We start from the raw sequence: 288,358 nt of genomic DNA on the forward strand, positions 1-288,358 counted from the left end.
GAAACCCCAGAAGGCACATGTCAGTTGCTTGAGCAGGTGGCTCAGACCCTGCGACATGTTCTCTTGCTTCTTGCCTCCTCTCCCTCAATCTATGCCTCATGGGCAGTTCCTTAGGACCAGATGGCTAGGCAGGCCTGCTTCCAGATGGTTCTCTGGGATGTGCTGGTTCCAGCTGAGAGCAGGCTATGAGAGATGAGAGATAACCCCTCCCCCCCAGTCTGGAGTGTCCTTGAAAGACGGTGGAGAAGGGAAATCATCCTAGTGGATGAGACTTGAGCAGAACAAATGTTTTTCACTTTTCTGGGCTGAAATACAGCCAGAAGAATTAACCTGTACTAGTAAGTCTTAAGAGGGGATGATCCTCCCGTCCCCAACTTGAGGACATTGGCCATGTTGGGAGGACATTTTTCATTGTCACATCTGCGTGGAGGGCACGACTGGCATCTGGTGGTTGAGGTCAGCCAGGGATGTTGCTAAACATCTTACAACGTACACAGAACAGTTCTTTCAGAAAAGAGTTATTGGACCCCAAATGTCATTAATGGCACTATTAAGAAACCCTGACCCATACTGGGGCAAATACTTTGATTGGTCAGGAACTGGGAAGGAACAAGATTCAGACATTGGTGACAAGGTGGTACAGGGACAAAGGGAAGACATCTGTTGATGGCTTTCTCAAAATGTGCATAGATCATGAAGATACATGTGTCCCATGTTTATGCTCATTAAAGGTACCCTGTGCCGAGAAGACTGTTAAGAATCAGGTGAACAAGATGGCATGTTCTGGGATGTAAGCCAAGCCTTTCCCCAGCCATCCTGTTGTTTGCTCAATGGGCCCCTCTACAGAGACCCTGGCTGCGGGGATGGAGGCTCTGAATGAGCACAACCACACACCAAGGCGAGCTTGGACACTGGCACTGCTGTACCACAGTGACCTCTGACCTCAGAGAGCAACACGGAGCTCGTTGATCTTGATGGCCAGCCAGATTCCTGGTGGCTGGCTGGTTACGCCAGATCCCTTCCATTCTGGAGGGGAAGTGATTTCCCTTCCCTGGAGTAGATGTTCTGGTTTCAGATTTGCCCTTTCTGCAATGCTTCTGCCAAAAATGACCATTCATGGACTTAGTGAACGCCTTGTTCACCATTATGGTATTCCACAGGTTGCTTCTAAAGATTTTATTTATTGAATAAATAAAATAAAGCTCAGCAAGCTGAGATTCTGATGGAGCACAAATGGTTATGGAAAGGAGGCAGAGAGGTGTATCTTCTTACTTTCTTCCATGCTCGGTGTGTGTATATATGTGTATGCAAACACACGCATGTGTAGTGTATGCAAACACACGCATGTGCATGGGTCCACATACATGTATGCATGTATTCATATGCAACGTGTGTGCCTAGATAGACAAGAGAGAGAGATAGAGAGCGAATGTGAGTGGGGGGGGGAGGAGAAGAAGGGGAGGGAGACAAAGGGGGAAAGAATCTCAAGCAGACTCTGCACTGAGCGCAGGGCTGGATGTGGGGCCCGATCCCACAACCCTGAGATCATGACTTGAGCCGAAACCAAGAGTCGGACACTTAACCAGCGAGCCACCCAGCCACCACGGTGTTGCTTCTGATGAAGAATTTTGGTTTTACAGCAATGGGATCATGCACATGGAATTCACTTACTACATGTCCCACTGACCCAGAAGCACCTCGTCTTCTAGAGCTATGGAATGGCCTACTGGAGATTTCCTTATGAGCCAGCAGGGAGACAGCTCCCGGAAAAGTGGGAGTTCTGTCTTACAGAAGGAATTTATGATTTGATTCAGCAGCTACCATATGGTGGTGTCTGTCCTGTGGCCAGACACACGGTCTGGGAAACAAGGGGTAGGTGTGAGAGTGACCCTTGTCACCGTTATGCATCATAACCAAGAACCTATGCTTCCCTGCCCATACCCCAAGCTCTTCTGGTTTGTAGGTCTTAGTTACCAAGGAAGGAGCGCCTCAACCCAGGCTACACAGCGGCATCACTGGACTGGAAGCTGACACTGGGCCATTTTGGGTTTCTGCACTGGCGGGGGGTGGGGACTTCATTATCCAGGAAAACTTGAGCTCCTGCTAGCCAGTGGGTGCCAGGGCGCTCTTCGGGGGCCTTTATTATACCCAAAATACAAGTTAATGGTAAACTCAGCAGGACTGGTGAGGATTTGGACCCTTCAGAAATGAAAGTTGGGGTTATCCATCAGGTAAAGAATCCCAGCAAGCTGAACTTCTGACAGAGCACAAATGGTTATGGAAAGGAGGCAGAGAGGTGTGTCTTCTCACTTTCTTCCATGCTCGGTGTGTGTATATATGTGTGTGCAAACACACACATGTGCAGTGTATGCAAACACACGCATATGCATGGGTCCACATACAGGTGTGCATGTATTCATACACACGCGTGTGCCTAGATAGACAAACGTATGCCGAGGACTTGCTCTTTCCTTTTGCTTCCAGTTCCCGTCAGCCTTGTCCTGGCAACACTCCTTCACTTGGCAGCTGCAGTTGGTTCCAATTTTGTTTCTCCCCCACGTGGAGGGCCCTGCGGAACCACGCACCCCCAGAGGTAGCAGCCACTCCTCCGAGATGGGAACCCAGCCCTGTGGGGCTCCTCCTCTGGGCTCTGAGAGCACCAGCACCCGGAAGGCAGCCTCCCTTTGCAGAGGTCTGATGCCAGACCTCTGTGGAGCCTCAGAGTCTGAGGTCTCTGTGGAGCCCACCCTCTGCCCTCGCAGCTTTGAACAACCTGGCATCTCTGCCTTGCTCCCCAGCCCAGCCCTGTGCTGAGCTGCCCTCGCTATGGGATCTCTGTGCTCCCTTTTTGTGTGTTTTGGTTTACCGATACCTGTGCGTCCAGTTCCCCAATTTCTTTTTTCCCGAGATGACACACAGACTCCTTGACTTGGTTGGGGACTTGGAGCTCCTGCTCCTGAGTCCCTCATTTTAAGAATACTGGCGTGGCTTTCTGTCTCCCATTGCAGGGCTCCCATACCATCCTATACAGTGCCGATGGGAGAATATGCCTTTCCTCTGGAATTCTCTGGCCGTCCTGAGAGAACTAGGAACATCAGGGTCGGGCATAGACGAGTCTTATTGGCCTTAATGCTGATCCCAGGAGTGTGTAGAGGCCATTGGCCCAGAGAGTCCCATAGGCCAGCTGAGTGTCTTTCCTCTCCTTCTGTCCATGCTAATTCACACTGCCCTGCCCCCACTCCAACCCCAACCTCCCATGGGTGAGATGAAGACTCGTGTGTCAGATTCCAGGAGGCCGACTGTGAGTCTGCTTTCATCCTCTATGCTCCCTGCTGATGTCCTTTTGTTTATGTTGCCCCTTCTGGTATATACAGGCTAAGAAATACCCTGTTGATTTCATTCAGATAGAAAGTGTCATGATCCTTTTTAAAAGGAGGGAAATTTTTTCTCTTATACGATGAAACTGTGATAACTGGTTTACATCCCATCTGATTTAAAAAATACTGGTGTGAATGGATGCCTGATAGAATCCACCCCCTCTGGGCCATAAAGCTTTTTGTAGATATTATTTTACCGGGAACACAGGAGTGAGCAAATAATTGGACCAACCAGTGCTTTACAAACATGTTAATTTTATTGAGTAGGCATGAAAGCTTCTCTCTGTGTCAAGTAATGGAGAAGCCGTGTCACACGGATTACAGAGCTATTTTTACTTGAAATAATCTTTCATAAAAGAAAGAAATGAAATACAGTTCTTCTATAAAAAGTGCAGTAGTCATTACTGGAAGTTTTCCAAAATGAAAGCAAGATTTACTACATATTGCAAAAATTGGTTTAGTGCTTTAATACTTAATAAAGTAACAACCCAACCACCAAAGACAGCTCTTATAACGGGTTCCTTCTCCAAGAATAGACCAGGTGGAAAAGAATATTTGCATTGAATTAGAATTAACACTCCCAGGTAGAAAAGGGCTCTGGATAACTTGGTCAAAGTAACGGGATTTATGACCCATTTTTGCCTCAATGTTCTCTTTCGTCCACAGTAATCAAGTTGGGGAAACAAAGCAACACATTTCATCCCAAAATGGGTCAAATGAACCAAAAAAAAAAAAAAAAAAAGAAGAAAAAAAGGAAAAGAAGGGACAGAAACAGAGAAACAACATTCACTGACTCCCATAGGCCAAATGCATGTTTGAAGGAACAAAGCAATTACACTTCAACAACCCTTGGTTAAAACAAGACCAACTTAATAGAAGATGATGGTGAACAGCGTTCAAGCTCCGCAGATGAGGCTCTGAGCAGATTCAGGCCAGCCTCCCTGCACCTCTAATAGCTGAGGTGATGTGACTGAGGACCCAGGCTTTATACTGAGGCTCCAGGCCATGGCTGATCTCCAACCATGATCATGGTTGTGTTACTAGTTTTGGTCATAAATTAGTGGAGACAAGCTGCCCCACTCCCTCCTGCCAAATTGTAATTCCAAATCAGGTGTTTGGATTCCATTCCATGCAAGTGGGAAGAATGTGTAGGAAGAACTTAGGCAGACCACAGGGCACCTGTCACGGAGAAAAGTTTGAGTGGACCAAGGAGGCAGCCCTGGGAAAGCCTGTGTTCTGAGTATTGGCAGGAGTGCGTCCCCAAACTTGTTAGGGCAGCAATGAAAGGGACGCTGTTTATTTGGCAATTTAAGCAAAGGGACACACACGTGTGGGCCCACTTCCTGTCTGCTGGGCAGGCGCGGAGGGAGTATTATGAAGGGGACCTCACATCTGCACCATGAGGGACCCTAAAATATGGCACCTAGAGAAATGACAGCAAAAACCATGGAAGGAGGTTAAAGAGAATGACAAAGCCTTTTAACCAGGCTACAGTAGGACAAGGGTCCGATAAGAAGCTTTTAACAGTATTTTGCCAACAGTATTTATAACTTAGAGGAAAATACATTTGGCTAAAGGACCTGGAAGTAAACACCAAGGTTAGGTAGTTGTGAAAATCATCCTGCAGGGGTGGGCAGTTCAGAGGAGGAACCATCCCTCCCCTGCTGGTGAGTGAGGTCGCCTGACTGCATTTGAGGGCCTCCTGCTCTGGGGGTGTGTTTGTTGTTTGGCTCTGTGGTGTCAAGGCTCTGTCCCTCTAGCACACGCCCACCAATGATGGGGGGTGCAGAGGCTCAGAGGGGCCTTGATTCTCTGCCCCTGCTGCTTCTAGCTTTGTCAGTCCAGTTACCCATGGCTGCCCCTGTTATTTTGCGTGACAAGTTCCTCTTCCTCTGCACGCCTGCTTTTGGTGACAGGAGAATGGGTCCTTCTCGTGGTCAGATTGACTCCCTTCGCTGGCCTGGGTCATCCGCTGCCACCTAAGTTTGTTATAGGAAGGAATGCCTGTCTCCTGGGAGACACTGTGGAGGAACAGTGGGTGTCCAAAGGGCTGGTTATAAGGGACTCCCTAGAATGGCCCAGGCCCACAACGACAACACGGAGGTCTATCACAGTGGGCCTGTGCCCTGTAGGAAAACTGTCCCTGCTGCAGCTTGTTCCAGAGAGCTTTCTGTAAACAGTGGAGTCTCACAGCTGTGGGGGAGGGCCACCGGACAGGCCTTCACGGAGACAGGAAGAAACCTGCCACAGTCAGGTTGATGTGCTCACTGTTATATCTGGCATCATGGACCGCAGGCTGGAGAAGCAGCCAGTGCTCCTTTATCAGCTAAAATTTTCCCTACTTGGGGACAATAGTGGACTATGGATCTGATAAAAGTTGAAACTGGTACTATTAGGCTTAATAGTTATCAAATAACTGATTTCATTTCTTTTCTTCAACAAATATTGATCCAGTGCCTAATACGTGTCAGGCACTGTTGTAGGCACCAGGAATACAGCAGTGAGCAAAATGTACAAAAATTCCTGCCCACATGGAGCTTACATTCTATGGGGGTTGGAGGAAGGACATAAAGTGAATGAATAATTCATATGTGCAGCACTCAAATAGCAATAAGCACACAAACAATGCACAGGGTGGTGGCAGGGAGGGGGTGTGTGTTGTCCTTTTAAATAAGTCAGGGAAGGCCTCCCTGAGAGTGACATTGGAACAAAGACTGGCAGGTAGTGAAGGGGGAAGCAGGTGGCTTGGGGGGGGGAGAACATTCCAGGTGCAAGGAGGAAAAGCATGTGCAAAGGCCCTGAGGCAGGCCCATGTTGCTGGAACAGAGCGGCTAACAACGGAGGAGGAGAAGGTCAGAGAAGTACTGGAGTGGGAGTGGTCTTTCTAAGGACTTGGCTGTTTCTTCATTGAAAGTCATCCTCCACTGTTTGTAGATACTGTCAAACAGCCGGTTTTACTAACTTGTCCTCATTTAATTAATGGGTTGCTTTGGTCTTGAGCAGATTCAGCCTATACTCTTAAAACCAACTGATACTCCTCACCTTGTAAAGAACTGGTTATATATATGTATGTATATATATATATACACACATACACATACGTATGTACACACAAATGTACTAAGATGCTCTGTTGGGTGAATAACAAAGCATAAGCCATGGGCATCCTTCTGTATATACACAACTGAGGCTGGCGGAACTCCTTCTTTTGCAAGAATCGAACAGTAAAAATGCACATTTCAACAAATGACTTTGCAGAATGAATAGAAACAGTGACATCGCTAGGACTGTTTGGTGAGAGGGGCTTCTGTGCTGTCCCTAGGGTGTTGTGTTAAGTCAGCCCCTTGGAGTAAAGCATATTCATACTGCAGAGCCTGCACATGCCGGGCATTTCGGAGGGTGCATGCAGGGCATCTCCCTCTCGTCTCTACTGGAGGTGGTGTGGTCCAAGAAGGACTGCTTTTGGGGCTGACTACATAACTGCTAACAGGCCATTTTGAACACCACTTGGAGCCCAAAGTGCCAATCTTCCAAAACACTGCACCCTGGAAGTGCTCCATGCAGCCTGGGGGGGCCTCCTCAGGGGGAGTGGGGGGTCCCCATCATGCATGCTCTGCAGGTCTTTCTAGGATCAACTATCCCGGACCCACCCTGTGTCAACAGGCCGCGCTGTCAGAAACACGCTCCATGCGGGCAGAACCAGTACTGCAGAGTAGATATGGGGGATGGGGGTGGGGGTGGCTGTGGATGAAGGGATGAAATTGATCGCCCCCTTTCTGCCCTGGAGAGCCACACCAGAATGGGGGCGGGGGGGGCAGTGCGAATAGAAAACAGTTTATAGTCAGGACTGAATGGGGAGGTGGTGCCCAGGGGTCTCCAGAGAGCCACCACTTTAAGGCTTTTTGGAAGGGGGTACCTTCTTTCTGGTGGCAGGAGTGCCAGCCACCTCTGGGCCTTTCCACGGTGTGTCTGCCCTCAGGTGACAGCAGAGCCAGAGTCTAGCCAGAGCAGAGGCCGCCTCAGCAGCCCAGGGGGTGATGCCACAGAGGCTGAAGTCCGGCAAGGCAGGGCTCACTCAGCCATGGAAACGCATTGTCGTCTTATTTGTCAGAAGCATTGAAAGAAAGAAAAGGAAAAATTAAAAAAAAAAAAAAAACAAAACAAAACCCTGGAGGAACTTATTTTGTTAAGTCCACACCACGGTGAGGAGAAAGGAATTGTGTCATAAAGAAAGAAACCCCAAACGTGCAATAGATGCCTTCAGCTTTTACTCCAGGTCTCGTAAGTAAACATGAAAGACTCACAGAAATGGAACTTAACACACACATGGGTTTGGCAAAGCCTTTTTTTCCCCTCGCACAAATTTCCCCCCACTGATAAGTACAGCCCTTTTTTTCCTTAACTCACATGAAATATATTTTGATAGGTTAACTTTATTTTTGCAAAGTAGAGTGGTTTGCAAAATAAGCTTGTGGATGCTAAGGGAGAGGGTGAGAACCATGTGCATCGGGGGTGTGGAGAAACCTTTTATCTCACGTCACCAAATTCCTGATGGTAAGCTACTAGAACTAATGAATCATTTTGGAAAATATTAAATTTTTAAAGTAACAGATCCAAACTTTTCAGAACTCCGCTTGAGCCACTGGGTGGTAACAGGTAAGAGAAAGTCTGCAGTAACTTGGTGAGTATAAAGTATTCATTTAAGAGGAAAGGTGCAGTACCAAAATCCATGGACAGAACAAAAATATCAAGCTTCTAATAAAAAAAGAAAAGACATTTACATATTCCCACTTTCAGAGGGGATGTGAGCAAATAGCAAAAAGCACTTAAACCCAAGAGCCCACAGTGTGGAGCCCCTTCCCCCCTACAGTTACCCGTCCAAGGGGACAACCCTGTGACAATATAAGGGCACAAAATATTGCTCTGTGGCATATTCTGAAAATAATATAAAAATAATTTCTATGGTACAGTTTAAACCTGGCTTGTAAAATTTCAACATAACATAGCATAAAATCTACAAACAGAATACACTTAAAAACACCTTCCTTTAACAATACATTATTTAAAAAAAAATCATATACCCAGGTAGCGCATGTGCGGGAAATGTGAAGTAAATTACTGAAACAACCTCCACTGGGGTTCAGAAGTATCTAGGATCCCTCTGGAAACTTGCAGTCGCTTAGAGACATCTGACCTTCCCGGAAAGGGAAGTTTGGCCAGATCAGACAAGAAGGCCACTCACAGGGAGGGTCTGCCATGTACTCCTAGTCCAGGACGTATGCTCAGGTGGGGCTCTCAGCCTTTCCAGAATCCGGACTGGTTTTCTTCCTTTTCTCCAGTGCCTACAAGCCACTTAACCTTTCCCTGATCCACCAGAGGCCCCCAAGTCACAGAAAGATATTAGAGGACCTCTTGGCCCACATGTAAACAACACAGCAGTTTCTAATAGTTACTGTTCAGCCTGACAAACTAATTTGGTTTGAGAGAACTCTGGCCAGGGACCAGGTCTAACGAGCTCTTTTGAACAACATGGAACGTTCCTGGTACACTGGACTAGTAAGTTTAATATAACAGTAGGTTCTCTCACTGTTTCAATACCATTTAGAGGAAGGGATTCATATCTTTCACAAAAGGAAACAGCTATTTGTAAACGATGTGGACAAGCACCCACAGGCGCCCTGGCATGCCGAGCCACCTCGTGACCATATGAAGTTGGGGGCCTTCCACATGCCTGGAGAAGCCACCATGGTGGCCAGTAGCTGGATCTCAGGCTTTTATTCATGGCACATCTACCCGGTGGGGTGGGGCGGAGGGGACTTTGAAATTCAACGAGATAGAACATGTCACCCTTAAAAAAAAAATACCTACGGATTATACTGCCTGGTTTTGAAGGTTCTCCGTATTACAATGGACCATGCTTATTCTCAGCTCACCCCCCCCCCCGCCTCCTTTTTTTTTTTTTTAAACCTGGCATGAGAAAGATAAAATATTTGCATAGCCAGTCTTGGGAAATTTCTGGTTGGCTGTTTTAACATTAAAAAATTAAAAAAAAACACCATAAATTTACTTTATGCCTTCTTGACTTCTTGTGTACATGGGTTTGGTTTCAGAATGCACAATTAAGCATTTTCAAGGTTGGCTGTCTCAACCTTCTAAGAGGGAAGGGTGGGGCGGGAGCCATAGCCGGTGTCTACATGTAATGCAATACTTCCTGTGACCTCACAGCTTTGGATGGCAAAGCGATTGCTCAGCATGACACAAGGAATCAGTCCAAAAAGCTGCCACAAACCCTCTCGATGAGAGATTTTTAAAAAACTTTTTTTTTCTGAGTAACAAAAGAAACCCCAGTAATATGAGGGACATGGATGTTAGTAATTACCACACATTGAAAGTATTGTTTGGCATGAAAAGTAAAACTTCCAAAAAATTTCTCCAAGATTCTATTTAATAAATAATTTTGATTTAAGGAACCACTTATGCAAAACTTGAATAAATTACTGAAAACTCCACGTGCTGTGTAATAATTAAAAACAAAAGAATTACTCAACAGGAGATACTCAAATTACTATAATTCTTCAAACAAGTAAAAAAAAAAGTCCCCCCTTTTTTTGTTTTTTAATTTACTTTTCTTTTTTTTGCTGCCTTTTATGTCAGAGGGAAAAACATCCTTTCTGGAGAAGGAGAAGCTGGCTCCAATGAAGAGATGGTCTACCTCCTGCATTTTCTGAGGATACACCCACAGCAAAGCTGGGCGCTATCTCCTCTCTTTCTTAGGATTATTAGAAGCTATTCTAAGGCTCTCGCAGGTTTTAAAAGTATTCTTTTGCTAGTGAGGATTTTACCCATCTTATCCATATTTCTTGGAAACAGGATCTCTCCGTAGCGAGGCAGATTTAACTCCTCAGCGTCCTTGGCCAAGAACGGTGTTCTCCAGAGGTAATCTTGGAAGGAAGAGGCTGCATATTGCTGCTCAAAACAGGGTAGCTAAGGACACATTTTTTTTTTCCTCAAGAAATGTAGGAGGCACCAAAAAAGGGACCGCTCAGGGATGGGGCTGCCCCCTCAGTGTGTTATGGAGCCACAGGTAGGGTTACCCTGCCCTGCAGAGGGGACCCCAATGGGAGCGGCGCCCCTTTACCTGGCTGAACCCAGACAGATGCAGGTGGAGGTGGAGATGGGCTTCCTTCCCAGCTTCCCTCAGCCTCTTCCCTTTGGAAAGAGGCACAGGCCAGGTTCCCAAGTAGCCTAGCGTGGGGGCTTACACAATGACCAAAGGGTCAATTCCTCGCCTCTCTCTTGGGGCACCGATGATCACTTCCTAGGGTCCTCCGGTGATAGTTCACTGTGAAAGTGTCTTCAAAGGAGAAATGTGAGCAGGCTGTCATCTTTGCTCATACATGGGCAATTCCAAATAGTGAGTTCGGAACCTTGCTTTTTGGACCGAAGGTGTCTTTGGAAAGCTCCTGTCACCTGAGCTGCCCGGCACTGGGAGCGATCACTACACCTCACCGCGCGCCCTGCGAGGTAGGTTGTCCGGTGCCCATCCTAGGACCCCTGCGGCTTTGACGACAGTGTGAATGTTGCTTGAGCGGGGGGAGGGGGGAGCGGGGGGGCGTGGGGCGTGGGAGGAGGTTTTGCTTATGAGATGGAGCTGTGTATTCCTAAAGGGCCACCGCGGCCACCAGAGCGAGTCAGCGGGCGGCACAGTGCCTCCTGTCCTCCCGGGACTCGGGAAGGGAAGCAGGTGCGTGCCCGCAGCAAGCCGCCGCCGCCGCCCCACTCCCGGGCTGCGGGTTTGCTTCTAAACCCTGGGTGGTACCGACCGCACGCGTGTGACCGCTAACGAGGAAGAGGTCAGTCGCTGGGTTGGGGGCGGGGGGCCGAGAAAAAAAAGCAAAAAAAAAAAAAAAAGGTAAAACACTCCCTTCTAAAAACAAAGGGCTGCAAATTTCTTTATTTCTCTTATTGAGGAACAAAAATACTCTTGCAATGGCTATTGAGTTTCCACAGGTACGAGGCAGATGCTAGCTAGCACACCCACTTCCAACAGTATGACTTGTTTCCTATCCGTCTACTACCTGAGTGGCGTCAGTGTAGGTTCAGGCACCATTAGGAACGTTTGACCAAACACGTACACAGCACTGACAGAGGAGTCGCCGGCCTTCCGGTTGACCAGGGAATGTAAAAAAGACACCGACAGAATGGAAAAGAAATCCTTTATGGTAAAAGCTGGCGCGCGCGGCGCACTCAGGGCCGGGCCCCGCGCGCCTCGCGCCGCCGCCGCAGCTCCTCGCGGTAGCAGTACGAGCAGTAGTGCTCGGTCTCGGCGCGCCCGTAGAACGCGCAGTTCTCGCGCTGGCAGCGCCGCTGCGCCAGCCCCGGGCCGCCGCGGCCGCACTCACCGTTCGAGCGGGCGGCGGGCGCGTCGGCGTCGGCGAACTCCAGGCCGTCGCGCGCGGCGCCGAAGCCGTTGGTGTAGGTCTGCGACTTGTGCTCGGCGGGGCCCGCGGCCCCCGCCGCGCCGGGTAGGGCGGCGGGGACGGCGCGCGCCAGCGACTCGACCGTGTTGACGGTGCGTAGGGCGGCGGCGCGCGCCGGGCTGTAGCTCTGCGACGACAGCGAGCGGTTCTGCTGCGGGTACGTGGCGCACGGCCGCAGCGCGCCCACGGCCGGCGCGCACGCGTCGTCCCGCGCGCCCGCGGCCTGCACGTGGATGACGCTCTGGCGCGCTGGCGCCGGCGGGCTGCGGCCGGGGAGCGGTCCGCTGGCGCCCGCGCGCCGCGCGCCCCCACCGCCGCCGCCGCCGCCCGGGGAAGCCGCGCCGCCCGCCGCCGCCGCCGCCCGCGCCGCCCGCGTGCCCGCCGCCGGCCCGGGGCTCGGGCGCTCCTTGAGCTTGAGCACCAGCTGCGTGGGCGGCCCGGCCGGCGGGCCCGGCGAGGCGCGCTCGGCGCCCGGCGCGCCCTCGGTCTCTGGCCTGCGCGGCGGCCGCTTGGCCGTGGAGGCGGCGGCGGCCGCGGCGGCGTCGCGGCGCCGCTGCTCCTGCTCGGCGCTGAAGCGCTCCTGCGCGCTGGTCAGGTAGTAGCCTATCATCTCCTCGTGGAACTGGTGCCGGTGGCTGGTGAGCAGCAGGCCGGCGAAGATGAACTTGCGCTCGCCCTGCATGGCGGCGCGCAGGATGTTGAGGCTCAGCTTCACGTCCGTGCTGTACTTCCAGGCGTCGCCCCGCGGCCCGCCGCCCTTTTCGGCCGGCGACGCCCCGGCCGCCTTGTCCGTGGGCGACGGCGTGGTCTTCTCCGACGGCGACGTGCTCGCTGACGCGCCCGACTCTTCCTTGCTGCCCTTGCGCGACTTGGTCTTCTTCTCCTTGCCGCGCTCGGGTGCGTCGCCGTTCTTGCCGTTGGCGGAGTTAGCACGGCCCATCTTGCCGTGCACCAGGCCGCCCAGGCCGCCCATGTTTTTCTTTAGCTTGATGCCCAGCGTCTTGCTGAAGCTGCCCAGCTTGTTGGCCACAGAGTCCGCGCGGGTCTTGTCCTTCTCCTTGCGCTGCTTCTCCTTCTCCTTGTCCTTGCCGTTCTTGCCATTATTGCTGTTGGAATTGCTGCACACCGAGTCCCGGTCCGAGTCCAGGGAGTCGGCCAGGGATTGCACGTCCTCCCCCACTGAGGCTGTTGGGGATTCCGGTTGTGCCAGAGGGGCCTGTAGCGGGAGAGGGAGGTCAGGGAAGGAAGGAGGTTAGAGATGAGCCCTCCCCACGTGGGACCAACAAAGGCAGACCACCCCAGCTCCCAGGCTGCTATACTGGGGCCCTGGGGTCTCACTGCCCCAATCCAGGATGCCTTTTTGGTGAGCTAAGGTTGCTGGCAGCCTGGAACCCCGAGGCGGGGAGCTTGGGCAAGGTGCAGATACCCACCTGGCTCTGAGCTCCAGAGCCTCTGTACATTTTAGACTTAACCGTGCCCAGACTCCAACCTTCTAACCTGGGCTAGGCGGGTCTATGACCAGACACAGGTCCCGGCTGTCCTCTAGAGCGAGAGGCCTTCTGGTAAGGGTCACACTTCACCTGCATCTATAGGTGTCTGTCCTACAAAGGTGTCTCACCTATTTGTTCCAGGCAGGGGACAGACATCTTGCCCTCACGTTGCAACAAAAATACTCTTAGTTCTGGGGATGACCATTTTACTCTAGGGGTTCCTTTCTCAGATTGACAGTGGGAGTGTTAAACTGAGGATTCTGAAATAGGACCTGGACTTAGCAGAAAAGATGTTACCATTCCCAGAAAAAGGGGACCTAGGGTGTGAGGAGGGAACTTCTCTGTGAACACCTTGGACAAGGCCCACTATCAGCCAGTAAGGAGGGCAAGGCCAGTGTGGAACGTGGTCAGGACCGTGGGGTAGGTGGAGAGCCTGAGAAAGGCGACGAGTGGAACCTACTGCTGCCTTGTGGAGGTTCCTGCTTGAGGGAGAATTCAGACAGCATCATTGGGTGAACACCAGGGACCTCATACTAGAAGCCGAGTGGCAGGAACTGGTGCTCACCCCTAAATGGGCTTTTCCTGGCCTCTAGGGGAAGAGCCTGGGAGAAGGCCCCATTGTTCTGTCATTTTATTTTTGTCCCTTCCCTCCCCAGGCAGGTCCAGGAGAGGGGTCCAAGAGAGGGGTCCAAGAGACCTCTTGCAGCCAAGTCCCCAGAAGCAAGCAGAAGCCAGCCCTCACCACCTACCAGTCTGAAATTCCTTCCTTCCTCTTCCCACCCTGTCCTGGGTCTGGAAGGAGGTAGAGGTCTCAAAATGGTTTGTCAATGACACTGAGGGGCAGAAGCTCAGGGGTTTGGCCCAGGAAAGGGGGGTGTGCTTGGTGCTGGCAGTGCCCATTGGTGGGAGCCCAGTGAGTAAGGAGCCCTGGCTGAAATGTCCTCAGGCTGGAAGGGTCGTTGCCAGGCCCTGAATCTGACATGGGGGCCACCATGGCTTGGCAAGGAGTCCTGCTCAGTGCAGTGGAGAGCTGTGTCCCAGCCCAAGAGCCTCCTGATTCTAGATCGAGAGCTGCTACCTTCACACCATGTGTGTGTGCGAGGAAAGAACACCCCAGCAACACTGGCATCATCCAGGCAGTTGACAGGTCACTGTGGAGGTTAAGAGGCAGAACTCTGGAGCCAGGCTGCCACCAACTGCCCCTTGTGTCCTCAGTAAAATGGGATATCAGTACCTGCCCCCAGGAGCCCTATGAAGATTAAATACAGGTAAAGGCTGGTGTATGAAAACATCCTGAGCAGTGCCTGGCATAGCCCCGCGACTGACTTGGCCAGGCACCGCCCTACTGCCTTCCTCCGGTCACTCCTTTGATATTGCTTATGAGCCCCATGGCATGGCCAATGGCCAAGGCTACTGGTGTCTGAGGGGGGCTTTTTGTTTTTACAGTCCCTTTCACTGAGGGTTCACTATTGAGATAAAAACATCAATCACTTAAAGTGAATCCTTAGCATCCGAAGCAGGGACAGAGCAGACTCTCCCTGGGAGGGGGGGGCGCGTGGGGGCGGGCAGCCCCTGTTCTCACCGCCCTCCCAGAGGACGGAGGAGGAGGAGAGAAGGAGGGGGCGATGAGGAATTGCGCTCCCGGTTCCCTGACTTTTCCAAGGACCCACACAGTTTATAATTAATTCGCTCCGCTGCAGCACATCGTGTTCCGATCTCGGCAGAGATAGTTTTGTGTTGTGACTTGCCTACGGTTTGTTTTTTGAGTGGGTGTGTTTATTCCTCTCCTTCTGGAGAAAAATAAAGGGACCAAAAGAAAAAAAAAATCCCCAACAACCATCTCCTAGCCGGAGCGCGCGCCTACATAGAGCACGCAAGCACGCGTGCACACACGCGCCAGCTAAATCCGAGCCACTTCTGGCCAGAGCCCGGGCGGGTGGGCGGCCGGGCGGGCGCCGGGGAGCCCAGCCCCCGCCCGCGCCGGCGGCGAGTGAGCGGCCAGGACCCAACCAGCTGGTCGGGGCCGGGCGCACGCCAGGCTCACCCGGGTCTCGGAGGGGATCCGGATCCACGTCACATTCATGTAGCTGTGCAGAAGGTTCAGCTTGGCTTCGAGCGACAGGATCAGGCTGGTGAGAGAAGAACACCAAGTGAAACGCGCCACAGCGGGCCCGCTCTCGCCCGCACGCACCCCGCCCGCACGCCCGCCAGCTGTCCCAGGGGGAGGAAAACGCCGGGAAACCGGGCGACCGCCGCCCTTTAGGGCGTTGGGGGAGGGGCGCGGGGGAGGGGCTCACTGGGCCAGCCGGGCGTTATCGTTGTCGTCTTTCCCCCACTCCCAGTCCTTCCCGGGGTCCACTGCAAAGTGCAGAGGCAGCAGCTTGTGCTCCGAATCCGTCAGGGGGATCACGGCTGGAACAGAAGAGAGAGAAGCGGTGCCAGGTGGCCACGGGCGGGCCGAGAGGCTCCAGGCCCCAGCAGCCCCCAGGGAGGCCAGGAAAGGGAGTCCCAAGCCCTCCTAAATTAAGGAAACCGAACGGAGACGAACACAGACCATCTGTGCCAGCAGGAGCGTTAAGACCACAGGTGTCAAAACCACTACTGATAGTTTAGAATACTTGGTATTTAATTGTGGACGTGGAAGAGCGGCTGGAGACATCACCGGCACTCTGCTAACGACTTGGGGCTGTCAGAAGGCAGGTACCGCGGTTGGGCAGCAGACAAAAAAGGCTGTGGCTGTTTCTGTAATTTCGGAGGAAGGACCCAAGCCGGGCTCTTGGTCACCTCACGGTGTGCAAATTAGGCAAGGGCGGGCTGCCTGCCCATCTGCTCCTTTGTGAGCTCATTCAATAATTCTGCATCCGTTCGGGGAGGGGGCTGGGTGGGAGCTCCCACAGGGAGCTCACGGGTAACAACAACAAAATCTCATCATCTCAGGTGGTGTTAAGTACCCTGAAAAGTAAACAGCAGACTCGTGGGGAGCTACTGCAAGCCCTTCTAGGGCGGGTCGGGGCGGCTTCCGAGGAAGTAACGTGTAGGCGGGAACTGCAGCGAGGAGAGACCTCACCCAGGGACCCATTCACCACAAACACTCCTGAGGGAAACTCCCACCTGGGAGTTTCTTGGCCCATCTCAGAAAGGCTGGGGCGGAGTGGGGTGTTCACAGGGTTTGCCTGGATCTGCTAGAAGCTTCCGAGCTGCTCTGGGACCCAGTGCCCAGTGAGAACAGAACAGCTTGAACAGCTTGCTCCTCCCCTGGGTTTACCCTACCTCCGCCTCCTCACTCTGCCCCTCCCTCCTCCCCGCCCCTTGGTGGCCATGAGCCTGGTGTCATTTCCCATGATTCATGGCAAGGGTGTCACGGCAAGAACAAAAAGGCAAAAAGGCAAATAGGTAAATAAAATCTATGACTGAATACCATTAAAAGTGGACTTTCTAATAAAAAATTGCACACGCCCACTCACTGCTGCCCTCCAGTGTTGCTAAGGAGAAAATATGAGCACAAATAATCCTCTACTCCCATATAAAGGAAACACTACTTTGCTGGGGCGGGGGGTGGTGTTTCTGTTTAAAGTGGCTGGGGACTGGCAGTACTGTGCTCTGCTTTGGTTGGTCAAGGGCAACTGGGTTCTGTCTTGACATGGCCATCCCCTCCCAGGGCTGAGCTGCAGGGTAGTCACACTCAGGGAGGAGGGCTGCAGGGCTGGTTCAGGACCTGCCTCCATTGGGCCATGCCCAGAAGCCTGTCCAACAATTCCACAACCCAACACAAAGGCAGAGAGAGAGTTGGCCTGGCTTCCCATCCACTGGGAAGGGGTGGGGATGGCAGTGAATCCTTCTGTTGACACTTGCTAGGGCAGCACAGCTCCCTGGGGTGCTTGATAAAGCACTGATTCCAGGCCCCTGTCCAGATGGCCAAACAAGAGTGTCCAGGAAAAGGAGCCAAGGACTATATTTTAATTAAGCATCCTCTGTAGTTTTTAAAATCATGCAAATTTGGAAAATATTGTCCTAGAGCAGTAATCTGTTTGAAATAATGACTGTGGGTACAACTTGGGCAATTTGGGAATGGCTGTCCACTCCCTTCCCAGGGGAGGGGTGCTATTGGGAGGTGTCTGCCCAGCACGGCTACACTCCCTAGCCCCCAGCACTTAACAGGTGCCTGGTTGCACAGAGGGCATGAGAGCAGAAGCACCGTGGGAGTTGCTGGGCAGTGTGGTTAGGTGTGGGCAGCCTTCTCCCCACACCCCTCCCCATCCTCCTGTATGCTGAAAACATGGCAGGGGTGAGCTTCTGACTCCCCCAGTTGGAGAAGATCTGCTTGCCAATCAGGAACACCTGTTTTAGACTTTATTTGCATGAGAACCAAACTTTTCTCACTATGATTTTGGTTTGTTTGTTCCAGGTAAACCAACTAAAGTAGTACAGATCTACATGCCCCTCAGCCTCAATTCCCTACCATGGGGCTCCTGGGAATTTTTATCCTCAATGGTTGGATTGGAACTGACTCCCTGGGCTGCCCCCTGCTGAGCAGAAGGTTGGACTCATCTGAAGTTGCTACAGCCTGACCACCTAGCAGGGTCTTGGCAGCCTCTCAGCACGAATATTAGTGGGGTAGGGGGTCAGGTACTCGGAGAGGTTCTTGGGACATTGCAACACAAAAGGCATCTTCTCTGCAGAGGGTACAGCTATGTGGGCGAGGGCCAGGGCTGGAGGGACCGAGAGCCCAATCCGTAGCTGAACAGTCCAGGAAGGCCTTGAGAACAGGCCCTACCTGCAAGCATTAGCTGCTTTGGATGCCTCTGCTTCCCACTTTACACATTGACTTTTCCCAATTGGAAACCTGGCCTCACCCTGTGAGACATGTAATGATGTGACGGCTTGCCCTCTGGTGGCAATGTCAGGAACAGCAAGTGCTTTTCAAAATAAGCCTGCAAGTTCTTTCTTTCCTTGAAAATGATCTCCTATCTTTTAACCTGAAAACATACAGACACCATCTCAAACCAGCCTGGACATACTTTCAGTACTCATTTTCCAAAAATGAATGGACATTTCTGGTTTCTGTTTCCAGGAGAGTGTGGTGCTATCATTACAACAATAACAACAAGCTAGACAAACTGCAGATACACAACTTTCCTTTAACCCATTAGAGAGCAGAAGTCACATGGCAACTAGCTAACCCCAAATCTAAGGACAGCTGGGTGAATAAAGGAGAAATAGACATGACTTCCCCTGGGGCAGATTCAGCTGGACTGCAGTAAAAAGAATTCAGCTAAAAATGGTTAATAAATTGGTAAAGGAAGAATGTAGCCTAGTGAAAGAATATCTAGAACCCTGGAGGCTACAGATACAAGGGAAATTCAAATGTACTTGTAGACCCCTTTCCATGGGACCCAACCTGGTGCTCATAAGGTTGGCAAGAATTCGGAGAAAGTGTCTTTCATAGATCTTTCTCTCCTATCTATACTAAAGAACAAAAGCTTAAGTTGGGAGGGCAGGGCAACAAACACTGTTGGCCTTAGGGCACTGGGGTCTTTCCCCAGTAAAGCTAGAGGTGGAAGTAGGAAATAAGAAAAAAATAAAAAAACCCTTTTTTTCCCTGGGGGAGGGGCAGGAACACATGCTGAGCCCAGAACTACAGCTGGCGGAGGTCACTCCCTTTTCAAGATCCAAGGACACAATACCTTCCTAAGACAGAAGCTTAATTAGAATAACAAAAACATCACCCTTCCTGCTCCCATTTTCACAGCCAGGCTAACAAGCTGCAAGTAATAGAGGAAGAGGGACAAGAATTTGAAGAAAGGGTGAAGCAGACAGCGAGGAAAACCTTCTGGCAAAATACAACATATCACTAGTGAAATCTGAAGGCTGAGTGCACTAAGGGTAACCAAAGCAGCAATGAAACCAAAACCAACCTCAAGTCCTGACTGGATTGATGTAAACCCCACACTAAAGACCTAGCAAAAGGTAAGGCACACTTAGTTCCAAGAATCAAAACGATGTACCTCAGTCTTTACTGTCCTACTCAAGATGTCTGGCTTTCAACAGAAAACTGCTAGCATAAGAAAAGACAAGAACCTCCCCTCCCCCAACATGTTGACAAGAGACAAAGCATTTGACAGAACCAGACTCAGATATGACACAGGTATTGAAACTCTCAGACATGGAATTTAGAATAATTGATAAATAAGTTGAATACTCTAATAGAAAAGGGGGATACCATGCAAGACTTAATGATTAATTTCTCTCCAGCAGAGAGAATCAATTTACAAGAAAGAATCAAATGGAAATACTAGAAATGAAAAAACACAGTAAGAGAGATGAAGAATGACTTCAAGGGGCTGATCAGTACACTTTACACAACTGAGAAAAGAGTCTGTGAACAAGATGGGTCAATAGAAGTTACCCAAATTGAAACACAGAAAGAAAAAAAAGAGTTGGGCGGGGGGAGACACAACAGAATACCCAAGACGTGTGGGGCAATACCAGACAGCCTAAGATCTGTGTAAGTACAATCCCAGAGAGAACCCAAGACAAGGGATATTTAAAGAAATAATGGCTGACAAACATTTCCACTGTGAATGACAAATACCACCATAGAGCCAAGAAGCTAAGGAAAAACCAAGCAGGAAAACAATACCACCACCAGCACCACCAAAAATATCCCTATACTTAGCATATTTAAACTGTTTAAAACCCAAGGCAAAAATCATAAAGGCAGCAAGAGGAAAAAGACACATTACATACAAACAAAGATAAGAAACACAGCAGACTTTTCATGATAAAACAGGTAAGCCAGAAGACATTAGAGTGACATCTTTAAAGCACTGAAATAAAAAACTGCTAATCCATAATTCTATACCCAGAAAAAATATCTCTGAAACATGAAGGAGACATACTTTCTCAAACAAAAATAAAAAAATTAATTGCCTACAGAACTGCACTAAAAAAGATGTATATATATTGCACTAGGAAATATTAAAAGAAATTGGAAATTGTTTAAGGGGAAGGAATATGCTACCAGTAGAAACTTGGATTTTACATAACAAAATGAAAAGTAAAAGAAGTGGAATAAATGATATGAAAATAAAATTCATTTTCCTTCCTTTCAATTGTTCTAAGAGACTAAGGTAAAGAGAGATGCAGTGTATTATGTATTTATAGCATATGTAAAAGTAAAATGCTTGATGGTAATGGCACAAAGGATGGGAGGGAGGGATTGGGAATAAACTGTCATAAGATCCTTATACAATACATGAAGTAGGATATTACTTGAAAATAGAACCTAATTAATTAAAGATATTTATTGTAAACTCTAGGGAAATCACTAATAATGAAAAATAGAGGCATAGTAAGTCAATAGTGGAGATAAAAAGGAGCCATTAAGAAACTCATTTAACCCAAAACTCACTTATCCAACCATATGATTATTACCATTAAATGTCAATAGTCAAAAAATACCAATAGAAAAGCAAAATTGTCAGAATGGATAAAAAAAGCAATACTCAATTCTACTGACTACAAGAAATTCATTTTAAATATAAAGACAGAAAAACTAATGATGTACTATATGTTGGCTAATTGACTTTAAATAAAAAAACAAAAAAATGAAAAATAAATAAATATGAAGACACAGGTAGGTTAAAAGATATTCACTAAGTATAAAAAGGCTAGGGTGACTCTGTTAATGTCAGATGAAGTAGACTCCAGAACCAGGACTGTTACCAAAGATACAGAGAAACATTATGTAATGATATAGGATCAGTTCTCCAAGAAAACATCACAGTCCTACATGTGTGCATGCTCTTAATGACAGAGCTTCAGAGTACTAAAAGCAAATACTAACAAAAATGAAAGGAGAAACTGACAAATCCATTATGGTTGGAGACTTCATCATTTTTCTCTTAGTAATTGACAGAATAAGTAGATAGAATATCAGCAAGGATGCAGAAGACCTGAACATCATCAGAGAACTTGAAAGAATTGACATTTATAGAATGCAACAAGAGCAGAACACATTATTTTTAAGGGTACATAAAATATTCACCAAGATAGAACACATTCTTTGCCCACCTTACAAATTTAAAAGAATAGAAATCATAAAAAGTTTGTTCTCAGACCATTAGTAAATAAAACTATAAACATATAACAGAAGATATTTGGAGACTCCTCAACTATTTGGAACTTAAACAACATGCTTCTAAATAATCCACGGGTCAAAGAGGAAGTCTCAAAGGAAATTACAAAAATAGTTTGAATACAATGAAATGGAAATACAACATATCAAAATTTGTGTGATGTAACTAATTTGTGCTTAGGGGAAAATTTATGGCACTAAAATGCTTATATTAGATAAGAAGAAAAGTCCCCAGTTTGTAATCCAAATTTCTGCTTTAAGAAGCTAAAAAAAAAAGCAAATTAAACTCAAGGTGGGGCGGAGGGAAATAATAAAGATTAGAGCAGAAATCAATGAAACTAAAAAGAGAAATAGACAAATCAGCGAAATCAAAAGCTGTTTCTTGGAAAAGACACACGAAAAACAACAGATTATCCAAATTCATATTTTAAGAAGTTAGGATAAATGGGAGAGTAGGCTTTTAAATGATTTTAAGCTGTTAATTTTCCTGCTAGTCAGTACACGTTTATCATACCTTAAGACCACATTCTAGAATGTTGAACTCTTCATTGTTAGCTGACTGTAGATTTAAATGCAGTTGTAAGAAATAATGCAGAGGTATCTGTGCACCCATCCCCGAGGTGCCTCCAAGTTAACATCCTGCATAACTGGAGTACAATATCACAGCCAGGATATGGACCTTGGTACACTCCATTTCTCTGCAATTGTCTTTCTCTACAATTCAGATTGTATAAATTTTCCATGCATTCATTTGTGTGTGTGTGTATGTGTATTTGGTTCTATGCAATTTTATCACATGTGTAGATTTGTGTAATGCTCTCAATCAAGATACAGAATGATTGCATCACTGCAAGGGTCCCTCGTGCTACCCTTTTATGAACACACCCACTTCCTTTCAGCACTTCATTCCTGTCCCTAATCCTTGTTCACCACTGTGATGGATGATTTTATATGTCAACTTGACTGGGCTAAGGGGTGCCCAGATAGCTAGTAAAACATATTTAGGGTATTTCTGGAGGAGATTAGGATTTGAATTGGTAGACTGAGAAAAGAAGATCATCCTCACCAATGTGAACAGGCATCATCCAATCCATTCAGGACTCAGAACAAAAAGTGGAGGATGTAGGAATTTGCTCTTTTTCTTGAGCTGGGATATCCAGCTTCTCCTGCCCTTGGACATTGATGCTACTAGGTTCTTGGGCCTTCAGACTGCAATGGGAAATTGTACCATTGGCCCCCATTCTTGGGCCTTTGGACTCAGAACTGAAATACACCCCTGGCTTTCCTGGTTCTCCAGCTTGCAGATGGCAGGCAGATGGTGAGACTTCTTGGCCTCCAGAATTGTGTGAGCCAATTCCTAAAATAAATCTCTTCTTATATATATATCTGTGTATATCCTGCTGGTTCTGCTTCTCTGGAGATCCATGACTAACAGAACCACTCATCTGTACTCCATCTTTATCGTTTGGCCATTTCAAGGATGCTACATAACTGGAATCATATAGTATGTAATCTTTTGGAATTGACTTTTTTAATTCACCATAATTCCTTTGAGATCCACCCAAGTCATTGCCTGTTATCATATTCATTTCTCTGTACTGCTGAGCAGGATTCCATGGTATGGATGTACCATAATTTCTTTAACCATTCACACAGGAAAGACATTTTTTTTTTTTTTTTCCAGGAAACACATTTGGGTTGTTTCCAGTTTTGGGCTATTACCAATAAAGCTACTACAAACATTTGGTATACGCTTTTGTGTGATCATAAATTTTCATTTCTTTGGGATACAATTATTTTTTCTTCTATGTCTGGGTCATATGGTAAGTGATATGTAGTCACATAAGAAACTGCCAAACTGTTTTCTAGAGTTTTACATCCCTACCAGCAACATATGAGAGATTTGGTTGCTTCACATCCTCTCCAGCATTTGTTATTATCACTTTTTAAAACTTTAGTCATTCTGATAGGTGTGTAGTGATATCTCATTGTGGTTCTAATGCTGAACATCCTTCAGTGTGCTTATTTGCCATCTGTATCTCCTTTTCAGTGATGTCTGTTCATGGCTTTTCCCCATTTTTTAATTTGGGTTGTTTGTTATTTTTTATTGTTGAACTTTGATAGTTCACTGTATACTTTAGATACAAATCCTTTGTTGATATGGGGTTTTAAAATAGTTTCTCCCACTCTATAGCTTGTCTTTTCACTTCTTAATAGTTGTTGTTTTGTTCATTTGTGTTGTTTTGTTTTTTTTGTTGTTGTTGTTGAACAGAGGTCCAATTCATCAGTTTTTCCTTTTTTTGGATCATGCTTTTGTGTCATGGCTAAGAGCTCTTTGCCTAGCCCTGGGTCCTGGGGATATTTTCTTTGAAGTTTTATAGTTGTACATTTTATATTTATTCTATGATTCATTTTGAGTTAATTTTTGTATTATTAAGACTTAGATTCAGGTTCATATTTTTGCCTATGGATAAGTACCAGGCACTATGTCAGGAGCTCTATATTCATTACTTAAAATTCTTTCACCAGTTAAAGGATTCTTGTTCCAATTTTCCAGAAGAGGAAATGAAGGCTCTGGTACATGAATCACTTGCCCATGCCAAAGTTAAAGTTGTGATTTAAATGTAGGTCTGCCTTACTCCACAATGTACAGGTTTTTTTTTTTTTTTTTCTATTATGTCACACTGCCTTTCTCTGAATTACCTAAAGTTAGTTCATTGGGAAAATCTAATCTTATTCATTCTTTATTCATTCAACATTTATTAAATACCTCTCAGGTGTCTTGATGCTACAGACACAAAAATGAGTAAGATATCATGTCTGGCTTCAAGATGTTCAGGATCTGAATGATGAAGAACAGGGACCCTCCAAAAAGCAATCTTTGTTGTCCCCTTTCTCTCCCTGCTCCCAACTCCCACCACAGCCACAGCTCTGCTCTCTGTCTGTGAACAGTCTCTGGTTAGCCTGATGTAGAGTCCCTGGGTGGACAAAGACTTTGCATTCTTGTACCTCTGGGAAAAATCAGACCCACTTCATTAGGATTTGCTTCATGAAACTTTGATCTGCAAAGCAATGGCAGTCCTTTACCTCTGACTACTACAAGGGAAGGGGTTAGTTCCTGGTGGATGAGCCACCCATAGCCTCACACTCCAAACTGCCCACTGGTTTCTGATGGGGCAAAGGTTTCTTTCCTACAGAACTTTTCCCCAGTAAAATGTCCCCTGAAGAAACTCTCTTAGTGGCTGGACCTCAGGTTACCACGAAGTTGTCCATCTTCTCTGGTCATATGTGGTACCACCAGGGACTCTAATCCTGGGGAGCAGGCTGCCCCTAGTGTTGCCTGTTCAGGCCCTTGGTGGATGGTGCTGGGTCACTGTGAGCACACCATGCTGTGTCTGTCCCCTCCAGTTTAGCCTGGCCACACTGCTGCTATCATTATACAGTTCAGGTTCTTGGCACATTAAGTACCCCTGAAGGCTTTCTATGAAAATCAAATGGATTCTTGGAAGGCAAGCTGAACTATGTGTACGTAGGAGGCACTGGCAGACCACAGGTGGGGCAGTGGGAACAGCCTGTCCCAATGGGGAGGGTTTCTAGCACCAATATTGTTTAGAATTGTAGGCCATGGTGATGATGCCAAGCATTCCAACTTTGAGTTGGTTTTTTTATGGGTTTTAAAATTCTCTCTAGACAGTGCCCCTCCTTACTGTATACCCTGGGACTGGGTGCTCCCACTGACCCATCCTGGTACACCACTGTGTGAAAGAGAGACCCAAGAAAGACTGGAAATAATCACTGTAAGAGCCCAGGAGAGTTTACACTTTGCATGGGCTTCGCTCCATTTGAGAGAAGTTAAAGGGGAACTGGTAGCAGGCACATTAGAGGTATGACACCTGCAAAAACAAACAACACTAGAAAGATGGTAACAACAAAAGGTGTCTAGTGCTTACTGTGCACATTCTACATGGAGTTGACTCATGTGATCCCAGTGATCCGTGGAGCCACCTTGCAGAAGAGGAAATGGAAGCCCAGAGGCACTAAGTGTCCCATCCTGTCATCCAGGTGGTTACCAAGCCAGGATTTTAACTCAGGCCACTGGATCTCAGAGTCCCTGTCCTTCACCTCTGAGCATGAAGCTGAGGAATAAGGTACATTTGTGCTTTCAGTTAAAATGGTTCAGGTATGTCTGCAACATTTATAAATATACACACACACACACACACACACACACACACACACACTTATAAACTTACATATATATAAATTGACTTTTCTACTTACTGAGTGCTTCTATCTGCTATGCATGTTCACAATTTTGTGAATAGCTTCGGCTGGGTCGGTGTATCTCTGAAGCCCATCTACCAAACCCAGTGTAAAAACCTGTGAGCTGTAGCAGAAAGGAGCCCAGGACTTCAGTTTACCGCGCAGCCCTATTGAGTGGGTCAAGAGAGGGAGCAGGACTGGGGATGACCTTTGTCCCACTTTCACTAACTTCAGGGTTTTGTGAAAGTCAAAGGAGGTAGTATATGGGGGGCGGGGTTTGGGAAAAGGCAAAATGAAAAGCAAAGCGTGATAAATCCCCCATCTAAGAGGTATCTCGCTATGGTGGACTCTTGAAAATGCCTTGGGAGACGCAGAAATTTTGAGGGCCATGGGGGAGTGCAGCCCACCCTTTGTCCTCCCTCGCAGACCCCACCTCCTGGGACTATCAGGAGGGCTCTAAAGTATTCACGCTTGACTCATTTTCCTCTTGTCTGTGACTTCTGAGACAAAGTCTGGAATGAAATCTGCTCAATGAGATGTAAGAGGAAGTCAGCTGGAAGATTCCTAGTTAAAAGCAACACAAAGGAGGGCCAGGCTCTTTTCTGACCTCTCCATGTTTTACGTGGGGATATAACGCCTGGAGCTACAACAGTCATATGACCAATGAGGGACAATTATGGGACAAAAGGCAACAAGCCAAGGAGAGTGGATAGACAGAAAGGGCCCAGGTCTTTGATGAGTGTCAGGTCCCAAATCAATTGACTGCTGGTCATCAGATTTCTCATTACATGAGACTCTAAACCTCTTTATTCTTTGTGTCATTGTGAGTGTTTTCTCTTACTTGCAGCCCATATCCTCCTGAGATGGAATCTGGTTCCTATGATGGGGCACTGTGAAGGGAGGAGGGACATGGGGAGTGAGAATCCCACCACTTGGGGACAAAAAGTCTTTGCCTCTGTGAAGCAGGTCCAAGATGCACAGGTGAGCAGTCACCCATTGTTTCTGTGGACACAGAGCTCTGCCAACCAAGGTTGTAATGCTAGGAACATAAAACAAACACATAAAACAATCATAAAATGATTGTATGTGCTGGCTATTGCTTGTTGCTTTCCGGTCGTGGGTTACATGATGAGCTCAAGCTAAAGGTAGCGTGTTGGAAAGTAGAGGATGAGTGGGAGATACGGCCCGGCTTCTGCCTGGGGGGCTGGGGTCTCTCCTGTACAACTCCCTTTAGGGATAAAAGGGGCTGTGTCAGATGGTGGGTGATATCCTGCCCTTAAGGCAGACGCCAGCCCCCTGAAGATGGAGCTGGGCAGGGTACCAAGTTCACAGGTCGCAGACACAAATTCTCCAGCTTAACGTTTATATGTAGATAGGGTCTTTGGCTTAGTCAGTAGTCTATGGAATAAACTTGCTATAGACTGAATGTGTCCCCCCAAATTCATATATTGGAACTTAACTCCTAATGTGATGGTATTTGTAGATGGGGTCTTTGGGAGGTGATTAGGTCATGAGGGTGGAGCCCCCATAACTGGGATCAGTTCCCTTGTAAGAAGAGACACAAGAGAGCGTGCTTTCTGTCTCTCTCTCTCTCTCTGCCATGTGAGTACAAGAAAAGGCAGCCACCTGCAAACCAGGAAGAGGTTCCTCACCTGACATGGGATCTGCTAGGGCCGTGATCTTGCACTTCCAATCTTAGAATTGTGAGAGATAACATTTCTCGGTCTGGTACCACTCGGTCTATGGTACTTTTTTAATAGCAGCCTGAATGGACTCAGACAAAACTGGAAAAAATGCAGATTGGAATTCAGGGAATTGTACTGCCAAATAAATGCTCAGGCTAAGGAAGCTCAACCTCTGGGCTCCTGAACACCCAGGATGAGTGGTGACAGTCTCAGCCCCCCAGTGAGTGTCCTTGGTTGCATGCACCAGAACATGGACCTCAGGGTCTTCTCATGCTGTCATGCTGGCTGACCAAAAAGCTTGCTTCCCACGTCCAGGGGGACAAGATAGACAGGTGCCCCATGCTTTGCTTCTCTCCCCTCTTCTGAGGGGGGTTTGGTAGGGAGCAGTGTTCCAGCAACACATGCCCAAGGACCACACATAGTACCTGTAGGTCCACAAAGAGCCCAGTGCAGCCTGATGGAGAGGCCTGCAACATGATGTGCAGATGGGGCTGGGGCTGATTCAGGAGTCAAGGGAAATGGTGGCTGGTATGCTCCTGGGGAGTGCTCTTCATGTGCCATGGAAGGCATGGCTGGGCAGCCAGTTGCCTGGCCTGCTGTGGAGCTCAGGAGAGGACAGGGTAGGGCTCATCAGTGGGGAGATGATATCAGGGCACATTCCTGCTTTCTTGTCTCTCTAGGCCCTCGGGATTTCTAGTCAAAAACCCTCGGCCAGTTCTTTCCACACAGTTGACCGTAGCTAGTATCCCTTTGGAAGCCAAGGACAGAGCTCCATAGCCTTGAAATCCTTCTTGCAGATCCTGGTTACCTGGTGGCTCTTTGCAGGGTTTGTGGGTCAAGAACCAATGCTAAAAACAATGGCCCTTGTCTAGTCCCCAGACCCTGAGGTGCAGGGGTCTGAGCTAAAATTCTAGATGCTCCCCACACCAGTTCTTCTTCCTCTTCCTCTTTAACAAGGGGCCTTTGCAGACAGGGGCTTCCTTCTCGGGGGCTGGGCTCTGGGCTTTAGGAAGAACAGCAAAGGAACGTGGCTCGCAGTCCAGTGAGGCTGGCTGCAGACCACAGGGGGAAAGCAAAGCTGTGCTTTTTCCTCCTACCCTGAGCTTTATCTTTCAGTGGTAATCTGCAAATTGAGAAAGTGGTTAAAGAGAAGGGAGGCTAATTGCAAAGACAATGAAGGTAATTTGCATTCCTTAGGCACCTTCTGGTTTCTAAAGCCTTCTTGCTACTATAAATTTATTTGATTCTTATAATGTCCTATAACTGGTGGGTTGTTCCATATTTTCTCCATTATTGTATTGAGATAGGTGCACAGATAGGCCAATTTATTTGGAATATGATAAAGTGACTGAGTCAAAATCACTTTACTTTGGATTACTATGTTTACAAAATTATATTATAAAATTCATTTAAATGGGATACTTAATAGTCATAACATGTGAAGAGAAATTTTTACTTAACGACAGATGGATGCTGTTGATTATAGACCAATCCTGTAAGAAAAAGCATGGTTTGTTGTCAGATTGGAAGGGAAATGTTAGACTCTATTTGGTTTGGGCAATAATGAAATATAGATTGACACTGAATTTAACTATGAGCTGTGCATCGAATACAGATTAAAAACTGCTTTCATGAACTGTTATGTGGGATTATTCTGTTTGGCTCCACAAAATCCCCAAATGACTCATTTTTATAAATATGGTATATTGCTTCTAAGTGGCAAGAGATAAAGTTTCAAGCTGCTCTTTGCAAACACTTTTTTCCTGCAAATATCACATTTTGGAGTGTACCGAGTCTCTGTTTCCAGTAAATGAACAGCAAAATCTGTAAACATTGGTCTTAGTTACCTGGAGCTGACTGATGGCTGCATGAGCATTGCTGCCCATGTCCTTATTCACACTGGCATCCCCCCTCCATCTGTGACCAGTGGGATTTTTAGAGACTGCAGTATACTGCTTTCTAGGTAGTCTGAATGGGAGGCCTGAAGGGACAAGGGCAGAGTTCCTTGAATTCTCTGTGGCCCCTGGATATGTTTCAGAGGCCCTCAGGTTGTTTGCACTTAGGAAGAAAAAAAACCATTTAAATAATTACCTTATATATTGATTTTTTAAAAAAAGAATAGCCCCGAGTTACCAGGTGCCAGATGCTGGTTTATCTCAAGCAAGATTTGATTTGGGGTACCACTTCCTGTACCCCTCTCTGGGAGATGCATGTTCCCCGATGACCACCCTCTTTGGTCAGCTCTCCTTTTTGGAGGCCACACCAGCCCACCTGTCCTAGCAACCCTTCATCAATTCCAACTGCTCCCTGGGGAGCAGGGATGGTCCACCCTTCCTCAGTTTCCTCCTGTCAGGTGTGGATAGAAAATGGGGGGGGGTAGTTAATAGTTGTCCTTGGCAAGGACCTAGAATGGCACCTGCACACAGTAAGTGCATGCAAGTCCTGGTGTGACTATGGGGCGCAGAGCCAGCCCCAATGCGAATTTTACAGAGTCATTTGAACATGTGGTGGCAGGGAAGCCCACAGGTGTCAGGCCTGTGGGCCCCGGAGGATCCTCCCTGCAAGCTGAAAGACCAGGGTCCAGGGTGTCGTGGGGCAAAGGACTAACATCCTCTCTTGGAGAAAGCATGGATATGGAAGCTACCAAGAAAGGACACATCATTTTTATTTTAAAAGTCTTAGAGTGGATTGGAAAAGCCTCGCACACTCAACTTGCCCACACCTGACCCATCTCTCCAGCCCCCAACCTTCCCTATGCAAGCCCTTGCCTCTCCCCAAGAACAACCCTGGTCTGCAGGACACAGGAAGACTCTTGCATTTGAAGGCAGCTGACCTGAGCAGTGGGTGAGGAGTGGCCCAGGTGAGGCAGAAAGAGCTCTAAGACAGAACCTTTCAACAGGGAAGACAGATGGGAGGTTTAACGAATGCCTTTTGCATTTTTAAGCCTTCAGGAGCTTGCACACACAGATGAGACATGCTGGGCCAAGCAGGAGGAAGTGCGTGATGGGAAGAAAGGAACCCCATGTCACAGCCTAGAATACATTTTTTTCCTGATTTTGAGGCTCCTAGAACATTGTTCCTGAGACACAAGGACAAGATGGCTGCCCGCTGGGGCCTGTGATGACTGTATCTGTTGGCTTCTGTCCTGGGGTGCTGGGAGGTCTTGGGGAGCACCCTCCACAAGGTGCCCTTTGTGTGAGGCTGTGTGATAACCACACTCGACAGTGGGGGGACCAGCAGGTGTCCTGGAGCTTGACCTTCCCAATCTCACATCTCCCACCTCCCAGCCGACTCAGACTGCAGTCTGGGCCGCTTGCTCCTGAGCTTCCGGCCCCACTGTGGTCTGTGAGCCTCCTACGTTGATCTCATGCTGGAAACTGGAGTGTCAATGTGGTTTCCATGTCCCTCTCCTGGCTGAGATGCCATGTGACTCAAGGGCACAGGCTGGGACTTTGTTCCCTTGCTCCAGCATCCTGTGTGGCATGAGGGGACACTGGGGGCATGACAAAGAGCCCCATCAATGCCAGCCCTGGGCTCTTCTCCAGGCTGGGGACACTGGTGCCTGAATTTGGGGCACCTGGCATTGGAGTTCATAGTGGCTGCCTCTCAGCCATCTCTGTAGGAGCCCAGGTCACCTGGTGAGAAAGGAATCCAATGCCACGTACTCATTATACCAGGTTAGCCCATTTAACTCTCCCAGTCACAAGTTCCTGGAGTGGTGTGCCATCATATAAACATTCTCAGGTAATATTTGTTGAAGAACATCCATGCAGCTCAGGTCCACAGGGTTGTGCAGGAGACAGCTGGAGGCCAACCACAGCCTGCCCCCTGACCATGGGCCAGATCTGGTTCTCAGAATGCCTGGAACCCACGGCAGGGCTTTCATGCCCTCAAACATGTAGGTGGCAGTCCTGCCCTTTGCTCTGTGGGACCACCAGTGGGTTGCCCTCTTTCCGTGTGGTGGAGTTGTGAGGATTAGCCACATTCCAAATACCTGCTGGGCCCTGGTTCAACTACAGCTTGCAGAAAATTACTTTTTAAAAAGTCCGCCATCGGTTATAATGGGCCCTAGGATCCCTCCACACAGGCATTTGGGTATTGAGGGGCCAGGGAGCTCATCTACACGTAGTCAACTACTGATGGATGCACCATCTGTTGGTCAAGAAGGTGATGCCGATGAACTGAGCCAGAAATGTCCAGACTGGATAAACTGAACCCAGACGTTCTGCTCTTTGAATGGTCTCTTGGGCTCTGTATACACCAGACGCCCTCCCCTTCTCTTCTCCACTTAGTGATGCCCTCTCATCCTTAGCCTTCCAGAGCACACATCAATTCCTTCTCAGCTCTGGACACCTGGGCCTCCTCCGTGGGGTTAAGGGGGCTTCTTGCCAGGGCCAGGGCTAGCCAGTGCACATCCCTGCTTAAAGTGGGCTCTGCTGGGCTTGCCACATGGTTTGTTCTGCAAAATGCCACCTCCTCTGGGCGGCACCTTCATCTCTCCCCTCTGAGCTGAATCCCTGGGGTTCTCTTGGTCTCAAGGTTCTTCTCCATGTGACTGTGCACACGCTGAGGGTAGGTGCTGCCTGATCTTTGCACCTCCCATGTAGCATTTGCACAGTCAATGCTCACCCAGATGTACTGAGTGACAGCTGACTATCTGAATTGCCCTGGGATAATCAAATCCTTCAGTTATTGGTCATAACACTCTAGTCAGGAAGGATATCAGGACAGAGCAAAGGAAGTTCCAAAGAGAGGCGTAATGCACGGCTTGCAAGTGGGGAGCGGGCCATGGCTAGGTCTTCCTGCTGATGCTGCCCTTGCTCCATGCACCTGACTCTGGTTGGCATCTGTCTGGCAGCCACGTGTGATGTGAGAGAGAACCTCTCTGCCCCCAGCATTGGGTTCAGGCTGTGGGAAGAGACAGGCCTGATGGTGAGGGGACAGGAGAGGAAACTGGGGGGATTCCCCAGGCCATATCTCTCCTTCTGGTCTCCTCCTGGGGACCAAGACCACCGGAGATTGGCAGAAGCACAGCACACTTTGGTCTCTCACCAGTGAGCAGGCATTTTCCTTTCTACCTTCTATAGAAGTTCCAGTAGGCATTTTCTTTTTCCTTTTCTTTGCTTTTAAAAAAACATTTCAAACAGAGTTTGAAGAAGTCCCGGGTAGGAGTTAGGACATCTAGTTCAAGCCCCATCTGCTGGTTGGGCCAGGTGACCTGTGTGAGTCCCTCCTGTGTGGGGTGCAGTGGGTGCTTTGGGCCGGCTAACCTTCTTCCCAGCTCCGACATGCCCTCATCCTGGACGCGGCGGTTCTATGGGGAGGGGGCAGGTCAGAGGTGTGCAAGGCACCTTCCGCTCCACTGTTTATTTCCCATTAGCTCTGGTTCTGGGTTGGAAGCCAAAGTAAGATGTCATTGAATCTGACTGGTCCTCAGTGGAAGCAGAAGTGAGTCACAAACTTTGTAATGCTTCCACCCAGGCACCCAGCTGGGCACCCCGCAGGGCAGTGTGTGTGTGTGTGAGTGTGTGTGTGTGTGTGTGTGTGTGTGTGTGTGTCAGGAGAGGGGGCGGGGTGGGGGATCAGAGCTGGGTTTCACCTTCCAGGTAAGTGGCCTGGGAGGAAAAGATCTTCTATAAACATCTGGGACACTGCTAATGGGTCAAGGTCTCACATGGGAAAGAGATCCCAAGAGATCTGAGAATAAGCACAACTGTTAGTTGCTCCCAATAAACTCTGAAAATACACTTAAAATTTTTTAACCATGTTTTACTGTATTTGCTGATTTGTGTTTAGACTCATCCATTCACTTGGGCTTGAAGACTTTGGTATTCTCATTCTATCTTTATTAGTTTGCTTGGGCTGCTATAACAAAGCAACAGAGACTGCAGAGCTTGAAGAACAGAAATATACCTTCTCGTGGTTGTGGAGGCTAGAAGTCCAAGATCAAGGTGTCAGCAGGGATTTCATTCTGAGGCCTCTCTCCTTGTTTGTGGATGGCTGTCTCCTGCCTGTGTCCTCATGTGGCCTTCCCTCTGCGTGTGTCTGTGTCCTAATCTCTTATGAGGACACCAGTCAGGTGGATTAGGGTCCACCCACATGACCTTACTTTACCCCTCAAAAGGCCCAGTCTCCACATACATCACATCCTGAGGAATAGGGTTAGGACTTCAACATATGAAGTCAGCCTTTAACAATGCTGTTGCTTCTCCCTTCATGATACGCGGGGAGACCTCAACTCAGAGCAAAGTCCCCTCACCAGTTCACTGAGGGAATGCGGGATTCAGGCTGATCCTTTCCTGCGATTTGCCAGTTTCCAAAGTTATGTGTGACCAGTTTCCAAAGCATCTTGCAGAGGCGATAAGTGAGCCTTTCTCTGAGTATCATTATGAATTTGTGGACTGAAGAATCTTTGTCATGGCTGCCCATTCCAGCTCTGCTGCTCACTCCCTCTTATCCTACCCACTCAGCCCAGGAACCCTTCTAACACCACCCTGGTGGTTTCTGAGGATGTCTTATTTTCTTCTAGGACAAGATGCTCTGGGATCTTTGTGTATACTTCCTACCCTGGATCTGGCCTTGCTCTCAGACACAGGCGTTTGGGGGCAAACTGGACCTGCTTGATGCTGGGGACGGTGGCGGTGGCTTGTCCTGCATGGAAGCTGAGGAGGCTACAGGGTGGGACGGAGGGGCTTAGACAAGTGCCTCACTTGTCCCATGGGGCCTGCCAGATTCCAGGTGGTTGGAAGACAATGAACACCCTTCCTATCTATGCCACCTGAGCTGGATTTTGGTTACCTGCAGCTGAAGGGGTTCTAACGGGCACCAGGGAGCCCTATGAATGGAAAGAGAGGTATGGCAGGACAGGGCCAGGGAGGAGAAAGATGGTTTTCCTGCTAAATCTCCTAAATCTCCTCTCCCTCAGCTGCCTATCCTTGTGGGCAAGGATGCTAGCTGGGGTGGTGACTTTAGCATCTGCAAAATCTTCTCGTTTCCACAAAGGTGCTCTCTGGGGGCAGAGTAGCAGCCTGAAAGCACAGAGATACCGAGACTTTCTCTAAGGATGGAGTGAGAAGCCCTAGTGCCTGGCCACGTTCTCAGTTCAGAAGGGTTTGGAAGGCCATGGGTCCAGGGCTGCTCTCCCGTCTGAGAGGGTCCTGGCACAGGCCCAGTGCTTGAGGAGAGAAAGCCTCTGAACACAAAACTGCCAGGTGGCATTCAGATGTGGGGGGGCACAAGACTGTCTAGTCAGCTGCCTGGCCCCGGGTATGGCTTGCAGCAGGACCCCCAATGCTTCCCCCTCCTGTGGGCACTGACCACTGTCAGGACAGCATGGAGCATGCACCACCCTTTACCTGTGGTTGCCCCTGCACCATGAGATTCAAAAGAATTGAGTGGTGCTGCAGGACAGCCTGCTTATCTCCCTGCACTTAAAGAGAATGGGTTTTCTTTTATGGAGTGGGGCACTGATAGCCTCATGCACCATGGCTTTTTAGGGGACTGAGAGTCCAACAGCCAACAGTGATTTATTTCCAGACAAGGGGGCCCCGTTGGAAAGAATTCATTTTCTGCACTTTTGCCTTTCCCCAGATATAAGGTACTCATCACTGCTGAAAGAAAGAGCACAATCCAGATGGAACTGCTAAAACATCACATTGCCCCCTGATTCAGAGCTGGCTCACCAAACCCCCACCAAACACCTCGCCCCCTCCTTCCTTTGCTGTACTCCCTACTTGGACTGCTCTGCAGCTGGGAAACTGCAGGCGTGGAGCTCAGCTTTGGTTATCAAGAGGCCAGCACAGGTCCTTGGGGAAGGTTTCCCCCTTAAATGAAAAGTTAAACTTTCATGAAGAGAAGGTATTTGGATGTGATGGCTGGAGTGGCAGCACCCATTTTGTGACTATGAGGTTAAAACCACAGGATAATAATGGTGGAACAGGGAGAGGCTGGGAACCTGAATCCCTGAGAACATTTAGAGCAGCTGTGCCAGCCCTGGACAACCCAATTCAGGAAGGACTCCCTGTTATAGAGGTGGCAGTGGCCCCTTTCCCCTGTGAGGCCCTTGCAGCCCAGTGCTATTCAGGACAAATCTTCCCTTAGGGGCTTATAGCATGGCTTTCTGTGGTTATTTCCATTTTCCTTGGCATTATAAAGGCTGAGAAGAGAGGCTGAGTCTGTTCCTTAGATGGGTTCCTTACCTCTCAGCTTCTCTCCAGTACTCCCAACTACCAGGCAACAGTAATAACTGAAACGCTAGGATCTGGTATTTGCAAAGAGGCCCCTGCAGTCTCTGCTGTAGGCCAGGAAAGCAGGACAGCACCCCTGAGGAGCCCGGGGGTTGGCTTCCTCTGGTGATGGCTCCCTTGACAGGTCCTCTCTATTCCTCCCACCTTCAACAGATCCTTTTGAGCGGGACACTGGGCACTAACGATGGTCAGGAAGGGATAGAGTCAAGGCCTTTAGGTTTATCTTTGAAGCAACACTGAAGGATCAGGAGACAGGTCTGCCTTAGGATAGGCAATGCTGTTTCCTAGTGATTACTCACAAGGCCACTGAGGACCTCGGTGCATGGAGGGACTGTCCTGCAACGGTCACTTCATAGTTAAGTGGGGATGTCCCTCAGTGGGGGTGAGGGGATCAAGGGCAGGGCAGGGAAGGTGAGCGGGTTCAGCATCCGGGGAGGTGGGTGTTACTGCCCTGGCCGACAGACAGGAAGTAGGCTGGGAGGTCCCACAGCAACCCTCATGCCACACAACAAAGCAGCAGCAGTGCCCAGGCCTTTCCATGCCCACACTCTTACAGCATATGCTTGCTGTACCACAGTGACACTCGTTCAGCAGCCCAGCACTTCTGCTAAGACCTAGTCTGTCCCCTAGCAGCCTCTGGACATCACGCACAGCCTCCAGGACTAGTTCTAACCCACCTCTCCCTTAGTCTCTCTGTCTGTTCTTCCAAATTGGAATAATTGCTCCCTTCCTGAATGCAGCTCATACCTGCTTGGTGTATATCCCGCCTTGGTGGGATCTTCCCTACAAGGTAGTGAGAACCCTAAGGCAGGGATGCCGTCATCTTTGGGGCCCCCAAACCTGAATGTAACAGGTGCTTTCCATGCGTTTACTGAACTAACCCTTGGCCCCCAAACAAATGCTGCAGGACCAGTGAACTTTAGGCTGATATGAGGTACAGTGAGCAAGGTCACTAACTTGACAAGGGTGGCACAGGGGACATGTTGCTAGCAATACTTAAAGCCTAAAAGTCTGCAGAGCATTTGTGTTCTCTCCAAATGTATGAGGGTCTGACATGCTGCACAGAAGTTACCCAGCCGGTGGGAGCCACTTATACGTGCTTTGCTTCTGCTTGTGCAGAAGGTGGCACTGGAGTACTTGCTCTGTAGTGGATCGTGGGGCCTGGATGGGTCAATGTGCAGCGCTGGCCACAAGAGAACAGTGGAGGCAGGGACCCCCACCGCTCTGAGGAGTAACCCAGTGGGCGGAGCTGCAGCAGCCCAAGGCACAGGCACACAGAACGAAGGACTGGGACCAAAACTCACCTTTGGGAAAAGTAAGTTGTCAGAGGTGAAATTACTCTCACCTCTGCAACACTCCCCTGAGAGAAGTCAAGTGACAGCCCTTCCACCTTCATTCTTTTATAGAAGGGCACCTGCCTATTCACCTTGAAACACCAAAAAGCAGTATCTAGAAGGCCTGGAAGAAAGCTCAATGCCTTCTGTGAGGAGGGGACTGGCCATCTGAGTCCCCTGCTCAGCAACTGAAGATGTCAGACCTGGGACTTTCATCTTCCCTAACCGCAGAGAGTCTCTGGGGAGACTGGACAGAAGGGCCTAGATCTTGGCTGGGATCCCAGGGCCTGAAAAAGGTCCCCCACATTGCCCAAGGGCTGTGGTAAGCATTGAGAAACCCACAAAGGCCAAAAGTCTGAGAGACTACAAAAAAGGCAGAAATGCCTCTCAGGCCTTCACGGCTAAATATTGCTTTCTGTGACCCAAGTGAGATGTCTGTAAATGATGTGGAAAAATGATCTGATATTCCCATTACAGCTGCAGCAACCCTGCTTTCCTTTTCCTTCTGGGACTCACATCGCTGCCTGATTGGCCACCACGCATTTCCTCAGACCACATCCAAAGGCAGGGACGTCAGTCCTGCCTGTCTTTTAGTCCCTTGGGGGATTCTCTGTCTAAACCAGAAACAGGAGTGACAAGAGGATGAGTTTTCCCCTCTTCCCTCAGCTAGTCAGTAGTTAACGCGAGAAAACAGCAACCATTCCAGTCAGAATCCCACCATTTCCACAGCAAAGACACATATTGCACTGATGGAAGACAGGCTCCACATGAATGTCTGACTGGTGGCTTGGAATTGTGCAGTGCACAGCCTGTGCAGCTGGCCTGGAGAGCCTGTCTGCAGCACTGAAATGACTATTTGTGGGAAACAGTTGTAATAGTTTGAGAGAAAATATCAACGTTTTGATTCAAAAGCTTACTCTAGAGCAGAACTTGGCAAAATTTTTCCACAAAGTGTTAGTCAGTAAATATTTCAGGCTCTTCAGACCACACAGTCTCTGTGGTTACTACTCAACTTTGCCCTTGTAGTGCAAAAGCAGTAGCCACAGATAATACATCAGTGAATGAATGTGGCTGTGTTCCAATAAAACTTTATTTACAAAACCAGGCAGTGGGCCATAGTTTGCTGACCCCTGCTCTAGGGACTTAAAAAAAATTACCTCTAAGATGAATTATATCCACATAAAATATATATACACGTGAAAGGGGAAAATAGTAAAGGCTCTTTAAGTGTGGTAGGAATTATTAATTTGCTTTGTATTTTAAATTAAGAGTTGTCTTTGACACTGTTATTTCCAATGATAACATTTATACATACATACCCATTTACATGCCATATACACACAAAACCCCTCACTGTGCGTGGGTGTGCTCTCCATGGAGGACCCCACGTTCTGCCTCCCCGTGCCCTCCGATGCCCACCCCTACCCTATACATTGTCTCTCAGGTGGCGGCGGGCATACCTTGTTCTCTTTGTTGATCTCTCTGCTCCATGGACACAAGGGCAGAGAAATGCGCTTGATCGTAGGCAAGAACCAGAGGAGAGCAGTGGCATCTGTTGGGAGGCACCTCCAGGGGCAGGTAAATCCCTCCGAATGGGATTGGAGCAAATGCTGTGGACAGAAATGGTGAGGGCCTGTGGAGCCTGAAGGGTACATGGGTGGCATCCCTGACCACCCTGCACGATGTGGTGGGGCAGAGGGAAGGGAGGGTGGTCTCAGACCATAGCCTTAGGTGTCAGCTGCTCCATCCACATGGCAGTAAGCTGGGTGTTGCCCACCTGACAACGGGTGAGGCTCACAGGTACCAGTGGGATGAAACCTGCGGTCCCATGCATGCCCAGGGAACCTCTCACGCCCTCCTGCCTCCATGGCAGAGTCCTCCTGGCTCTTGTCAGGCTGTGCCCTGGAAACAGGAGGGACAGGGCTGAGGGCTTCTTGCTGTAATCTTCCCAGGGACGGCCTGTTGTCCTGAGACCTGCACAGGTGACCAAGAACTCACAGTGGTCAGCAATGACATCCACTGATGACTGCCGGGAAATCTGGGTTTTTCTGGATGAGCTTCTTCCTCCCCATGTATTCACGGAAGCATTTGTATACAGAACAAAATCCTTGCTTGCTTGTTCTATATTTTGAGAAGCTCTTCTGTTGAGTCCAAAGGAACCAACCAGAAAACTCCAGAACCAAATTGTGAGTCAGATGGGAAATGAGAGATGGGGATTGGCTCCTTCAGCAACTGGGACATAATCATGTTCATTCCCTTACTCATCAAAGAGAGAGAAGAGAGACTTAAACCCTCACTGAAATAGAATAACTCCCAGAAATATCTGCCCTGATACAGCATATGCTTTTTAATCATAAAGAACTTTGCCTCTTGGCCTTGGAATCAGTGACTCACTCACTGTATTTCTGTGAGCTGAATGCAACAACAATCAGTTCCGTGAGGCTTTTGAGGAACGCTTAGGTTTCCTTCTACTCACCCTGCTTTATCCACATTGGTTTTTTTTTTTTTTTTTCCCGAACAATCTGAAAAAGTTTTATTTTTGTTCTTTTACTTTAAAATCTTTTATTGGAAGCAATAAGCATATATTGAGGAATGTGGGCTCCAGTATTAGATCACTTGGGTCTTAATACTATGTAATTTTCTTTTTATTTTCCTAACTGTGCAATTTTCTTTTTTTATTTTATTTTTACTCATTATTTGATGTACTATATGTTGGCTAATTGAACATAATAATAAAAAAAAAAAACCACATTGATTTTTGGTCGTGTTTCTGCCCACGGGCTGAGAGGTGGGGTAAGTCCTCTTTCAAGAGGGCTGTACTCTTGAGCACAGGTAGGATGGAAAGAAGCATGGACCCAGCCTTGTGGGATCTGATGGGTACAGGTCCATGTGCCCAGGGACCCCAGTGAGGGGCCTGCCTCTGCTCCCAGAGAGGCTGAAGACCGCAGGAGCCCCTGTCGCTGGGCTGCACAGGGAGGGAAGTGGCGCTGGGCAAGACCAATGTGCTCCCAGCTCCCTCCTACCATGACAGCCGTGGCCCCACTGGTCTGCTTTGGCAGTTGTGATTTAGCATGAAGACCCTCATCCTGATTGGTAGGACTCTCTGGAAGGCCCACGACTTTTGTTAAGGCTTTGGTTTAAATTTAAGTTAGGCTGGAGGGATAAGTCACTGTCTGGCATTCGCCTAGCAAGGAGACCTTTTCAAGAAGTGAAGAAAGGGAAACATGGCGCCGAAAGGGACTGGCTCGTGCTGGTAATGGAAGTGAAGGGAAGGTGAAAACAGTGTGGGAGGGGCTGGAAATGGGGAGTTTTGTTGAGAGGCTGCGGCAGTTGCACTGGGGGTGACCTTTCTGGCCCACCTTCCCTGGCCCCTCTTCTTTTCCTTCTCCTTAGGTAGCATGGCTGCCTCATGGACTTCTCAAGTGGCCTTGCCCCTCACTCTGGCAGAAAGGCTGCCCTGGGTTGGCCTGGTTCCTCCAAGGCCTTAGTCGAGGGCTGGGGCACATTGTGTAGCCTCTCTGGGCTTCAGTGTCCACTCTGGGAGGGTGTGGGGAGGGCTGAGGGAGAGGGCACGTGCAAAGGGGCCGTGAAAGCCAGTGCTTGGCTCTCGGCGGGCGGGGGGCAGGCGATAAGCAGCCCTTGCTGTCCTTTCCTTCTTCTCCAGTCCCAATTCTGCCCTGTGACTTCATGCTTTCTGTCTTTTTTTTCCCCTTTGACACACATAGGCTGCAGAGGGTAGGAGGGGACTAGAGTGGCTGGTGGCCCTGGGATGAGGCCTGCCCTGGAGGGGTGTGGGCTCCCTGCCTACTCTGAGCACACAGGTGGCGGGTGGGAGACCCTCTGGATTTAGTTCCATCTGTTACTCAGACAGATTTCTCATGGCCACCTGCCATTGACACAAAGTCTAGATGGATGGGTGGGTGACCAAGAGTAACCCCTCCTGCCACTGGGGAAGAAAAAGAAACACATCAGGTCGAGGAGAAATGAGAAATACTGCAATCTTCATCCATACTGAATAAGGCTCTGTGGCTTTCTGGGATCCTCAACTCATACGTTAGGCTGTCTCTTCCTTAATTGGGATGTTATGTTTTCTGGGTCATGCGTCATATACGGCTGTTTTACTATTGTATCAACTTACCTTCTCCACCTGAGTCCCTCAGCATTGTATCTGCTACAACAACTATTGGTCTTCTTAATATATGGGCGAGGACAAACACATGGAACTCCTCTAGACTCTCGTACACGGGGTCCTCAGAGTTGTCCACACTAGGAGACAAAGCAAAGCAAGCCTGAGTTAGGGTGGGGGATGTTCAAGACAACACCCTCCATCTGGGTCCTACCTCCATGGACCCTGCCTATTGAGGCCCACGGAGGCCACCTCCCTGCCATGCCACCCACTGATGGCAAAAACACAAGACCCAGCTCCTCACCCCCACCCTGCGGTGGTCTCAGGGGACAATGGGAGAGAAGCTTCTGGTGATGGCTGCTGGCCACCTTTAAGACAAGATCCCCCTGGCGACAGAGGCAGCCCACCCAGAACACGTGGCGACATGGGGACTTATTATCTGGAGGCATTTAACAAGGAAGCAGTGGGGGCAGGAGGGATGGAGGCTTCCTTTTTTGGGTCATTCCTATGTCCAGCAGCTTGAGCTGAAGCCTTACTCATCAGGAGCACAAGTGTATCTGTGCACATCAGGTGGGCTGGTGGGGTCCATTGTTACAAAGATCTGGGGCCTTTCTAGGAAACACTCCCCCCAGAACAGAAGAGGGCAGTGAGCAGGTGACCTGGATTTCAATCCTCAGACCAGGAAGGGAGCGACTCTGACCCAGGCTACTTGGACCCTCCACAGCCCACACCCCTGAATCATGTCTGAGGCTCAGGGAAAGAGTTGGCTCCAAGAAATGCATTCACTTAGACTCAAGATATTTGGACAGAAGACTGTAGCCTTGATGTTCTTCAACAATCCAGCCACCCCAAGGGAAGAGCCCATCGAGATGAGAGAGTTAGAGCTCACAGCTTGATGGGGCCTCTGCAGCATCCATGGTGCCACCCAAGGTGGCAGCACCCACACAAGACCCTCAGGTGGCATCTGGACTTGTTCTGGAGCACTTGGAGGATGCCCAGGATTCACTGAGGGAGGTCTGTGAGCACTGGAGCAGGTAGGGCCAGAGCTAGCAAGTGAGGCCCTGCTGGAGAATCCAGGGTGGGGGGCCTGGGGAAATAGCTGTACGTTCATAGCCCACAGCTAACTCCTTGAATTACTTCTAGAACAAAAACTGTGACTCTTCAGGAATGCATCAATGACCTGGGAAGTTTTTTTTTTTAAGATTTGATTTATTTATTTGACAGAGAGAGACACAGTGAGAGAGGGAACACAAGTAGGGGGAGCGGGAGAGGGAGAAGCAGGCTTCTGGCGGAGCAGGGAGCCCGATGTGGGGCTCGATCCCAGGACCCTGAGCCGAAGCAAAGGCAGTCCTTAATGACTGAGCCACCCAGGCGCCCTGGACCTGGGAAGTTTTGTTGTTATTGTACCTATTTTTTTTTTAAGTTTGTTTGTTTATTTATTTTTGCTGACTCAAAATGTCTTACTTTTATACTTAAAAATACTTGACAGCAACCAAAAGATGACAAAAAGTTGTGCATATAGTATAAACTACTTTTTTGTTTGTTTGTCTGGAATCATTTGAAGGTAACTTGCCAACCTGAAATCCGGTACCTTGGAAGAGTTTAGGTGCATATCCTATGAACAGAATGTTCTCCTACAAAACTATAACACAGTCATCAAAATCAAGGGTACGTCCAATCACTAGTGCACTGATTGGTCTAATCACCATGACAGACCCCGGTCACAGTCGGCCAACTGTCCCCAAAATGCCTTTTAAACAAAGACTCCAGCATGCCGATTTTAGCTGTGGTGTCTCATTAGACTTCTCTGGTCTAGAACATTCCTCAGGGGTTCCTTGACTTTCGTGGCTTTGACGCTTTTGAAGACTACGGGTCTGGTATGTCCTTAGAGTGGGTTCCTCTCTTTCCTGTGATTAGATTGTATTGGATTATGCTGTGTCCTTCTCTCGGGGTCCTATCAGGTGGCCTGGGCCTTTGGACTATCCCATTACTGGTGACGACTTGGACCACTCCCCTTGGACCATCTGCCAGGCTTCCCCCTACAGAGCTACTCATTTTCCCTCCATCATTAATGAGCATTTTGTGGGGAGAAATTTCGAATCTATGCACATATTCTACTCCTCACCAAATTTTTATACATTTATTGATATCACTATGGATTCCTGGCTTCAATTTCATTCAATGAGTTACAATCCATGAGTGGTGATTTTGATGCTCAGATACGCCCTGCTTGGGTTAGTGTGGCTCATTCAAGCTGTGTCCTTGTAACATAGCCCCATCATTTTTCAGAGGGCTTCCTAGCCTTCTAACATAAGAATATGGTCCAGATTCATCTTTTAAAAAAATTTTTAAATTTAAATTCAATTTAATTAACATATATTATATTATTAATTTCACAAGTAGAATTAGTGATTCATCAGTGACATTTAACACCCAGTGCTCATTACATCATGTGCCCTCCTTAATGCCTGTCACCCAATTACCCCATCCCCCACACACCTCCCCTCCAGCAACCCTCAGTTTGTTCCCTAGAGTTAAGAGTCTCTTATGGTTGTCTTCCTCTCTGTTTTCATCTTATTTTATTTTTCTTCCCTTCCCCATGTTCATCTGTTTTGTTTCTTAAATTCCACATAGGAGTGAAATCAGATGATAGTTGTCTTTCTCTGACTGACTTATTTTGCTCAGCCTAATACCCTCTAGTTCCATCCATGTCATTGCCAATGGCAAGATTTCATTCTTTTTGATGGCCGAGTAATATTCCATTGTATATATGTACCACTTCTTTATCCGGGTTCCTATTGTACCTTCTCTGCTTCAGCCCTGGATTCGGCCATTTCTCCAAGGAGTTGTTTTTTGTTTTTTTCTTTTTTTTAAATAGTGGATAATGTTGTTTAGAAGCCAAAATATAATCATCACTTTTGGGATGTCATTGCTTCTAGACTCAGTGAATGGAGGGAAGGCACGTTGTCTTGTGTGTTCGCTCACATATGTACACAGATACTTTCATCCGTCATCTCTCTATTAACTTGGAGTGCACTGATACCTCCCATTCCAATCCAATACCCCAATGCTAATTCTTCTCATAACTCCCTTCTCCAACAGTGAGAAACCTGGTTTCTATTCATCTTAAATTATTTCCTTACTTGGTCCATCCCCCCATATGTAAGCAATTCCCCACCTCTGTTGCCACCCCGCCCCCAAGTTGTCCTCTTCACCCTACTGGCTCTGACACTCTGGCTTTGGTCTCCTGGGTCCTACCAATGCCCCCACTTGCCCATTGCAGATGTTCACTTTGCTTTGCCACACTATATGGCTTTAGGACTTAATTTTTCAGGACGGCAAGAGAAGTGATTGAGGAGTATTTTAAATACACATACACATGCCAAGTCTAAACACAATGCTTGTGGGTGTGCTTTTAAAAGTATCCCAGATGATTATCTTGTCCAGCCACAGCTGAGAGGGAGGCTGCTGGGTATGTGAGGTTCAAGTGCTTCCCGAAGCTGCTTGCTTGTCCCCCCTAAGTGCTCACAAGCAAGTAGACAGCTGAACAAGATAATAAGTAGCATGGACAGGAGGGAACACAGAATTACAACCTGCATACTCAGAGAAAAATATCTCAGTTAGAAATGTGGAGTGTTATTCCTTCCCTAATCCAGTGGATGGAGAGGTCAGCACTGGAAAAAGATGAGGCATCAGAGAGTCAGATATTAATGCTGAGAAGAAGGAATGGCAAGGGGAGGGGGAGCTGAGAGCAGCTCTGGGTTCTCAGTTGCATCTTCACTCCATGACAGAACACTCTGTTGTCTAAATAGCTACACAGAAGGGGTCTTGTTGCAGCAACAGTGCAAGGGTTGACCAATTACGAGACACCACTGTACTGCCACAGCATTCTGCTCATGCAAAATTTGAAGCAGAGCCATTGTATTTCAAACTGAAAAAACAGCCAATATTTACTGAGCACTTACTATATGCTGGAATGGTAAAAGGCACTGCAGAGGCCCTCAAGTAAGATCTGTCCCTCCATCTGTCTAGCCATTCATCCATCCATCCATCCAGCCAGCCATCCACACACACATCCATCCGTCTGTCCATCCACCCACTTGTCCATACACATACACATCCATCCATCTATCCACCATCCATTCTTCCATCCATCCACCCATTCACTTGTCCATCCATCCATCCACCCATCCACCCATCTGTCTGTCCATCCCTGGTTCTGTACCAGGGCTATAGCACAGAGTTGGGAGAGGGTGATGGAGAAGAGCCTGGAGCACAGTGACCTTTCTGCATACTGGTTGTGGGGTTGAACAGGAAAGCCAAATATCAACTGTGAACCTTCAGTGACCCAGAAGTTGGCAGAGAAGGTCCCAGCTGCACCCCAGGGGCAGCTTGAGAATCATAATGTCCTTCCCTCCTTGCTTCTAGCTGCTTGCTTACACATTTTAGGGAGTGTATTTGAACTGGGGGTGGGGTGGGTGCTTGTTCTGCACTTACTCCTCAACACCACAGCCATGTTCCAGTGCTTCTGGAACTTTGGTGTCTGATCCTGTTCTGTTGAATTCAGGCTGAGAACACTGGCTCAACAACTCCTCAGGCTGTTCTGATGGGCAAATGGGATCATTTCTGGGATGAGACTTTGGAACTGTGACCTGCCCATGTGAATTACTGTGATTGAGCCCACTGGCGGAAATCAGCTCTAGTGAAGCCAATCCTGAAAATTCTCTTCCACTTCATACCCAGAGGCTTAACATCTTCCTGTGAGCTCACTGAGAAAATGTTAGACCTGGGATTGTAAACAGAATCTTGGCCTTTGGGAAAAGACAGGTAAAAACCCCTAAAATTGGTGTTTACTGGTAAGAAGACTAACATGCAAGCATAACTACTTCATCCTCAAAGAGACTGGGCATGCCCCAAACAACTTCCTAATGTTTCTGTGACATAACACACACGCACTACTCACCCTCTTCTGCAACATTACCCAGGGAGAGAGAAGTCCTGAGAATAAGGCCACACCATCCACCTAGTAAAAATCCCCTGGGGAAGATGCGGTGAAAGGTGACCAGGGCACAGGCCAGGTTGGGAGCTTCCTCCGGTAGGCATGAAGCAAAGATGGTGGCGTGAGGTCCTGACGGTATCTCAAGGTCACAGAGGATGGTGGCAGGAGGCAAAAATACTCAGCAGATTTGGGGGTGCCCTGGCTTAAATGGCAGCCACAACCCTTGGAGACCACCCAGCAAGAGCCCATGTCATGGACAAGGAAGCCAATCTGGGTGCTAACAGGGTCTCACCCAAGGGCAGTCACCAGGCCACACAGAGGGGCAGTTTGGGCACAGGCCTCCTAGGATCCTCCCTGTGTCCCACACCACACCTCCCATTTTGCTCAGGAAAATCCTGATTTATGCATCTGGAGTGATTGGTACTCCCCCCCCACCACTGGCCAATGCACCAGTTTGGATGTAAGTTGTGTAGTCACCCCATCTATGAAGACATAGTTGCTGGTTTTTGGTGTACCCTTCCATTTAAAGATATAAGATCAAGATATTTAGATTCTATACACATACATATACCCTCCTCTACCTCTAGGTGTAAGGGCATTACACTTACTATTCTGACCCTTACTTTTCCCTCTTAATGGTGCATTGCAGAGATGCTTCCAGCACAGTATGTGGGGTCCTTCCCCCTCTCACAACGGCATAGCACTCCCCATGCACATGTCACCAGCTGCATTTCTGAGTGGTGGGACTCAAGCTCCTCCCCCATGCAGGGCTCAGAGCCATGACAACACCTTTGATGAACTGGCATGTAGAGTTAGGGGGCTGGAGATTAGGAGCCAGGGCCCTGAGCAGAGCTGAGGCCAGACTGTGCCTGCTGTGGGGACCAGGGACTGTGTCTGACTAGAGGGCAGCCTTTCAAGAGATTTCCTAAGGCACAGTGTAGGCAGCAGGGGCTCTGCTAAGAGCTATGGCCTGGGAAGCTAAGAATGAAGAATGGTTGCACACAAGGCACTCTGAAGGGACCAAGTTGGTCTCGGGCTCTGACAGGGGCTCAACAGCAGTCAGGTGGCTTGGGGGTGAGGACTCATCTTATTCACTGGAATCAATAAGCTGGGGTCAATCCTGTGACAAATATTTACTGGGTGTCTGTGATAAGTATAGCACCGTCCTGGGTGTGTGTGTGTACGTGCACATGTATGCACACGTATGCAGGTCTAGGGATGGAAACACTCAATTAACAGATGATCAAATAAGAAACTACCAGGTGTTAATAAACTCAATGATAAAAAGGTGGTTTCTTTAGACAGGAAGTTCAGGGAGGCACCTGATAGATGAAGAGTTGACTTTAGTCTTATTTCTAATTAGAAAAGTCTTTAAAAATTAGACCTGGATTCTACATCTTCAAACATGAGAACTCCTAGGTGAACAAATGTTTTCCTGCTTGGTTTGCCAGGGGAGGTCAAAGAACTGTAAGGAATACTCACAAGAAAGTTTCCTGTCCAATGAGAGGCCAGGCCCTGGCTTTGGAGTGCCAGACTGGGGTGTGGGCACCTTGCAACAGAGAACACTACTTATTTTTCCTTAAAAGACTCAAGTTCCTGAGACTGTACATCATGAAATCATTTAGGATTCCAGGTATTTCTGAAAAAGCCCAATAAAGAAGAAATGCAGTGAACATACTACAAAATTGGGTAAACATAGCAATGAAATTGCAGAAACAACTTCAGAGGGAAAGCAGAATGAGAAACACACAAGAGAAGTGGGGAACCAGGACACAAGATGCCCTGCGGGGGCTGCCCAGGGGTCCTTGAACTGGCCCCCCCCCCTTTCCTGTGTCTCTTTTTCTCCCTGCTTTAATAGCCTCTCAGCCTCCACTTAACCTGTCTCACCAAACAGAGAATAAGTAAGCTTTTCACAAAAGTTATTTTTATCACAAATCTCGAGAAGTTGTTAATTCCTGCTCTCCATACCTGTTTTGTATTTGTTAAGGGCGTGGGTTTATGTTTTTGGTCAGTTCTAAGTTTGGATTCTGGCTCTCTCTCGTGAGTTGTGGGACTTTGGGAACTGACCTAATTTTCTGAATCTCAGCTTCTGGATCTGTCATTGGCTATGCTAATGATGGTTTCACAGCCAGCCCTGCTAGACACATAATGTAACACATAAGTGTGTTCAGTAGATGACATGGTTCTAATTCCTACCTGACGATGCTGTTCCACCTCACTTCCTAGGAAATCCAGATCCTTTGGGAAGTCCACAGCTCCCTACTCTGGCTCCCAGCCTGCCAGTCAAAGGGGTGAGCACTGGACCCATAAGGGGGACAGCCTTTTTTCCCTGCCTTCTATTGGGTCAGGTCTGGGTGCTGGTGTCACAGGACCTGGGCAGGAATATCTCCCCTGGCTGTGTGTGGCAGCACAAATGGTCAGCTCTATGTCTGCTGGTCCTGGGTCCAGCTCTGTATGTACATAGAGCATAGCAACAGATGCCCAGCCCTGAGCTGAGGTTGGAAGAGAATCAAAAAGAACCAGTGGGTTTGGCTGGCCATCAGAATATTGCAGTCTGAAGGAGGAGGCAATATAAAACATATATGAGCCCTGGATGAGGCAGGGGCTCAGGACAGGGCGATGTGCACAGCAGTGCAACATTTCTCTGGGCAGAGCACATACAAGTGGTAATTTAAAGAGACAATGCAGAGGTGCCCTCTCCCCTAGTCCTCTGAGATGTGGGGTCACAGACACAATCCATGTTACTGAAGAGTTTAAAACACAATAAAATAAATATATCCTTTGAGAAAGTAAACTTTGAGAGGATTATAAACACATTCCTCCTTTTCCTAACCCATAGACCATTTCCCGCACAAAAATAGTTGAATCCCTTTCATGATCTTTCCATTACTAACAGCAAGTAAACAGAATGAACATAGCAGCACCTAGAAATCTGTCTTCAGGGTTATGACTTCCCAAATTTTGAATCAGAAAGGCATTCTGGAGTTTCTGAGTTGTTGCTGAGAGTCCAACAAAACACATCAAACTTTAGGGGAGAATCTGGTGCATAAGTTACCTTGGGGAGTCAAAGATGTTCCAGAACAAGAACACTGCCTTTTGAATGGAAATATCAGTTCAAGGGAGCTGCCCTTCCTAATGGTCTCTGAGTGAGGAAGACCAAGCACGTCAAAGGGAATTGCTGCACAGACAGCCCCATTATTCACTCAGATTAGTTTTAATACAATAAGAACATGTAAAATTCTTGGCACAGGCTGCATGCCCCCAATAAGTGTGGGAGCACAACTGAATCTTTGCCAAATCATGCAACTTGTCACTATGGATCTGGCAGGATTAGGATTAAGAAAATGCTCAACTGCTGAACTTGGTGGGAATGTCTTCTGATGTGTGTGTACGGACGGGGGATGCAGGTGAGGATCAGTGAGGACACAGGTTGCCAAGGCCCCTCCCAGCCTACCTTGTCTACCCCACCTGCTCTGTTGATACAGACCTCCTGTTTCATCTGCCACAACAAAACCTCTAGTCTACCACCTTGTGTTTGACTCTTGTTGCTGCGAAGATCAAATAAGAACATTCCACCCCTCCTCTCCTCCTGAACACAACCCTCCCACCTAGATAGAATGAAAGGAGGAGTTACTGGAAGGTTCTGGAAGGTAAATAGTAGAAGGTAGATTGGGAAAGAAAACTGAATTTACATTTTTTTAACACTCTGGTGTTCCCAGAAGCAACATATCCTGAAACCCACAAGCGGGCACTGGTGAGGGGACAGAAGGTGTCCTCTAGTTTGGGAGTGAGGAATGGGAACTCCTAAAACTCAAGTAAAGCATGGAAATCCCCATTTTTTCTTCTCCCCTTTCTCCCATCCTCCAACTCTCAAAAGCCACTGGGAGCCATGAATCTAAAAGAGAAGAACCTTCCTCACTGATCAGTGGAGCTGTGATGCCAAGAGGGTGGAGACAGGTGAACCCCATTTTGTTTAATATTTTCCCCTCTCTGTCTTCTTGGCCATCTGGCCCAGGACACAGGTGCAGTTATGGAACCGTATGGCAGAGTGCTATAACTAAGGCCCTAGAACTCTGGCTGGAGGACAGAAAATGGGGTTCTAGAGAAGTACCAAAAAGTACCTGGAAGATCATGGACAGGGAGAACTTGAGAAAACAACCCCATGAGGTTTTTATGAATTCCTGGACTCCCCACCCCCCACCCCTGAGCTGTACACGTATAGGTTTGGTCCTAATTAGTATACCAAAGGCTCTGAGGACTGACTGAATAGATTGTACCCAGGTCACAGACAGAGTAATGTAGCTGAATAGGACTGAACTGCCATTAGAACCACAGCCCAACAAGTACAAAATATACATCCTTGTAGAAAGCACATGGAATCTTCACAAAGTTAGACCACAGGCTCACCTCTTAACAAAGTTTGACAAATTTAAAATAATTTAAATCACACCAATTATGTTACTAGGCCATAATGCAATTAAACTAGAATAAGTAAAGAAAGACAACAAATCTGTTACACAATACACTTTTAAATAATTCAGTGGTCAAAGAGAAGTTCTTAAGGGAAATTAGAAAATATTTTAAACAGAATGAAAATATAAATCCAACATATCGAAATTTGTTGTATGCACCTAATCGGTGCTTAGAAGGAAATTTATAGCCTTTAAATGAATGAGTTCTCAAATCAATAATATAAGTCCCCACCTGAATAAAGTAGAGAAATTAGAGCAAAATAAACCCAAGGCAAGCAGAAGGAAGGAAACACTAAAGGTAAGACCAGAAATCAATGAAACTGAGAACTAAAAAACAATAACCAACTAAACCAAAGCTGGTTCTTTTAAAAGATCAACAAAATTGATAAAACTTTAGCAAGGCTGACAAAGTAAAAAGAGAAAGACACTAACCTGCTGAATTTGGAAAGAATGAGGGAATATCACTAATGATCCCCAGAGACATTAATAAGTTATAAAAGGAATATTACTAACAATGCTATGCACATAAATTCAACAACTTAGATGAAATGAAAAATTTCTCAAAAAGAAGCTACCCAAATTCACTTATTTCTACTTTCTATAGCTATTAAATAAATTGAATTTATCATTAATAGCCTTCTGAAAAGGACATTTTTGGTTGCAGATTGATTCACTTGTGAATTCTCCAAACATTTAAAGAAGAACTATCTCTAGTTCTGCAAAATCTCTTCTAGAACATAGAAGAGGCTAATGCTTCCCCGGGCGTTCTATGAGACTAGCATTCCTCCAAGGCTAGACAAAGACAGTAGTATATAAAAAGAAAAACTATATTCCAATAATCTCTATGGCCACAGATGCAAAAATCCTCAATATAATATTGCCAAATTGAATGAGCAAAATAAAAAAGTTCAATACACTAAGAGTTCATCTCTGGAATGGAAGGCTGGCTCAATACTCAAATATCATTCAAGGTAACCCACAATATTAATTAATTAACATTAATTAAAGAAGAAAAACCCCTACATGATCATATTAATTGATGTAGAAAATTTATTTGATAAAATTCAACATTAATTAATGATAGAAACTCTTAACAAAAGGAAGAGAAGGAAACTTCCTCAACCTGATAAAAGATATCTACTAAAAACCTGCATTAACGTCATATTAATGAAAGATTTCTGACTAAGATTGGTAACCAAGAGAGGATGTTCTCTCTTACCATGCCAATTCAACACTGTACTAGAAGTCCCAACTAGTGCAGTAGGTCAAGAAAAACAAAGGCATACAGGTTGGAAAGGCAGAAAGAAAACTATCCCTACTCATAGATGATATGAATGCCTATGAAGAAAATCTGAAGGAATCTACCAAAAAAATCTCATAGATTTAATAAAGGAGTGTAGTAATATCAGAGGATACAAAGCCAACACAAAAATCAGTCACATTTCTGTAATAGCCATGTACAATTGCAAACCCAAATTAAAACACACACACACACACACACACACACAATCATTTACAGTAGCTCCAAATGGACTACTCAGATATGATTTTTTTTAAAGATTTAATTTATTTTAGAGAGAGAGAGCGAGAGAGAGTGAGCACACACATGAGCAGGGGGAGGGGCAGAGAGAGAGGGAGGGGAGAAAGAGAATCTCAAGCAGGCTTCCTGCCCAGTGTGGAGCCTGACTTGGGACTCAGTCCCATGACCATGACATCATGACCTGAGCCAAAATCAAGAGTCAGATACTTAATTGACTGAGCCACCCAGGTGACCCGCAGGTATAATTTTAATAAAACACATATAGGACCTATACGCTGAAAACTATAAAATGCTGATGAAACAAATAAAAAAAAATCTAAATAAGTGGAGACACATACTGTATCACTCCAACACATGGAAAAAGATGTGTTAGAAGACTCACCATTGTAAAGATTTTAATCTTCCCCAAATTCATATATAGATTTAATGTAATACTAATCACAATCCCAGCAGGATATTTTTCAGGTACAGATAAGCTGATTCTACAAATTTACATGAGAAAGCAAAAACAAACAAACAAAAACAACCCCAAACTAGAAATACTAAAAAAGAAGAAAGTTGGAGGAATGATGCTACTCAATTTTAAGACTTATTATAAAATGACACTGATCAGCAGGGTGATATTGTCAAAAGATGGACACATATTTCAATGGAAAATAACAGAGAATGCAGAAAAAAATACCTGCAAAAATAATACCAATTAATTTTTGATAAAGGTTAAAGGATTTCAATGATGAAAGAATAGATTTTTCAAGAAATGATATTGGAAAATTAGACATCTATATACAAATAAATGAACCACTCATCTGTTCCCCATCATGACAATTTTGCTTTTTGGATAATGTCATATAAATGGAATCATATGGGGTGCCTGGGTGGCTCAGTCAGTGAAGCATCTGCGTTCAGCTCAGATTGTGATCCCCGGGGTTCTGGGATCGAGCCCCATGTTGGGCTCCCTGCTCAGTGGGAGCCTGCTTCTTCCTCTGCCTATTACCCCTCCCCCCACTCATGCTCTCTCTCTCTCAAATAAATAAAATCTTTAAAAAATTTCTAAGAATCTGTAAAGCTGTATTTGAAAGTGGTTGTACCATTTTCTATTGCCACCAACAGTGTATGAGAGTTCCATTTGCTCTGCATTTTCACCAGCACTTGGTATTGTCAATACATTTTCTTTTCAACCTTCTAATACATGTGTAATGGGCTTTTCATTTCCCTGATGGGGTTTGCATTATATTCTTAAAACTGAGAGGATCCTGGTTTACTCCTTGCCTCCCCAAATTGTAGTGGTTGTGTTGAAAATTGCTTGGTAATAATTTATCGTAAATGCATTTAAGATAATTCCTCTCAATAATTCATTATTGACCTAATGTTTACAAAGGTTTTCAAAATTTGAGAGGTGAGTAAAGGGAGATTCAGGGAGGCTGAATTGGAAAATGCCTTTCTGTACATTCACAGAGCAAGACAACTGATGGTGGAGGTTTAGTCTTTTGTTAGCAAGGGCTGGGATTCAAATGGTATTCCCCTGAAACACAACTGGAATTGGACTAGAAAACAGAGTCATTATTCCATTACCCACAGAACTAAAGGTGAGAAGGCAGCAAGAATCCAATCCTCCATAACAATGGAGACAGACTTCTGAGCTAAGGGACAGGGAAAAAAGCAGGGGACCTGAGAGACAGAAGATCTGAATTTGAACTATGGCTCTGTCATTCAGTACCCTGGACAAGTCCTTTTCCATACTGAATCCAAGTTTCCTCATATGATAGATGAAGATTATAATCTTTATGTCACAGGTTACCGTGATGGCAGAATGAGACTGTGTATGTAAAAATGCACAGCACATGGAAGGCAATTAGTAGATGTTAAACTAATGAGTAAATCTTTTTCAGGGCTTGTAAAGATGAAGAAGTTGAACATACTTTGTCTTTGGGTTTCATATAATTGTTTCTTATTTCAAATTAGCCAACCTGAACTGAATGCCAGGAAGTGGATGTCTTTCTGTCTAACCTTTTCTCTGATGACATCATTCAACTCATGACTTTAGAGTTTTATACCTAGCGAAACTACCCACCAAGGGTGAGGTAGAATAAAGGCAGATTCAGATATGTCAGGACTCAAAAGTTCTAACTGCAGTACACACTTTCTTCAGAAGATACTGAGGCTCTAGGAAACCCCAGGGCTGGGATTAAGACATGTCTGGGTCTGTATTCTAGCCCCACCCGTTACAAACTGGAGGCAAGTCAATCTCTCTGAGCATTCGTTGCCTAATTTATAAAGTGGGGATAATGTGTGCAAGGCACGTAGGTGCTCAGCAGACATTCATTTCTTCCTTTCTCTCCTCCTCAGCTATGCCCAGCACGATCAATGAGCCATTTTTGTGCACCATTTCCACAGAACTAGGCTCTGGAGGTCAGGCCACAGAGTATAAAATGTAGTATCCTTGGTGTAAAAACTAACAGAAGGGATTTGCTCCACAATCGGAGAGACTCCTAAAAGCCCCAAAGCCCTCAAGACCCAAGGAAATTAATTGCTAAGGGTGGAATACCAGGCATGGAGATGAGTCAGTGGGAAGTCTGGGAGAAGGAACACATTTCAGATGTCTGGGATGGGCCTTTACCACACACCCTATAGGCAGCAGGCATGCCAACTTGCAGAAGAGTGACAATGTCTTAATAAATGTTATTTTTACTGTTGTAAAAGTACCCCTTTCCAAACACCTTCAAATTTGTGATTTTACCACTCCATACTCCATACCAGTAACATCTGAGTATGTAGCAGACTGCTTCAATGGCTACAGATCCTTCCACTCCTGTGTACTTGTCCCTTTGCAATGTGACTTTGCCCCTCCTTCCATCAAGGGTAGAGTCTAGCTCTCTGCCTTGAGGTTGGCTTGACCATGTGATTTGTTTTGGCCAATGGGACATTAGTAAAGGGATGCAATCAGAGGCTTGAGAAGCCCCAGCAAATCAGGGGCTGTCCTCTCTTCCAGCGCTGAGACTGTATTGTAAGGAGCCTGAACCTCCTCAAAGATAAAAATCCATGTGGACAGAGGCCCAGGGAGAGCTAGTTCTCAGCCTCAGAACTGTGATATGAGACTATCTTGGACTATCTAGCCCCACCTGAGACCAACTGCCAGATGACTGCAACTCCTCAAGTGGCACCACGCAATTCCAGTGACCTCCAGAACATGAGCAAACCCGGTGGATGCTGCCTGGCAGGGAGGTTACTACCAAATGCATTTTACAGATGAGCAAAACTGAGGCTCAGAGAGCTCGTGAGACATGCCCAACATCACATGCCCAGCTTGGGACTATAACACAGTGCATTTAAGTCTGGGTCTCTGGTCAGGGTCCACCAGGCAAGGCCCTCTTACTTGCTCTCCGTTCATGGTTGCCCTGAAACTAAATCAAGTGCCCAGAGGCCTTCACTAACTAATTGCTGTCAGAGATTTTTTTTTTATCACTTTCAGAACAAGTAACTAGGTTCTTCTGATTGCACACCCTCTTTTCCCAGAGTGTGTAGGGCCTGGGGCTGCACAAACAAGCAGAGGATGAGCAACCAGACTTAGGGTGGAGGTGTTTCCTTATTTCCTCCCTGTCTTCCTGCTGGGGAGCATTCCTCTCCCCCTGCTCCCCACATGGGCTCGAGCACCTGCAGGATGGCAAGGATGGTGATGGTCAGACAGGGCTATCAAAACCCCAGCAGCAGCCCTTCTGGAGGGATGCATTTCACATGTGGTATCTCAGCGGGTCTCTGGAAAAGCAGTAGCAGTGGCAGCACCAGCACAGAACATCCTATTTCTCTTATTTTGTCGATGGGGAAATGGGTACATTTTGATTTGCAAGCATCAGAGGGAAATCGTTCTGCACTTGTGCCCTGCTCAGAAGCACCTGCCTCTGCCTGGGTCTCCGCTCTTCACTGTGCTTGCCACGTCGATGTCTGTGGGTGCCGTTGTCTGTCTTTCTTGTGTATCTGGAGTACAACAGGAAGCCCATACCCACCTTGCCTTCCTGGGGGCTTCCAGGGTGCCCTGCTCTGTGATCATGTACTTTGGGGCATCAGCCCTAAGCAGCTTGTCCTAAACAGCAAGTGGTACCCTGCCCTGCCTGGATGCCAACCTGGTGTACACCCATTTCCTTGGGCGAGCAGTGGACATGCATCTCTGCCTCCGGGGTTTCTTGCCGGGATTCTGCCAGTGAGCCTGGGGGCCAGCCGCTGTGAGTTGTAGAGGAAGAAGAAAGAAAGAGGGCCAAGCTCATCCTTGAGTCTGCCCTTTCAACCTCTCCAGATACTTAACCTCGTAGTGTCTGGGAAAGTAATGGGTTTAAAAAATGACACCAGGCCAGTGTCCATGCCAGAGAGCAGTAGAATGGGGTCTGTCCCCATCTGTGCCAGTACCAGGGGCCAGGAGCTGGGCAGGGAGCAGGACAGAGGGAAGGGCCAGTGCTGCCGGAGCTGCTACACTCATCCCTCATCTCTGGGAACCAGGTTTCCAAATGAGCCAGGTGTGGGAGGGAACACAAAGAAAGCCACATTAGTCTTCGTTACCATCATACTTGCAAACTCATTCTCTCTTGACTAGCTCTCTCCTATCCCCAGGATGAAATCTGGAAAACCTGTGTGTCACTTCTCTTCTGTTCCAAGGGCTACCACGCCCCAGCCATGCCTCTGTTTCTCATGTCCCTGCCTCCTCACTCTCTGGCTGCTGTCTGTGGCTCCCCACGGGGTTGGCACAAAGTCCTTCTTGACTCTTCTTTTGGGTGCCCACTGGGCTTGGCGGAGGTCCAAATGCTGACCCCGTTTCTATGGAGGTGCTTTTGGGGGTCTTCAGACCTTCCCACAGCTGTCTCTGCCCTCAGTTCCCTGGACAGAGGTGGTGGCACCCCAAGCTGGTGGCTTGTGACCACGCTTCTGGCCTGGCTTCTGGGGTTTACCCTTGTTGTCGGCAGAGTCCTCCTCCTGAAGACAGTCCATCTCAGGCCTCGTCCCAGGGTTCACTCCTGGTCCTCGGGAAGCATGCATTGCCCCTAGGACCCCATAACCCTCCATGGCTCTGAGGACCTGGGAGCTGGCCAGCCTCAGCCTTCGGAGCCTTGGGGCAGACATCAGGTACCGGTCTCTAAGGCCCTCAAGCCCCAGTGATGCCTCATATCTCTCAGCAAAACGTGAGGAGGGAAACCTCTTCCCTTTGCCCAGGGAAGACAGAGGCAAAATGCAGAGGTACTGATAACTCACTGAAAAAATGTCTCTCTTTTGGATTTCTGAACCCCAAGGGAAGGTGGGACCCCCATGGCAGGCGAGGCCTTCCTGAAGGGAAGAAACATACTGGTATTCTCTGCTGCTTGACTGTATGAGAGCGATCCAGAACGAAGGGAAATGTACAAAGACTAAATGCTGGTGTCTCATGCATAGCACACACAGGTTTACAAAAGTAACATGTCAGAACCAAAATGGCCTTGTTTCTAGCAGCTCCTTGCCTCCTTTTGGGATTTACCTGCTGCTGTGGGATCCAGGTGACCAGTCAGAGCCCAAACACGGCCCTGTGGGCTACAGACATCAGGACAGACAACTCTGAGCTCTGGCATGGGAGGGGGCATGGGGGCAGGATTTGAGCTCTTGGAACCATGAAAAATTCAGGAGAAACTAGCCATGAGGACTTGGACACCATCTTGAAGAACATATCCTTGTTGTGGTCTGTGTAAATGGATAGCAAATGCGGGTATTCCCAAGGTCCTGGCAGGTGTCAGAGTCCCCACCTGCATTGAGTGTTCCACCCCTTTCCAACACCTTCCCTGATGGAAGAGATGCTGGTAGCTCATGTGATGCTTGTCTGCTCCTCAAACCTTCTGGTCCAAGTTGTAGTGGAGGGGACTAAAAAAAAACCCCAAGGGATCCTGAGAGGAGGCAGGACATTTGGAGGTGTGTGATCACTGCAGTTGGGGTGGCAGGGCTCAGCAACACCAGAGCACTCTTCTTGTGAGCTGGGGAAAGTGAGTAGCTGCGCCAATGCCTTCTGTCTCTCCCCCATTTCCCCAAAGCTTAAGGGAACAACAGAGAACAACAGAGCTGCTGCCCATCACCAAGGAGGCCTCTCTGCAGTGGTCCTGCCCCGACTGAGTTGGCGAACCTGGGTCCCATGGGAGGGAGACACCAGACGCCCCACTCCTTCCACCCCCACTCAGCTCTGGGCCCTCCTGGGTCCCAGGGAGCAGGAGCGGAAGCTGAGGCCTGATCAGCTGTGTGACCACGGGCCAAGTGCCTCCTGGATGGGAGGACTCAGGGAACACAGTACATGGTGATGGCCACGTATTATTATTATTTTACCCCCCACCCCCTCACCCCCAAAGACACACTGGGCTAGAGTCAATCCACGTGCATCTACGGAGTGTCTTCCCTGTGAAGGGTGGCAGAGAGGCAACGATGAAAGGGATGCTAAGGAATTCTTCAGACACATCTCAGGCATGACTCAGCATGGAAAAGCAGAGTGTGGAGTTTTCAGGAATGGACTGAGTCTTCAGAATATGCCATTGTTGTCCCCATGCCCTAAATAAGATAGACTTTGGTGCGGACATGTGACATTGTTAAAATAAAGTGACAAAACCACTCTGTGGGAATCGTGTTGATGGGTTTCCATACCAGAGGGCTCCTCTTTGGGGGTCCTTGATATAGTGCCCAGCCTGGGAAGCCCCCACACCTGGCTGCTGGTGGCTGAGGACCCCCAAGGTGGAGTTATGGGGCCAGGACATACTGCCAACATGGGCTCTCCACTGGGGTCTGATCCCTTCTGGGATCTTCTGTGTCAATGCTTGGGCTTTCTTATGTTTGCCTGAGACTTTTTCTACGGGTGACAACTTGGCTCTCAGCTTCCATAAGTATGAACGAAGGCACACATGTGCCTTTCAACTGCTAGGGCTACAGGTTTGGTGGCTGCCTTGTTGGGCCACACGCTTTATTCTCATGCTGGGACATTTCAGTTGTGTCTGCAGGAACAAGCCACTCCCTGCACGTGGACAGGAAGGCGCAGGGCACCTGTGGCGCTCACCTGGGAGCCGCTGCACTCACTTAATGACCTTTTGCTCTCAGCGTGACTTTTTGAAGCCAGAAATTAAATGGATACTTGGAAAAAGTATCCAAACCTGGCAGCTTGAGGCTTCTGAGCCTGGTGAGTGCAACAGCAGCGTGCAGGGCCTACCATGTCGCATGCCCCCTACAAAGGCTGACCGTCCAGCGAGTCCCCTTCCCACAGCAGCCTGCCATGGGGGAGGGGCGGCACTTGCAACCTCCGTCCCTCTACCTGCAAAATGCACGTGCAAGCTGTGTAAAATTTCCCCCAAATATCTGGTGGGGGTCCAGCCATGCCCCACAACTCTGCCCTGTGTCCCTGAGGAGAATCTAATGTCTGAAGGCGGGAACCTTTGTATCTCCTGTGCTGGGTGGCCAGGAGCTTAAGGTGAGCACCGGGGACGGTGAGGGGCCGCACTTACCCCCCGCCTGTGCCACCGTTCTTGCTGAAGTGCGTGCGTGGCTCGCTGGACGCCAATTTCAGCAGCTCCGTCCACTCCCGCTCCCATTCCTCCTCGGTGTACAGCAGCCCTGACTGGCACAATGGAAGCCGGCTCAGTGGGTGGTGGCCGGGCCTCCTTGCCCACCCCGTGCAGGTGAGCCTGGCAGCCCTGCCGGACCCCCGACCCCCCAGCTCAGTGCAAGCCCGACCAGCACCCAGGCTGGGCACACCTGCTAGTAGCCGCTGACTCTCCCCGTTTGCTCTCAACAACATTTCTTCAGAACCCCCAAATCTCCAATTTCAATGCTGTGGGGAGGGGTCCACCCAGCAGCAAGGGTCCTGACAGGGGGGTGTGAATGACCAGACGCTAATCTGCATACACCAAACTCGGCGCTGAGCACTGAGAAGTTTAAAGAGATGACGGGCCAACTTCAATCAGAAAGCAGGCAGATCCTTGTAGGACAGCAAAGTGATAACGTCCCCCATTGTCAGGATGGCGGGATTCTCTTTGGACTGAGAACATACACAGGAGCGGGGGCTGCAGGCTGTGCCAAAACCACCTTGCGGCTACACCCGGCCTTCAAGTCACCACCAGTTAGTGACCACACATAGGGGACTGTATAATTCGTCCTCAAGCCAGGACGCCTTTTGACAGGGAAGGTGGTTGGTTTTCATAATTATGCAAGGGCAGGCGGTGTGAGTAGACATACAGTCACTGTGTGCCAGGGGCTGAGCTTTTGTAATGGGCACCTCTTCAGTTGGTTTAAATGAGGGAGGCTTTCCTAGTCCCAGCAGCCATTGCTGTCGGATCTCACAAGATGGACTTGGCCTTGGGGCCCAGCTCTGGACTCCAGCCGTGGCCCATGGCTGCGCTTGGTATGGGTCTCGGGCTCTGGATACACCAGCGGGTACCAACCTCCTTGTTCTGCTGCGTCTGCTGCCACCTCCACCTCCGCTTTAGGGCTTCTCTTTCCGCTCCTGTCCTCATCATTGTATAGAGAGCTTTCCGCAACACCAGGTCCCGGTCGTGAAACCCCCACATTCCTGCAGCAGGAGGCCCATGAGGAGCACAGGAGAGAGACAGGACGTGAGGAGGGGACAAGCCAGGAAGCCACTCAAACCGCCAGACTTACCGGGCCCGGCCTCCCGCATCTGCACACACAAAGATGACGCATCAGTCAGCCATTCGGTTCTCACGGTTAGCTAGCCATTCCCTTCTGTTCTCTTTCCCCATTTCCCATTGAAGCAAGCTGCTGAATGAAGGAGTATGCCCCTTGCTCAGAGAAACCACAGTGGGTGAGATCACATGCTGCGTCTCTCTGGGACCCTTGGCCAGCTACTTTCAATCTCTCAGGTTTGCTTTGAGGGACCTAATGCTCACTGTCCAGCTCTTGTATTTGAGTGAGAGAGTCTCTGTGGATAAGCTGGTGACGTGTCCTCACATAGGGCCTCAAGCCAGGCTGGTAATCAGACCCTGGCTTCATCTAGGCTTCACCTAGACATCTGATGTCTCAGCCCTAAGGCATCTCGACCTCCTCAGACACAGAGCATCAGTGGGAACTGCAAACATCTGGACCCAAGAGAAAGTACCTGTTTTGGGGGGAGGTCTTTCTCCTTTACCCCCTCCCCAGCCTGTGCGGAGTGTTGAGGGGTTATAAGGGACACCAGCCATCTCTGAGTACATTCATGGGACAGCTCAGATGCAGTCAAGAGACCCAACAAATGGAAGAAATAGGAATGAGAAGTGCAGGTCTGGCTATGGGGAAAGAATGGGGGAATCCATCCATCCATCCATCCATCCATCCATCCATCCATCCATCCATTTAATTAAATGGCATTAATTCCACTTAATTAATTCTAAACTTATTTCATAATAGGGGTGAGACACCATTCTCGGTTTTGGGAATACCCACAGCAGCAATCAGGACAGACTGAGTTCCTAAAATCTCACAGAGCGCACACTGAGGGAAGGGGAAGCAGCCACCAAAGTAGGACATGACATAGCTGTCAGGGGTAGAGCACCATACGGAGAGATAAAGCAGGACAGGGCGCTGGGTGGCAGTGCTCATGGCATGAATGGAGACAACAGGGTCTAGACTTGAGAGGGTGAAGGAGGGAGCTGAGTTGCCAGCCCAGGCAGAGGGGAAGGCCAGGGGTCAGCCCCAAGGGGCGCCCACGAGTCATACTAGAGAAACAGCAAGTAGGAAATGTGGCTGGAGGGAGGATCCAGGTGACAAGGTGGAGAGCGAAAAGGTGGACTTTTAAATGAGTTGGGAGCCTCTGGAGAGCTTTTAAAAGATGAGTGACCTGCACTGACCTAATCTTTAAAGACTCAGTCTGGCCACGCATCCTTTCGTGCAAAGATATGCAATAACCAGGGGCTGCTATGGGCTTTCCATCAAGTGAGGCTTTTGTCTTTTTTTACAACATAGATGAGGGAAGTGGCCATTCATGCTCCTTTTATTAACAGGCCAAGCTGATCTTACTCATCCCTCAGCCCTGCCTGCAGTGGCCTCTCGGGACTCTCCCAGGCACGGTAAGTCCAGCCTCAGTTCCCCTGGCTCCATGTTTGGGTCTCTCTTGCAGGAAGGGTCTCCTTGTCCCATAAATGTTTGCTTACAAGCCTGGCTCTACGATTACTGTCATTTCTGTGGGTGTCCCACAACCCTAGGTCAAGAAGCATTGCTGGTCAGTGTTGCATGGCTCCTTTGATCAGTCAGGTCAAACAGCTAAACCCCATGAAAGGAAAACAAAGTCCCAGGAGAAAAGAACCCACTGGCAATGAGCTCCAGACTCCACTATGGCCTCGCTGGAGCAAGGCTGGCCCACAGGATGCTTTCTCTTCTCAGGCAGACGGGAGCCCCACTGCACTCACTGGGAAAATGCCTGTCCTCAGGCCAGACCATGGTGACATGCGGCCTGATTTTGGCTTTGCCCACCTGTAGTAGTGCACACCGCAGTTTCTGAAGGACAAAGGCATTTCCCTTTGTACGAGGCTGATGTGTGACACAGATGAGAGATTTCTTCTTTTATGTTCTTTCCAGGTTTTACACACCAACAAGGTAAAAATGTTCCACAATAGGGGACTACTTTATACATTATGATGAAATATGACACAACTACCAAAAACATGTTTTTGAAGAATAATAGCATGAGAAATTCACAATAGAATTTTAAGGGGAAAATGCTGGATTCCACACGGTGAACATTGTGCAATCATAATTTCACTGGAAGAAAAGGCAAAAGATAATATGCCAAAACATTAAAAGTGGCCATTTCTGGGTGGTGGGATTGTTGATGTTTATTTTCTTACCATGATGAATGTGAAACACTTTTGCAATGCCAACAAACAGAAATGTGTTCGTTGTGAAATGGAAGGCAAGCAGGGAAGTGGGAGCCTTCGTGTTCCCCACCACCCATTGCCACGCCTGCAGAATGCGGAACGTTCCCCTTGCTCTGGGGCTCCATTCTCCCCTGAGGCTCTCAGGCCCCCTCCCAGACCCCATGCATTTCCCTCTGTGGGCTTTAGTCTCACCTCTGTCCACCTCTTGCTGAACAGGCCTCACTACAGGGCTGCAGAGAGGTTTGGGGTCTGGCCCTTGCTCTGGGTCCCAGCATCAACCGTGTTTACCTGGGGAGGTGAGTTTGACCAACAAGGAATATTCTTGGTCAAACTCGCCAACTAAGAATACTCTTATCTTAGGGTCCCATCTGTGGAGAGAGACCCTTTATTCTAGGACTCATGAGGATAGCTGGCTCTGAGGCCTGGGTCCCTGGCACAAATCCAGTCCTGTCTGTCAAAACTGATTCGGCTATGTGTATAGAAGGATGGATCTAGAAGGAGTAATTGAGCTTCCAGAAAGTCTACCATGACCCCCATGACCTCTCAGTTATTCAATAGTGCCAGAAATGCTTGTGCACCTGCTGGTATGGCTTTTTGCAGCCTGGAAGCTCACATCTCTGCGGAAGGTTGCTGACTTCCCTGCTGTATATTTGGACTATGCTGATTCGCCTGTGATTTACCCAAGTGATTTAGCCAACTATGTCTTTTTGTCAGTCCCCAGGTGATTCCCCTGTATCAACAATAAAAATCAACAATCCCACCACCCAGCAATGGCCACTTTTTAACGTTTGAGCGTATTATCTTTTGCCTATCCTTCCAGTGAAATTATGATCTCACTATGTTCACAGTGTGGAATTCAGCTTTTTCTTCCTAAAATTCTACTCAACCTATGTCTTTTTCTCAGTACTCAAGTGATTCCCCTATGATTTACCCAAGTGACTGACTCAAAAACTATGTCTTTTTGTCAGTCCAAGTGCATGGACTGCTATCAATGTGGTGGCCCCACACCATCCAACCTAAGGTACTGTTCCCCAAACTTCCTGTTCAAGTCCAACCAAGCTCAGCCCTGCTTCTAAAGATCCTGTTAATTCCTGCCTTCCTTCCATGGAGTCTCCCTACCTGGAATGTCTTCTTTTAAAGTCTGAGTCCTTCAGATCTCACCTCCTCCAGGAAGTCCTCTACACTATAATCTCTAATTCCCATCCCTGCCGCTCATGATTAGGCCCCTTCTATTAGATCAGGTCTTTTCTCATGTGTGCTCTGTGTCCCCACCAAGCCTGTCAGCTGCTTGACCTGAAGGGCTAGATTGTTGGCTATATTCCCTGGGGACTCTTCCAGATGAGTGATGTGCATGGCTCTACTTAGCATATGTCTGCCCTTTAACTCATTATGAGCAGAACTGGCCTGGGGCGCTGCCACCCTGTCTCTGCTGCAGAGCTTACCCAGAGAGGCTGCGTGTAAAAGGCAGTTCCCGTCCCCTGTAGTGGCCAAAGGAAGAAGCCGTTTACAGCTCGTGCACACAGTGGACCACCAGTTCAGGCGACCTGGAACAGAAACTCACTTTAGAAGAGAATCTGAGAATAGATCATTATTAAGTGTTTCCTACGTAAGCATAAACAGCAGCAGATGATTTTTGAGAGGTTCTAGAGAACTTCAGTGGGAAGGTAGAGCATTATGGCTACTTTTAAATAAAATATAGATTTTTTTCTCTTCTAAAATAAGAAATGACCAAATCCTCCCATTAATTAGCAAGAGGATTAAGAACCCTAAGGGTGAAGGCTTTTCTCCTTGAATCTGGGACCATTTTACACAAAAAATAAAGTTTATCTTTGTGCAATCTCCTTGAACACGGTTTCCCCTTCTGGAAGTTATTTTTTTGTTTTGCATCATCCTTTTTTGATGCATACACACCTCCGAAAGTATGGTTTATGTTTAATTTAACAGATCAAAATCATTATAGCTACTTCGATATAGGCCTGTTAAATCTCATTAACACATCTTGAGACTTCTGCTTCCAGGAAGAGGGAGTAGACATACTTTCCCCTATTCTTTCTACTAAGTACAACTAAAAATCCTGGATATCACGTATAAAATAACACAGGAAGACTGAAAAGTGGAGAGAAGAGGCAGACTGACCAAGAAACTTGGGATCTGAGAAACAGCATGGTAGTCGGCTCCCTGGAATTTCTTTTTTGCCCCCAAATCCTAGACCAGGTACTGCAGAAGTTGGCAACCTGGAGACACCAATGGGGGTAGACAAAGGAATCATGCTCTCTCTAGACAGGATATCAGGAAAGGGGCAGCTTAGGAAGATAGACAATAACTGCTCTATTTCAGTGAAATGCCACAGGAGAAATTGTAGCTCATTATAAAACCTGCTGGCAGAGGTCAAGTGGGGAGCCACAACTTCCAGCCTTACCGGGCAGTAATGAGTCACTCACCACCCGCTCCCCCAGTGCCAGATGGTGTCAGAGAAAGCTGAGCACACAGCCGGTACTTCAACCCTGCTGGGTGGTAAGCTGGACTCCACCCCCTACCAACTGAGAACATATGGGGAGCCTGGCCTTTCCCACCCATCTGGTGGTAAGAAGGTCCCATGCTCCCTCCCAGCAGTACCAAGAGGCCCATTCCTCCACAGGTGTCCAACAGAGCAGAGTGGAGAACCTGGGCCTCCACCCTTATCTGGCAGTTATTACCAGTCTAGAATTCCAGACCTCAGATGAACAGAAAGGGAGAATCCACCGGACCTGCAGTAGAGAATACTAAAAGGATTCAGTAAAGAATACTTCAGGGTGCACGAAAGTAATAAAGGGGCTTGAAAGGGCAAGTACGTTGGTAAATGTAAATAAATACTGGCTGTTTATTTTTTTAAAGATTTTATTTATTTATTTTGACAGAGAGAGGGAACACAAGCAGGGGGAGAGGGAGAGGGGGAAGCAGGCTTCCTGCCGAGCAGGGAGCCCGAAGTGGGGCTCGATCCCAGGACCCTGGGATCATGACCTGAGCCGAAGGCAGACGCTTAACGACTGAGCCACCTAGGTGCTCCCAATATTGGCTGTTTAAAGCAATATCAGAAATACCTTTTTGAGGATTAAAGTATATGTAGAACTAAAACACATGACAGTAATAACACAAAACATGGGAATGTGTAATAAATGACATAAGTCCAAAGATCCTTACATTGACCAGGAAGTGGTAAAAGTGCCACCTTACGGTAAATTCCAATAGCTCGAAGGTACATTTTGGAAACTGTAGAGAGTAACCACTAAAGGAATAATAAAAGAATGTATAACTGACAAGCTAGTAGAGGGGAAACCAGAATAATAAACATTCTTAAATAATTCAAAAGAATAAGAGAGGAAAAAAGAGACACAATAACACACAAAAAATAAACAGCAAGATAACAGATTTAAACCAAATATACCAGTATTTATGTTAAATGTGAGTGAACTAAATACTTTAATTAAAAGACAGATTGCCAGCCTTGCCTAAAACAAGTATAAGCTGCTGACAGAAGACACCATAAATATAATGACACAGAAATTTAAACAGTAACTAGGTAGAGAAAGATACATTGTTCAAAAACTAAGCAAAAACAAAGTCGGTGTAGTCCTATCGCCATCAGATGAAGGTGAACAGGGTAAAGAGGGATACTTCATAATGATAACACAGTAAAGTCAAATGGAATATAACCATTCCGTGTCACGTGGAATATTTTCCAAAATTGACCACATAATGGGCCATAAAAAAGTGTCAACAAATTTCAAAGGATTTGAAATCATTTACACTATGTCCTCTGGTCATACTAAAAATAAGCTAGAAATCAATGAGATAACCAAGAAAAGTAGTCAGCTTGGGCTGCTATAACAAAACACCACAGACTGGGTAGCTCAAACGACAGACATTTATTTCTCACAGTTGTGGAGGCTGGAAGTCCCAGATTGAAGTGCTGGCTGATTTGGTTCCTGGTGAGAACTCTCTTCTAGGTTTGCAGGGGGCCACCTTCTTGCTGTGTCCTCATACGGTGGACAGTGAGCTCTGTTCTCTTCCTCCTCTTATAAGGACACTAATCCCATCCCGGGGCCCCATCCTCACGATTTTATCTAAACTTAATTACCTTTCAAAGGCCCTACCACCAAATACCATCACACTAAGGATCAGGGTGCCCCCATATGGACTTGGGGGGACACAAACATTCAATCCATAACAGTAACCTTAAGACAGTTTGTTCACTGAATGTGGCTGTCCCCAAAAGCGACCATCCCCTCTCAACTGCTTCCTAGGTAATGAGCAAGATGAACAGGACTAGGGGTTATATAGACCTGTTTTGAAAATTCAATTCCTCCCTGGCCATTTCTGACCATGTTGCTTCTTTCTTGTCTGTCATGGCATCCCCAGGCTGGCCTGTTTAGCACACTCTGTGGGTGGTGGTTTAACCAAAAGGGAAGCTAGGAGATTCAGACTTAGTTATGGTTCAGTTTTGTAAAAACGCTTTTGTCCCGTTATGGCTGACCTTCGTGGACGAGAGGTCAAGTTGTGATTAGGAAGTGATTGAGAACAAAGGGTAAGTTACAGGCACTGTGATGACAATTTTGTGAGGGAAGACAGGAAGCAACAACCCACATGTGGGGAAGGAACATCTTAGACCCCAGAACGTATCAGGGAGGTGGTACACTGATCATGTTTTATTTCTCAGGACCACCCAGTAGGCTTCCACAAGAAGAAAAATGCTCTCGTGGGATCTCCCAACGGCCGCACATGCTTCAAATGTAACTGTATCCTCTCCTATGCTCCAGAAGTGCCAGGTTTTCTGCCAGCATCCATGAAACCACAAAAGGCAAGTTTATTAGCTTTCAAGCAGAGTAAAATTTTGGACATCTCACAGTTCTTGGCGCAAAACAGAGTTTTTCCAGAAGCCTCCCTCATGAAATACAAAGTTTATCTGGATGATAATCTTGCCAGGTAGAGTATTCTTGGTTGTAGGTTTTTTTTTCCTTTCAGTGCTTTGAATATATCATTGCACTGTATGGTCTTTGTGACATATATTTTTAATTTGGGGAATGGAATATAATAGCCACCTCTTGGGGCCTTTAACTCTTTGTGGAATTTCAGTCAAATGAGAATGTTTATAATAGATATTTTCAAGAAGTTGTGAAAACATTTAATTGAATTTTTTTTTTTTTTTTTTTTTTTTAAGAAAGAGAATTATACTAATAGGACTGGAAAGTTGGAGGGGCATTGCATTACTTACATTCCAACAAGCCATCTGTCATTATTAAGAATTAATCTTAACAAAGGGTGTTACTGCTTTCGGTAATCAATAATGAAATATGAAGGGCAAGAACTACAATATTGCTGGAAGTTAAGGCCCTCAAAAGTACATTTAGTTCAGAGTTGGAGAGTTACTGTCTAACAGATTACCACATTAACAAAGCTTAATATAATAAACCGTGTCAGTAATGTGTTTGAACTGGATAACGATCTGTTCTACAGTGCTTTTTGGTTAAGATTCAGTAACTGCATTTTAATGATAAGTGGTTTTACTAATATAACATAACTGTATCCTTAATTCTAAATGAAAACATGTATTGAAATTAACACTACAAAATTAAATGGACAAGCCTCTATTATTGATGATGCTAATGCTTATGCTAACAAATTGGCGTATTCTGACCGCTTGCAAGTCATCTTATTAAAGCTAAATGAGAAAGGCAATTAAGGGCCTTAATTGACTGTGCCCCTGGATCACCGGTCAGAGACATAACTGGAAATAACATGCCATCACTTGGTAACTTCTTTTTTTCTAGGTTGTGAAATAGCAACCCGTCTCACCTGACTTTTTCCAAGGCCTTTTAATAAACCTCCAGGCTGGGAGATATTAAAACTGGGTTGCCACAAAATGGAAGAAAAATGACAAGATTCTTGCTTACATGGCATAAGAGAGTAGCTGTAACACCTGAAAGCCCCACACATTTAATGTTCAAGTGGGATGGCCCTATGCATCCTCTGAAGCTGTTCCAAGAGCCAGCGGGTGCAGGGGTATGAATAGAGAAACAGGGGAAGGAATATGCTAATGAGGAGGTGATCTGCATTAATGGGCAGACCCTGTGGTTTGCCCATTTAATAGCTTTCCCCTCCCATCCTTGCTCACAGAACCCTGCTGTGACAAATTCCTTCCCTGCATTCCATGCTCCTTGCCGGGGACCAGTGTTGCTGTGGCCACATACTGTCCCTTGACCCGTGGGGCAGCTACTGGAAAAGTGTTGTTCATCCTTCAAAAGGGACATAGACAGGGCCTCTCCCTTGCTTCCCTGGATGATGTGTGAGGATGTCACCAGGTGCATCTCTAGCCACATTGCACCCTGAATGGAGGCAGCACTGACCTGCTGAAGATAGACAGGCAGAAAATTGGGTGTACCTGGGTCCGTGAAGACACAGGGAGCTGCCAGCCCTGTCATGAGCGTCCCTGTCCCCAGACCTCCTGTTCTGTGCAGTAATGACGGATTCACAGCTGATGGTCCTGCTGGCTGGGTGTTAGTGTTTCCTGCTCCCTGCGGGGCTGACCATGAATCCCCCAGTTTCGTGTGGGGGTGCATATTCCCATTTTACAGACAAGGAAACAGGCTCAGGGAGTCATGGTGCACTGAATCTTAAAGGGGCCATCGCTCATCTAGGGCAAAATCAAATCCTGAGCAAAGCTGTTCTAACTTAGTCGGACGTGGCTGAGTTTGTTGGCAAGCCGGTTTCAACTTCTGTGAGCTGGTATGATTTCAAAAAATATATTCTTCCATAAGCAGTGGAGCTGAAGCTCAAGTTTGTTGGTCTGAAGTCATAGACCCAGTCTTTCTACTGTGCTTCCTTAGAGAAACAAGGGTTGCTCACTCTCCCTTTTCTGCTTTTGCTTGTTTCTCTCATTCTGTTTTTACTGTGAAAATTTTGAAGAGTGCTGAGGGCAGTACACCCATCACACAGAACTAGGCCCCTTGCAGACCCTCTGTCATATTTGCTTTAGCTTGTTCCTTTTGATGTAAAAGAAGAAAAAACTAAAGATCAAGTTGAAGTTCCCTTGATGTGTTTCCCCAGTTTTCATTCTCATTCCTCCCTCCCCATCAGTACCACTACATGAATTTGGTGACCTTTACGTTATATAACATAAAAACAGGTAAATTCAAGGTTGAAAAATATGTGTTGTACATGAGGCTTCTTCCTCTGCCTCTGGTGTCCACCTCAAAACCATGTTATTTCCTTCTTTTTCATATTCCTTCCTCCCTCTTTCCCTTAGTTTCTTTTTTTTTTTAAGATTTTATTTATTTGAGAGAGAGAGAGAATGAGAGACAGAAAGCACATGAGAGGGGGGAGGGTCAGAGGGAGAAGCAGACCCCCTGCTGAGCAGGGAGCCTGATGTGGGACTCGATCCAGGGACTCCAGGATCATGACCCGAGCCGAAGGCAGTCGCTTAAGTTTCATCCCCCTATGCTCCTGTCTTCCTCTGCCCAGCACCACTCTTTGGTATTGCCAGTGTTCAGGCAGAGTAGACTCCTCCCCTTTCTTTCCCCATAGGGCACACAGATCAGAGAGTCCACTGTTCTGACCTCTCCTTGACCCAGCCACTCTTCCAGGAACTGGACGAGTAAGCCAGCATCATATGGCCCCTAGGGAGAGGTAGTGGCGAATGAATCCCATTGGGGTCATTCAAGAATGCAATATGAGATAATAGGCTGGGACCCTTGAAAAAAAATTATCATGAAAAGCAAAAGAAAAGATAGGGGGATGTTCTTTAAAAGAGGTAAAAAAAGAAAAGATATAACCAAATGCAATGCAGAAACTTTGATTGGGTTTTGGAACGAAAAAAAAAATTAAATGAGATTTTGGGGATAACTGGGAAAATGTGAATATGAGCTCTATATTAGGTAGCATATTGAGTAAATGTTATTTTTCTTAGGAGTGGTAATGTTCCGGTTTCATAGGAGAATTTTAAGATACACACTTGTAATACACATTCAAATGGTTCAGAAAAAAGTTATGTTTATATAAAAAAGGAGATAAAGCAAATGTGACCTAACTCTGAAAATTGGTGACTCTTGCTGCAAGGAATATAGGCACTAATCTTTCAACTTTCCTGTAGATCTAAAAATGTTAAAAACAAAAAGAATGCCACGTGGATTTGTTTCAGTTTTACACTTGTAAATGGAGATACTTTATTCTGGTGCCAAAGACAATATCTATGTAAATTAACTCATTTGTCTTGATTTAGTTTTAAAAAAATTGGTTGAATTCAGTTAAACACACTTTGGGGGAATCTAACTGGTACAGTTACTAGTTCCACTAAATTTTTCTCCTCTTCAATAGATGAGTTGGAATTCTTATAGTTTGGTTATAATTTTGAAATTTTTCAGAGGCACAGAGCCCTGAAGCTTACAGGTGATTTCTCTGATGTGTCTCAGGTCAATCCCCTTTTGCATCCATGCAGATAGCATTAATAAATCATCATCCTTTTCAGGGCAGACATGCTAATCAATCATTAGAAACAGAAGACCTGCTCATTCTTTTCAGTTCAGAGCTATGTATAATAATGACTAAGTGTTTCACGTTGACAATGGGGACCATAATGAATTATTCACCCATAAAGCAGGCTTTGGAAAACCTACTCTTGCAGATCTGAGGCCAGAGTATGAGATACTCAAGGGCTCAGAGAGGTTGCCAGCAGAGTGGTTAAGCAGAGGGACCTTGGAATTAGATTTTCTGAGCTCAAATCTCAGTTCCACTACTTCTTAGCAGTGGGACCTTGGACAAGTTACTTTGCCTCTCTAATGTCTCAGTCCCCTCTTTTGAAAAATGGGGATAATAGTAGTATCGATCTAGTAGAATTTTTATGAACGATACGTTATTCACTATTTGGGAAGCACTTAAAACAGGGCTTGGCATATAGAAAGTACCATATATGTGTTTTTGTCAAAACAGGTCCAAAACCCTGGGTTAAAGCAAGGAAGGTATTTATGCATAAACTAATGAGTGAATAAATGAACCACACCCTTTGGATTAAAAAGTACCTTCACATACTGAGGCCCTTTTGGGGGTAAGCGTAGTTGCTTTTGCATTCATGGAGGAGAGGTCTAAGGGAGGCTCTTTCCACTAAGACTGCGCAGAGCTGCTCAATGAGGTCAACTGGGGCACACTGAGGTGAGCACAGGAAACAAGAGGAACTGTTTAGGGGCTTGTAGAGCAATGGGCCTTGCTGCAATACTTTTATTGAATTTACAGAAGTGATGAGGCAGCAAAAGGCAAGCTGAGGGCAAAGCACAACCTCCCCACCCCCCAGGTGGGATATATGTGACATTCCTCAGGCACTCCTGACTGCCCAAGAACAAAGGAAAGGGAAAAACAAATGGTTAACTGACAGAGATCACAGCCGAGCAGGACATGAGTCTCATCGGTTTGCAACTGTCTTAATGATCTATACGAGAAAAAGCAATCTCCAGGATTTCCTAGAGACTCAATTTCCTGGAGTCCTAACATCATCCTCCCCTCTATAGGATAGACAAGCTTATATAATCAGTCACTCCTCACAACCCCAGTACAGCCCTTTCTGCCCACAGATCCCCCTCCTATAATAAAAACACCCTTTTTTGCACCAAAAACATCTCAAGTGTTCCTTCTTGGCCATTGGTTCCTGAACCCTATATCAAACCACATCAGGAATATTGGTTCAGAGTGAATTGAAAGTTTAAAAAAGTGGTCCTTCAGTACAGATGGCTTGAGAAGCCTTGTTTAGAGGTCCCTAGAAATGCAAATTACACCCCTGAATCAAGCAGGTATCTACAAACAGCATCTTAATTTTTTTTTTTTGCCAACATTCACTGTTGAACTTGTAGTATTAGGAGAAAGAGGCTTTTTAATGAAAAAAGTTGAGTAAATCTAAGGGAAAAGGAATCACATTAGGAATATAAGAAAAGAGGAGGAGCCAAGCTGGCCTTACAGGTATGGAGTCCAACAGACTGAAGAAGATGACTCTTCAGGAACACTGAACTATTTCTTATATCCCTACAACCTCCCGTTGATTTTTACATTTGTTAGTTATTCTCTATTTAATTATACCAGATTTCTTTGCCATACTTAGAAAATCCAATTTGAAATAAGATCTTATGTGCATGTGTGTAGAACAGCAAAGACAGTGGGAGCTGAGGATTTGTTTTCAGTCACTGGAAGAGAAGCCCCTCTCTCTGAGACAAGTGGGAGAGACAGATTTAAGGAGAAAAAAGGAATCAGAGAAAATAGTGCTCCTTGTCAACACTCCTTTGAAACGTATATCCAAGTCTGAGATAAAGCGTGGTAAATCCCCAGTGACCAAAAATAAATACGGAATGAAATTAGAAATATGTACCAACCCTGTGTCTCCTGTAGGTGGAGACATTTTGCCTGTTTAATCACCTCAAGAGAATCTGAAAAAAGGCTTTGAGATTCTGTGATGTGGGGAATTGGGACCAGGGAACCCTCACCCCACATGGGGTCAGGACCCTCAGAAACTACCTCCTAAGTGCAAGGATTAGAAATAATTCCCCTCCCCCTGCCCTGGCAAAGGAAGCTGAGAGGGAAATGTGTCTCTTCTAGACTGGGCTTAGCAGAGAAATAAAAACAAACAAACAAACAAACAAAAAAACCAAAACCAACCAAAGAAACAAAAAAGCCAACTTCTTCCAGACATGTGGCTATTGACTTGGCTCTTATTTAAGCAAAACTGATTTGTGGCTTGAATGCCTAAGCAAAGAAATTAACATAAAGATTGTTTATAGGATGGTGATTTCCTTTGGGAGTCTGGCATAAACAAAGAAACAAACAAATATATCACTCAACATAGCTGAGAACACCCTCAGCTCAGACCACCAGATTCCCACAGATAATATCCTGCTCACAACCTCAAATTACAAGGCCAACAGGAAGGCAGCCATCTTGAGAAAGAGTTATAGACACAAAATTATAGATACCTACGAACTTGAAGCTAAAAATGGTCAGCTAGAGACTACAAACAAATATGCTTAAAATGCTGAAAAGACCCAAAGGAAGGAAACAAACATTTCTGAAGAATAAGAGACAGATTTGGAAAACAAAAATATGGCTTTAAAATGAAAGGGGATAATGTGTAAGACTGTTGAATCACAGACCTGTACCTCTGAAACAAATAATACATTATATGTTAAAAAAAAAAAAAGAAGGTAGTGGGAATGGAGAAACAAAGGGGGGGGAATCGGTGGGGGAGACGAACCACGAGAGACTATGAACTCTGAGAAACAAACTGAGGGTTTTGAGGGGGTGGGGGGATGGGTTAGCCCGCTGATGGGTATTAAGGAGGGCACGTACTGAGTGGAGCACTGGGTGTTACATGCAAACAATGAATCATGGAACACTACATCAAAAACTAATAATGATTAGTGGTGATTAACATAACATAATAAAATAAAATAATAAAATAAAATAAAAAAACAAAAAAAAGGGGATAATAGAAATAGAAAAAAGTGCAAGAAATGAAGATAAACAAAAATGGTAAATATATGGGTAAATCTAAATGAACACTGTATAAAACAATAATAATAATGTCTGATGAGATTAAAAGTATAGAACTAAAATAAATGATAATAACTTATAAATCAGGAAAAGGGGGGATATGAATAAAATTAAACTAGTCTAAGTTCCCTGTTTTGTCTGTGTATAGGTTAAGATGTTGATGAATCTGGGGCGCCTGGGTGGCTCAGTTGTTAAGCGTCTGCCTTTGGCTCAGGTCATGATACCAGGGTCCTGGGATCAAGCCCCACATTGGGCTCCCTGCTCCACGGGAAGCCTGCTTCTCCCTCTCCCACTCCCCCTGCTTGTGTTTCCTCTCTCGCTGTATCTTTCGCTGTCAAATAAATAAAATCTTTAAAAAAAAGAAAGATGTTGATGAATCTGATATGTGATTCATATGTATGTTTTATGAATTAGGGTAACCTCTCAATAATAAAAGAAGGAAAAGAATGAAATGATTAAAAAATATTCCATGTGACAAAAAGAGGACTTATAAGGGGAAGAAAAAAACTCACATAGAAAAGGGACAGAGAGTAGTTACATTAAAAATAAATGCATGCGTTAAAGACAAAAGTTGTTAAAGTGATTTTAAGAATAAATCGACTACATCCTGTTTACAAAAGATACATCTAAACATGGGAATACAAAAGTACTAAAAGTAAAAATATGGCAAATTGTGCATCAGGTCAATTTTAACCTAAAGAAAGCTAGGGTAACCGATAAAAAACTGAAAGGCAAGAAAACATTACTATAGTTAAATAGGCTCTCTTCATAATGTTTAGCAGCTCAGTTCATGAGGAAGACATAACTTTAGTTCCTGTATCTAATAACACAGACTTTTTTGGATTTATAAATCCATAAGAATAAGAAATATGAATAAATGCACAATGACAATGGGAAATTTCCATGTATCTCTCAGTAATTAAGAGATACAGTAAAACACAAATAATATATAGACTTGAAAAACATAATAAATGACCAAATGTACATATATAAAACAATGCAGCCCACAATAGAAGACTGTTATTTTCAAGCATAGAACATTAAAAAGACAAAAGGATTATATTCTGTTCCATAAAGCAAAAAGTCTTAACAAAGCCTCAACAAATTTCAAGTCATATAGATCATGCACTCTGACTATAAAGCAATTAAGGTAGAAATCAGTAATACAAAAGTAACTAGAGGAGGAGCAAGATGGCGGAGGAGTAGGAGACCTGCATTACGTCTGATCCCAGGAATTCAGCTGAATAGGGATCAAACCATTCTGAACACCTACGAACCCAACAGGAGATCGAAAACAAGAAGAGCAGCAATTCTCTGAACAGAAAAGCGACCACTTACTGGAAGGTAGGACGTGCGGAGAAGTGAATCCGAGGCGATATTCGGGAGGATAGACGGTGGGGGAGGGGGCCTCCGTCGGCCGCTTCTGGCAAGTGCTAGAGCCATGGAGCACAAAATCGGACCTTTTAGAATTCGGCTCTGCTGAGGGACGTCGCTCCAGTGGCTAAGTGGGGGGTGGAACCCTCGCGGGACAGTGTGGTCTCAGGACCCTCGGGGTCACAGAAAGACCGGGGGTGCCTGAGTGCAGCAGAGCTCCCAGGTATCGGAGCGGGGAAGCCGGCTGCAGAGACGGAGCCGAGGCGCGGGCTCTCAGCTCGGGGTTGCCATAAACTGTGATCCGCGGCCCAGTCGGGCCACTGTGCCTCCAGCAGGGACCCAACAAGCGGCAGAGCTGGGGACACTCCCCTTCCTCCCCGGGGAGGAGCGGCGTGGGAGCGCACCGCAGGGATCTGCTGGGTTTGGAGACTCCACACGGGGTTGGGTGCCAGACATAGAAACGCTCGGTCACAGGCCGGGTGAGCACGGAGTGCGGCCGGAGACCGGGGAGACCGGAGTGACTGCTTTTCTTTGGGGGCGCACTGAGGAGCGGGGCCCTGAGTTCTCGGCTCCTCTGGGCGGAGATTGGGAGGCCGCCATTTTCACTCTCGTCCTCCAAAGCTGTACCGAGAGCTTGCAGGGAACAAAAGCTCCTGAGAGCAAACCCAAGCAGCTTGCTTAGCCCGGACTCACAAGGGCAGGGCAATTCCGCCTCCGGCAAAGACATTTGGGAACCACGGCAACAGGCCCCTCCCCCAGAAGATCAGCTAGAACAGCCAGCAAGCCAAGACCAAGTTTACCGATCAGTGAGAATGGCGAAACTCCAGCGCTAGGGGAATACTGCACAAAGAATCCATGGCTTTTTTCCCATGATTCTTTAGTCTTTCAAATTAATTTTTTTAAACTTTCTTTTTTTTTGAATTTTTCTTTTTCCCTTTTTCAACCAACAACTTATCAATCCCTTTTTTAAAAAATCTTTTTTATTTTTCATTTTTAGAGTCATATTCTATCCTTTCATAGTAGTTAAGCTTATTTTTGGCATATATATATAAGTTGTTCTCTCTTTAAAATTTTGGGATACAGTTTCTTCTAACAGACCAAAATATACCCCAAATCTCTAGTGTATGGCTTTGTTCTAGTCTCCTGATTGATTACATTCTCTTCTTTTTTTTAAATCCTCTTTTCTTTTTTCAACCAACTTCTTATCAATTCCTTTTATAAAATCATTTATAATTTTCATCTTTACAGTCATATTTCATCCCTTCATCATATTAACCCTTATTTTTGTACATATATAAGTTTTTCTTTCTTTAAAATTTTGGGAGGCACTTTCTCCTAACAGACCAAAATACGCCCGAAATCTAGTGTGTGGCACTGATCTATGCACCAGCCTGATCATATTTGATCATATTCTGTTTTTTTTGTTTTGTCTTGTTTTTGTTTGTTTTTATCTTTTTCTTTTCTTTTTTTCTTTCTTTCCCTTTCTTTCCCCCTGGTTTCAGGTCTTTTCTGGTTTGTTTAGTGTATGTTTTCTGGGGATGTTGGTACCCTGTTAGCATTTGTTCTCTCGTTCATCTATTCGTCTCTGGACAAAATGACAAGACGGAAAAAATCCCCTCAAAAAAAAAGAACAAGAGGCAGTACCGACTGCCAGGGACCTAATCAATACGGACATCAGTAAGATGTCAGAACTAGAGTTCAGAATGATAATTTTAAAAAAGATACTAGCTGGGCTTGAAAAAAGCATGGAAGTTATTAGAGAAAACCTTCCTGGAGAAATAAAAGAACTAAAATCGAACCAAGTCGAAATCAAAAAGGCTATTAATGAAGTGCAATAAAAAATGGAGGCTCTAATTGCTAGGATAAATGAGGCAGAAGGGAGAAATAGTGACATAGAAGACCAAATGATGGAAAATAAAGAAGCTGAGAAAAAGAGAGATAAACAACCACTGGATCACGAGGGCAGAATTGGAGAGGTAAATGATACCATAAGATGAAACAACATTAGAATAATTGGGATCCCAGAAGAAGAAGACAGAGAGAGAGGGGCAGAAGGTACATTGGAGCAAATTATAGCAGAGAACTTCCCTAATTTGGGGAAGGAAACAGGCATCAAAATCCAGGAGGCACAGAGAACCCTTCTCAAAATCAATAAAAGTAAGTGAACACCCTGACATCTAATAGTAAAACTTATGAGTCTCAGAGACAAAGAGAAAATCCTGAAAGCAGCTCGGGAGAAGAGATCTGTAACCTACAATGGTAGAGATATTAGATTGGCAACAGACCTATCCACAGAGACCTGGCAGGCCAGAAAGGACTGGCATGATATCTTTAGAGCACTAAATGAGAAAAATACGCAGCCAAGAATACTATATCCAGCTAGGCTGTCATTGAGAATAGAAGGAGAGATAAAAAGCTTCCAGGACACACAAAAACTAAAGGAATTTGCAAACACGAAACCAGCCCTCCAAGAAATATTGAAAGGGGTCCTCTAAGCAAAGAGAGAACCTAAAAGCATAGACCAGAAAGGAACACAGACAATATCCAGTAACAGTCACCTTACAGGCAATACAATGGCACTAAATTCATATCTTTCAATAGTTACCCTGAATGTAAATGGGCTAAGTGCTCCAATCAAAAGACACAGGCTATCAGATTGGATTAAAAAACAAGACCCAATGATATGCTGTCTGCAAGAGACTTATTTTAGACCCAAAGACACGCCCAGATTGAAAGTGAGGGGGTGGAAAACCATTTACCATGCTAATGGACACCAAAAGAAAGCTAGGGTGGCAATCCTTTTATAAGACAAATTAGATTTTAAACCAAAGCCTGTAATAAGAGATGAGGAAGGACACTATATCCTACTTAAAGGGTCTATCCAACAAGAAGATCTAACAATTGTAAATATCTATGCCCCTAACATGGGAGCAGCCAATTAATAACAAAAGCAAAGAAACACATTGACAACAATACAATAATAGTGGGGGACTTTAACACCCCCCTGACTGAAATGGACAGATCATCTAAGCAAAAGATCAACAAGGAAATAAAGACTTTAAATGACACACTGGACCAAATGGACGGCACAGACATATTCAGAACATTCCATCCCAAAGCAACGGAATACACATTCTTCTCTAGTGCCCATGGAACATTCTCCAGAATAGATCACATCCTAGGTCACAAATCAGGTCTCAACTGGTACCAAAAGATTGGGATCGTTCCCTGCATATTTTCAGACCACAATGCTTTGAAACTAGAACTCAAATACACGGAGGCTAAAGAGCATCCTACTAAAGAATGGATGGGTCAACCAGGAAATTAAAGAAAAATTAAAAAAATTCATGGAAACCAATGAAAATGAAAACACAACTGTTCAAAATCTTTGGGATACAACAAAGGCAGTCCCGAGAGGAAAGTATATAGCAATACAAGCCTTTCTCAAGAAACAAGAAAGGTCTCAAATACACAACCTAACCCTCCACCTAAAGGAGCTAGAGAAAGAACAGCAAATAAAGCCTAAACCCAACAGGAGAAGAGAATTAATAAAGATCAGTGCAGAAATCAATGAAATAGAAACCAAAAGAACAGTAGAACAGATCAATGAAACTAGGAGCTGGTTCTTTGAAAGAATTAACAAGATTGATAAACCCCTGGCCAGACTTATCAAAAAGAAAAGAGAAATGACCCAGATAAATAAAATCATGAATGAAAGAGGAGAGATCACAACCAACACCAAAGAAATGCAAACAACTATAAGAACATATTATGAGCAACTCTACGCCAGCAAATTAGATAACCTGGAAGAAGTGGATGCATTCCTAGAGATGTATCAACTACCAAAACTGAACCAGGAAGGAATAAAAACCTGAACAGACCTATAACCACTAAGGAAATTGAAGCAGTCATCAAAAATCTCCCAACAAACAAAAGCCCAGGGCCAGATGGATTCCCAGGGGAATTCTACCAAACATTTAAAGAAGAATTAAAACTTATTCTTCTGAAACTGTTCCAAAAAATAGAAATGGAAGGAAAACTTCCAAACTTGTTTTATGAGGCCACCATTACCTTGATCCCCAAACCAGACAAAGACCCCATCAAAAAGGAGAATTACAGACCAATATCCTTGATGAACACGGGTGCAAAAATTCTCACCAAAATACTAGCCAATAGGATCCAACAGTACATTAAAAGGATTATTCACCACGACCAAGTAGGATTTATCCCTGGGCTGCAAGGTTGGTTCAACATCCGCAAATCAATCAATGTGATACAATGCATTAATAAAAGAAAGAACAAGAACCATATGATCCTCTCAATAGAGGCAGAAAAAGCATTTGACAATGTACAGCATCCTTTCATGATCAAAACTCTTCAGAGTTTAAGGATAGAGGGTACATACCTCAATATCATAAAAGCCATCTATGAACAACCCACAGTGAATATCATTCTCAATGGAGAAAAACTGATAGCTTTCCCTCTAAGTTCAGGAACACAGCAGGGATGTCCACTATTACCACTGCTATTCAACATAGTATTAGAAGTCCTAGCCACAGCAATCAGACAACAAAAAGAAATAAAAGGCATCCAAATCGGCAAAGAAGTCAAACTCTCACTCTTTGCAGATGATACGATATTTTATGTGGAAAATCCAAAAGACTCCACCCCAAAACTACTAGAACTCATACAGGAATTCAGTGAAGGGGCAGGATATAAAATCAATGCGCAGAAATCAGTGGCATTCTTATACACCAACAACAAGACAGAAGAAAGAGAAATTAAGGAGTCGATCCCATATACAATTGCACCCAAAACCATAAGATACCTAGGAATAAATCTAACCAAAGAGGCAAAGAATCTGTACTCAGAAAACTATAAAATACTCATGAAAGAAACTGAGGAAGACACAAAGAAATGGAAAAACTTTCCATGCTCATGGCTTGGAAGAACAAACATTGTGAAGATGTCAATGCTACCTAGAGCAATCTACACAATCAATGCAATGCCCATCAAAATACCATCCACTTTTTTCAAAGAAATGGAACAAATAATCCTAGAATTTGTATGGAACCAGAAAAGACCCCGAATAGCCAGAGGAATGTTGAAAAAGAAAAGCAAAGCTGGTGGCATCACAATTCCGGACTTCAAGCTCTATTAGAAAGCTGTAATCATCAAGACAGTATGGTACTGGCACAAAAACAGACACATAGATCAATGGAACAGAATAGAGAGCCCAGAAATGGATCCTCAGCTCTATGGTCAACTCATCTTCGACAAAGCAGGAAAGAATGTCCAATGGAAAAAAGACAGTCTCTTCAACAAATAGTGTTGGGAAAATTGGACAGCCCCATGCAGAAGAATGAAACTGGACCATTTCCTTACACCACACACAAAAATAGACTCAAAATGGTTGAAAGATCTCAATGTAAGACAGGAGTCCATCCAAATCCTAAAGGAGAACACAGGCAGCAACCTCTTCGACCTCAGCCATAGCAACTTCTTCCTAGAAACATCACCAAAGACAAGGGAAGGACGGGCAAAATGAACTATTGGGACTTCATCAAGATAAAAAGCTTTTGCACAGCAAAAGCAACAGTCAACACAACCAAAAGACAACCAATGGAATGGGAGAAGATATCTGCAAATGACATATCAGATAAAGGGCTAGTATCCAAAATCTATAAAGAACCTATTGAACTCAACACCAAAAGAACAAATGATCCAATCAAGAAATGGGCAGAAGACATGAACAGACATTTTTCCAAAGAAGACATCCAAATGGCCAATAGACACATGAAAAAGTGCTCAACATCACTCGGCATCAGGGAAATCCAAATCAAAACCTCAGTGAGATACCACCTCACACCAGTCAGAATGGCTAACATTAGTCAGGAAATGACAGATGTTGGCAGGGATGTGGAGATAGGGGAACCCCCTACACTGTTGGTGGGAATGCAAGCTGGTGTAGCCACTCTGGAAAACAGTATGGAGGTTCCTCAAAAAGTTGAAAATAGAGCTGCCATACAATCCAGCAATTGCACTACTGGGTATTTACCCCAAAGATACAAATGTAGGGTTCCGAAGGGGTACGTGCACCCCGATGTTTATAGTAGCAATGTCCACAATATTTTTTTTTATACTTGAGTATTTTTTTTAATTTTTTTATTGTTATGTTAATCACCATATATTACATCATTTGTTTTGGATGTAGTGTTCCATGATTCATTGTTTGTTCATAACACCCAGTGCTCCATGCAGAATGTGCCCTCTTTAATACCCATCACCAGGCTAACCCATCCCCCTACCCTCCTCCTCTCTAGAACCCTCAGTTTGTTTTTCAGAGTCCATTATCTCTCATGGTTCGTCTCCCCCTCTGACTTACTCCCCTTCATTCCTCCTCTCCTGCTATCGTCTTCTTTTTCTTTTTTCTTAAAATATGTTGTGTTATTTGTTTCAGAAGTACAGATCTGTGATTCGACAGTTTTGCACAATTCACAGCGCTCACCGTAGCACATACCCTCCCCAATGTCTATCACCCAGCCACCCCATCCCTCGCACCCCCAACCACTCCAGTAACACTGTTTGTTCCTGAGATTAAGAATTCCTCGTATCAGTGAGGTCATATGATACATGTCTTTCTCTGATTGACTTGTTTCACTAAGCATAACACTCTCCAGTTCCATCCACGTCGTTGCAAATGGCAAGATCTCATTCCTTTTGATGGCCGCATAATATTCCATTGTGTATATATACCACCTCTTCTTTATCCATTCATCTGTCGATGGACATCTTGGCTCTTTCCATAGTTTAAATATTGTGGACATTGCCCACCATAGCCAAACTGTGGAAAGAGCCAAGATGTCCATCGACAGATGAATGGATAAAGAAGATGTGGTATATATACACAATGGAATATTATGCGGCCATCAAAAGGAATAAGATCTTGCCATTAGCAACAACATAGATGGAACTGGAGGGTGTTATGCTGAGTGAAATAAGTCAATCAGAGAAAGACATATATCATATGATCTCACTGATATGAGGAATTCTTAATCCCAGGAAACAAACTGAGGGTTGCTGGAGTGGTGGGGGGTAGGAGGGATGGGGTGGCTGGGTGATAGGCATTGGGGAGGGTATGTGCTATGGTGAGTGCTGTGAATTGTGTAAGACTGTTTAATCACAGACCTGTACCTCTGAAACAAATAATACATTACATGTTAAAAAAAAAAAAGAAGAAAAAGAAGAAGATAGCAGGAGGGGAAGAATGAAGGGGGGAAATCGGAGGGGGAGAGGAACCATGAGAGACTATGGACTCTGAGAAACAAACTGAGGGTTCTCGAGAGGAGGCGGGTAGGGGGATGGGTTAGCCTGGTGATGGGTATTAAAGAGGGCACGTTCTGCATGGAGCACTGGGTGTTATACGCAAACAATGAATCATGGAACACTACATCAAAATCTAATGATGTTATGTATGGTGATTAAAATAACATAATAATAAAAAAAAGTAACTAGAAATATGTAATGTACTTTCCATAGATTTAGGAATCAAAAAACACCTCCAATAATTTATGGGTCAAAGAATAAATCAAAATCAAAATAAGAATATTTTTGAACTCTACTGTAAGAAAAATGCTACATTTCAAAGCTCATGGAATGTAGCTAAAAGAGTAACCAGAGGAAAATTAATAATCTTAAATGCTTATAAGAGAAAAGAAGAAAGGTTAAGAATTAATGACTTAAGTATTCATCTCAAGAGGTTAGGAAAGAAACAGTAAATAAATCCAAAGTAGAAGACAGTATAGATCAGGAGTCAGTAAACTTTGGCCTGTTGGTCAAATCTGGCCAGTAGTCTATTTTTGTATGGCCTGAAAACAAAGAATGAGTTTTACGTATTTTAAAGGTCTGTGTGTGTGTGTGTGTGTGTGTGTGTGTGTGTGTGTGTGTGTGTGTGTGTGACAGAGAGAGGGAGGGAGGGTGGGAGGAGTATGTGTAGTGGAGATGAGGAGAGAATAAATATGTGATAGAGACCTTATGTGACTGGCAAAGCCTAGGAATATCCCTCAAATATGAATGGTAAATAATGGCATTTTCAGACCAGCAGAAGTAGAGAGAATTCTTTGCTATCTGACCTGCACATTAAAACAAAACTAAAACCGTATCATAGTAGCATGGAATAATGAGTCTAAATCTGTATGTACCTAATACCATAGCTTCAGTGTATATAAAACAAAAGTTGATAGAATTGAAGGAGACACAGAGAAACCCATGATCACAGGGGAGCCTTTAATACGCCTCTTTCGGTAGCTGGTAGAACAGTAAACAAAAGCTCAGTTAAAGATAGAGAAGATCTGAACAACAAAAATCAACAAAGTTGATATAATTAACATATATAAGGGGCGCCTGCGTGACTCAGTTGGTTAAGCATCCAACGGTTGGTTTCAGCTCAGGTCATGATCTCGGGGTCCTGGGATGGAGCCCAGTGTTGAGCTCTGTGCTCAGCATGGAGTCTGCTTGTCCCTCTCCCTCTGCTCCTCCCCCATGCTCGTGCTCTCTCTCTTACTCTCTCTGTCTCTAAAGTAAATAAAGAAATAAAAATCTTTGAAAAAATTAACACATATAAAACACTGTACTGAGAAGGGCAGAATTCAATTTTTTTTCAAGTTCATAGGGAATATTTTCCAAACTTCATCATATGCTGGTTCATAAAGCAAGTCTCAACAAAATTTAAATGTCTGAAATCATTCATTGTATATTCTTTGAATATAGAAGAAGTAAGTTTGGGAAAAAAACACTAAAAAATCCCATTTTTCTTAAACATTAAACAATATACTTCTAAATCAATTGCAAGAGAAATTAGAAAATGTTTTAAATTGAATGATAAAGAATAACCTATCAAAAATTGTAATAGTCAGCTAAAACACTGCATAGAGAAACACTTATGGCTTTAGAGATGTGTAGCATTATATATCACACTGCCAAAGAGAACATAATGGCATAAGCTTCCATCTCATGAAGCCAGAAGAAACAGTAGCATATCTAACCCAAAAGAAGAAGATGAAAGAAAAAAAAATAAAGAGCAGAGATTACAGGTTACAGATTACAGAGAAACAGGAAATAAATGTACAGTAAAAAAGCCAGCAGAGGCCAAAATAGATTCTTTGAATAATTAGTACAATTTAGAAGTTTCTAGCAACATTATTAATGAAAATAAAAGGAAATTACTAGGTATCAACATTGGAAATGAGAAAGGAGGCATCATCAGAGATCCTGTAGACATCCATGCTGTTTTGGATCTAAAACCATCAAGAGTGGGGTTCAACCCAGATATACTACTGATCCAAGTGAAGCAGCTAATGACACATGAGAAGGTTGGGAAAATTCCTTTGACCATAATATATTATTTTTTCTTTTCAAATTTTTTTCAATTCTAGTTAGTTAATATGTAGTGTACTATTAATTTCAGGAGTAGAATTTAGTGATTCATCACTTACATATAATATCCAGTGCTCAACACAACAAGTGCCCTCCTTAATACCCATCACCCAACATCAATGACTAAAATGAAAAGACAAATAATATGGAGCAACCAGAACTCTAGACAGAAGAGCAAATTGGTACTTCCACTGAAAATTGTTATAAAGCTTAAACGTGTAAAATCCCATGACCTAGCGATACCACTCCTAGGTACATACCTGAGGAAATATATACATGTGTTCACCAAAAAAATCTGTAAGAATGTTCACAGTAGTACTGTTTGTAGTAAGATACTGGAGACAACAAATGTTATGGATGAATGTTTGTATCTCCCCCAAAATTCGTATGTTGGAGCCCTAATCCCTAGTAGTATTTGGAGATGGGGCCTCTGAGGAAGTAATGAAGGTTAAAGGAAGTCATAAATTTGTGGCCCTGATCTGAAAGGATTAATGTCCTTATAAGAGACACCAGAGAGCTTATTCTCTCTGTCTCTGCACATATGTACTGAGGAAAGGTTACATGAGGACACAGCCAGAAGGCAGCTGTCTACAAGCCAGAGAGTCCTCACTGAAAACCGAATTGGCTGGCAGCTTGATCTGAGACTTCTAGAATTGTGAGAAAATAAATTTCCGTTTTTTAAGCCACCTAGTTTCTGGTATTTTGTTATGGCAGCCTGGCCTAAGAAACCAAATGTCCATTAACAATATAATGGATAAATAATTTGAGGTATATGCATATACTGCAATACCAGATAGTGACAGAATAAACTATAATTACTCTTAATAAATTGAATGAATCTCACAGGCTTAATAGTAAGTAAGTGAAAGAATCCAGAACTTTACCCTTTCATGATTCCATTTATATAAAGTTCACATAGAGGCGAAATAAATCTGTGCTGTTAGAAGTCCATTTCCTCGATCTGAATTTCTTAACAGGAGTCCTCATTAGAATGTGTTCTGTTCTGCACTTAACTGTTTTCACACTTTTCCGTATGCGTGTTATGTTTCAATAAGGAGTCAAAAAAAAAAAAAAAATGAAGGGGTGTTGAGCCTAGCTCTGGAGACTATCGAAAGAGAGAGAGAGCTGAAAGCCACTGGCACCGGAGAAGACATTTTGAAAGCAAAAGAAAACGTCCAGGGCGTGAGATTCCTGAGAGCTGGTGCTTGCTGGATGAAAGACCCTTGGAAAGCCCCAGTTTGCAAATATTTCCATTCCGCATTATTTTCCCCATGAAATGCAAGAGTGTTTCTGAAATACTGAAGAGGCAGCTTCAATAAACATAACACTATAAAGTCTATAAAAATAAGACTAAGTCATAAAATCAGTAATACATACTGTCGCTAAAATATACTTCAATATCACATTTTTCCTATTTCTACACAGAGTTATTGATAGACTGGTGTCTCATAGATCTAGCCACCACCAATTTTAAAAATAAAAATTTTAAATCATGAAAGTTCTATTTTCTAACCATTCCTTTGACACTTTCCTCACTTTCTTTTTAGTTCTAATATCTGGATTACCAAATGGAATCCCTTTTGGTGCTTTCTTTTTCCTCAGAAACAAATAAAAATGAAAACAGTGACCATACAATAGTGATATTTTTTGATTGTATGAGATCTGCTCACTAGATACATCACATGAGCTTTATTTATTTTTTTTAAAGATTTTATTTATTTATTTGAGAGAGAGAAAGAGAGAGAGAGAAAGCATGAGAAGGGGGAGGGTCAGAGGGAGAAGCAGGCTCCCTGCCGAGCAGGGAGCCCGATGCGGGACTCCATCCCGGGACTCCAGGATCATGACCTGAGCCGAAGGCAGTCGCTTAACCAACTGAGCCACCCAGGCGCCCTCACATGAGCTTTATTGATCACTACATATTATGAGACTATAGGATCAGTTACCACATGTCAGAATGAGGAGGGTTTGATGCAAAGACTGGGGACTGTTGTAATTTGTGGGGCCTCCTTCACCTGGCCTCCTTGTCCGATGTTTCTGCTCAATGCCATCAGCAATATGACTGAGTGACTTTGCTGCTTACTTCATATTTGGCCTCTCAGAGAGCAATCCCTTGGAGATTTTCTCTTTTCTTTGCTCTTTTAAGAAAATCAAGAAATCATGCAATTATTATTTTTTTTCTTTTCAAATTTCTTTCAATTCTAGTTAGTTAATATGTAGTGTATTATTAATTTCAGGAGTAGAATTTAGTGATTCATCGCTTACATATAATACCCAGTGCTCAACACAACAAGTGCCCTCCTTAATACCCATAACCCACTTAGTCCATCCCTGGCTCACCTCCCTCCATCAACCCTCAATTTATTCTCTATCATTAAGTGTCTTTTATGGTTTGCTTCCCTTCTATTTTTTTCCCCTTGCCCTATGTTCATCTGTTTTGATTCTTAAATTCCACATACGAGTGAAATCACATGGTATTTGTCTTTCTCTGACTGACTTATTTCACTCAGCATAATACATTCAAGCTCCATTCACAATCATTGCAAATGGAGGCAAGAAAGAAATCATGCAATTATCTGGAAAATAATTTTTCAGCAGAAAATAGCCTGAGGGAAAAGGTTACAGTTTGCAAGGTTGTAAGCAGAGCTGAGGAGGTGTCCTGGAAAGGCCAGGGTGGGGCGGCACCCAGAGCCAGGTTCTGATGGCTCTGCTATTTTACAGGCTGGGTGCCCACAGGTGAGTGGAGGTGCTTCTCTGAGTCTCCCCTTCCTTACCTGTAAAGTGGAAATCATATGAGCAGCTCATGGGAGATGTGGAGGTCATTAATACCAATACTGTACTTAGCATACTATAGATACTACGCAAATACATGATGGCTATTATTATCAAAAGCACAGTATCGTAGTGCTTACCCCTACCCCATTCTAGATGACCATATCTTTCAGGAGAGCCCAGTAAGAAGGCCTGGTTTCCTCAGAAGATGCAGAAACATGTTGTTTTGGATCTGAAACCATCAAGAGTGGGATTCAACCCAGATATACTACTGATCCAAGTGAAGCAGGTAATGACACATGAGAAGGTTGGGAAAATTCCTTTGACCATAATATATTCTACATGATTTAAGCTTCCATTCTGGAACTTTAAGCATAGGGGAATTGTCAAAATGCAAATAACAACATTGCATCTGTAGTAAGCAGACTTCTAAGGTGACCCTAAGATACCCACCTCCTGGGGAGGGATCCCCTTCCCTTGAGTGTGGGTGGGATGCCACCCCCATGATTAGGTTACATTTCCTGGCAATGTAAGGGGTTTTAATTAGTTGACTTTTCAATTGACCTGAAAGGGAGAGTATTCTGGTGAGCCCGACCTAATCAGATGACGACCTTAAGAAAGGATATGGTGGTCAGAGAGGCAGGAAGTCAGAGACAGGAGAGAGAAGAAAGGAAGAGAGGGGAGGAGCGAGCAAGGCAGAGAAGGGGAGAGGGAGAACAGAGGAGAGAGATCCTCTTGTTGGTCTTGAAGAAGGAACCTGGCATGTTATAAAGAGGGCCATGTAGGAAGCACCTAGGTCTCTACAGCCTTCTCTGTTTGCCAAGAGCTTCCCCTAACAAGAACTATCAAGCAAGCTGGAACCTTAGTTACTCAGCTGCAAAGGTGGGCTCCCGGCAGCCCCAGGCTCCCCTGTGCTGGGAGGAAAAGGAGCAGAATGACCTAGAGAAAGCATGACCTTCTGATCCTGCGGGAGACAGTGACATTGATTTATATGCAAATCCTGAGCCTGTCACAGCAGGCCAGGTGAGGCGCCCTGCCCAGAGGTGGGGGGACAGACTCTGTAGCTTTTAGAAGCCTTTGGTAGAATTTCATTCTCATCCTCCAGAACCTCTAGAAGATAGATTTCTTCCATTTTTTTTTCCTGTTCACTTCATGAATCCAATGTAAAGAGCACAATCTCCCCCCAATTATTAAAAGCTTTCCAACATTCTCAGCAACCTGAGGCTTTATATAAAATAGGGAAAGCACCTGATGTTTCAGGGGGTGGGAATGCTACCTGAAAAGGTGCTCATCTTATACAATTTAGATAATGTTCTTGCCCAGATTCTCATTCTTACCTTCCTACATGCCACCATGTTCACTTGCTAGAAAATATGTCATAGGATTGGTCACTGATGCTGCTCCTAGGCCAGGCAGAGGATGCTTTGGAAGCCAGCATGTGTCTTAGATATCTCATTATCCTCAAGAACTTAAAACAAATAGTGATTCAGCCCATGAACTGCTCATCTACCTCAAATGGGGCACACCATGAAGGCATACTGGATGAGCAGGATCTGGCTCATGTCAGATCCCAAGCAGCTTTGCTCTCCTGGGGGAGGAGGGCTGCTCTCCACCTCGTGGTGGGGGCATTCCAGGACCCTGACCCCAGGAGAGGAGCCTCAGGGGTGTAAATTCACCAGCACAGCCAGAAGTTATCTTCCCACTGGAAGAAATCTTGCACATCTTGAAGTTATCTTTCATCTAGAAGGAATGGCGTATCCCTAGAAGTAATCTTTCTGGGCCCGAGAATTAATGCCATCTTAAATGGGGCATCTTCCCTTCATTCAAATTTCTTCTGGAGAATGTATCACTTTCTAAATCTCACTGTAGCCCACATAGTTAGTCACACTTGGAAGGTAACTGAGTCATGACAAAATTTAGTATCTGGCTAGGGGGATGGAAGCCATGGCTTAGTGGCTTGATTTCAGTTGGCTTCCGGAAGTCAAGACTCTTACGCAGTTGAGAACATTCCTAGGACTGTCAGTCGGATGTGACCACCCTGGGAAGACGACCCAGCTATGATAAATGCCAGTGCTTTCCAGCCTCTGGAGAGCCAAAAATGGCTCGCTGCTATTCTAACATCTCCAGCCAGACCCAGGTTGGGATGCCCACGATTAAGGTGTTCTTCACACAAGTAATCTGATTGGGAACATGGTACAAAGTTCCTATTTCTAGCTTTGACAGAGCGGTCATTCAATCTCCTCACACAATAACTGCACTTAAGAACAGAAGACAGACACATAAACGTGGGAATTGGCACTGTGAATGGAAAAAAGCCCACAAAACTTGAGTGCCTGCAGAGAAGAAAATGGCAGGTGAACTCTGTCGAGGGAGGCTGGTGGTATTATGGGTGAGGAGCGATTAGTCACTCATTCTGCCTTTTCCAAGCAATGTTCCTGATTCATGCACAATAATGGGACCAATTAACTCGAGCTTTGTAACAGATGGTTACCACACAGTTTAAAATAAGATGTCATTTTGCTCATCACCCACGAAGAAAATAAAACGTGACAAGTCTCCAGGAGCAAGGCGAGCACATCTTGCCCTGAATGTGACCCTGTGATACTTTTTAATATCACTGCCCTTATGGAGAGACCCCCCCCCCCCCCCACGGTCACTGATTCCCCTTCTCTGGGTCTTGCCTGTGCTTCTGCAAGTCCCTCCCACAGGACTGCAATGTTTTTCTCTGGGTCTGTCTCCCTAGCGTTTCTGTCCGGCTCCAGACCCCTTCATCCACCCAGTATTCAAGACAGAGTGGAACTGTGTTGGGGCTATGGTGGGAGCTTGCTATGAAAGCTCACCTCCTCCCCAGGGATTTCTTCTCACACTGCTAACTCCCACATCTATATCCTTAACCCAGGCCTCTCCTGACCTCCAGACTCTCATGTTCAACTGGACAGCAATGTCACAAGTCTCACCAGGATCTCCGACCTAGTCTGCCCCTCCTGGCCCGTCCATCGTCCCCAAATCTGCCCCTCCCCCAGGGGTCTGCATCTCCCCATGGCACTGTCATCTACCCGCGTGCTAAGGAAGGGCAACATTCTTGGGGTCATGCTTGACTCAGCTCTTTCTGCCATGGCCCGCATCCAGTACATCAGCAAGTCCCATGGGTCCACCTTCAAAGCAGATCCTGCTTCAGTATCTAGCTTCTTCTCGTGACTTCCACTGCTACCCCCAGGGCGCTGGCTACCCCTCCTCCCCTGAACTAAAGCAGCTACCTCCTCCTTGCTCTTCCTGCTTCTTCTCTTGCCCCCTTAGACTCCATTCTCAACAGAGCACCAGAACGCATCAAATGTGAATCTAAACATGTCACTCCCCTGTTCAAATCCTCGTGGGACTGCACCTCCGACCTACAGTTAGTCCCCAGGGCTTACAATGGTTCCCTGGGCCCCTGGCTACCATTCTCTTGCCTTCCTTTCCAATTCCTCCAACCCCTGTTCCATCTGCTCCCATGCCTGGCCTTCCTTACGTAGTGTGCAAGCCTTTGAGGCCAAGCCCCTCCTGCTGGGAACACCAGAGCCAGATGTCTCCATCCCTCCCTCCTCCCTGCCCTTCAGAGAGCCTGCCTTAGTCTCCCTCCCTTCTCCTCGTACCTCCCTACCTTGCTTCTTACCCCTTCCACAACGGTCCTCACTGCCTCACTTCACGTATATGGTCTCCCTTTTATCGTCTTTCTTCCCTACTAGAATTTAATCTCTGCAAGTGCAGGAATTTCACCTGTGTGGTTTAGAGTCATGGCTCCAGCACCTGCAATGGACTGTTTCATGGGAGCACAGGGTTGTGTTGGGTGAACTGGTCTTGGTTTGACAGCTCTCACATATCTCTGACTCAAAATGTAAAAAAGTGAGGCTCAAGAAGGCCAAGTAATGTGGCCAAGTTCTCCCACCTGACCTGGGACTTGGCCATGTTGGGCTGACTCGGAAGCCTTTGGAACATCTGCACATCCCGCCACTTCCCTGGCAGATCTGCTTCAATCTGACTATCCTTCCATGGAGCCAAGACTCAACACCACAAGTCAAGGGGGTCCCTAAATATTTTTTGACATCTGTATTTCAATTTCTCAGGTATGCAGTAACTACTATATTACACAGACATGCCTCTGCCCTTTGGGTTCACAGACTTGCTGAAGCATCACACACCATCTTGCCCACAGTGGTGGGCTTCTGGACAAGCTACCAGTGCTTACTCCTCAGGCCTAGAGACCCATGATCTTGGAGTCTTCTTACAGATAAGTGAAGCAACATAACCTGATGGAGAAATTTATGGTTTCTTGTATTTTCCATGGCAGGTAATCATTAAAGAATGAAAGGCATTTTTCCTTCCTCTCTCAGGTCAGTGCTTATATGTACTGAAGACGTGTCCTTTTGTTGCTTGTAAGACTGTCATGGGGTGGGAGGGAGTAGGTTGTACCCTGCAGGGATTTAAGGTCTGGGAGAATGGCACTGTGGGTTCTGTGGGAGGTGAGGACTGGCACCCCACTCAATACAGAGGCCCCTCAAATAGATGGGCTGCCCCATGCCTTACCAGGCACTGAGAGAGTAGAGCCAAGCCCCTGTGGTGGACCAGGGGCAAAACTGAATGAAGGTTAATTTATTCCCAATTTTCTGGACCACACAAACTCCGGTTCCTGTAGAGTCCCAAGGGCAGGGAAAGCACCCCCACCCCGAGATGCTGTGACAGAGATGATATTTCCTTCCCAAGACAGCTAGAATTATGCCTTGAGCAAGTGGAATTTTTGGACATCTATATCTGTCTCCCATGTATATAGTATATGTGCAACACATGTACATCAACAGCTTACCCACAACTGTCCTGAGCATTAAATTACAAGGAGGAATTTGCACTTTATACCTGGCAATACTGAGCAGCTTTCTCAAATCGCTGTCTCATGGTAGAGCTCCATCTTCCCCATGGACATTAACAGTGGTGCCTGAACAACAGGAGCACAGCCTGGGTGGGAGAGAATAAGTCTGCCTCCTAGTGGGCCATACTCATCACCCAGATGGGGTGGGGGACCATCTGGGGCTCACCTGACATGAGCCAGGGTCCTCACCAGAATTTGGGCACAGAAAGGGCCTGAAGGATGATCTAGTCTACACCCCTGCTTGGAAGGTGAAGAAAGAAGTCAAAAGAGAATTCATATGGATGGCAGGCTGGGGTCAATTCTATGCTAAGGAAATGAACACATTTATTCTTTATGCCTACATTGTTTTTCAGTTCCTCATTTCCCTGTGCTAGGCAGAGCCCTGATGTTCAGGCTCTCGCTGCTCCAGGGGCATTTTCCCAAAGCGGAGGGTGGGGGGGGTGGGGGTGGGCAGCCAACCAGCCTCCCCAAGGCTTTCTGCAGCATGGATGGGGTGCCTTTCCAGTGCTGGGTGGGGATCCCTGCTGCCCGTTCTCTCCATCCTCTTGGCATGTGACAGAAACAGTGTTGAATTTAGCGTCTTCACTCGGTAAGTTTGGGTTCTTAAAAGGTGCTTTCCAAGGCAGGATGGTTGGAGTATAATAGTACCCTTTTAAAATACGAATCCAGAAGGTAAGATGTAAGTGATAAAAATGAGTATGTAACGTATGGAAGAAATAACAGAAAAGACATTACAAAGAAGTAAAGGATTTTGCTAAACATGGCAGGGTCGAAGGAGGGAGCTCTCATGGTACCAGAGGGGGGCGTGCGCCCTTTACCAGGACCCCACCTTCAAAGGAAGCAGCCACCATTCCTGGCGCTACCAGCCATTGTCAGGACCTAAGGTTATAAAGTCCCAGCCGGGTAGCAGTCGAGAGAAATTAGCTCATGAAATGCTTTTTTCTTTCTTAACCTATACCAATTCCCGCTTCTGTATGAAGAGTGAACACTTTGTTTAAAATCTCGTATTCGTATCTGAATTATTCACATTATTATCATTCATATCTGAATTATTCACATAGAAGCATCTTTAAAAGAGCCAGCCTCCATAGCGAGTGGTTTAGGATTATTGCTAATCCAGGTGAATTGTTTTGTGACTGTTGATTAGTCAGTGACCGTGAGATAAGACAGAACAGGGCTGTGGGTGTCAGTATTTGGGCTGCTTTTGACAGCTTTGTAGCAGCTGAGGAAACAAGTCATCTGCAGTCACAACATCACATTCAATGAGTTACTGGGAGTGCGGACCCTGTTCTCAAACCAAGCATGCCATGGGTGAGGCTCCCCTGAGTCCTGTGGCTGAGACCAATCACCAGGATGCCCAGCACAAATAAGGCCCTACTAACCACCATCCCTTCCTTTGTCTATGTGAATTCTGTGCTTTCCTTCTTGGAGTAGGTGGATGAAGATGTTTCCTGGATTGTTCTACAAGAAATGGGAGGAAGCCAAGTATACACGGAAGCTTGGATCTGGTGAAAACACCCAAGTGTCAACTTTCTGGATGCTTCCCATTTGCCCTGAAGATCTGTGCTCTCTCTACTGTGCACCCATAAGGCAACCTGTACGGACCCCAGTAATGGGCTCTCTGCTCTCTGCCCTTCTGCTGGTGAGAGGCACTGGTCAGAGCCTGGATGGTGGAGGAAGAAGGTGGTTAGAATATTTATTTTTTCAGAATCTTTTCTCCTAGAAGGCACACCTTCTATAAGTAGCTTTCTCCATCAGCTACTCTCATTGTTTGCCTCTTTGCCACCAGGATTGGTAGGAAATGACTGGTCCTTCTGCCAATGTTAAGATCGTACCAACTACAGATCCTTCTCTTCAGTCTTCTGCAACATTCCAAAGGCTTGGGCATTTTCAACTGTGTCTTGGTGAAGAGCTGAGATAAGCCTGATTCCCTGACAGAGCAGAACTAGTTGACTGAAGGCCTGAACACACCCTCTCTTCACCATGCTCAGTCAGAGGCTCCCCTTCCTGTTCCCCTGGGAGGTGCCACATGGGAGCACCTCCAGGTGCCAGGCCTTTGAAGGGCATAGAAGTCTTCTGGATGCATGTCCAAGAAGCCCCTGAACATGTGATTTTGCAAAGATATATAATGAAAACGGTTATGAGTAAGATAGGATATTTGCTCTGTCTCAGGAAGAACCTACATCTGCTTTAGACATTTGTTTTGAACTAATTATTTTGTCCTGAGGAACTCCAAAGAAGACAAGTCTGGCTTGCTCCCCAAATCTCTTCCTCATTGGGATGTCAGAAGACACGCCAAGAAAAACGGGGAGAGTGAAGTCAGGGTTTGCGTCTCTTCAACCTGGAGGCTGGGAAGGCTGGGAGGGCAGGAGATGACAGCCATACAAGGCAGGTGCCATTTCATACTCAAATAGTTTCACCGGGCCACCACCTGTCTTCCCATCTTTGCAGGAAAACAGAAGCTCGGGAAGGTTACTAACTTGCTTATGTCCACAGGAAGTGACAGTCTCCTATTTTTCTCAAAGCCCATGGTCTTGCCTTTCATTCGACACCCACGGGAGAGTTAGATGGAAACAGGAGAAAAGTAAGGCAAAACCACAGAGAGTCCTCTATAGAGGGGGCCGGCCTAGGCAGGTCGGGTCTGGGAACAAAGGGAAAACTCAAGAGTTCTCAGCACCACACAGTTATCCACCCCTACTGGCCCGCTCTGGGCTGGAGCAGAGCTTGTCTGCTGAGCAGGGGGTCTGCTTCAAGTATCTAGAGTCTGAATTGAAAACACTTGAGTCAGACAACATGCCTCTCCCTTGCTCCCTAATCTAAGTCAGGCCAACCTCACTTGCTCCCTGAGCCCAGGCAACATGGGCCTGCCGGGGGCCAGCCACTCACCTGCCTGCTCCAAAGCCACCATGGTCGCCTGCTCAATCAAGTCCCGTTCGATGAAGCTCCTGAAGTCTTCGCTGTACACGCTCAGATCTGGCAGCTGGAATGTGTAGATGGGCATCTCCAGGGGGAACTGCTCATTGTTGCACTCACTTGCCACGTGGGACCGGGCCAGGGAGACGATTGCCGAGCTGGCGTGGGAAATCCCCCGGGAGAGTCGCTTTTCTGCTGGGGGGTGGAGGGGGAGAGGACAACCACAGGAACTGAGTGGGGTGGGCGTGTGGCTCTGCGAGCATGCATGCGCACACACACGTGCATGCACAAATATGCTCCCACACGTGTCCGCACGCACACACACACACCTTCAGGCGCACACACACACTCGCCCGCACGCCTGCCACTCTTCCTCCAACATTGCAGGCCTCCCTGCGGCTGAGCTAACATTACCACCACCTGGGATATGGCACTTTACTCACTCTGAGTCGTGAAACCATTCAGAAAGAGGTGAGCTGCAAGTCTACCACACAAGTACACAGCAGCATCATGAAAGATCACCAGTCTTGCTTTTTTGGGTCTTAAGTTACATCTAACTCAGTTCAGCAGAGCTGCCCTGGGCTCAGCTGAACACCACGAGACAGACTCTTTTGTTTTACATATGCATATACTTAAAGCAAGAAGCAATTGGTTCAGGCTTTCCCCACATGGCTTGGGTTGTAAGAGAGGTTACTTTCCTAAAGGTACTCTGATAAACATATCCCACGTGATGATGATGCCCCAAATACAAACATACGAAGCCATCACATTTGCTTCTCTCTCTCTTTTTATTTAAAGATTTTATTTATTTCAGAGAGAGAGAGTGCACGAGCAGAGGGGAGCAGAAGGAGAAGCAGGCTCCCCGCTGAGCAGGTAGCCCATGCGGGGCTCGATCCCAGGACCCTGGGATCATGACCTGAGCTGAAGGCAGATGCTTAACCAACTGAGCCCTCCAGGAGCCCCTGTTTCTCTTCTCAGTTTGCCATTGACACAGCACTCAGAAAGTGCCTGTCTACTCTGGTTTTATTCTGCCTAGAGTTTCCAGCCAAAGGGTGAGAAGTTTAGTGCAGAATTCCTCTGATGTACCTGATGTTGCTCCGTGAAGAAAATCATGTGATCTCAACGCCACAGCAAAAAAGCGGATGTCTTTGTTCTCTTGGCTCTGAAAGCATACTTGGTTTTTTAAGCCCTGCTCTTAATAGCTAACATTTATTACCATAATAGAAGAAGTCTTAAATACACGGTGTTAGGGGGACACTTTCTTTTTGCAGTCAATATTTGTAATAATGGAGAATTCTTCTAGCAAGGCAGAAGTTCTCTTTCAATTTGCTCAGGGAAACAAAATTCAAACTAGTGTTTGAGTGTTGTCTAAGCCCTGTGGCAAATTCGTAAATGTATCCACTTAGGTCATGAGGACTGCCACTTCATTTCAGATTAGCCTGCTCACTGATCAGGCTCTGCGTGTAAGCTGATGCCACTCTGAAGCATGTCTCTGCCCACCTGAGCTCACAGAAAACCCACGCTCGTGCCTTCATCTGGAAGGAGAGCTCCTTACTTCCTCACGTGCAAGAGCAGTGGACAGAAATGTCATTAAACCCACGCCTGTGCCTTCATCCAGAACGGGAGCTTCTTACTTCCCCACGTGCAAGAGCAGTGAACAAAAATGTCATTAAAGTCATTTTGCTACAGCAGACTAAAAACAAGAGGCTTTTAATCCTGGGGTAAGTTGGTTTTAAATTTAAAGTCCTTTCTCAGAAGCCTCAAGTATCTGGGCATTAAACTGAGTGGTTGAGTCCCGCAGACAAGAGTATTTTTAAAATGAGTAGTTTTGATTCATCTTCAGTTAGATTCTGAGACCATGATGACTAGTTATTTTGTATTTTGAGGAAAGGCAAAGAGAAGTTAAACCACACGGCCATGAGAAAGAAGAGACATGGAGCACGTAGGGCCTGGTTTGTCTACCACTGGGGATGGCCCTGTTGCTTCCTGCACTTGGTCCACATTCTGAGAGCAGGAGCAGAGGAAACTGTAAGTCCTTCTGCCATGTTCTCCAGGTCTCACAAGCCGTGCTGATGTCTTACCTCTTGCTGCAGACTACTGTTTCTATATCTGGGAAAGTAGGAAATGCCTCACCCTTTGGGACCTGATGGAGACAGACATCAGACATTCTTTAACACCTGAGGTGCTATGTGACCCCACAATCCACTGGGCAGACTCACGATGCTGCTCTCAACAGTGGGAATCTTATGGGAGGGGTCATCCATACTCCTTCATGGCTTATCACTCAGTACCTCTTTGTCAATTGATGAGATGCTATTAGGACCTTAGGAACATGGTGATTCATAGTATAATATGATGCTATTAAGCAGTTCCAATTATTAAATATTTGGAGTCTGAATGAAAAAGGCTTTTGGGGGGTGCCTGGGTGACTCAGTCAGTGAGCGTCCGACTCTTGGTTTTGGCTCAGGTCATGATCTCAGGGTCCTGGGATTGAGCCCCTCGTTGGGCTCCTCAGTCAGAGGGGAGCCTGCTTGAGGATTCTTTCTCTCCCTCTCCCTCTGCCCCCCCCTCTGTTCACTCTCTCTCTAAAATAAATAAATAAATCTTAAAAAAAAGAAAAAGTCTTCCCCACCACCACCTCCATGAATGCACATATGTAATCACACACAGATACACACACACATTGATTTTTTAAACATGAACTCATTGATCCTTCTTTTAGAGGTATAAATGAATTGTTTTACAGGAACGACCATGTTCAGAGTTATGCCCCAGAGAAACACAGATATTAAACAAAAACACAGTGAGAGAACGCACAGAATTCTGCAACTATTGACAAAACCAACTCAAACTGATCATTGATTCAGGCCAGGGGAGGTGTTTTAACTATATTTTCTTATTTTCTGTATTCTTGACGCTCTGGCATCTGGGGCATCCCTGACTGGGCAGAGGCTCTTCTTACTAGGAATAGCTAATTCTGAGAGCAAATGACTCCTAGGAAAGGAGCGTGCCTTTCTTATGCAAACCAACCAATCCAGAGCCCATACTCTGAACCACCTCTTCTATCTGGTTCTTACACTCCAGCAAGCAATATGTCTCTGCACCCCAGGGCAAGGTACAAGACAACCAGGGATAGCTCCTAAACCCCAGAGAGCCTGCTGAAATTATTCAATCTTGCCAATCCTAAATCTGTTTACCCTGCCTTGCCTTTTCCAAGGAAATCAAAATAAAAGCTCATGCCCGTATTTTTCCTCTCTGTCCCTTCTGCCTCCTGACCAACCTTGGTGCTTCCTCATGTTGTCCTGCAGAGTGTGCCATGCCACCTGCTTTTAGGGAACTGTGAGTCTAACAGCTTCCTTCACGATATTCTTTTCCATGTTTGCCTATCTTATCCTATCTGATTAAAACAAATCCTAGGTATTTTAAAAACAGGTGCACAAACCTTTTCCGAAAGGGACAGATATAAGTACTTTAGGCTTTGTAAGCCAAAGCCTTAGCCAATGCATAAATGAATGGGCATGAGGGTGTTTCGATAAAAACTTTATTTAAAAAACAGACAGTAGCCAGAGTTGGCTCATGGGCCATTGCTTGCTGATCCCTAATTTATAATATGGAGACATTCATTTTCCTTGTTAGTGCATGCACTATGATTTCAAGTACTCAGTTAAAGGATACATATATCTAATTCAGAAACTAAAAAACTCAATTAATGGAATTATGTGACAGACTTATTTTTTCAGTTACATTTATTAGGCTCTGAATCCATCAACCTCTCTGGAAGCAGAGAGGAGGGTCCTTCTAGCCTCCTCAATGGGAGGATAAAATAATGGGTTGGTTGGTTTGCTGCCAGTCAAAAACAGCAGGGGCAGCCATATACACATACATATTTAGAAAACCCAAGATATTCTCTTAGAAAAAAATGATTAATATTATAAGAGAATTTCTGTGAATTACTGCATAAAATATAAATATGGAAAAAGTAAGTCGCTTTTCTCTATGTCTAAAATCTTAGAATCTGACTAAATGGAGAGGCATATTTAATGTTCTTGAGTGGGAAAACAATATTACACTATGCCAATTATTCTTAAAATAAAAATTCAATCCAATTCCAACCAGAATTCCAAGCTTAAGGTTTATATGGCAGAATAAAACGTCCAAAAATAGTGAAAAATTTTTGGAAAAGACTATCAGCGAAAGGAGTTGCCTTAACAGAAAGTACAGCATATGAACTACCAGAGTTAAGGTAACAGGATGGGTGACCGCACGGATTGACAGAGTCTGTAAACAGATCCAAATATATTTGGGAATTTAATATATGGCAACGTTGGCATTTTAGTTCAGTGGGTGAGGAATGTTTTATTCAATAAATGTGCTAGAGTAACTCACTCTTGATCCAGAAGAAAGCAAGACCAGATTCTTCCTTATTACTTATAAAAATTTCAAATCAATCAAAAGACCTAAGAACAAAATTTTAAAAGAATATAGGAACATATTTCAGTAACTATTCCAGGAGACCTTCTAAAGCAAAAGAGGACACCTATCAGCCATGAATGCATAGTAATATAAACATTTTGTGTGGCAAAATATTCTGTAAACAAAGTCATAAAGCAATGATATACCGGGAAAGACATACACATATATAAAAATATATGTTCTTAGTCTTAATCACAGAGGATGCTACACGTTGATCAGAAAACTGAAAACAAATCAACAGAAAAATGGGCAAAGTATGGGAACAGGCATGTTGCAGAAGGGGAAATCCAACTGGCTAACAAACAAATGACTAGATGAAAGTTAAAACAAGACACCCTTTTCCACCCTTCACAGTAGAAAAGCAATGTAAAGCCATTACAAAAACGTCCAGTGTTGGCAAGAGTGGAGGGAGATACCTCATTTCACACACTGCAAGCAGAAATGCGTCTGGGAAAAAGTCCTGCAGTTATTGAATTAAAGATACACAGGTACTGGCACAGCAAATCCACTTTGGGAACACTAACCTATAGATACAAAAGCACTAGTATCTAAGATCACAGGCATACCGTTGTTTATTTTAGCATTGCTAGTAGTATTGAAAACAAGCAAAACAAAAAATCCCAAGAAAAACCAGAATAACCATTAATACAGGAGTGGTTTAAAAATCATTGTAGGCTGTGGAATAAAATATTGAGCCTCTACTCGTGATTTAATGTTCAGTGAAACAAGTGATCTGAGAAGCATTATGTGCATTTGACCCTGATGCATTTTGAACGAGCCCAGGGAAAGCAAGGAGGAGACAGATGAGGATGTAATTGTTGCTTATTACATCAGTGAGATCTGAGATGGGTGAGAAGAAAACTCTGAAGTTCTCTTTATATATCTTTGTACTGTTTCTTTCATCACGATAAACACATCTGACTGCTGTAATTAAGAAAAAGAATAGAGAAAATGGAGCCTGCGGGGCAATGAACTGATGATGAACAGATCTGGAGACCAGGTGGGAAAAAAGTGAAGGGACTAGAGGTGTTTGGCTTGGAGAGACCAGGGCTCCAGGAGGAGGGCTGGCTTTTAATCACGTGGGGTCCTGGGGAACTGGACTCCTCCTCTTGCTTTTCCGAGGCAGAGGGAGGAGCCGGAAACGGAAGCCGCAGGGCACGTTTTAGCTTGATGTGCGTGGAGAGCCTGATGTGTCCCACAGCTCAGGAGAGGGATGACTTTGCGGTTCTTTGCGCCCTCCAGCCCCCCCCCCCCCCCCCCCGCTACGCTACCCCATGCAAGCCATGGCACTCTGGGGAAGCTGTTCCTGGCCTCAGCCCCTCACCAGGTCAGGTACCTTGGGCAATGTCGTCCTGTCTCTGCAGGCAGGGCCGCTCCACCTTGTGGCCGGTTTGGGGCGGCTCTCTCTCTGGCTGCTTGGGGCACCTGCCCTCGTTGAACACATGCGGCAGGTTGGCTGTGTGCACTTGTCGGAGCTGCTCATAGTCACTCAGAGCGGCAGTCAGGTCCCAGTTTTTGCCTATGGCCAAGAAATGACAATATTAAGGATCTCACTGTAGGAAAAAAACTGTGCAAGAAGGGTTCCTCATCAGCACGTTGACGAATGAACTTTCCACCAGCAATGCTCGTTTTATTCAGAGGGGTCAAGTGGCCTGATGTGTAAGTAGAAGTTCACACCTGCGACTGATGTCCATCTGAAATACGTGACTGTATTTACTCATCGCCTTTAGATTCATGCACACACATGTCAAAACATTACATTCCTAATTATCATGCCTTCCTCCACCCCTTTGAAAAATTAAGTTGTAGAGCTTACACTCAGAGAAGCAAAACATAAACTAAATTTTAAAAATCAATAAAAAGACTCCCCAAATTTTCTTTAGGCTTTTGCTTCCAGTTTTACTTCTCTTTTTAAGCTTAATACGGGAAAAGCAGAAGCTTGGGACATATTCTCCGTGTAAAGCCTCAGTGGGAGGCAGACTTCAGATCTCTGACCTTGAACTGGGGGAGATGCGAGCCGGGACTGGGGTCCTGGTCTGGGACAGCTCTAAGCAGGGTCCCTGTGCACGGAGATGGGTGCCAGGTGTTGAAGAGGACTCTTTGCAACCCTAGGGGGAGCTGTTGTGGGGGCTGGAGCTCTGTGGGGCTCTAATTCTGAGTCTGAGTCAATGGCCTTCTGATGGACCCACAGAGGCATTGCACACTGCATCCGATTCATGAGGCATCATGAGCTTTTTAAAGACAAAGAATTAAAAGCCTAGCTTTCATTTTAAAGAGCAAATAAAATCTTATCCTTTCCTGGTTAACTTCGAAGTGCAAGTATTAACCGTATTGACCTAATTATATGCCGAATTATGTCGTATATACAATATCATGAGGCTTTGAGCATATAAAATAATATCGGGACATCCTTTTTTTTTTTCCCCTTCCACTTCTAGTGCAGACTTGATACTATCAATCATCAGTATGGCCATTGGTAATTTAATCACGTTTTTTTTTTTTTTCTCCATAGTCAGCTAACAAAGATGCAATAGTTGCATCTTTGCACCCTCTCAGTGGGTAAGAAAAGCAAATTAATCTATCTGGGTCACACAGCAGAAAAAAAATAGCAGGAGCTGGTGTTTTTGTAAGTGATGATAAACAGGGGGTATTGGTGTAATGCAGCTGACTATCATTAGTAGCAGAAGTGGAGGGTGGTGGTCGTGGCCATGGGGCTGGGTGCTGGCCATGACAGGGCTGGTTTTGGGAAAGGAAACCGAAGCAGAAATGTCAGAACACACTCTCGCTCTTACACGAGACTAACAATCACAGTGTACACATCCTACCTACATGATCAAAACCTGGCATTTTCCAAGTCTAATTGTAGTGACTATCAAAGGAGCATTAATGTTCCAAGAAGACAAAGATAAGACCCTACCTTCAGGGAAATTTATGCCTTAGCAGGGGTGATGACCTGAGTGGGCACCCTGCTCTAAGGCGTGGCTGGGGGGGGGGGGCAAGTGACCATGGGAGGGTCAAACCTGCACGGAGGAGGAAGGTGAAGGAGAGGAGAGGTGGAGGAGAAGCATTCTTGATGCCAGTTCCTATCACAAAATGCAGACATTCCAGCATGGATGTGTGTATTAGCAGTAACATCAGCATGACGAATTCTGGTTGTGGAGAGGGATGGGAGAGCAGGGAAGCAGCCCATGTGGAGCCCCTGAGGAGCTCCAGGTGCAGCCAGGGGTGTCATACTCCCCAGGCCCCAAAAGGACACGGGCAATATTCTGCCATTTCACAAAGCGACGGGTAGTCTGATTACAGCATTTACCCGCAGTTCCTCATTTGCTACATCACGGTGTTTGCATGTGGGCCCTCCAATCTGTTTTTTTCCCTGCTGAGCTGCATCTACCATGCAGGGCTGCCCTGCACACAAAATCTGGTCCTGGCAGGGCCGTGGACCCTAATCCAGCTGGCAGGGCACTGTTATGGGGAGCCAGCCCACTCCCGCCCTACTGTGCTTCTTCTGCCCAGTGGAAGGAGTCTCTCCTGCTGCTTCTGCCTGTTCCCTACCCTTCCCAGAGCCCCCCATCCCCGGTTCCCACTATAAGGCATTTGGGCCCAAGTGGGACAGCAGGCCTCGAATTATGTGTAGCTCCAGTAGGCTAGGCTGCAGCCTCATCCTGCAGGACGAGGGTGTGTTCCCACTACACGCAACTGTTAGAGGATCAACTTGGACCGCACTGACGAGGCAGATGTCCCACCATCGGTGAAGGACCGTGCATTCTGCTTTTCTCCTCAGTGACTTCTCACTGCTTATCTTCTGACTTGCTCAGGCCTCCTCTGCGTTCTCCTATTGCTGCCTCATATTCATGCTCACTTAACTATGCACCTGCCCTGTATTCTTAGCCGGTGAGCATCCTGGTTCTAATTGTGCTGTACCTCGTCACAGAGATTCAATCAATGTTAAGTGAGAATGAAAATGGAAGGAGGAGGGGCGGCGGCACTGTCCACAAAAGCCTAGCTCCCAAATGCTCCCTTCAAAGACGTTAAAGAATCCCTCAAGGAGTCAGTACTTCAGTGGCCATGCATTTGGAAAGACCGCTGATGTGGGAAGAAAACAAGACAGGCGACAGACACATTCATCAATCGTTTAGAGAGTCAGAGCCCCTCAAGATATGCTTCCCACTCTGCACAGTTCCCCAGATGGCAGCTCAGGAAAACCAGGGTTGTACATGGTGATTTATAGACACGTGGACCAGGGAGGCATCAGCAGGTAGCTGGGCTTCGGTGGGTCGTACAGGTTGTATCTAAAAACAGGAAATCTAGGGATCGGGATGGGGTGGGTCCCTGGTGGCCTGGAGGTAGGGTTTGGTGGTCAGAGATCACATGCATCAAGCTCTCCTTTCTTCTTTTCTGTTCCAAGTCTCCAAGAGTCCTAACTGATGTCACCCAGAGTCAGGATGAGCAGGAAGGGCCCGGAGGCCCACCATGGCCTCACCACCACAATGGATGGGCCGAAGCCCAGATGGAATCGATAGGCTGAGTGATCATGGTGGCCATGGGCTGTGTATGCCCCTGAAGCCAAGACACTCATTTCGAGGAAGGAATTGGTCCAATGGAACAGTCAGGAACACAGGCTTTGGGGCGTGGGTCCAGCCCTGGCTCCACCTTGTAGCTATTTCTGTGACAGTGAACATGGCATTTTACCATGTGAAACCTCAGATTACTTTTCTGTACAACTGGGGAGACTAAAATCCATCTAATGGGAATTCTTAGGAGGGTTAAGTGAGACTAAGAGGTAATGTCTGTAAAGCACATGGTGCTTGGTGTTATGATCATTCATTACAAGTTTCTGCTATATCTAACTTCTATCACTTGTGATTGAAATCCAGCTAGTAAATGGCAACTGAGATTCAAATCCGGGTCTGTTTGATTAAAACCCAAGCTTTTAAGGCTATAGTTCCCTCGAACCTGGTCTTGTTTGGGGCATCACAGCCTATGGTTATGGACTACCTTTCACACCTCTTTCCTGCCTTGCCCGTCCATCATGACCCTTGTCTTCTTCTCTTGCATCCCTCACTCTCCATCGCCACTCTGCCAATGTCTTCAGCTGCTGGGTCCTTAACTCTCTTCCCCATGCACTTACCCGTTCCAGGTGAAATTCTTATTCAGGTGTCACTAAGTCCATCTCCTAAACACAGTGGGCCATCAGGCCCCCGGGAAAACAGCAGAAGGCTTCCCTAGGACAGGGACATTTAACAGTCCTTTTTATCCTATACCTTGAATACTCCATGTCCCCTTTTCTGGCTGATTTGCCTTTTCTTGCCCTTAAAACACATGGGTTCCCCCCATTTTTATTCTTTCTTTTCCTCTCTTAATTTATATCCTCTTTTTGAAGATCAAGACCATCTCTATGTGAATAATATTAAATCTAGTTATAATTTGTACCCTAAGCTTCAAGTCCAAATATCTAACTCTGGCAGAAGCTAGTTGACTATCCAATTTCTAGTCTCCTCTAATTCTTTCTGCACAGAATGCTGATTTATTTGAGACTGCAATTCACACAGCTAGAAATACTCATTTTTCTCCTGTAGCCAACCTGAGATCTTCAAAATATGTTTCTGTTGTTCTATCTCTCTGTGCTTACTCTGTTTCTTCTTCTGGCAATATTTCCTCCAGGCAGCAAAACAGTATGACTATATGAAAGAAGACCTCAACCCAGGGAATAAGGAAGTTGCCTGTTAATTTTTTTCTTTTTGGCTCTGCCTCAATTTGTGCTTATCACAATACAGTAGGTTTTTGGATTACTAACAAGTACAGGTTTCGTGGTAAGTACCAAAACCTCTTATATAGTTTACCAGTGAAATATTCTGTGCTTTAAACTTCTAATTCATTTGATTTACTCTTAAGAAGAACATCAAATGAGGTCAGAGCTCAAGTTAAATTTAACATATGCATTTTGGCTCTCAGTGAGGTGTATGCTGCTTTAATTTAGCACAAAAGTATCACATTAATGCAGGGAAACTATAAAGCAGAGACGCATAAGCTCAAAGGAAGATGTGAAACAGGAACTGACTAAACTCTGGGGGAAAAGCAAAAAAGAGTCACAAATCCTTTCTGAAATGAAGTTAAATTACAAGGGAGCAAAGAAAAAATAGACCACAGACAGGACCATAAAAATGAAAAATATGGGTGGTTCAGTTGGTTAAGTGGCCGACTCTTGATTTTGGGTCAGGTCATGATCTCAGTGTCATGGGATCAAGTCCCATGTGGGGCTTCACACACATAGTCTGCTTGAGGATTCTCCCCCTCTCCTTCTGGCCCTCACCATACTTGTGCTCTCTTTCTCTAAAATCAATCAATCAGGACTCTGAGAAACAAACTGAGGGTTCTAGAGGGGAAGGGGGTGCGGTGATGGGTTAGCCTGGTGATGGGTATTAAAGAGGGCACATACTGAATGGAGCACTGGGTGTTATACACAAAAAATGAATCATGGAACACTATATCAAAAACTGATGATGTAATGTATGGTGATTAACATGACATCAAAAAACTAATGATGTATGGTGATTAACATAACATAATAAACAAAAGGAGAAAAAATTCAATCAGTCTTTACAAAAAAATGAAAAATAAGCAAAGTGGAAAAAGTTGAAACAAAAAATAAAAGCTTACAGAAAAATGGTAAATATAGGGAAAGACATACAACATACACATAACTGGAGCCTAAAATATGAAATCTAAAATAATGGAAAAAAAAAGAATTTAAAAACTATTTTAACTAGAGCTACCATACGATCCAGCAATTGCACTACTGGGTATTTACCCCAAAGATACAAATGTAGGGATCCGAAGGGGTATGTGCACCCCGATGTTTATAGCAGCAATGTCCACAATAGCCAAACTGTGGAAAGAGCCAAGATGTCCATCGACAGATGAATGGATAAAGAAGATGATGGTATACACACACACACACACACACACACACACACACACACACACACACACACACACACAATGGAATATTACGCAGCCATCAAAAGGAATGAGATCTTGCCATTTGCAATGACGTGGATGGAACTGGAGGGTGTTATTCTGAGTAAAATGAGTCAATCAGAGAAAGACATGTATCATATGACCTCACTGATATGAGGAATTCTTAATCTCAGGAAACAAACTGAGGGTTGCTGGAATGGTGGGGGGGTGGGAGGGGTGGGGTGGCTGGGTGATAGACATTGGGCAGGGTATGTGCTATGGTCAGTGCTGTGAATTGTGCAAGACTGTTGAATCACAGATCTGTACCTCTGCAACAAATAATGCAATATATGTTAAGAAAAAAAAAAAGAAGGTAGCGGGAGGGGAAGAATGAAGGGGGGGGAATCGGAGGGGGAGACGAACCATGAGAGGTGATGGACTCTGAAAAACAAACTGAGGGTTCTAGAGGGGAGGGGTGTGGGGGATGAGTTAGCCTGGTGATGGGTATTAAAGAGGGCATGTTCTGCGTGGAGCACTGGGTGTTATGCACAAACAATGAATCATGGAACACTACATCAGAAACTAATGATGTAACGTATGGTGATTAACATAACAACAAAAAAATTTAAAGAAAAAATAAAAACTATTTTAACAAAGCAAACTTCTGATACAAAGATTTGATTCTATATATTGAAAGGGCACACTGCATAAAACAAAGTTGTCTTAGTTTAATCAATACCAAGATAGATCCTTATAAAATTATTGTGTCTTAAAGATAAAGAGAATTCTTTGAATATTTAAGCAAGAAAATGAGGAAAATCAGGCTGGTAACATACTTCTTGGCAGCCACATTAAATGCCTGAAGTCACTGGGGTCACATCTACAAGATACTGAAAGAGAGAAAGAAGTGTGGGCTAAAAAATCTTGGTGCCCATCGAGGCTATCCTTTCATGTATAAAGGCCACAGACAAACCATTTTCAACATGTATGAGTCCAGGAAATATCACTCAAGTGGATCTTCCTTGAGAAAACTACTAGAGGATGGGCTCCAGGTAATCAAGAGATGAATGGGGGGTTGGCAAAGGGATAGTCAGGCAGCAGTAAATTTATTTAACTGTATATCTATGAAAAAGCAAAGATACAGATAGAAGTGGAAGAGGAGAAAGTCAATAGACTGCTAAAGCGACTGGTACAGTCAACAAAATGGTAGAAGGCAGAAAGTACAATCAACTAACAGTTGCCTCGGCGATGCTACATGGGAGCACAAAATAATATTTAAAGTTGAAATACAAATCAAATACAAATACATAAACTTTTTTTTGAAGATTTTATTTATTTATTTGAGAGAATGAGAGACAGAGAGCACGAGAGGGAAGAGGGTCAGAGGGAGAAGCAGACTCCCTGCTGAGCAGGGAGCCCGATGTGGGACTCGATCCCGGGACTCCGGGATCATGACCTGAGCCAAAGGCAGTCGCTTAACCAACTGAGCCACCCAGGTGCCCCGTAAACATTTTTAATAGTACAGAGGTGAATGCCAAAAACCAGAGAAAAGATAAACTACTGATTAAATTGGATGGGAGGAGACAGAAAAAGAGAGGAGGGAGGGGGAAGGAGATACAAGCTAATTTTATTGAGGCAGATCATAAGAACAAATACTGTCTAAAGAAAAAAAGGAAATGGGATGTTACATAAAGGTAGAACTTTAAAAAGTGAATCACTAGATAAAAAAATGCAACTTTTCTAAATATCAGAAATATATTTTTAAATAAAAAGCTAGTAAAATATATTGAAAGACATGTGAAATACTTATACATAAAAATAGAAAATATAATATGATGGAACTAAGAACCACCATATCTGTCAGAGCAATACCTTTAAACAGACTTGATGCAACTATTTAAATAAGAGGATTTTCATATTATTTCATGAAGCAAAGTCTGTTTGCTATATATAAGAGACCTATTGAGAGCAAAGTGATTCAGAAAGGTTGCAACTAACGGAAGGACAGTGGTGTATCAGGTTTACTAGGCAAAGATAAAACAACAAAAACAAAAAGCAATACAGAGGACATTATCTTACATCAAACAAAGTAAAATTCGGGCCAAAAAAGCATTATTTAAGATGAAGAAGGCTACTTTATAACCCTAAAGGGTTCAAATCATAATGGAGATGTATTAATCATGCTCTTTCTTTTCTGTAGTTTTGAGGGCTTGCTGACCCAGGAGGGACTGCCCTTCTCAGGGCTATCTGATTCTTCATGATAGCAAGCTACCTCCTTGCAAGTGTGCCTTTTATGTGCAAACCAGCCAATCCAAACCCCTCACCCCAACCATGTATGATCAGGCTTTCACACTCAGGGCAAATGCTCCCATCTGCTGATCACCCAGGGCCAGGTACAACTTGGGACAGCCTCTCCAGCCTGGAGTCTCCTAAAATTCAAACTAGCCAATCCTAAAACTGCTTACCCTGCTTACCCTGCCTTACTTGTTCTTCCTGCAGAACCCACACTAAAGGTTCTTGCTCATGTTCCCCCCATTCCCTGTGCTTCCTGACTGACCCAATACTCCTCTGCGTGGCCCTCATGGCATGCCTCCTGTTCCTAGGGACCTTCCTCCTTTGGGACAGTGATTTCCAGGCCTGTGTGTCTTACCAGATCTGATTAGAACAAATCTCAGATACATATTAAAACAGAAGACATAAGAAGTATGAATATATGCATACTAAATAGAAAAGTAGAAACTTTACAAAGCAGAAATTGCCATGAAACACTGAGATAAACACACTGACCTTTACTATTAACAAGAGAATGCCATAAATAGCAGGATAGATTATAATGTGGGAACAAACAGCCTCCCAAACTCTGGAGGCCATAACAACGAAGGCTTGCTTTTTGCTCAAGCCACGGGTTGGCTGTGGGTTGGGTGAGCTCTGCCATACCTTCTCATTTCAGGATTCAGGTGGACAGAGCAGCTGGTCTTAAAAACTGACTATCAGTATGACAGAGGGACAAAAAGCCCTGGAGTATCTGCCATTAACAATCAAATACCTTGGCCCAGTAGTGACCTCTCACTACTGTTCACAACCCATGGCTCAAACTAGGCGGGGGTCCCATCCAACCATAGGAGCCAGGACGGGCACTTCTCCCATGCACACACAAGGGGGGAGTCCGATTATGGTACATTGTCCTTGAACAGTGCTAATGACTAACACAGGATATAAAATTAACATACACACACAAAAGATGGCCTTGGGATGCCTGGATGGCTCAGTTGCTTAAGCGTCTGCTTTCACCTCAGGTCATGATCCCAGAGTCCTGGGATTGAGTCCTGCATTGGGCTCCCTGCTCAGCGGGGAGTCTGCCTCTCCCTCTGCCCATCCCCTCCACTTGTGTTTGCGCATGCTCTCTCTCTCGCAAAAATAAATAAAAATCTTAAAAAAAAAAACCCAAACCAAAAAACAAATACACCGAGAAACCATTTTACACATATCAAAGTGGTGAATGCAAAAGTTGGCAAACCCACCTGGTTACCAAGTTTGTTGGTAAACAGGCTCACTCATCCACCTGCTGCTAAAAGCACAGAATGATACAACCCCCACACAAGGCAATTTCCCAGCATTCATCAAAATTACAATGCATTTATACTGTGACCCAGGATAGTCTATCGAAACAGCTCTTTTCAAGAGTACTGACGAGCTTGATGTAGATAAATCCAAGGTCATTTCTCTGTCCCCCATCAGAAAAGTTCTCTCTTGGGTGCCCGGGTGACTCAGTCGGTTAAGCATCTGCCTTTGGCTCAGGTCATGATCCTGGAGTCCCGGGATCGAGTCCCGCATCAGGCTCCCTGCTCGGCGGGGAGTCTGCTTCTCCCTCTGACCCTCTTCCCTCTTGTGCTTTCTCTCTCTCTCTCTCTATCTCATTCTCTCTCTCAAATAAATAAAATCTTTAAAAAAAAAGAAAAGCTCTCTCTTCTTCTTGATTTACTCTTTCTGTGGCGAGGAAAAGGGAGGGATCTAATGTACAGCATGGTGACTGTCATTCTCTTACTTCTAAGACATTGCACTCTCCTAGTCATCCTCTTATCTTAATGGCTGCTCTACTCCTTTCCCTTTAACAGCACTTCTTCCTCCTTCACGAAATCCCTAGATGTTGTCATTCTTCAGTGCTCAGATCTGGGTCAAACTCTGTTGGGAGGTATTTGAAAGACATTTTTACTTCTGACTTAAAGGAATGTAGACTTAAGAGGAGAGCTGACCTGTTCTGTTTTTCCCTGATCTTACTGACTGGAATGCAGACATGATACCTGGAGCTGTGGCAGTCATCTTGCAAACATGTGGCAACAAGCATGAAAAGGCCAATGGCTAAGAATGCTGAGTGAGGGGAAAGAAACCCTAAATAAGAATCTGGACGGATTACTGCCAGCCACTTCCCAACTAATACAGAAAAAAGAGACAGGACAGAGGCCTACACTGAGACCGAAGCGTTAGGCATGAGTCTGACAGGACACCCAGGACGGGATATAACGGGACTTGGAGGATGATCAGAGGTGCTCTCCTTTAGGCTGAGACCTGAAAGAAGTGTGAAAGCTATTCTGGCAAAGACTCAGGAACAGGAGGAGCAGGGGGAGTGGGCTGGGAAGAGGAGAGCACAGGAATAAACCTGGAAGTGAAAGGACTGGTACATTAAGGCACTGAAGGTAGTTAAGATGAATACAGCCCCAAGAGGAGCCTCTCCTGGCTCCTGGGAAGGATGCAGGAGGGCAGATGGAGGTATTGGGACAGAGTGCTCCTTGAGGCGTCTTGTGAAGTATGCGCTGGGGTTTGGACTTTATCTCAAGGGCAAACATGGGTCACTGAAGCCTTGCCAAAGGAGTAGGGCTGGATCAAATTTTTATAGAAAATAAAGTATTTGCATTAAAAAATTACTCTGGCTAAATAGCAGAAACTGCATTAGAATTGGGGAAGCCGGAGGCAGAAAGAAAGTCAGGAGGGACCTGTAGCAATACAGATGAGAAATGAGATGGCCTGGCCCAGTGACAGTGAAGATGGAGAAGAGGGGCGTTCTCCTCATTGCTGGACCAGAGGGAGAAGCAAAGGCAGGTGTCTAGAATCTTGCAGACTGCTCAGGAAATGGCTGGCTGAGTTACGGTAATCCACATCTGGAAGATTACTCAGCCATTAAAAGAATGAATTTGCATATACAACTGATTTGAGGGGATATCAGTGAAGTAGGGTTGAGTGAGAAAAACAGTATGATGACAGTGTGTGCAGCATAATCACCTTTAGCGACACAAAGCAAAGCAAACACAGCTCTGCCTGGTCCACATCCAGCATCATCATGCCTTAGGATCCAAGGTCAGTTTTGCACACCCCTGCTGCCTTTGCACACTCTTGCTCATCCCAGGAGAGAAGTGTGAGTGAATGCTCCTGGAATTCCTTGCTCAGTAGAGTTCTGGCAACAGCCTCCAATGATAAGCATTCTTGCAAGATTGATTGGAAGGCTGAGCACAGGCTGGTTTTCTATGGAGGGTTGCAAGCAGATGCCTGAGCAGAAAGCAGATGGAGATTGGCTGTGGCTTTGGGGCAAACTCCTGAGAAGCATCTGCTTGGTAATCCAGCTGTCGGGCTGGGTTGGGGGGGGTGCCTTGTGACTCCTGAGGCTGCAAGGACTTCCAGTGAGCACCAGTGAACCTCCCATTGTGAGCACAGCTTCTCTGATTTCACGTGCTTTCTTTGGTTAATAAACATCTAGTTCTCTTTCCTACTTGGAATACTTAGAATGACTTCTGTCTTCTTTACCAAATGCTGATGGATACAGAATTTGGTACTAGAAGTGGTTCCAGGAAAGCAGAAACAAAAGATGAGACTAGTTCTCTGATGCTGCAGAAAAGCCAAAAGCTGTTATCAATAGACACTGTGATGCAAAGATGGGGTATAAGGACTGTGGTGGGTGAACCTCCCTGACTGCACTGGGGAGCATGTAGGAAAAACAGTCAGCAGTAGGACAATGAGCAGGAAAGACTGGACTTTGAAAACTGGAGGACACTTGGTGGGTTCTGATTAACCTGGGGTCCTTGACTCTCCAGTTTCCAGAGCCTCCTGATCAGCAGAAGCAGCCCCTCCTCCCTTTACCAAGACTAGTATCCCCCCACCCATTGTCTGAAGACCTGGCAATGACATCTTCTGAGCAGATGTGTTTCAGGGAGATGTCCAATTCACCTTAAGACCCAGGTCTCTCAAAAGTTTTCAGATTCATGACTAGGAAGGCGGCCTGGGAGAAAGTCCCATACACATCAAAAGAATTCTAAGGTTTTTGCCAGGAGAAATCTAGAGTGCATAGGATTAGATTTTACAAATGTTAAACTGAGAATTGACCAGAATGTGCTAATGGCAGAAGCAAAAGACTCTGGACTCCGGGAAACAAACTGAGGGTTGCAGAAGCGAGGGGGTGGAGGGATGCGGTAACTGAGTGATGGGCATCAAGGAGGGCACATGATCTGATGAGCACTGGCTGTTATATGCAAATATTGGATCACTGAACACTACATCAAAAACTAATGATGTACCACATGTTGGCTGATTTAATTTAATAAACAAAAGGTGCAGAGTCTGGATATGAAGGTTTGGGTACTGGGTGATGGCAAGGGGAGCATGGCAGGTGCCATGGAAGAAGGTGTTACAAACTCCCCAACTGGAGTATGCAAGGGGCAGGATTCAAGATATGGTTTGCATATTTTCTCCCTTGCTTTGTTATTTATCTATAGGTATGTATGAATCAACTCATGCCCTTCTTCCTTCCTTGTCACATAACATAAAGTAGGCTAGGTGTGATTAAGCTCCTCGTTTAGTCTTCAAGTTATAGTTTACCAAAGATGGGTCATGGTCTCAACCAGGTGAGGAATGAACACAACTCAAGATGGGTTTGGGACGTATGGGACTTTGTACCTCCTGTAGGTGGGGAGAAGTAAGCACATCTTCAGTTGTATGGGGGAACTGGCAGGATGTGATGTTATTGTGGTTGCTTGTTAAGTATGGGCCAAGGATATGTATGGATGAGGATATGAGCAAAGGGATGGAGAGTGCTAGAGAGTCCACCGCCAACTCAGTCACGGCCTTCCCTACACTACCCTTTTTCATTTTCCTCTGCAAAGTGGGGCAGAAGCCTGCAGTGACATTCCCAGAATTGCTTTCCTGATAGGTTCGAGGTTCTAAGGGAGAAGCACTCATGCAAGGTTTGCAAGGCTGCAAGAAGGAGAAGCCATCATGCTCCAAGCCCAGCTGTGGGCAGCTCCAGCGAACCCCATACTCAGTAGCTTGTGAGTCACGGCTGCTTCTAGGAGAATGCCTACAAAGGAGCTGCTCTGTGCCTGGTGTAGTAGGTAGCAACAGCAGCAGCATGGCCCCTCTGACATTCCTGAGGTTGGCAGTGACTCCCAACTCACCTGCTTCTCTCTGTGGCATCCCTGACCTTTGCTTCATCAACCCTTCCAATGGTGGTGCAAGCCCCTAAGTGCCTGTATTAGAATTAAAATGCATCTCACTTGCAAACCTGAAGTGTCTTAGGTGTTCCTAATAGAGCTTGGCTCTGTTCATACATGTATATACATATGTGTGTCTCTCTCTGTTTAATATATATTACATATGTATCTGCAGATGATTATTTGAGCTTGGAGAAAAATATGGAAGGACACATAATAGGTTGTTAATATGGGTTTCTAGTAGTTGGTGGTGATATGCATAGAATGGAGAAGGAGGGGGTAGGGCAAACAAGCAAAAAAGAGGATTTTCTAGAAACAGATGATATGTATGTTATGATCCCATTATGCAAAATTATGTATCTGTGTGTATGTGGATGAACACATTAAAACTGAGAAAGGTAGGTGGGGCTAGAGTAGACATTCTGCAGGAATTCTGAAGGATGAGGCTATACTGGTCCACCCTATACCCTCTCTGCGGGGGAAGTCTTGCAGCCAGTTACTATTATGTGATTGTCATCTAACCCTTAATATTACTCATACCTATTTGTCCAGTTTCTTTCCTCCAAGACAGAAGGACCACGGAAGTTCAGGGGTATGGAGAGAGACCAGACAGACTATGCAGAGGGTGGACACTGTTCGGCAGAAGGCATCAGCCTCAGCTCTGACAGTTCACTTTTTTAAAATGAACTAACCTTTTTAAAAAATTGAAGTATAATCAACATACAGTGTTGTATTAGTTTCAGGTGTACAATATAATGATTCAATGATTCTATGCATTTCTCAGTGCTCATCTGAAAAGGAGTCACTTTATCTATTTCAGCACCCTCTCCTTCCCTCTGGCAACCACCAGTTTGTTCTCTGTATTTAAGAGTTTTTTTTGTTTGCCTTTTTTTCTTTGTTTGTTCATTTGTTTTGTTTCTTAAATTCCACATAGGAGTGAAATCATATGGTATTTGTCTTTCTCTGTCTGACTTACTTCACTTCGCATTATACCCTCTAGTTCCATTCACGTTGTTACAAATGGCAGGATCTCATCCTTTTTATGGCACACACACACACACACACACACACACACAAATGCCATATCTTCTTTATCCATTCATCTATGGACACGAGTACTTGTGTTACTCCCATATCTTGGCTATTGTAAATAATGTTTCAATAAACACAGAGATGTATGCATCTTTTCAAATTGGTGTTTTCATACTCAACAGTGAAAAATGGGGGCTTTTTCTGTAAGATCAGGAACAAGACAAGGATGTCCATGCTCACTACTTTTATTCAACATAATACTAGAAGTTATAGCCATAGCAATCAGACAAGAAAAAAATAGGCATCCAAATTGGTAGGGAAGAAGTAAAACTGTTGCTATTTGCAGATGACATGATACTATACGTAGAAAACTCTAAAGATTCCACCAAAAACTACAAGAACTGATAAAGGAATTCAGTAAAGTCACAGGACACAAAATTAACGTAAAGAGATCTGTTGTATTTCTATGTACTGATAATAAAGTAGCAACAAGAGAAATTAAGAAAATAATCCCATTTACAATTGCACCAAAAATAATAAAGTACCTAGGAATGAACTTAACCAAGAAGGTGAGAGACCTGTACTCTGAAAAGTATAAAACACTGATCAAAGTAACTGAAGATGATATAAACAAATGGAAAGATATTCCATGCTCATGGAGTGGGAGAAAAAATATTGTTGAAATGTTCATGCTCCCCAATCTACAGATTTAATGTGAACCCTATCAAAATACCAACATTTTTCACAGAACTAGGACAAATAATACTAAAATTTGTATAGCATCACAAAAGACCCTGAATAGCCAAAGCCATCTTGAAAAAAAAAAGAACAAAGCTGGAGGTATCACAATCCCAGATTTCAAGATATACTACAAATCAAAACAGTGTGGTACTGGCACAAAAACAGACACACAGATCAAGGGAATAAAATGAATTTAACTTGGATGGAAGTCTAAATTCTATACATACAGTGTAAATAGTTCAAATATTTATAAATTTAAAACATGGCTATGGTGTATTAAATGTCAAGTCCTCATATGACTGAGAACGGGGTTTTCTACACAAATGCCTCCCAGGGCTGTCCGTAAAGCAGGCATTCAGTCCTGATGTCCTGCGAATTAATCCATGTGATCAGGGATGGGTGGGTGAGGGTGGAAAGAATAGCAAGTGTCAGGCATGAGGTTCTGGAGCTATAAACAGAGCATAACTTTTAAGTATTTCCAAATGCTTGGGCTCTCTATACCCAGGATGCAATTCATCTAAATAGTGATATCGCGAGATGTGATAAACCATTTTCACAGTAGCTGAAGGACTATCTAAACTGGACAGTCAAAAGCTACAGGACAGGGACGGCTCCCATGCGGCACTCTTAGGAAAGCCATGGATCCAACGTGTGGGCTCCCAGTTCAGGCAGATACCCACGGGCACTGATGATATAAATATGAATGAGGACCGATGTGTGTTTCTTAAGAGCTGACAGAGCAAGAAGTAAGACAGGCATGCAAACACCTGTTGTGGACCGAGGTAGAAGAGAAGTCTGTATGGAGAGCTGGGGGTCTGCAGAGCGGACCATATGCCCCATTATTTGTGAATGAGGTGTGGAGGTTCTCAGAAGAGGAACAGGAAGGGCAGTGCAGGGGAAAAGCATATGCAAAGGCTCAGAGGCTTGCAAAACCAGTTTCTGTCCCTCAAATTGTACAGATGTGGTGGAGTTCCAGGGAGGTGGGAGCTGATCAAAAAAAAAAAAAAAAAAAGAAAAAGAAAAAGAAATGGCCATGAAGTGGCACACAGGAGCTTTATGGGGTGATGCTTGCATGCGGAAAGTTTCTCACAGGGGGAGCCTGTGCACCAGAGACTGCATGGGTGTCTCTACTCAGAAGGGGAGGAGGGCAGGGGAACTCCCAGGAGAGAGGGGGGGAGAGGGGAGGCTTCTGTGTCCAGGTGATGTCACTCAGCAGCACCGTGGGGAGTCTGGGGCAGAGAAGTCTAAGGGCAGCAGCAGCCTGGGCTCTCATAGCCACAGGCTCTATCTTATCAATGGCCAGCAGAGGCTGAGGGAAGATTCACGGCAAATGCAAAGCAGGAAGGCTCTCAATGTATAAAAATAATCTGCTTAAGTGGGCTATGTTTAAAACAAATGGATGTGTGAAAGTTTTGAGTTTGGGCTGGCAGGTTTGGGGCGAAGGGGACTCAGCCTGCAGGGAAGAAACAACCAGCTTCGGAGCCAATACACAGATCTTAGGCTCATTCATAAAACAAGAGGTCAGCAGGGCTGCGCCATAGAGTTTGACCCGAGAAGACCAAAGTGATACTCTCTCAGGCAGAGTTCTAAAAATACATGTTTTGCTTTCAAAGTCTGAGATGGATTTTGCAAAAATATCACTTGTTTTAGAGGACAAATAGATGAATTCTGTGGCTGGCTATGCCCAGTCACCCACCCTGCCTTGGTCCCTGGTGTCTAAGCAACACCATCCCTACCATTGCTTCCGTGGGGGTGGAGACCTGTCCCCATAAAACCTCGTGGTGCAGAAAGTAGAGCTAACTTGTGGCTCAGTCTTCTCTGTAGCCAAGCCCCAAGCTACTCACTCAAGCAGCAGCTGCAGCAACTTCATCAACTCAAGCCAGGTCTCCCAGCCTTTAATCTTAAAATCACATTTTATAAAGAATCTGAACACTGATGTTCATAAACTCAAAGATAGTTAAGTCAACTGCTAAAATAAAAGATTCAGTTCTGATAATTAAGAGGTGCTTTGCTGAGATCGACGGCCACCTTCTAATATGGGGACTGTCCACCCTGAGTGTGCATCCTCACTCTGCATTCCGTGCCTTTGATCTGCACAGTATTTAAGAAAGAAATGCACTTCTTTCAGTTAATCTGTTTCAATTAAAAATTCCTGAGGCAGCTTTTTAAAACTGAAATCAGACCGAATCCTGAAGATCTGAGAAATAAATCACTGTCTATCTCGTGGATGTTGGCCAACCTGGTAGAGTCTGGTAGACACCAGGAAGAGTCTTGATTATTTGTGGTTTCTAAAGAAATCCTTCTAGCTCTTTCCATCCAATTCTACCAGGAAGCCTGCTAGCTCCCCTCCCACAGCATGTATATACATGCTAACAATGGAGACTACCTTAGCTACGAGGTCCAGGCTTCACAAAGCATCCAGGATCTTCCCTGGGGAGCTTGGGGGCTCTGGAGGAAGACTGGCCCCGCTGAGCCCCTGGCATAGTCAGACACCCACCATGGGCTGTTCATCAGTCCACACAACTGAGACAGAAAGGCTGTGTGGCCTCCCAGGATATTTTCTGCTTGTTCAGATTCAGTGAAATCCTGCTAGGACCCTATGTCTACAAAATGGTCCAATCATAACGATGTAAAGATTGGGATTCTGGGCAGCAGGGCCTGCCCCCTGGTGGAGAAGGCAGCGTGCCCAGGAGAAGCAGGACAGAGCTGGGGGCAGGTGCAGAGCCCACTGTGCTGTGTAAGGCCTATGGGCCAGGGGGCTGGCCTTGCCCACGAGGCCTGTGTGTGCACCCAGCAGGCATTCAGGGGGTGCTTACTATGTGCTGCTTTAGTACTCTGGCACCAAATAGCTCCCTAATAATGTGAGAGACTCAAACAGATAAGAGTCCTGTGCTGTTTGGAGGATAGCATTCTCAGTCATTAGAACAGCAAGGTCAAACCCTGCGGGGGCTGGGGGGTGCTGCGTGGCTGCAGGTCCATATGTGAGCAAGGTGGCCTGTGCACAGATTGTGCAAGGTGGGGTGTGGCAAAGATGCAGGATTTGATTTTGGGAGAGACTAGACCCTTGGCAGACTCACAAGCTGCAGAAAGAACGTTCTTTCTTTTATATAATTAAAAAAATTTTTGTGGTATCACACGCAGTGGAGTGAATGCCCAGATCCGTGCTCAGTTTGAGGACTCTGGTCGAGTGCACGCATGTGTGTAATCACCGCTGCCGTCCGGAACTGGACCGCGTCTGTGATGCCCAGGAGGGTATTGTGCCCTCTTCCAGCCAATGCCTCTGTGGTGGTTTCCTGCTGCTGGGTAATGAACGGTCACACAGATAGTGGCCTGGAGTCCCGTGGGCTCGGTGGGCTTTGCTGCTCTGAGTCGCACAAGGCTGCGTTTCTTTCTGGAGGCTCTAGAAGAGCACCCACTTCCAGGCTCATTCCCGTTGTGGCAGGATTCAGGTCCATGCGGCGATAGCATGGACTCTTCAGCTCCTTGGGGGCTGTCAGCTGAGCGTCATCAGCACCCCTAGCAAACACCTTGTTCCTTGGCCCGTGGCCCCTTCCTCCATCTTCAAGGCAGCAATGGCGGTCAAGTCCTCTTCCCACTTCGAATCTCTCTGATCTTTCCTTCCACGTCTCTCGGAGTCTTCTGCCTTCCTCTGTTGCTCTCAAGGGCAGAAGATTATCCCCCAGATAGTCCAGAAAAATCTCTCTATTGTAAAGTCAGCCAATTAGCAATGTGCATTTCACCTGCGAAGCCCCTCTGCAGCAGCACCTAGATCAGTATCCGATTGCATATCAGGGAACGGGAATCCCGGGTGGGGGGCATCTTTGGAGTCCTGCCTACCGCACAGCCCCCGTTTTTGAGCTCCTTCTAAATGGAGTCATGCAATACTTACTTTGCTGTGTCCAGCCTGTTTGCTCTGATTAAGATCTCTGAGAGTCACCCATGTTGTAGCATACACGAAGAATTCATTTCTTTTTATTGCTGAGTAATATTCCATCGTATGGATACACTGCACTTAGTTTATCCATCTACTTGTTGAAAGGTTTGTGGGTGGTTTTTAGATTTAGGTGATTATGAGTAAAGCTGCTATGAACCTTCACGTACAAACTGTTTTGTGGATACACGTTTCTTCAGTAAACACCCAAGAGGAGAATTGCCAATCAAGGGAAGAGTGTATTCTTAATTTTATAAGAAACCACCAAACTATTTTTCAAAGTGGTTTTATTACTTTGCTCCCTTACCAGCATTTACTCCACATCCTTCTACCACTTGGTATTTTCAGTCTTCTTAATTTTAACCATTTCGGTGAGTGTGTAGTCATATTGCGTTGTGGTTTTAATTTCTATTTCCCTGACGACTGATTTGAAAATCTCTTCCCGTGCCTACTGGTCATTCACCTATCTTCTTTTTAAAAAGTCTTCCACCCACTTTTTTATTGGATTATTTATATTTTTATAATTAATTTGCAGTTGTTACTTACATATTGTTTATATATTTGTAAATTATATTATATATTTATAAATTATGATTAATTTGTGGTTGTTATTTATACAAGTACTTTATCAGATATATGATTTACATCCCAGTTTGTGGCTATTATCTTGAGATTGTCTTTGGAATGAACATTGTTTATTTCTAATGAAATTCAATTTATCATTTATTTTCCCTTTCATAGTTAGTCCTTTTTTTGACCTCTCTAGAACATGTTTGCCAACTCCAGGGTCAAGATTTTTTTCTTCCATGCTTTCTCCTAGAAGCTTTATAGTTTTTTACATTGAGGTCTATAACTTATCTTCAAGTAACATGTATGTATGGTGTGAGACAGAGGGTCAACATTTTCCTGTTCCACCTGCTCTCCCTCCCTCCCTCTCTATATTATTTTATAGTTATTCCAGCACCTTTGGTTGAAAAGACTTTTTCCTTTTCCTTAATGAGGTTTTTTTTTGTTTTTTTTTTTTAACAACTTCAATTAATGGCCGGCACGGGGCTCTGCCTGGACTCCTTCCTGTTCCACCATGCACTGCTTGTCTCTCCTGACCTGAGCACCACACCATCCCAATTACTGCAGCTGGAAGTCAGGCACTGTAAGTCCTCCAGCTCTGCTCTCCCACTGTAGGGCTGTCCTACCTCAGGTCCTCAGAGAGTCAATCAATCCCAATCAAATTCCAGCACTTTTTTTTTTTTTGAGAAACTGATAAGCCTATATTTTAAAATTTCTATGGAGATGATTTATATTTTACATTTTACTTTTTAAACTTTTTATTTAAATTAAATTTAGTTAACATATAGTTTATTATTAGTTTCAGGGGTAGAATTCAGTGATTAAACCATTGCATATAACACTCAGTGCTAGGAGACACCTGGGTGGCTCTGTCAGTTAAGCATCTGCCTTCGGCTCAGGTCATGATCCTGGGGTCCTGGGATCGAGTCCCACGTCAGGCTCCTTGCTCAGCGGGGAGGCTGCTTCTCTCTCTGCCTGCCGCTCCCCCTGCTTGTGCATTCTCTCTCTCTCCCTCTCTCTGACAAATAAATACAATCTTAAAAAAAAGATAACACCAAGTACTCATCACATCAAGTGCCCTCCTTAATGTCCATCCCCCAATTACCCCATCCCCCCGCCCCCTCCCCTCCAGCAACCCTCAGTTTGTTTCCTAGAGTTAAGAGTCTCTTATGGTTTGCTTCCCTCTCTGTTTTCGTCTTATTTTATTTTTCCTTCCCTTTGCCTGTGTTCATCTTAAATTCCAATTGGCAGTTTGAAGAAGGGAGCAGAGGGAAGACAGGCAGCGGACTGCAGTGCTTGGACTGCGGGTCCTAAAGGTGAGGCTAGGGCTTCCTGCAGGGGAGCCAAGCAGCAATTCCTGAGGCTTGGCTGTGCAGGGTCAGTGAGAGCTGCAAGACTCTCAGGCTTTCAGAAAAGCAGGCTGTTTCCTGCTCTCCATGGTCTGGGCTCAGATGGGCTGGTGGCCCTGGAGGTTCACCTGGGACACAGTAGTTATGGGGGCCTGGGGAGCCTCATGCTTCTGCAGCCGTGACACTGTCCTTAGCGGAGGCTCAGGCTCTGGCCCTGGTGAAGGAGCTCCACGGATCTGAGCTGTGGGTGCTCCTGAACATTTCAGGCAAGACCTATATTCAGAAAAGTGTTTGCAAACAACCGCCAGAGCAGTATGAAAGGGAGAGCTTCACCCAAGGTACATGACGTCAGGCACCGGCTCAGGCAGGTGCCAGCAACGTGCCTCTGAGGATACTCCTGGCTCCCACTCAGGAATCTACGAGAGGAACCCCAGGGCCAGGTCAGGTGCCCTGACGAGCCGGGCAACCATGCTGAGGGCCTTGACAAAGCCGTATCCCTCACCTCTGTGCTTTGGGCTTTGGATAGGCAGGTGGGCTGGAAAGTAGGTCCCGCCTGATATTATCAGGTGCGCATGAGCTATCACAGCAGCCAGAAGCTTCTGTGAGCAGAGGCATGAAGAATAGGGCAGCCTGGGAGGATTGCAGGGCTGAGGAGGGTGGAGGAACGGGCTCTGCCTCTGAGTGCAGCGTGCCGAGGATGTATGGTCAGGTCAGGAGGAAGCCGAATCTTCTATATTTGTCTGCTTCTTTGCTTCCGCTTTGATTTTAGTTTGTTTTTTTGTGGGAAGGATTTGCATATTGGGTGAGAGGTAGAACTCACTTTCACTCATTCATTTTCTCATTCATTCGTTCATTCACTCTTTGAATATCTACTCTGTGTCAGGTGTTGGGTCATTTCACACATGACATCTTCTTGAATTCCTAATGGCAACTTTGCAGTAGTGGTATGATGAGGATGTCTGTTTAGCATCGAAGGAAGCCAAATCGCTTAAAGAAATCAAACAGCTTGCTAAGCTCACACATGCAGAGGGAATGCCCCACCTGGAACTGAGAACATGTAAAATCCAGAGCTCACTCTCTGAATGATGATTTCCTGCTGCCTCCCATACCAGAGCTGGCGAACCTACGGGCCTGGGAAGGGGAGAAGGAAGACAAACATTGGTCCAGTGTCTCAAGCACAGGAGCTGGTGTGGAATAGTTTCATGCCCATATTAAGTTCAGATTTTACTTTTATGTTTTGTGTATTTCCCAAATTACCTGCCAATATGGTAGAAAGAGACAAATTGAATTCTTAATTTCCATAAACAGAAAATTGTACATAAACTCAAAAATTATGTGTGCATTATTTAAAAAATATATACATACATATAAATGTTTGCAATGTTTTCAGTCCCTCCTGATACCTTTAAAAACTATTCCATTCCTCTTCCCATCCAGATGAGACCCTCCTACCTTGCTCTTATTGATAGGATGCCCCAAGGGGAGCATCAGAGAGAACAGGGAGGGGCTGGGACACAGGATCTGAGGCTCATGCAGGGGCAGGGGCTGTGACTGATCTGTAGCAGTGAACTCAGTGTGGTGTGTGCATGTGCTGTGTGCACAGGATATTATATGTGTGGGGATAATATATGGGGTGGGGGTGGAGTGGATGTGGGGTATGTCTGTGCTATGTGCATATGTAGTGAGTATATGTGGTATGTGTATATTGTGTAGCCTGTGTGTGGAACATGCTGATTCTGCATGCATTTGTGGGGAGTGTAGTATGTGTGTTGTGGTGTGCTGTGGTATAGAGTGTGTGTGGACGTATGTATGGTATGCATGGCTTATATGGTATGTGTGTGGTGCTACAGAGCATGTGTGGTATATGTGAGTGGTGTGTGATATATATATTGTATGTTGTGTGTGCATATTGCGTTTGAGATAAATGTGAGGTGCCTGGGTTCATGGCGTGTGTGTGTGTGGGGGGGGCATGTGCCTGTGTGTAAAGTGTGAATGCACGTGAGATATTTGGACACATGTGAAATGTGTGCCCCCGTAATGTATGTGCATGTTCAATGTGTCTTATGTGGTTAGCGTGTGTGCTCCCTGAAGTGTGTTTGTGTTTTGTGGTGAGAGTGCAGCTGTGATGTGTGGTATGTGTCATGTGTGGGGAAGTATGTGTCCTATGGAATGGGTGTGTATCTGCGGGGGGGGCATGGGCGTCCAGGATGAAGAGGGTGGTATGCGTGAGGATGCTGCACGGTATGCACCCGTGGAAGTACAGGTGGTTAATGGGCACTGTGTGGGGTGTGGTGTGTGTCATGGGTATGTGTTGTATTGTATGTGAGTGCACAGGCTCCTGAGGGCAGCCTTGGTTCCCCAGGTGGCATCCCAGCTATCAAGGACTCTGGGTAGTGAAGAATGTGGGAGATACACTGGACACAAAGGGGTGTACTGGGAACAGTGGCTGTGTACTCAGTCTCATGAGGTGACTGGCATTTGAAATCTAAGCTGTTCTCTTCTGAAACACAGACCCAGACCCCCTGAGCTGAGCAGCTGACCGATTCTCTTTAGCAGTCTGGGCCTGCATCCTAGGTGCAGGGCTGGGGTCAGTTCTAAATGCCTACTGGCTTTAGCAGTATGGAAACTGTGCAGGTGGTGAGGGGTTTCCTGGTAGGGAAAGCCATTAGGGAATGCTCTTGTGCTCACCGACCCCATCACTGATCTGCTGGGAACTCAGGCCTACAGTCATGGAACAAACGGATTAAAGCAGGGAACAATGAATTATTTTTTCAGACCCATTTTCTGAAATGGCTTAATCAATGCCTCAGGCCAAGCATTCTGTCGATTATGTGAGGAACTCCAGTGGCTTGCTTCTGAGACACTGCCACAGTGCTGTGAGGGGGAGTCCACAGGCCTTTGCTTCTTGGGAGCAGGGCCCTCCCACCGCACTTCCTTTTTCCAGCCCCTAGGGAGCCTGTGCTGACTGCAAGAACAGAGATTGATGAAGGATAAGGCTCACATTCCCAGCACTGAATTCTGTCCAGTGCGACCCTGGGGAACCCACAAGCGCCGCCATCACAAAGGCAAGAGTATCAACACCAACAGGCCTTTCTGGATACTCCTGGAGTCCAGTCTCCACTGCAGCAGAATATTATTAGGAACAAAGCTCATTTACCTCAACCAAACTTAAACATCTAGATGACCTGCAACCACAATCACTGGTTGGGCTCCAGTGAGCTACACACATCCTAACATTCTAGTCATAGCTGCCATTGGCTTGCGATGTCTAGCCCAGTGCAGATGAAGAATAGCTTATACTTCCTCTAAATATCCCTCCTGCTAGAGCTACAGGGCTGTTGTGGAACTATGCCTTACTATTTTACACTCTTCACTTGCAAAGCCCTGGTGAGTGTACTTTAGGTTCAGGGAGATAGAGACAAAGTAGTGCAGAGCTAGGGCAGGTTTGTAGAGGTGTCTGTGATAAACACACACATGGGCATGCATAAAGGTAGAGAGCTGGAAAAATATTAAATTCCTTTCAACATGGGAAATCACTTCTTAATACTAGTGGTACATGGAGTTGTTTAAAATAAACTGGTCAGGATATAGATGGCTAACAAAATTAACTATATTTTCTAACATGACTAGCAAAATGCAAACAGAGGTAGATAACCTGTGCTCATCATTTCGAGAAAAATTCCCTCTTGCAAAAATGTGGAGGTCACACAGTGGAATTATACAACCTAAGCAAAAGTCATCTGTGTAAACTACAACACTACAAAGATGTTAAAATTGATGCCAACAGCTGTCACATTAACTGTCTAATGTACAAGTTCTGTTTCAGAAGTCAGCAGTCTTCTGTTCAATTTGGCAAAAAGAGCTACCATCTGAGGATTGGGTAGTGATATTTACAACCACTCTTTTCCACATGTGAGTTAAGAAATAATATTTTATTTCACTCTAGAATGCTGACATCAACCAGCTTGGGATTCTTTGATAGAAAAAGTCATACAAAAAACTATAATATGCTTATTCCAATACTGGAACATTTATCAGTGATATCACAGTAAACGAATTCAAACCATACTCTGAAGTTCTGTTTCTGGAAATGGTGGACTAGGTTGTTTCAGACAAACACTCAGACTGGAATAACTAGGAAACATGGCAGAATGTAAGTAGGAAGCTGTTTGATGACACTGGGGAGTACAAAGGCAGTAAAGAATTTTAAGGCTGAGGTCTTGGAGGGGATGCAAGATGAGAGAGGTGAGCCTAGCATCAGAAACCACCTCCCCGTTGCAGATACTGCCAATGATAAAAGCTATGGCCGAGAAGCTGAGAAGCTGAGCAGAGCTTTCAATAAATTTTCTGGATCTGGGAAGACAAAACCCCAAAATTCAGGTCCCACAAAGAAGAACAGATCCTGGTCAACACCCCAGGCTTTCATCTGGGAACCTAGAGGGCTAGACCCAAGTCAGAGTGAACTAAGAATAGAGCATCCATAGCATGGAAATAAATCTAGTTTCAAATCACTTAAATCCCTACTTGGCTTAAAGTGGTCTTGAATTGATAATACCCCCATCCCAGCTGTCTTGAATAAGCAAATTTAAACCTCTCTGGAAAAAAGATAAAATCACCCGGAGCCTAAAATTATATCTCAAAATTTTAATATATAATATCCAGCACTCAATTAAAATGATTAGGATTATGAGAAATCAAGGCAGGACAGAAAAATAAGAGAAAAGCAGGCTGTAGGAGAAGAAAAACAGGAGATCTAGACAATGGAGTTATTAAATATATACTTTAAAATAATTATAAATAATATGTTGAAGTTAAAGACTTTTGGCAGGGAACTGGGAAATATAAAAATAAGCCAAGTGGAAACTCTGGAACTGAAAAATAGGATAACTAAAAATAAGAACTTAGTGGGTATGTTTAAGAGCTGACTTGGTACCCATGAAAAGAGAATTGATAAACTGGAAGATAGGTCATAAGAAAAACTCCGGTCTGAAGCAGGCAGACAGACAGACACACACACACACACACTCAGAGCAGGGCACAAGGGTGGCAGGCAAAGGATATAAGCACAAAAGCATACTAAGCACAAGCCCAGACAAAGACCATAGGACCCAAAATATGTATAACGGAGTCCCAGAAAGACAGAATGTAGAGGATGGGATGGAAGCCACACTTAAAGAAGATAATGATAGAATTTTCTAAAATTAATGAAAGATAGGGGCGCCTGGGTGACTCAGTCATTAAGCGTCTGCCTTCGGCTCAGGTCATGATCCCAGGGTTCTGGGATCAAGCCCCGCATCGGGCCCCCTGCTCCGCGGGAAGCCTGCTTCTCCCTCTCCCACTCCCCCTGCTTGTGTTCCCTCTCTCGCTGTGTCTCTCTCTCTGTCAAATAAATAAATAAAATCTTTAAAAAAAATTTAAAAAAATTAATGAAAGATATCAAGTCACAGGGTCATAAGTGGTATGAACCCCAAGGAAGAAAACATAAAGAAAACACAAGGAGGCGATTTATAATAAAACTTCTAGAAACCTAGGATGAACAACAAAATTTTAGAAATAGTGACGAACAAACAAACAAAAAGACATATTACCTTCAAATGAGCAATAAGAAGGTAGATAGTTGACTTCCCAATGGAAATAATGAAGGCCAGAAGAAAATGGAATGATATCTTCAAAGGGCTGAAAGAAAATAAATGCCAATCTAGATTCCTATATCTTGTAAAAGTTACCTTTCAAAAGCAAAGGCAAAATGAAAAAATTCCAGATAAACAAAATCTGAGCGCATTTATTGCCAGTGGGCCACACTAAGGTAAATGCAAAAGGGTGTTCTTTAGGTAGAAGGAAATGAATCCTGTCTGAAGCTCAGAGAGGTGGCAAAGCATAAAGAGCAATGGACAGTTTTTCTGTGTTTAAATTGAGTTCTGACTCCATAGAAAATAATATTTCTTTAAGGGTTTAAAATAGAATCCAATTATGGAATGCCATTAGCATAAAAGGCAGGAGGGGGTAAGTGGAATTAAATTCTAAGTTCTTGAACCTGAAGTGTGATAAAAGTACTAATTTAAGGGAAACCACTGTCAAGGATGCATGTTGCAATCTTTGTAGTTCCTGCTAAAAGAATAGTAAAGGGATGTATAGCTAAGAAACTACAAAGGGAAAATTAAATAATAAAAATTTTGACTTTTACAAAATAAGGCAGAAAAGATAAAAAAAAGAAAAATAATAGGACAAACAAAATAAAATGGTGAGATGTTAGATCTATAACCAGATATATCCGTTATCACATCCAATGTAAGTAAACTAAATACTCCATGTTAAAGACAGATAATCAGCAGATTTTTAAAGAAATATATAACCAAATATATCCATTATCACATCCAATGTAGGTAAACTAAATACTCCATGTTAAATACAATCAGCAGATTTAAAAAAAAAAAACTCTAATTACATATTGTTTAGAAAAGCTACATCTTAAATACAAGGTGTCAGAAAGGTTGGAAGTAAAAAGATAGAAAAATATATAGTGCAAACACTAACCAAAAGAAAGCTAATATAGAAATACTGATATAAGAAAAGGAGGCTTTTAATGAATCTTTAATAAAGATAGAAAGTGAAACTTTAATAAAGATAGAAAAAATATTTATAATGATAAGGGAGTCAATCCAACACAAGATTGAATGTATTTAACCTCAAAGTATATAAAGCAAAAGCTGACAGAAAATAAAAGAGGAATACACATGTCCACAATCACAGTTGGAGATTTTAATCAAGTGCTTTCAGTAACTGAGAACAGGCAGACAAAAATAAGTCAGTACAGATTTAAATGTAGCCTAGTACTGGCTCCTCAGCAACGGGCTATCTTACACTTCACACCAAGGGCATGGGGCCCTTGGGTTTCAGTTGTCGTTTTGGGTGTGTGGGACAAGGACCTGGAAGCTGGCACCTCCAGCTACTCTCCCCTTCATTCTCTATCTAAGCCATAAACTGGATCCAAAAATGGCTCATTGTATCTTTACCAGCTGAACCAGTGTGTGTGTGTGTGTGTGTGTGTGTGTGTGTGTGTGTGTTAGACAAAAATCAATTACAAGAAGATGATTGGAAAACCCTCAAATTCTTGGGAATTTAGCAGAAATGTCCAGCCTTCAATATAAATGAAAAGAAGAGGCTGAACTGAACATCAATAATCTAAGTTAGGGGTTGGCAAATTATGGCCCATGGCTGATTCCAGCCTACCTGTTTTTGTACAATGCATGAGCTAAGAACAGCTTTTAAATTTTTGAATGGTTAAAAAGAGAGTATGTGGGCGCCTGGGTGGCTCAGTTGGTTAAGCGACTGCCTTCGGCTCAGGTCATGATCCTGGAGTCCCGGGATCGAGTCCCGCATCGGGCTCCCTGCTCAGCGGGGCATCTGCTTCTCCCTCTGACCCTCTTCCCTCTCATGCTCTCTATCTCTCATTCTCTCTCTCTCAAATAAATAAATAAAATCTTAAAAAAAATAAAAAGAGAGTATGTGACAGAGACCATATGTGGCTTGAAAATAAATGTACTTACTATCTGTCCTTTTGCAGAAAAAACATTTGCCAATTCCTGATCTAAGTATCCATATTAGTTTTTAAAATAGAAAATTTAATAAAAATATAATGGAAGGAAAAAAGGGAATAAGGAAGAGGTAAGACAAAGAAAAAATAGTGAATGATAGATCTATAACCAAATATATCAAGAATTTATAAAGATCAGAGCTCAATGAAAGAGACAACTAACGATGGAAAGAATAAAGCCATAAGGTTATTCTTTGAAGAGACTTAAATTATCAATAACCCTGGCAAGCCTGATCTCTCTATATCCATCCCCACCTCTGTCTATATGCAAAAGAAGGCAGACACACAAGAATATACACTGTACAATTCTATGTATACAAAGTCCAAGTACAGGGGCGCCTGGGGGGCTCCGTCGTTAAGCGTCTGCCTTCGGCTCAGGTCATGGTCCCAGGGTCCTGGGATCGAGCCCCAATCGGGCTCCCTGCTCAGTGCGGAGCCTGCTTCTCCCTCTCCCTCCCTCCCCGCTTGTGCTCTCTCTCTCTCTCACTCTGTCTCTCAAATAAATAAATAAAATCTTAAAAAAAAAAACACAACAAAGTCCAAGAACAGGAAAAACTAACCTAAGATGTTAGAAGTCATGACTATGGTTACTTCTGGGGAGAAGGATGGTTTAGTGACAGAAAGATGGAAGGAAAGGGACTTCTGAGCTGCTGACAATGTCATAGTTTTTTATTTGATAGCAATGATGGTTGCATAGGTGGTACGTTTTGTGAGAATTCATTAGGCTGTATACTTACACTTTTTATAATTTCTGTATGTATTTAATACTTCAATAGGAAATTTAAAATATCACTTTTTGTATCAAATTTCAAAGACTTTGTAAGTCTTGTTAGATTTACTTTGAACCAGGTTTTGCACAATGTCACATGGAAGGTGGTTACTTAGAATATATACTTGATTTTAAAAAGCTATTGATACAAAATTCACAATTTCTTTAGAATTTCCCACATTCAGAAGTTACTTGGTGGTTAGCTTAGTTATTTGGCAGTTAGTCTTAGGACTCTGTTCAGAGAGCACTCTGGAGTGGTACTGTGGTTACACCGTGCTGTACCCCCCCCACCCCATGCCCCACCTTCCTGTTCAAGCAACCAGGTCGGTGCATTACTTTCACTGGGGTTTGTCATTGAAGTACTTTTTTTGTGTAGGAATGTAAAATACTGTTTTTCTGTTGACTTATTCTTTGCTAACCCAAAAGGCCTTACCTTTACTATTATCTGGTCTAAGATATTCCTAAACAGAGCAAATACACTAAAATTTTTTGTCAATTAAGAAAGATATTAATTCATAACAAAATAAAATAAGCATATTTATAAATATAAATATATAAACAAATACATAGTATTATACATTTGTATCTTTTAATTAGTCTATTATGATTCACTCGGTCTAAATTTAACACCAAATTAAAAGCAGTGGTATTTATTCTTATAAGCCTGATTATTACTACTAAAATAAATCATGCATGAAGAAAAAGGACGTATGCTGAAAGCTGCAAGATCATGACATAAGCATTAACATATCACAACAAATGTAGAGAATGCCATTAGAGGAATATCCATGACTAATTGGGCAGATGATGCATAGTCATAGAAAACAAAAAACTTTCTAAATATCAGGGAAAAAACTGAATTTGAAACTAGCATTTTTCAAGTGCTTCTCGGTAGTCTGTTGGGTTCTTCCCAGATGGACTTTGGCACATGTAGTCCTCAACAGTAAAAGGGGACAAAATTATGGTGAATGAAAGGCATAAATTGCAATTTGTATAAAATATTGATAACTGTCCTCTACTGAGACCCCGTTATGTGCCATTATAGTGCTCTATGTACATTATTTCATTTAATCACACCACTATTTAATAGCTATAAAAGCTCAAATCCTAGCAATCCAGCAGGCCAAGAGGTTGGGAGACTAGAACTTAGACACAGAATGGTCTAGCTGGCTTCAGCCAACTTCACAGAAACACTTCAGCTACCCAACACTCCTATTGGCCCTGATTACAATTTCCCTTTCCTGCCAACAGTTGCTTCAATCTTCCCGTTTGTGATGGCCAGACTCCAAGACAGCCCCCACTTTCTGTTATTTATACCTTTGCATAGTCTCTGCCACATTCTACCAACAGAATATGGCAGAAATGATGGGATGTCATGTCCAAGATTACATTATAAAATATTGTGGCTTCTGCTGTGGGAATGTCTGTCTATCTATCTTTCTCTTTTTCATCACTCACTCTGGGGAAAGTCAACTGACATCTAATGAGAACACTCAGGCCTGTAGTGAGAAATGGAGGTCTCCTGCCCACCATGAATGAAGGATGGAGGCCTGTTGGCTACCATGCAAGCCTGGAAGCAGAGCCTCCAGCCCCAGTTAAGCTTCACATGATTCAGTTAAGCTTCAGCCAAAATTTGACTGCAATCTCAGGAAAGACTCAGAGCCAGAAAACCACCCAGCTAAGTCACTCCTGGATTCTTGACTCTGGTGTTTAAGCCTCCATAAAGCAGTTAATATGATACACTATATTAATGAAAGGAAATACAAATATCATATAATCATCTTAATAGATGCCAAAAAAAGCATCTGACAAAATTCAACATCCTTTAAAAATGAAGGAAAGCCCGTTATTTGTGACAACATGGATGAACCTGGCGGGCATCATGCAAAATGATATGTCAGACAGAGAAAGACAAATACAGTTGATCCTTGAAAAACGCAGGTTTGAATTGTGCAAGTCCACTTATGTGTGGAATTTTTTGATAAATACCAGTATAGCACTATAAATGTATTTTATTTTCCCTATGATTTACTTAATAGTTTCTTTTCTCTAGCTTACTTTAATTTTAAGGATACAATATATAATACACATAACATACAAAATATGTGTTAGTTGACTATTCATGTTATTGGTGAGGCTTCTGGTCAACAGTAGGCTATCAGTAGTTAAGTTCTGGGGGAGTCAAAAGTATTATACATAGATTTTCAATATGGCATGTTGGCACCCTTAACTCCCATGTTGTTTAAGGGTCAGATCTTACATGGCATCGCTTATGTTTGGAATCTTAAAAAAACAGAACTCACAGAAATGGCGAGCAGAAAAGTGGTTGCCAGGGGCTGGTGAGTGGGAGAAATAGGGAAAGGTTGGTAAAGGATTCAAACTCTCAGTTATAAGATGAAAAAGGTCTGAGAATTGAATGTATAACATGGTTACTATAGTTGATAACACTGTAATGTATAATTAAAATTTGGTAAGAAAGTAGAACTTAAATTTTCTCACTAAAAGAAAGAAAAGAAAAAAGGGTAAATATGTGATGATGGATGTGTTCATTAACTTGATAGGGGAATCCCTTCATAGTTTATACAAGAAAATCTTGTAATTTTATTTATCACTTAGGCCACAATAAAGCTGGAAAAAAATTCAAGGTCATAAAGATTTTCTATGCCTTTTGTTAAAGATTTTTGAGTTTTAGGTGTTACATTTAGGTCTCTCATCCATTCTGAAACAATCTCTGATATAGGTATGAGATACAAGTATGAGATACGAATCAAACTTTCTTTTTTTTTTTTTTGCAAATGAATATCGAATCATTCCACTGTCATTTGTTGAAATGATTATCCTTTCTGCACTCAATTTCCTTTGTATCTTTATTTTCAGTAGTCTATATGTGTGAGCTATTTCTTGATTTATCAATCCGTTTCATTAATCTATTTGTCTATCTTTGTGATAATTCTACACTCTTTCAGTTACAGTACCTTCATAATGCATCTTAATATCAGATATTGTGAGCCTCCAACATTGTTCTAATTTTTCCAAACTTCTTTTGTTTTGTTCTAGGTCCTTGCATTTCTCGGTGAATATTAAAGTAGCTTTCAATCTCTACAAGAAAAAGCCTGCTGGGATTTTGATTGAGATTGCATTAAATTTAAAGATCAATTTGGAGAACAGGTTGGAAGATGATGGCAGGGTAGGAGGACCCCAAGCTTGCCTCATCCCACAAATACTACTAGATAACTCTTAAGTCATCTTAAATACCCCAGAAATCAATCTGAAGACTGGTAGAACAAACTCCACAACTAAAGGTAGAGAAGAGGTCACATCGAAGAAGGTAAGAAGTGTGGAGACATGGTTTTGGAGAGAAATGGGGTCATGGCCACTATGGTAGGAAGAGAACCATAGTTGCAGAGAAGGACAAGAGATAGACTAGCACACAGGGGAGCTCACGGGGAAAACAAATACCCATGCAATCGGCTTAGAAAGTGAGAGGGGCCAAATTTCGTGAGTTCTGGCAACCAGTGGGGCATAAAGCCTGGAGTTTTAAAGGTCAGCAGGCTTGGCTGAGATAGAGCCCAGAGGGCACTGCATTGCTCTTTGACAGAAGGCAGGCAAACAATCTGTGGACATACAGTGTGGAAACTGATCTGAAGAGCACCTGGGGCACATAATGGGGAGGTTATTCACTCATCTCAGAGCATATCCCAGAGAGGCAGTATTTACAGAGAGATTCCTCTGGGGACAAAGAAACTGGCAGGTACCATTTCCCTCCCCAGCCCCTTAGCATAAGCACAGGGTTACCTGCGGGGACCAGTGAAGCATCAAATTTGCTGTCCAACTTGTTTACACCAAGCCCCACCCTCTCATGCTCTGGTGGAACTACCCTTCCCAGTCATACTTGCATCAGTCCCAGCGTAGTGGGTGCTCTCCTCCAGAAGACTGGCTCAACCCCTTGCTTATACCATGTCTCCCAACTTAGGAGTTTTATTTATTTATTTATTTATTTATTTATTTATTTATTTATTTTTAAATTACAACACTTTATCCAACTTAGGAGTTTTAGAGAGCCTCGGTTCTGGCAGTGGTGGCAACAGGTCTCCTTTCACAAACAAACCAGAGCACACCTAGTGAAAACATGCTACATTCAGGCCAGGGACCAAACACTGCCCGTAGCAGGCAGGGAGAGCCTCTGCAGATGACTGGCCTGAAGGATTAAAGTGGCCAGGACAAAACAGGAGGGCACACATGGCACACACTGGAGATACTCCCATAAGTGCCAGGCCCTTGGGAATAGAGAATACTACATGGCAGGGCACTAAAGGACCTCTTCTTCATAAGACCATTACCCTCAAGAACAGGAGATATATTTGACTTTCCTAACACACAGAAACAGGCACAAAGAATTAGACAAAATGAGAAGACAGAAATTTATCCCAAATGAAAGAACAGAATAAGGCCATGGTGAGGGATCTAAGCAAAACAGATATAAGTAATATGCCTGATGGAGAATTTAAAGTAATGATCATAAGGATACTCACTGGACTTGAGAAAAGAGTGGAAGACATGAGTGAGACTCTTAATGCAGAGATAAGGAATAAAATAGAGATAAAGGGCTCAATAAACAAAATGAGAAACACATTTGATGGAATGAACAGCAAGATGGAAGAAGCAGAAGAATGAATTAGTGACCTAGACCACAGAGTAATGGAAAGCAATCAAGCTGAACAAAAGAGAGAAAAGATAATTAGGCAAAATGAGAATAGACTTAGGTGACTCCATCAAAAGTAATAACATTCATAGTATAAGAGTCTCAGAGGAAGAAGGGAGATAAAAGGGGGGAGAAAATCTATTTGTAGAAATAATAGCTGAAAACTTCCCTAATCTGGGGAAGGAAACAGATATCTGGATCCAGGAGGCACAGAGAAAACCCAACAAAATCAACAAAAGCAGATCCACACCAGACATATTGTAATTAAATTTGCAAAATATAGTCATAAAGAAAAAAATTAAAAAGCAGCAAGACAAAGGAAGACAGTACCTTAAAAGGGAAATCCCCTATAGCTAGGAGCAGCTTTTGCAACAGAAACTTTGCAAGCTGAGAAAGTGGCATGATATACCCAAAATGCTGAATGGAAAAAATCTGCAGCCAAGAATACCCTATCCAGAAAAGTCATCATTCAGAATAGAAGTAGAGATAAAGAGTTTCCCAGACAAATAAAAACTTAAAGGAGTTAATGATCACTAACCCAGCCCTGCAATAAATATTAAAGGGGACTCTGAATGGAAAGGAGAGACCAAAAGTGACAGTATGAAGGTAGAAAACATAAAAGCAGTAAAAATGAATATTTTTATTATTTATTTATTTTTTTTAAAGATTATTTATTTTTTAACAGAGAAAGAGACAGCAAGAGAGGGAACACAAGCAGGGAGAGTGGGAGAGGGAGAAGCAGGCTTCTCGCCAAGCAGGGAGCCTGATGTGGGACTCGATCCCAGGACCCTGGGATCACGACCTGAGCCGAAGGCAGACACTTAACGACTGAGCCACCCAGCCGCCCAAAAATGAATATTTTTATAAAACATCAAAGGACTCACAAAATTAAAGGATGTAAAAATATAACAACATGTACCTCAAGTGTGGGGAGGAGAGGAGTAAAGAGTGGGCTCAAACTTAAATGACCATCAACTTAATATAGTCTCATACATGCAGAAGAGGTTATGTATCTAATGGTAACCATATATCAAAAACCACTAATAAATATGCAAAAAATAAAGAGAAAGAAATCCAAATATATCACTAAAGAAAATCAGAAACCATGAAAGGAAGAAAGATAAGGAGAAAAATCTTCAGAAACCACCACAAAGCAAATAATAAAATGATAATAAATACATATCTATCAGTAATTACTTGGAATGTAAATGGATTAAATGCTCCAATCAAAAGACATAGGGTGACAGAATGGATAAAAAAGCAAGACCTATCTATATGCTGCCTACAGGAGACTCATTTTAGACCTAAAGACACCTGCAGACTGAAAGTGAGGGGATGGAGAAACATCTATCATGCAAATGGATATCAAAGGAGAGCCTGAGTAGCAATACTTATATTGGAAAAAACAGACTTTAAAACAAAGACTGTAACAAGAGACAAAGAAGGACCCTATATAACAATAAAAGGGACAATCCATCAAGAAGATAGAAAAAATGTAAATTTTTATGCACCCAACACAGGAGCACTCAAAACATAAAAACAGTTAATAACAAATATAAAGGAACTAATCGATAATAATACAATAATAGAAGGGAACTTTACCACCCCACTTACATCAATGGACATGTCATCTAAATGGAAAATCAACAAGGAAATAATGGTATTGAATGACACACTGGAACAGATGGATTTAACAAATATATTCAAAATGTTCCATCCTAAAACAGCAGAATACACATTCTTTTCAGATTTACATGAAAAATTCTCCAGAATAGATCACATATTAGCCCACAAAACAGGTCCCAACAAATTCAAGATCAAAGTCATATCATGCATCTTTTCTGACCACAACACTATGAAACTAGAAGTCAACCACAAGAAGTCTGGAAAGGTCACAGATACATGGAGGTTAAACAACAGGCTACTAAAAAATAAATGGGTCAACCAGAAAATCAAAGAAAAAATAACCTGGGGAAACAAATGAAAATGAAAACACGAAGCTCCAAAACCTTTGAGATGCAGCAAAAGTGGTTCTAAGAGGGAAGTTTATAGCAATACAGGCCTACCTGTCTTCTGTGAATAAAGACAGCTTACTTTTCCTTTTCAATCTAGATGGTCTTTGATTATATTTTCTTGCTTGACTGCACCAGCTAGAATCTCCAGGGAAATGCTGAATAGTAACTGTGAAAGTGGGCATCCATGTCTTGACATTAGGGAAAAGCATTCTTTCTTTCACCAGTAAGCATCATGGTAGTTGTAGGTTCTTTTTTTGTTTGGTTGGGGTTTTTGTTTGTTTGTTTTGTTTTGTAAATGCTCTATATTGGGCTGAGGAAGTACCCTTCTATTCCTAGTTTTCTGAGAGTTTTTTTTTTTTATTAAGAATGTGTGTTGGATTTTGTCAAAGACTCTTTCTGCGCCTATCAAGACGGTCATATAATTTCTGGTTTTGGGCTTGTTAATATGGTGAATTACACTGATTGATTTTTGAATGTTAAACTAGTTTTGCATTTTTAAGAGATAACCCACTTGGGCATAATGTGTTATTCTTTTTATATATTGCAGAATTCAAATTGCTAAAACTTTGTTGAATTTCCACATTGATCTTCATGAGGAATATCTAAGTACAGTCTTTGTTTTGTTTTGTATTAGCATAATACTGGCCTCAAAGAATGAATTGGGAAGTATCTCCTCTTCAGTTTTCTGGAAGAGTTCATGTAGAATTGGTATAATCCCTTCTTTACATGTGTAGTAGAATTTACCAGTGAAGCAATGTATGCCTGCATTTTCTTTGTAGGAAGGCTTTTTTCAATATAAATTTCTTGAATATATACAGAGATACCCATGTTATTTACTTTTTCTTGCATTAGCTTTGGTAGTTGGCAACTTTCAAGGGATTTGTTGATTTCATGTAAGTTGTGATTATTGGCATAGACTTGTCCATAATATTCCTTTATAATTCTTTCAGTACTTGTACAACCTATACTGAGGTCATCTCTCTCATTCTTTATATTAATTTGCATCTTCTTTTCCTCCTGATTATTTGGCTAAAGGTTTATCAATTTTATTGATCTCAGAGAATCTGTCCTTGGTTTTATTGAGTTTCTCTATTTTTCTGTGCTCTATTTCATTAACTTCTGTTCCGGTATTTATTATTTAACATTTTCTTTAACTTCTTACTTTGGGTTTAATTAGCTCTTCTTTTTCTAGCTTTTAAAAAAAAAGGTGGATATTGAGGTCACTGATTTGAGGCCTTGATTCTTTTCTAATAGAGGTGGTTAGTGATATAAATTTCCACCAAAGTACTGCTTATTTCTTCAAATATTTCTTCCTGTACTGCCACCTCCCTCTTTCAGGGACTCCAATTACACATATTTTAGACTGACTATACTTTTCCCACAGCTCACTGATGCTTTCTAAATCTCTTTAATCCTATTTTCTCTGTTTCATTTTGGATAGCTTCTACTTCTCTGTCTTTATGTTCATTAATCTTTCTTCTATGATATCTAATTTACCGTTAATCCCTTCTTAGACATGGTAGTTTTAATTTCTAGAGGTTTGATTTGGGCCTTTAAAAATATCTTCTATATCTTTATTTAAAGTCTCAAACATATAGAATGCAGTTATAATAACATTTAATGTCTGTCTGATAATTCTAACCTCTCTGTCAGGTCCAGGTTGGTTTTGATTCAGATAATGTCTTCTCATTTTGGGTCATACTTCCTTGCTTCTTTGCATTCCTGGTAACTTTTGATTGGTTGCCAGACACTATGAATTTTATATTGTTTGGTGCTGGACAAGTTTATATTCCTATCATATACCTATTGCTGACCTTTGTTCTGGAATGTAGTTACATTTCTTGGAAACAATTTTGTTCTTTTGGGTCTTTTTTTAAGGTTCGTTAGTGAGACTAGACCTGTTTTTATTCCTGGGCTAATTATTCCCTGTATTGCCTCTTACTGAGGCAAGACCCTTTTAGATGTTATATTCAGAGCTTTTCCAGTTTGGCTGAGGCATACAGGTTCTTTTCTTGGCCCTGTGTCTGCAGCGGGTGCTGTCTTCTCTAATCCTTCTAGTTTGTTCTCTCCCCAGCTGCACATAGTTTACACACACACACACACACACACACATACACACACACACACACTGAGCAGCAGAAGTAAACCCTCATTAACTGCTAGAGTTCTCAACTGTGCAGCTCTTTCCTATCTTGTGCTCTGACATCGAACTCTGGTCTCCTTCACTCCCTAGGGACTCTCAGTTCTGTCTCTTCGCACTGGGGAGTCTGCCACACTCCATGTGGGTTCCTCCTTCCAATACCACATCCTGGAAACATTCTCAGGGCAATCAGGTGGGCAACCATAGGACTAACCTTGTTTGATTCTCATCTTTTGGGGATCACTGTCCTCCACTGTCTAATGTTCAGTGTTTTGTTTCATATGTACTGCCCTTTATTCTTTTTTCAAGCATGAGGGTAAAGCTACTTCCTGATACTCCATCTGGTCTGGAAGCATGTTTCCTGGTGGTTTATGTTTTAAAACACTCTATTCTGGCATTTTGACTTAGGGGAGGAGTTAAGATGGAGGAGGAGTAGGGAGACCCTAAGTTTGTCTCATCCCTCGAATACAGCTAGATAGCTATTAAATCATTCTGAACACTTGAGAAATCAACTGGAGGTCTGAGAGAACAAATACTGCAAGTCTACAAGTAGAAAAGTGACCACTGTTTGGAAGGTAGTTGTGGAGACTTGAATCTGGTGTGATATAGCTGAGGTTACAGGAGAGGGGAGGGAACCTGCTTAGGGAGGCTACTGCAAAGCATTATAAGCAGCAGAGCACAAAATCAGAACTTTCAGAAGTCTGCTACAGTGGGGGATATGCCTGGCTTAAAGGTGTTCAGGTGGTGAAGTGAGGCAGAATCCCAGGTGTGACAGCATGGTCTGAGGGTCCCCAGGGTTGCAAGAAGAACGGGTGATGCCTGAGTGCTGCAGAGTTCCCAGGCATAGGAGTGTGGCTGAGAACAGGGAGTCTAGGTGCTGGCTTTCTGCTCTGTGTTACCATAAACTGAACTGCTGCGTGGTTAGGCAACTGCTTTCTTGGGACAGGTCTGGCAAAAGGCAGAAGCATGGTGAGACCCTCCCTGGGAGGAACAGCATGGGTCCCTGCCATGGGAGTCCCTAAAAGTCAGAGTTTTGATACTCAGTTGTGTGCCTGAGATAAAAACGCTCGGAGACAGGCAGGGTGAACACAGAGTTCTGATGGAAACTGGGGAGACAAGAGTGATTGACTGCTTTTCTGCGAAGGCTCAATGAAGAGTGGGGGGTGTAAATTTTCAGCTGAGGGCTAGAGAGCAGGGTGCAGCCATATTCATCCCACACATCAGTAATAAAAGCCTTCAGGGAGCAAAACAGTACCACCTAGTGGAGGCCAGAGCTGCATATACCAAGCCTTGCCTCTCTGCGCTCTGGAGGTGCATCTCCACTAGGGCAAATCCACCTGAAAATCACAACAGGCCCCTCCCCCAGAAGAGGACCACAAACAACTCAATGGCACCAAGTTTACGGATCATAGAGGGCTGCAAATTTCAGCTCTAGGGGAAAAGAGTATCTAGCCCCTTTTGTACTTTTATTCTTTATTTTTTTATTATAATTTTTTCATTGATTTTATTTTTTCAATTCTTTTTATCCTTTTAAAATTTTTACTTTTCTATATACTTTGTATATTTTTTACTTTTTGTTTCCTTTCACTGTATTTTATTTCTCTCTCTCTCTCTCTACATATATATATATTTTTCATTTTTCCTTTATTTTTTTTGTCTTGAGACCTAGTTTCTTCTAACAGATCAAAACACACTCAGGACCTAGTTTTTTTTGTTTTGTTGTTGTTATTATTTTGTTGTTGTTGTTGTTGTTTTTCTTTCTTTTCTTTTCTGGACAAAATGACAAGATGGAGAAATTCATCCCAAAAGAAAGAACAAGAGGTACTACTCACAGCCAGGGATTTGATCAATACAGATATAAGTAAGATGTCTGAACTATAATTTAAAACAATGATTATAATGATAATAGCTGGGCTTGAAAAAACATAGAAGATATTAGAAAATCCCTTACTGTAGAGATAAAAGAACTAAAATCTAGTCAGGTTGAAATTAAAAATGCTATAACCGAGATCAGTCCCAAGTGGAGGCCATAAAAATGAGGATGGGCGAAGCAGAGGAGTGAATCAGTGATAGAACAATAAACTTATGGAAAATAATGAAGCTGAAGAGGGCAAGTAAACTATTAGATGATGAAGGTAGACTTAGGGAACTCAGTGATTCCATAAAATGAAATAATGTCTATATCACAGGAGTCCCAGAGGAAGAGCAGGAAAAAGGGGCAGAAGGCTTATTTGAACAAATTATAGCTGGGAACTTCTCTAATCTGGGGAAGGAAACAGGCATTCATATCCAAGAGGCAAAGAGAACTCCCCTCAAAATGAAGAAAAACAGGTGAACTCCATGACATAGCATAGGGAAACTTGCAAAATACAAAGATAGAGAATTCTGAAAGCAGCTAGGGAGAAGATGTCCTTAACCTACAAGGGTAGACCCATAAGGCTGGCAGTAGACCTGTCCACAGAGACCTGGCAGGCCAGAAAGGACTGGCTTATATATATAATGTGCTAAATGGGAAAAATATGCAGCCAAGAATACTTTATTCAGCAAGGCTGTCATTCAGAATTGAAGAAAGGATAAAGAGCTTCCAGGACAAACAAACTGAAAGAATTTGTGAACACTAAACCAGCCCTGCAAGAAATATTAAAGGGGACCCTTTGAGCGAAGAGAGCTGGAAATTAACAAAGACCAGAAAGAACAGAGATAAGCTACAGGAACAGCAACTTTACAGGTAATACAATGGCACTAAATTAATATCTTTCAATAATTACTCTGAATGTAAATGGACTTTTAATGCCTCTATCAAAATACAAAGGGTATCACAATGTATTAAAAAAAACAAACAAGACCCATAGATATGCTGCTCACAAGAGACCCATTTTAGACCCCAAGACAAATCCAGATTGAAAGTGAGGGGGTGGAGAACTATTTATCATGCTAATGGACATCAAAAGAAAGCTGGAGTAGCCATACTTATATCAGACAAACTAGATTTTAAACCAAAGAGTGTAATAAGAGATGAAGAAGGACTCTATATCATAATAAAAGGGTCTATCCAACAAGAAGATCTAACAATTGTAAGTATTTATACTTCTAACATGGAAGCATCCAAATATATAAATCAATTAATAACAAACTTAAAGAAACTCATTGATAAAAATACAGTAATAGTAGGGGACTTTAACGGCCCCATTCACAGTGATGGACAGATTAAGCAGATCAACAAAGAAACAAGGGCTTTGAATGACACACTGGATCAGATGGACTTAATAGATATACTCAGAGCATTTCATCCTAAAGCAGCAGAATACGCATTCTTTTCAAGTACACATGGAATGTTTTCCAGAATAGATCACATACTGGGTCAGAAATCAGGAATCAACCGGTACAAAAAGACTGAGATTATATCATGCATATTTTCAGACCACAATGCTAGAAACTTGAAGTCAGCAACAAGAAAAAATTTGGAAGGACCACAAATTCATGGAGGTTAAACAACATGCTACTAAGGAGTGAACGGGTCAACCAGGAAAGTAAAGAAGAATTAAAAAAAATACATGGAAGCAAATGAAAATGAAAACACAAGAGTTCAAAACCTTTGGGATGCAGCAAAGGTGTTCCTAAGAGGGAAGTATATAGCAATACAGGCCTTCCTCAAGAAGCAAGAAAAGTCTCAAGTACACAACCTAACTTTACACTTAAAGGAGATGGAAAAAGAACAGCATATTAAGCCTAAATCCAGCAGGAGAAGGGAAATAATAAAGATTAGAGCAGAAATCAATGATATAGAAATAAAAAAAATAGAACAGATCAATGAAAGTAGGACTTGGTTCTTTGAAAGAATTAACAAGATTGATAAACCCTTAGCTAGACTTACCAAAAAGAAAAGAGAAAGGACCCAAATAAATAAAATCATGAATGGAAGAGGAGAGATCACAACCAACACCTCAAAAATATGAACAATTGTAAGAGAATATTATGAGCAACTATGTGCCAACAAATTAGGCAATCTGGAAGAAATGGAAATTCCCAGAAACATATAAACTATCAAAACTGAACCAGGAAGAAATAGAAAATCTGAACAGACCCATTACCAGCAAAGAAATTGAATCAGTAATCAAAAATCTTCCAACAAATGAGTCCAGGCTGGATGGCTTCCCAGGGGAATTCTACCAAACATTTAAAGAATAATTAATACCAATTCTTCTGAAACTGTTCTAAAAAATAGAAATGGAAGGAAAACTTCCAAACTCATTCTATGAGGCCAGCATTATCTTGATCCCAAAACCAGACAAAGACTCCACTAAAAAAGGAGAATTACAGACCAATATCTCTGATGAACATGGACCAAAATTTTCAACAAGATACTAGCCAGTTGGATCCAACAGTACATTAAAAGGATTATTTACTATGTCCAAGTGGGATTTATTCTGGGTTATAGGGGTGGTTCAGCACTCACAAATCAATCCACATAATACACCACACTAATAAAAGAAAGGATAAGAACCATATGATACTCTCAATAGATGCAAAAAGAAAAAAAAAAAGCATTTGACAAAATACAGCATCTTTTCTTGATAACAGCCCTCAACAAAGTAGGGATAGAGGGAACATACCTCAAAATCATAAAGGCCATATACGAAAGACCCACAGCTAATATCATCCTTAATGGGGAAAAACTGAGAGGTTCTCCCTTAAGGTCAGGAACATGACAGGGCTCTCCACTCTCACCACCATTGTTCAAATATAGCACTAGACGTCCTAGCCTCAGCAATCAGATAACAAAAAGAAATAAAAGGCATCCAAATCGGTAAAGAAGTCAAACTTTCACTCTTCACAGATGAAATGATACTCTATGTAGAAAACCTGAAAGACTCCACCAAAAATTTGCTAGAACTGATACAGGAATTCAGCAGTCACAGGATATAAAATCAATGCACAGAAGTCTGTCGCATTTCTATACAGTAACGAGGCAGAAGAAAGAGAAATCCAGGAATCGATCCCACTTAAAATTGCACTAAAAACCATAGGATACTTAGGAATAAACCTAAGGATCTGTACTCTGAAAACTACAGTACACTTATGAAAGAAACTGAAGAATACACAGAAATGGAAAAAACATTCTACACTCATGGATTGGAAGAACAAATATTGTTAAAATGTCTACACTATCCAAAGCAATCTACCATTTAATGCCATTCTTATCAAAATAACACCAGCATTTTTCACAGAGCTGGAACAAACAAATCTAAAATTTGTATGGAATCAGAAAAGACCCCGAATAGACAAAGTAATGTTGAAAGAGAAAACCAAAGCTGGAGGCATCACAATTCTGGACTTCAAGCTGTATTACAAAGCTGTAATCATCAAGACAGTATGGTACTGGCACAAAAACAGACACATTGATCAATGGAACAGAATAGAGAACCCACAACTGGGCCCTCAACTCTACCGTCAACTAATCTTCAAGAAAGCAGGAAGGAATATCCAGTGGATAAAAGACAGTCTCTTCAACAAATGATGTTGGGAAAACTGGACAGCCATATGCACAAGAAACTGGACCATCTTTTCATTCCATTCCAAAAAACCCTCAAAATGGATGATGGACTAAATGTGAAACAAGAATCCATCAAAATCTTAGAGGAGAACACAGGCAGCAACCTGTTGGATCTTAGCCACAACAGCTTCTTGCTAGACACATCTCCAAAGGCAGGGGAAACAAAAGCAAAAATGAACTATTGGGCCTTCATCAGGAGTCCTTTCCTTTGCATGGCAAAGGAAACAATCAACAAAACTAAAAGGCAACAGAATGGGAGAAGATATTTGCAAATGACATATCAGAGAAAGGGCTAGTATTCAAAATCTATAAAATAACTTATCAAAGTCAACACCCAAAAACCAAAATAATCCAGTCAAGAAATGGGCAAAAGACACGAATAGACATTTTCCAAAGAAGATACACAAATGGCTAACAGACACGTGAAAAAATGCTCAACATCACTTACCATCAGGGAAATGCAAATCAAAACCATAATGAGATACTACCTCACATCTGTCAGAATGGCTAAAATTAACAAGTCAGGAGACAACGGATATTGGCAAGGATGCAGAGAAAGGGGAACCCTCTTATACTGTTGGTGAGAATGCAAAATGGTGCGGTCACTCTGGAAAACAGTATGGAGATTCCTCCAAAAGTTAAAAATAGAACTGTCCTATGACCCAGCAATTGCACTACTAGGTATTTATCCAAAGGATAAAAAAAATTTAGTGATTCAAAGGGGCATATGCACTGTAATGTGTATAGCAAAGATGTCCACAATAGCCAAAATATGGAAAGAGCCCAGATGTCCATCGACAGATGAATGGATAAAGAAGAAGTGGTATATACATATATGGCTTAACCATAAAAAAGAATGAAATCTTGTCATTTGCAACGACATGGAAGGAACTAGAAGGTGTTATGCTAAGCAAAATAAGTCAGGAAAGACAAATACCATGTGATTTCACTCATGTAGAATTTAAGAAGTAAAACAGATGAACACTGGGGAAGGGAGGGAAAAATAAAATAACATAAAACAGAGAGAGGGGGAGACCATAAAAGACTCTTAACTCTAGGGAACAAATTGAGAGTTGCTGGAGGGAAGGAGGTGGGGGGAAGGGGTAATTGGGTGATGGGCATTAAGAAGCGTATTTGAGGTAATGAGCAATGGGTATTCCATGCAACCGGCGAATCACTAAACTCTGCCCTGAACCTAATAATACACTACATGTTAACTAACCCTAATTGAAATAAAAAAGAAATAAAACATTCTACTCTGGAAAGCTTTGTACATGTCAGAAGTATAGAGAAGATTACAATGGACCGATGTGCATGCATCCCCCAGTTTTAATGAATAATCAACTCATGGCTAATCTTGTTTCATTTCTAGTATCACCTATTCCCCCACCCTCCAAATCTCAGCTTGATATTTTATCCATCAGTATTTCAGTGTGTATATTTTTCTTAGTATAACCTCCCCAGAACTAATCACCAGTAATTCCTTAATATCATCAAATACCCAGTAAGTGTTGTGTTCAAGTTTCCCATATTGTCTTATCATCTTTCCTTCTTCTTCTTTTTTTTTTTTTAAGATTTATTTATTTGAGAGAGAGAGTGAGAGTGGGGGGCGGTGCAGAGGGAGAGAATCTTCAAGCAGACTCTCTGCTGAGCGTGGAGCCAAACGCAGGGCTTGATACCAGGACACTGAGATCATGACCTGAGCCAAAACCAAGAGTTAGATGCTTAACTGACTGAGCCACCCAGATGCCCCCATTTTTAATTTTTTTTTTTTTACAGTTTGCTTGAATCGAAATTTAAGTAACATGCATACATTCTGAATGGTTGATGTGTCCTTTAAGCCTTTTTAAATTTAGAGTAGGGGCTGGCAAACTATGGCCCATGGGCTGTATGCCTGCTCTTGGAAATAGTTTATTAAAATACAGTTGCACCCATTGTCTGTGGCTGCTTTCATGCTCCAACAGCAGAGCTGAATAAACTGCTTGGCTCATAAAACCTAAAACATGTATTATCTGGCAATTTAAAGAAAAAGGAAACAAACTCCTGATCTGTGGAATTTACCTCAGAATTTATTTGTTGAAGAAACCTACAGCCTAGATTTAGCTATTGCATACTTGTGTTGTCACAGAACAAGTTCCTTCATCCTTTGTATTTGCTGTCATTTGGTGATTAAATAGGATTTTGATCAGACTCAGGTTCATTTCACTTTTAGCAAGACTTTCATAAGTGCTGTTGGTACTGCTATTAAGAGGCATGTAATGGCTGATAATCTCTTTTTGTGATATTGTCAGCTACTGAAGATCCCTGTCTAGATTCAATAGAGGCTACAAAATAGTGATAATATAATTCTATCAGCCTTTCTTCTTAAACTCAAATATTTTTATAAAGAGAAACTTTCATTAACTAGTTACACAGTGATACTAAGTGTTATTAGAAGGGCAGGACAATGCTTATTTCCCTTTATTATTAACCCAGTTTTTCAAAATAATGAGTTGGTTCCTTAGCATCTTCCAAAAATTATCAATGAATTGTCTTTCAGTGCCATTACAAATTCATGTACGTAAATGTATTTGATGTGTTCAGAACCATACAATTATTATACTCGTCCTTATTGATGTTTCAGTTATCACACCTCTGTCTATGGGAGCTTCTCCAGAGTGGCTCTTGTCTTTTTGATAAGACCAGGTCACATATGAAAGCTTTCCTACTTTCTGGTTACAGGGTTCCTGGCTCAGCTGACATCTCGCTGAGAACTGGAATCAGACATTTCTCCAAGGAGCCCTGACTTCTTTTATGAGAAATGATAAATGGCACCCAAAATTTGGACACTAGAGTTGCTCACTGCTTAGTTGATCATTGTTTCCAAGACTGTAGTGAACAGATCTAGGAAATATCTATTTTTCAAATAAAATACATTGTGAGTCCATATTAGCAATTTTTTTTAAAATTTTATTTTATTATGTTATGTTAGTCACTACACAATACATCATTAGTTTTTGATGTGGTGATCCACAATTCATTGTTTTCATATAACACCCAGTGCTCCATGCAGTACGTGCCCTCCTTAATACCCATCACTGGGCTAATCCGTCCCTCCACCCCCCTCCCCTCTAAAACCCTCAAATTGTTTCTCAGAGTCCATTGTCTCTCATGGTTCGTCTCTCCCTCCGATTTCCACCCCCTTCATTTTTCCCTTCCTTCTCCTAGCGTCCTCCATGCTGTTCCTTATGTTCGACAAATAAGTGAAACCATATGATAATTGGCTTTCTCTGCCTGACTTATTTCACTCAGCATAATCTCCTCCAGTCCCATCCATGTTGATGTAAAAGTTGGGTATTCATCCTTTCTGATGGCTGAGTAATATTCCATTGTATATACGGACCACATCTTCTTTATCCATTCATCTGTTGAAGGGCATCTCATCTCTTTCCACAGTTTGGCTATTAGCAATTTTAATTCAAATTAAGGACTATAAAGAGGTGATGTCAGCATCATGGTGGAATAAGACATCTTGCGTTTTTATCCACTCCCTGCTCCAAGAATAATTTGCCATTTGTTCATGGACAAAAGTGCCTTTGTGGCAGCTGTGGGACCCAGGAGAAGTCTCACCTACCTATGTGTTGGGTAATAGGCATGCAGACCTCAGTACCCGCCGTGGACTCTGCCATGAACCTTTCAGTTCCTCTTGGTTACAGTTTGAGAGCCCATGTAAAACAGTGTTTTAGATATCACCCATGGATGAGAGAACCTAGAAATCCAGGTTTCTAGAGGAGAAGTTCCAGCACAACATCAGAGCAAGAAAAAACATGTGGATTTGGTCACACTGGAGAAGACTAGAGGAACAGCTTGACTTTACCTGCATCATCCCTTCCCCAAGGCAGCACAGTTTAATGCCAAGAGAAACCTTCTTGGTCCATGATTTCTCCCATGGGGAGAGCCAGATTATGTAGGTAAGCACCAGCTTCCCCTGCTATGTGGGACACTGCCAAGGAGGCTAACCTGATCCAGATTATTGAGTCATGAGCTGCCTGACTGGGTGGTGGAAGAAGGGTGGGAGAGTGGCAGATAGGACTCTTAAGGGGCATTAAAGGGATGTGGATCCCACTAACTGCATCATGGACTCCATCAAAAAGCCTGCCCACAAGCCACTGGAAACAGCTCACCTATGGATACCCCAACTGGCCAATGGGCATCCCGAGCACTGGTGAAAGTAAGCTTTGGCTAGTGAGCACACACAGAAAGTTGGCTCAAATCTGCACGCAGGAAGAGATCTGTTTGAAAACCAAAACTTGAGTTTTAGCACTGCCTTTGAGAAAGCAAAAGGGAGTCTTATCAGCATGGCAGATCAGAAGTCATACAAGCTTAAGAATTCTGCCACAAGAGGGAGCAGGAAACATGGAGCAGGTGTATCCATAGAAGGTCTGAGAAAGCCTCAAAATCCTTAGCTTGGCTGAGGGAAGGTATTTCTCTCCTGAAGGCAGTGAGTAAAGAGTGGAGGAGGTGACTGCTACTTCAAATGTGATGACAGTAATGCAAAACTTCAAGGAACATGAAAAATCAAAGAAACATTACACCACTAAAGGATCATAATAATCTTTCAGTAACTGGCCTCAAAGACATGGAGATCTTGCAACTTAGCTGATAAAGAATGCAAGACAGCCGTTTTGAGGAAACCCAACAAGCTACAAGACACACAGAAAGATTATTCAACAAAATCAGGAAACAATATACAAACAAAATGAAAAGTTTAACAAAAAAAAAAAAAAGAAAATCATAAAAAAGAACCAAGCAAAAATCCTGGAGCTTAAGAATACAATGAATGAAATGAAAAATGCAATAGGAAGTGCCAACAGTAGATGAATCAAGCAGAAGAATCTGTAAGATAGAAGAATCTTTGAGATCATTCGGTCAGAGGAGTACAAAGGAAAAAGGAATGAAAAAGAGTGAAGAAAGCCTACATGATCTATGGGATAAAATAAAAAAAAACAATTTGTAAATTATTAAAGTCTCAGAAGCATTAGGGAGGGAGAAGGAGACAGAAAACATATTTAAAGAAATAATGGCTGGAAATTTCCCAAATCAGGAATGAGATTTGAATAGCCAATTTATGAGGCTCATAGGTCACTAAAGAAAATCAACTTAAAGAGATTCTCTCCAAGACACTATGATAAAACTGTCAAAAATCAAAGAGGAAGAGATAATCTTAAAAGAAGCAAGAGGAAAAAAAAGTGTGTAACTCATAAGGGAACCCCCAAAGGGGTGTCAGTGGAATCAGCAGAAATCTCACAGGCCGGTAGAGAGTGGGATCATATATTCAAAGTACTGAAAGAAAAAAATTTCCAAGCAAGGATACTTTATACATGGTAAAGTTATCTCTCAGAAATGAAGGGGAGATAAAGACTTTTCTAGACAAACAAAAGTTGAGGGAGTTCATCACTGTGAGACCTGCCTTATGAGAAATGCTGAAAGGAGTTCTTTAAGGTGAAATGAAAGGATACTAATGAGTAAAATGAAAAAATATGAAAATATAAAACACAATGGGAAAGGTAGGCTTATGGTCAAATTCAGAATAGTCTAATGCTGTAATATGGTCAAGTATTACATAGAAAGATTAAATGACAAGAGTATTAAAATAACTACAGCTACAATTTTTTTTAATGAATACACAATATAAAAAGAGATATTATGACATCAAAAACACAAAAGAGGGGAGTAAAAGGATAGACTTTTTGTATATGATTGATGTTGCTGTTATCAGCATAAAATAAATTAAATATAAGATGTTTTACTACATCTATATCTTTGTGGTAAATACTCAGTAGTGCAATTGCTGGGTCATAGGGTAGCTCTATTTTTAACTTTTTGAGGATCCTCCCCACTGTTTTCCAAAGTGGCCGTACTAGCTTGCATTCCCACCAACAGTGCAAGAGGGTTCCCCTTTCTCCACATCCTCTCCAACATTTGTTGTTTCCTGCCTTGTTCATTTTTGCCATTCTAAGTGGTGTAAGGTGGTATATCTCAACATGGTTTTGATTTGAATTTCCCTGATGGCTAATGATGTTGAACAATTTTCATGTGTCTGTTAGCCATTTGTATGTCTTCTTTGAAGAAGTGTTTGTTCATGTCTTCCACCCATTTATTGACTTGATTATTTGTTTTTTGGGTGTTGAGTTTGAGAAGTTCTTTATAGCAGCAATGTCCACAATAGCCAAACTGTAAAAGGAGCTGAGATGCCCTTCAACAGATGAATGGATAAAGAAGATGTGGTCCATATATACAACGGAATATTACTCAACCATCAGAAAGGATGAATACTCACCATCTGCATCGACGTGGATGGGACTGGAGGAGATTATGCTAAGTGAAATAAGTCAAGCAGAGAAAGTCAATTATCATATGGTTTCACTTATTTGTGGAACATAAGGAACAGTATGGAGGACATTAGGAGAAGGAAGGGAAAAATGAAGGGGTGGAGATCAGAGGGGGAGACAAACCATGAGAGACAATGGACTCTGGGAAACAAAGTGAGGGGTTTAGAGGGGAGGGGCATGGGGAAATGGGTTAGCCTGGCAATGGGTTTCAAGGAGGGCATGTATTGCAACTGGATGTTATATGCAAACAATGAATCATGGAACACTATATCAAAAACTAATGATGTACTGCATAGTGACGAACATAACATAATAAAAAAAAAACCTTTTACCTCATTAAAATTAAACCCTGATCTTCCAATGTTAGACATGGAAGGAGAATTTCTGGTGAGGAGGTATAGCCAGCTACTGTTATTCTACATATGTGTATGATGCTTACAGCTTCCACTTAATATAAAATTAATGAATATTCTTTGAAGAAAAAAAGATGTTTTATGTAAGCCTCATGGCAATCAGAAACCAAAAAACTACAGTAAATTAATAAAACATAAAGAGAAGGGAATCCAAGCATACTACTACATAATATCAATCCATAAAGGAAGGCCACAAAAGAGGAAGAAAGGAGAAAGGGAGCTACAAAACAGCTAGAAAACATTAAGATGACATTGTAAGTCCTTACCTATCAATAATTATTCTAAGTGTAAATGGATTCAATTCTCCAAACAAAAGGCACAGAGTGGTTGGATGGATAGAAATCAATACCCAGACAAGATTGCGGAGGAGTTGGAGACCTGGATTTTGTCTGGTCTGAGGAATTCAGCTGGATAGAGATCAAACCATTCTGAACACCTACGAACCCAACAGGAGATCGAAGAAAAGAATAGCAAGAACTCTCTGAACAGAAAAGCCACCACTTACTGGAAGGTAGGACATGTGGAGAAGAGAATCTGAGGCGATATTCGGGAGGATAGACGGCGGGGGAGGGGGCCTCTGTCGGCCGCTCTGGCAAGTGCTAGAGCCGCGGAGCACAAAATCGGACCTTTTAGAAGTCGGCTCCACTGAGGGACGTCGCTCCAGTGGCTAAGCGGGGGGGTGGAACCCTCGCGGGACAGTGTGGTCTCAGGACCCTCGGGGTCACAGAAAGACCGGGGGTGCCGGAGTGTGGCAGAGCTCCCAGATATCGGAGCGGGGAAGCCGGCTGCAGAGACGGAGCCGAGGCGCGGACTCTCACCTCGGGGTTGCCATAAATCGTGATCCGCAGCCCAGTTGGGCCACTGCTCCTGCAGCAGGGACCCAACAAGCGGCAGAGCCGGGGAGACTCCCCTTCCTCCCCGGGGAGGAGCGGCGTGGGAGTGCACCGCAGGGATCTGCTGGGTTTGGAGACTCCACACGGAGTCGGGTGCCGGAGATAGAAACAATCAGGTGACAGGCTGGGTGAGCATGGAGTGCGGCCGGAGGCCAGGGAGACGGGAGTGACTGACTGCTTTTCTCTGGGGGCACACTGAGGAGCGGGGCCCTGAGTTCTCGGCTCCTCTGGGGCGGAGATTGGGAGGCCGCCATTTTCACTCTTGTCCTCCAAAGCTGTACCGAGAGCTTGCAAGGAACAAAAGCTCCCGAGAGCAAACCTGAGCAGGTTACTTAGCCCAGACCCGGCAAGGGCGGAGCAATTCAGCCTCCCGCAAAGACATCTGGGAACCACGGCAACAGGCCCCTCCCCCAGAAGATCAGCAAGAACAGCCAGCCAAGACCAAGTTTACTGATCAGTGAGAACGACAGAACTCCAGTGCTAGCAGAATACTGCACATCGAATCCATGGCTTTTTTACCATGATTCTTTAGTCTTTCAAAGTTAATTTTTTTAATTGTCTTTTTTTTTGGAATTTCTCTTTTTCCCTTCTTCAACCAACATCTTATCAATCCCTTTTTAAAAAAAAAATTTATTTTTCATTTTTAGAGTCATATTCTATCCCTTCATAGTAGTTACCTTTATTTTTGGCATATATATATATATATATATATATAAGTTGTTCTCTCTTTAAAATTTTGAGATAGAGTTTCTTCTAACAGATCAAAATATACCCTAAATCTCTAGTGTATGGCTTTGTTCTAGTCTCCTGCCTGATCACATTCTCTCCCTGTTTTTTCTTTTTTTAATCCTCTTCTTTCTTTTTTTGCAAACACCTTCTTATCAATTCCTTTTATAAATTTTTTTTATAATTTTCATCTTTGCAGTCATATTCCACCCCTTCATCGTATCAACCCTTATTTTGTACATATATGTTTTTCTTTCTTTAAAATTTTGGGAGGCACTTTCTTCTAACAGACCAAAATACACCCAAAATCTAGTGTGTGGCACTGAACTATGCACCAGCCTGATCATATTTGATCATATTCTGTTTTTTTGTTTTGTTCTGTTTTTGTTGGTTTTTATCTTTTTCTTTTTCTTTCTTTCCCTTTCTTTTACCCCAGTTTCAGGTCTTTTCTGATTTGTTTAGAAGTATATTTTCGGGGGACGTTGTTACCCTGTTAGCATTTTGTTCTCTCATTCATCTATTCTCCTCTGGACAAAATGACAAGATGGAAAAAAATCACCTCAAAAAAAAAAAAAAAGAACAAGAGGTAGCATCAACTGCCAGGAACCTACTCAATATAGACATTAGTATGATGTTAGACCTAGAGTTCAGAATCATGATTTTAAAAATCCTAGCTGGGCTTGTAAAAAGCATGGAAGTTATTAGAGAAACACTCTCTGGAGAAATAAAAAAGCTAAAATCTAACCAAGTCAGAACAAAAAAGGCTATTAAGGAGGTGCAATAAAAAATGGGGGCGTTAACTGCTAGGATAAATGAGGCAGAAGAGAGAATCAGTGATACAGAAAACCAAATGATGGAAAATAAAGAAGCTGAGAAAAAGAGAGAAAACCCTGGATCAAGAGGGCAGAATTCAAGAGATAAGTGATACCATAAGACAAAACAACATTAGAATAATTGGGATCCCAGAAGAAGAAGAGAGAGAGGGGCAGAAGGTATATTGGAGCAAATTATAATAGAGAACGTCCCTAATGTGGGGAAGGAAATAGGCGTCAAAATCCAGGAGGCAAAGAGAACCCCTCTCAAAATCAATAAAAATAAGTCAACACCCCGACATCTAATAGTAAAACTTATGAGTCTCAGAAACAAAGAGAAAATCCTGAAAGCTCAGGAGAAGAGATATGTAACCTACAATGGTAGAAACATTAGATTGGCAACAGACCTATCCACAGAGACCTGGCAGGCCAGAAAGGACTGGCATGATACATTCAGAGCACTAAATGAGAAAAAATATGCAACCAAGAATACTATATCCAGCTAGGCTGTCATTGAGAATAGAAGGAGAGATAAAAAGCTTCCAGGACAAACAAAAACTAAAGGAATTGGCAAACACGAAACCAGCCCTCCAAGAAATATTGAAAGGGGTCCTCTAAGCAAAGAGAGAGCCTAAAAGCAGCATAGACCAGAAAGGAACAACAGACAATACACAGTAACAGTCACCTTACAGGCAATACAGTGACACTAAGTTCATATCTTTCAATAGTTACTCTGAATGTAAATGGGCTACATGCCCAAATCAAAAGACACAGGCTATTAGATTGGACTAAAAAACATGACCCATCAATATGCTGTCTGTAAGAGACTCATTTTAGACCCAAAGACACGCCCAGATTGAAAGTGAGGGGGTGGAAAACCATTTACCATGCTCATGGACACCAAAAGAAAGTCAGGGTGGCAATCCTTATATCAGACAAATTAGATTTTAAACCAAAGCCTGTAATAATAGATGAGGAAGGACACTATATTCTATTTAAAGGGTCTATGCAACAGGAAGATCTAACAGTTGTAAATATCTATGCCCCTAACATGGGAGCAGCCAATTATATAAGGCAATTAATAACAAAAGCAAAGAAACACATTGACAACAATACAATAATAGTGGGGGACTTTAACACCCCCGACTGAAATGGACAGATCATCTAAGCAAAAGGTCAACAAGGAAATAAAGACTTTAAATGACACACTGGACCAAATGGACTGCATAGACATATTCAGAACATTCCATCCCAAAGCAACAGAATACACATTCTTCTCTAGTGCCCATGGAACATTCTCCAGAATAAATCCCATCCTAGGTCACAAATCAGGTCTCAGCTGGTACCAAAGGATTGGGATCATTCCCTGCATATTTTCTGACCACAATGCTTTGAAACTAGAACTCAATCACAAGAGGAACGTCGGAAAGAACTCAAATACATGGAGGCTAAAGAGCATCCTACTAAAGAATGAATGGGTCAACCAGGAAATTAAAGAAGAATTTAAAAACTTCATAGAAACCAATGAAAATGAAAACACAACTGTTCAAAATCTTTGGGATGCAGCAAAGGCAGTCCTAAGAGGAAAGTATATAGCAATACAAGCCTTTCTCAAGAAACAAGAAAGGTCTCAAATACACAATGTAACCCTACACCTAAAGGAGCTAGAGAAAGAACAGCAAATAAAGCCTAAACCAAGCAGGAGAAGAGAAATAATAAAGATCAGTGCAGAAATCAATGAAATAGAAACCAAAAGAACAGTAGAACAGATCAACGAAACTAGGAGCTGGTTCTTTGAAAGAATTAACAAGATTGATAAACCCCTGGCCAGACTTATCCAAAAGAAAAGAGAAATGACCCAAATCAACAAAATTATGAATGAAAGATGAGAGATCACAACCAACAACAAAGAAATACAAATAATTATAAGAACATATTATGAGCAACTCTATGCCAGCAAAGTAGATAACCTGGAAGAAAGGGATGCATTCCTAGAGATGTATCAACTACCAAAATTGAACCGGGAAGAAAGAGAAAACCTGAACAGACCTATAAACACTAAGGAAATTGAAGCAGTCATCAAAAATCTGCCAACAAACAAAAGCCCAGGGCCAGATGGCTTCCCAGGGGAATTCTACCAAACATTTCAAGAAGAATTAATACCTATTCTTCTGAAACTGTTCCAAAACATACAAATGGAAGGAAAACTTCCAAACTCGTTTTATGAGGCCACCATTACCTTGATCCCAAAACCAGACAAAGACCCCATCAAAAAGGAGAATTACAGACCAATATCCCTGATGAACATGGATGCAAAAATTCTTACCAAAATCCTAGCCAATAGGATCCAACAGTACATTAAAAGGATTATTCATCACAACCAAGTGGGATTTATCCCTGGGCTTCAAGGTTGGTTCAACATCTGCAAATCAATCAACGTGACACAATACATTAACCAAAGAAAGAACAAGAATCATATGATCCTCTCAATAGATGCAGAAAAAGCATTTGACAAAGTACAGCATCCTTTCTTGATCAAAACTCTTCAGAGTATAGGGATAGAGGGTACCTACCTCAATATCATAAAAGCCATCTATGAAAAACCTACAGCGAATATCATTCTCAATGGGGAAAAACTGAGAGCTGTCCCCCTAATGACAGGAACGTGGCAGGGATGTCCACTATCACCACTGCTATTCAACATAGTATTAGAAGTCCTAGCCACAGCAATCAGAGAACAAAAAGATATCAAAGGCATCCCAATCCGCAAAGAAGCAGTCAAACTCTCACTCTTTGCAGATGATATGATACTTTATGTGGAAAACTCAAAGACTCCACCCCAAAACTGCTAGAACTCATACAGGAATTCAGTAAAGGGGCAGGATATAAAATCAATGCACAGAAATTAGTGGCATTCTTATACACCAACAACAAGATAGAAGAGAGAGAAATTAAGGAATTGATCCCATTTACAATTGCACCCAAAACCATAAGATACCTAGGAATAAATCTAACCAAAGAGGCAAAGGATCTGTACTCAGAAAAGTATAAAATACTCATGAAAGAAATTGAAGAAGACACAAAGAAATGGAAAAGTGTTCCATGCTCATGGATTGGAAGAACAAACATTATGAAGATGTCAATACTACCTAGAGGAATCTACACATTCAATGCAATCCCCATCAAAATACCATCCACTTTTTTTGAAGAAATGGAACAAATAATCCTAGAATTTGTATGGAACCAGAAAAGACCCCGAATAGCCAGAGGAATGTTGAAAAAGAAAAGCAAAGCTGGTGGCATCACAATTCCAGACTTCCAGCTCTATTACAAAGCTGTCATCATCAAGACAGTATGGTACTGGCACAAAAACAGACACATAGATCAATGGAACAGAATCGAGAGCCCAGAAATGGACCCTCAACTCTATGGTCAACTAATCTTTGACAAAGCAGGAAAGAATTTCCATTGGAAAAAAGACAGTCTCTTCAACAAATGGTGTTGGGAAATTGGACAGCCACATACAGAAGAATGAAACTGGACCATTTCATTACACCACACACAAAAATAGACTCAAAATGGTTGGAAGACCTAAATGTGAGATAGGAGTCCATCAAAATCCTAAAGGAGAACACAGGCAGCAACCTCTTCGACCTCACCCATAGCAACTTCTTCCTAGAAACATCGCCAAAGGCAAGAGAAGCAAGGGCAAAAATGAACTATTTGGATTTCATCAAGATAAAGAGCTTTTGCATAGCAAAAGGAACAGTCCACAAAACCAAAAGACAACCGACAGAATGGAGAAGATATTTGCAAATGACATATCAGATAAAGGGCTAGTATCCAAAATCTATAACTAACTTCTTAAACTCAACACCCAAAGAACAAATGATCCAATCAAGAAATGGGCAGAAGACATGAACAGACATTTTTCCAAAGAAGACATCCAAATGGCCAACAGACACATGAAAAAGTGTTCAAGGCATCAGGGAAATCCAAATCAAAACCTCAATGAGATACCACCTCACACCAGTCAGAATGGCTAAAATTAACAAGTCAGGAAATGACAGATGTTGGCGGGGATGCGGAGAAAGGGGAACCCTCCTCCACTGTTGATGGGAATGCATGCTGGTGCAGCCACTCTGGAAAACAGTATGGGGGTTCTTCAAAAATTTGAAAATAGAGCTACCCTACGATCCAGCAATTGCACTACTGGGTATTTACCCCAAAGATACAAATGTAGGGACCTGAAGGGGTACGTGCACCCCAATGTTTATAGCAGTGATGTGCACAATAGCCAAACTATGGAAAAAGCGAAGATGTCCATTGACAGATGAATGGATAAAGAAGAAGTTGTATATATATAAAATGGAATATTATGCAGCCATCAAAAGGAACGAGATCTTGCCATTTGCAAGGACGTGGATGGAACTGGAGGGTGTTATGCTGAGTGAAATACGTCAATCAGAGAAAGACATGTATCATATGACCTCACTGATATGAGGAATTCTTAATCTCAGGAAACAAACTGAGGGTTGCTGGAGGGTGGGTGGGAGGGATGGGGTGGCTGGGTGATAGACATTGGGGAGGGTATGTGCTATGGTGAGTGCTGTGAATTGTGCAAGACTGTTGAATCACAGATCTGTACCTCTGAAACAAATAATGCAATACATGTTAAGGAAAAAAAAAAAAAGAAGATAGCAGGAGGAGAAGAATGAAGGGGGGAAATTGGAGGGGAAGACCAAACATGATGATGGACTCTGAAAAACAAACTCAGGGTTCTAGAGGGGAGGGTGGTGGGAGGATGGGTTAGCCTGGTGATGGGTATTAAAGAGGGCACGCTCTGCATGGAGCACTGAGTGTTATGCACAAACAAGGAATCATGGAACACTATATCAAAAACTAATGATGTAATGTATGGTGTTTAACATAACAATAAAAAATTAAAAAAATAAGTAGGAAGCCTCCCCCCCCAAAAGAAATCAATACCCAACTATATGCTTCGTATAAGAGATTCACTTCAGCTGCAAGGATACACATAGTTTACAAGTGAAGGGATGGAAAAAGATATTCTGTGGATTTGGAAATCAAAAGAGAAAAGGGTAGCTATACTAATATGAAGTAAAATAGACTTTACACCAATAATGTAACAAGTGACAGAGAAGGTATTATATAATGGTAAGGGAGTCAATTAATCAAGAAGATATAACAGTACTTAATACATATGCACCCAACACAGGAGCACCTAAATACATGAAACATTAACAGATTAGAGGGGAGAAAAACAACAACAAAATAATAGTAGGGGATGTCAATTCCCCACTTTCAACAATAGATAAATCATCCAGACAGAAAAACAACAAGGAAGGCTAGACTTGAATCATACTTTAGATTTAGTTGACCTAGCAATCATACACAGAACATTCCATCAAGAGCAGCAGAAAACACACTCTTCTCAAGCACACATAAACATTCTCTAGGATAGATCATATGATAGGTCAAAAAACAAATATTAACAAATTTAAGAAGATTAAAATAATACCAATTATCTTTTCTGACAACAATGATATGAAACAAGAAATCAACAATAGAAGAAAAGCTGGAGAATTCACAAATATTTAGAAATTAAACAGCATGTCCTGAACAACCATTGGGTTAAAGAAGAAACATAAAGAAAATGAAAAAGAATCTTGAAACTAATGAAAATGGAAACACAACATATCAGAACCTATGTATGAAACAAAAGCAGTCTTAAGAGGGCATTTTATAGTGATAAATGCCTACCTTAAGAAAAAAAAAAAGAGATCTGAAATAAACAACCTAGCTTTATACCCCAAGGAACTAGAAAAAGAAGAAATACTAAGTCCAAAGTTAATAGAAGGAAGGAAATAAAAATCAGAGTGGAAATAAATAAAATAGACATCAGAAAAACAATAGAAAGACCAATGAAACTAAGAGCTGTTTTTTTGAAAAGATAAACAAAATTGACAAAGTGTTAGCTAGACTTACCAAGAAAAAAAAAAAGAGAGAACTCAAATAAGGAGAATCAGATATGAAAGAAAAGACATTGCAATGGATACCACAGAAATACAAAGAATCGTACAAGACCATATAAACAGTTATATACCAACAAATTGGAGAACATATAAAAAAAAGTGGATAAATTGCTAGAGACATAAAACCTACCAAGACTAAATCATGAAGAAATGGAAAATCTGAACAGATCAATAATGAGTAAGGGTATAGTTCAGTAATCAAAAACTTTGCAACAAAGAACAGTCCAGGACCAGATGGCTTCACTTGTCAATTCTACCAGACATTTAAGGAAGAATTAACACCAATCTTTTGAAAACTTCCAAAAATTTGAAGAAGAGGATATACTCCCAAACACACTTTATGAGGCCAGGATTAACCTAATACAAAATTCAGATAAGGACACTGCAAGAAAACCAGAGGTCAACATTCCTGATAAATACAGATGCAACAATTTTCAACAAAATATTAGCAAACTAAATTCAATAGTTCATTAAAAAGATCATACAACATGATCATTTGGGATTTACCTCTGAGATGCAAGGATTGTTCAACATACACAAATCAATAAATGTGATACACTGCATTAATAGAATGAAAGATAAAAATCATATGATAATCTCAATAGAGGCAGAAAAGCATTTGACAAAATATAACATCCTTTCATGGTAAAAACTTCCAAGAAATTGTGTATAGAAAGAATATATCTCAACATAATAAAGATCATATATGATAAGCCCCATAGCTGACATTATACTCAACACCGGAAGGCTAAAAACTCTCCTTCCAAGATCAGAAACAAGGCAAGGGTGTCCATTCTCACCACTTCTATTCAGCATAGTGCTGGAAATCTTAGTGCAATCATGCAAGAAAAAGGAATAAAAGGTTTCTGATTCATAAAGGGAAAAGTAGCACTACTTGCAGGTGATATGATTATATATATATAAAATGCTAGGTACCACCAAAAAATTGTGGCTACACACAAGCCTGGTCTCACCTTCCCACAAATTCAGTGCTCCAAGGGGAGCCCCAGACTTGAGGGGTGTCTGCTAATGGGATAAAAGCAACCCAGAGGAATGAGGGCAACTGAGGACCAGTAGCTAGAGGACCCTCCTCAATTCTTGGTGCCATGAGCAAACATCCCATTCATTCAGACTACAGGTCACCCCTGAGCTTTCATATGAGTACAGCGTGGCTGATCAAGTGGGCTCTTAATAATGAGAAATGGCCCCTCCAATCTTGTCCTTGATCCATGTCTTGGAAGCAACCAGAGGCAGTCTGTGAGACTGATTCCCCAAAGCATGCTTGATCACGGTGGGAATTTGAAGGAACCAGCTCACTGGGAGGCTGATCCCATAACTTACTGACCCAATGTACAGGCACAGATGGCATTTCATGCCATTTGCCCATTATCCCTTGCCTGGAAAGTAGGAGAAATCTCCTTACTGGTTTAGAGATATAAATGCTGGTACCACCAGTTGCTACCATGAGGACTGTGGCTAATTAATGATCCCCTTTCCCTCTGACCCTCATGCTCCTCATGCTTTTGGCAGGCATAGTTCTTCAAGCAGAACCATAGACAATTAGGATTCAGAAACGGGATACAATCTATTTTGCACTCTAGTCTCATAATGTTTCCTGTGACCTCCCTAATTCCCTTCAGTGCTTCTCACTGCTTAAAAGGTAACTTCTCTGTATGGAACACTAGGCGCTTTGAGATGTGTCCATCCACACAGTCTCATCTATCTCCTGCCATTTCCCCTCTAGTCATAGTCTGTGACACAACAATACTGAGCTCCTTCTCTTTCTGATTTTTATGCCTCCAAACCTTTGCAAATGCTCTTCCCTCTGACTGGAATATGCAACACCCCAGCCTTACACACACACACACGCACACACGCACACATGCACGCACGCACACACACACACACACACACACACCTTTCTGCCTAGTAAATTCCTATTCCACTTCTGAGCCTCAGCAACCTATGGTATCATCTTGGACCACCCTAAGCAGGCCTGGGTTCTCCTCTTGGACCCCTCATTTTGGCCATTTACCTGACTGTGATAGCAGGGGGTTGTTAAGTAATTGAGGGCAGAAGGTACAGCCTTTCCTTCTTCCATACTGGATCTCCAACATTCAGGTCAGAGGCCCTCAATACATGCTTGCAGACTGACCACATCATTGTTTTTGCTTACGTTTGAGTTCTTGATATGTAGCATCTTCCCCTTTCCTGCCCCCAATTTTTAATCGGTTTTGGTTTGCACAGCTACTTTTTACCTCAAAAAATGTTTAACTTTTATGACTCCAATTCTGAGCCACAATATCAGAGGATCTTCCACCAGAGGATGTTGTTCTCTTGACCCTCCCTCTTCAACACAATTGATTTCAGTCCACATTACTGACTGCACTGGGCGGAAGCCTCTTAGGAATGTGCACATCAGCAAAGCAAGGTGGAAGGACCCCAAAAGGTGGGGGGTATGGGATAGCCCAGGTGGAGATATCCATTGAGAAAGACTGTCTTGGACATGACTGGCTTTCCAGAGAGGAAACATTTCATTTCAAGTAGCCAAGATGGGAGAGCTTCTTGGGTAAAGCCAATAAAATAGGCCAATGATGGTACCCAGGGTTACAATCTACCCTAATGGAAAGGAAATGAGGGAAATAAGATCTACTTCATTGATTAGCATCCCAAAAGGAAACTCCTCACACATGGTTGTAATGGATCTCAGTTTGTTTCAAGAGTATTTAAACACTCTCCCCTATCTAAAGAGAGTATGTGTCTTCCTAAATGGGGCCAGACCAGAGGAGTCATCTTGGAAGTCTGATCCTGAACAGGATTTTTTATTTTTGGCTGTATTATTTTAAATATGTCTAGTGTAATGGCAGAGCTCTCCCCAGTGGGAGCAGGACAGCAGGGAGAGCAGTGAGTGTCTTCATTACAGTATTTCTAGACTCACTGGCCAGAGCCCTTCAGACCTTCTCTTCCTCTAACTCCTGCTTAGGATTCAAGGTCACCAGGCCACTTTTTCGTTCCGACCCAAGGATGATCCCACTCAAGTTTTCTAATCATGCAAACCTGAAAAACTTATAGCAGTGAATTCTTCTGGTAAATCGGATGGCATGTGTTCAAGACTGGGCTTCAGATCTAGCTTGACTGAAGAGAAAGAATGCTCTGGTTACACACACCTGGGATATCTGGCCTTGGAACACTTTTCTCATTTTAATGAAAAGAGTAACTGTTCTGAAGCCTACCTCAGTTTCTTGTGTGTTTAAGTCTTGGGTCAGTGACGGCAACTGGCCAGTCTTCAGGCAGAGTCCCCTTTGGCTCCTCTGCCCTCTGCCCTACCACTTCCAATTTCATCTCGTCCACTCTGTTGAATGCTCCACAGGCAACTATGTGGGTTTGTTGTGGGCAGATCCCATACACAGCTGGTGGGCTAATGTGAGAATTTTACTAAATACATTCTTCTCTCGGTTGCCTTCATCCCCTTCCCCATTTCTGGGGTGTACTCTTTGGGGCATTATTACAGTTATCCAAGTCAGCAGCTGCTGTCCCCAATTGTGAAAAAGTTTTCATAGGCCAGATGTAAATGTTAATGGAATAGCCTGTCAATATGGCTGGTAGGTTATTGGGAGTTACCTCTCGTGTGAGCTGGACCAAGAAAGGACGCCATATGCAACATTCCAAACCATATATACTTCAACTCTAAGGGGCCCAGGATTGCAGAAAAGGTTGTATTTCCCCAGAAACAACTCTAAGTACTTTAGTTGTCAAATTTCAACTCAACTGGTAAATATACGTGCATCTTAAAGTATGTGGACAACTTCCATATATATATTTTGGAGAATACAATTTAACTTAGTTGCCATTATTTTCCTTAACTTTGCAAATTCCACAAGGATTCTGAAGGATTATACTAGGGACATGTGAGATATTAATTTCCAGTTAATATTCTTCCCAAATGCAACTTGGCTGTTTATTTGAGGATTTTTTTTCTTTGGGTTGCAATAAAAGTAAGGCCTGGGTACACTGAAAGAATATCTTGGTAGAGCTTCAAGGCCTAAGATTCATGGTTATTATAAAAGCATGAGAGTTGCTTTATCTTTAAGAAGGGAATGGATGCTGTATAAACAACTCATGTGTTTGGCCACTCAAAAATCTCTTTAACTAGCTTTTAGCATTTTTAAAGTGGCCAGATAGTGTTTGGCATCTGATTGTTAGCTATTAGTTCTATCTTTTGAATAGTTTTGTGGTCTATTAAAGTAATATTTTATTTGAAAAGTTAATTAGACACATCATAAAATGGGTTACTAAAACATCCCTTTGGTGGTTAGTTAAAACTCTTTTGAGTGCATACAGCAACAACAAAGTGCTGTTATACTCCGGAAGGACAGTGGGCGTGAAGATAAATTGTAGACATTTTTGCAGAAATAACCTGGCATTGAGTGACACGATTGGGTTCAAATGCTGGTTCTGGTATGTTCTGGATGTATAACTTTAGGGAATTTTCTTAGCTTCAGCTTTCTTGCCTATAAAATGGGAAATCTAACACTCTTCTAATTCACTGTGTGTATTAAATGAGACATCACATTCAAAGAGCCTAGTGTCTGGCATATAACAATGCAACATAAATGCTAACTACTATTGTCAATGTTATTGTCTTTGATTTTAAGAACATCTAATTTAATGAGAAAATAAGTATGTGATCAATTATAAAATAAGACAAAATCAAACATATGTGACAATAGAAGTCTACAAAGGTTTGAGGAATGGCAAAGAATGACCAATTAATTCCAGCTCTTGCTGGAAACAGAATCTTTCTCCAGATAGTTATGTCATTACTCTCTCATGCTTCAAATCTTTGCTCAGATCCTGTTTTTATTAATGAGTCCTTCTCTGACAACCCTAATTAAAAATTGTATCCACATCTATACCCCCTTTCCCCTCCCTTTGATATAGTTTTCTTCATAGCACTATCCACTAAAATACTACATAATTTATTTATGCTACTGATTGTCTGTCTCCATGAGGATGAGGATTTTCATCTGGTTGCTTATTGCTGTGTGCCCAGCAGCCAGATCATCCCACTGAGGGACTGGCATGTACTGGGTGTTGGAGGGACACAGTGAGCAAAACCTGCTATCGTCCCTGCTGTCATGGAGCTCATACACCAACCTGGAAGAGGAGTCCAGTCTCAAGAGTGAGACAGAGTGTGTGCAGAGAGTGTGGGCAGCACGTGATCTGAGCTTAAGCTGAAGCACAGGGGCGCGTGGTGTGTCTGGGGAAAAGGATGGTGAAGAATTTTACCAGAGATGAGGTGGAAGGGATGGAATGGGGCACAGGCTGAAAGGAACTGAGTGCCACGTAGAGGAGTTCATTCTACAGGTGACATGGGATATTAAAGGATCGGGGGCAACAGAATCACTCAACCCGAACTTATTTCAGAAAGACCACTTTGCCAACGTGCAATAGGCAGATGTGAAGGGATCAGACAGCCAGGTAAGGATGCGCCTTTCACCGGAGGCAGGTCAGTGTGCATTTTCTCCATCCTGTCTTTCTATTCTTCTCTCCCTGTCCTGTCTTTTTTTGCCAGGGTCTTTGTCAACCTACGTTATTTTTTCTCCTCATTGGCTGGCCTCTGCTCTCTTGTGATTCCCATCACTCTATGTGTGTTTTAAACTTTTTATTTTGAAATCAGCAATTAAAAACACAAGAAGCTTAAAAAACAGTGCAGAGAGGGCTCATGGACTTTTTCACCCAGCTCCTACCATCACCATGTGGTTTTACCCTTAGCAAGATCACAAGGAAAAGATTTCATTCTTTGAAACACAGGCTTTTGGAAAAATCCTGACCCAAATAACTCTCACACCTGAAAGAGCCCAACATACATATGTAACCGTAGTGTCCCCACTGGTAAAGACAGTGGACAGGTTCCATCCTAGGGGAGCTGGAGCAAGGACGCTGCACCCCATCTCTCCTGCTGAAAGCAGCAGGCCATCAGGACAGAGTGCATGGAGCAGCTTCTGGGAGACTCAGAGAAGTATGTGAGAGCAGGCAGATGGGGGAAGAAGACCGTAATTCAAAGTACCCCAGAACTGGTGGTGAGTTGATCATTTTTTTTCCAGTCTCCCCCATGTGAACTCAGTGTAGCCCCAAACCCAGAAGCGGGCATTAGCTCCAGGAAAAGCCCTCTAGCTCTGCCCCCAGAAGCAGAAAAGGGGTCTCTAATGTTCAGAGAGCATGTAGAAACCCCTCATTTATCTTTTTTTCCTCAAAAAATTTTCTCAGTTCTCTAGTGTCCCAGACCTGAAGCAATTTTGTGGCAGCAATGAGGGATTGCAGGAAATAAAAACTGGGAAACAGGGAAATCTTCTTCTTCAATCACGGGAGTTATGGTCCCCAGAGGTAAACCCCATGACTTTTTTTTTCATTTTGGATTTTGATTGCTTAGTTCAGACCTAAGCGCAGTCAAATCAAATCTGTAGGAATGTGAGAATAAACAAAGCTCAAGGACCCAGCACTCAATTGAGGAGATTACAACGAAGCAGAAATTTGGGAAAGCAACCCCTTAAAGTTGTTTGTGAAAAGTGTTGTGAACTCTTGGGTTTACCCCTGAGCTGTACATGTATGAATCTGACTCTAAACAGATCCCAGAGGCTTTGAGTAGTGAAATATGGGACAGACTACTGCCCAGGTCTCAGACTGTCCACTAGGTGGTACACATATGAGACAGATCCAAATACAGTTGACCTTGGAACCACAATGCACAGAAGTCTTGGGGAACCTGGAACTTCTGGTCTGAAACCAACTGGGGCAATTGCCTTCTAAATCAAAAATAACATGTGCCATAATTTTAAACAACTATAGTCTCAAAACATAATATCCAAAATGTTTAGAAATACAATCCAAATTTACTCAGCATACAAAAAAACCAAACAGCTCTCCTCCACGCCCAAACCAGACATGTCAATAGCAGTACTGAAATGAAATTGATATTGGAATTATCTGACAAGGGCTTCAGAGCAGTTATTATAAATATTTTACAACAGAAGAGGACACTCTTGAAAAACAGAGAGGCTCAGCAAAGAAACAGAAAAAAATAAAGAAGAATCAAGTGGAAATGTTAGAAATAAAAAAAAAAAATCAACAACCAAAATAAAAAACTCACTGGATGGGTTCAGTAACAAAATAGAGCTGACAGAGGAAATAGTAAATTTATAAATAGATTAATAGAAATGATCTAATTGGAACAATAGATGATAAAAGACTGAGAAGGTGAACAACTGTAATGATCATGGGGCAGTTGGTTAAGCGTCTGACTCTTGGTTTTAGCTCAGGTTATAATCTCAGGGTTGTGAGACTGAGACCCAATTCGGGCTCTGCACTCTGTGAAGTCTGCTTTTTTCTCTCCCTCTGCCCCTCCCTCTTCTCTCTCTCTAAAGTAAATAAATCTTTTTTTTTTTAAGAATTGTAGTGATCTGAGGACAATAATAAATTCTAAGACTCCTATCATCTGAGTCCCAGAAAAGAAAAACGTGCAGTAAAAAAAAATCTTTAAATAATGGCTGACAGCCTGGTTTATTATTAGGAGGCAATCAATATAATCTGTTTTACTAGCAGTTTAAAGAAGGAAAAAAACCCCAATTAATCATATCAATTGACATGGAAAATGCATTTGAAAAACTTAACACGTATTCATGATAAATCTCTTAACAAAATAAGAAAGGACTTTCCTCCACCTTATAAAGAACATCTACAAAAACCTCCAGCTAGGGCGCCTGGGTGGCTCAGTTGGTTAAGCGACTGCCTTCGGCTCAGGTCATGATCCTGGGGTCCTGGGATGGAACCCCACATCGGGCTTCCCTTGCTCTTCGGGGAGCCTGCTTCTCCCTCTCCCTCTCCCTCTGCCTGCCACTCTCCCTGCTTGTGCTCTCTCTCTGTCAAATAAATAAATAAAATCTTAAAAAAAAAACCCTACAGCTTTTCTACATAACGGTGAAAGACTATTGGGGGGACTGCTTCCATCCTAAGATCAAGAACAGAGCAAGGATGCTTTCTTTCATCACTACCATTTACCTACTTCCTGGAAGTCCTAGCCAGTGCAATAAGTCAAGAAAAATAAATACGAGGCATATACATTGGAGTAAGAAATAAAACTATCTCTATTCAGAGACAACATGACCATCTATGCAGAAAATCCAAAGGAATACACACACACACACACACACACACACACGTGTGCACACACATGCATGAGGAGGGTGTATACATACACATATACCTTAGGACAAATAATTGAGTTTAGCAAGATTGTAGGATACAAGGGCAACACACAAAAATCAGTTATATTTCTCTATACTAATAATGAACAATTAGAAACTTAAATTAAAAAAAACTGATACCATCTACAATAGCTCAAAAAACCCCTATATATAAATCTAACAAACATGTATAGGATCTATATGCTAAAAACTACAAAATGCTGATAAAATAATTCAGAGACATCCTACATGAAGTCAGTGGCTACACTGACTTTATTGATTGTAAGGCAAAATATAGGATTGATTTACAGATTTAACATAATTCCAATCAAAGTCCCAGCAGGAAATTTTAGAGAGAGACACAAGTTGATCCTCAAATTTGTATGGAAAGGCAAAGGAAGAGAATAGTTGAAACACTTTTGAAAAAGAAAAATAAGGCTAGAAGAATCATGCTGACTTTGACTCACCACGAAGCCATACTAATCAAGATGGACAAGTACTGGCAGAGAAAGAGACATATTGATCAATGGATCAGAATCAGCATCAAGAATTAGCTTCCCACAGAACCCTCCTACACTGTTGGTGGAAATGCAAGCTGGTGCAACCACTCTGGAAAACAGTATGGAGGTTCCTCAAACAGTTGAAAATAGAGCTACCATACGATCCAGCAATTGCACTACTGGGTATTTACCCCAAAGATACAAATGTAGGGATCCGAAAGGGTACATGCACCCCAATGTTTATAGCAGCAATGTCCACAATAGCCAAACTGTGGAAAGAGCCAAGATGTCCATCGACAGATGAATGGATAAAGAAGGGGTGGTATATATACACAATGGAATATTATGCAGCCATCAAAAGGAATGAGATCTTGCCATTTGCAACGATGTGGAGGGAACTGGAGGGTGTTATGCTGAGTGAAAGAGAAAGACATGTATCCTATGACCTCACTGATATGAGGAATTCTTAATCTCAGGAAACAAACTGAGTGTTGCTGGAGTGGTGGGGGGTGGGAGGGATGGGGTGGCTGGGTGATAGACATTGGGGAGGGTATGTGCTATGGTGAGCGCTGTGAATTGTGCAAGACTGTTGAATCACAGATCTGTACTTCTGAAACAAATAATGCAACATATGTTAAGAAAAAAGAAAAAGAAGAAGATAGCAGGAGGGGAAGAATGAAGGGGAGTAAGTCAGAGGGGGAGATGAACCATGAGAGACGATGGACTCTGAAAAACAAACTGAGGGTTCTAGAGGGTAGGGGGATGGGTTAGCCTGGTGATGGGTATTAAAGAGGGCACATTCTGCATGGAGCACTGGGTGTTATGCACAAACAATGAATCATGGAACACTACATCAAAAACTAATGATGTAATATATGGTGATTAACATAACAATAAAAATTTTTAAAAAAAGAATTAGCTTCCCACAGATACGTTTAGTTGGTTTTTGACAAATGTGCAAAGGCAATTCAACGGAGGAAGGATAATCTTTTCAGCAAATGGTGTTGAAACAATTTAAGCCCCATATGTATACAAATGAGCTCTGGCCCAGATAGTCTAAAAAAATCCACTCAAAATGAGTCAGAGATCTAAAGTAGAAAACCTTTAAGAGACCACCTCAGAGAAAATCTTCACGACCTTGGGTCATGCAAAGGTTCTTAAACATGTCACCCGAAATATGATCCATACAAGAAAAAATGATGAATTGGACTTCACCAAGATTAAAAACTTTTGCTCTGCAAAGGGTACCTGCAAGAGGATAAGAAGTGAAGACACAGACTGGAGGAGAATATTTGCAGATCCCATCTCTGACAAATGATTTATCCTCAGAATATATAAAGAACTCTCAAAATTCTACTACAAGAATTCAAATGACTCCATTTAGAAATAGGCAGAAGAACTGAATGAACATCTCACCAAAGAGAAGATACATATGGAGAATAATAACAAAACATTGAACATCATTAGTCAGTGGGGAGATGAAAACCAAAGTGATGGAGAAATACCATTTCACACCTAGGATAATGGAGAAAATAATAAAAAAGAAAAGAAATACCAAGCACTGATGGGGACGTGGAACAGCCGGAACTCTCCTACATTGCTGGGGAAATGCAAAATGGTTCAGCACTCTGGAAAAGAGTTCGGCAGTTTCTTGTAAAGTGAAACATACAGTTACCATATAAGCCAGCAAATCCCACTCCTGTGTGTGCACCGTGGAAGAATTTAAATGATGTTCACAGATGCCCCGGTTGTCAAATACACATTTGAGAGCAGCTCTAGTCATAACTGCCCCAAATCAGAGGCAACTGAAACTCCCTTTGCACAGGTAACTGGATAAACAAACTGTGGTCCATCTCTAGGATGGGTAGCACTTAGCAATAAAAAGGAACAAACTGCTGACATGCACAACTTGCATGAATCTCAAAATAGTGATGCTGAGTGAACAGAAGCCAGTTTCAAAAGGTTAGGTTCTGCATGACTCCATTTATATGGCATTCTTGGAAGAGACAGAGCGAATATGACAGGAGCCAGAGCAGTGGCTGCCAGTGGACAGGGTGGGACAGGGCATGACGATCAAACACAGCAGGGGGGCAAATGGGGGCTGGGGGCCGAGGTGGTTCTGTGTCTGAGAGTGTTAGTAATAACATAAATCTATGCATCATTCTTAGAACTATACCCCAAAAGGTCAATTTTTTGGTATTTTCATTTAAAAATATAAAATTAAGGAAGAAAAGGGCTGACAACTCTCATTTCCTACTTAAGGCTATCCAGATAATTCAGAGCAAGTCAGTGCCACTGCCGTGACAAACGGGATCTTCGTCGACTGCTTTTGGAGTCTCTGCTGCCCGTGGGTCATCCAGCAAGCATTTGGCATCATGGCTTCGAATGTGCACAATCACTTTGGAAGGTGGGTTAGGGTTAGGATTGATATACAGGAAAAACTGAGGTTAAGGGAAGAAAGTAATCTGCCCTCTGTGATGCAGAGCCAGTAAGTGGCTGGGTCTGGGTTTGGCCCCAGCTCTTGCTGCCAACCTCACTCTGCACCTGCTTCTCTGCATGGCTGCTCACTTCAGGGAGGAAACGCAGGGGGACCGTCAGGGAGGGGATCAACAATTGGCATTGCGGGGGGTGGTGAGAATTGCACCTCGATTTACGTGCATCACAAACATTCGCTACGCATTTTTATTCTGAACCCTGAGTTTGTTTGAAATTCTGGGAGCTGCAGGGAAAGTTAAAATTGACACTGTTGTTGCTGCCGTGCTGGCATTTTCTCAGAGACCTTGAAGAGGTAGTTCCTAGTTCTCCATGGGATTTGAATAGTTACCTCCACCATCATACAAATGTGCAGTAATCCATATTACTTCCTAAGTGAACTAAGGGATAATTGTGACTTAGAATAACTTAACCAAGTATTAGCTAATTCCATAAACAGCAGTTTATACATTTCAAGCCAAGAGAAATCATTTACAAATTCTCTGACACATTTGTTCATTCTGAGAAGTTATGACAGGCTCTTCCCCCCTCTCATCTTTACCCCACCACACACAAGTACACAAAAAGATTTTAAAAATAGACAAAGTAAGTACACTTTAGAGCCTGAGACAGAAATCGCACATTTTCCACATAACAAATGATATCTACACTTAAGGTTTAAGGAGGAATTCAGCCTTCTTGAGTATGAATTGTTACCATCTATTTACTGGCTACTACATGGTTTTTCTTCGCCTAAAGTATTTTTGTCTCAGCCACAACAGAGATAAGAAATGTTCAGTTCTCCAACAAAAGTGTTGTCTTCAATGTTCTACTATTTTTGCTCTGTTATATATTTCCTTTAAAAAAGTAATTTCTGATAAATTTTGACTGTCTTTAAGCTTTAATGCAAAGCAAAGCTGAGCTAATAATGCCTTCTGCAGTTTTACTGCAGAGAGCTGAGTAATTGATTCCGTACTCAAAATAAAGCCAAGAATAACACAAATTATTTCATCATCAACACCTTTTTTTTTTTTTTTTTAACTCTTAATGAGCCCAGTCCCACCACCATCAGGTAACAAAAATCTTATCTTTTTTCACCGGTTAGAGGTTGTTCTGCCCAGGAGAGTGGCGTGGGGACGACAAGGCCCACTTACCTTCCAGCAGGTCTCTGGCCAGACCAGGTTCTGCCCCCGTGGACCGAACAAAGTCTGACAGGACTGCGTCCATATCAAGAGTCATAGGATCATGTAGAAGGGCTGCCCAACACTCAGCCGAGGTGGGGTTTGGAAGCAGGCTAGAAACCATCCATCTGCAAGAAAGGAGAGAGGAGCCACAGTGCTGTAAGAGGGGAGGTAAGTGGCAAAAGTGCACGCGAGTGAGCACGCACGCAGAGAATGGAGAGCTGAAACCATTTCTGCCCGTGTGGGACAGCGGCCCCATTCTTCAGGTAAGACACTGAATAAAAATCAAACCCAAGCGTCATCCCTCTGAGCATACCATATGAGCCTGGGGGGCAGAACCAACTCCAGTGCTTCTGACCTTACATTTGTCCATTCCAATGACAGCTGACTGAGAAGAAGACAGACCAGCAATTGCAGTACTAGATATTTGTCCAAAGGATACAAACATAGTGATCCAAGGGGCACCTGCATCCCAATGTTTATAGCAGCAATGTCCACAATAGCCAACCTATGGAAAGAGCCTAGATGTCCCTTGACAGATGAATGGAGAAAGAAGATGTGGTATATATAGACAATGGAGTATTACTCAGCCATCAAAAGAATGAAATCTTGCCATTTGCAATGATGTGGATGGAACTATTATGCTAAGTGAAATAAGTCAGTCAGAGAAAGACAAATGCCATATGATTTCACTCATATGTGGAATTTAAGAAACAAAGCAGATGAACATAGGGGAAGGAAGGAAAAATAAAATAAGATGAAATCAGAGAGGCAGACAAACCATGAGAGACTCTTAAAGATAGGGAACAAACTGAGGGTTGCTAGAGGGGAGGGGGTGAGGGAGATGGGGTAACTGGGTGATGGGCATTAAGGAGGGCACTTGATGCAATGAGCAATGGGTATTGTATGCAACTGATGAATCACTGGATCCTACCTCTGAAACTAATAATATAGTACATGTTAATTAAATTGAATTTAAATAAAAAATTTACAAAAGAGATAGACTAGATTGTTTAAAAAAAATCACCCACGTACACATTGATTAATTTGGGGTTACTAGATTTCCAATCCTCTCCCAAGTTAACCAAGCACGCAACACTACCATAATGTAACTGCGTTGCCCACTACATCCCAATTACAGCTTTATCAGTGAGCCAACCCACTCCCTCGGCTCTCATCCTCCTCTTGGCTCTTAGGAAAGAGTCCATGCAATCCAGAGCCGACTGAAGTACCAAACCTGCTGAAATGACTGCTGAGCTATCTGTCATCTCTCCAAGAATCGTCGTTGTCACAGGAACAGTCTGACAAAATTCATAAGGATGCGAGATTTCCCAGGCAGAACGGTCCCAGTTAGAACCATACAAGAGGTATCCTGCAGCTTGACCACAGAATGCACCCGCCAATTTTGCTGGAAGAAAGCAACCAGCACCTGGCCTGGGAGGCTCACAGCAGGGAACCAGTGCTGGGCCAGTGGTGGATACCTGGTCATGGCTGATAAATTGGAAATGCATCCCGGGGTTCGCATACGTAAGGGGTGGGCAAACGATGGCCCATGGGCCAGGTGGGAGCTGCCATCTGTATTTGTACATAAAGTGGTACTGGAACATAGTCACATCCATTCAGTCACATGTTGCCTCTGGTTGCTCTTCACGTGGCTGAGTTGAGCAGTTAAAACAGAGACCACAAGGCCCACAAAACTAAAAACATGTATGAGCTGGACCATAGATTTTATACTGATATAAAAGCCCATGGCAAATGTTATACTGGTATAAAGTAAGCATCTAATTAAGTATGTAATTAATTTTACCTGATGTGGGGTGGATTTAAGTCCCATGCTATTGATGAGTGTCCTTGTGCCTTCTTCCCAGACAACCACTCGGATGCTTTGCTCTGGGAGCAGAGACCAGATTCTCTGACAGATGCTGCTACTTCAGAGCCAGGCTCGCTGGCCTAATCTGACCCGCCACTCTGAACAGCTGTGACATGCTGCCTACCCACTCTGAGCCCCTCTGTGCATTTGTAAGACTGGTGGAAATAAGCTTATCTAAGGTTCCAGACCATGGGGAGGGGGCATCAGGCAGGGAGGTGTGTAACCTCAGAGCTGTTCACTGTTTTTATGCCATCTTGCACGTGGCTCTTACTGTGGGTGAAGTTTTTGGTTGGTGTTGCTAGAAAGTAAGAAAATTATTTGACCTGATGTATATGGTACCAATTAGGAGATTGCCTTCTTCCTTCTGTCCGTGGACCAGAGCCTCGACTGGGAGGGTTCTTCTTTTATCACTCTTCTCCCTGGGGGACAAATCAGAGAATGAGAGCATGTTATTCTCATTTGCAGGCAGAAGCTGAAGGCTTTGCTTCTCGTCACGTGAGGCTGCATCTGAGGCCAACTGTTTGTGGCATGCCGTTGCCCTCCTGGGCCCGAAAGGCACCTTCTGACTGGCCAACTATCGGCTCCCGTGTCCAGGGGGCTTCTGCAAGGGAGGGGGTGGGTCTCAGCTTTCCTCATTTTAGCAAGTATCTATATTTCAATGAATATCCTGTTCACCATACAGAGCTGTTTTATTTTTTTAAAAATATTTGTTTATTTTAGAGAGAGAGAGAGAGAGAGAGAGCAAGAGCATGGGGGCGAGGGACAGAGGGAAGGGAGAATCTCAAGCAGACTACCTGCTGAGCACAGAGTCCGATGCAGGGTTCGATCTCCCGAGAGACTGAATCATACGCTTAACCGACTGAGCCACCCAGGTGCCCCTACAGAGCTGTTGTAAATCTTACTATGAACACCATAATAATACACTGAAACTTAGCTTTTTTTTTTTTTAATTGTGAAAACATACTCATAACATGAAATTTACCATCTTAACCTTTTTGAAGTGTACAGGTCAGTGGCATTAACATTCACACTGTCATGCAAACATCCCCACCATTATCTCCAGAACTGTTTCATCTTGCCCCACTGAAGTTCCGTCCCCATTAAACACTCATGTCCATTTCTCCCCCAACCCCAGCATCTGACCACCACCGTCCGACTTTGTTTCTGAATTTGACCATTCTAAGTGTGTTGTATAAGCAAATCATATGGTATTTGTCCTTTCATGACTGGTTTATTCTGCTCGAGCATAACGGCTTCAAGGTTCATCTGTGTTGTAGCAGGTGTCAGAATTTCTTTCCTTTTTAAGGCTTGTCTTGGTCCATGAGTGCCGCTGTAACACAATACCACAGACTGGGCCGCTTAAACCACAGACATTGATTTCTCACCATCTGGAGGCTGAGAAATCCGAAATCAAGGTGTCAGCAGAGCTGGTGTCTGGTAAGGGCCCACTTCCTGGCTTGTAGATCGCTACCTCGTTGCTGTGTCCTCATGTGACTGAGAGAATGAGCTCTAGTCTCTTTTTCCTTCTCAGAGGGACACGAATCCCATCATGGGGGCTCCATCCTCATGACCTCATCTAGACCTAATTACCTCCTGAAGGCCCCACCTCCTTATATACAACATTGAGGGTTGGGGCCTTAACATCTGAATTTTGGGGGGACGCCCAGAGGCAGTCCACAACAAGGCTGAGTAATAGCCCATTGCATGGATATACCACATTTTGTTCATCCATTCATCTGTAGCTGGATGCTTGTGTTGTTTCCACCTTTTGCTTATTGGGAGTAACTGAGTCTAAATCACTTTTCCACTTTTACAGGTAGGTCACCATGCTGAGACCACGACAAGCTTTCACCATTGTTAGAGTACAGGTTTATGCCCACACCACCTCCTCTGTACCTTGTCCTCCATGCAGAGATCAAAGAATGGGTTTAAAATACAGTTTTTTTTTTTTGCCACATTCAAATATAAACATTTGCACGGCAAGATGTTACTCTGCCTATCCCCTTGAAGACTTTTTTTTTATTATTATGTTATGTTAATCACCATACATCACATCATTAGTTTTTGATGTAGTGTTCCATGATTCATTATTTGCGTATAACACCCAGTGCTCCATGCAGAACGTGCCCTCCCTAATACCCATCACCAGGCCAACCCATCCTCCCACGCCCCTCCTCTCTAGAACCCTCAGCTTGTTTTTCAGAGTCCATCATCTCTCATGGTTCATCTCCCCCTCCGATTTCCCCCCCTTTATTCTTCCCCTCCTGCTATCTTCTTCTTTTTTTTTAACATAAAATGTATTATTTGTTTCAGAAGTACAGATCTGTGATTCAACAGTCTTGCACAATTTACAGTGCTCACCATAGCACATATCCTCTCCAATGTCCATCACCCAGCCACCCCATCCCTCCCACCCCCCACCACTCCAGGAACCCTCAGTTTGTTTCCTGAGATTAAGAATTCCTCATATCAGTGAGGTCATATGATACATGTCTTTCTCTGATTGACTTATTTCACTCAGCATAACCCCCTCCAGTTCCATCCACGTCATTGCAAATGGCAAGATCTCATTCCTTTTGATGGCTGCATAATATTCCATTGTATATATATACCACTTCTTCTTTATCCATTCATCTGTCGATGGACATCTTGGCTCTTTCCACAGTTTGGCTATTGTGGACATTGCTGCTATAAACATTGGGGTGCACGTACCCTTTCGGATCCCTACATTTGTATCTTTGGGGTAAATACCCAGTAGTGCAACTGCTGGATCGTAGGGTAGCTCTATTTTCAACTGTTTGAGGAACCTCCATACTGTTTTCCAGAGTGGCTGCACCAGCTTGCATTCCCACCAACAGTGGAGGAGGGTTCCCCTTTCTCCGCATCCCCACCAACATCTGTCGTTTCCTGACTTGTTAATTTTAGCCATTCTGACTGGTGTGAGGTGGTATCTCATTGAGGTTTTGATTTGGATTTCCCTGATGCCGAGCGATGTTGAGCACTTTTTCATGTGTCTGTTGGCCATTTGGATGTCTTCTTTGGAAAAATGTCTGTTCATCTCTTCTGCCCATTTCTTGATTAGATCATTTGTTCTTTGGGTGTTGAGTTTAAGAAGTTCTTTTTTTTTTTTTTTAAAGATTTTATTTACTTATTTGACAGAGAGAGAGACAGCGAGAGCAGGAACACAAGCAGGAGGAGTGGGAGAGGGAGAAGCAGGCTTCCCGCGGAGCAGGGAGCCCGATGCGGGGCTCGATCCCAGGACCCTGGGATCATGACCTGAGCCGAAGGCAGCCGCTTAACGACTGAGCCACCCAGGTGCCCAAGAAGTTCTTTATAGATTTTGGATACCAGCCCTTTATCTGATATGGAAGACTTCTTTTTTAAACCTAATACCCCCACTGCCACCAAGGCCTCATAGTCATGCAGTGTGGTGACATGGGAGGATGGGCCATGGGGATACGGGCTCCTGACCACCTTGGCCACACTTACCCCACTTGCCCCCGCCACCTCTTCTAGTGCACTGCTGGGCCCTGCAACCTTCACGAACCAATGCACCCACGCTGCCTGGTTCTATTGGTGTGAGGTTCGGGGGGGGGCATATCCTGGCTCCACAATCTGGCAAGTGCCTGTGCATCTTGGCCCTTGGTCCTTGGACTCCCCTGAGGGTCTCACCCTGTAAACAGGTGAACAGGTGTGTCAAGCTGTTTTCACTATGACTTTGCCTTCGGAGAGGCAGTGCAGCATGGGAATAGAAGCTGGGCCCTGGAATCAGTCTCTTGGTGCCAAAGTGGCCCCATCACTACTTCCTGTAGAGCCTCAGGCCTGCGCTCAGTCCCCTCCCTGCACAATACAGTGCTTTGACTAGGTGAGTAAGGACGCTTTCTGTTATAATATCCCAGGGTTTGAAATGTCTCAAAAAAGAGAGAGAAGCAGAGGTTTCCAAATGCTATGTGAAAAGTGATGAAAAATAACACTGAGAGATTCCTTCTTCTCTGTTATTTCGACCTGCGTATGCGTCTGCCACTTTCGGCTTCCGAGCAGCCCACGACACAGACTCACTGCGGGTGTAGAGTCTCCATGGTTTATGCGGCGGGTAGGGTGCACACCTGAGGGGCAGCAATGCTCCCCTGAGCGCTTGAGAGACAGGTCTTAACAGGCCCTGTGGGGGATGGCCAGCGTCCAGCTATCTTCCTGGGGCCACCTGTGTGCCTCCAGGGAGCGCTGCAGCTTTGGCTCTGGTCACACACCACCAGGACTGGCGACTATCTGAGAATGAGAAGAGTCACTACACAAGCCTGAATACCAAATCCCTGGCTAGGCATTTTCCTAAAACCCCATTTTGTTGAACATCCTCTGTGGCGAATAGGTATTCTTATTTCCTCTTTACTTGTGAGGTTATAGAGGCTTGGAGAAGGGGAGAGCTCTGGGGGCACTGCCGGGACATGCTGGGTCTGCCGGTGCGGTCCTCTACCTCTTGCTCCAAGAGTGGTCCACGACCCTTCACCTTCGCTTCAGGCAGCAAGGCAGGGCTGACCATGAGCATGAAAGCACAGAGGCCCTTCCCATGCCAATCTCTGTGTCCCACAGCAGTCTGGCCTGGCCTGGCCTGCCCCTCTTCCAGCCCCTGGCTCCCTCCCTCCCAGGCCCTGGACTCCCTGAGGTCACACTCTGGGGAGAGCTTCCTGTACACTCCCAAGTGTGTTCTCCTGGCTGGCTCTCACTGAGAATGTTCCTCATGTGGTTCCCATCCGAGTTCTGCCCCCCTGTGACAAGGCTGTGTGCCTGCCCCCTGTCCAACCCCCAGCCATGCTCGGTCCCAGCGGGGGTCCCCTTAATTCCTGTGACAGTGTAAGCTACCATGCTACCCACCCACAGACCAGAGGGGACAAAAGCCATTGCCACAAGTCTTCCTAAAGTGCAGATCTCTCTGGGCTCTGGCGCGTGCATGCACCTGTACATGTGTACACACACACACACACACACACACAGAACACACATCAGCTGTGGAGGGCTGGGGGAGGGGCTCATCCACGTGGGGGGAATCACATGAGGTGATTCTGATGGGGGCTGTCCTATTCCATACTTTGGGAAATATTGCCAAAACTGAAATATTGCTAAAATGCACTGTCCGCACATTTTGTCACACATTAGGTTTTTGTTCTTTATGAAATAGGAAGTTAATGTCAAGTTTACAAGCTTCTATAGGCTTAAATAACCAAATGAAGCAAAGAACCATCCACCTTCCTAGAAAGCACTCCATACATTTATGTAAAAGAACTTTGTTTTGATAAGTTAGTTTAATTAAATATGGGCATGAGTATGTGACTTTGTTCCCTTCCCCTCAAGAGGCTGAGCAGGGAAGGACTCTCCTCCTTAGCTCAGCCACATCCTAAGTGCCAACTCTGACTGGGCTGATGGCCGATCTCTATCACACAAGGCAGGGTTTACGGGAGATTAAGTGAATTACATGTCTGTGAAAGAGCTCTATAAACAATTATGGGCTATACAGATATTTCAGATCATCCTCTTGTTACCAGGGGGTCAGACCCAGGGTCTCTGAGACAGTGATTCTCAAAGTGTGTTCCTCAGACCAGCAGCAGCTTCCTCTGGGAACTTGCTAGGAATGCCCATTCCCAGGCCCCACCCCAGACCGGCTGAACCAGAATCTCTGCGGGGAAGCCCTGCCAACTGGTTTTACATGTCCTTCAGGGGGTTCTGCTGTGTGCTGAAGTCCCAGAACCACCGTTCCCAGAGCTGTGAACTTCGCTTGCCAACAAGCATTTCGAAAAGAGGTAAAAATAATGACACAGCATCAGAACAAACATGGTGACATTTTTTCCTTTATAATTGTCTTCTCTTCTGTTGATTTCTACCTCCCCATTTCCCTAACCAAACTTTCATTCCCTTCCTTCTTCAGCTGAAATACAGAATTGGCCAAATTTTCAGAACTCAGGCCTCCTTTCAACCAATTTCCTGTTCCACACCACGCCCTCCCTCCCCACCCCCAGACCTCCCTCCAGGGCAGTTCTGGCTGCTGGTCCAGGACCTGATGCCCAGCCCCTGCTGAGATTCTGCTTTCCGTCCCAGTCTTGCTCATAGTCCCCATTCCCCACTCGGTTTTGTCCTCTCTGGCCATATTAACCCTGTTGCACAGGCTCATGCAGGGTCCCTGTCTCCCTGCACTTAGGGCTACTGCTCTTAGACCTCAGTTCCCTGGCTTGGAATCACTAGAGTGTTCATGCTGCAATGGGTGTTCTGACTTCAATACCACCTTCTCTCCAGTACCTGGGGCGGCTGCCTTCATCTATCATTCAAGCAATGAGCATTCATTGAGTTGCTATTCTGTTTAGTTGCTATTCTAGTGAGTGTGTGAGACTCAAACACCGGGCACCATGAGCAACTTGGGCTCCCCTGGGAGCTTCCCAGGGAGCAGAGAGAGAGAGATGCAGAAACAGGTGCAGGCAGGAATTTGGGCCATTGTCTGGTGGAGGAATGGGTCTCACCAGAGAGAACACAATTTTAGGAAACAGGTGCAGCAGGATAAGACTAAAATTGCATCAGGATCGATTTTTCGTTAACTTCATTTCAGGGGAACCTAAATAAAACACACCTCTATTTTATTTGTCTGCAGATGTTATAACCAGAGACTGGAAGGTGACAAGACGGGATGGATGAATCTAGACTGGGAGATGGAGGCAGAGGTTAGCGGTCTGACCACAGGGGACAGACAGAGGAAGATCATGGGGAGAATGAGGGCCTGAGGGTTATCTTCCACCTCCAGAGCCGCAAACAAGCTAGTCAATGCCTTGTATGTCGTTGTATGTAACATCCATTTATCCCAACAGAGGGATTGCTGTCTGAGTGCTTGAATCCAACTTCTTTTTCCTTTCTGCTCTCCAGGCTTCACAGTACCTGGCACCCAGCAGGACCAGGACTAGGGAGAGGAACGTGAGGTACTTGCCAGGTGCAAAACTTAAGGGGCTGCAAAAATCTCAGAAATCAAGATAAACAAGTTTGGTATAACATTAAAAAAATCAAAGTTAGTGCAAAAATATTCTTGATGAACAAAATATCAATATTTTAAATGAAGGCAGGATCAGTATGACTAACTCTTCCTTTGCCTCAGGCTCCAAATGGTGGGCAATCATGGGCACACATCCAGGGTTTTCTGGTATCTCTGAAAAGACTCCTTAAAGCATAACCACAGTACCACCCTCATATCCTAAATTAACAATCCTTCCTGAATGTCATTAATATCCAGTGTTGAAATTTTCCAAAGATCTCAAATGCTACACATGTACATATTTTTAATTGTTCAGTTTGTTGGAACCAGAATTCAAATAAGGTCCATGCATTGTAACTGGCTGATAGGTCTTTTTTTAATTTATAGGTTTTGCCTCCATCTTCTTTTTCCTTAAGTTTGTTGAAAAAGCTTGATCAAGTCTATTAGAAACAGTTTATATATAGTTTTCTCTCTTTTCCTTAATGCTTCTGGAGTTTGAGTCTTAATTTAAATTTTTTTTCTTATTGCCAGATTATAGAGAATTCACCCATGTTTTCTTCTATGAATTGAAGGGTTTTATTTTTTATATTTAAAATTCTGATGCAGTTGGAATTGATCCTGGTGCATCAAGTGAGGAATGGATCCAATTTTATCATTTTTTCTATGTCTACCCTACTATTCCAACACCACTTATGGAAAAGCCCATCAGTGAGTAAGCCCCACTGATTTCAGATGCTTCCCTTATTATATGCCAAGTTTGCATATACAATTGGGTCTATTTCTGTATTTTTCTGTTAGATATATGCCTAGGTATTCATAAAAGGTATCCTTTTTTCCCCATTATGTGTTAACTGGTTATCATATTAATAAACAGAGCTATTGATTTGTGGTGTTAAATTTATATACTGCTATTTTTCTAAATTCCTAATGTTCTTTGAATTTTTTCCATAGCTTTTCCAGATATACAAGCATATCAAGTGCAAATAGAGATTGTGTTACCCTCTTAATTTTCAACTCTTAAATCTCATTTTCTCTTGCCTGAGTTGACTAATTTAGTATAATAGTAAATATTAGTAGAGGTAATGGGATCTTTGCTCCTAAATTTAGGGGGAATAATTTTGATATTTCCACATAGAGTAAGATGGTGAGTGCTGGCTTTTGAACTATATGCGCATAGTCACATACCTATATATACGTTTAGAAAGTATCCATATACCTTCGGGATGCCTGGGTGGCTCAGTCGGTTAAATGTCTGCCTTTGGCTCAGGTCATGATCCCAGGGTCCTGGGATCCGAGTCCTGCATTGGGCTCCTTTCTCAGTGGGGAGCCTGCTTCTCCCTCCACCTGCTGCTCCCCCTGCTTGTGCTCTCTCTCTGACAAATAAATAAAATCTTTAAAGAAAAAAAAAAGAAAGTATCCATATACCTTAATGAGTGGTCTTATCATGAATGGATGTTGACTTTCACATGACTTTTTTGTTAAGATCTATTAATATGATAAATTCTATTAATGGACTTAAATACTGAACCGTACTCATATTTCTGGAATAAACCTTCTTTAATCATTCATTGGTATTTCTTTTTTTATGTGGCTTTTGATTTAGTTTGCTAATTTTTATTTAAAATTCCTACATTGATGAGGCGCCTGGGTGACTCAGTCAGTTAAATGTCTGACTCTTGATTTTGGCTCAGGTCATGATCTCAGGGTCATGACATCGAGCCCCATGTCAGGCTCCACACTGGGCGAAGAGTCTACTTAAGATTCTCTCTCTCCCTCTCTCTCTTCCCACCCCCCCATTTGTACTCTCTCTTTCTCAAAAAATAAAATAATAAAATAAAATAAAATTCCTACATTGATATTAATGCATTAGCTTGATACATGGTTTTTATTTTTATGTGCAATCTTTGTCAAGTTTTATAGTCAACATTATATACACAAAACAAAATTAGAAGTTTATTTTCCTTCTCAACTCTCTTGCAATAACCCAAGTAGCATTGGGATCATTTGATCTTTGAAGGTTGGGCAGATATTCCCTGTGAATTGATCTGTTCTTGAGGCTTCTTTTGGGGTAAACTCTTTTACAACCTTCTCTATTGTTTTTCTACGGAAATAACTCTGTTTAGACTTTCTACCTCTATAGGATTCAATTTTGTTAGACTGTATTTTCCTACAGATCTATCCAGTTTATCTTGGATTTCAAATTTATTTGAATAGAATTGGACAATGAAAGCCATTCTTCCCATGGGTTTAAACCCTGTCTATGTCTAAATGAGGAAAGTAACTACTACTTGTTGGGTGCCCATGATGACAACAACAGTACTAAATGTTGTATGGGAGAGTTAACTACAATACAGACAACAACTCCATGAGCCAACAAGCTTTGTTTCCTTTTATTGAAAACCAGAGAGCCCAGTGGCAGACCTATGATTCTCACACAGATCCACTTTGATTCACAGGTCACCATTCACCTTCCCTTTACAATGGTAGAGCGGTCTTCAAATGTTGTCAAGTCAAAATGCCTTGTACTTTTGAAATACCCTATGTGCACAGAGGCATGATCAGAAGCGAAACATTTCCTTAGTTGACATTCAATTATACCTTTTAATGATTTTCTCACAGTATGGAAAGATGGAAGAAAAGTCTCTCCTAAAATTTTTATTTTGGGGAATAGTAGTGAGTAGAGGATCTACTGAGGTTTTCTCTTGTGCGCATTGAAATAATATATGGGGTGCCTGGGTAGTGCAGTTGGTCAAGTGACGGACTCTTGGTTTCGGCCCAGGTCATGATCTCAGTGTCCTGAGACTGAGCCCCGTATCAGGCTCTGTGCTTAGTTTGGAGTCTGCTTAAGATTCTCTTCTCCCTCTACCCCCCCACCTCTCTCTCTAAAATAAATAAAAAATCTTTGAAATAATAATCAGTGAAATATCTAATTCTTCAGGGTTCTTAATATGAAAGCAGGTGTGCAACTGTCATCATGCTCAAGGCTCATGATCCCCAAAGATTTACAGACTCTTCTTTCCATGCTACTTCTACCTTGAACTCATATTAAAGACTAGGCAATTCTTAAAGAATGCACAAGGAATAATAACCACTAATATTGACAATAATATTTGAACATGGAAGTTAATTTTTAAGGCCATGAGACAGACACTCATTGTGACTTGTAGAGAACAGCTACATCCTTGCACCTGTGTAACATGCCTACAAGAATGATCATGTTCTGAGGGAAGTTGGATGTCAGAGGCATTATCTCATCCTTGCAAATCTGCAGCAAAGCTTCTCTGCACAAGTCTAAGCCTCCATCACTGGAATTCTTTCAAGACTCTACTCCCTTGTTTTGATGGATTTATGTTTTTATTCTCCAGGCCCACAAATCTAGCTGTCACACTGGAATAAAACATGAGTCTGAACCAGACCAATGTGCCATCAACAAGGGTTTAAAAAGATCTCACTAATCATATTCAAGTTTATATTTCTACTATTTATTTCATCATTTTATTTAGCTCTTCTTCTGGGAAAAGACATGTTTCCTATCAGGTTAAAAGAGCCTAAAGGGTCAGACCCCCTCTGTACCCCTCCCCTTGTCATCATGACAGGAGAGGAACACTTTGAACATTGTGCCTAGGTCCTGGGCTGCTACCTCTGCCTGTTTGTCTCCTTTTCTCTCTCCTGGAGGGCAGAGTTCATATTTTATTTGCCTTAACATCACCATAAGCTGAAATATACCAGATGCTCAATAAATCTGCTGAGTGAATGAATCAAATGATATTGAAAATGTTAAATCCAACTTCCTACTCCATTTTGATGGGTAGACATGAAAATAACTAATTCAACTCAGACTGGGATAAATACTATACTATTGTTTATGTGAAAAATCATTAGAATACTAGAGAGAAACAGTTCTTTCTGACCAGCAAAATGAAGAAGGCCGAAGGTAAGATGAATTTTTTAGAAGGATTTAGGAAGACTGAAAAGACATTTCAAGCTGGATGAGCACCACAGACAGAGACCAAGAGGCACAAGAACACATTTTCATGTCCAGGGGCCAGTTGTACAAGAAGCAGGAGAGACAGTGGGCACAGAGACTGTAGGTAAAGGTTAGGGTCAGACCCTATGGGCTATCAGGATAAGTAGCTGGACTGTAACATGACACCAGTGGGAAGCCACTGGAAGTTTCTGAGGAGAGAATGGACATGTGCTTTGGGAAAACAAAGACAAAAATTTGGTAACGGAGTGAAAAATGGATCAAAGGCACATAAAGAAATGGAAAGGGAAAGGTACTCACTCATTTTCTTAGATGTTGCCCATCCTATACCCACTCCTGTACTGCTGGTAGAATTTTGGTTTATCATGTAGCAGTGGAGAACTCTTGATTTTCAGAGAAGATTGAATTCTAAGCAGCAGGGGATGAATCAAAATGGGCCTGGACCAGTCATTGCTAATCTTTTCCACTTGACCTGGGATTCATCAGTTTCGATGTAGCCATAATGAATGATTCAGGTCCATGTGATGGAAACAGAAGTCAACTGCACTGAGTTTATGAGCTTATGGTTGGGTTTACACTTACCTGATAGAAAGGGATAGGCTTACTTACGATAGTCTTTTCTTATTTTTCCTTTCCTAAGCAAGGAAATAATATCTGCAAGTATACCCATCATCTTGGGACTATGGGGAAGAAAGCCAGAGGACAAGACCCAACACGCAAAGATGGTAGAAAGCTTATCCCTGATGGCATCAGTGAACATTTGCACCAGACCTAGACTACCCTTCTGGACTTCTGATTATTTTTCTCATATAAATACCTATTTGTTCAAGCCAAGTAAATCAAGTACTTGGTTACTTGTAGCTAAACTTATTCCTAGTTGCTACATGAAAGTAGAATAATTCAGATGTCAGAATTAGAAAAGAAGTAACAGAAAAAATCATAGGCCAGTGTCATTTATAAACATATATGTAAAATAGAAGATTAGGAAATGAATCCAAACTGTAGAAAAAGACATAAAAAGACAAGACCATCTTGGCCAACTGAGTTCATACCTGCAGTGCCCCAAGCAGTAATCCAACCAGTGGTTTTGTTCATCTGCATAACTAAGTGCGGGTATGTGGAGGGAACACACTGACCAGGGAACTCAGCAGGATGTACATTTGCCTGATTTGGTTCCTCAAAGGAGGAATTTTGCCAGCCCTAGGGTTTGGTTTGCCCACACCCAGGCAAGGAGCTGAACCATAGCCCCAAATGTGGGGAGCTGTGGAGAGTGTCTTCCAGCCCCATCTGATCACAAGGGCTGGGGATGACTTCTGGAAGGTGGTCAAAGGTACAGATTTCCAGTTATATGGTACATAAGTACTAGGGATGTAATGTACACCAAGAGGACCATAGTGAATACCTGCTGCATGATATACAGGAAAGGTACTAAGAGAGTAATCCTAAGAGTTTTCATCACCAGGAAATTTTTTCCCTTTTTTTCTTTCTTTTGTTTTTATTGTATCTATATGAGAAGAATGATGTTCGCTGAACCTATTGTGGCAATCATTTCACAATTTATGTAAATCACACCAATCACACCAGTATGCCTTATACAGTGATGTGTGTCAATTATTTCTCAATAAAACTGAAAAAAAAGTAATGATCCCCAGCTTCTAAGAATTATCCTACCTAATAATGAAAAGTTTAGGAGCAATTCTGTCAAAGTTCAGAACAAACCCATGACTAAATATTAGAACAAAATATGAGCATTTTAAACGGCTGGAACAAGATCAATGTACAAAAATCAATACCTTTTCTTACCAACATTAGTCAACTAAGCACGAAAAAAAAATTAAAAGATCATTTTATATTAGCCAACACCAAAAAGAAACTTCTATAATTACCTAGGGATAACACAACAAAATGAGAGAAACATTTTTGTTTTTATTTTGGTTTGCAGAATACGATCTTTGTTGAAGAAAAATAAATGGATAGGAAGACTATATTTTTAAGATGACAAGTTTCATATTTATAATAATCAATTCCAAGCAATCCCAACAGAAGTTTTATGAAAGTTAACAGTTTCTAAAACTTAGAAGAATAAATAAGCAAGAAATTCCAAGGCAATTTTGAGAAAGACCAAAGTGGATGGAGAAGTTTGTCCTATCTCATATCAAACATAACAGCACTGGGATTAGAGCAGAGTGGTCTGGGGGCAAACAGAGTCACACAGACCAATGGAGGAGGGCAGGCAATGCAGAGACATGTCCCTATGCATGCATGTGTGCATGAGCATGAGAGACAGAGAAAGAACTAGGAGGCAGAGGAAAGAGGGAAAGAGGCAAAGAGGGAAAGAGAGAGAGAGAGAGAGAAAGAGAGAGAGAGAGAGAGAAGGAGGAGGGAGGAAAAAAGGGAGACAGGAAGAGAATTTGATATATGAATGTGGCAGGTGCTGTTAATTTTCGATCTAATACCCATTCTCCTTGTTAGTTCACAGGTACTTGCTTTTGTCCCTGGCTGCAATGTACTCAGCCCCATCTAATAAGTCATGATTGGTCTAAGCCAATCAAGGCAATTCTGATTTCTGCATCACCAGCTTTTCTTGCAGCTGAGTGTCCAGATAACCAGTTTCTTCCCTCTCTACAAGTAGCCCCAAAATTGCAAAAAAGAAATCTGCTGGGCTACTTTAAGTGAACATTTTGCTTTTCTAACAAAAGGGGCATGCAGAGAATTCCCTATTCTCACCTTGAAAGGGATGCAAAAGGGAAGCTGTGCCTATGATCATGAGGGAAATGTAAAGAGAACTTGAGGGGCGCCTGGTTGGTTCATTCGGTGGAGCGTGCGACTCTAGATCTCGGGGCTGTGAATTCGAGCCTCACGTTGGGTGTACAGATTACTTAAAACTAGAATTTTTTTTTAAAGATTTTATTTATTTGAGAGAAAGTGAGAAAGACCACAAGCCAGGGAAGGGTGGAGGGCAAGGGAAGAGCAGACAGGAGTCTGCTGTGGGGCTCGATCCCAGGACCCTGGGATCATGACCTGAGCCGGAGGCAGCTGCTTAATCGACTGAGCCACCCAGGCGCCCCTAAAACTAGAATCTTAAAAAAAAAAAAAAGAAAGGTGTTGTCCTGACATCATCAAGCAGCCACCCTGAGGCTAGCACTGACTCTGGACTCTCTGTTGAGTAAAAGAAGAGATATTTTCAATGAAGCCCCTGCTAGTTAACTTGCCTGTCATTTGAGGTTGATAGCATGGCTATCTGACAGAATGATAACCACGGGGAATTTCCCAAATTTGTGGAAATCCAGGGGGGGAGAGGACAATAGTATAAAATAAGTAGGCAGTACATTTGGAAAAAATACAATTAGACCCCCTACATCCTATCATTTGCCAACAAATTCCACATGAGTTAAATACATATAGATAAGAAATAAAGTGATAAACCACCAGAGAAAAGTGGAGGCGAATATGCTTATGACCTTGAGGTAGGAAAGAGAGCTGGAGGACCTGCTTGAGGTTGACCATATCCCGTTCCTCTTCCTCAGGGCACACATTTCCAGATTACATTTCCTGGTCCCCATGCAGTTGTGTGTGGCCATATGACAAAGTTCTGGTCAATGGAACCTGACATGGAAGTGATGTGGGCCATTTCTAGGACTGACCCTAACCCCTCCCTGCCCTGGATCTTCCACTTCTCTCTTATCTCTCATTTGCTAGCTCACTAGAGAGGATTCCCTGGAAAGTGTGAAACCCTGGTGGATGATGAAGCTACTGCATGGGAGTGTGAATCTGGGCTTTCCATGCTACACACATTGAGCTGACATGGCGAGAAATAAGGCTGTATTGTTTCAACGCACTGGGATTTGGGGGAATGTTTGTTGTAGCATTTAGCCTGCCCTAACTAATACAGGAAGCCTTCTTAAGGCAAAAAAGCCCATAAAAGAAAATTTTGATAACACTAATAATAGCAAAAACACAATTAATACACAAACTTCTGAATGACAAAAAATACCATAAAATTGTCAAAGTTATATAGCAGAACAGGAGAAGACTTTGAAAAATATATAACGAATAGGGAGTTGGCATTCAGAATAGATGATGAACACTCCCAAATGATTAAAGACACATGGACCTTGGGGTGCCTGGGTGGCTCAGTCGCTAAGCGTCTGCCTTCGGCTCAGGTCATGATCCCAGGGTCCTGGGATCGAGCCCCACATTGGGCTCCCTGCTCCGTGCTTCTCCTTCTACCAGTCCCCCTGCTTGTGTTCCCTCTCTCACTATGTCTGTCTCTGTCAAATAAATAAATAAAGTCTTAAAAAAAAGACACACGGACCAATAAAAAAGCAGCAAATTACATGAATGTGCAATTTAAAGGAAATCCAAATGACCAATCAGCATGTGAAAAGATAATCAGCCTTAGTTAATAAGGGAAATACTAAGGTAACCATAAGCCATGCCTACCCACTCTTTACCCAGAAGACACCCAGAAGGCTCCCTTAAAAAATCAAGTTTGAAAACATGATTCCTGATGAGATGAACTGGGTACTTTTTTACACTACTATGGGGGTGGGGAGGTATGTTGGGCTAGCAATGAGGTCAATTGAGGACATTTTCTTTTTCAGTGTCTAAATTTTTTTAATGTGCATACTCTAACTCTACAATTCTGCCTCTCAGTATCTTCCTTAGAGTCAACCTTGCTCTATATAAGGATGTTCCTTGCAGCACAGCTAGAAATAAAAGAAACAGTTGTTTGTCAGTAGGAGGATGGCTGAATCATGTATGACCCATCTAGAACATGACCAATCACATGGGTGTTAAAATGGAAATTTCTCTAAGGTACATGAGAATATCTATGTATTATAGTGTAATTTACAACTGCTAAAAGGAGAAAAAATCCCATGTAGACAAGTGTCTGAAGGAGGTACAGCTGCTGACTCTTACGGCCTCTCAGCGGTGTGAGGCTGTGGGAGGGAGTGGAGTGGGGTTTCCACTTCTACTTTATGGCCTTCTAAGCTCTTTGACCTTGTGCTCATGAAAGACACTGTATCTTAAGCATCATTTTCCACTGAAGCTATTGAATAAGATAAGCAAGATACAGCAAGGGGCTGCACTAAAGTATGGAAGCAGAAATGAACAGGAAAAGAAGAGAAAGGTCCGGTTTGGTTGGCAATGTGCTGGGAGTTGAGAAGGAAAGGAGATGGTATATAAGGGCATAAACCTTGGAGAAAGGTAGAGCCAAGTTTTGAATTTTTCTATTAAAAATTATTTAAATTTCACAAGTACAGGACAATTTCAGCTTTTGGAGTTTCGCTTTTGGAGTTGCATTTTATTTTTTATAGGCCCATATTAGTTGAATATCTATACATGCTTGTGACTGGTGCAATTTAGTGTGTTTTATCAAAATGTCTATCTTTCCAAATAGGACAGGCCAGTTTATCTAGACAAATAAACAAACCAAAGAAAAAAAAATACCCCTATGGATGACATTATCCTAGATGACTCTGAAAACTTTAAGTAGATAACATTCAGATAAATGGATTTTTAAGAACACATCCAGCTTTCTATAATTAATTATCTGGCAACTCTGTGACCCAAAGTGTTACTCTACTAATTGTTCTTCTTGAGTTACCTGGGTTTTAAACTTTAGTAACTAGAAACACCTGCCTTAAGGTACAAATTCGTACCAGTATGCAAACAAAACTAGGACAATGTACTTCTACTCCCTGGTTCTCATTGCTTCATCTTTGAAACAAGGATAGCAGTTCCCATGTTATGTGGTTGTGCTGGAAGTTATGTAACAGTGTGCTGGGCTCATAGGGAGCACCAAAAAAGCTTAGGTATGATTATGATTGTTACTATCTATTTACTTCTTTGCCAACATGTTCTTAAACTAATAATTTTGGAAACCTAAAAAAACCCTCTGGAGTACCACTCTTCCAAAAATTTCCTTTTGGTAATTTTTGTATCATATTAAAAGAACTTATAATTAAAAAAAGTTGTTTCTATATTGAAATAGATGAAGTTCAAGCTTATAGAATCAGCTGTTTGAGTCAAGAAAGAAAATGCCTCTTAAAGCAGAAAAGATATATGTCCACACTCCCCTGAGGAAAGAACACTGAAACCAATTTCACCCAAACACTAAGCATTGGCTTGAGACTCAATGACAAGCATTGCGGCTCTGGAGGAAACAGTCACAGCAAGTCTGAAGCAATTGATTTTCAACAACAAAAAATTCTTTTGCCATTGGTCAAGAATGGAGTACTTTTTTCTGAACTGCACACTGTCCCCACAAATAAGCTGCCTCTGAGTTCAGCCCTCAACTGTCAAGGATGTAATCACAGCTGCCAGAAAAGGGGGACCAACACAGAACAGGAATCAAGAAAGGAAGATAATCTTTTTAAAAAATATATTTATTCATTTATTTTTGAGAGAGAGAGAGCGAGCGAGCATAAGTGAGGGAGGGGCTAGAGAGCGAATCTTTAAGCAGACTCCCTGCTAAGTGTGGAGCCCAATGTGGGACTCGATCCCACAACCCATGAGATCATGACCTGAGCTGAAACCAAGAGTTGGACACTTAACATACTGAGTCACCCAGGCTCCCCGAAAGGAAGATTATCTTAAAGATTATTAAAGAATGGGGAAGAGGGAGAAAGAAGATGAGAAGCAGAGAAAGAAATGAAGGAAAGCTCAGTTGAGAAGCACATCTCCAAGTACAATCAACATTATACATTTCATTGATGTTGTATCAGTTAGCTATTGCTATGAAACAAATTACCCCAAAATTTAGTGACTTGACACAATGTATTTATTATGTCACAATTTCTATGGTTAGGTATCAGGGTGTGCCTAGCTGGGTTACTTGACTCTGTCTTTCCTAAATTGTAACTAAAATGTTGGCTAGGGCTGCAATCTTGCATGAAGGCTCAACCAGGGAAGGATCTCCTTCCAAGTTCACTCATGTGGTTGTTGGCAGATTCATTTCCTGAGGGTCAATGAACTAAGAATCAATTTCTTGCTACATGAGATTTTCCACTGGTCAGACTGCAAGGATTAGAGATAGCATGTGCATGAGGGAACTTCCAGTCTTTTGTATCCTGATCTTGGAAGAGGCAGCCCATCATGTCTGTTGTATCCTGTTTATTGGGTGCTATTTACTAGGTCCAGCCCCCACAGAAGGACAGGGAACAACATAAGGATGTGGTTGTCAGGAGGCAGGAATTATTGGGAGCCATGTCAGAAGCTGCCTACCACAGATGCCCCTGCAGCATCTACATGAGGGCTCAAATTCATTGTGCAAGCCAAAAGGCAGCATCTTGCGATGGTGCTATATGATCACTTCTAATTTGTCAGCCATCTTTTTTTTTTTTTTAGATAATTGTTATAGAAAAATTTATTCTAAACTTGAAAAAAAGGCAAAATGGTTATTTCTTGAATTTTTGATATCCTGCTAAAACACTGACTTATTATAAGCCTATTTGATCCTATTCTGAAACTCTTGAGAAGTGTCACAACTACTTATCCAACAATTAACAACCGATAAAGATGCAGAGGGTATATAGCTCTGTAAAATTAGAGACTAACTTGCAGAAATTAATAAATTATGATTTTTATTGCCCTCAGTTAAAATGTAAAACCCAGATAAGGTATTATCTTATTGCCCTCTAGAGAGTCAGCTTAACTTAGCATCTTATTTCTGTATTTCTTTTCCAGTTGACTTTATAAATTCTAGTTACTCAAATGTACTTGGAGCCAAACCAAGTTTGCTTTTTTTCTATAACAATTATCTAAAAAAATGATGGCTGACGAATTCTAAGTGATCATGTAGCACCATCATAAGATGCTGCCTTTTGGCTTGCACAATGAATTTGAGCCCTCATGTAGATGCTGTCGGGGCATCTCTTTTTGCTGGTTCATTATCAATAAGTAAAATTAAGTTTTGTATATGCTAACAAATGATTTTGTGTGAGAACTGGGCTTTGCATGTTCTAGGAATACCCCACAAGGTACAGAGGAAATTTAACAAAGCACTGGAAAATGATCCCTATAGAAACTGCTCCCCGGGCATTATCATAACTGGCCAACCCACATGCATACGTTCGTGGTGGCACCATGTCCATGTGGATAGCAGGCCTCTCTGGTTACAGAAGATTCAAGAACTGCCCCTGAGTATGTAAGTCCCTTAAGAATTGATATTCATTCTTTCTCACTGGGGACTGTGCCTCTTTTATATGGCTCAGCACCTGGGCTTTGAGGAGGAGGCCCTGAAGCAGAATCCTGGTTACCAGGGTTTCCTGATTGGTGATGCCAACAAGCCCACCCTGAAGTACACACACTGCCATGGGTCTACAGAAAAAGCCACATACATAAATCCTACCTGTGAAGGTGCAGCTAATATGGAGAAATATGTTGACCAAGGAAAGAAAGATCTAGAATATGATATACTATATACTTTAAAGTATCAAAACCTAAATGATCTCCCTGAATTCCTCTGGGAGACTCAGTCCACACAGATTCTTGGAAGACCACAAAGAGACAAAGGACACAACTGCATTCTAGAAGATTCTATGGCTTGAAAAGAAGCTATAGGGGTGGGGAGGTTCGGATCACATGGAAAGAATGCAGAGGTAAGAATAGTATATGACAGGGCATCTGCCCTTGGCAGGGACACTGGATCTAGATCTGAGTGAGTACAGAAAGCCTGGGCTGTGGCTCTCAACCTGAGCCTGGGCACCCCTGGGGCACATTAAGTTTTGTCAAGGGGACATGAGTGTGGAACACTTTCAAACAATCAATCTTCAAATTCTCAAGTCTGTATATAATCTAACATAAAATTTGTCTGTGGGTAAGATGTCTGCCCTGCAGGTTCTTCTTTCCCATACCCTACATCGCTCTGGAGTGGAAACCTCCAGATGCCACACAAAGTGGCAGCCAATGAGTCCTCACACTAGATCTCCCCAGGAGCCTCTCTGTCATCCATCTCATTAAGAGACTTTTCTCTGATATATTTTATTTTGTATTTAATTATGCTGTTTTGATTATCTGTATACTAATCAATACTATAAACAGTATCAATAGCAAGCCCCATGGAATATTTTAACATATGTATGTGTATATATATATATAGGTCTGTGTAACAAACATACACAAACAAATATGCAAAAAACAGGTGACAGAATAATCAGTGAATGTCTTTCTTTTTCTTAGTGAATGTCTTTCTAGAAGAAAATTATGATAAAGTTTTGTGGGGAAGGTGGAATTTCTATTCCTATTTCTATATGAATTCAAGGAGGAAACAATGGTATAAAATTTCAAAGTGAAGGAAGAATCCATGTATTCTGTATTTTGAATGGGTGGTCTTATATTTGTGTATATTTGTGTATATTTATTTATTTTTAAAGATTTTATTTGAGAGGAGAGAGAGAGCAAGCACGAGGAGGTGTATAAAAATATACACCTCGACTGTGTATATTTTTAAAAAATGATAGGTCTGAATAAAAAGTACAGCATTTTAATTGTAATAACAGTATATATATATATGTATATACTTATCACGGTGAGCACTGTGTAATGTATAGTGTTGAATCACTATGTTGTACGCTTGAAACCAATATATTATATGTCAACTATACTTCAATAAAAAAGTGACGTATTGGGGCACCTGCGTGGCTCAGTCGGCTAAGCGTCTGCCTTTGGCTCAGGTCATGATCCCAGGGTCCTGGGATGGAGCCCCCATGTTGGGCTCCCTGCTCAGCAGGGAGCTTGCTTCTCCTCCCTCTGCCACTCCCCCTGATTGTGCTTGCTTGCTCTCTCTCTCTCTGTCAAACAAATAAATAAAATCTTTAAAAAAAGTGACACACCTATGCTGTTTTAAAATGTCATTATTTACAATATGTTAGAAATGACATCTTTGTCCCTATTTAAATTTATAATGCAAAATGTTAAATGTGCACTCAGATGTGCACCCACAAGCACAGGATGTCAGGACTAGCTGAGGGACTACCTGGGTCACATATAGACCTATCTGTGAGTATCAGAAGAAAGGCTTGTGAACACAGCCAGCTAGCTCCCACAGTTTCTGGAGCAAAACTGGGTGCCAGGGGAAAAGCCTCTGGGGTCTGACAGAAAGGCCAGGAGAGGGTCTGAGGGCCAAGGAACAATGGCACAGGAGGAAGCTCAGGCGGGACTGGGGTTAACCAGCCCTGTCACCCAGTTGGGAGGTAAGATATAGCCAGTGGCCAGTCTCATTTCTCAGTGAGTTTCAAGTGCCTTTGGTGGGCACAGTAAGCTTTAATTCTGGGCACATAAAAAATGTGAAAAACAGACCAAAAATAATAAATCACAGCTTTCAGGGCTTGACCCAGGGGATACAACCCCACCAACCACAAAATGACCTCCAGAGCAGCACTATGCTATTTCACGGTGCAGTTGTTCATAATAACTGAGTCAAAGCGTGTGGGAGGACAGGGGAAAGGGAGCTGAAAGTCACTGCTCACTATGAGCTATGCGTCCACATCTGCCTAGGCCCTCATACTTACAACCATGATTTCTAGCATCCTTACCAGGTGTCACAGCTCTGGGTACTTCTCATGAATTAACTCACTTTGTCCTCACTTGAGCCGTGTGGAGGGCACCACCATCACCATCCCCATTTCAGAGATGAGGAAACTGAGGTCTACAGAGCTGATCCACACGTAGCCCCCAGCCTGGCCTTGGTGTAACCAGGAGCTGGGCTCAAGCTCTATGGATTGAAACCACATCGGCACATCCCTGGCAGCCCCAGTGGACAGGAAACCTTAGCTCCATCCTTGGGAGAGCAGTGGCTGCAGTGTTGCTGCTCACCCTCCTCCGCCATCTGCAGCTTCCGCTACTCAAGGAACAAGTGTGGATTTCAATGTGTTTCCATTTAAAACAGTTCAGGGAAAACATTAGGACACTGAGAGGGACAGCCCCATATGGGCCTCACGGGCTTTGGCATTTGCTCTATGCAGCCCTCCTCTGCCGTAACTGTGAGAGTGGACCCTGAGGGTCAGGAACGGGTCTTCTATGTGGAATCCCCAGTGCTGAGATGCACCAGCGGAAGAATGAGGGTAGAAGAGGGAGGTGCCCTTCAACACTCAGTACCTGGAACCAAGGGAAACACCATTCCTGGGAGGCCTACCCAAGAGGGAATGCTGTCCCCATTGGGCAGATGGGAAACTATGGCCACCCAGCTAGAAAATGGGGAGTAAGCACCGGATCCCAGACCCCAGAACCAGAGAGACCATGGGCTAGGCTAGCGCTTCACACAGATGGAAGGACAAACCTGTCTCACCCAGCACACCCATACTTTTGCTCCACATTTGACACCAATGAGCAGAGCCCGGTTGCCCAGGCAGACATCAGGCCCTGGGTTCTGCTGTCCCTCTCACAGCCTGGGTGTGCCACCTAGCCCCGGGGCTGCTCCAGGACCCACATTCCATCCTTCCTGGGGAGGTTACGGCCCACTGTGTGTGGGCATGACATGGAAAGACATGGCGCCATGATCACACCTGCCACAAAAAAACATGAGCTCCTGGGACCCAGGTGGGACTTGGTGTGGCTCTTGGGGCAACGGCTGCAGGACCCCCAGGAACAGGGAAGTAAAGCAAGCATGAAGACGGAGACTCAAGGACTGACCCAGGGCCACCAAGGAGGTCCCCCCAGTAAGGCCCAGGACCTGAAGCCTTGGGGAGGGGCTTCTCTACAGGGAGCTTTTTTCCTTGGCTTCAAACTGTTTCCATGTCAGTCTCAAGCATGCAGGTTAGGAGTATGCTACTCATTTAAGACCAGATAACTCAGGTTTCCAAGTGGACAGAATTTCACAGAATGCACTTGAAGAACAGAAAAAAGGCAGCCCTGATATTTCCACCCACACAGTCAAAAGACACCCAAGTGATTTCCTCTGTGTTTTTGCAGAACTGCAGATTTGATTTTTAACTGTGCTTCACTCAACCTGTAAACCATTATGTTGCCCGCACCACTGTCCCTTCTCCGAGGAGCTCATCAAGGGGACACAGAGACAGGCAGAGGATCCCTGGCCTGCGAATGGCTAAAAGGGAGGAAAACAGAAGGAGGAGGTGGTGAGCCTTCTGGGGGACTTCAGGTTGGTGCCCAAGCAAAGGTGTTACCTCCGGGTCTGCAGGGCCCATTCTCTGCCCCGGCTAACCTCAGGCTGGCTGGGCTGGCATCACCGAGAAAGCAGGAGAACAGGTGACATGTCAGGGCCATCCCTCAAGCTCAGCCTAGCAAGCCAGAAGCCAGGAAACATGCTGGATACAGCATGCATGCTTCCAGAAGCCCCGCTTTATGAAAGCCAGCCCTCTTGGGGAAGAAATCTAGGCAAGTAACATTTTCAGATACTCCAGCTAAAAATGTTCTCCAAGGGTAATCTTTTTTTTTTTTTTTTTTTTTTTTTTTTAAGACTCAGCCTAATCCATGCCCATGTATAGCTCAAAAACTAACATGTATATTCACAAGCTATTTTCTTGGTAGAATTGTCCAAAGATTCTCAAAGAGGATTCCAAGGCAAAGGAGCTCAAATAAAGCCACAGTGACCTGATCTAAACAGAAAGAAACCTAATCATCTTCAAACAATCAGTTGCTAGTGACTGAAAGGCAAAACTGTCAGCAGACTAGGGAGATCCAGGCCTAGCCAGGGGAAGGAGCCAAGCAACGAAGAGTGTTAGAAATAACCAGAATGGTGGAGTGGACGCCATTAGGATGCTATTCACTGATGCATGCTTCCTGTTGTGATGATGTCACTTCTCTATGCCACCTTCTAACTTTAGGGACTTAAAAATATGACCACTCACATCCTGGGGTACCTCTGCCCTGTCACTCAGGTTTATCAGCATTTTTTGCCAAAGGTCTTATTCAGCTTTTGGGGATTACAGAAGATCTCGGGAGTGAAGCAGCATCCGGAGGCATGCAGCCTGTCCTTTTGCCGCTGATAATAATTAATAGCTAATACTTGGTGAAGCCAACCGTGGGCTCCATCCCTACCAGACACCCCATGCAATGGTTACCCATTGCCTCCTAATTTTAATCATGAGGACACTGAGGGTTTATGAGATGAAATATTTGCTCAAGGTCACCTAGTGAGTGTGTGTCAGAGACGGGATGCATACTAGACATGCATCCAGACGGTCTAATTTCAGAGTCCTTCCCTTGACTGCTTTGATATTCTCCCTTGTGTGGCGGCTCACAACCGTGGAAAAATGAAAAAAATAATGAAACCATTTGACAGGGAAGGAAGACCGTGGTGCTAATGAACTGGTTAGTTAAAAATCATAATACAACCTTCAGTGGATGCTAAAATGGGTGAAAATGAGCTAGACAAGAGAATGTTCACATGGTCTCAGAGTTCACCGCACTGATTACTTATTAATTACAAGGAATAAAATAACAGTAACTTTATAAAGGACAGCTCTGGGAGAAACCACCTGAGCCAGGTGAACAAACTCGTCTTCACCAGCACCAGGTCACCCTGACATGCTGAACCCACGGATGTGGTGTAAACACACAAAATGTGGGCCTGAACCTAAGCATGAAGAAACAGCCAGACAAATCCATACTGTGAGACTCTCCTCGAAACAAATGGCTTAGGTTCTTCAGAAATGTCAAAATCACCAAAGATAAAAGCAAAAGCAGTGTTCGGCTTCGATTTAAAGAGACATAACCAAATTCAGGGCATGATGCTTAACTGAATGCTAGATAGGGGAACACAGCTATGAAGAATATTTTGGGGACATCCAGAGGTATTTGAATAGGAACTATATGTTGGATAAGATTACTTTATCAGTGTTAAATTCCTCAGTGATAACGGTGCTACCATTTTGAACAAGAAAGCCTATGGATGTAGGAGATATTTCTCAAAGTATGTCATGATGTCTGCAACTTACTTTCAGATGATTCAGAGAGAAACACTGAACACACACATACATAACACACATGAGTACATATTCCATGTGTGTATATGTGTGTGTGTTTGTGGGTAAACAACTGGTAAATCTGAGTGAAGAATATATGAGTGTTCACTTTCCATTTTTAATAGATGTGAAATTTAGCAAAATGAAGAGCAGACAAAAAAAATAAATGTTTGTTCAAGGAGTCATAAGGCAAAAGAATTGCTATGCTATTAATCAACTAGATAAAAACAGCATTTTGAGACAAGAACTAAGAGGAAACATTAAAAAGGAAAATATGTGAAGGTGAAAGACTACTTTTGTTTAGATTACTCTTATAATACTTTACAAATCAATCACGATAGCAACAGAGGGCGATAGAATTACTTCATAAATTTTGTACCAGTATTAGTGTAAATAAAATCACTTTTCTGTTGTTCACTACAATCATTTTTTTTTGAGAATAATGTTTATCATTCTAAATGCAAATTATAGTACAATACGAAACTCATTTCATAATTCTTTCTCAATGGATTTCAGGGAATAAATAACCCTATCCCTGGCTTTAGATCGGATTTCAGGCAATTTGCTCCAAGGACCAGTACAAGTTGGTCTGTTGCTAGAGGTGTTGACTGCACGTGCCCCTGTGGCACAGTTGCTAGGGGCCCAAGAACATGGGACTTACTTTTCAGACACCGTGATTCTCTGGAGGTGTGTGGTAGTCAGGCATCCAGGGCAACACTGCGCCGTCCCTGCTGGAAATGGCCCATTGTTGCCCCCGTAGATGGTGTGAGACTGCAGCCCCTGAGAACTCTGGAAAAAAGATGACAAGGATAAAAAAGGAATGTTCATAGTTCACGAAAAGTGAGAATTTAAAATCTAAGTTTTAAGAATATATTTTTTATATATTTAAAAGTTAAATGTAAATATTTCAAATTTAAAAGTCATTTTAAGTATTCAATATGAACTTGAAATGGTCTTGAGAGTGAACCCCACATCCCTGAAATCCCCCTTCTTAACACACCCTCCCACTCTTTAATTTTGAAATAAGCGTGGGCATCTGGAGGTAGGTCAGGATAAATGGGAAAAGTCTCCCCAATGGGTGACTGTGAGAAGTAACTGTGGATGAGAACACACAAGACGCTCATGTGCTATGCTCATGTTCCAGGAGAGGTGCACAGAGCTTCTCAGAGGGCCTCGCACACCAACTCCTGACTTCTGACATTCCATGAGAATCTCAGGTGGTGTGGTCTATGAGGAACCCTGAAGTTAGGAAGCTACTCGTAATCGCCACCCGGACCACGGGGAATCAAGGCGGTCATGGTGATCACCACACCCCGGTCCTGGCAGGGTGCATTGTGCTCCATATGAAGGGCTGGGTGTCATGAACAGCACCGTGAATGGAGAGGGTCCCTGTGGACCACACCTCAGTCCAGGTGGGTACACCTTGCTCCGCAGTATCTTGACTCCTGAGATCCACTCATATGCAATGTGGAGTTTTCTTGCAGGCATGGGAACCCTAAGATGCTCTTAAGCTTGGAGGCCTGTGACTTCACAGGTCGGGGGGGGGGATTGGGTCACATCTGTGCACTCTACACAGACTGTACCACATGGGGTCCAGGAACCCCGCTTTCCTATATGATCACACCTAGGCTCTGGGTGAAGTCTGAGGATCCTGCCTGTGTCTATGAAATGTCTGTGGTGTGCCCCGAGGTCTGGGATGGTATGTTCTGTCCTGTGGTTTCTAAATACCCTGGGGCTCCAGACCCCTGGCTGGCTTCCCCTTTGATATCTCCCACCCAGATGGAGAAATCACCAGTCTTCATAAGCATAACTGCTTTACTTTCAACATTTCAAAGCTAATGCGATCACTCTCTCTTTTTGGTGTTTTTTACCTTTTCCTAAATATTTTTTGGTCTTGTATATCCCTTCCCACCTTGAATTCCACTCTGCTACTTGTCTTGTTGCTCCTCATTCTTTCTGTAACACTGCTTATAATAGTTTTGCCTACGCCTTATATTTTTACCTCTTTAGGCCATTTTTTTTTTCAGCTGTGTCTTATCTGATACCTTACAGATAAAATTTAATCCTTTATTCAATTTCAGTCCTTCACTCCAATATCTGTCCTTTAATTGGGGGATTTAACCTGTTCTATTTTTATTTTTTGTAGCATTAAAAGTAGAGTAGGGAGATGACTTGTATATTCGGACCTTTCCCCATCATCTGTTTTAGTGCTTTCTACTTCTCAAATTTTATGGTGTTATTTTCTTTACTGCCTTCAGCTGACTTGATTGGTCTTATTTTTCTTGTAATGTATTTTTTAGAAGTTATATATCTTATCTTTCCTTCTATTGTTTGCTTTAAATTTGTTACACACACAGGTGTCTTAATTTTTTTTTTTATCCCAACACCATGAACAGATACAACCTTTAATTTCCACACAGGATAAGACCATTAGTTCAATGTAATTCCCTTCCCTCCCTTTGCTGTTCTATTTTGTAAAAATCATTTAAAAAAAAAAACCCTGAATTGCTTTTAATTTTCATGCTTCTAGTTTCTTAGGGATCATTTCTTAACAATTGCCTTAAATTTCACGGGTACATTGTTAATTATTACAACATGTGATTGTGTTTCACTGTTAATTATTCACAAATAATTTACATATCTCTTGTTTCTCCTTTCATTTTTTTGCTACAGGGAGTTTTTGAGTAGTTCTTTCAAAATGGTTTCGGAGATAATACATTTTCTAAATTCTTAAATAGAATTGGGAAGAGACTATATGTAAAAGAATGAGACTCCATAGTCGCAACAATCTTGATAAAGAAGAGCAAAGTTGGAAGTGAAATAGTTCCCGATTTCAAAACTTACTGCAAAGCTACAGGAATCAAACAATGTGGTATGCATGTAAAGAGAGACATATGAGGATTCTATCTGGGATAGAATGGAGAGTCCAGAAATAAAACTCTCACATCTATGGTCAAATAATTTTCAACAAGAGTGTCAAGACTATTCAATGAGGAAAGGACAATCTTTTCAACAAATGGTGTTGGAAAAACTGGATATCCACAGGACAAAGAATGAAGCTGGGTCCTTACCTAACACCATATATAAAAATTAACTTGAAATGGACCAAAGGCCTACAAGTAAGGGCTAAAACTATAAAACTTTTAGAAGCAAATTAGGAGAAAATCTTCGTGATGTTGGATTTGGCAATGATTTCTTGGGGATTAAAGCTCAAGCGATAAAATAATTGGACTTCACCAAAGTTTAAAAAACTCCTCTGCATCAAAAGACACCATTAACAAAAAAAGGCAATCCACAGAATGGGAAGAAATATTTACAAATCATGTATCTGAGAAGGGATTAATATCAAGAATATATAAAGAGCTCCTACAATTCAACATAAAACCCAAACAGCCCAATTCAAAGACGGCCAAAGGACCTGAATTGCCCAAAGAAGATATACAAATGGCTAATACGCACATGGAAAGATGTTCCATATCACTAATCACCAGAGAAATGCAAACCCAAACCACAATGAGATACCCATTCACACCCATTAGAATGGCTATCATAAAATTTTTTTTCAAAAATTACAAGTGTTGGTGGGGATATATAAGAATTGGAAGTCGGTGCGTTGCTGGTGGGAATGTAAAAAGGCCTCTAAGGAAAACAATATAGTGGTTCCCCAAAAAATCAAACACAGAATTCCCACATGATCCAGCAATTCCACTTCTGGGTATATGCCCACAAGAACGGAAGGCAGGGACTCGAATGGATATTTGCAGACTTATTCGCAATAGCCAAGTGTGTTGGGATAGGCATATAAGGGGTGGCTTTATTTCTTGATCTTCCTGAGAGCTTTAAGAGAAATTTTCTTTCCAGGAAATGAGTTTTAATTCACATACTGATCACCAATTAGTCTGTCACTCAAGAAGATATACAAAAAAGCCTCCGGCCTGCTGGTATGCAGTTTTGCTTCCGGTTCTCTAACGGAATCAAAACTTGCCGCATGTCCTGGCTAAATTTTCAGGAAATTTACATTCAGGAAAAGGCTGTGACAACTTCTATAAATAAAGGGGAAATTTTCTTTTTGCACCATCAGATATTGTAAGCACAAAATATGTCCATAATAAAGGCTGGAAAGGTCTGGTAGGTCGAAGTGCTTTTCAAAATGCAAGCTCCTCTAGAGGGAAATGCAAGAAAATTTCTAGTGATTGAAAACCAATACAGATCAGAAACACAATGAAGAGAGGGGAAAGGCTATCAGCCAAAACAAAGGGAAGGACCAATGCTTTGTGGGAAGTACTGTCCTAAGAGAACAATAATTTCTAAAATAAAATAGCTATTTCAGTTTTGTATCTTGGTTTCCAAAGGTGGAATGTGGCTAGATTGCAGACATCATCATAATAAGGCTGGCAGTGCCTTTCATGACACCCCCTGACTGCAGACAGAGGGCCTGGGAGTGTGCTTGGAAACTGAGGACACACCACATGTTTGGAAGCTTCTAGATGAGAGCTTAGAATAACTCCTACATGAAAGCAGAAAGACAATGTTCCTGTGGGATTCGCCTCCCTTTGCCCTGCCTCTACTCTGTTGCAGAGTCCCCTGGAAAAGCATCCGGGATGACCTGGGATTGGTACCCGGTGAGACCCCTGCCAGTGGTGTGTAGTCCTGGGAAGCCATTTCAACCACAGGGCTCAGAGGGTTCCAAGGCTCCTGGTGAAGACTGACTGGGACAGGCGTCTGAAAATGCTCTCAGGACCTGAAGGGGCTCACAACTGTATGCGGACGCAATTCTAAGGTAAAAAATGCAGGCACATAGGGGGTTGAATATGAAAGAAAGCCTGCTATGCCCCAGGTTTGGATGCTAAGAAGCTGCAGGAACAAAGTGGGTAGCATTCGTCCAGCAGGGCAGCCAAGGCTGGTGGTGGCCCAGCGGCTGCCGGAGAGACTCCAGGGACCCAAGGCAGTGTGGGAATGGCTCATCATGCACAAGAGCTCTCTCCGGACGACCCAGAGCCTGGCCTTCCTGCTCCTTCTCTTGCCTCCAATGCCCACCTGGATTTTGTTGTATTTTTTCACCTGGTTCCCTCCCTGCTACTTATCCGAATGCCCCTGACCCTTCACAAGCCAGGGTCCCTTCAAGCCCCATTCCCCTCAAGAAGCCTTTGCTGCTCATTCAGCCAGCAAACCTTTGATGAGCACCTACTTTACCAGGAGTTGCCGGTGGTGGGGCAGAAATAAAGTGGGCTGGTTTTTGTGCAGGTGTACCCTGCGGCCTGAAACAGGAGACAAGCAGGAAAACCAAAACCTGCCGATCATCGTGACCCTGAGTCCAGGGGAAGCCATGGTGCTTTGTGCCACCTGCCTCAGGGGCCAGGGGACTTTCAGAGAGAAAGAGACACTTAGCCTGGAACGTAAGTCCTACAGAATTCCCAAGAGAAGTCGGGGACAGAACGAGTGTTGGTTGAGGGCTTATTCTCTGTCACCCCCTGGACGAGTGGTTCTAAGTCCTCTCAGGTAATCTCACAAATACAGCTGAGGAAAGGGGCTCTGGGGGACACACAGTCCTGCCCTCTTTCTGCCCCCAGGAGGGCCTCCAGAGGCCACCCTCTCACCCCGTGGCCTTGCCTGGCTCCGCTCACTCATGGGTCCGCAACCCATCCTTTACCTGCACATGCTGTCTGCAGTGCCATCAGATGTGGGAGCCGTGTGCCCACCAGGAGAGCCCACTGGGCAGCTGCAGAAGAGGAAAGCTCAAAGAAGAGCTAGCCAGGGTGGCTCAGAAGGGTGGGTCCAAGCCTCCTGCTGCTGGCCGAGGAGTGCCTGCCACCCAGGTGAAGCACAGGACCCAAGGAGGTGATAGATGATCCAGGGGACAGCAGCCTCGGTTGCCGGGAAGGGGTGGGTGTCTAGTGTCCAGGCCAACTTGGAGGGCCTGGAGCCAGGTGGTGGTAGCCCTTGAGAGCAACCATAGCAAGGAGAAGAGGAAAGGAGGGAAGGAGGGATGGGAAGTGTTGCTGCTCTGCGAGAGGGTCTCTTATCATGGGTCATGGGGCCAGGCGTCCACTTACTCCTTCTCTGGGGAATTGTCATTTCTAAGATCGTGTTTATGTTTCCCAAGAGGAAGAGGGGGCCACTGCCCTCCCAGGCTTCCTGATCCCACAGCTGGCCCCACTCCTCAGATCTAAGATGGATGGTCCCTTTTCTTTTAGCATCTTCTTGCTTTGAATTTGACCTTCACATGGACTCAGAGGCGCCCGGTGGTGGTGGGTCAAGGTGACACCAGGATTTCAGAGTGGGACTCCTCCCTCCCTTTTGCCCTGACTGCGTCTCATGGAAGCTCCTTCTTGTCCCTGACCATCATTTGTAAAGGACATTCCCCAACCTTTACTGTTAACTAGTGAATTTTTGGTGGAGGATCTGCAATTACCCTGTTTATCTATTTACTCATATGTGATTCAGTGAATATCACTAGACTGGATGTCCCATGCAGGCTGGGACCAGAGTCTTCCTGAAGCCTGGCACACAGAGGAGCCAACCATGGGACAGCACATGGAGGCCAGGGGGCCTGCTCCGCGTCCAGAGCTCCTTCTAGTACACCTGACTGCTTTTCCGGTGGGTTCCATCAGGGCAGAAGACATCATGACAACCCACAGGTACTCTTCTCTGTAGAATCTGAAATAAATTCCCTCAGCTCTTTAGAACCATGGCTACCCCCTGCTGCTCCTGTCCCAGCAGGCTCACGAAGCCGTCATGGATCAAGCTGCCCTCAACAACTTCCCTTTCCTGTAACATTTGAAGGCATCTCCCATGGGTGCATCCCAACTTCACGATTCACTATTTATTACCTTGAAACATCCTCTACTTTCATCACAGGCAGGAGTCTTGATTTTCTAACTCCATCGGCCAGCAGGGCCAGAGTTTTATCCTTACACAAAACCTCCAGGGTGCAGAAGGCATTCTGGAAACAGTAATGAAGAAAGTCCCTGACTTCTAACGAGAGCAGTCAGCCTCCTTTATGAGGGTCTCATTCCAGTGGAGGCCACTCTTCTCCCACCAAATGGGCTGTCAAAGCTAGCGACGTTGGCCATTCCCCAGCCCCGCCTCCCTGAGTCACCGCAGAGCCCCATCTTACAACTCCCAGAACAGGTGAGTCAGCCTGCCCAGGACAACACAGCAAAGTGCCTAGCTGTGACTCCTGGCCCCTTCACTCACTCTGTTCCTGCCCTTCCAGGTTGGCCATGCCCACGGCAGTTTTTTTTAGTTTTGAAGGTGGCAATCTACAAATGCTTTATTAGCAGAAGGAGACAAACAAGCTTGCAGCATGGGAGAGAGGGAGGGATCCTCCTTTCCCCTCAGGGGCATCATTAGACCTTTAAAGGAAGGCAGGTTAAAACTGGATGAGAGTAGACCCCAGGGCATCAAGCAGGTTGGAATCCAACAAACGTGATCTGCATCTGGGCAGTATAAGCAACCAGACCTTGAACTCCTCTTACTTCTCTAGAGCTGCCTGGAGTTGGGCAGGTGCGAGGCCACGGGATATGCGCGCTGCTCCGCCTCAGGAAACTGGACACTGTGGCCCAATTCCTGGATAGTGGCAAGTGTCACATCTGCTGGTCTCTGGGGCCTAGCTGTTGCCCCTTGTCTCCTAGAAGTGAGCCCTTCAGCTCCTAATTGCTTCCCCTTGCCCGGGTCCAGGGGTGGGACAGGACCTACAAAGGAAAAATGTCTGAATGCCCCCCCCCCCCGCCACCACCCCTTAAGATTCCTTTTATTCCACAGCACTCCGGAGAGCTCAACGGGAGCCAAGCATGGGGGTGTGGGGGGGGACACACAGGGTCCTTGGCTTCCCACTGGGGAGGGAGAGATCAAGGGACCGCCTGAACAGGGAACAGATGGCACAACTCCTGAGGTGGGACGTGGGAGAGCCTGGGGAAGGCGCTGAGCCAGACACGGTCAGTTCCACTAGTTCTGTGACCTCAGGAGAGTTGCTTGACTCCTGCGTGCCTCACCTGAAATAGGACCTACCTCATAGGGAGATTCTCGGTATGAAATGGATTAAAACTGAATACACATCTTTGTTTTCATGCACAGCTCCCTTCTAGGCTGCGTCAGACACGGGCACTTGGCCTTTGGGTCCCTCCTGCCACCTCCCCTGTGCTGCCCAGTTCACTTCCTGGGCAGCTCTTCTCTACCAGCTTGGAGAACTACACCAGCCCCTGTCATCCCGAGCCTAAAGGCCCTGCTTGCCTCCCCTCTGCCTGGGTCTGGGAGCAGGACTGGATGTTTGGGCCAGCCAGCCTTCTCATCTCCCTCTCCCCCCCTAACCTTCTCCCTGCATAGAGGTTAAGTGAGCAATGCATTACTTAGGCCCTATGCAAATTAAAGCTGAGACTCCTCCTTGTAGGAGATTCCCAGCCTGCAAGTACTTCTCTTCAGGGAGTTCAAAATCACCTCCCCTTCTCAGTGGAAGGCGCTGTGCCTAATGGTGTCTAATGACATCCAATGGCATTAGACTGTGGGGTCAGTGCTGAATGCACTTAGGAAAATGCAATGTTTGCAGTACATCACAACCTTACTGGATGGGCTGAGCTCTGGCTCTATTAGTATTCTCCACCTATAGGTTTAAAGGTAAATTAGGGGGCACCTGGGTGACTCAGTCAGTTGAGTGTCTGCCTTTGGCTCAGATCATGATCCCAGGATCCTGGGATAGAGTCCCGCATTGGGCTCCCTGCTCAGCGGGGAATCTGCTTCTCCCTCTCCCTTTGCTGCTCCTCCTGCTTGTGCTCTCTATCAGGTAAATAAATACAAATCTTTTTTAAAAAATAAAGCTCAATTAGACTCCAGTGGCACTAAGTGAGCAGTGGGCTAGGCCAGTTCAGGGTCAGGTGAGCCTGGGAGCTGGGGACAGAGGGGGGCCAGGCATGAATGGGCAGGGCTGCTTTCTCCTCTTCTGGGGTGAGAAAGTCCACTCATAAGCAGGATGATGGCCCACAGGGAGCAGAAGCCACATTACAGCATTGTCCTCCACCCAAGTCAGAGCCCAGCACTTAGGTGGATCTGGGGAGCTTAGGTGACTGAGGTGCCAGGCAGGCTGTGACTGTGATTTGGGGACAGCATGGCCAGCACAGCAGCCTAGAAGCAGACCTGACTGGATGCAACGCCATCTCAAGGCTGATCTGGGGCCTGGCACCTCTCCCCAGCGAAGTCACCCACTGCAGGGAGGGTCCTGCAGGACCAGGCTGTGCCTCCATGTGGCCACAAAGGCCCACAGTCGCTAGTTTTAGAGCTCTGGAAGGAACCACAGACAAGGTTTTGAGAAGAATCAGAACTACATCTGCTTGAAAGTGAAGAATTTTCTGTTTGACCTTGAAGCAGAGAAGAACTTTTTTGAGTGTCTCCGATGTGCTAGGCACATTCCATTTGCTTCATCCTTACATTTCACCACAAATCTACACCGAGGGGCAAGCATGCCCCTTTAAATACCACCTCTCCTATGCCCAGACGAGTTGAGCAACCTGCCCAAGGTCATACTGCAGTAAGTCACCTAGAATCTGAAGAGCAAAATCAAAGCTCCTGCTTTAACATTATGCCACTTCTTGAAATGCACAGAGATGCTAATGATGCTCTTTGTCTTCACTTTGTGAAGGCCCTGTCACCTTACTCCCCATGTTTCCTGGAGCTCCCAAGGTATTTTGCGTACCTGGAAGGTCCTTCCCTGATAACCAAGCCCAGAGTCCTGTTACTGCCGCTCAAGAAACAAGCTTTACCTGAGTTTCCTACAACAGCAGCTAAATGTTCTTTCCTAAGCTCTCGCTCCTCCACTGGGGATGTTTTCTATTTCAAAATGGTTGAAATTATACTGTGACAATTTCATCTCTTATTCAATATGAAAAATTTTTTTTCATATCAGCAATGAAAATGGTCTATTATTCTTCTTATTTTTTTGTTAAACTGGGAAATCTTCACATCAGAGCTAAGCAGCTGAAACACGTTTTACTCTAATACCCTGGCATTTTTCAACTTTGGTAACTTGTGGTTGTTTCCCTAGTATTGTGACCTGTTGATTCTTCTGTTAAAAGGCAGACCAGGAGACCAGACTCCCCATGGTGACCGTCCCAGAGAGGCCCCTCCTTCAGGCCCCCATCCCATCACCTCCAGTTCCTCTGCTTCCAGATGACCCAACCCACCCTGCACTGAGCAGTGGTTCTCCAAGTGGGGTATCTGGTCTGTAGCATCAGCAGCACCCAGAGACCTGTTAGAAACGCAAGTTCTCTGGGGCGCCTGGGTGGCTCAGTTGGTTAAGCGTCTGCCTTCAGCTCAGGTCATGATCCCAGGGTCGTGGGATCAAGTCTTGCATCGGGCTCCTTGCTCAATGCGGAGCCTGCTTCTCCCTCTGCCTGCTGATTCCCCTGCTTGTGCTTGCTCTCTCCCTCTGACAAATAAATAAATAAAATCTTAAAAAAAAAAAAAAAGAAATGCAAGTTCTCTGGCTCCACCCAGACTTGCTGAATCAAAACCCCTGGGCATGCTGCCCAGCAATCTGGGTTTTCATAAGCCTTTCAAGTGGAGAACCACTGAGCTGGAGGCTAGAGAGAGCCTGGGAATGACCTCCCCCAACAATCCCCTCCTCTCTTTCTTTGCTTGCGGTCTCAGGAGCTCATTGTTTCTTGTTTCCCAAAAGACCCACCTTCTGCAATTATCCCTTCACTCCCCCATTCCAGCAAGCTCTTCCTCTCTACTTTTTCCTCCCAGCTTGTTTCAAACTTACTCAGGAGTCCTCTTCTTGAAAAAGCATCTTTTGCATGACCTCCTGTCCCATACATTCAAGTCCTCTTCCTTCCTACCTCTGTTACCTTGGCAACTTACCCTTTTGAACATCACAGTCTCTAGGAGTAACAGTACCTACTAAACAGGCTGGTTCTAAGAGTTTAATGAAATAACATTAGTAGAAGGATGTGCTATGAGGGTTAATTCTAAGAGGCCTGGAATTAGCCTGAGCTGCTTTGCTAAAGTTTGAGAGATGTGCCTGGTCAAAATATAAAATGTGACTAATATTGCTGTCTTTTACTCATGGAGCCCAAGTGAGTTTTGGGGTAGGCTGTGCTAGTTTGTTAGTATCATTTATTGATAATAATGAAACTGATAGCTTGTACTAGTTTCAGTGTGAGGATGGGGTGTGTAGCATAGGAAGGGGGAGAAGGCTCCCATATTGGGGCTGGTCTTTTAGCAATAATGTGCTTACATGACCACTAGGGTATAAGAAGCTCCAGCTAAACTGCTTTCGGGCTGCTTAGTTTGGGCAGGTTGGTGGTTCAGAGAAAGTACATCTGGTATACCCATGCAGAAGGAGGACAACTGCAGGGAGCCTGTGTAGACCTTGGCCTCTTCAAACCCCTTGCTGATAGGCAGTCTTTGGCTATGATGTAGGTCCTTACTTCTGTGTTTTTTGCTATATCATATCCTTTCTCAGCAATAAACTGTAGATTCATAAGCATTACTATTTGGAGCCCTGCTAATCTTCTTTAGCAACAGAACCCTATCTGGCTGCCACTATTACTATAGGCAACATTACAGCTATCTTTCCTTCTGCACTGTTTTTAAACAATTCCTTGCTGAACTGCTCACAAGAATTGTTGGCCCTTGGTTTCTTCATCACTTACTCCATTCTATGCACTCCCTTATCCTCTACCCAAATCTGGATCCCATCCTTACTACCCAATTGAAATCACAGTCACAAACGTCACCACCAAGTCATGGGCCTCTTAGTTAACACAGCTGGCCGCAACTACTCTCTTGGACTGTTCTTTATACTTGATACCATCATCCTTTGTGATCTGATTATTCCTCCTCTCCCCACCACTTTAGTTTGTCTCACTAATTCCTTTTTCCAACAAACTATGCATATTCTCCTAGATCTATCCTTGGCTCAGCTCTTTCCTTCAGATGACTGATCATACTCATTCAATGTTCATAACCACCTATGTTCAGATGGACCCCAGATCTCTCTCTCTAGTCTTGCCTTTCCTGCCCTTTGGTCCACAACTCCCTGATGTTGTGATGTTCACATGAACATCTCACTGGTACCTCAAAGTCGTTATAATCTATCTTCCTTGAAAAGCTCCCTGTTCACCATGTCAGTCAAGACTTAAATATTAGATTCTCCCTCAACTTTTCCCTCTTTATTTCAGTGGGTCCCTTTACATGTCTTTCTCTGTGAGTCAGTCTTTCTTTCTTTTTCTCCCTTTTTCTCCATGTCTCTCACCCCTCCTTTCTTCTCCCCAGCTCCAGCAATCACACAATCCTGATACTTATAGAAATTGGCCTTCTGTTTCCCCTGTCTGTTTTTCATCACTGGGGTTGCCTGGCTTCATGCAGTGGTGTAACAGGATGGCTTGAAGACTCTCCTCTGACTCAAAAGTATGATGAGAAAGAGAATATCTGCATCACAGTGTCAAAGTACCTCCCACAAGATATTTATTAATTACAAATGGTTAACTTTGCATTACAGAAACTTCACAGAAACAACCTTAATCAAGTGATCGAGGTTAATGAAATAAGCTAAATATTTATTTGTGTTCCCCCTCCAAAAATCATGTTGAAACTCTAAGCCCCCAATGTGATAGTGTTAGGATGAGGGGCCTTTGGGTGGTGCTTAGGTCATGAGGGTGGAGCTCTCATGAATGGGGTTAGTTAGAGCCATTATAAAAGAGACCCCAGAGAGTCCTCTTGTTCTCTTTCTGTTATGCGAGGATTTTAGGAGAAGTGGGCAATCTGCAATATCCCTCAGGAATACAGATGCAAAATCCTTAAGAAATATTAGCCAATAGAATTCAGCATGTATAAAAATAATTATACACCACGACCAAGCAGAGTTTATTTTAGGGATTCAAGGCTGGTTCAAAATTTGAAATCAATTAGTATAATCCACCATATTAACAGACTAAGAAGAAAAATCACATGATAATATCAATTGATACATAAAAAACAATTTTTGACAAAATTCACCCCCTTTTCCTGACAAAAATTCTCATAGAAATAGGAATAGAAGGGAACTTCCTCAGCTTAAAGAGCATCTACAAAAATCTACAGCTAATGTTATACTTAATGTTATACTTAGTGGTGAAAGTTGCAATGCTTTGCTCCTAAGATTGGGAACAAGGCAATGATGTCTGCTTTCATCACTCTCATTTAATGTTGGTGTGATGTTCCAGCCAATGCAATAAGGTAAGGGAAGGAAATAAATGACATACAGATTGGAAAGAAAGAAACAAAAATGTTGTTATTTCCAGAGGACATGATGTTCTATGTAGAAAATCCTGAGGAATCTACAAAAACTCCAAGTACTAATAAGTGAGCAAGGTCACATGACAAAAGATCAACACACAAAAACCCACGTATATGTTTAACTCTATGTTAGCAATAAACATGTAGACACTGAAGTTAAAAATACAGTATCATTTATAATCACTCATTAAGGAAATGAACACTTAGTTGTAAATCTTAGTAAACATGTGTAGGACTCATATTCTGAATACTACAAAACACTGATGAAAGAAATCAAAGATTTATATAAATGAAGAAACATAATGTGTCCCTGCATTGGAAGACTCAAAATACTAATGGTGCTAAAATTCCTCAAATTGATATACAGATTTAATGAAATTCCTGTCAAAACCCAGCAAGATTTTTTGTAGATATAGACAAGATCAATGTAATACACTTACATGGGAAGGCAGTGGCAGTGAAATAAGAATAGTTAAAATGATTTTGAAGAAAAGAATCAAGAGGGAGAGATCAATCTACCCAATATTAAGGCTTACCACATAGCTACGGTAATCAGACTGTGGCATAAGTGGAGGGCTAAACATGCAGATCAATGGAAAAGAACACAGAACCCAGAAGTAGAGTCACACAGATATGCCCAATTGATTTTTATGATGGATAATTCAACACCCAGTGGTTATTCTTTCCCTTTCCATCAGAGCTCTAGTGTCTGATTTCTAGAAGGAAATTACTTCCTTCTTAGACTTCTTTGCTCTGACCAAGAAATGAGAACAACCCTTCAGACATGATTTGGCCCACAGGATAGAGAAGTTCAATGCCTTGATTAATTGAGACCCTTTTGTCCCATTCTAGTTTCTGCACCTTCAGAAATTCATATGAAGTTATTAGTTAAGCAACGGCTTTTGCTTCTGCTGAAACAGCTGTTTTTTGTTTGCTTTTTTGATTTTTACCTTTCGATCTAAACTCACCATTCCATTTCTTTTTTTTTTTTAAGATTTTATTTATTTATTTGACAGAGAGAAAGACAGTGAGAGAGGGAACACAAGCAGGGGGAGTGGGAGAGGGAGAAGCAGGCTTCCTGTGGAGCAGAGAGCCCGATGTGGGGCTTGACCCCAGGACCCCGGGATCATGACCTGAGCCGAAGGCAGACGCTCAATGACTGAGCCACCCAGGTGCCCCTCACCATTCCATTTCATCAGTACTAATTTTCATTGTGTTAGATTGGGCACACCACAATTCCCGCCTATCAGAAGTCATCTTAACACCTTTTGGCTCTCAGTTACCTGCTTCCCTGTGTATGTTTGCCAATCCCTGTTCTATAGCATTTTTAAAATGGCTAGACAGGAAGGAAGGCATAGCCTTGTAGCAAACTACTAAAGACCTATTTCTAGGCTTAACTAAATGTCTAACAGATAATCTGTTCTTTGTTTATAGTACTTGACAATGGTGAATCCTATCTCATTAAATTGACATCCAGGCTACATTTTTCCATTGTTATTATAGGACTGTCATGATGAATTTACAAGCACAGTGTTACAGCTTGAAGGGGCCTGAGAAATAATCTAAAATCCAACATCTTCATTTTATAAATGGAAAAAAAACAGACTCAGATGTGAACTGACTTCTCCAAGATTAACAACAGGTAACTAACAGCTTAGTGATTTGGACCCAAATACTCCGATTAAAATATGGTTGTGTGTGTTTTTAACCATTACATTATGCTTCCTCTTTATCAAATGAATTACCAAAATTCAGATGTATGCTGTCTCTGGTTCTCCCCTACAAAATCTCTATCCAGGAAGAAAGTGAGGTAGAGCCTAGCTGGGCTCTACCTACACACTTCAAGCTCTGACTGTTCACCAGATGCCCTCTTTTCTTCTAGTCCCCTGTCCCAGAATAGTATGTAATATGGACATTACTGCCATAATTTGCAGGATCAAGTTTCTATCCCTCCTCTTAAAACTAAAAAGTTTATATGCACAATCTAAAAAAAACAAAAACAAAAACAAAAACAAAAAACTGAACTAATTGAAAAACAGAGCAGATTAATGGTTGTCAGAGGTGGGGGTGGGAGGTGGACAAGATGGGTGAAGGGGGTCAAAGGGTACAAATTTCCAGTTGTAAGATAAATAAGTTCTGGGGATCTAATGTACTGCATGATGACTACAGTTAACAACTCTGTATTGTATATTTGAAAACTGCTATAAGAAGGTAGATCTTAGAAGTTCTCATCACAGGAAAAAAATGTGTAACTATGTAAGGCGATAGATGTTAACTTTGTGGTAACAATTTCTTTCTCTCTGTATATATCAAATCCTCATGTTGTACACCTAAAACTAATATAATGTTATATATCAGTTATATCTCCAAAAAACTGACAGAAAGGGTTTATGAAAATTCTTGGGGGTACAAGCAGAGAAAAATCTCCTGGATATATTGTTGATTTTACACATTAATTTTGCAACACATCTGTAATCAGCACCTGGTTTTTGGGATAGTCTACTTTATCTTCTATTTCTCTCTATATATGGTGCGGGAAAATGACCTACTAATTTTCTTCCTGATTTATACTAAATGATGCTAACAATTTATTAAACACTGTTTTCCCACTGGATTACATGTGAGAGCATGAGGTCTGGTTTGCCATATGGCACCCAAATGCCTCATCCTGAGTTAGTACCACAGCACGCCATGCACCTCGCATGTCAAATTTTTATTCAAGACAGTATGGAATGCGCCTTCTACTTCTGAAATATTATTTCAAAGAATTGTGATTTTTGTTTAAAAATTTTAAGTTCTAAATAAATGACAGCATATGCGTAAAGTAGGACATATAAAGACACTGAATTACATTTCTGAAATTTTAAATGCCATGGGGAAATACTTCGTGACTAAAAAAACCAAGAGAAAACCATATATATGGCATTCCTTAAAAATGTAAAAATGCATATATTAAAAAAACCAAAAGAAATTATGGTAACATATTATCATATAGCCAAATCTGCCAGTCGATTTCTTTATCATTCTGGGATTCCTGCCTGACTTTAGAAGGCCTCCTTGGGCAGTCTTCTAAACTTTCGCTAATATTTGTATAATCTGACTTTTTACCCTACATTTAGATTTAAAATTCATCTGGAATTTACTCATGTACATGGCATATTGTTGGCATCTAATTCTATTTTCTTCCAACATCATTGATTAAGACAATATTTATTAAATAAGACATCTTTTCATGCTGAGTTATAGTACATCTATAGTTCAATCTGCTTGTATAATTCCAGTGATTTTTATTTATTTATTTTTATTGTGGTTTCAGTGCTTTATTCTTTTGTCTGGTATAGCTATGAGATACTTTTAGTATATGATATAAGTCCCTCTTGCTATTCTTTTCCAAGCATTTCTTGCTAATATTTGTGAATTCGGGCTCAGTAAAAACAAAAATTTAGGGTACTGATCAAAGCTGTATATTATATATTAATTTCAAAAGGATTGATGTCTTCAGATTTTGTTTTCTTATCCACGAGCAAGTATATCTCTTATTATGTAGATTTTTAAGTCCTTTAATTAAAAATTCATACTTCTCATGTTTCTTGTTTTTAGTACTAAAAACAAGAAACATTTGCTATTCCTATAGCAAAATGCAAATAAAATATGTACAAAGTAGAAAAGAGATTGGGAAAAATTATTAGTTGGAGAACAGACTTCCTAATGTACAAAAACCTTACACAGATAATAGAGAACAATAGTCAAAGGACAGTGGGCAAAAGCCATTCTTATAAAAGAGGGATGGAGGACAGCGGATAAGATAAGAGAGGATGCACCACCTACCACACATCACAAGCAATGAAGGAAATGCAAAGCAAAACAAAGTGCTTTTTTTTTCTGATGAAATCTGTAAAACTTAAAAAGAATCTCTAACACCCAGTGGTGGCGAAGATGTGCACTTCACACATTACTGATGGAAGTGTAAATTGAAAAGGAATGTGCCAGCGCATACTAAGCATCAAAATGCACATGCCCTTTGAATCATACTTTTAAGATTTTATCCAAAGAAGTTAAGACTTCTAGTACAGAAAAAAAAAAAAATCTATATATAATAGGCTCTGCCACCCCCAGCATTATTGTGACAGCAAACGTCTGAACATTATCCATAGGGGAGTGTTGGTATAAATTTTGCTATAGCCACACAATATTGTAATGAGCATGTCATTTTGAAGGTTTACACCTTTCTTCCTTAAAACATGTATTCTTGGCAGCTTCCCCCTTTAAGGCTGACTTACACTCAGAATCAAAGAAATCATCCCCCAGCTCTGAGTCTCAAAGCTGGGTTTTCTTAACTCCTTAGTAAGAATTCTGTCTTGAAAGCCAGGCTTATTGGAGACAGAGAAAGCAATCAAGTAATTGTCTGAATTCCAATAGTGGAGCTTTCCAAGGCCTTTTGAGGGAAACATGCATCAGCGACTAAAGAGAACTTTACTAACTGTCAGGGACAGGGAGGCACCAAGACTTCAAGATGAAGGGGTGGAAAGCCCATTTGCTTCCAGTGACTCTGGCGGAGAGAAAGTTGGGGGAGGGGCACCGGGAGAGACATGCATCCTGTGCTCTTTCTGGGCCAAAGAACCAGGTGGGGAGGATTGCCAAGAAGATAAAGGAGCAAGTAAAAGCAGCAGTGGGATGGAAATTATATTATACTTTGATCTTTTTTTGTGATTATGGGAGAAGATCTGTCTGAATCTAAGCAGAATGCAGCAGTCATTATGGGTTTTGCAGAAGGACATTTATAAGAGAGAGAGTGAAGGGAAGGGGGAGACAGGGAGAAAGAGTGAGGGGAAAGAGGGAAAGAGAGAGACACAGAGGAGGAGACGGAGGGAGGGAGGGAGGGAGGGGTAGGGGGAGGAAGGGAGACACAAGCTAAAGGAGAGACTATGGACTGATACACGAATACATATTCATTTATGATAAAAACAAGGAATGAAAATGTTATCTGTCATAAGCTTTTGAGTGACAGGATTATAGATAACTGGTACCATCTTTGCTCTTTTATGTGTTTTCTGAATTCCCCCTAATATAGTCATATACCACTTTTGTGATCAGAAAAACATAGACATTAAAAACAAACAAACAAAAAGGCATTAAGGCATTTAAATCCTTTTGCTATTCATTACAGAGAAGTCGTTTTTTTTTTTTTTTTCTAGTAAGGCTACAACCAAACTAGCTGAATGATTCCAAACCTAAATCCACAGCTGAATGTGTGCCCCAGGTACACATCTTGAAAAACTAGTACCTGCAAATGAGGTGCCAAGACTTGAATTTTATTAAGCCGCACTGTCATGGGAATATATATGCCTGAAAAGTGGTATCTGGTTCTCAGAGAAGCAGATTCCCACCGCAGGCCTGCCCTCCCACCATCATGTTTGGTGTCTATGGATTGGCTTCCAGCAATGCACCGTGGTGCAGAGAGGTAAGAGCAAGTCCTCAGGCCGGGGCGGGGGGCGGGGGGCGGTGTGCGGGTAGGAGACTAGAGGGAGAAATCAGAGGACAAGACTAACATCTGAGCAGTGACAAAGAAAGGAGCACCCTCCCCAGTTTGTGGTTTAGGGCCCTAAGATGCTCACCTGTTCTGGGAGGTAACGCTATAGAAAATCACTGGGTTTACTTCTTGGGCTGTGGAGCCAGCACCCCTGTCCTGTTAATAGTGGGCTGTTCTGGCTGTGGCCTTGTAAACACTGAATAAGGGAAACACAAACATGAAGAATGTGTAGTTATCCTTATAAAAGCCTTTGTTTACTTCTTTGATCTAAGCAACATGGGGAAATAGGGCTTCAAATGAGAAACCTTGAAGATGAAAAAGGACCTCAAATGTGGACACTTGACCATCATACTTGCTGCAGAGTACTGGTTAGCAAGTGAAGTCCTTCCTCAGTGTCAGAACAACAGAGTATCGATTACAATGATATGGCTGCCCTTGAATACAGCCAGCCCGTAAGGATGAAATAAGATAATTTAACAAAGCAAGATTCCAGTTCCAGGAAAAGATGGGATAGACAAACTCTCACCTATTCTTATTACTAGAAACAGCTTAAAATTCTGGGTTTTCTATACTAAAACAAATAATCAGACAAAAGCAATAAATAAATCTAGGAATACTGAAAGGTAGAGAGTAAAAGGCAGACTGGCTAGGGACTCTGGGACCTGGAAAACAACACAATGGTGAGGTCCCTGCGTTTCCTTTAGGTCTAATATATACTGGACTGGATGCTGGGCAAGTCAGCAACTTGGCTATGCCAAGGGACACTCTCAAAAGCAGCCTGCTCTTTCTGGCCAAAGGACAAGAAAGAGGCAGCCTAGCAGGATGGAAAAATTTTAGGCAATGACCACACTACACTAACCAAATACCATGGAAAAAAACTGTGACTCTTCCTCACTCCTCAGTGGGGAGCCTAGAATTCCACCCTTGTTGGGCTGAAATGAGACACCCCTATCTCCCCAACAAGGGTGGTGTCAGAGAAAGTCGAGAGAGGAGGCAGGACTTTCATCCTTGTTTGGTGGTAAGAAGACCTTCTCTACCTACACTGTCAGTAGTAGCTATATGGGGAGGCTGAAATCCCAACCCCATCCAAAAGTATCAAAGCATTCTCTTCTCTACCTAAGTACTGTCTGTAGAGACCAAGTGGGTAACAGTATGAGGGATTTCCCCCTCCTTGAAGCCAGGGGAGTAGCAGCTGAAGCCCAGTGGGAAGCCTGGACTTCCACCTCACCCCAGAAGTTACAAGGTGTCCCTCCTCACTTCCCTAGGGTGTCCATGGAGGTGGAATGTCCATGGAGATGGAAGTTGGTCTTCCATCCCCACCTGGAAATAACGAGGTGGCACACTCCTTCCTCTGCCAGCCTGTTCTCCAAGGAGGACTGCTAAAACAGAAATTTTAAATAGGATTCAGAATCTCATAACAATATGCACGGTATAATTGAAAATCACTCATCACACAAAGAACCAGGAAAATCTCAACTTGAATGAGAAAAGACAATCAATGTATGCCAACATCTATGTGACACAGAGGGTGGGATTTTTCTGACAGGTTTTAAAGCAAACATACAAATGCTTCAACGAGCAATTACAAGTATGCTTGAAACAAATGAGAGAATAGAAAGTCTCAGTAAACAAACAGAAGATATAAAGAAGAACCAACCAATGGAAATTTAGGAAAAAATACAATAACCTAAATGAAAAACTTACTGGATAGGCTCAACAGCAAAATTAATAGGACAGAGAAAAGAATCATTGAACTTAAAGACAGAACAATAGAAATTACCCAATGTGAACAACAGAGAAAATAGAAAAAAATTAAGCAAGGCTCAGGGACTTGTGCATATAGCAAAAGACATAAAATTTGTGTCCTCAAAGTCTCAGAAGGAGAGGAGAAAGAATCTGGGGCTGAAAAAGTGTTTGGAGAAATAATGCCTTAAAGTTTCCCAAATTAGGCAAAACACACAAACCTACAGATTCAAGAAGCTGAGCAAACCTGAAACATAATAAATCCAAAAAAAAAAAAATCTATGCCAAACACAAAATAATCAAACTCCTGGAAAAAAAAAATCTTGAAAGCTGAGTGAGACAAATAACATCTTACTTATAGTGAAAAAACAATTTAAGTGACAATGGATTTATCAGAAACCATAAAGACTAGAAGGAAGTGGAATAACATTTGTCAAGTGCTTAAAGAAAAGAACTGTCAACAGTTCTATATCGTGCAAACATACCCATCCGGAATGAAGGGGAAATTAGGACATACTCAGATGAATAAAATCTAAGAAAATTTGTCACTAGGAGACCTACCCTAAAAGAATGACTAAGGAATTTCTTAAAATGGAAAAGAAATAAACAACACCACCACCCCCCACCCACCCCCAAGCTTAGAACAGGAAGGAAGGAAGGAAAAAACAATGGAAAGAGTAAAAATTTGAGTGATACATTTTCCTTCTTTTCTAAATTATATTCAGTGTTTGAAGCAAAAATTATAACTTTGATGTGATTCTTAAAGTACCACATAGAGGAAATATTTAAAATAATTATAAATAGGAGAGGGTAAGGGACTTAAAAGGAGGTAAAGTATCTATATTTTATTCAAATTGGTAAAATATCAACACCAGTACACACAATGCAATACGTGGAGAAATTACTAAAAAATCAAAGAACTGACTCATACTGTGTGTTCTATAACCACAGTGGAATCAAAATTGGAAGTCAGTAATAGAAAAAAAATTTAAAAAGCCTTTAAATACTTGGAAACTGAACAACAGACTTCTAAATAATCAATGGGTTAAAGAGGAAGTCTCAAGAGAAATAAAAAAAATATACAGAATTGAAAGAAAATAAAAATACAACATAACAAAATTTGTAAGACACAGCTAAAGTACTACTAAAAGGTAAACTGTTACAGCACTAAGAGTAAAGCCTCTAATCAATAATCTAAGCTCCCACTTAATGAAACTAGCAACGTAAACACACAGCCAGCAAAAGGAAGAAAATAATAAAGAGCAGAAATCAATAAAATCGAAAAGAGCAAAACAATAGAGAAAAATCAATAAAACAAAAAGCTGGTTCTTTGAAACCATCAATAAAATCAACAAACCTGTAGCAAAACTGACAAAGAAAAGACACAAATTACCTATAATGAGAATAAAACAGGATATTGCTACAGATTCTCAGACACCAAATATTACAAACAACTGTATACACATAAGCTTGGTCACTTAGATGAAATGGACCAATCCCTTGAAAAGCACAAACTACTACAACTCACTCAATATGAAATAGATAATATGAATATTCCCCTAACTATTAAAGAAATTTAATTTACAATTTCAAATCTTCCTAAAGAGCAATATCCAGGATCACACTGTTTCTGAAGAACTTTGAAAAATACAACCACATGTTTAAAAAGAATGCCAATTCTATACAAGCTCTTCCAGAAAACAGAAAAGTAACACTTCTCAATTAAATTAATAAGCCAAGTATTCTCTTAATACCAAAATCTAAGAAATACAGTATATAAAAAGTAAATAATATTGTTAACAAATATAAACACAAATATTATTTACATATCATAAATAATATATAAATAAGTATAATAAATAATAAACCCTACTTGGTCATGGTATAAAAAATATATATGTGTATGTATGAAATTATATACATATAAAACCAAGTCACATTTACTCCAGGGATGCAAGTATGAGTCAGTATGAAAAAATTTATCAATGTAATCAACCATATTAACAGGCTAAAGAAGACAAATCACACAATTACATCATTCATGACAAAAACTTTCGGAACACTAGGAATCAAGGGGAATTCCTTCAATGTGATACAGAATTATGCAAAAATACTAGAGCTAACATAGTTAATGGTGAAGGGCTGAATGTTTTCTAACTATGACTAGGGTCAAGGCAAGATTTTTTTCTCGCCACTTTATTCAGCATAGTACTGGAAGCCCTAGCCAGAGCAATAAGACAAGAAAAGGAACTAAAAGACATACAGATTGGAAAGGAAGAAATAAGCTGTTCCTATTTGCAGATGACATCACAGTCTACACAGAAAATCCTCCAAAGAAGCTACAGAAGATTCCTAGCATAGGTCACTTCAGCAAGGTCACAGGATACAAGATCAATACACAAAAATAAACTATTATTCCTATATGCTAGCAATGAACCCATGGACACTGAAATTAAAAATACAATACCATTCACAATCACTCAGTAAACAGATGAAATACTTAGGTATAAATCTCACAAAATGTGTACAGGACTTATATGCTTCAACTGTAAAACACTGATGAAAGAAACAAAAGAGGATCTAAATCAACAGAGAGACATACTGTGTTCAAGGACTGGAAGACTCAACATTGTAAAGATGTCTCCCTAAAATGATGTACAGGTTTATAGTAATTTCTAACAAACCCCAGCAAGATTTTTGTAGATATAGACAATATATTATATAATTGATATGAAAAGACAAAGAAACTAGAAGATCTAAGCAGTTTTGAAAAATAAAAATATTATGGGATTAATCACTCTGCCTGAATGGAAGACTTATTACACAGCTGTAGTTTATTATACGGCTACACAGATCAACAATACAGAAGAGAAAACCCAAAAATAAACATATACAGGTACACCAATTAATTTTTTTTGCTTTAGCTGCATTTTTAAACAGCTTTATTGAGATATAATTCACGTACCATACAATTATCCCATTGAAAGGGTGGAATTCAACGATTGTTGTAATATTATGTTATTTTTTTAAATTGTGGAAATAAATACGTAACATAAAATTTTCCATTGTAACTGTTTTTAAGTGTGCAATTCAGTGGCATTTAAAAAGTATGGAGCACTTCAAGAATTTACATGGCCTATAGTCATTTTCTTTGTAACACCCCTATTCTTGTGCATGTAGTGCCAAAGTGAGTACTGGCCAACTGATTTTTGATAAAGGTGGAAAAGTAATCCAATGGAGGAAGGACAGTCTTTTGAGCAAATGGGTATCATTTGCTGATTGCATAACCATTGGCCAAAAAAAAAAAAAAAAACCAAAAAAAAACCAAAACAAAACAAAACAAAAAGCCTCAACCTCATATTTTATACAAAAATTAAGTAAAAATTGGGGCACCCGGGTGGCTCAGTCAGTTAAGCATCTGCCTTTGGCTCAGGTCATGATCCCAGGGTCCTGGGATCAAGTCGCGCATCGGGCTCCCTCCTCCTTGGGAGCCTGCTTCTCCCTCTGCCTCTCTCTCTCTCTCTCTCTGTCTCTCATGAATAAATAAATAAAATCTATAAAAAAATTAAGTAAAAATGGATTACAGTTTCATAGGTAAAACACAAACCTATAAAATTGTTAGAAGAAAAAAAATTGGAGAAACCTTCAGGATGGAGGGCTTGGTGACAAATCAAAAGCCAAAAATCAATAAATTGGACTTTATCAACATTAAAACCCTCTGCTCTAGGAAGGACCCTGTGAAGAAGGCAAAATGACAGGCTGGGAGAAAAGGTTTGCAAACTACATGCCTGACAAACAACTCCTATCTAAAATATATAAAGAATCTCATCATTCAACTCTAAAAGACAAACAATCCAATTAGAACGTGGGCAAAAGCCCCAAAGAGGCTATATATAAAGAAATGCTTTTATCTCTGCTCCTGTAGACAGTATGTAAATGGAGCACCAAATGATTCAAGAGCAGCACCCCAGGCCCTGCAGCCAGGGGAGGCTTGCAGATGCAATGCAGAAAAGACTGCAGAGAAGGACAGCAACAAGGGATCAAGGTCATGGTGGCCCGTTCTACAACTGGGCCTTTCTCAGCAACTGCTGGACAGAAAGACCATGAAACTTCACAGAGACAGGGAAAGGGACTCACAGGAACCTCTCAGCACTGCGGGCACCAAGGCATAACCAAGAGGGGCAGACAAAGCCAGCCCCAGCTGCTCAAAGCACTTAAATCTGAACTTGAGCCAATCGGAGCTGACATGGAGACTTTCTTTTTTCTTTTTGCGGTTATGGCATCTGCTTTCCAAGAGTGCTACATGGAATGAATAAGGTCCCTGGTGGTCCCAAGTGCCCAAGCCATGGATTCCATGATGTGTATTAATGAGTGTTGTATAGCCATGTTGTGCCAGGCACTGGGGAGAAAGACAATGTGTTCTTGCTCGCTTGTGTTGGCAGGTTTCCGAGAGTTTAGCTCAGCTACTTCATGGCATTAGTGCCTTGGCATCCATTTTGTTTGGTCAAATGGTCTGCAGGGCCCCTAACTGACACCAGCCCCCTCCTGCAAACACATGTCCTAGATAGCAGTCTGCAGCGTCACAAGCAAATGCAAGTTCCTGATATGACTTCTCCAACAGCCCTTGTGATAGATGCTCTCTGCCATCTTCCAGGGCTTCCCCTTCTGTGAACCTTAGATAAGACCCCTGTGGAACTGAACAAAACACTGCTCTTTTTGGTTTGATTGGAACAATCTGGTCTTATTTCAGCATTCCCTAAAGCATTCCAGCCACCAACCCTAATATGAACCCATGAGCCCCAGGTCCTGCTATTTTCTCTCCCTTTGTATGCACCCTTCCTCAACCTCCCCTTTTGGCCCCTAGAAGCATGCATGTACTTCCTCCAGGACATGTGAGTAACGAACTCTCTTTCAGTTTCTCTTGTGGTCTTTGTTGAATGTGACTTACCATCTGCCATCCTTTGGCTCCACTTAACAAATGTTAATTTAACAAAATTAAAATCATAACACAGTAAATAGGGGAGAAAGAGTTAAAACGGCCAGGACCACCTCTTGAGAGGGGTGAAATACGAAAGTGGGTCAGAGAATGCCCAACACCTCAATTCAGAAGGGTGTGGCAAGCAAGGCAGAGGTACCCCTCAGGCACAGCACACCTGGAAATGCACCTTGAATTAGGAAAGAGGGGTCACAGTAAACATGGGACCGCATGCCTGCTCAGCTCTGCACTTCTTCCACCCACCTGAAAATGAGCTGGTGCTGCACAAGTGTTGTCCTTGTGTACTAACCATGTCTTTTAGTTTCCGTACTTGATGCTTTGACATCTTGGGGCCTTGATAACCCTAAAGTTTGGGACAGCCCTTCCCAGAGTTAGCCAATTCCTAGAGATAGTCAAGAACTCACCCTCAAGCATGACTTTCATATACAAACCAACCAATCCAGAGTCCACACCCCAACCACTTCCTCTATGGAGGCTACTCCAAGCCACCATCCACCTGCCATGATCCCCCAGGACCAGGTACGAGACAACCAGAGCCAGCTGCTATGACCCACGGTCCACTGGAATTATTCACATTAGTCAGTTCTAACCCTGCTACCCGGCCTCACCCCTTCCTTCCCATGAAAACCACAACAAATCCTGTTGCCCACATTTCCCCCTCACTCTCTCTGCCTCCTGACTGACCTTGGCACTTCCTTGTGTGGCCCCTTGTGGCATGGTGTGCTCCCTTTGCTTGGGAACCGTGGTTAACAAACTATTTTTAGAATGGCAGTCATTTCCTGATCTGTTGGCCTTACTAGCCTCAAACGTTCTATTAATACTATATTCTAGAGGGGCGGAGCAAGATGGCAGAGGAGTAGGAGCCCTGGATTTCGTCTGGTCTCAGGAATACAGCTGAATAGGGATCAAACCATTCTGAACACCTACGAACTCAACAGGAGATCGAAGAGGAGAGTAGCAACAACTCTCTGAACAGAGAAGCGACCACTTACTGGAAGGGAGGACGTGCGGAGAAGTGAATCCGCGGCGATATTCAGGAGGATAGACGGCGGGGGAGGGGCCTCCGTCGGCCGCTTCTGGCAAGTGCTAGAGCCGCGGAGCACAAAATCAGAACTTTTAGAAGTTGGCTCCACTGAGGGACGTCGCTGCAGTGGCTAAGCGGGGGTGGGGGAGTGGGGGGGGTGGAACCCTCGCGGGACAGTGTGGTCTCAGGACCCTCGGGGTCACAGAAAGACCTGAGGTGCCTGAGTGCGGCAGAGCTCCCAGGTATCGGAGCGGGGAAGCCGGCTGCAGAGACAGAGCCGAGGCGCGGGCTCCCAGCTCGGGGTTGCCATAAACTGTGATCCGCGGCCCAGTCGGGCCACTGCTCCTCCAGCAGGGACCCAACAAGCAGCAGAGCCGGGGAGACTCCCCTTCCTCCCCTGGGAGGAGTGGCGCGGGAGCGCACCGCCGGGATCTGCTGGGTTTGGAGACTCCACACGGGGTCGGGTGCCAGAGATAGAAACGCTCAGTCACAGTACGGGTGAGCATGGAGTGCAGCCGGAGACCGGGGACACGGGAGTAACTGCTTTTCTCTGGGGGCGCACTGAGGAGCGGGGCCCCCGAGTTCTCCGCTCCTCCGGGTGGAGATTGGGAGGCCACCATTTTCACCCTGGTCCTCCAAAGCTGTACTGAGAGCTTTCAGGGAACAAAAGCTCCTGAGAGCAAACCCGAGCAGCTTGCTCAGCCCAGACCAACAAGGGCGGGGCAACTTCGGCAAAGACATCTGGGAACCACGGCAACAGGCCCCTCCCCCAGAAGATCAGCTAGAACAGCCAGCAAGCCAAGACCAAGTTTACCGATCAAGGAGAACGAGAGAACTCCAGCGCTAGGGGAATACTGCACATAGAATTCATGGCTTTTTTACCATGATTCATTAGTTTTCAAAGTTAATTTTTTTAACTTTTTTAAAATTTTTCTTTTTCCCTTTTTCAACCAACATCTTATCAATCCCTTTTTTAAAAAAACATTTTTTATTTTTCATTTTTAGAGTCATATTTTATCCCTTCATAGTAGTTACCCTTATTTTTGGCATATATATATATATATAAGTTGTTCTCTCTTTAAAATTTTGAGATAGAGTTCCTTCTAACAGATCAAAATCTACCCTAAACCACTAGTGTATGGCTTTGTACTAGTCTCCTGCCTGATCACATTCTCTCCTTTTTTTTTTTTAAATCTTCTTTCTTTTTTCAAACAACTTCTTATCTTATCAATTCCTTTTAGAGAATCTTCTATAATTTTCATCTTTACAGTCATCTTCCATCCCTTCATTGTATCAACCCTTATTTTGTACATATATAAGTCTTTCTTCCTTTAAAATTTTAGGAGGCACTTTTTTCTAACAGACCAAAATACACCCAAAATCTAGTGTGTGGCACTGATCTATGCACTAGCCTGATCATTTTGATCATATACTGTTTTTTTTTGTATTGTTCTGTTTTTGTTCTTTTTTTCTTTTTCTTTCTTTTTTTTTTCTCTTTCTTTTTTTTTTTCTTTCCCTTTCTTTTCCCCTGGTTTCAGGTCTTTTCTGTTTTGTATAGAGTATTTTTGCTGGGACGTTGTTAACCTATTAGCATTTTGTTCTCTCATTCATCTATTTTCCTCTGGACAAAATGATGAGACAAAAAAAATCACCTCAGCAAAAAGAACAAGAGGTAGTACCATCAGCCCGGGACCTACTCAATACGGACATCAGTACGATGTCGGACCTCGAGTTCAGAATCATGACCTTAAAGATACTAGCTGGGCTTCAAAAAAGCATGGAAGTTAGTAGAGAAACCCTTTCTGGAGAAATAAAAGAACTAAAATCTAACCAAGTCGAAATCAAAAAGGCTATTAATGAGGTGCAATAAAAAATGGGGGCACTAACTGCTGGGATAAATGAGGCAGAAGAGAGAATCAGCGATATAGAAGACCAAATGATGGAAAATAAAGAGGCTGAGAAAAAGAGAGAGAAACAACTACAGGATCATGAGGGCAGATTCGAGAGATAAGCGATATCATAAGACAAAACAACATTAGAAAAATTGGGATCCCAGAAGAGGAAGAAAGAGAGAGTGGGGCAGAAGGTATATTAGAGCAAATAATAGCACAGAACTTCCCTAATGTGGGGAAGGAAACAGGCATCAAAATCTAGGAGGCAAAGAGAACCCCCCTCAAAATCAATAAAAATAGGTCAACACCCCAACATCTAATAGTAAAACTTTCAAGTCTCAGAGACAAAGAGAAAATCCTGAAAGCAGCTCGGGAGAAGAGATATGTAACGTACAATGGTAGAAACATTAGATTGGCAACAGACCTATCCACAGAGACCTGGCAGGCCAGAAAGGACTGGCATGATATCTTCAGAGCACTAAACGAGAAAAATATGCAGCCAAGAATACTATATCCAGCTAGGCTCTCACTGAAAATTGAAGGAGAGATAACAAGCTTCCGGGACAAACAAAAACTAAAGGAATTTGCAAACACGAAACCAGCCCTCCAAGAAATATTGAAAGGGGTCCTCTAAGCAAAGAGAGAGCCTAAAAGCAGCATAGACCAGAAAGGAACACAGACAATATCCAGTAACAGTCACCTTACAGGCAATACAATGGCACTAAATTCATACCTTTCAATAGTTACCCTGAATGTAAATGGGCTAAATGCCCCAATCAAAAGACACAGGCTATCAGATTGGATTAAAACACAAGACCCATCAATATGCTGTCTGCAAGAGACTCATTATAGACCCAAAGACACCCCAGATTGAAAGTGAGGGGGTGGAAAACCATTTACCATGCTAATGCAAACCAAAAGAAAGCTGGGGTGGCAATCCTTATATCAGACAGATTAGATTTTAAAACAAAGACTGTAATAAGAGATGAGGAAGGACACTATATCCTACTTAAAGGGTCTATGCAACAAGAAGATCTAACAATTGTAAAAATCTATGCCCCTAACATGGGAGCAGCCAATTATATAAGGCAATTAATAACAAAAGCAAAGAAACACATTGACAACAATACAATAATAGTGGGGGACTTTAACACCCCCCTGATTGAAATGGACATATCATCTAAGCAAAAGATCAACAAGGAAATAAAGACTTTAAACGACACACTGGACCAAATGGACTGCACAGACATATTCAGAACATTCCATCCCAAAGCAACGGAATACACATTCTTCTCTAGTGCCCATGGAACATTCTCCAGAACTGATCACATCCTAGGTCACAAATCAGGTCCCAACAGGTACCAAAAGACTGGGGTTATTCTCTGCATATTTTCAGACCACAATGCTTTGAAACTAGAACTCAATCACAAGAGGAAAGTCGGAAATAACTGAAATACATGGAGGCTAAAGAGCATCCTACGAAAGAATGAATGGGTCAACCAGGAAATTAAAGAAGAATTAAAAAAATTCATGGAAACAAATGAAAATGAAAACACAACTGTTCAAAATCTTTGGGATACAGCAAAGGCAGTTCTGAGAGGAAAGTATATAGCAATACAAGCCTTTCTCAAGAAACAAGAAAGGTCTCAAATACACAACCTAACCCTACACCTAAAGGAGCTGGAGAAAGAACAGCAAAGAAAGCCTAAACCCAGCAGGAGAAGAGAAATCATAAAGATCAGAGCAGAAATCGATGAACTAGAAACCAAAAGAACAGTAGAACAGATCAACAAAACTAGGAGCTGTTTCTTTGAAAGAATTAACAAGATTGATAATCCCCTGGCCAGACTTATCAGAAAGAAAGGAGAAATGACCCAAATCAACAAAATATGAATGAAAGAGGAGAGATCACAACCAACACCAAAGAAATACAAACAATTCTAAGAACATACTATGAGCAACTCTATGCCAGCAAATTAGATAATCTGGAAGAAATGGATGCCTTCCTAGAGTTGCATCAACTACCAAAACTGAACCAGGAAGAAATAGAAAACCTGAACAGACCTATAACCACTAAGGAAATTGAAGCAGTCATCAAAAATCTCCCAACAAACAAAAGCCCAGGGACAGATGGCTTCCCAGGGGAATTCTATCAGACATTTAAAGAAGAATTAATACCTATTCTCCTGAAACTGTTCCAAAACATAGAAATGGAAGGAAAACTTCCAAACTCGTTTTATGAGGCCACCATTACCTCGATCCCAAAACCATACAAAGACCCCATCCAAAAGGAGAATTACAGACCAATATCCTTGATGAACATGGACACAAAAATTCTCACCAAAATACTAGCCAATAGGATCCAACAGTACATTAAAAGGATTATTCACCACGACCAAGTGGGATTTATCCCTGGGCTGCAAGGTTGGTTCAACATCCGCAAATCAATCAACGTGATACAATACATTAACGAAAGAAAGAACAAGAATCATATGATCCTCTCAATAGATGCAGAAAAAGCATTTGACAAAGTACAGCATCCTTTCTTGATCAAAACTCTTCAGAGTATAGGGATAGAGGGTACCTACCTCAATATCATAAAAGCCATCTATGAAAAACCTACAGCAAATATCATTCTCAATGGAGAAAAGCTGAGAGCTTTTCCCCTAAGGTCAGGAACGCGGCAGGATGTCCACTATCACCACTGCTATTCAACATAGTATTAGAAATCCTAGCCACAGCAATCAGACAACAAAAAGAAATCAAAGGCATCCAAATTGGCAAAGAGGAAGTCAAACTCTCACTCTTCGCAGATGATATGATACTGTATGTGGAAAACCCAAAAGACTCCAACCCAAAACTGCTAGAACTCATACAGGAATTCAGCAAAGTAGCAGGATATAAAATCAATGCACAGAAATCAGTGTCATTCCTATACACCAACAACAAGACAGAAGAGAGACAAATCAAGGAGTCGATCCCATTTACAATTGCAGCCAAAACCGTAAGATACCTAGGAATAAATTTAACCAAAGAGGCAAAGGATCTGTACTCAGAACACTATAAAATACTCATGAAAGAAATTGAAGAAGACACAAAGAAATGGAAAAACGTTCCATGCTCATGGATTGGAAGAACAAACATTATGAAGATGTCAATGCTACCTAGAGCAATCTACACATTCAATGCAATCCCCATCAAAATACCATCCACTTTTTTCAAAGAAATGGAACAAATCATCCTAAAATTTGTATGGAACCAGAAGAGACCCCAAATAGCCAGAGGAATATTGAAAAAGAAAAGCAAAGCTGGTGGCATCACAATTCCGGACTTCCAGCTCTATTACAAAGCTCTCATCATCAAGACAGTATGGTACTGGCACAAAAACAGACACATAGATCAAGGAACAGAATCGAGAGCCCAGAAATGGACCCTCAACTCTATGGTCAACTAATCTTTGACAAAGCAGGAAAGAATGTCCATTGAAAAAAAGACAGTCTCTTCAACAAATGGTGTTGGGAAAATTGGACAGCCCCATGCAGAAGAATGAAACTGGACCATTTCCTTACACCACACACAAAAATAGACTCCAAATGGTTGAAAGACCTAAACGTGAGACAGGAGTCCATCCAAATCCTAAAGGAGAACACAGGCAGCAACCTCTTCGACCTCACCCATAGCAACTTCTTCCTAGAAACATTGCCAAAGGCAAGGGAAGCAAGAGCAAAAAGGAACTATTGATATCATCAAGATAAAAAGCTTTTGCACAGCAAAAGAAACAGTCCACAAAACCAAAAGAGAACCGACAGAATGGGAGAAAATATTTGCAAATGACAGATCAGATAAAGGGCTCGTATCCAAAATCTATAAAGAACTTATCAAACTCAACACCCAAAGAAGAAATAATCCATTCAAGAAATGGGCAGAAGACATGAACAGACATTTTTCCAAAGAAGACATCCACATGGCCAACAGACACATGAAAAAGTGCTCAACATCGCTCGGCATCAGGGAAATCCAAATCAAAACCTCAATGAGATACCACCTCACACCAGTCAGAATGGCTAAAATTAACAAGTCAGGAAATGACAGATTTTGGCAGGGATGCGGAGAAAGGGGAACCCTCCTACACTGTTGGTGGGAATGGAAGCTGGTGCAACCACTCTGGAAAACAGTATGGAGGTTCCTCAAACAGTTGAAAATAGAGCTACCCTACGATCCAGCAATTGCACTACTGGGTATTTACCACAAAGATGCAAATGTAGGGATCTGAAGGGGTACGTGCACCCCAATGTTTATAGCAGCAATGTCCACAATAGCCAAACTGTGGAAAGAGCCAAGATGTCCATCGTCAGATGAATGGATAAAGAAGAGGTGGTATATATACACAATGGAATATTATGCAGCCATCAAAAGGAATGAGATCTTGCCATTTGTAACGACGTGGAGGGAACTGGAGGGTGTTATGCTGAGTGAAATAAGTCAATCAGAGAAAGACGTGTCATATGATCCCACTGATATCAGGAATTCTTAATCTCAGGAAACAAACTGAGTGTTGCTGGAGTGGTGGGGGGTGGGAGGGATGGGGTGGCTGGGTGATAGACATTGGGGAGGGTATGTGCTATGGTGAGCGCTGTGAATTGTGCAAGACTGTTGAATCACAGATCTGTACTTCTGAAACAAATAATGCAACATATGTTAAGAAAAAAGAAAAAGAAGAAGATAGCAGGAGGGGAAGAATGAAGGCGAGTAAGTCGGAGGGGGAGACGAACCATGAGAGACGATGGGCTCTGAAAAACAAACTGAGGGTTCTAGAGGGGCGGGGGTGGGGGGATGGGTTAGCCTGGTGATGGGTATTAAAGAGGGCACATTCTGCATGGAGCACTGGGTGTTATGCACAAACAATGAATCATGGAACACTACATCAAAAACTAATGATGTAATGTATGGTGATTAACATAACAATAAAAAATAAAAAAATACTATATTGTAAAGCAACTTGTACTTGGGATTATGACAGTTAAATATCACATACTCAGCCACTTTTTCTATAACATGATTCCATTCTTCACAGGACTTTGTGGTTGCTCCTCCATCAAGTTAAAGGGAGCCTTTTGAATATTGATAACGAAATTAAGCCAACTCTCCAGACTGGTGTCCAGGGTGTGCAGAGAAAATCAGTGCCTGCCTTAGAGAGTGAAGCTCAGTGGGGCCAAGTCTTGCCTGGTACACGGGGTGAGACCACCCTGCATGGGAAGCAGTGGGGAATGACACTAGCTCCAGAGCAGAGTTTGGGAATGCTGAGTGTCCCACCCATTCCATCTGTAGTTCAGAACAGCGCAAGTGCCATGGTGACCAAGACAGGATGAGAATGTGCAGTAAGGAAATGAGCCTCAGGCTCAATGTTAACGGGCTGGTTCACGAGCTAATGAGAGCTTGATTTTCCAAACCAGTAATGGGACAAGTCCATCATGCAAAGATGTGACGGAGGAAAAAGGCTCTTTTTCCAGTAGGCCTTTGACTTCACAGGGATGTGAAATAGGCTGTAGGCTCTCAGTTACTCCTTCAGGGTATAGACCAGGGTGATGTCATTGCCATGTCTACACTGCAGCCGGTCTCCTGGAGCTGGCCTCACTCAGCAAGCCATACAGGGCCTCCGGCTACCATGACAGACTGCCGTGTCTGAGCATCTCACTTTCTTCCCTGTGCTTTAAAGCACACTGCCTCGTCCTAAATCCCCTGCTCAAAATTGTTTTTCCTTCTTTTTTCCTCCCTCTCTCTTGCCTTACTTCTTATCACTAATCATAATTCTGCCAACTCCACTTGCTATAAATCACTTTGAAGTCACCTGGTTCTCCAGTGGGAATAAAATCTAAATTGCATGATGATATCTGTAATACCTACAAAGCCTTGAAAATCAGAAAATACCAACTCAAGAATGGGAAAGCTTTTACCTCCCTAACACTCCTTAGAACAATGTATTTTTCTTCCTAGCAAAGTTGCAAAACTCCACTAATTTTAAGCCTGAGAATTGATCCCAGGGTTGGCACAGAGGTTCAAAGGACATATGAGAACAATACACGTTTGTGACAACAGGGAGTAATGCACTTTGTGTCATCTCTGATTGAGGTGCATCAGCTGCATTCTTTGAGGCTCTCCCTCTGGGTAAACTCTGAGTCACTGCGAGGCCATGGACCAGGACAGTGGCCCCAAAGGGGATTGTTCCTCCCTCCTTCAGTGGATGGGTATTGTGTTTCTCTCTCCATTTCCTGGGCAAAGACCTTTTGAACATTTACAAAGGTATGGCAAGGAAGGACAGCTATGCAGCACGGCACACGGTGGGGTCCTGCCCAGGAGCCCCATCTGGGACACCTGACATGGGTGTGACAGATAGTGGGTGCTAAGTAGGAGTTAGCTGCCCAGCTAAAGACTCCATGACATGGGGAATGTAATCAAAATGCAACTTAATTCTTGTCTCCTTCTGACCTATTTTCAGGAGGGAATTCAGCTGAGGAAATTCGGAAGAGTTGTTCTTTCCACTGGATGGGAATCTGGCATACCCCTGACTTACAAACACAGTCTGCACCCTAAGTGGAATGAATTTTGTCCACCGTGTTAATTACACCTCCATCTCTCAATCTTCATTTAAGGTAAGCCTTCTCTTCCTGCCCCTCTAAGCCTGGCCTGGGGGCTCTTGCCTGCTATAAGGGGTGAGCCCTGGCATAGTTTGCTAAATCTGAGGCAGGGGAAGGGAAGTTTGAACTGAGGGTACCCCAGACCCCACCTTATGCCCCTGGGCCTGGCAGAGCTTTTCAACCAGGAAACATCATTAATAGGGTGAAAGGCAAACCAAAGAAAGAAAAGTTCCCTGACATCCACAGAATCGAGAAAGAAGTTAATAAGAAATAGTTAATCCAATAGAAAAATGGAAAGATATCTGAACACTTGGGAAGAGGACACCTGAACGGCTAAGAATCAATTAAAATTTGCTCAGCCTCATCAGTTGCCACAAAAATTAAATTAAAATCACAATTAGATACCTGCCAGATCTAAAACTACTAAAACAAACAAACAAAAAACCAACTGTTGGTGAAGATGTGAAGCAACCGGACCCTTCCTCCAGGGCTAGTGAGAGTGTAACTGGTTCAAGACCTTCGGAAGATTACTTGGCAGTATCTACCCAAACTGATCACACATACACCCTTATGACCAACAATTTCAGCACCTGGTATATACTCAACCACAATGTGTACACACGTACACCAAAGCATTTGGAAAGTATTTTCATAGCAGCATTACTCACAAAGCTAAGAACGAGAAGCAACCCAAATGAATATCAGTGGTAGAATGGATAAATTGGTATACCCGCACACATGGACCAAGAGTATATATAAATAGCATAGTATGAATGAATAACCTGCTGCTACATACAACACACTATTTCATTCATCACATGAAGTTTACAAATAACCTACAGACTAGAAGTCACAACAGTGGATAGTGCGGACTGAGAAAAAAGGGGGTGATGGGGAAAAACACAAGGGGGGAGAATAGATTTTTTGGTCTGAGTGGTGATTACAAAGGGATATTTGCATTTCTATAACATATTGATGTGCCTTTTTCTGTCGGTATGTTATACTTCAATAAAAAAGATGGGCAATAAAAATCTGTGGACCATAAAAGAGCCCTTATGTAAACCTAATAAATAGGCTCATGAAGGACTTCTCCAATCCAACGTCTGTCTACACACATTTTTGAAAAACAGCCTTCAAGGCAGGTAGCTGGACATTTGCTAGCATGCTATTGATCATTTCATTCAGCCTGAACACTTTTATCCACATCAGCAAACCACAGTCTGCACCTTCCTCCAAACCCTTCTCCCCACAGCCAGATAGATCTTTAAAAGATACAAATTGTATCGCATCATTCTCTGCTTGAAACCCACCAAGAGCTTCCCACTGCATTAAAATAAAATCCAAACTGTTTCTCAGCCTTTAATGTCTTTGTCTCTCTGTCCTGCACGGCCTGCTGCGCCCACCTCTCCGGGCTGACCAGGCACCAAGGGCTGTCCTGGGTCAGCACTTCGGGTCTGTCTCCCCGCACGTGCGGGGTACTTTCCACACCCATTCCTGCACTTCTGACTGGCTTTGCTGGAAGATGCTCCACAGTGCTTCCCAACCTTTTCCTTTCATGCCAAGCACCTGCATCAATTTCCCCACTGCTGAGAGACCTCCTTTACTCCGGTCCAAACTGCCCTCCCCTTTATTTTATTACCACACCAATTACTAATTCTGGAGAACTAACATCATCGGTAATAACATTACCCAGCCAGGAATTCATCTGCCCACTCAGCCTGTGTGTGTGCCCTCTGGAGAATTTAAGTTCTGGGAATTTGCCTGTTTTATCTCCCTGGGACCTAGCACACAGCCCAGTTCAGGGTCATAGCTACTCAGTAAAAGTATGTTGACGAACGTAAGGAAAATTATAAAGGCAACTAACCATTCAATGTATTCCTCTGCTTTACACCGAACATGGCCTCCTAAACTCCAAAGCGAGCTTGTCTTGAAGAGTTCATTGCCATTGCAACAAAACTGCACTGAGTTCTTCCTGGCTCACCAGTGGTACTGAGGGCACACTAAGACATGGACACAGCCCACATTTTAGTGGTGGAGTGAGACACAGATTACCGCAGTTCATACTGGTTTGTGAGGAAGTTGTATAATTGTAAAAAGTATTATGAAAATGAAACCAATCATTTTTTTGGGGGAGGGTGTCAGAAACCCAAGAAACAACCAGAGGAAAAGCATTTAGAAAGGTTTACTGATAACTATTCTAACCTACTAAATTTTTTAAAATGTTGTTAATTAGGGGCACCTGGGTGGCTCAGTCAGTTAAGTGTCGACTCTTGATTTCAGCTCAGGTCATGATCTCGGGGTTCTGGGATTGAGCCCCGCAGTAGGGCTCCCTGCTCAGTGGGGAGTTGGCTTGTCTCCCTCTCCTTCTGCCCCTCTCCCTGCTCTCTCTGTGTCTCTCCCTCTCAAATAAATAAATCTTTAAAAAGTATTGCTTAATTATTTCAATAATGCAGTTTAACACCTTTATTCTGTGGTCTGAAATATTACATTGTTGAGATGCACTGTCAAAGAAAACTGACTAAACAATCCTGCATGAAGTGTGAGTGGGCACCACCCTCACAGAAAGAAACACGGCAGAAAGGAGCAGGGACCAGCAAAACGTTCACACTTGGATCAACAAGAGTGCCATGAGAATGTCCTGTGGGAAAGAAAGGACGTGCACTCTGATGGTGCTCAAAGATATTCGCCACTGATCACGAGGACACGCTGGAGGCGATGTGAGGACCCAGCAACGAGAAACACTGTTAGGAAATCTGGTCTATCGACTTCAGTGGAACGTTTTTCAGATATTAAAAATTATCCAGGGGCGCCTGGGTGGCTCAGTCAGTTAAGCAGCTGCCTTCAGCTCACGTCATGATCCCAGGGTCCTGGGATCGAGCCCCACATCGGGCTCCCTGCTTGGCGGAGAGCCTGCTTCTCCCTCTCCCTCTGTCTGCCGCTCTGCCTACTTGTGCTATCTCTGTTAAATAAATAAATAAAAATCTTTATAAAAAATTATCTAAAAAATGAAGACAACCAAATGGCATGTTCCCTGTGACACACTTTGTTTTGTTTTATTTTTTAATTACTTTAAAAAATAATTTTATTTATTTTATATATATATATTTTTAAAGATTTTATTTATTTATTTGACAGAGACACAGCGAGAGAGGGAACACAAGCTGGGGAGTGGGAGGGGGAGAAGCAGGCTTCCCGCTGAGCAGGGAGCCCGATGCAGGGCTCCATCCCAGGACCCTGGGACCATGACCTGAGCCAAAGGCAGATGCTTAACCGACTGAGCCACCCAGGTGCCCCTTTTATTTTTTTTTTTAAAGATTTTATTTATTTATTTGAGAGACACAAAGATAGTGAGAGAGATAGCGAGAGACAGCATGAGTGGGAAGGAGAGGGAGAAGCAGGCTCTCCCCCACTGAGCAGGGAGCCCGATGTGGGGCTCGATCCCAGGACTCTGGGACCATGACCTGAGCCGAAGGCAGACGCTTAACCGACTGAGCCACCCAGGAGCCCCGTTTTGTTTTGTTTTAAAGATTATTTATCTATTTATTTGAGAAAAAGTGAGAGAGAGAAAGCATGAGCTGGGGAGAGGGGCAGTGGGAGAGGGAGAAGCACTCTCCGCGGAGCAGGGAGCCCGATGCGGGGCTGGATCCCAGGACTCTGGGATCATGACCTGTGCTAAAGGCAGACGCTCAACCGACTGAGCCACCCAGGGGCTCCTCTGTGACCCACTTTGTAAAATCTGCGCATATGGACACAGAGAAATCTAAGCAGGTTACTTCCCTCTGAGAGCCACCCAGGGGCTTACACCATTTCACATGAACCATGAAGATGGCAGAATCAGTAGCATATACACCATTGTGACGCAGTGCTAATGGCTTTCTTTGATTTAATGTTGCCTACTTTGCTTTAAATTTTTTTCATTTTGAAATAATTCCACACATAAAGAAAAATTGCAAAAACAGGACAAAGAATTCCCATTTACCAATATACAACTAGACACCCCAAATGTTAAAGTTTTACATTTATTTTATCATTCTTTCTATGTATGAGTCTAACCTAAAGATCCTATTCAAGTTTCACCCGTTGTCCCAACAATGTCCTTTGTTGCAAAACTCTTGTTTTCTGGTCCAGGATCCCACATTGTATTTCATGCTTATGTGTCTAATCTAGTTTTTAAAAATCTGAAACAGCTTCTCAGTCTTTCATTTCATGACCTTGACATCCTATTTAGGTATGGAATGTCCCTCCATTTGGGTCTGTCCTGTGATGCCTCATTATTAGAGTCAGTGTACATTTTTGGCAGGAATACAACAGAAGTGATGCTCTGTCCCCAGCCCCCAAGCACCGGGAGACAACATGATGCCTCCTGGGCTCTATTTGGGCTTATCCCTGATGATGCTGATTTTGATCTCTCGCTTACAAGACGATCTGTCTGGTTCCTCCACTATAATGTTACTATGTCTTCATTTGTAATTAATATTACCTTGCATGGAGACACTCTGTGTAAATATTCTACATGTCATTGAATTTGCCTCCACTGATTAGCACTCAGTTAAAACTTTGGTGGTTGTCAAATGGTGATTTTCTAGTTCCTTTCTTTCTTCTACACTTATTAGCTGGTATTCCACTATAAGAGAAAGGTTTTCCTTACCCCCTTCCTACTTATTTCTCTATTTTATTCCTTTATTTACATTAGTACAGACATATGCATTTTTCTTTACTAAGAATCATTATCTATTTAGTAATAACCTGTTGCTATTATGATTAGTTTGAGGCTCAAACTGTCCCAGGGTCCACCTGACTTGCCCCCATCGCTCTTTGACGACATGTTTTTTCCTGAAGTTCTAGTTATGTAAAAAACACCATGCTTCTCTGACTCTCTTCCCATGGCACTCCCTATTTCTTTGCTGGATAATTCCTATTGCTCTTTATTAAAGAGCCAATTTAGTAAGTTTCCCCAACTTCTCTTATGCTCCCTTCTCAAATCTTGCTATGACCTCAATACCCTCCTGCTTCTCTTCCATCCCATACCCTGCCCACTTGTTTAGGCTTAAGCAGTGGGGTTTGTGACTTAAATCTCTTTCTTACCCCTATAAAGAACCTATCTGGTCCATATGAGGTGCTCAATAAATAAATGTTTGCTGAATAAGTGAATAGGGAAAACACAAAACAACAGTGGAAATACTCTTATTCTATACAACTTGTAATTCTACAGGGTTCTATATATTTTATCAAGTCTCATAAATTTGTTGTTGAGATCTTCCATATCCTTGCTAAATTTTTTCCTGCTGTTTGAAGTTACTGAGAAAGCCAGATTAGTCTCTCACTACGATTTGCATTCTTCGCGTGCTGAGACTTGGGGCATAATGTTTTAAATTCCTTCTTCAGTTTTGGTCCCAAGAGATTCCCTTTCTCAATAACGTGGATGTGTAACATACATCTCAAAGAAACACTCAGCTTCAGAGTCTGATATTTCTTTGCAAATCGACCTTCCTGGAATCTTCCTGTCTCTGTTCAGGGCAACCTCAGGCTTCCCTTTCTCATGGCCAAACACTGCAGGAGTCACTGTGAACGTTTTCTTTCCCACTCCACATCTGGCCCATCGGCAAGTCCTGCTGGGTTCTAAATACAATTTGAACACCGACCTGCCTGCTTCTCACTGACTGCCCTGCCCCATCATCATCCAAGCAAGGTCTTTTCTCACCTGCTTATTTATTGCAACCGTCTCACTAGTCTCCCTGCCCAGAAAGGCTGACATCCAGTTTCAAAACAGCAACTACAGGGATCTTGCTAACCCTAAGTGGGGTTAGGGTTAGCAAGTCCCCCTGCCCAGGACCCTCCAATGATGTCCTATCTTACTTAGAGGAAAAGCCAAAGGCCCCATAACACTTCTGATGACGTGGTGCTTGGTTCTGCTCTGATCCCATCTGCTTCTCCCCCTTCCCTCCCCACCAGCCATACTCTTCCTGGACATCACTCTCCCGCCCCCGGCTCCATCCTCTCCTCCTCCAGATCCTCACCTCCCGATGAGGCCTCCCCAGACCCCCTTGTCTAAATGCTCAATTCCCCTTGTGGGTCTTCACTGCTTCAAATCTCTGTTCTCTGCTTTACTTGTTCTCTTCAGCACTGATCACTCACAATCTATACATTACACACATATATTTTTTGGTCCATTTCCCCCATTAAAACATAATTTCCACAAGGACATGGAGTTCTATTTGTTCACTAATACATAGTGCCTGGCCCAAAACAGGTACACAATACATCCTTTAAAAATTAAATTGAAATGCAATGAGTTCTGCATCTGAAAGGATGCTTCTAACTTCTTATTCCCCTTTTCTGGTTAGAGGAACAGTTTTCAGGATATCTAGTGCAGCGTTCTTTGGAAATCTATGGCGTGTTTTTTATCTAAAAGGAAAAATAGGTGGACTTGGGCTGCTCTTTGCCTATTAAATCATGTTGAAAACCTGTCAAGGTACTGCTCATCTCTAAGCAAAGGGAATCCAACAACATCATGTTAGGGACAATCAGACAGACCCATCTGTCTTTTTTTTTTTTTTTGCTTTTAAGCTTAAATATTAGCACATTTTGTATGCAGAGAATAAGAAGTGTAGCTGATCCTTGTAAAGGCTTAATGACCAATATAGATGTTAATATTAATGATAAATAATTAAAATATTCTAAATAGAGAAAGAATTGTGGCGTTTACAGCTACTCACAAGACACTACCAGACAGGTGTTGCATGATTCACCCACATTTTACAGACTGTTTCAGTAACATCCTTCTGTGTCACATCCAATAAAGTGGCTATTTCTATATAATCAGTGTGCGTTATCTTGAGGTAACCAGGATGCAACAGTCCAGCATTAGACAGCCGCTAGTTTTACAATGGGGCGGGGGAGAAGATGTGAGAACAATATCATTCGGTTTAAATGAAGTCAAAGTCGATGCTGCTTCAAATGCACATTTGTAAGAGCTCCGGGCCTGTGGGCCACCACTTGTGGTGGTGTCAAAATAAGTGGCCTCAGGTAATTTCTTCCATTTTCATGTTCCTGTTCTTTTCTACATCAATATGCCTTTTGTGCTCTCCTTCCTCAGGGCACAATCTTAAGGTGCAGTTAGCCTCTGAAAGCATTTTTTAAGAACAAAAATTGGAAAATCAAGTCAAAAAACCTTACTACACATTTTCTCTGGCATTCTCTGTGAAAGTCACTAAGAATTTCGTCGAACACAAAATAAGGTAACGATTTCTAGATCAATGTGACCATTACTTGGTTTCCTTTTTCTGCCCATGAAGTTAACATTTTATATGAAGTTACTGAAGGACATGGAAAGAATCATGTGACCACTCCAAAGAGAAACCGGGCCACAGCTGCCGAGCACAGTGTGAGCCTGATACAGGAGTAAAGGCAGATGCTCTGCACTTCAGCCTCCACATTGAACCCGGGTTTCCCTGAGGTCATGGCCTGTGTACTTGTCATCAAATTCCCCGGGTGTGACTTGAAGTACGTGCTCAATAAAAGTCTGTTGACTGAGTGAATGAATACATAATGGAAGAAGAAGAGACAGGACCTGGATGTGTAAACAGTTGTCAGAGCCCAGTGGGTGGCCTCAACCTGTGGGAAAACCCCATCCTTCGTTCCTTGCGTGGATTCTGGGCGTTTAGCCCAGACATACTCTGGGAAACAAAAGGCTCTGTGATCTCTCTGAAGTCAACGAGGGGAGAGAAGAAAACGATTCACCCAGAACCCATGGCAGGAACCGGGTGTGGGCGTGGACATGGGGGTCTGATTGGTAGGGAAAGGATGGCCCCAAATCACACCCGTGCCTTCTTGCCTCAGCCACCCTGGAACCACTGTTAGGTTTCTGAGGCTGACACAACTCCCTGCTGGAGAAAACCTGGCTGCCTGGGTCCCCACAAGAAGGATGTACAGATGACACAAAGCTGCTCGGTAGATGTTCACGGAGTTTTCAGAAAATGGGCAGCTCCTCATGGATGCCCACTAGCTCGCTCCAGAAGCTCCTGTGGCTGGAAAGAGCAGGGGTGCAAACATGCTTCTGAACGCACTTGCAGCTTGGATGCACAGTCGCGTGGCGAGGCGTGACCGCTAGAGCAGTGGCCCTACAGGGAGGGCCGCGACAGAATGAGGCCTGCAAGCTGCCACCACCCAGGGAGGATGAGGTCACCAGACAGTTGAACTTTGCTCCAGAGCCTTGCAATCTTCTCAGAATGTTTTCCTTGTGATTCCTTGTGGTTATTATTTTTTTTTAATCACCTAAATCGCACACACCCGATTATGTGGATAAAAACTTATGTGGGGGCAAAGAGTGAAAACCTTCCTGTGCCAGGGTCCTCTCCTTACGGTGGAGGGAGCCTACAGGACGCTCAAGTGAAAAGGACCCCAGTTCCACCGTGTCCACTCCTGACCTTACGGGTGACAAAACAGGCCTGGGCAACATGAAACGACACCCCAGGGACAGGAGTATGCACGAAGGACCCAGGGCTTTCAGCTGGGGGGTGTTCATGGAGCTCTGGGTTCCTGATCCCACTGTCCTGGCAGCTGGGACCCCAGCCCCTGGTCTCCTTGACAACAGCGTGGATGAGAATAGAGTAGGAAAGATGCTGCTGGTCAGCAGCCCCCGGAAGTTCCTCAGTGCTGCTGAAGAGGGAGTTGGCTCGTCTTCCCGGGACAGTGAGTCCCATGGTGGGAGGCAGGCCAGTCCGGGAGAAAGGAGGCAAGGAGGCAAGGACCAGGGGCCCAGCCAGAGAGGAGGGGAGACCCTGCAGCCCCCCAGAAGCCCATGATGGCCGGTGAGGCCAGGAGGCCACGTCAGCTGCCTTCTCCTCTCAGATCCCTCAGCCTGGCCTGCAGAGCACAATTTACCTTTGATGGTGGTACCAGCATTACTGAGGACACAACACACTCCACCCCTCACTTGTACGACATCGTGGCAGGGGTTAGGGGGGCTGGGGGGACAGGGAACTTCAGCTAAGGGACCAGCCTTGCAGAAAGAAATGCTGGTCCTGTCTCCTTCTGGACCTTTCCTTTATAAGCATATAATTAACATTATCAAGGATATAATTAAGATCATGTTACATATAGTCTTGGGTGGCTTGCTTCTCCTAACCACGGCTGTTTTCCCATACCGGCAGACAGAGCTCATTCATTTCCCCCTGCTGGCCACAGAACTTTCCATTGGGTAGATGTACCGGGATTCACTGAGCTGCTGCCTTACCTTGGGCTTTGTCTTACTACAAAACAAGAGTGAAATGGAGACCCTTGTCCAGGTATCTTGGCCTGCACAGGCAGAAACAGCTGTAAGAAAGATTCCTGAAAGTGGAAGTGGTTGTTAAAATGGAATTAGATGTTAGGGACGCCTGGGTGGCTCAGTAGGTGAATCATGTGCCTTCAGCTCAGGTCATGGTCCCAGGGTCCTGGAATCGAGTCCCAAGTCGGGCTCCCTGTGCTCAGCGGGGAGCCTGCTTCTCCCTCTGCCTGCCACTCCCCCTGCTTGTGCTCTCTCTCTGGCAAATAAATAAATAAAATCTTTAACAAAATGGAATTAGATGTTAGACACTAGCACATGGTCCTTCGTGAATCACATGGAAAAAGAATGTTTAACTGTGTGAGGTGATGGATGATCATTAAACTTACCGTGGTCATCATTTCACAATATACACATATAGCAAATGCTGATGTTGTACACCTTCTACAATGTTATATGTCAATTATATCTCAAAAAAAAAACCCAGAGAAGATAAATTGCACTAAAATTAAAAAAATATCATATGCCAACTTACCACCACCCACGAACCATGTGAGTGTCTGTCTCCCACACCCTCGCCAAGACTGGGCATCTTCAATCTTTTAGATATTTGCCAACTAGGTGAACAAAATGTGGTACCTCCGAGTTTATCTTTTTTTAATTTGCACTTCTCTGATTACTCATGGATTGACAAACTTTTCACTTGTTCCCAAGCCATTTTTATTTCTTCTGTGAACTGTCTGTGTATATCTTCTGATTAGTTTTATTTATTTTTCTTACTGATTTGCTCTTTGTGTATTATGGATATTAAATTTTTCATTAATTTCTTATCATTGGTTGCTTATCTTTTCCTTTTTTATGATCACTTTCACCCATGAAAGTAGAGAATTTAATTAAATAAAATCTGCCTTGCTTCTCTTCTACATTGTGTCAGTTTTGTAGCTTGCTTAGAAAGCCCTACCCCAAAATAAAGGCTATTCTCTGATATTTCTTTTTAATAGTTCTTGTAGGGTTCCCCCCCAAATGCTCATACCTTAATACATCTGGAATGAACATTTGTATGTATAAGTGTTTAGGTAGTGAATTGCTTCCATATGGATAACCAAGTGTTACTTCATGGTCTAGTTACATGGTCTACCTTTTCATCACTGATTTAAAATACCACATTTATCATACACTAAATATGCCTTTGATGCAATCCTAAGACAAGGAGTAGGTGGTAAGAGCTTGGTGGGGCAGATGAGGGCTTCAAGGAACTGAGATTCAGTTTCTGTTGCTCACAAAATTGGGAACTCACGTAGAAGCTAAGGCAGGTGGTTACCTGTGAATACCTGAGATGGTATCTTCTACAGTCATATGACAAGGGCTCACTTGGATGGCATCATCGACCATCCTTGGTCCTAAGACCAAAGGGAATGGAGTGACTGACTTTCCCTGAAGGACTGTACTCTGGATTATGGTTGTTCTTTTATTCTTTTTTTTTTTAAGATTTTATTTATTTATTTGACAGAGAGAGAGAGAGAGCACAAGCAGGCAGAGAGGCAGGCAGAGGGAGAGGGAGAAGCAGGCTCCCCACCAAGCAGGTATCCCGATGCGGGGCTTGATCCCAGGACCCCGGGACCATGACCTGAGCCAAAGGCAGCCGCTCAACCAACTGAGCCACCCAGGTGCCCCTGGATTATAGTTGTTCTAAGACTGATCCACACATAGCTGCCAGTCCCAAGGAGGCCACAGTTTTCAATGTCCCTCTTCTCCAAAACGGGATGAGCCAAGACCAGAAGAGTAGATGGTGTGGTCCCTGCTGGGAAGCACTGGGGCCAGGTCAAGGGTAAGAGGCCCTTATAGCCTCTGCCCAGAATTCTAGAATGTCTATGGCCAGTGACAGCCACCTTTCCCCCATTTTATGCTGTTCTGTTCCACCGCTATGTGCGAGGGGTGTGGAGAGCTAGGGGTGTGTGTGTGTGTGTGTGTGTGTGTGTGTGTGTGTGTGTGTGTGTGTGTGTGTGTGGTTTAGTGTGGTATGTGTAGTTGTGTGTGTAGTATGTGCAGTTGTGTGATTGTGTGTGTGGGCAGGGGTTGCCGGGTACCAGCTAATTTGCCTTTTAGTCCACAGTTCTTCAGAGTAAGAGAAGTAAAGCAACTCCTGGATGGACATCATATAGATTTCTGTATGCAAATGTTGAAAAATTACATTTATTTTACATTAATTAAAGTAATTATGCAAATGAAAAAATTAAAAACAGAAATCCTTGACTTTGAAGTTGATGGGACTTTAGAGTTGTCTCTCATGGGGAGCAATTACATTTGCTATTTGTGTGAAAAGACTGAATCAAATATTTGGTGACCAGAAAGGTGGGCTGTGGTGGACATTAAAACTGTTCACTAATATCTGAGTTTCTTCTACTTCTGGGACTCAGAAGGATTGTACTTACTGGCTTCCCTGAGGCTATACTTGGAAGATATATATATACATATCTTGGCCAATGAAGCACGAGGTGAGGTGACGTGTGTAATTCTGAGTCAATACATATAAATGCTGGGCCTCAACTCAGTAGTCCTTCCCTTCCTCCTGTCACCAAGCCTGGCGACATTCCAGATGGCAGTTGCTCTGTCAGCCTGTGTGAGAGTGACATGAAGCAAGCTCCTAGCAGACCCATGAAAATAAACCTCTGTGGGTGAAACCTCTGAGATTTGGGGGCTGTTTGTTACTGTATCTAACTTAAGCTAATTGATATACCAAGCATTTCCATTCATCTCCAGGGCTTCAAGTATTTCTATACTGATGATTCTCAGATTTATAATTTTAGCTCAACCCATACCCCTTGGGCTAGAAACTTTTTTTTTCCATCTTGAGCTCCTTTCTCTTCTCTATCCGCACCCTTCTCAGTAATTCTTGTCTCCTAAAATATCATTTATGCATCAGTGTCTTCGAAATTTCAAATGCTCCAATTTAACACCTCTCCAGGACACTGTATTTCATTCTCGCATGGTGCTTGCATTAGCCTGGACTCTTGAAACTGAATACAGACACTGTCCCTGTCTCCTGAATTTTACTCTTAAATAGACCAGTATTGCCTAATATAAAAAGGACCTTTGAAAATGTCAAAGCACACACACACGCACACACACACATACACACACACACACACTGAAAGAAAGTGTTTACATTTTCTTTCCTCACATAAGTAGCAAGGCTGGAACAAATGTAATAATTAAAAAGAATAACCTGTACAGTATATATAACTAGGAAAGAAAGGAAAGAAGGGGAGAAAGAAAGGTAGATCCAGCTTTATCATGTCAAACAGAAAATGCAAAAATTGAAAACAGAACGTTATTGTACATCATCAATAACCTTCTTTAACAATCACAGCTGAGAAGCAAGCAAAAACTGAAACCAGCCACCTTCCTAAGACATATATTCCTCAAGGAATATGCCCTTGAGGACACTGCTCATGGAAGGCCCATGAGTCACCAGGAAACTGCACTGGGAGTCCCAGTAGCTGCAATGAGTCATGGCACCCACCAGCCAAGAGCAAATTCTGAAGGAGATCTGAATGTGAGGAGCCGATGGCGACAGGTTAATGCTCTCTTTGTCAACACTGCAATGGGAACCATTTTCAAGGAAAGTTGTCTTAATCTAAGATGAAAAATGGCAACAGTAACAGAAACCACCCTTGACCTGTCTCAGTACATCTTATCAAGAGACATGGAAAAGGTCTGAAATCTCCACTTACCATCTCCCATCAAGCTTATTTTGACCTATAATCAGAATGGTGAGGTCAACTGTGATGGAGATGGGAGTCTACGGGATGGGGCCATGCCAACTTCAGCTGCCTCCAGGAACACCATGCTAGGTCCAGGTGCTTGCCTGCTTCCCTAACTGGTCTCAAATCCATCATTTCCCCACTTTTAGCACAATATCCTGACCATCGAAAATCTCCCACCATGGTATTCCATACTCTTGGTGGGTTCATCCCTCCACCTCACCCTCATATCCCCACCTTTCTCATCTTCCCACAAGAGAACTCCGGCTGCTTCGTAGGGCTGCCTCTGTTTTGTACAAGTTCCTGCATACTCCTAGGTCCATTTTTAGGCTCTTCAGTTCCATGGTGCCTATCCCACATATGAATACCATATACTTACAGTCACTATTAATTTAAAACTTTTATTTCTACTAGATAAGCTACCTCCTTATTCTTTTTTCCACTTGCCTTGGTTATAGACCTTCTATTCAATAGAGTTTGTTAAGTTCCATGAGAAGTCATGCTGAAATTTTGGGATTTAGATAGCATCTGGAGGTTGACTTGTAAGGAACTCTCACTGCAATGCACCAAGTCTTCCTATGTAAAAATGAGGTGTATCTCAAGTGGGATTTATCCCTGGGCTGCAAGGCTGGTTCAACATCCGCAAATCAATCAACGTGATACAATACATTAACGAAAGAAAGAACAAGAATCATATGATCCTCTCAATAGATGCAGAAAAAGCATTTGACAAAGTACAGCATCCTTTCTTGATCAAAACTCTTCAGAGTATAGGGATAGAGGGTACATACCTCAACATCATAAAAGCCATCTATGAAAAACCTACAGCAAATATCATTCTCAATGGGGAAAAGCTGAGAGCTTTTCCCCTAAGGTCAGGAACGCGGCAGGGATGTCCACTCTCACCACTGCTATTCAACATAGTATTAGAAGTCCTAGCCACAGCAATCAGACAACAAAAAGAAATCAAAGGCATCCAAATCGGCAAAGAGGAAGTCAAACTCTCACTCTTCGCAGATGATATGATACTGTATGTGGAAAACCCAAAAGACTCCACCCCAAAACTGCTAGAACTCATACAGGAATTCAGCAAAGTAGCAGGATATAAAATCAATGCACAGAAATCAGTGGCATTCCTTTACACCAACAACAAGACAGAAGAGAGACAAATCAAGGAGTCGATCCCATTTACAATTGCAGCCAAAACCGTAAGATACCTAGGAATAAATTTAACCAAAGAGGCAAAGGATCTGTACTCAGAACACTATAAAATACTCATGAAAGAAATTGAAGAAGACACAAAGAAATGGAAAAACGTTCCATGCTCATGGATTGGAAGAACAAACATTGTGAAGATGTCAATGCTACCTAGAGCAATCTACACATTCAATGCAATCCCCATCAAAATACCATCCACTTTTTTCAAAGAAATGGAACAAATCATCCTAAAATTTGTATGGAACCAGAAGAGACCCCATATAGCCAGAGGAATATTGAAAAAGAAAAGCAAAGCTGGTGGCATCACAATTCCGGACTTCCAGCTCTATTACAAAGCTCTCATCATCAAGACAGTATGGTACTGGCACAAAAACAGACACATAGATCAAGGAACAGAATCGAGAGCCCAGAAATGGACCCTCAACTCTATGGTCAACTAATCCTCAACAAAGCAGGAAAGAATGTCCAATGGAAAAAAGACAGTCTCTTCAACAAATGGTGTTGGGAAAATTGGACAGCCCCATGCAGAAGAATGAAACTGGACCATTTCCTTACACCACACACAAAAATAGACTCCAAATGGTTGAAAGACCTAAACATGAGACAGGAGTCCATCAAAATCCTAAAGGTGAACACAGGTAGGAACCTCTTTGACCTCAGCCGCAGCAACTTCTTCCTAGAAACATCGCCAAAGGCAAGGGAAGGAAGGGCAAAAATGAACTATTTGGATTTCATCAAGATAAAAAGCTTTTGCACAGCAAAAGAAACAGTCCACAAAACCAAAAGACAACCGACAGAATGGGAGAAAATATTTGCAAATGACATATCAGACAAAGGGCTCGTATCCAAAATCTATAAAGAACTTATCAAACTCAATACCCAAAGAACAAATAATCCAATGAAGAAATGGGCAGAAGACATGAACAGACATTTTTCCAAAGAAGACATTCAAATAGCCAACAGACACATGAAAAAGTGCTCAACATCGCTCGGCATCAGGGAAATCCAAATCAAAACCTCAATGAGGTACCACCTCACACCAGTCAGAATGGCTAAAATTAACAGGTAAGGAAACGACAGATATTGGCGGGGATGCGGAGAAAGGGGAAACCTCCTACGCTGTTGGTGGGAATGCAAGCTGGTGCAGCCACTCTGGAAAACAGTATGGAGGTTCCTCAAACAGTTGAAAATAGAGCTACCCTATGATCCAGCAATTGCACTATGGGGTATTTACCCCAAAGATACAAATGTAGGGATCTGAAGGGGTACGTGCACCCCAATGTTTATAGCAGCAATGTCCACAATAGCCAAACTGTGGAAAGAGCCAAGATGTCCATCGACAGATGAATGGATAAAGAAGAGGTGGTATATATACACAATGGAATATTATGCAACCATCAAAAGGAATGAGATCTTGCCATTTGCAATGACGTGGAGGAAACTGGAGGGTGTTATGCTGAGTGAAATAAGTCAGTCAGAGAAAGACATGTGTCATATGACCTCACTGATACGAGGAATTCTTAATCTCAGGAAACAAACTGAGTGTTGCTGGAGTGGTGGGGGGTGGGAGGGATGGGGTGGCTGGGTGATAGACATTGGGCAGTGTATGTGCTATGGTCAGTGCTGTGAATTGTACAAGACTGTTGAATCACAGATCTGTACTTCTGAAACAAATAATGCAACATATGTTAAGAAAAAAGAAAAAGAAGAAGATAGCAGGAGGGGAAGAATGAAGGCGAGTAAGTCGGAGGGGGAGAGGAACTATGAGAGACGATGGACTCTGAAAAACAAACTGAGGGTTCTAGAGGGGAGGAGGGTGGGGGGATGGGTTAGTCTGGTGATGGGTAATGAAGAGGGCACATTCTGTGTGGAGCACTGGGTGTTATGCACAAACAATGAATCATGGAACACTACATCAAGAACTAATGATGTAATGTATGGTGATTAACATAACAATAAAAAATAAATAAAAATGAGGTGTATCTCTCATTCATTCTCCAACCTGGTGCCAAGTAGCTTCAGTTTTGGCCATTCCTCCAAGACTGTTCTTGCTAAGACCCACAAGACAGCCACATTTCTAATCCCATAGACTTTTCATTCCTCATTTTATTAGATCTGTGTGTAGTGTTCAGTGCCTTTGAGGAGGCCTTCCTTGAACATCCTCCCTTATTGCCTCCATAACACTTGCTCTCCTGATTTCCTACTACTTCTTAGCCTTCCCCTTCTCAGTCTTCTTTGCTGGCTTTTCTCTGACCTGTAAATGACACATTCCTTGGAGCCCCACCCTGAGCTCTCGCTTATACTTTCTCCATAGATGCTTTTAGCACCCATGGCTTGAAATACCATCCAAATGCCAACAATTCCCAAATTTATATTTCCAGCCCTGAACTATCTTCTGAACTTCACTTCAGTCTTGTCAATCTGACTACCTACGTGACATCTCACTTGAATATCTCAGTTACCTCAAACATAATGAGGCTACAAACACATTCTGCTCTCCTCATTGGATTGGCCTCTCCTCCAGTTTTCCCCATTTGTGAAGGGTTTTTTTTTTTTTCCCCATCTACTTAAGTTGATCAAGCCAGGACCCTGGGAGCCATTTTTGGTCTTCTTTCTTCACAGCCAGTGAAGTTGTTAATCCGTAACTCATGTAAAGTCCACAATTTAATGATGGGATTTATGCCTTCAAATGACCTTAAGTCCACCTGCTTCTTTCCATCTTAATCTCTACCCATCTGCCCCAGGCACCCAGCACAGAGCAGCCGGGATGACCTCCTGCTTCTGCTCTTGGTTCCCACCCCCGATATAGCAACATATAGCACAAAGCAACCTGCATGATCTTTTAAATTGGATCATGCGTACAACTAATGAATCGCTGGACACTATATCAAAAACTAATGATGTACTACACGCTGGCTCATTGAACATAATAAATAAATAAGTAAGTAAGTAAATAAATAAATGGGATCATGCATTTCCCTCACCGTAAATTCCAAAGTGGAATTTTACTTATGGAATGAAAATAGAAGCTCCCCTCCATGACGCAGGTCCACCTGTGATCTAGCCCTGCTTCTCCATCTCACTCTACGCCACTGTCCTTCATCCATTATGCTCCTCCCCACCCCCACCTTTCTTCCCTCAACCGCTCTAAGTAGTCTTCCTCCTTGCTCGCCATCCTTCCTGTCCTGACTCGCACACGTCTGTCAGGTCCTATGTCATTTGCTAAAAGACTGTCCCTGATTAATTTACCTAAATTAAGTCCCACCTGTTTTCTCTCATAGAACATACTTTTCTCCTTTACTGCGCTTCACACTGATTGCAACTATGTGCGTGTGTGTGTGTGTGTTGTGTGTGTGTGTGTGTGTGTGTGTTAATATCTTTATCCTTCATTACACCGGAAGCTCCAGGAAGGGTTGGGTCATGTCTGCTAATCTCCACTGGGAACCCTGCAGTTGGCACAATGCCTAGCACACAGCACCTACAAAGTGCCAAATAAGCACCAACATATCTGTTTATCACATAAATAGATAACTGAAGTTTGTAGCCCTGATGCCCCATAGTTCAGCAAAAACAGATGGACTGTTGGGCCTGGGTTGTCATAGCTCTGACATTGACTGTCAGGAGGAAGAGGAGATAATGCACTGACGTCAGCAGTAAACAGTTATATTCACAGTGACTCACGTGATATCGAAGCTTGCTCTCACACTACCTGGGAAGGCAGTTCATTGAGTGCTCAGAACAATGGGTGAGGATAGGAGCTTACTGAGTGTGGCCCTTTCATGATTTTCCTTTTAGAGCTAAAATAATATAACAGATCCAACACCTAGTTTACCTTCAAGGACATTCCATGTGGCACCTGGAGAAGCAAACAAACAAAAATAAGTGCAGCTAAAATTGCGTTTTATTTTCATTCTCCACTTTCAAATTTTAATCCTCCATTTTCTATACCCTTAATCCCACCTTGCTCACCTTCCTGGTGGAAGCCTGCTCACCTGCTTCCCCCAGGATTGTGATCTCGAGCACCCTCCCATAAGCACAGCTCACACCCTCCCTCCTGTAAACCGTGTTTCCAGTTACAGCCGTCCATCCACATCTGCTCTATCATTTCCCTCTTCCTTTGCACATTCCTGAGCCCCCTACTGGTTGTCTTCCACCCTTATTTCTTTCACCAGGTCCCAAGTATGCTTTATTTTTCCTTTACTCCCTCCCCCATAATACTAGTAATCCCTGCTATGGACTAAATGTTTGTGTCTTCCCCAAATTCACAGGTTGACATCCTAATGGCCTCATGCTCTTAGGAGGTAGGGGCCTCTGTGACCTCCACCATGTGAGGACACAGCAAGAAGGTGGTGTCTGCAAACCAGGAAAAGAGCTCTCACCAGAACCTGACCCATGCACCCTGATCTCAGACTCCCAGTCTCCAAAACGGTAAGAAACAAATTTGTAATTTTTAAGCACCCAGGCTATGGTGTTTTGTTAGAGAAGCTTGGACGGTGAGATATAATCCTTCGTATTTACAGTTCTTGCCTTCCAGTATGGAATTTGACTCTTCTTTCCTTCCCCAGGCTGCCTGTCATCTACTGCCTTTGATGCTGGCTCTTCTCCTCATCTCACTGCCTTACTGCAGACCTCTATGACACCTTCCTTGTGAGAGTTCTTCCGTCCATTCCCAAGGCTCAAAATACCCTCTACGTATTTGGCTCTGAAATGTCTACCTTCCAGCAAGCAGAGAGATTCAAATTCAGCTCATTTTTCAGTTGTCCGCTGGGAAATTTTATGTCCTGGAGCATAAACTGGAGCAACCACACTAGACAATGCAGGGTCAAGCAGGACTCCTGCCAAGGGTGAGGTACAGATCAGGCTTGGCGGAGGTGACCTGGACTCAACCCCAGCACTGCCATCTCCTAACTGTGTGACCTTGAGCAGGATTCTTAAGCTTTCTAAAACTTGGTGTCATCTCACACATGAGAGTGTCACGGGACTGCTATCATCATGCAGCGCTCAGCCACGGGTAGGCAGAGAGTGGGCCTCACGGGGTCTGTGGGCAGGACAGTGACGGCAGGCATGAAGGAAGGGGTAGAGATGCCCACACGTAGTTCAAGCTCAGACATGTGATGTTTTCTGCGCTGGAGGAGAATTAAGAGGCTCCCCGATCAAGTTACTGAAATGTCCAAGGAAAAAATAAAAAAATATAAGATATACTTAGGACTGAATCTAAGGTCCCCTTTTTCCCTAATGGTTGAAATTTTCTCTTCAACCTAAGGATCTCACAGTAGGTGCATGACATCAAGCTGTTGGGCTAGTGTATCTGTGGCATAATTTGGTCAGGCTGCGATGCAAGCCCCAGAAACTGATTTATCAGTTTAAATACCATTACTATTTGAGGGATGCCTGGGTGGCTCAGCCAGTTAAGCATCCCTCTTAATTTCAGTTCAGGTCATGATTGCAGGGTCCTGGGATCAAGCCCTGTATCGGGCTCTGTCCTTACTGGGGAGTCTGCTTGAGGATTCTCTCTTCCTCTCCCTCTGCACTTCCCCAACCCCTCCTGCTCACGCTCTCTCTAACACTCTCTCTCTCTAAAATAAATAAATAAATCTTTAAAAAAAATCATTACTATTTGATGTTTTAGTCAAATGCAGTTAGATCACACCCTTTTTTATCCTTTTCTAAGGGAGATCCCTTTTTACATTTCTATAGAGCTTTTCCATATTCAGAAGTTGGGGGATATATTCTGATTCTGCATTTTAAAGGAGTAAGATAAGCAGAGATGTTTATAGCAGCTTATTCATAACTGCCAAAACTTGGAAGCAACCAAGACACCCTTTAGTAGGTGAATGGATAAATAAACTGTGGTACATTTAGACAATGGAATATTATTCAGTGCTAAAAAGAAATGAGCTATAAAGCTACTAAAAGACATGGAGGAAACTTTAAATGCATATTGCTAAGTAAAAGAAGCCAATCTGAAAAGGCTACACACTGTATGATTTCAACTATGTAGCATTCTGGAAAAACCAAAACTATGGAGACAGTCAAAAGATCAGTGGCTGCCACCGGGAGGGTTGGGGGAGAAAGGGATGAACAGGCTGAACACAGAGGATTTTTAGGATTGATACTATAATGGTGGATACATATCATTACACATTTGTCCAAATGCACAGAATGAACACTGAGAGCGAACTCTAATGTAAACTACAGACTTTGAGTGATTATGATGTGAAAACATAGGTTCATAATCTGGTTGGGGATGCTGATAATGGGGGATGCTATGTGTGTGGGAGGGGGCAGAGGGTACAAGAACTCTCTGTACTTCGCTCTCAATTTTGCTGTGTACCTAAATCTGCCCTAAACAATCAAATCTACTTAAAAAAGAGTAAGATAAGAAATTACTCCCAATGAAAAGGTAAGTAAGCACATAATCCCATGAACACAGCCATTTCCCCTCTAGTACCCTTTCTTGAACATGCTCTAGTCCTCTGGGGAGCAGAATCCCAAACAGGAGGAGGTGAGCCAGGACAGGGAGAGTATAGGGCAGGCCAGGCTCTTTCCTCCTGTCTTCCCTGAAATCTCTTCTTTGAAATTAAAATTGCATCACAAAACAGAATAATCATCCCCTCGGACTCTCTCTTGCTCCATGGCCAGTTTCCTATGGCCACTTTCTTTACGTGTAGACACACTGTACTGTCACAGAAAAGTCGCCACTGACTGGTACGCAGGTGCAGAGCTGAAACTGACTGCGAGCCCCTAGGCTGGAAGGAACTCTTAGAAAAAGGAGGCTGAGAGATACCCAGAATGGCCCCAGGGGAAGCCAGAGCTGCAACAGCATGTCCTGCCTCCTAGTTAAATGTGCTTTTAATTATGCCATGCTGCATACTTCTGTCAAGGAGGGGATAAATTTAGTTGCCTAACTTCAACTTAATAAGCCACTGAGACATACAATTCATGTTAGAAAGCTATTCGTAACATATGGCTAAAATAACCAAAGAGTTGATTCTTGGAGAAGTGCAGTCCAGTACCTGGAGAAGGTGCTACACACATTCTGAAAGCAGATCAAACCAGCATATTTGTTTTATTCTAGAAAGGTGGCTCTACCAGCTATAGCACAGTCCTTTGTAAAATATTGTGGGGCAATGTTTCGTTAATAAAGGTAGATGTAGTGCAATGGCTGCATTTTGTCTTTCCTTCCATTTCCCGCTTCCTTCTCCTGGGGCTTTTTCTCACAGAAACTTGCTCCCAGGGTTACTCTCCATTTCCTGAGCTGCATTTTCCTTTGGATATCAGTCTGTGTGTTTTGCTATGGCTGCAATAAATCCTACCCACCTGCAGCCCACATGTCCTCCTTGCAACTACGGGCACGGTCTAATTGCTCCTTCACATAGCAGCCGAAACACAGCAAGTAGAACCTGCTCAGTCCGCTGTGAAAGGCTCCTCAAATGTATTTGGCTTGCCATGGGAGGCTCTAGAGTCCAAGTTTCAAACCTGACTCAGGATCCTGCTGGCCAACTGGGTGACCTGTCTGAGTTCATGTTTTACCTTTTTGGATTGTTGCAAGGGTGAAATGAGGTCAACACAAAGGGCTCAGGGCAGAGACCAGCACACAAAGGGTGGAACAAGATGGTGCTGATACGACCCACCCTCCCAGACTCATCATGGGCCACTTGTTCTCTGGGCTCAGGATACTCTTCCTGCCCTCATCCTTTCCCCCCAACACTCACATCCTGCTCCTCTGCCCAGCATATTCTTATCAGCTCCTCAGAATTCAACTTAAATACCACTTCCTCCAGGAAGCCCTCCTGGGCTGCACAGACCAGGCCAGGGCAGCCTCTTGCTTTCTACCCTGAGCGTACCCTTGACTCATCAGGGAGCAGACACTGCATCTGCTGTGTTCACCACTGTCTCTTCAGCATGAAGACGAGCCCAGGCATAGCAAGTGCTCAACACACATCTGCTGAATAAATTAAAAGTCACGGCTGGAATGGTCACCCTGGGAATCAACTGTAGATAAGATACTGTTTGAGCACTCTCAAAAAGAACTCAGGGCTCAAGTCTCAGCCACATGTAGAGGAAACAAAATCAGAAGTTGAAAGAGAGGGGGAAACACCAGCAGGCCATCCAGACCCAGAGCATCCAGAGGAAGACTAGAAACCACAGGGTTCGGAGACAGGACAAAATGGAAAAGTTGATTGCATTTCAGCAAGGGCAGAGGACAGCATAAAAATGCTAATTCTTTCAAAACGAATGCAAAACTGGAAGGCAGTGTCAGTCAGAGTCCTGATGTCTTTTGGGGAACTGGATATAACGATTTTGAAGTGTGAAGCAAAGAACTGATGAGAATAGTAACAACATTAATAAAAGCAGTCAGCATTTTTATACTTGTGGTGGCAGTGGGTGAGGGTATAAAAAAAAAAAAAGTCAAGACTGGCCACAACTTGCTAATTACAGACACTAGGTAATGGGCACATGGGGATTCAATATATTTTTCTGTATACAGTTATAGATGTTCAGTATTTTCCATAATTGTTAAAATATTAAGTAAAATGAGGTCAGTAGGAAACAAAAAGGAGGCATTGTCCTAAACTCTTTACATTTATTAACACATTTCTAAGAGCAAACAAGAAAACTGAAGAATGGAATAATAGTAAGGGAGGGTTTACTTCACCACAATGCTGAGCTAATCAATATATTATGACACAGACGTGTGCCCCAAGTTGCATTTCAGTTCCCAGGGAAAAGAGTGGTCCATTTAATAAATGCAGCTGGTAGAAAATAGACTTACACCCCACCCCCACGCCTCCAGAAATAAATTCCAGATAAAGATTATGAATGTTAAATAGTTAACTGTAAACATATTACAAGAAAAATGGAATAAAATGTTTGTATGACTTTGGCATGAGGAAGACTTTCCTAACCAATGCAAGATATCCAGACAAATAATAAAATATTTAACCACATAAAGTTTTTAAAATAAGGCAGAAAAAAATATAAAAAGACATTAGTAGACTTAGTAAAATAGGTGTAACATATACCTGCAAAACAGTAAAATCTCTCTAAAGAAAGACCTGCTATACACTGTTAAGATAAAGATAACACAGTGACCCAATAGAAACTTGGACAAAAGACACGAACAGGCAGTTTATAGGAAATAAAATGCAGAAGGCCAATAATGCATGAAAACGATGTTTGCGTGAGCATTAGTCATGAAGAAAACATTGCAAACTGCCAATGAAATAGAATTTTTAGGCAGACTGGCAAAAAAACCTAGTGATGACATCTGGAGACAGAGGGACTGTAGGGAACTCTGCACACCTTTGCATTTTTGGTGGGAATGTGATTTTCTGAGCTCTTTTTAAAAAAGTGATCTGAAAACATCGATTCAAATTCAAAATAGAAGAGCTTAGAAGTTCCATTTTGGGAAATATTTCTTACAGAAGTAAGTCAATAGTATATTTGAAAGTGTTCAGTGATATCAAATTAGAATTTTTGAACTGGCAGAAACTGAGAAAATCAGAATGCTTCTCAACGAAGAACAACTGGATACATTGGATGTGCTCTTATGCTAAAAAAATGAATCAGATTTGATTTGTTGATCTGGAAGGACATCTGTGATGTACAGTTCACCAAGGAGAGGAAGCTTCAGAGTTCCACGTATTGTATAGAATCACAGACATCTGGTTGTAAAAACAAGTACAAAAGACTCTTCTGTACTTACAAATATGAGCCCAGGTGTAGCTAGTAATTTCTATATAATATCTATTAGCCAAGGGAAGTATAAATTGGGGGGTATTATTAATACTTTCAAACTGATTTTTCATTCTTTCACTGGCTATAAAAACTTCTATTACTTTTGTGACAAAAAATTAATCAAGAGCATTTTTGTAAAAGGTGACATTTTGCCAGGGAACCCAAGGGGGTGGAGGGAAGAATTTCAAGGAAGAGATAAGTGGTTAAGTAAGAGCCAATAAAGATTGAGCCTCAGGCAAGGTGGGTGAGCCTGGGTACCCCAGGAATAGGCACAGAAGGCGGTGGGGGTATGGCTGGGGATTTGGGGTGAATGATGGATTCCATGGGTCAGAGGCCCCCGCTGGAAGATTATTTCCTATCTTGGTAAAACTAGCATCTTGACTGTAAAGGGGAGGGGAAAAGAATTTGGTTGAAGATGAAGACCAGAGTATGCATTCAGCCAGAATGGAGGGAAGGGGGGATACCAAGCCCTGCCCTTGCCCCCCACCATCACCCCAGCCCCCCACCATCACCCCAGCCCCAGCAGTCTGTCACAATTTCAGGCAGTCCTAAAGCATTCCTATTAAGCAACACAGTGAGCCCGAGAACAATCTGTGAGGACGATGGGCTAACTAGCAAGTATCAAGCTTTCCTGGGAGGAAAGGACCAGTGACCACCTGCTGGTTGAGGCTGTTCCCAAGGCACATGCATGTGCCCCCTGCTGCCCATCTTTCTCTGCGATGTAAAGCATGTGAACCCTGAAATCCAGGAGGAAATAGGAAGCATAACCCCAAAATAATTTTGTCTTCTGGGGCAGAATGTGCATGTGGACCCGGCAGCCTGACCCTGGTTCCGAGAGGCCCAGAGAGGGCACAGGTGTGATGTGGTGGGTGTCAGGCAGGCCCACACCTACAACACTTATACCTTGATGCTCTGACCATCTGAGAATGGAAAATGCAAGAAGCCTCCCTAGGTTTAAGACTATTCTAGTTGTTCCTCTGATGAGGATTTTAAACTTCTATTGACATCTCCCGGCTCCCTTAAATCACTCCTGCACTGTTACCAAGCTCTCACAGAAGACACGTTGACTCTGATCAGGGACTGTGTGTAGTGGTCTCTAGGGAGGCTGCAGACCACTCTCCATTGGGTGGGGGCTTCGGAAAGGCTAGGGACTTACAAGAACATGCATTCCTGAGGGGCAGCCCAGACTTACCAAAGGGGAACTTCTGAGTGTGGGGTCTGGGAATATGTGTTTTTACAAGCACTTGAGGTATTTTTATCCCACTCACATTGGATCAAATGTCTTTGGAAATCATTGAAATCCCTTATCATACTGACAATGTATTGAAAACCAATGTAGGAACCTGATAAACACCTGTACTTGGCTGATTTCTATAAAAAAGACAATAATTAGAGGTCCAGTGTCTTTTAGTCATTCACTGTTGTCAGTCTAATACTTAAATAATAGATTCAGTTTCCCACAAAACTGAATTTTCACCCATGTCTGTCCCCTTCCTCAAATAAAACAACCCCCCCACAAAAAATCCCCAAACAAATTAAATGGAGTATATTAAAAGTGTTCATAGGTCATTGTAAAATCCAGAAGGAAGATAGTTACACTATCGGCTCACCTTAGACTTTGATTTGTTAAACCTGCATGCTGTCATTTCTATGGAAGCATGAAAATAAGGAACACAAGGGCATATAATTTTCAAACAACTGTAAGGGAAAAAATACAATTCCCACATTTGTTCACTAGTATCTTTTGAGTTCCTACCATGAGTCAGTCCCTATTTGAGGAGCTTGAGATGCGTCCGTGAACAAAACAGGCAGAAACCCCTCATGAAGTTTCTTTTCTAAAAGAGGCAGAGAAACAAACACATGATACCATGATCAGGGCATGCACAGGATGACAGAAGGTGACTAACTGATCGGACGGAGACGAGATCAGGGTCAAGGGTAGGGGGAGGGCTGAGGGTGTAATTGAGGACATGTTACACGGGGTGGTCATGGCTCACATTCACTGAGAAAGTGATTCTGGAACAAGGACGTGGAAGGGGTAAGTGGGTGAGCCGAGTGCATGGTCAGGGTAAGAACAATTCATCCTGGGAGAGTCTGGAGGGGCCCTGACCTGTCAGAGGAACTGCACATGGACAGGTGCGTCTGGAGTACACGGAGCAAGGGTGGTGGTCTGAGCTGAGGCCCATGTAACGTGAGGGGAGCAGGCCCAGCAGGCTGTGAGGGTCCCCCTGAGCACCACGGCATTCACGAATTTCGCTGTGTGAAACGAGGAGCCGAGACACAGGCTTTTGAGCTGAGGCGTGATATGATGGAGCTTCCATGTTAAGAGGCTCACTCTGGCTGCTGCTTAGTGAGCAGATGGTCGGGGGAAGGTGGGAAGTGGGAGGAAGGAGAGAAGCAGAAAGATGCGTCAGGAGGCCACTGCCTTATCCAGAGGAAGGAGAATGGTCTGGGTGAGGCGGCGGCAGTGGGGGTGGTGAGAAGTGGCTGAATTCTTGATGTATTTTGAAAATCGATTTTAAAAAGAATCTGAAAGAAGGCAATAAACAAGAAGTGGGGAGCAGATGTGAAACAAGGAGAAAGCACAAAGTAAGATGGGTAGATTTAAGCCTAAATGTGTCACTAATTAAATTAAATGTAAAGATGCCAGATGCTCCAGTTAAAAGCAATAAACTGGCAGACTGAATACAAAAATTCAACAATACGCTCTTTAAAAAAGACAGACACCTAAAAGGTAAAGATACAGAAAAGATAAAAATTGAAAAGGTAAGAAATGTACTATGCAAATTATAATCACCAGAAAACTGGTGTAGCTATGTTAATATCAGACAGAATAGATTTGGGGGTAAAAAGCATTTACTAGTGATAAAGAGAATTACTTCGTAATGATATAATCAGACATAATAAGAGTAGGGACACAAAAGATTTGAACATACTACTGACAAACTTTATCTAAAGGACATATAGAATTATACTCCCAAGAGCTGCAGAATACAATGTGGAATCTTTACAGAATATTTATATTTGAGGACACAAAGCAAATCACAAAGACGTTCAAAGGATGAAATCAAACAGACGATGTTCTCTGAACATACTACAATTAAATTAGACAGATAAATCCCCATAAGTTAGGAAATTTAACACATTTCTAAATAACCCATAGGATTTGCCTCAACATAATACAGGATGTTGGGGTGGCAGTAAGCAAGGCATAGAAAACACAAGACTGGACAAAACTTGATAATTATAGATGCTGGGTGATGTGTACATGGGGATTCAATATACTGGTCTGTGTACATTTATAGATATTTAATATTTTCCATAGTTAAATGTTCAAAAATGTAAGCAAAATAAAGTCAGCAACAAAAAATCACTAGGAAAAATACAATAACCCAAGAGTGAAAGAAGAAATCACAACTGAAATAATAAAATATTTTGAACTAAATTATAATAAAAAATTTCATATCAAAATTTGTGGGGGTATAGTGAAAGCAATAGTTAAAGGGAGTTTTGTTGCTTTGGGGTGCCTGGGTGGCTCAGTCAGTTAAGCAGCTGGCTTAGGCTCAGGTCATGATCCCAGGGTACTGGGATCCTGCCCAGCATCTGGCTCCCTGCTCAGTAGGGAGCCTGCTTCTCCCTCTGCCCCTCCCCCCTCTCATTTTCTCTCTCTCTCTCAAATAAATAAATTTTAAAAAGGGGTTTTGTTGCTTTAAATGTACATGCAAGAAAATAAGAAAGACCAAAAATTCATGAGTCAAGCAGCCATTTCAATAGGCAAGAAAAAAATCAGCAAAATAGACACAAAGAAATTAGAGGGAAGACAATAATCAAGATCAGAAACACATAAAACAAAAGCAAACAGATGGTAGACAGGATCTATCATTAGTTTTATGAAAAGAATAATACTATTGATAAACCTCTAATATGAATACTTATGCAGACTGGCAAATACAGACAAAATGGACAAATTCCAAAAAGAAAAACTCAACAAAATTACTTTAAAAGATAGAAAACCTGAATAGTTCCATAACTATTAAACAAATCAATACACAAATGTTTTTTTCCTTCTAAAAAAGGACCTCCAGGCCCACATCGTTTCCTCAAAAATGTACCCAGTCTTATAAAATTTAATCTGGGTACAGAATAAGAGGGTATAATCTTCAACTCATGTTATGAAGCTGGCACATAATCTTGGTATAAAAGTGTGGCAAGGGTAATAAGAGGGAAAGAAAAAAAAATACAGGGCAATTTCAGTCACAAAGATTGATGACGTACATTTATTACGTATCATGGCAAACTTGGGCTTATCATGGGAATGGATGTATGGTTTAGCATTATAAAATCGACTACCTCAACAGATTAAAGGAGAGAAATAAATAAAATAATCATATTTCAATACACGAATGCAGAAAAAAACATTTTAAAAGCCCGACACTCATTTAAGATTTTATAAAACTTAGAAGGACATTTCTTTAACCTGACAAAAGATTCCTTACAAAGAAAAAATAGCACAAATAATATTCATATTTGTAAAATGTCAAAAGCTTTTCCTACCACAGTAAAACAATTAGATCCAAACATATAAATAATTAAATTACATGCTAACAGCCTACATTAAAGCTGTAGTTAGAACATTTATTTCAATTAGAAGTCAGAGATTGTCACACTCATTAAAAAAAGCAAGACCTAACCCTATGTGATCTTTTAAATATAAAGACACAGGTAGCTTGAAAGTAAAAAGATGTAAAAATATATACCATGCAAATTATGAGCACAAGGAAGCTGGAATGACTATACTACCATTGGACAAAATAGTGCACTACAACTAATAAGTGCACTTAGCCCTTTTTCATCATGAAGAAAAACACCAATTCACCAAGAAGACATGACAATGATAAATATGTATAAATATATAACTTCAACATATATAAAATAAAATATATCACTAAAAGGAGGTAGAGAGACATAGGCAAATCTACAACCATAGTGGATGATTCACAATCTCTTTCTCAAGGAATTGCTAGAACAACCAGGTTGAAAAAAATAGTAGTGAGGATATCTATATCTGAACAACAGCATCAACAAAAATTACCCAGCTGTCATTTATGGAACACTTTACCTCAAAAACTGCAGAGTATAAATTCTTTTCAAGTACAGAAAGAGCATTTGTCTCTTGGTGAATAGGCCATATGCTGAGTCACAAGACACATCTTCATAAAACTCAAAATGCTGAAATGGTACAGAGTATGTTCTATGACAATAGGATTAAATTGGCAATCATTACCAATAAGGAATCAAACAATTCTCAAATATTTGGAAACTAAGTAACACATATGTAACTTACTCATGTATCAAAGAGGAAATCACAAGTAAAGTTAGACAACCTTCCAGACTGGAAGATAACACATAACATATCAAGATGGGATAAATGAGAAATCACAGGGAAATGAGAAAACACTCTAAACTTGAAAATACTGAGAACATATCAGAATGTTGCTGATGCAGAAAAACAACTTTGAGTGAAAGTTATGGTATTAAATGCATGTAAGAAAGGAGCAAATGCTTAAAATCAATGATCTATGTTTTCACCTTGAGTATCTTTTATTTTTTTTAATTTTTTAAAAATTTTATTATGTTACGTTAATCACCATACAGTACATCATTAGTTTTGGATGTAGTGTTCCATGATTCATTGTTTGCATTTATAACACCCCGTGCTCCATTCAATACGTGCCCTCTCTAATACCCATCACCAGGCTAACCCATCCCCCCACCCCCTCCCCTTGAGTATCCTTTATATGAGATAAGCAAATCAACACCAAAATAAGTAGAAGGAAGGAAACAACAAAGAGCTAAAATTAGTGAAAAAGAGAAGAAATAAGAGAGAGAATTATAAAAACTAAAGTTTGGTCCCTTGGAAAGGTTAGTAAGATTGATAAATATCTAGCAAGATTGATGGGGAAGAGAGAAAGGAAACAAAAGAAGGGACAGAACCTCAGTTTCTGGAGACATAAAAAAGGATAACAATGAAATATTATGTACAGTATAATAAATTAGAAAATTTAGGTGAAATGGACACAACTTAACTAAATGAGCTGTAAGATGAAATAGAAAATCTGAACAGCATATTTTATTCTGAATCTGTGTCTGTTATGGGAATTGTATTCATTATGAAAATATTAATTAAAAAAAATACAAATTATCTCACTTACAGATTTTACCAAACATTTGAGGAAGGAATAATACCAAACTTACATAAACTCTAAAAATAGGGAAAAATGGGAAATACTTCCAAACTTATTGTACAAGGCCAGCCAAAATTAGAGAAATTACCAATCAATAACCTTCATGAACACAGGCATAATCATTCATAACAAACTACGAGTTGAATCCAGCAACACATAAAAAAGAATCATGTACGAGATTCCTCAAGAAGTGAACAATTGAGCTACCCTACGACCCAGCAATTGCACTACTAGATATTTATCCCAAAGATACAAATGTAGCGGTCTGAAGGGGCACTCCAATGTTTATAGCAGCAGTGTCCAAAATAGCCAAATTATGGAAAGAGCCCAGATGTCTAAAAGATGAGACAGATGAATGGATAATGAAGATTTGGTATATATATATATATATATACACCACATATATATACCATATATATACCATATATATATGGTATATATATGTGGTGTATATATATAATGGAATATTACTCAGCCATCAAAATGATGAAATCTTACACTTACATCGACATGGATGGAACTGGAGGGCATTATGCTGAGCGAAGTAAGTCAGTCAGAGAAAGACACTTATCATATGGTTTCACTCATATGTGGAATATAAGAAATAGCACAGAGGATCATAGAGGAAGGGAGGGAAAACTGAATGGGAAGAAATCACAGCAGGAGACAAACCATGAGACTCAACAATAGAAAACAAACAGGGTTGCTGGAGGGGAGGTAGGGGATGGGGTAACTGGGTGATGGGCATTAAGGAGGGCACGTGATGTGATGAGCACTGGGTGTTATATGCAACTGATGAATCACTGAACTCTACATCTGAAACTAATGATGTACTATATGTTGGCTAATTGAGTTTAAATTAAAAAAAAAAAAAAGAATCATGACCATAGTGTATTCCATAAATGCAAGACTGGGTTAAGATTCAGGAACCATCAATATTATTCACCATACTAAGAAAAAAAAGAAACAGATGACTAAATTCAACAGGTATTCATGATTTTTTAAGAAAAAATCCTGCAATCTTAGAATTAAAAAAAACTTCCTCATTGGATACAGTACATTTATATAAAAAAATCCTACACCTAACATACTTCATGGTGAAATATTGTATTTTTCCCTTTGAGGTTAGGAACAAGGTTAGCACATCCAGTCTTTTTTTTCTTTAAGGTAGGCTCAACGTGGTGCTTGAACTCATGACCTTGAGATCAAGACCTGGGCGGAGATCAAGAGTCAGTTGCTCAATTGACTGAGCCACCCAGCTGCCCTGCCCATCCAGTCTTAATACTTGTAGAGGAGATCTTAGCTAGTGTGATAAGGGAAGAAGGTTAGAAAGCAAAAAGTAGAAGTTTCTTTATTTGCAGATAACATGAATATCAGCGTAGAAAATTCCAAAATCTCTTAAACTAATAAGTGTACTTAGCAAGACTGCAAGTTACCAGGTTGATATACAAAAAAATCATTTGTATCTATATATATTAGCAGCAAACAGTTTGAAAGTGAAATTAAAAGAAATCAATTTAAATGGCTTTGAAAAACATGAAATAATAAGGAATAAATTTAATAAAAGATGCCAAGACTTTGTACAATGAAATGCAAAACTCTGCTGAGAGAAGCTAGAGGAGACATAAATAAATGAAGGGATATACACTGTGAATTCAACAAGTTAATATTGTGGGTCAGTTCTTCCAAAATTGATCTATAGATTTGATGCAATTCTATTAAAAAATTCTAGCAGGCCTTTTTGTAGAAATTGACAAAATGGTTCTAAAATTAAATGAAAATGCTTTTGATCCACAATATCCAAAATTATCTTGATAAAGAATAAAGAATAGAACTTCAAGAGTTACTATGAAGCTACAGTAGTAAAGACAGTTTGATGAGGGTATGAAGGTAAATATGTAGAGCAATGGGACCAGAGTCCATAAACAGACCCACAGATATGCTGAGACACCTCAGAGGTGAAGGGGAAGACTTCACAGATGATGCTTGGAAGAGCTGCCCTTTCTCATACAGAAAAAGAATGAACCTCAATCCTATCTAATACCACACATGAAAATTAATTCAACATGGACCACACAACTAAACATTAAAGCTATAAAGCTTTTAGAATAAAACAACCTAGGGGGAGGTAAAGATATCTTAGGACATAGAAAGCAATAATCATAAAAGAAAAAAGTCAGTATGCTAGACTTTATCAAAATTCAAAAACTTCCAACTCATCAAAAAGCACTATTTAAAAAATAGACAAATCATAACTAGGAAAAATACTCATAAGACATATACCTGACAAATGACTTATTTACATAATCTTTTAGAAATTTCTATGACAATAATGAAAGGACAAACAATCCATTCTTTTTCTTTAAATTCAATTAGCCAACATATAGTACATCATTAGTTTCAGATGTAGAGTTCAACAAGCCCATTTTTCTTCAACTGTCCTGCCAATTCAAGTGAATCCAATAAGCCTTTCTGATCACTTATGAGGGACATGGCAGTGTGCAGTGGAGGGTGGAGTTACAGAGGCTGTATTTTATCACCTTCTTAAAGAGTTAATCTCTCAGGTACATCGATGGGAATACTTAAAAAAAAGACAGTGGGACCTTTTGGAAAAAAGTGTATTTTTATTAAAAAAATAAAATGTCTTGGTTTGTGTGACTTTTCAGTTTTACTTTTTTCCTTTTTTTTCAACTGAAGTATAGTTGACAAGCAAGGTTACATTATTTCAGGTGTCAACTCAGTGATTTGACAATTCTACATTTGTTATGCTATGCCCACCACAAATGTAGCTAGCCTATTTCAATACCATTGACTATATTCCCTATGCTGTACTTTTCATCCTCTTGACTTATTAATTTCATAACAAGAATCCTATACCTCCCACTCCCCTTCACCTCTTAACAACCCAATTTTTTTTTCATGGACAAAAGATTCAAATCTTTTGGAACTTCAAAGGAAGACCTAGAAATGGCCAATAAGTGCTCAATATACTTAGTTATCAGGAAAATGAAAATTGAAACCACAGATAGTTATCACTTGATACCCACCAGAATGGCTAAAATTTAAAAAGGTGACAACATCAAATGTTGGCAAGGATGTGGAACATCCAGAACTTTCTTATAATGCTAGAGGTAGAACAAAAATAATGCAATTAATTTGGTAAAATATATGGCAGTCTTCTATAAAACTAAGCATACACCAACCCTATGATCCAGTAATTCCATTCCTAGCTATTTATCCAAGAAAATCGAAAACATGTTTCTACACGAAGACTTGTATAAGAATGATCAAAGCAATGTTATTCACAATATCTCAAAGCTGAAAACGACATGTCCAATGTTGATCAACAAGAGAACAGGTAACTGATTTTTGGTATATTTTTACAATGGAATACTTACTACTCAACAATAAAAAGGAATGAACTACAGATACATGAAGCCACGTGGATGAATTTCACAGAAGCTGGAAATAAGAGAAATCAAAGTGTATAGTTCCTTTTACAAAAAATTTTAGATTTGGCAAAATGAATGTATACTAAAAAAAATTAGAAAAATTATTGCCTTTGGGTGGGGGCAAGGGGGCAGAGCACAATGAAACTTTTTGGGGTGATAGAAAATTTGTATTTTTTTAAGATTTTATTTATTTATTTGACAGAGAGAGAGAGATAGTGAGAGCAGGAACACAAGCAGGGGGAGTGGAAGAGGGAGAAGCAGGCTTCCCACCGAGCAGGGAGCCCGGTGTGGGGCTCGATCCCAGGACCCTGGGATCATGACCTGAGCTGAAGGCAGATGGTTAATGACTAAGCCACCCAGGCACCCAGAAAATTTCTGTTTTCTGTATCTTGATAGATGTTTCATTTACATGGGTATATATATTTGTCAGATTTTTTTGAATTATGCAATTAAAATGTACATTTTACTAATGTAAATTTAACTCAAAAATACTCCCACACAAATACCAAACTATATAGCTGGTTTATTCTTTTCCTTTGGTACTTAATAACAATTCTGATAACACTTTCTGTATATTTTAGATTGAGCAAATGAGTAAATGTATTAAGGGTATTGAAAGCAAGGTGTTTCACTACTGGTAAAAGGAGTTACAAATATGGAACCCATAATGCAGGCTGGAGTTGAAAGCATCAATATAAACTCTTATTTTTTTGGCAGATGTTTAACGACTGAGCCACCCAGGCGCCGCCAGAGACTGTTATTGACAGAGAACAAACTGAGGGTTGCTGGAGGGGAGGTGGGTGGGGGGATGGGCTAGATGGGTGATGGAGATTAAGGAGGACACTTGTGATGAGCACTGGGTGTTGTATGTAAGTGATGAGTCACTAAATTCTACTCCTGAAACCAATACTACACTATATGTTAACTAAAATGAATTTAAATTTTAAAAAAGTTTGTATTTAAGGATTTATGCTTAATAAAATTAATAATTTGTACTGTTCCATCAGGGACATTTCTAAAGGAAATTAGCATTTATTTTTATGCAAAATGATAAAGAATACAATAATTACTGGTGTATTTTGATGCTGCTGGTTTGATTTGTGTTGTTTCTAGCAGTTTTATCACCACTGTTTTTTGTATAGTCCGTGCAAATGTCAACACAGTGAAAAAGGCAAATAACATGTTAATATTATTATAAAAATAATTTTGACCTTGTGGATCCCCTGAAAGCTTCTCAGGGAACCCAAGTGTCCGCCAACCACACTTTGAGAAGTGCTGGGGTAAGGGTATGAAGGCGGTAGTCCCGCAATAACTGGCTGATTTCCTTACTAGTCTCACAGGAGGGATACCTGGCTGGCACACAAGAAGATATGTAGGTATAAGAGAAATCTATTTAAGGAGGAGTGGGTTGGGAGATGAAAGGAAGGTGGCAGGAAGAGAGAAAGGGGAGTAAGGGAAGATGGCCAGAGGAAAGGACAAGAGTCACAGGATGGGGGAGGGAGGAAGAGCCAGTAGTATGTGGTTCCAGAAGCATCAGCAAATACAGGAAGGCTTCTTGTTCTATCCGAAGATGAGCAAGAATGCTACAGGGCAAAAACTTCCATGGGCCTTTCCTGTCAATTAGTTTCAGATTGAGGCATCACTGAAAGGAAAACCTAAAATTTGGAGTCTTTAAACAACAGCACTCATCTCGACCATCAATAAATCTTCAAGTGAGAATGATGTTTTAACTGAAATGCTTCCCAGTCTCACCTGTTGGCTTGTTTTCTGGCCAGTGGGGACTGAGGTCTGTCCCCGGGTCAATCAGTAATGCTCTGGCAGCCAGGGAGCAAGGGGGCTGGGAGTGCAAGGTGGCTGGCATCGTCTGCTATCTGCTGCGCATGGGGTCCTGCTGCCCAATCAAAGGGGGTCATGGTGACATGCACCATCTGTAGAGTCAGGTCACACAGCAGGAGGGCAAAGCGGAGGATTCCAGGCCTCATCCCCAGTGGGGACTGTGCTGGAGATGAGCAAACCCTGCTGCTTCCCCTTCTCTTGACTTCTTTCCCTGCCCAGGAAGCTAGTTGTGTTTGTGCGCCTAGGAGGGCCTGAGGGCACCTGCTTCCAACCAGCAAACCCCTGACCAAGGGCCTCATGGTGCCTCTGGGGCTTTTTTTTTTTTTTTAAACACAGGAAAACTCTTTTACAGTTTACCTTTTTCCTTTTTTACAGTTTTATTTTTTATTGTCACTTTCCATCATTATTTTATCTCCCTCTTTACCTGCTAAATCGGGAGCATAAATTTCCAGTGCAAACAAAGCTGTGAGGATAATCAATGCCTTAAATAAGCCCCCTTTCTGCTTCTCAGGTGCCTTTTGGGGCCCCGGAAGTGCCTAAAAAAAGTCTTGCCACTGGGATCTCAAAGAATCTGTCAAATCAATGCTGATACCAAAGGCCACTGTCCTTGTTCACAGGGCAACCCATGGGCCTCAGTTTTCCATCTACCAGAGTTGCTGCAGGTCAGAGCAACAGAAGCAGGCTGCTCTCTCATGTCCTCCACTCAGTCCCTTCTGAGGACACAAATGCATCAGACCCCACTAAGCCCAACACACAGGCATACTCCATTTTTAAAAAATTTTTATTTATTTATTTGAAAGAGAGAGACACAGTGAGAGAGGGAACACAAGCAGGGGGAGTGGGAGAGGGAGAAGTGGGCTTCCTGCGGAGCAGAGAGCCCGATGTGGGCCTCGATCCCAGGACCCTGGAACCATGACCTGAGCCGAAGGCAGACGCTTAACGACTGAGCCACCCAGGTGCCCCGCATACTCCATTTTTATTAATCCTGAACCAGCCAGAGTTCTAGAATAACCTGTGATTATGCAAGATAAATGAATTCAATGAGATTGGTTAAAGTTTACCAACATTTGAGATTTTGACAAAACCTCTGGCTCTACAAGGCAGCTACTGCAGGCCTAACTATTGTCCAGCACCCCTCTTGCTTCTAAGAAGGGTATGCACAAGAAAGTATTTCAGACAATGTGCTGGCTATATGGAAGCCGTTGCTATTGTTCTATGTTATAGAAATGATGGTAGGAGACCGTTCTTGTCCTCAAAGCAGACTTCTCCAGCTTCCCTCAAGGAGCAACTGTAAAGCAGGAACAGGGGGGAGACTGAGCAGAGACAGAAGGCAGGGGCACATATTGCATGAAAGTTCTTTACCCTCCATGCCTGTCCATATGAACCTAACCTCCCTGCAGTATTATATTCACTCCTGTACCCCATCTCCTGCTCCTGCCTAGGGCAGAAGCAAATCTCCTTGATGTCCCATCTCCAGGCACTGTCTCAGGTGCTGAATCTCTGGGGCTCTGGAGGAAATGTGGCCAGGGTTATAATTCTTCCATGCCAAAGCCTGGGCAAGTCACTTAACTCCTACTTCTGCAAATGGAGGATAGGAATGTCACCTTCTTTACAGGGTTACCAAAGAGATGAAATAAGACAACATATGTGAACACGTCAAGGGTGCCTGGCACAGAGGAAGGATGTGATAGAGGCTAGACCTTACTGCATCACTTCTACGGCCGCTGGCTGCCCCTGCTGCCAGTGGAACATGATGGTCCAGGGAACACATGCAATATTATTTCAAAGAACCTCAGGGATACACACAAACATGAGACAGACTAACCAACAATGTAAGAAGGAGTTTGGGGAACCCGCCTCCACGACATTACTGGCCTGTTGAACATTTTCCTTGGAATTCTACCATGTTCCTGCCCCTGAAAAGACAGTCTCTGCCCCAAGGTAAACCTAAAGTACTATAAAATGTCAATTCAGTTTCTAAATGTATTTACGGATCACTGTAATCTGGGCAAAATATTATCCACATGATAAATTAGAATTAATGAGGAAGATCTTTAAACTAATTCTGTCGAATGCTCTGAGGCTTTACAAAACAAAGGCATATCCTCTGAAATAAATGTGAGAATGTAAATCAGCTCCCACAAATACTGCTGACCCACTGATGATCCTTAGGACAGACAGGGCAAGCATTGTGCCTGACCCCAAAGCAATGGCCAGATTCTAACTGGAAGCAACTGCAAACATACACACTACCAAGTGGTTTGAAGTATTTTAATGGAATCCACAAAAAATTAATGTCTTTGATTTTTACTTTATATGAATCCAAAAAGGCAGGTTTTGTATAATTTAATGTTGGCAAATTATCAAAATGGAATGAGGTCCTAAAAGGTCATGCTGTAAAGTTCAAAAAACTACTTCAAGATAGCAACTTCCTTTTCAATCTGTCTAGAAATGTGGGAATGGGAGAGTATAATTTGGGTAAAGAAAAGTACCATGATGTTGGTCATACAAAACAAAAAAGAAAATCCCACAAAAAAACCTAGGAAATAGCAGTTCCTTTCCTGCACAAGTATGCTATCATCTCCTTCTGAACACATGGCCAGGGATGAAGCTGCTATGCAGGTCAGGAGATTCGGATGGTCTAACGCTTCACTGACTTCCACAGGACTTGGGTCCTTTACCAATCTGGGCCTCCGACTCTGTGAATTGTATGTACAACCAGACAACCTCTACAGAACCCATCCCTCCTTCACATTCTCTCTTATGACTGTATTTTATAAGCCTCTTGCATCTGCACCAGAACCGTGTTCCCCTCTATGGTATGCAAATGCTGCTCAAAGCAGAGTGCGGACATGTAGTTATTTATAAGGACTAGGGATTTCACTGGAACATCACACAACTAAAATGCTCTAAAAATATACAGCAATCAACAATTCACCCAGAGTTGGGGGAGTTTTCTTGATTCAGCTCAAGCTTTCCCTCTGAGCTCCAGACCTGGCACTAACTGCCTCTTTAATGTCTCCTCCTGGATGAAGCATAGCTATCTCAATTTTGGCATGACCCCGGCAGAAATAATCAAATCCCTTCCCAAACCTGTACCCTGTTCAGTGTTCCCCATATGGAAGAAAGTGGCAAAGCCCTTCCCACAAGGCTTCTGGATGAATAATGGAATGATCTGGAGGAGATCTTGGAGGTTCTGATTTAGCCTGGGCTTCATCCCCAGTGATTTTGATGTAATTAGTTTGGGATGTTGTCTTGGCATTGAGATTTCTTTAAAAGCTGCCTCTCCCCCAGGGTCGAGAATCACTGTTCTAGATATTTTAAATTCCCAATACTCTAATGGGTCTATTCCTCCTCAAATGAATGGGCCTTCAATCTTAGAACGCTCTCAACTGCTACAACCTTCCCAATAGGGTCACTGTCACTATGGTCTATATCAACGAGGTGCCTTTAGGGTCTGTGCAATCTAGTAGGTCTGCCTCTTCAGCCCCAGGGTCACCCAGCACTATAGGCTCTCTTGTAATGGTTATGAGTTCTGTGTGCATATTCAAATCATCTGTGCGCTTTAGAAGACACTGATGCTCAGAGACTCTGAATCAATTGGGTTGGAACCCACTGATACATTTTTTAAAAGTTCCCCAGGAGATTATGATGTGCAGCCAGAATTAAGTACCACTTATTTAGTAGGTTGGCAACTATACCAAAGAGAATTACTAATTTCTGCAAGGTATCCAATGGCCATGTGTGCCCCTGTGTCTGCCACTTCTCAGGACCTCCATTTTGCTGAATGGGTCACTTTTCATACTTCACCCTCCTCCTTGCTTCTCTAATTGCCTAGTCTAACAGACTACGGTTCAACATATAGGCCATGATTTTTCATATAAGATTAATGCCTAGCACATCCTCTCCTCCACTCCACTCCACTTATTCTGCACTTGTACTAAAGCATCTAAACATTGCTGGGAAAAAATCTTAATGCTGATAACTAGACTCTCTTCAAATTTATACCATATACCTCAAATAAGCACTCAAAACTTCCAAACTGTTATATTTCCTCAGAAATTTCACTTTCCCACTCTCCAAGATGTCGATTTCATAGTTGTCCATTCCTCTCAAATCTTCAAAAACCTCTCTCCTTTCAGGCTCACCTGGTGACTCTGCCACCTAATCTATGCAATGGTTTGTGGAGAACCTTTTGATCTTTCCATCATCAATTCTTCAGCTTCTGTACCCTCATCCTTCACTTTCCTCTTACATTATTACCTCCCTCTGCATGCTACCCTCTTCACCTACTAAAGATTACTAAGGGATGAAATCCCTCCAATTATTCCATTTCCACTGCATCATGAGTGGGTGATTTGATTATGCTTTCAAATTTCTCATCCTGAAGATAGACTTAATATCTTCCTCCAGCTCCCTCTTCTTTTCCTCTTCTCTTTGTGGCAACAATCTTTGAAGATTTATCTGTACTCTGTCACCAAATGCTCAGTTCTTTACCCTTCGTTTTGTAAATATGTTTGCACTGGGAATAAAATTTTAGATTTTCAGGTATTTGCTTGAATGCACTGAAGTTATCAATCCATGACCTTCTAGCTCCCAGGGATGCTGTGCAGAGACATCCATGTTCATGGATCAGAACATTATTACTATTGTTAAGATGACAGTAGTTCTCAATTTGATGACCAGATTCAGTGCAATCCCCCATCAAAATCCCAGCTGGCTTTTTGCAGAAAATGATAAGCTGATCCTAAGGTTAATTGGGAAATTCAAGGAACCAAGAATAACCAAAACAATCTTCAAAAAGAGAGAATTCACATTTCCTGATTTCAAGATTTACTACAAATCTAAAATAATCAAGACAGTATGGAATTTGCATAAAACCTTACATTTATGGTCAACTACTTTTTGAAAAGGATGTTAAGACAATTCTGTGAGGGGGAAAAGTCTTTTCAACAAATGATGCTTGGTTAACTGGATATCAACATTCAAAAGGATACAGGTGGATGCTTATCTCACACCATACACAGAAATTAACTCAAAATGTATCATAGATTTCCTAAAAGTAAGAGCTAATCCTATAAAACTCCTTGAAGTAAACACAGGAGTGATTTGTGATCTTGGGTTAGGCAGTGGTTTTTTAGGTACAACACCAAAATTACAAGCAACAAATTAAAAATAGATAAATTGGATTTCTTCAAAATAAAAAAAATGTTTTTGATTCAAAGGACACCATAAAGAACATGAAAAGACAACCCACAGAATGGAAGAACTTTTGCAAATGTAAGATATTTGCAAATCATATATCTGATAAGAGACTTATATCTGGAATATATAAACACCCTTGCAACTCAGTTATAAAAAGACAAATAGCCAATAAAAATATAGCAAAAGATTTAAACAGTCACTTCCCCCAGAAATGTATACACATGGTCAATAATCACATGGAAAGATGTTCAATGTCATTAGTCATTAGAGAAATGCAAAACAGAACCCCAATAACACTTCACATTTACTAGGATATCTATAACCAAAAAGACATGATAACAAGTGTTAACAAGGATGTGGAGAAATCAGAACCCTCACATACTGCTGGTGAGAATGTAACATGATACAGCCACTTTGGAAAATAGCAGTTTCTCAAAAGGTTGAAGGTAGAGTTGCCAAATGAACCAGCAAGTTATATACCCAAGAATAATGAAAACATATCTGTATATGAATTTTCATAGCAGTATTATTCACTATAGCCAAAAAGTAGAAACACCCAAATGTTCATCAACTGATTAATAGATAAGTATGTGGTATCCATACAATGGAATATTATTTGCAATAGCAAGGAATGAAGTGTTGATACCTGCTACAACATGAATGGACTCTGAATATATTATTCTAAGTGAAATAAGCGAGTCACAAAAGATACCATATATTATATGATTCCATTTGTATGAAATGTTCAGAATAGGTAAATTTATAAAAACAGAAAATAGATTAACGGTTGTCTAGAACTGGGGGAGGGGGACAATTGGGGAGTTATTGCTAATAGGTATGGGATTTCTTTTGGGGGTGGTAAAATGTTCCAAAATTAAACTGTATTGATGGTTGCACAAATCTGTGAATAAACTAAAAACAAATGAACTGTATATTTTAAATGGGTGAATCTTATGATATATGAATTATATCTCAACAAAAATAGTTTTTGAGAAAGTATCAGTAACAACCCAATGGAGGGGTCTCATTTGGCAGCAGCTGGCCGTGGTGTGGTGGCAATGGTAGCGGCTTCTGGGCATGGACCTCACACCCTGAAGGAGGGGAACCTTCTGTCTGCCCACAGGAGCTGAGCTCACAAGGGTCTGCAGCAAATAATCATGGTTTCTTTGTTTCTCTCTGACCTTCCACTACTTGACCTCTGACACAGGTGAAGTCATGGGAAGTGTAAAACAGTGAAGACATACAAAAGCCCTCGTTTTCCAATCAGAGGACCTTGAAAGAAGCCAAGAGAGTCAGAAAATGTCAGGAAAATTGTAAAGAGGAAGAGTTCAAGAAAGTGGCCCCATAAATGATATATGACCTTCTGGCTCACCTCCAAGCTGTGCATGCATGGATAACCCTGAACAGAACAGCAAAGACTGTGATAATAGAACTATAGGATTAACCTCCATCTATGTCCCACACTTAACCCTGAGTGCTGCATATGCTGGAAAGATCCAAATAGCATTGTAAAGTTTCTGAAAACAGACTTGACATTAGAACCACATTCCAATGAAGAAGTGCCAGAACTTGAAGCATGAACTTAACTGGGTTGATTGCCTGCTAAAACAAACAAATAAAAAATTGACATTCACCTTAGAATTAAACAAGACCCACAGATGTAGTGAAAAGAAGGGCCATATGCACCCCAATGTTCATAGCAGCAATGTCCACAATAGCCAAACTGTGGAAAGAACCAAGATGCCCTTAAACAGATGAATGGATAAAAAAGATGTGGTCCATTTATACAATGGAATATTACTCAGCCATCAGAAAGGATGAATACCCAACTTTTGCATCAACATGGATGGGACTGGAGGAGATTATGCTAAGTGAAATAAGTCAATCAGAGAAAGTCAATTATCCTATGGTTTCACTTATTTGTGGAACATAAGGAACAGCATGGAGGACATTAGGAGAAGGAAGTGAAAAATGAAGTGGGGGAAATAGGAGGCGGAGACAAACCATGAGAGACTATGGACTCCAAGAAACAAACTGAGGGTTTTAGAGGGGAGAGGGATGGGGGGATGGGTTAGGCTGGTGATGGGTATTAAGGAGGGCACATACTGCATGGAGCACTGGGTGTTATACACAAACAATGAATCATGGAACACTACATCAAAAACTACAGATGTACTGTATGGTGACTAACATAACATAAAAAAAAGAATTAAATAAGACCCAGATATTCATATCATATTCCAGCATGTAATCCAAATTACTTGGTATATGAACAACTAGGAAAATCTCAACTTGCAAGAGAAAGACAAGCAAAATATGTCAACCCTAAAATGACAAAAAATCCAGAACTACCAGACAGATGCAGCTAGTTAAACCATGATCCTAGAAGTGAGGACAAACAATTAAAGACATGGAAAGTCTCAGCAAAGAAGTAAAATATACAAATAAGAATCAGATGGAAATTTTAGAAATGAAAAATATAATAACTTAAACAAAAATATTGATCAGATGGGCCCAACAGCAGAATGGAGGTGACAAAAGAAAGATTCATTGGCTTTCAAGAGAGATTTATAGAAATTGTCTAGTTTGAACAGGGGAAAATACTGAAAAAAAAAATCAAGAGACTCAGGCACCTGTGGGGCTGTGGTATTGATCATTTGTTTTATCAGAGTTCCAAGAGAAGAGAGTCTCGTGCAGAAAAAAATATTTGAAGAAGTAATAACTGACATCTTCCCAAATTTAGTGTAAAACAAACTTAGGGATTCCAGAAACTCAAGGAATACCAAAAAAAAAAAAAAAAATGAAATCAAAGAAATTCAATCCCAGGCACATTATAATCAAACAGCTGAAAACCAAAAACAAGGTAAAAATCTTGAAAGCAGCCAGGAAAAATCACTGCATTTATGAAGAGAACAATGATTTGAATGACTACAGACTTCTCATCAGACATCTCAGAGGCACAACATTTTTAAAGGATACAAGAAAAGAACTGTTAACCCAGAATTCTACATCCGGCATAAATAACCTTCAAGAATGAAGATGAAATGCAGATACTCTCAGATGAAGGAAAATTAAGGGAATTAGTCACGAGAACAGCTCTAAAAGAAATGCCGAAGGCAGTTCCTCAGGAGGAAATGACATGAAAGGGAAACTTAAAACTTCAAAACAGAGAAGCAATGGAAATGACAAATATCTGGGTAGATTGTTCTTCCTTTGTAATTTCTAGAACATATCTATAATGATTAACAGCAAAAGTGACAGCACTGCCTGATGGGGTTTTTAGTGGATATAGATGTAAAAATAAGACACCTACAAATAAAGGTGGGGAAGTTAAGGATCTATATGGTTGTAAGTTTCTACATTCCACATAAAGTGGTAAAATATTAATTCTATACAGAATTGGGAAGGTAAGTATGAATACTGTAAGTTCTAGAGAAATAAACAAAAATTATACAAAGAGATCGAATAAAACATAAATTAAAATGGGAAGTACCAGAACTTGAAAAAAATATACTAAAATACTAAAAAATAGTCAAGTATTTCACCAAAAGATAGGAAAAGAGAAACAGAGGGACAAAAGGAGAGAACAAAAAGAAAGCAAATAATAAAATTGTCAACCTAAATTCAAACATATCAATAATTACATTAAATGCAAATGGTTGAAATAATCCAATTAAAAGACATAGATTACTGGAATGGATTTTTTTTTTAAAGATCCAACAACTCGCTCTCTCCATGTAACTTGAAAAATAATGACAGGTATGTCAAAAGTAAATGATGACAAAAATATACCATGAAAATATTAACTGAGAGAAAGCTGAGTGGTTATACTAAAATCAGATTTATTAACATCAGATACAATTGACTTCAAAGCAACAGGAATTAACAGTGATTAAAAGACATGTTCTGTAATGATAGGAAATTCAATTAAAAAAAAAAAAACAGAAAATTCAATTTACCAAGAAGACATAACAATCCCAAATGTGCAGGCACCAAAAACAGAGCTTCAAAATATATGAGGCAAACACCACTTTAATATAGTGCAGCAGTTTCTTATAAAATTAAACATACACTACACATCACCCAGTGATCCCACTCCTGGGAATTTATTAGAGACAGAAGGAAACATAGTTCCCCCTGAACCCTGTACAGGAATGTTTACAGCCACTTCACCTGTGACAGCTAAAAATGGAAACCTCCTAAATGTCCTTCAAAGGGTGAATGAATAAACAAATCATGGTACCCCTGTACAATGGTACATTATTCAGCAATAAAAAGGAATGAACTATTGGGGCACCTGGGTGGCTCAGTTAAGTGTCCGACTCTTGATTTAGGCTCACAGTCTTGGAGTTGTGAGATCGAGTCCCGCTTTGGACTCCACAATCAGTGGAGACTCCGCTTGAGATTCTCCTCCACTATCCCACTCTCATTCTCTCAAAATAAAATTTTTAAAAAAGGAATGCTGAGCGAAATAAGTCAATCACAGAAAGACATGTATCATGCGGTCTCACTGATATGAGGAATTCTTAATCTCAGGAAACAAACTGAGGGTTGCTGGAGTGGTGGGGGGTGGGAGGGATGGGGTGGCTGGGTGATAGACATTGGGGAGGGTACGTGCTATGGTGAGTGCTGTGAATTGTGCAAGACTGTTGAATCACAGACCTGTACCTCTGAAACAAATCATACATTATATGTTAAAAAAAAAAAGAAAAGAAAAGAAAAAAGAAGAAGAAGAAGATAGCAGGAAGGGAGAAATGAAGGGGAGCAGAAATCAGAGGGGAAGATGAACCATGAGAGACTATGGCCTCTGAAAAACAAACTGAGGGTTCTAGAGGGGAGGGGTGGTGGGGGATGGGTCATGGGTACTAAAGAGGGCACGTTCTGCAGGGAGCAGAACGTGGGTGTTATACACAAACAATGAATCATGGAACACTACATCAAAAACTAGTGATGTAATGTATGGTGATCAACATAACATAAAAATAAAAGGAATGGACTATTGATTCACAGAACACGAATCAGTCTCAGTTGTGCCATGCTGAGTGAAAGAAGCCAGCTGACAGACTGTATAACTTCAATATATGACATTCTGGAAAAAGAAAAACTTAGGGACAGAGAACAGACAAATGGTTTTCAGGGGTTAGGCATGAGAGAGTTGACTGCAAAGGGGCAGCTTGAGGGAGTTCTGTGGGGAGATCAGACTGTTCTGCATACCCCTCATGGCAGAGTGGTGATGAATCTATATGTGTGCTAAACTCCTAACTGTATACAAACATCAGCCAATTGTACAAAAGGCTAAGTTTGGAAACAGGATTAAAAAATTTAAAAGCCTGTAACAGAGAAGTATCAAACTTACAAAAACTAGGCTTCCACCTTAAGAAACTAGAAAAGAGCCAACTAAACACAAAACAAGGAGAACAAATGACAGTGATGATAAGAATACAAAGCAATGAAATAGAAAACAGAAGAACAAAATAAAAAAATAAAAAATTGTTTCTTTGAGAATATTAACAAGACTGACAAGCCATTAGCCATGCTGACCAAGAATTCAAAAGAGAAGCCACAAATTACCAAAACCATGAAAGAAGGAGAGGTTACTAGTACCAAATCCACAGATATCAAAAATATTATATGGGAATACTATGAACAACTTCACACAAAAAAATTTAGAAAGCTTACATGTAATGGAGAAATTTTAGATATACACAAATTACCAAAGATTATACAAAAAGAAAACAGAAAACATGAATAGACCAGTAAAAAGCAAAGAAATTGAATTAGTCATAAAAAATCTTCCCACAAAGTTAATCCCAATCCAAACCGGCTTCACTAGTGCACTCTATCAAATATTTAAAAGAAAAATAATGCCAATCCTTCACAAACACTTTCATAAAGTCCAGGAAGAGGGAACGCTTCTCAATTCATTCTATGAAGTCAATATTACTCTGACATCAAAGCCAGATGTAGATATCCCAAGAAAAGAAACTACAGACAAATATCTTTCATGAACAAAGACATAAAACATCCTTAGCAAAGTATGAAGAAGCCAAATTCAGTGACATACAAACATTTATATGGCATGACCAATTTGGCTTTATCCCAACAATTCAAAGTTGACTTAACATCTAAAAATGAATAAATGTAATATAGCATATAATAGAATAAAGGACAAAAACTATATAATCTCAGAAGATACAGAAAATGCAAGGAAAGCATTTGAAAAAATCCAGCATCCCTTCATGGTAAAAATTCCCAGCAATCTAAGATACAAGGGTACTTTCTCCATCTAATAAAAGGCATCTTTGAAAAGCTGGCAGCTAACATCATGCTTAATGAGGAAAGCTGAATTCTCTGCACCTAAGATCAAGAACAAAGCAAGGAAGTTCTGCTCTTGCCCCTTGTAATCAGCAATGCCCTGAAGGTGCTAGTCAAGAAGAAGCACAACAACAAATTAATGACACCCAGACTGGAAAGACATCTAAACTGACTGTGCTCACAGATGACATGAGTTTACATGCAGAAAATCCTAAGAAATCCACAGAAAAACTAGCAGAACTAATCCATAATGTAGCAAATTCAGAGGAGGGTAGTTATTAAAGGGTGAACAAGAAAATTTCTGGGGGGCTGGTAATGTTCTCTTTCTTGATCCAAGTCCTGGTTTATTCAACTGCCTATTTGTCATCTCCTCCAGATGTCTAACACCATCTCAAACTTAATATGCTAAATAGACAATTGATTTTACTCCCAAATCCGCATGCATTCCCAGCTATCCATCAACTGTCTCCCTTCCCACTACAGGACACCACGAGTCACCTGATTGCTCAAGTAAAACACTTGGAATTATCCTTGATTCCTTCCTGCCCTTACACCATATATATAATTCATCTGCAACTCCAGTGGGTTCTACCTCGAGATACATGGTGAATCCACCAGCTTCCCTCCACTCCACTACAATACTTCTTCTCCATCTACTATCATTTCTTGCTTTAATAAATGCATAGCCTCCACCAACAACTTTTAAAATGATTCATTGGGATTTTTAAAATTTTAATTCCAGTGTAGTTAACACTGTAGTTAACAGAGGTACAACATAGCGATTCCATACATCACCTCGTCCTCTAGAAAACTTTTTTAAGTAATCATTTTGATTAATTGGCTAATTAAACATTTTTCTTTTCAAAAAAATAAATAAAATGGTTCATTGGAACCTTGTCTCTTCCCCCTCCTTACTCCCTTGCTTAAAAGTAACCAACAACTTCACAATGTTCCAAGTTAAAAGTCACTGACACGGCTCCAAGAAACTTGCAGCTGATGCTCCTCTCCAATTTCCTCTTCAGCCTCTCCCAAGGGCCATGTCAGTCCTGTGCTTGTCCTTAGGATTTGCCAAACTCTATCATGGCTTGGAGTATTCATTGATGCTCCCTTGCTGCCTGGACTCTAATATATTCTCCATAATGGCATCTTGTTCAGGACCTTTTTCTCACTTTCCACAATCTTTAATAACATTTTTTAAGTGTTGACTTATTTACTTGTATATTATCTGTCTTCCTCTGCTAGACTAAAATTGCATGAGGGCAAGGTTATTCCTTTTTTATTCACCACTATGTGCCTCGCATCTGTATAATGCTTCACAGGTAGCTGGCATGGTGTTTATTCATGCAAGTGCACAGTGAATAAAGGAATAAATCAATAAATCAAAGAGTACTGGGGCATATTCAGATATTGCATCCAATGATTCTTCATGCATTGCATATACAAGGGGTTCCAAATTTTGCCACACATGAGAATCACCTGGGTAGCTTTTAAAAATCCCAATACACAGGAGCACCTGGGTGGCTCAGTTGGTTTAAGTGTCCAGCTCTTGATTTTGGCTCGGGTCCTGGTCTTCGGGTCCTGGGATTGAGCCCTGCATTGGGCTCCATGCTCAGTGCAGAGTCTGCTTGAGATTCTTTCTCCCTCTCCCTCTGTCCTTCCTGCTTGTGTTCTCATGCTCTCTCTCTAAAATAAATAAATCTTTAAAAAAATTCCAATACACATTTTAAATCTTATACCTATTATGTTGTAATGGTTGGGGGTTGAGAGCCAAACATCAGCACTTTTTTTTAAAGATTTTATTTATTTATTTGAGAGAGAGCAGAGCACAAGAGAGAGAGCATGAGTGGGGATGGGGGGCAGAGGGAGAGGGAGAAGCAGACTCCCTGCTGAGCAGGGAGCCCAATGTGGGGGGCTCCATCCCAGGACCCTGAGATTATGACCTGAGCCAAAGGAAGACACTTAACTGATTGAACCACCCAGGCGTCCCAACATCAGTACTTTTTTTTTTTTTAAAGATTTTATTTATTTATTTGAGAGAGAGAATGAGATAGAGCATGAGAGGGGAGAGGGTCAGAGGGAGAAGCAGACTCCCCGCTGAGCGGGGAGCCCGATGCGGGACTCGATCCCGGGACTTCAGGATCATGACCTGAGCTGAAGGCAGTCGCTTAACCAACTGAGCCACCCAGGCGCCCCCAACATCAGTACTTTTAAAGTTCCCCAGGTCATTCTGATATGCTGCAAAGTTGGGGAATCACTGACACATACCCTTTAAAATAAAAGCATGGAATAGTAAAGTCTTCAAAAGAAAAACATAATCCTTGCATTTACATCATGTATGTATGAAGTTAAAATGGCTCCTACAATGTATTTTCTAAGCCCAAACACCATAAAAATGTGCTATGCTAGGTTCTAACTATGGTAAATATTGACGACCACTTTTCTTTGTTAATTTGCATTGAATTCAAGAAGTAAGTCTGTATATAATGTCAAGTAATATGATGTAAGCACTTGTTCCAATATGAATAATGCTGAAAGCGGTATTTTTCCTGTAGTATTTTCAACTCGTAGCTGATTTTATTGCTTAATATTTGACACCACATGGCCATTATAATTACGTGTATATACCTATGTGAATTCCACAAATATTTAATTAATTATTATTTGGCAGGTACTCTGCTCAATGTTATAGAATTCAGGAAATTGAGGATGGAGTTTTACTGATATAACACATTTACATGTTGACAGTTCTAGATGATGAGTGAGACATGATTTGACTGAATTCATTGTCTGGTTGGTGTACCCACATCTTTCCCACCCAATCCAGTTCAACTCTAGGTTGCTCTACTTACTATCCTATATATATTTAGGTGACTTTGCTAATCTTTGTGTTTCAGTTTTTCATCCAAAAAGTGAGAAGAGGGGCACCTGGGTGGCTCAGTCAGTTAGGCGTCTACCTTTGGCTCAGGTCATGATCCCAGGGTCCTGGGATCAAGCCCTGCATCGGGCTCCCTGCTCAGCGGGGAGTCTGCTTCTCCCTCTGCCTGCCACTCCCCCTGCTGGTGCTCTTTCTCTCGCTCTCTCTGTCAAATAAATAAATAAAATCTTCAAAACAAACAACAAACAAAAAAACAAAAAGTGAGAACAGCAAGCTGGATGCTAGGGCTTTTGATAGGTTTAAATCATGTGACATATGCAAAGTTATACTATCTCATATATACATGTTTCTAGTCAATCAACAGAGGTTCATGTACATAGGCTCTCTGTCTTCCCTGCAGCATTTTATCTGTCCTACAAATACAGTATAAGGTGGTGGGAGGCTGGGAGAGGCAATTTCTTTTTTTTTTTTATTATTATTATGTTATGTTAATCACCATACATTGCATCATTAGTTTTTGATGTAGTGTTCCACGATTCATTGTTTGCGTATGACACCCAGTGCTCCATGCAGAATGTGCCCTCTTTAATACCCATCACCAGGCTAACCCATACCGCCCCCCCCCGCCCCAGAACCTTCAGTTTGTTTTTCAGAGTCCATCGTCTGGGAGAAGCAATTTCTAATCTAACAAAATCTGCTCACCAGCATCTTTAAACCCACAATACAAAGAACCGATTATCAGCAACTCTACTGTTTAACTGTCAAAAAGAAAATCTGCATTAGTCCTACTGAAACAAAAGTATCTGCACAATGGGTAAAAGGCTAGAAGCAAGGCCAAGAAGAGATGAACCATACACAGCCATACATTATGGGAGAGCATAGTGAGAGGCTTCTTTTCTGCCCCAGACAGCGCCTTCTCGGTGGTGCCCTGCAGAAACAGGTCCTGGAGTTAGCAGCAGCACAAAGCATATCAGCTTTGGTGGAGGTCTGCCCATACTGAAACCATGTTGGCCATACTGAAAACCATGAGTCAGCAGGAAGTTCAGGTTAGCACAGGTGCTCTCTGTAGCCTGGGAATAGATGGAAGCAGGCTGCCTGCTGCCTGCTGGGTTGGGGCCAGCCCTTAGAGCTCCTTAACCAGCCCCTGGCCCTCCCACACCTCCACCTGCAAGTCTGTGCCCAGGAGCCTCTGTCCCAGCTCTTCACCACCGTGTTAGACGTCCTTTATCATCAGGATGTTCCAACATCTTGAAAAATACTATCCTCTGAGAAGGAGAAAAATAGAACTAAGAAAGACCAGCCTGGAAGAGAAGTGCATGGCCATTTGTGTGTAGCGAGCCACTTTGGCTGGAATCTGCCACCTGGAAATAAAGCTCACGCCTGCCAACAAGGATGTGGTCATATCAGGCACAGAAAGGAATCAGATGTATTTTCAGGGGGGCAGGTCTCAGATACTCACTGCTAGTTGCTGATTACAATGTCAGTCTCCATATATTATCCAGCACACATTTTATGGAAGTTTCAAAAGCGATCCTGGGTGTTCAGGAGAAACTATCAGCCCCGAAAATGAATTTGGGGGAGGAAGAGATATTTGCACTGAAACAGCAAAAAGCCGGTAACGCTTTTCTTCCTTATTGTCAACCAACACAGGAGGACTGACGGACCACCCAAAGCAGTATCCGAAGCTGTCTGCAGCCTCCTTGTGGGGTCAGGCCATTCCACCCAGGAAGGATGGCCTAGGTAACCTTCTCAGTAGGATGGTTTTGATTAACAAGAGTATCATAAATGGTGATGCTACTGGAAAGAGAGACACAACTTCATACACAAACACAATTGTCCTCTCCTGTCTTCCATAACGCACGTGCATACACGCTCACACGTGTCTGTGCACACACACATACACCTTTCCTCTCATTCAATCTTTAGCAACTCCGAAGTTCTGGAGAGTCTGACTATAATAGTCCTCACCCTTATTTTCTTTCTTGAAGACAAAGCTGCTTAAAAAGATAAAATGCCAAAATATATGGGCCCAGGTACATTTTGAAGATCACCTGGGTGGATTCATTTAAAATAACCACGTACTTGTTCACTCAACCAATAACCGTGTGAGGGAGCCTATTTTAAGGGTTCTGCACTTACCAGTGAACAGACAAAAGTCCCTGCCCTGGTGGAGTTCTTATATCCCAGAAGGCAAAACAAATGACAACAAACAGGCATTAGAACTAAAAGTGAATTCAACAACATCGAGTCTGTAAGTGCCGTGAATAAAACAGAGGACCTGGTGTGCTGCGCAGGATGAAGGTGGGGTGGGGGAGAGCCAGTGCAACATCAAGCAGCCTCACCCAGAAGGTGACATGTTCACAAAAGTTTAAAGAAGATGATGTGGTTAGCTGTGCAAATATCTGGGAGGAAAACATTATTTGAAAACTCATTTTTTAAGCAACAAAATGTGATTTTTTTTTTTTTAATAGAGTACACCACCCTTCTAACTCAGTCCTAATGAACAGGTTGTTCATTCAGCGGGGCAAAGACTTGCTCCTGGTTGCCTACAGGAATAATTTTAGAACTGGTTAATACAGCAGGGCAGGGAGCAAGAAAGAGAAGAATATGTTTGGGAGCCCCTTGATTTCTCAGTTTAGTTGTTTGATTTCCAGCAGCAGTGCATTAAAAGCTTAGTCTCAGTCCAGAAGTCAAACAATTAATATTTGAGGTAAAACAAACTTAAAAACCCCCTGAAGAACGCTTCCAGAGGAAAATGTGCACGTGGGTGGATACGACACATCCCACAGCCACACAGACATAGACGCTTGCCATTCTCCAACACAGAAGAGCTGGGGCCAGGGCTCAAGGGCAAGCAGCGCTGGGGTAGCTTCTGACAGCTGCCCCAGGCCACGTCTCCTTGCCACACCCACAAGCATAGCTCCCAGCAGGGCCTGAAGCCCCCCTGGGCATGGCAGAAGCTTATTCCATAGAACACTTCAAAAGTGTGTCTTGAGAAAATGACAAACCTACTTTTAAGCACTTGGGCTTTGCAGGAGTGTTGGAAAAGAGCCAAGCCCACAGTGGGGTTTCGTGATGAGGTCGCCTGGAGAACACAGACTTCATATAAAAGTCTCCTGGCAAACCAGGCAGGTCTGGTCTAGAAACTTAAAAGCTAAGACACACACACACACACACACACGCATTACACACTCTCTCACACATACACAGGCATGCACACACTCACACACACAGGCATGCGTCCACTCACTTTCTGGCAGAGTTCTGGAACATGCTGGAACTGTGTGCCTGAGCACATATCTTCCTTTGCTCACCTTCCTCTAAGAGCTAGCAGTTCCCTTGCATTGGTGGCCAGGATGGTTTTGAGGGCACCCCCGGCATTTGAAACCCCAACTTGGGCTTCCTGGCTCAGAGTAGCTCCTGGCGGGTGGCTTTCAGAATCTGGGGGTTCTGGCTGCCAGCTAGCTATGTGCCTGGAGAGCCTAACAGCCCCAATCACTTCCATGGGGCGGGGCTGCCTTAACCACCTTGTTGAGTCTGGCTTGGGTTGGACGGGGGCAGGTTTCCTGAGCTCCCTGATAGAATACAGGTCTTGCTCTCCCTAAGCTCAGGAGGTGTGGGCTCTTCTCACCGTGGTCCTTCCTCAGGGGGC

The 288,358-nt window shown here is 43.0% G+C and overlaps 1 protein-coding gene across 2 annotated transcripts; it reads right to left on the minus strand.

Annotated features, from left to right (window-relative positions):
* Positions 1 to 11,324: 11,324 nt before the first annotated feature.
* Positions 11,325 to 173,039, minus strand: OTUD7A (OTU deubiquitinase 7A). Of its 2 annotated transcripts, none has more exons than XM_088024970.1 (11): positions 172,889 to 173,039; positions 101,759 to 101,941; positions 95,923 to 96,141; positions 64,439 to 64,540; positions 60,570 to 60,697; positions 59,634 to 59,725; positions 41,151 to 41,278; positions 38,473 to 38,622; positions 15,645 to 15,759; positions 15,392 to 15,476; positions 11,325 to 13,073 (listed from the first exon to the last, which is right to left on the minus strand). In XM_088024970.1, the coding sequence occupies exons 1-11, from the start codon at positions 173,037 to 173,039 to the stop codon at positions 11,625 to 11,627; spliced, it is 2,802 nt and encodes a 933-aa protein (XP_087881096.1). In that variant the 3' UTR covers positions 11,325 to 11,624. The 2 variants fall into 2 exon arrangements, with proteins under 2 accessions (XP_087881096.1, XP_087881095.1); XM_088024969.1 differs by having other exon boundaries at positions 59,634 to 59,746.
* Positions 173,040 to 288,358: the final 115,319 nt, after the last annotated feature.

Source organism: Eumetopias jubatus, unplaced genomic scaffold (assembly GCF_037043125.1).
Source record: "Eumetopias jubatus isolate StellerSeaLion01/CBP00866 unplaced genomic scaffold, mEumJub1_p1.0 scaffold_7, whole genome shotgun sequence".
Lineage (NCBI taxonomy): Eukaryota > Metazoa > Chordata > Mammalia > Carnivora > Otariidae > Eumetopias > Eumetopias jubatus.

What these genes read in the sequence shown, in the direction of transcription:
- OTUD7A (XM_088024969.1), bottom strand. Translation starts at nt 173,039, where the DNA reads ATGGTTTCTAGCCTGCTTCCAAACCCCACCTCGGCTGAGTGTTGGGCA. An exon ending in GAGGGACTCAGGTGGAGAAG is followed by an intron (nt 38,623 to 41,150) that starts GTAAGTTGATAC and finishes TTCTGTCCACAG; the next exon opens with CATTTGCTCCAATCCCATTC. An exon ending in AGATCAACAAAGAGAACAAG is followed by an intron (nt 15,760 to 38,472) that starts GTATGCCCGCCG and finishes CTTCTGTTCCAG; the next exon opens with CCGTGATCCCCCTGACGGAT.